This window comes from Hippoglossus hippoglossus, chromosome 8 (assembly GCF_009819705.1).
Source record: "Hippoglossus hippoglossus isolate fHipHip1 chromosome 8, fHipHip1.pri, whole genome shotgun sequence".
In the NCBI taxonomy this organism is placed as follows: Eukaryota; Metazoa; Chordata; class Actinopteri; order Pleuronectiformes; family Pleuronectidae; genus Hippoglossus; species Hippoglossus hippoglossus.
Genome location: NC_047158.1, coordinates 8,686,395 through 8,973,209, shown reverse-complemented (window position 1 = coordinate 8,973,209; position 286,815 = coordinate 8,686,395). Strand labels below are relative to the sequence as shown.

The following is a 286,815-nucleotide window of genomic DNA, read 5'->3' as shown; positions in this document are numbered from 1 at the left end:
CCAGCATTGATGCACAATTCCTGATTCAGTAAGATGCGCATTTATATGGCTACATCCATCCTACTATTTTTTTTAAACTATCTCTGTCCACGCAAGCATTTTTAGCTCGGTATCAGTTTAAATCCTCGTCCATATACTTACACGCCTAAAAACGCACATCACATGACCACTCACATACACTGGGTGTGCGTCTACCAGAAAGCCATGCATGTCCCAGGAGACATGCATTTGTCGCAGATTGCTTCGACTAATGGCTTGTATCATTGAAAAAATGCTGAATTTAACTGCACAGCAGCTGTTAGCAAAGACAACAAGGTCAGCAATGCTGGCAGCTGATTATCCACGTTCTTGGCCCCAATCTGAAAGCAGTTGTGAGTGTCTACGTCATTGTTTCCAAACATCTCAGTTTCTGCTTGTCCAGACCAAAACCCTGCCCCGGAGTTTTCAAACTAAAACGGGGCCAGCAGCGTCATTTTACTTCTCAGTTTTAGCGGCTTTAAAACTCTGGAGTACCGTGGACGCCAGGCGTGTCGGTAGCAGAGATGATGCACTTTCAGATGAAGACATAGAAGCATGTATGCAGCCATTCCTTGTTAACTGTTAGCTCCATGCCTTTGAGGAAAGCCACACATCATACGAATATACATAAAAAATTATTAAGTTGATCAAGCACACTGTGTACTACAAAAAAGATTAGAAAATAATAATTCTTAACAAATTGTTGTATATTGTTAGTATTTCCAGTAAAGTCTACTGACAGGACAGGGACACTTCAGAGGCTATTCAGTCCCTGGATCTGCCCCTGTTCCTATAACTTTCACATTAATCTGAAATGTATAATAATATCCTCGTGAACTTTTCATCTTGTGGTGTTATTGATATTGATCTGATATGATATTCTTTAGCAATTGGCCTATGTTGTGCTTTATGCATGTGCTGTTTATGGTGGCTTTAAAACCACCCCAATCCCTATACCAGATATAGAATTTATATAGAGTTGCATGGTACAATCGAGTTTATATTGCATGTCTAGTTATATTTTGGCCTGTTAGACCTCAGCACGTAATTTCTATGGTGTAGAGGACGCTCAAAAATAATGCAGACTAATGAAGAGGGAATCTGGCTTTTATTGCAAAACCGTCACCAAGAGAAATTAATCTGTGAACAAATTCCACATCAGTCTTAGAATAAGCCCCCTCCCACGGCCGTGAATCCTGATTCCAGTCCACGAGGATCCTGGCAGAGTTGTAAAAATTGCCCCAATCATGCGCCTCGGACGCACGGGAAGGCGTGCCTCCCATTGCGCTTAAATTCAAGTCTGTGCAGCGGTGAAGGGCACAGTTTGCTCTGGATCTCACACCTCCACAGTCCCTCTCAGAGCGGAAGCCGGTGTAGAAATTGTGGATCTGATCTTATTAAATTGATATTCTCGCATCGTACCTTTTGCAACTGGAGGACGTGATTGTGCCACATTGGAGCTTTTTTCTTTTTTTTTTTGTTGCGACGCGCGTCAAAGGAAGACGCAATAGACCATCCTTACGCGATGGTCCAGCCTCCTCCCGAAGGCTCCTTGTCCTCACAAAGCACCAACGAGATATAAACAGCTTGTCTAAATAAGTGTAAGTGTGTGTTTATGACTCGCTCCATCACAGACTCGCAGTTGGAGCGCGGAGAGCGTGTGGCCGTCGGGCGTCCTCCTGCCCGCAGCGCGCACCGGTCCCTCTGATGTGGATCCGTCTCGCCGTGTCGAGCTGTTGTATGGCTGCAGCCGGAGGATCCGCACCGACAGGACGTGGTCTGCGGAGTTAAAACTTCTCATCGCTTTGTGTCTCGAACCACTCCGTCCCGCGCTACAGCCGCACGATGACCGAGAACAACGAGGTGGAGAGCGAGGTGCAGCTCCAGCGCTGCCCGAGCACCATGTCCATCCAGCCGATGACATCCAAGGCAAGTACCAACACTTCTGAGCTCTGTTTGTGGAAACTAATACAAGTTGACTCTCTTCTATAATGACCTGCCTCATAGTTCGTACCCTGAGACATCCAGATTCAAGCATGAACTTTACAGTTTCCTCCACACACACACACACATGGCACACAGAGATCACACTCTTTCCATTCTTTACCTGCTGTTTGATTCATTTTGTTTTTCACCCACTTGTATTATTCAAACGGTTTTGTGTAATATTCATGACACTACTTCACAAATGCAGTTGTATTCATCATGACTGCGTCACTAGGTGTAACTGCACACGTAAGGTCTGATGTCACTGTCTACCCCTTTATACCCTCTCTCTCTCACTCCCTCCCTCCATCCCTCCCTCTGTCTTTCTCCAAACCCATATTGCAGACAGGATTTATTGCAGACATAAAATAAATGGTCCCGATTTGACACTTTTCATTCATCCTTGTCGCGATTTGCTTTCACTCTCAATTTCATATTCCTGTCACTTTGCTGCTCTCACAAATGCTTCGTTAAACAACTGGTCACATTGAAATGTGCACAAATCGCCACAGTTAATCATATGCACTGTTTAGAACGGGCTGAGTCCTCCTCAGACTGTGGTGCAGAGTGAAGTTAGAAAACTCTGCGTTCATCCCACCTGGTTTATCTGCAGTGGCGATTTTACAGTCAATGTTTTTTCATAAAATGAAACAGAATTTGCTTTATTACTGTTTATGTGTGTGGTTCTTTATATTCGTTTGATTGATTCACTGAGCTGCTGTTATTTATTAATACATCGCATGTCGGCGAGTTCAGAGGTCGAAACAATATTTAGCCCCAAGTTCACAACTTTTCAAAATTAAAGCTCTGTAATTCAACTCAATATAAAGCATTATAGCAACAAACCCAATGTTGGGCTTCTACTTTGAAGACTAATTGCTGAAGAGGAAATTATTTTATGAATGTTGCTGACAAGACGGCAATCAGTACCCGAGACACACAGAGAAAGTCTGTGTCAGTCCGATATGGTAAAATAAGGAAATAATTAACCGGCGTCGATGTCGACCCGAAGTTTGACCCAGTTGCCGACCGCTGCTGTGGTTTATCAGAGGATGAAGAAGAAGACATGAAGGCACACTGCCCCGCCCCCACTGACTGTTAGTCGCCTGTTTATTCAAATTTTCTTCATCATTTAAGGTAAAATCGCTCCAAACTCAACACGGTCCCTCCCTGGACCACAAAGAATACACATGGCAAGCGTGACGCCAATAAGATGAATGGTACATACAGACAGACAGACGTTTGTGGAATTACTATGTTTAACGTGTAGACGGTCTTTCTACTGTGTAAGGCTGCCTGAGCTCCGAGTGTCCTTACAAAGTCTCCTTATGATTCCATTTAATTTGTTGACATGACAGTATAAACAAAGATTTCGAGGGCCGGCCTGCAAGTGCATGAGCTGTGAAAGCTTTCTCAATGCCTGCGTTTTCATTGGAGGGCTTTCAGAGCACTTGATTCATTAAAGCCCAAATCACTTGATGCAACTTCAGCCTTTGTCTTTTGTCTCCATTCGCCTTCCTCCCATTGCTCTCACACACACACACACACACACACACACACACACACACACACACACACACACACACACACACACACACACACACACACACACACAGACACACAGACACACACACAGGCCCATGCCGTTGACATGTTTGAAGCAAAGTGACACTCCCGCACAACACAGTGAGATACTTCACCAGGCTGCTTCATCTAAATATTTGATGTCCTCCGTGAAAAACATGAAAGTCGACTTAGTTGCAAGGCCTATTTTATCACCACTCACCTCACCGTGCATGACCCACTGCAGTTATAGCTCCCCTGTCCCCCCCACCAGCTGCTGCTAAAAGGAAATTTGGTGCAACCCGGTGCCAGGTGGGGTCCATCTGATTGGTATTTTTTCTCCAGCTTCACCACATCACAACCATTTCTCTCACAGACTCATCAGGCTGGACATTCAATCTCCAGCTCGGCTCCTCATCTGCCTCTGCTTTCCCAATCGATCGAGGCAGCGCTGGTAGGATTAAAGAACCCCGTGTGGTATAGATTTCACTTTAACCTTCAGCTCTCCGGCTCCTGCACGGCCTGTAGATATTTGATGTTCAGGTTAGAGGTCAATTGTAACGTCTTTTGAACTTCCTTTAAAATGTGTAGTTCCAATAACAACTGAGGGTTCGGAGTGAATTTGCAACCACGCAGAGTTCTATTAAAGGATTAGTTCACGAAATTCACTCAAGTTTCAGGGGTAAACTTTGTTGCAGCCTCGGGTTCTGCAATTGAAGTCAATGGTGACTTCTTCGTCAGACGTAATAAAACAACAGAAAAAAAACATAACAGGCCTCCATATTGCTCGTGTGGTGTCATCCAAGTGTCCAACTCAAGCATTTCACCCACCCCTCCATCGGCATAGTGGTGAGTAGATAATGAGTGAATTTTCATTTTTCGGTGAACCATCCCTTTAAGCTCGTCTCTGAAACGTATAGTCACAGGAGAGTCACCCGTATGTATCTTAGACATTTAATCGAGACCATTCTCAAACTAAAAGATTCGCCACAGGGTGTAATTTTTTGAAGGAATCTAATCAGACACACAGCCATGTGTCCGTTCTGTTTTGTAATTAGATGAGGATGACGGGGAGAGGGGGGGGGGGGGGGACTCCTTCTGATAACAGATGCTCCCTAAAATCCTCCGGCAGCAAATTTCTCACATATCAGAATTGGAGAACAGAGGGAAACACAGAGCCAGAGGATTAAGGAGAAGGGAAGCATGGACTTTATCTCCCTGACTCCCAACAATGTAGTCTGTGGTCTATTGCCAAGGCTGGCAGGAGTGTGAGCGGTTGGCCAATCTGATGAGATGCCTGAGTAGCAACCATCAGCTTCTATAGTGCAGGTTTTTTATGTTTTTTGTTGAGAGGTTGTTTGATCTGTCAGGGCCGCTGATGCATGGCGTCTCTATGATGGAAGAGCACAGGTAAATCTTTTTGTCTCCGAGATAACCACCTCTGAGCCCGGAGATATAAACACTTAGAATAATGGTTTGCAACATGTTGAGGGGAGATTGGCCCATTTGTCAGCCTGCTCACTTGGTGACGAGACATTACGGTTCACCCGTGTGTCTCCTCAGGTTTCTTCATCCAATCGTAACCAGTGTGAGGACATAAACACCCACACACTGAGTGGGGAAAGGTGTGTGGCATTGCAGACCGGCTGGAAATGAGAACTTGTCCCTGCTCCAAAATAAAAAAAAGAAAAGTCATCTTAAACTCAGACAATTTTTTTATTGTGTGAAAGAAATCTTATACTTTAGTGCTTGAAAACACATTATGTTGAGTGATAGTAGCTTTACTCGGGTTTTGTTTTGTGTGGTTTCCAGTCGTTATGGCATTTTTATCCAAGAGCAGACAGTGTAAGTGGACATGGGGGGGGGGTCCTCTGCTGGAACTCAATCATGGAGGTGATACAAAATAGTACATGAGACAGTAATTTAGTATCATCATTCATCCTCTTTTTTGTGCATCATTTAGTGATGTTACCATGGCATCACTTTCCAAAATGATGGTGTGCGATTTAAAAAAATTGCAGCAAACAAAAAAATAAACAAGAAGTCAAAACATGATGCATGACAATATTGGAAATGTCATTCTTAGTGATAGTCACAATTTCTAATTCATTCATTTCAACCATCAACCAGGCGACACATTAATACACATGATCTCCCCTTGAGGTAATTAATGATTTTTACTTTTCAGGAACAAAGAACTATTGGCCGTGATTCATCAAAGGTCAAATAAAACAAGAGTCTTGCAGTGTAAGAAATAAGCTTTGCTCAAAAAAAAGACGCTGATATTGTCATTTGCTGATATGCATTTTAAAAGTAAAAAACAAAAAAATTCCATATTGAAGGAGGTTGAACTTGCAAAACACCCAACACACATTTAGCTATTTCACTTCACAACCTCATGTTGGCACTAGAAGAAAGATCATTGGGATACATTTTTTTTTCAGACCATAAAAAACGGTGTAAAATGCTATGATAATACACCCAGTAGTTTTGTGATATTTCAGCCTGGGCCAAACTGAGCGAGCGAGCGACCAACAAACTGACGGGAGTGAGTCAGAGAAGGAGCTTGACGTAGGCCAAGGTCTCAATTAATTAATGTAACACCTTCACTGCTGCGATGTTTATTGATGTGACACCACAGAGACGAGGTGTGAGCTGCTGAAGTGCTGCTACAAGTAGCTTCAAAAGGAAAACTGGCTGTATCTGCTGTGCGTTGCTGACGCGAGGGAGAAAACTATCTGTTATGGGAGGTTTGTTTGTCACCGATGATGCTCTCTCTGAGGTAGTTATTCCCTCCCCTCGGTCTGAGACTGACAGCCTTTGTGCTGTGTGCTATGGGATGGCGTGCGTGGACAGCGATTGGATGAATGAAAATGGGTGGATGATGAGTTGCCAGGGCAAAGCTGCACGGCAGGGTTTGCTGAATTTTGTGCTGCAGAGAGGAAAGTGGTTGTTATAAACACCAGAGATTCACACAGAATTTCCCCTCCATTAAACAAGGGGACAGAAGTGTCTGTGGGTGTTCGAGCAGGCACGTGATTGGCTGTGTGTGTGTGTGTGTGTGTGTGCGTGTGCGTGTCTGTGTGACGTATCTGTGTGACGTATCTGTGGACAGATGAATGGAAGCAGCCTGTGATCATGTATCCCGAGTTCTAAGCAGAAACCTGCCAGGCAGACGAAGATGGACGAAGCGTCTCCACACCCTCGCATTGTAAAAAAATTCAGCCAAACTATCCTGGATGCGGTTGCCGCCATCTTGCACTTTTGGTAGCTAGGTAGGTTGTTATCTGGAGCCAGCGTCTGCACTCATTGAGTCACACCATGGTGCCATGTCTCACCGACACGACCAATCAAGAGTCAGTCTCAGCTGTCGATCATGACGTTTCACACCGTTTTTAAAGCGTCAAATCTGACTATTTAAAAGCAAAATTATCCACTAACACGGAGGAGCCAGTATTTATGACCTATACTATACCAGCCACCAGAGGGTGATTTAAATGATTTGGCTTCACTTTTTGTCCATTTTTTGTACGCTCCAGATTAACACCCTGTCCACACTAATGGGTATATTTTGCAAAACAAACTTTTTCCTCTGTGTATGGGCCACTCGTCCACACACAAACGCAGTTATCAGTCACTAATACGTAGATCTTTACAAGCTTTGTGTTTCCCTGTGTATAGAACGATGCCATCATATTGTACTTTGTTCACGCTCATTGTTGCTTTGTGTAATCAGCATGAGCCAGAAACAACAATAACAATGTTGCTATATACCAGTTTCTCTACATCTGGTTAGCACTGCTAGGTTTAATTGCAAATTTGCAATTAAATGTTCCTTTACTGCACCACATTACTGGCATTCACAGCCATCTGTCCCCTAATATTACTTGGACCACCACAGCGTTCTTCTCTGGTATCAGTGGTAGTGTAGACAAAGCATAGAACAGACTTCCTCCGTTCAGTTACAACTGTTTTGTATCTCCAACTATTAGTTTTACATTTTCGGCCCAAACTATTGAAGTCCCACAGTGAAGGTGGCAATAACTATTACCCTATGTGTTACTGTAGGGTGAGAATTTCCTTTTGAAATCACATATTGTGGTGAGCCAGGAAACGTTGTTACCATTATTAAGGCTGAAATATCACATATCATAAGGTCACATGCATGCACTTTGTGAAAGACGAGCATTGACACTGATTCTATGTGCTGCAGGTTGCTTTTTATATTCTGTTGCTGGCAATCCTATGGTGATTGGCACAGTTCAGGGTAAAATAAGAGAAATATGGAGAAAAAGCTAAAGTAATGGTTTGTTTTACACACCTTTACTGAAAGTGATGTGACTGTAATGGTGTTCCGGACCCCATCATCAAATTTCAGACTGCTAAAACATTGCAGAGTATTTATTTGAACCTTTACCACCTCTTAAAGAAGCTGAACAGCTGCAGTTATTGGATTAGCTTTTCTGGTTTGAAACATTCTGCACTGGGTGCAGCAACTGTCCACACCAAAGGATGTAATGGCCACAAGCTGAATTTATCATCACGCTCCCAGGGGGCCATGGCATTGTTGTTCAGTCTTGACCTCTGGACAGACGGGAGCATCCCGCATATATCTCAGTCTGGCCCCTGCCTCCATTAAATGCTGATGGAGCGAGGAAGAGACACATATTTGTTTGAAATAAAAGCTTTATCATTGAATTATGAGCGCTCAACCCCTGCTGTCCCTCCATGGGGCATTGATTTTGGACATTTATGTTGGCAACATGTGAGAAGGGCTAGGGCGTCGGGGGGGCGGATCGAAGACGGTAGAATTATGGGCTTTGACGAGTCCGCTGAGGCATCAAGTCAAAATCTTGTCTGCAGCAGAGACATCCCTGCTGCTTGAGGAGTATTGACTGCAGGTGTGTGTGTATCTCTGGGCAACGTTATGCATTTTGCAAAGCATTATGAGTCACTTTGTGAATCCCATAAATAATTTCTGAGGAGAGAAACACCGTCAAGCGAGGTTTAGCCTAAAATCTTCTTCGGGGAGAGAAGCCTCCTTGGAGCTTTTTGTCTGAAGTGGGATGAGATGAGATTGAGGCACTACCATTTGCACTTGACAGGCGTCTTCATGATATTGGAGGGGAATCAATAACAGCTATGGGAGCGGATCATACATCACAGCCGCTGTATCGTCTGTAGCGAAGCTCGCTCCGCGCTGACTCCGTCGCCATCAGCCTCTCACCTGTCACAAAAAATTCATGCGTGGCTGATGCACACGGATAGATGCCTTGCGCTCTCGTGACCCACATGTAAAATGGCCTCGGGAGTGTACAGCTAATTTTTCGAATGGAAGCATAGGGAATGCTTTTTAGGCCCGCACACTGACACACGATTCGATTAGCTGTAATTGAAACGTGCCGTAGTCGGAGCTGTTATACCAGTGCTCATCTGCTCTGATTGAAAGAGGCAGCTCGAGACTGTGATGCTGCACAGAAAACACGTCGAAGCTTCTTCATATCATTAGTACAGATGATCAAAACAACTTTAAACGGTTTGTAAAAAGGTATTCATTATGTATGGCTCGTAAAAAATGAATAATTCATTCATGCTTTACAATTTGACAACAAAAGCAACATTCGGTTTGCCAAATTGTAAGAATAAATCTGCTTGGCTTTATCCTCCCTTAGAAAATGAGTCATAAAGAGTCATGACGGGATTAGAATCTTATCAATAAATCATAAAGTATTGATAAATGTTGACAAATCAATCTGATCACCACATGCGTTTGTGGCTTTCAGGAGCTTTTCAGATATATCACACAATCCTTCCAAGAGTTTCTACAGCTGACGTGGAACTTAAATCTCTACCTGAGCTGTCTGTGGAAAAGTTGCTTCGTGGGTAATGTAGTCTCCAGGGCTTTACAAGGAAGAGGAATGTGTGGCATAAAAAAAGAGGACGTCTCGTTAATTTAGATTTTGCAGTTTTAAATGTGCTGTGGGTTATAAAACATCTGTAGACGGTCAGGCTGAATATCCACTTTAAATGCAGAAGGAGAGTTTCAGACGTGCTGCAGATCCCCTGCATGGTACAAAGATTTTTGGGCTAACTGGCTATTAACGAATGCTGGTGGTGGTTTAGTCTACACTGAGGAATTATGAGTCTTCTTCCAGAGACTAAAAACTGAAAATAAAAGTCAAGGACATGAGTCAGACAAGCGATAAATTAACTCCAGTCTGGGCTCTCATAGCCCTAACAGCAATGTAATACACTACACTCTTCTCCGCTATAGCTTGTCATCACGTATGTCGTCTGATCAAGAGAAATTTCACAAGAAAACATACAGAATGGGCAAATTTGCCCTCACGCACGTCCATCTCTGTTTGTCTTATTTACCTCCCTGTAAGAACTCTCCATGTACACACACACACACACTCACACACACACACACACACACACACACACACACACACACACACACACACACACACACACACACACACACACACACACACACACACACACACACAAACTCAAATAGACAAACTGTTTTCATACCCTATTCCCAGACTCACAGAGCTGTAAGCAGCATGTCCCTGTAAAGGGATTATGTTTGGTGCTGAGCAGAACGAGCGCAGACAGGCAGACGGACGGAGTGTCTGTGGCCTACTGATTATCAGTCTGCTCGTCTGTCTGCGTTGATCCATTTTCCCCCCCTGCGACATGGCCACACCCTTATGATGCTCTATCGCAACCGCTGCACGTCAGGGTAACAAATGGTCGCCCGTCCCTCTGGGAAAGTAGCATCATCATCTGTCCACGGAGCCGGAGGGAAATGTCAGGAAACATGCATTTATCTAGCCAATCAATGTTAGATGGCTGCAGAGAACAGGTCTTACAGAACGTGATGGCCGCTGAAGTGACGTTTTTGTCGCCTAATTGTTGGGCTTCTGAAATACAGCTGCCATCAATCATTGCAGACCGTTTGGTCAATACAGCTTGTAGAATACAAGCGCGGATGGTAAGTCGATATGTATAAGTGCAGGTACATGCAATTTGGTATGATGGCCACGTGAGTTTGGCCCCCGCGAGGAGGGATCCATTGGCTCTGTGCGCTTTGTGCAAGCCTGTGGAGCAATCAATGGGTCCAATGAGCAGGCTCCATCAGATTAAGAGCGCTGAGGATATGCTGTTCATACATGATAAGGCTGTGTAAACTGTCCTGTTTCATTTCATCACAATTGCCCCTCTGCCACCACCACCAAGGAAATGCCGTTTACATGCAGGGGTCTTCAATGTATGGCAGTGGGTGGGCTCACAAAGGAAAGGCTTATCTTGTTTAACCAAGGGCCGAATGCCCAAGCAGCTCTATTGCAGCCGTGTCAAGGTTGCGCTCCGTCTTCTCGGAACATACACTTTGCTCTTAATGTGCTCTTTCCTTATGAGGTTATATTGCATTTCATGAGTCACACTCTGCAGTTCACAGATCAGACCATAGTGTTGTCTTTATGGATGCTGGGTTATTGCCTGTGCTGTCCTGAGGGCGTAGGGGACACTTGTTATTACTCCCAAATGTGGCGCAGCATTCGTGCTTATATTGTGTTTAATCGTAGCGTACCCTCTTTCTCTTCTCTGTCCCTGTCAATGTGTGTGTGCAGCTCCAAAGGCTAAAGCGCTCGCTGTCTTTCAAGACCATCATGCGCAGTAAGAGCGTGGAGAACTTCTTCCAGAGATCCTACAGCGACGCCCGCCTGCCGCCGGATTTCATCACCGACCCGCCGCCTCCTTCTCCCCCTCTGCTGCCCGGCTCTCCTCTCGTCTGCGAGCGCTCGCCATCCATCTCGCCGTCTCTCAGCCCCAACCCCTCCATCTCCTCACACTCCCCCTCTCTCAGCCTCTCCCCATCGCTGCCCATCAAGCCTCCAAGACCCCAGGTCACCCACTGTTTTCAGGACCACGTCTTTCGCAAGCCCACCAACTGCCAGCACTGCAAGCACATGATAGTGGGTAAGGTTCTCAATACATCCCCCTGTTGTCAAGCCAAGGTTTCGATTTAGCTGCAGGATTCAAGAGATTTATGGCCTCCATTTCTTTTTTTATTTATTTTGCTAAAAACACTTAAAAGTTTATTTAGGCACAATGTCTTGATGCAGGAGTCTAAAGTCCTCAAGGCAAAAGACTGACTCCACTCTCAGCAATAGAGCCGAGCAGTGACCACCCACTTTTGGAATGGCTCTGGTTCATTTTCTCCTTTGACGTTTCAGAAAAACCTTATACAAAGAGTTTTAAGGCCGACAAGCGACAACATGAATTGTGACCATAAATTTGATCCAGAGCACAAAAAACTAAGTTGGAAAACTGAAAAAAAGGCGAAGGTTCAAGAGAAATCATGGTCGCTCTGTGGTAAATGTAATCTAATGCTGAACCATCCGATCATAGCCGACATGATTTTTGCTGTTGTGGTAAACATTTCCATGGAAGCAGCGAGCTCCACCAATCAAAAACGTTGCCATTACACTTGAGGATTATGGGTGGTGTAGTACTTCTCTCTGACACTGTGAATAAAACTACACAGAACCACACTGTTGAGCTCTATATACATCAACTATAGGATTACAGGTTAGCTTAGCTTAGCGCAAAGGCTGTAAACAAGAGGAAAGAGCTTCCCTCTGCTGAACTATCTCTGTAAAGTTAATGTAGCATGAACATCATTGAATCGCTTTGAAACAGACCTCGCTGTCTGAATTTTTCTACTTCATTTATTGAAAATGACATTCACTCGACTGTTTGACTTCAATGCAGCTCTGACAATGTTTATGGTGGAAGAAAACATTACATTATTAAGAGGTGCAGATGTACGAGTGCATTTATTCCTCATTTGCTGCAAGCACAAACTCCTAGCCGCTGCTAGTTCCCCTGCTAAATCTACTTCCTGTCACTATGATTGATTACGGACTCCAACATGCTCCTCTTTATATGCACAGGTGCAGTTTTTTTTTGCATGCTCTGTGGTTTTAGTTATGTAATACATCACTTTGATCTGGCTGCATTCCTCTGCAGTCCCCGAACACAGTCCAGTCCGGCCCCCGTCTCCTCGTTAGGCTGATGAAGTAGAATGTGTGTTTTTTTCGCTCTCCAAAGTGAAAGCAGTGTTTATGTCGCGCCATCCAGTTTAATGCGATTGTTGTTTCCGCTCCGCAACAGATCAGTCGGTGTAATCGCATCTGCAACAAATCCAGAAATCTGTTATCCTTTGTTTGTAGGATAAAAAGGGAACTCAACCCCCTAATCCTTACAAAACATTCAACAATCAACAGAGGATTTCTCATTACGTGACAAATGAGCAAGCATGAGCAACTCTGCGCTCAGGCGCTCAAAAACAGAGATGAAAAGGCAAGATGACTGAATGCCAAATCGATTGGGATTGAAATATCTCCAGGTTCGTTACAAATCTCTCCTGGACGTTTTGAAAGAGGTGCTGTTGGTTATGAAGCCGTTAGTGTCAGCTCTGTGAGCAGCGCCAGCTTGATAAAACTGGGACAGCGCTTGTTTACAGCGTGTACCTGAGCAGAGAGAAACCTGTTCGTGTGATCTGAAGGCCCCTTTGTTTTGCTGGCACTCTCTGTCTGTTGTAGATCTGCAGCCGGCTGGGGTTCTTCTCCTTTTTAATTCCTCCGTGTCTGCTTCCCTTTGCTCTTATTCTATCGTCTTTGTTCCTCTCCACAGGAAACTCCAAACAAGCTCTGCGGTGTAAAACGTGCAAGATGGCCGCTCACCTGTGGTGCACCTCGGAACTGTCGCAGCAGATGTGTCAAGGGAAGGTGCGAATACACACACAGAATCGTACACTCATTTGTAACACTGGTTATATTTTTCATCATAGCCACTGAACGAATGTCTTGGTTTTCTCAACTTTTTATCCGTCATCTGTGAATCGACTGTTTCTATAATTTGGCAACTTCTTTAGTGTGAAGTAATCACTGCTGTGGTGTTTCCGGCTGTGTCCTCTTTTGATTATATATTTATTCATTTTTGCTTTGGTTCTTCTGTCAATTCAAATACAAATGAAAAACAATGAAAAAGGTAATAAACCGGGTACTGCCTAAAACCATTAAAAATATAAGACAACGCCACCTAGGGATATGGAGAGCCCCAGGACTCTTAAAAGTAAAAAGGCTACACAGGTTCTTTTAAAATCAGGGGTGAGCAGAGTTAATACCTCAACTGAAAGTATATTCAAAATGGTTTATTAACGAATAACAATAAATAAAAAGATAAACATGATCACAAAAACTAAAACATCTCTTAATACTTACCGCTAAATGTCCGATATTGTCTCTCAGTGGGTGAAACCTTTTGTCCAACGCAAATGTCGCCTGGATCGTCCTCAGCGTCCCGTTCCTCCTCCCACGCAGGCCGCTCCTTGGTCCTCTCGTTTGCCGTCACACGCTCAAAGGTAGCCACGTGTCCCAATTCAGGGGCCCCATTCTTCGGAGGCTGCATTTAAAAATTGATTGCATCAGTGCGACTGGGCTGTCCCTTTTCAAAGGCTCCTTTAAACGCTGCAGACAAATGTCATGTGAGCAACAAAGAATCAAACGGGTGGATCTTTCTCTGGTGAACCTATCCAAGGATTCATTAAGTTGGTGGCAGAGCATTACTAAATGCAGCCACTCAAAGTCCTTGATGATGCAATAGTAGAAGAAGGACAAGCTGGTGATACAAATAGGAAAATCCTCTGTAGGCCGTTGGATTTCGGCTTGGCCTCAACTCAGGAGGCCACATCTTCATAGAACAAGTAGAATGAGTTCTCTGAAGGATGCAGCCCCTGAATTGGAACCCAGCTCATGTCTACCAATACAGCTCATTAATTAACGCATTATTATTATTATTTTTTCAATCACCACAAAACCCAAAGTGTCAAAACGATATTTAGCCATTTAAGGGGAGCTTACACACTAGAGAATGTTTGGGCTGAGAGCTTTCACTTACTGGAGTGTCCGCTGGTTGCTTGGCAACTGTTCCCACCCAATAAATAGTGGGGGTCTAATGACACTCATAAAATGAACCCCCACCTAATCCTTTTAGAAACATCCCAAGATTTTAAGATTTGTGATGATAGGGAAACGAGAGACAACTTGCAAAAACTCTTAAAAAATTTAAATTCTACTTCAAAAGAGAAAGTGGGATCATTTATACAGCGATCTAGAGAGACTTGTCTTTATGGAGGACATTTGTGTTCAATCTGAACTCCTACTTTCCCGACACAGTTTTAACAGACACATTATAAAACCACCGGCAACATTACGTTTGTCTTACAGTCATCATTTGAATAATCTGAACAGAAACTGTGTTACCATGGTGACAACCTGGATTTGTCGGACTTGAAATTAGATTTTTTACCGGCACTTAGAAATGAATTTGTTACGTTTATGGGCAAAGGCTAATTACGTTGTTGGCGGCGAAAAAAATAAATGAAATTGAAATGAAAGTGTTGAATCAGTCTTGTGTCGTATCACTGAGGCAGTCGTGTACATGATGTACTGTATGTAAAGTTGGACGACATGACAGTTCCCCAAAAGTGAAGCCAAAATCCTGATAGCCTGATCGCCCCCTGGTGGTAGGCTGCAGTAAAGGTCATAAACCCCACCTCCTCCATGTCAGTGGATGGGACATGGACCAAATTTAAAAGTCAAAGTTCAAGTAAAATAAAAGATGTTTTCTGTCATTTTAAGTAGATCTTATCAGTTCTTATTATGGTTTTAATTAGTTATTTGATGCTATAAAAACATCATGATTGACACCTGAGACTGACTCGGGATTGGTCGAGTGCCTGTAGCAGCTCCATCCAACAATGACTACTGTATAGACTAGCCTACACTCTATGGCCAAGCCATGATGCAGCAATCGAAAATAACTGATTACTACACAATAATCTAAGATCACAATACTGATTGCTCAGAGTGAACTGTTTCTAAATAGGCCACAGGTAAACGTGGTCAGGTCTGGTTTTTAATAGCTCGGCCACACTCTGAAAACCCAGTTCAAACTTAGAGGGGGGATTTTCTTTCTTTCTTCTTTTATATCACACAGATCCTTATATCTTAAATCGTTATCACAGTGGATTATAAATCCTTATCTATATTACTTTTAAATGCAGGGTGATGTACTAGATTGGACATTTCATCGTGGCATTTGGTCAAGTGTGCAGTCAGATAATTTGGAGCGATTTCAGTTCGGGGGTTGTGTTTTTATCCCCCAGTGCAGAAACATTAGCATGCAGTAAGTGGCAAGAGCTTCTGAGAGCCACTTGGAAAAAACATTTCTAAAGCACTGTGTAGAAGATGGCTCTGTGCTGTTTGATAGAGGAGCACAAAGAGGGAGAGAGAGGTGGGGGGGAATGATAAGGGAAGGGAAAAGGTAAGAATGTCATCCGCCCAGAATCTGGGCTTCGTTTCAGGGACCGAAAGGGGCCGCTTTCTACCTCTTGGTCCTCAAAGTGTTTGTCTCTTCAGCCTAATGTGATAAAGTGACTGGCTCATTTGCAAGTCAAGTCAACGCAATGGCAAACCGATATCCCAGCCGAAACACTTACTGTGCTTAATTCAGTGTGAAATTGCCATCGTGCGAACACACACACACACACACACACACACACACACACACACACACACACACACACACACACACACACATACACAGATAGACTCACATGCCTGTGTGTAAGCCATGTGCATACAAGTTAGTGCCTGAGTAAATACATTGCTCCTAATTAACAGCAAAGAGAGCTAACACTGTTCCTCCATTTGTGACTCAGTTGCGGCCTGTGTGCGCTCCCAAGTCTGCCTGTGTGTCTACATATGTTTCAATCATTTGTACTTCATTAATGTCTCTAATGAACTACATGGAACCCCCCCCCCCCTTTAACACAGCATATCAAAAGAGAAGCAATGGAAGCTGGCGAATAAAAACCAAAATCATTATTCTTTCTGCTCTCCCCCATTAGCCCGGAGCGTTCAAGCGAAACTTCAGCTCGCCGATGCTTGTCAATGACCAACTGTCAGTCGTCAAGGAAGTTCAGCCGAGCCAAGGTGAGATTACTCTGAGTGTCTGCGCGCGTGTGTACATGTGCACTTGGTTTGTTCGCGCCCGTGTGCTTTCGTTTCGTCTTGTTGCTCTTGTCCCAGCCGTTTTCGGTTTATTTTTAGATTTTTGTTTTGTTTTTTGTGCGTGTGTGTGTGTGTGTGTGTGTGCTTGTGCGTGTGCTGTAATAAAACCAGAACTGTCTCCATCTCACCTGACAACCGAGGAGCGTGAAGTGGAAAAAGAGAGAGAGGAAGAACAAATTCAGCTTCTCTTGGAGGCTGACGGACGCTCGGCACCCTGAAAGTATGTGAATAAATATTTATAAGTTCTAATGTTTATGTTTCTATATCTTTGTTTATGATTTGAACTGTATATGTATCGCTGGACCGACGGAGGGTGGTAATTCATCGTCTGACACTGCGGCTCACACCTTTTAGGCTTTGTAAACATTGAAATGCTGCCTGTTTTCTGAATCAGAGTTATGACCAGCTCTCTGCATCAGGACATCATCTACATTTCAATTTTTATCAAAATATTATAATTTTGAGTAGTACTCTACTTGATGTAATACATATACAGTATAGAAGCAGGACTATTGGGCCAGTATTGTAGCACTAATATTAATGTGTGTGTGTGCGTGTGTGTGTGTGTGTGTGGAGAGAGTTGTGTAGCTGTATATCAATCCGTTTATGTGTATCAGATTTGTAAACGTGTCAAATATCCGCAAACGCCTGCTAGAATCTGTTAATGTGTATTTAGAATCTGTATGTGCATAATCCGATTTTGTGAATGTGCAAAAAATCTGTAAATGTGTATTGAGACTTGTACGAGTGCAGAGACATGTGTGATTATATCTGTGGATATACATGTAGATAAATCTATAAATGTGTACATAGATATTAATGGCTGACATGTTTTACTCCAAGAGCTAGAAAGTCATCAGTTGCGAAAAATGTTTCTTACCCATAGATTGTTCCAAAAGCCTGTCTCACTGACAACAACCACCCTGTCTAGCTTTGTTGAGGCAGTTTCAACATTGCCATTTCTTTATTTTTTATTTTTTAGCAAAATGCATGAGAAAAGTGACGAATAACGGCCGCCACACCCCAGCTCAGGGCAAAAAAAAACACCAGCGGAAACTGGTCGATGTGGACAAATGCCCACATGCATGAAGTGTAGCAAAAAATCATGTGTAAAAACGACGAGTTCCACATTGGAAGCATTGGAGCAAAACACTTCAGCCATCAATATCTATTTACACATTTCAAGATTTATCATCACATTTTCTGATCTGTGCGCACGTTTATAGATTTCTCCACAATTCTCAAGACACTTGCAAATCTTATTGCACATTTACATTTTCTTTACTCATTTAAAAATGTGATTAAGCACATACAGATCGATATACATCCCCCCACATACACACTCAAGTAATATTGCTACAATATTGGCCCCATACACCATCATTCTGATATTTCCTTGTCACTTAATTGTGTCTGGATACTAAAACACTCTGCTGTCAGATCCACTTGCCTTACATGTACCTGAATTTGTTCTTCCTCTGAACTGGAGCTTGTTTTACTTTGCCAAACCTCTGGATCATGAACCGTGTAGGTAGGTGACGCGCTCCTGCATCTCCCACGCCTCATCATATCGTGCTGAATCATGGTTGCCACTTCCAGCTGTGACGTCCTTGTGCTACCCATGAATCAGTGTACGACTAACCCCACACCTCCATCGTCACCCCGAGCTGCGGCGCCACGGTGCTTGGGTCTCCGCCAGGGCACACTGCACCCTGCCAAAACTCACTATCTCACATTGCAAAGTGTCCCAAAACCATGCTGACAAAAGGCTCTGTGAAACGCAGAGCTCTCGTTTGTCACACAGCAAATTTTATGATGAATTTGCCGACTGGCCCTCTCATTTCCCATCAACTGCATTTAGGCAAAAGTGAATTCATGCTCCAAGCTGCAACCCTGCGCTGACAGTTATAAAAATGATTACCTACCAAGTGATATATATATATATATATATCCATATATCCATATATATATGTAGATGCGACAGCAGCTATGAAGCCATATTACAAATAGAATTCTCATTTCTGCACTGAAAACCATGCTGAAGGTCACTGTCTCTGTAGAAGATAATAATTTGTGTAGAGTCTCTGAACACGGCTCTGATTACTCTCTTCCGGTGCAATGAATTGCTCTGTGCCGGAGTAAATCCTCCACTGAAACTGCTACAATCAATGTAAAGTGTAAAGGAGCTTCATCACCAATAAATACCTCTTCTATCGTCACACTTACTGCAGGATTTCTGTTTATCTGTCAGGAGCACGGAGGCGTTGACGTCAATACGAGACGGCGAGTTGTTAGGGCCTCTCCCTCGCAGACACAAACACACTCGCGGAACATCTGGCCGTGCAGTTAAAATCATTTTGCCCTTTCATTCAACGTGTGTTGAAAAAAGGGAGCAGAAAATCTCATTCTTGACTTCAGAGATATTCTCCTCCAGCACTTCCATCTACATGAAATGTACCGATGAAGGCTCCCTGAGGATTTCCATATTTTAAATCACATCTCTCTTTCCCTTTCTACTCAACTACAACTCCAGATATATTGCGGCTATTAAAACGGAGACACATCCCTCGCCATAAATTAATTCATAAGGAAGTCAAAGTGTGCAGATTTATTGGGAGGTCTTGATGTCTCCTTAACTTTTGGCTGCTGTCCTCTCCCAGATCTAAAGTGGGTCACTTTGGTCCAGGACTCACTGTGTTACGACGGTTATATTTAGACCCTCTGGCTCCTCCAGATTGGCACAGGCACAACAATCCTGATGTGCGGTTTAATATTAGTGTGCAGCCATAATTGTAGAGCGTGTGGAGTATGAATCATTTATATGTGCGTTTGTAAATGAAGTGGATATATGCATGTGTGTGTGTTAGTCTTATGAATGTGTGTGTGTGTGGTTTCAGAGGCTGGGCGGACGCGCGTCGACCCCGTGTACGCTGCCTTGCGCTATGGGACGTCTTTGGCACAGATGAGCCGCTCCAGTTTTGGCAGTACAGAGTCTCCGACGCGCAGCCTGGTATGACATCATCCCCCAGTGGGCGGGTGGAGAGGAGAGTTGGACCCTGTGTGATTAAGACACACAAAGTTTTAAAGATGGTCCACTGGTCCAGTTTTAGATTCAGGATTTGATTTCCATCCACATTAGCTGATACCAAGTATCAGCAACACAAAACATAAAGTTTTGTCAAGACACTTAAAACTATACTATTATATTTAAAACAGAAAAGTTTTACCAACTAATTTCTTTCTGGAAACATATTAATCCACTATATTCACATTCCTATAGATTATACTATGTAGATTAAGAATATTGCCATATTTTGATTTATATATATATATACATGAATGTATACACCATAAACTAAAGATGGAACAACGCGTCTCCACTTCCTCCCACTGTCCCAAAATGTCCAGAGTACGAATGCTGCCATGCTGCACATTAGGAGCCAGAGTCTGTGCAGTAGCATTCGGGGGATGGAGCCGCGGTAGCGAGGTTCTGTCGATACACGCACTCAAACAGTCTCACCTGTCAAACTTTGACTTTATAGTTTGATCCATGTCCCCTCCACTAACATGGAGGGGGTGGAGTTTATGACCTATACTGCAGTCAACCACCAGAGGTCGATAGAGATGCTTTTTGGGGAGCAGTCATGTCGTCCGTCTTTACATACAGTCCATGGAATACACATATGCTATACATATACAGCTTACTGTTGAAGTATTGAACATAGACACCATAGAGTTCCACCAAGCATCACTTGGCTGGTTGGGCGTCTAGAATCGTGCTTCTCTGCATCCTGAAGCCTGTTTCCCAACAGTTTGATGAGCACACGTGTGGATTACTGCAACCAGGTGAAAAGTCACCATAACTAGATGTCCAGGGGGTTATAAGTGACTCTTTGAAACTCTGTCTCTGTTTTTGAGGTCACTGTAGTTCCTTGCTGAGATCAACTTCATTTAAATCCTCCCTCCACATATGGTGAAGAGATATAATTGAGCACCAGGGTGTCATCTATAAGGAGCATAATGGATGGCGCTGGTTTTCCGCATTATGTAGTTGAGCCTGTGTGCAAATCTTTTTCGTACATGAATTGAGTCCAGGTTCTCCTCCTGTGTGATGTTGATTATTCAGAGCAGGAGCTTTGACATCCTGTTGCTAACATTTTATTTTATGTTGTTTCTTCTTTGAAAAAGGGGGAGGGAGGTGAGGAGAGGCAGCAGAGACAGTGCAGCATGGAGGAAGAGATAACTCAGGAGACAGGGGGTAAACGCCGCTGTGTGTCCGTGTCTCCATCCATGTGGATGCGCTCTGTGGCGACGCTGCTGTGTGTCCATGCATATGTCGTGTTTACTTGTGCATGTGTGTGTGTGAGGGATTTACTGTGTCCGCTTCTGGAAAAAAAAAAATTACATGCCTGATCGCATATGTGTCAGTGCTAAGAAAATGTCTCACCACCTCCAGACGTAGCAGTGCCAGACCCTGAGTTGGAGAAAGAGGAGGAAGACGAGAGCAGGGCCGAGCCTGAGACTCCTGCGGAAGAGAGCAACGTGACGGTACAGCTCTGTTTGATCCGCCTGTGCACACCGTCACCTGTTCTTGTTTTTTCTTCCTCGAGTGCGTATGTCTGTCTCACTAATTCCCCTCCCTGTGTCCAGGTGCCCAAGCGCATTGAAGTCCACTCCATCCACACCTATGTAGCGCTCTACAAGTTTCTGCCTCAGGAACAGAATGACCTGGAACTACAGTGAGTAAGAGCCAAACAGACTGCCAATGTGCAAGTATTTCCATAGCCCCAGTGTTTTTTTTGCTATTGTGCGTGTGAGTGCATTTGCTTTGTCTGGGTTTTTGCCCTGGCTGTTGTTCCTGCAGGATGAAAATGTCCCCACCATCTGCAGAGGACGGTATCGGGGCGCCCTTAAGGATGACTAATTATAAACTCGGAGCCCATCACTGTCCCCCACGTAGAGCGAGGGACTGAGCCATGTTCCCAGCAGGGGAGAGGATAAAAAGACACAGAATAACTGAGATGAAAGGGCGGACAGGCATAGGAGGAGAGACGGCATAGAAGTAAAGAGAAGATAGAAAGGACAGAGAAGTAAAAATAAGGGCAGCTGTGTGTGTGTGTGTGTGTGTGTGTGTGTGTGTGTGTGTGTGTGTGTGTGTGTGTGTGTGTGTGTGTGTGTGTGTGTGTGTGTGTGTGTGTGTGTGTGTGTGTGTGTGTGTGTGTGTTTGTTTGTGTGAGTGTGTGTGGGTGTGGGTTTGGTGACAGCTTTCACAAAGGTACATCTGTGAGACTGTTAAAAGCCATCTGTGCTGTTAACTGCACATTGTGTAATTGCACAATGTACAGTATATGAACTGAAGTGTAATGTTTCTTTGCTGTCTTCATATCTTGTCAGTTTGACAACTCATACGAATATTTGCACAATCAAGGTCAGACAGAAGTTTGTGTAGAAATGTGTCTGTATTGGAAAAATGAAACATTATAAAGTGTTTTTATTTTGTTGCCGCGTGTAGTTCGACCCAAATTGATCACGTCTACCGCCCCCACTCACCGGAAAGGATAAACAGGATTGTCGCCGGCCAAAACTTCTTCCAGCTGCTCACTTGATTTAGAAATTCATGTTTTACTTTGTCGTGTGTGCCCTCTTTTTTTTTTTTACGCATCATGGAAATTACTCCACCATCTGCACGGACCACGTGTCTTCTGCGGCCATTTTCACTAGTTTAGAAAAAACAATTGGTTGTCCCTCCCCTTCCAGTGCGTGGGCAAGATGGTGGATGCTCAGTGTTCATCATTTTATGCCTACATTTTTGACCATTTTGTTACCATCATCCACGTACATACGTTGCACTGCATGATGCCATTATTGTCAGTGTGGACGCACTTATGCACTCAAAACAGCAAGTGTGAGTGTGGAAGTACACAAACTGAGACACAGCATATGAGTGTGTGTGTACATGGGCCCGAATTTAGAGTTTAGACAGAAATCTGTCACTTTTCCGACTTAAAAGAAACGCAGAACCTTATTTAATCTTTATCCTGCAGTTTTAAGTTGTTGGATAAAGTAGCTCGGCTAATCCCACGGACATTAACCCTCATAATCCACATGGACCTAAAAAGGCACAAAATTTATATAAAATCAGGGTAAGAACTAAACACAAAAACATACACACAAGTTTTAAGCCGTGCTCCTGGGAGGAACCTCAGTGAGCAGAATAATTACACTTCAGATATATGGGTCTCACCCTAATTGGTAAGTGGACTATGTGGAAACTTTGTGTGTGTGTGTGTGTGTGTGTGTGTGTGTGTGTGTGTGTGTGTGTGTGTGTGTGTGTGTGTGTGTGTGTGTGTGTGTGTGTGTGTGTGTGTGTGTGTGTGTGTGTGTGTGTGTGTGTGTGTGTGTGTGTGTGTTTGTGTGTGTGTGTGTGATGATCATATAGTGCAGTTCTGGCATCTGAGGGACACAACATACAGATTTGTAATTGGGACAGCAGTTTCTCCCTGTATATCTAGGACAGTGGGTAAACTGTGCATGCATGTGTGTGTGTGCGTGTCGACGTTTCATCAAAAGCGGGTGGCACCATTAGCATGCAGGCCAGGTTGGCGACAGATCCGGTCCAGCCTTGTCTACTGCAGCGGGGCACCACAGAGCCATATTTCACATGGACCTCATGACTTTGGTATTGGCCGCTCTGTCACCTCCGCTGAGGGACACAGACTCGTCCAGATTCTAACCTCTACGCAGCTTTGTTACCGTGGATACCACCACTTAAGTTTGATAACTATACCTTCTGTCCTCACACTCAAGTCCCTGGATTTCTTTTCCTGCTGACCGCTCTCGCCCTCTCCCGTCTCCATGTACCCTTTTCCTCTCCGCCTCAATCACCTCGCCTTAATGCCTCCTCTTTTTCATCCCCATCTCTCGTCTGATCTCTTTTAGTCCCGGAGATCGGGTGCAGGTCACTGACGACTCCAATGAGGAGTGGTGGAAGGTGGGTAACAAATCATTTGCAAACATACAGTATGTATGTGTATGTGTGGTTCGTACACCTGTTTTCTTGAATCCATATCATGTAGTTAAATGCTCTGAAATGTGTGTGGGTGTGTATTTGTGTGCGCTCATGGATATTTTTTCTTCAGTCCATATTGTGTATTTCAACTTCTTGTGTGTGTGTGTGTGTGTGTGTGTGTGTGTGTGTGTGCGTGTGTGCGTGTGCGTGTGCGCCTTCATGGTGCGCATGTGTTATTTCAGTTCTTTATTAAGCCTTTAATTCTCGACACCTGCTCTATTTGATCCTGTCATAAACATGCAGGCAGCAGCCACAGACGGAAATAGAAACACAATTTCCTCAGAAAATTAGCAGAAGAGTTTAACATAATGAACTCGACTAGTGTTGCAGCCTCAAAGAGCTCGTTAATGGGTCCACAACGAGCTTCACTCCCTCTCAATGGAAATAAATGTGCGTCAATGTGGTTCGTTTGTCCGTGCGTTTCAGTCTCAGACAAAAGAAGACGCACTCCGACTTGACTGAAGAGCACAGTCTGTGGGTCTTCAGTATTTAGGGCTGAAAGTGAAGCAGCAGTCATTTAATTTATAATCAGCGCTCCCCGTTCTTTAAATTTAAATTATGAATAGTTTATGAATCACTTCAGTAAACACTTCAACACCTGAGGAACGAAGGCGATAAATAATGAAATATTGCTGCAGAATGACTTTCGCTCAAACACCATCAGCCTTCACCAGAAAACAGGGCTGTCATTCAGGAGAGTGCATACCTCCGCCAAGACCCAGTCCCCTTATGAAACCACATTTATATTCATTCAAGTCCAGATTTTTATTTGGATCTGCACCACATTGCACACACACACACACACACACATAATAATCAGTGCCCAGAACATGCCTGAATATTCAAGATCCTAACAAACAAACAAACGCAGATGAAAATATAAGGTCTTTGGCAGAGTAGGTGCAAATTTTGATTACAGTCTCTCTTTAAAGGTGCTATGTGTATGTTGTCTCTGCCGTCGGATGATGTTTCTCAACGGAAGTGGGTGTTGACGATTCAGCCATTGTTGTGTTTCCAAGCTTATGGAGCACTCGAACATATGTGTTGCTTTAAAATCGTAAACAACAACCAGTTTCCAGCAGCAGGACACACAATATAACCGTACTTGTGCTAATAATACTGGCAGGTCCATACATAATGACCTGGATTTGCATTAACATGATTTGATTGGCTCGTGCCCGATGCTTAAGTACTTGTTTAAACGAGATCTGATTGGCTGGTGCTTGTGCTGCCGCTTGAAGAGTTGAAGTCATTTCATCTTGTATCGCACGCGGTGCAAGAGAAGTGATGTACCGGAACCACAATGCAGCTCAGCAATGCGTGACATCGCCACACTCAAAGTGAATGGGCAGCATTTCCTTTGAAAACTCGGATGCATTGTGCAGCGCTACAGTGACTCACTATTCAAAGAAGACTTGAAGTAGAAGGGAAGAGGTGACAGAAATAGAAGCAAAAGAAGAGTTAACTGTGGTGTTGCTTTCCACACCTTTGCAGAATAACGGAATGAAGTTTGATGCTGAAGTTGCAACACATAGGATTGTTAAGTTAGCAGCTGTTTCTGCTAATGTCGGCTAACTAACAACGTACAGCCCCTTTAAATAGGCAAAATCTTACACGTAGCTGAACTAATTTCTTGTCTTCATTTCAAAACAATGATCACTGTAATTTCTGTAACGATGGTGCCTGTTCTACACCTATTTGCGCAGATGGCAATTCAAATGCCTCCTTGGTTTTATTACTGAATAACAACAGTAACTGCTCTAAAATGTGTCATTTAGCCACTTCAGAATCACCTTAGTCAAAACTAACCTAATAATAAATGCTGATGATTACTGTACGCTGCTCCTGTGTTTTCCAGGGAAAGAGTGGCGACAAAGTCGGTTTCTTCCCTGCCAACTTTGTGCAGAGGGTCCGGCCAGGAGAGAGAGTGTGGCGGGTCGTCCAGAGCGTCAACGCCACCCGAGAGAGAGGACACATGGCCGTCAGGGAATCCCAGGTACAAGAATATTATCACGCTGTTTTATTATTTAATTAAGATCTTTTTTTGTGTTCTTTATTTCTTCATAAATGTTACAAACTGTTAAGGCCTTAACTGACAGTTTGGGAACCTTTTAGTCGGCTCGCTCAGTGCGAGATCAGAGGATTCTATTTGTGGTATTATCCTGTGGTCGCAGGAGGCTGCAGCCTGTTCCAGTCCCCACTGGCTGAGAGGCAGGGTACATCCTGCTCAGGCTGCAATCAGAGTGTGATCAAAGCATCGCCTCGAACATCATCTCTGTGTCATATCACTTTATACCAATTTTCACAGACACTTTATGTCCCCCACATGCACAGAACCTGTATTTCTCCAGAGCACAAGTCAGAAAATCTTGAACAAAAATGAGAAAATACACAAATGAGCTGCTAATGAAATCCATTTTTTGATGCAAATGAAAATAACTGCATGTTTGTTGTTTTTGCTGGCAGAGCCCGTTCACATTTACACATTTTAGAGAACGATTAATGCACTTAGTCACACAATTTTCTCCAGATTACACTGACAGCTGCTGAGAGTACGAGTCAGATCGGCCACCTGATCTACGCTTAACTCTGAATGTTAGCAAAACAGTTTGCATGTATTTTACATCAAGAACCAATTATTCAGTTAATCCTGACATCTACCTACAAATTCCACAAATGTGTTTCTGTCTGTATGTGGTAACCTCATGTCTATTGTACATAACAGAACTCTGAAATGGCCGACATACAATTTAAGAAAAATAATACCAGTTGAGCGAATCATTCAAACTGATATATAAGCTACTATAAATGAAGAGTAATAAGGCAAATACAGTTTCATTTGATAAAAAACATTGGTGTCAGACTAAAGTGCAGCTCTGCCTCCTCCCCTTCAGATCTGTGTGGGGAAGCGAGAGGACGGCGAGGTGTTTCTAAAGCTGAGCAGTGGGAAGAAGAGAGGCCTGGTCCCAGCTGACTCCATCGAGGAGATCTGAGCTTCATCCTTCCACTTCTACTTAACCTACTATCACATCTTTAACAACTATCACCAACACCACTTCTTCCACAACCTCGCCTCTGCAAAAAAAAAAAAACAACAGCTGCGGCCTCTTTGGCCAGTCCTGACTGAAACCATCCTGGACAGAACACACACACTTCTGCAACGACCTGGAAACACAGCTCCCGATGGACACACGGTTTCCAGTTGAGGTGGTTTGCTATTAGTCTTTACAAATGAAGTGTACAGTTATGCATTATAGTCCTGCTTTTACAAAAGGGACTGTTTCTCAGCTCTTCTCCTGCTGTCGGTTTATCTTTTAACACACGACAAATAAATCAATGTTTAGTCAGACGCAGCGTGTACAAGTCAAAAATGCTTTGCATCTATTTGCTTGGATGCTGTATCCGATTTAGTTTTTCCTAATCAACAAGGACGTCTACCAAGTGGGAGGAGGTGGCGTTCTGTCATTGGAACATGATGCTACTGTCGGTGTCCTTTTTCTTCTTTCTACCCACTCCGTGTGTCTCATCCCTGTGCGCTCGTGTCAGGATCTGTGGCCCCGGGGTTTGATATCAGCTTCGTGCAAACTGGTACACATGTAACATGAGCCACCGGCCAAGGACGACCACTGCCAGCCAGAGAAAGTTTTTTTTTTCTTTTTTTTTGCCAGGAGGACACACAATGCAAAAAAATCCTCAGTCGTGTCAGCCTGTGTGTGAACAGCACTCGCCAACTTGAGAGTGCAGAAATGAGAAGATTTTCCAAGGAGAATTGGACACTGTGATGATCTTTTCACAAGGAATTCAAAACTTTTTTTTTTTTACCCCCAACTTTTTCAGTATGAAATTACAATGAAAATATGGTGTGAAAAATGCATCGACAGCTTTAAACATAAATCAGTCGGAGGAGCCCGTGTTCCAGAGGGAGAAAATGCAAGAATTTTGCCCTTTTCAACACTTTTTTTCCCTTGTAGATGTACAGTAGCTTTTTCTTTTCGGTTAATGACTCAACCATAGAGGAATAAGCATTGAGTCTAACACAGCAGTGTTTGTCAAAGGGTTTTCATTTTGTTGTCTTGTCTTCAACAAAGCGGATGCAGTAGAAATCAAAAGGAGGGGAGGTGAAACTGCACGGGTGGTCCTCGAGTGTTGCAGTTACATGTGGCAGGAGCTGTTTCCCTGTTTTTCACACAGAAGGAGCTCGGCGGGGCTAAAAAAAAGGGGGGAAGGCCAGCTCCTGCAGAGACCTGCTGAAGACCGGCAGTGAGTGTTGCACAGCATCTTAACATGTTCACTGGAGCTCAAACAGCAGCAAATAAAAGTCTGCCAGAAAGAGAAAAAAACAGAGAGCTTTCCGGCCGTGACAAGGAGGACACGTTTCGCTGACGGCTTGAAGGAGGACACAGGGAAACAGAGACAGGAGGAGACGGGGACCGTCGTGAGTGTGTTATGAGTCAGTGTGTGTGCACGCAGGTAGTGTTGCACCCATGGGTTTCACGAGTCATCATTGATCAAATGTCAGCCCGTCGTCTCCATCTCTCCCGTCCTCCTGATCGTGATGTGACTGATCAGCTCTGACAGAAAGTGGAGGCATTTTTTGTTTTTTCATGCATGTTCGATGTTGGTTTATAGACTTCTTTAGCGATTCATGAATTCATTAGTAAGTGTGATGCATTTCTCTCCAGAGAGAGGAACGGCACGAGATCACAAGCACCGGGTGTAAGAGTAAAACGGTGGCACCGCAAGTTCTGAATAATTGAACTCTTCTTTTCCAGATCAGAGAGATCCAGCTGATATGATCATCCTTTAATTTACCATTCAATATAAGACCCTTAGAGGCTGCTACAAATAAATGTCTCTTCTTGTAATAAGGACAATGGCACTTTATTTTGTGTCATTTCCTTCATAGCAACTTCACTCTTCAGTCGAATGGCAGATGGTTTGATGTTTTACACGGCAGCGAAAAACATTACTGGAAAAAAAAAATTGTGTCCGAGCAGAACTGGATTAACATTTGTTAGCTGTATAATCACTTTGTCATCCTGCATTTTGTTTCGTTTTATGCAACGTCCCATGAGATTTCAACATTTCAAGTATGTGTTAGGATGTTTTTCCCAAGCCCAGAGTCAATAAAAGATCTTTACAAAACTCTCACTGCCCTTCTTATGTCTGTGACACAACATGCAGCTGATCACCTGGGTCTGTACGGCAGGAGGCGTGCAGGTAAACCCAGAGATAGCAGGGAGACAAAATAGAATCAGTGGCATCCATGCACCGTCCTCCATCTACAAACATACACAGCTGTGCACATGGGGGGAGGGCAAAAATGATATGAAATCACAGCCCCGGTATGAATTACACGTAATGGCACCGCTGGAGGGAGAGTAATTCAGGGCTTTTTACGGCTACATATGTATATGTTTTAAAGTGAGTTCAGTGGTAAGTGGTTTTTTCCACCATTATACATTTTCACTGTAAAGCACAATCTCCGTCCAGACAAGCTCTTAGTCTACTGACACCGGCAGATTGTCTTCTCTGCATTTGGTCACTTCACAGAAAACAATTCACATAAAAATGGTCCTCAGTAGAGAACGCACCTCGCCCAAGGCCCAACAGTCCCCTTATGCAACCAGTTAAATTCACTCATCATCCGCATCCTTATTTAGATCTGCACCAAATTGCACACGCTCATAAATATCAGTCGTCTTAAAATGTGCCTGATTTTCCAAGAAATCGATGAAAATGTTGCAAACTGAACTATCACGCAATGTTAAAGAAAGTGGGGGGGGGAACATTCCTGGAGATTTTAGTGTAGATCCGGATCAGGGGGCGGCCCTTAAGAGCTTGATAACTCTGGAGTAGTGTGGATGCCAGGCGTAAACATTGTTATTCTGTCATAATGGATAAAGAATGACAACATTTTCTTTAATTTGTTTACACTTTTTTTTACTTTACATTCGATTTCTGGGTGCGTAATTCGACACCAACGTACCAAAACAATAACCGGCATCTTGATCACCAGCTGACTAACGAAGCGGTGGAGTTTCGGCGTCGACACTCGCCGCTCCGTACCTCTGTTAACACTTGACAGCGCTGCCCATCTGCTGTGACTCAGAGCACGGCCAGTCCTCTCAAGCTGATGAAACTTTGCCAGTGTGTGAGAGCACTGTCGAGCGGTCCCATCTCTCTCTCCCTCCTCTAATCCTCTCATTTCATTTCTCTGGCTCGGGCTGCCTCTCTCCCGCAGCCTCCTTCTGACTCTCACTCTACAGAAGTTGACACAGACCCTGGCGGTCTCTCCTCTGTCTCTCGCCGTCTCTCTTAATCTTCCTGCTCCCCTCCCTTGCCTCTCTCGCTGTGAGTTCCCGTCGTCGCCTTCATGCCGACGTCTCTCCTCCTTGCTTCAGTCTGGCTCTGAGTAGCACTGGTGGGACGCGAGCGAGGGAATGGCTGTCTATTTTCTCTCCTCATTCTCTCCAGCCCCTGTTTTGACATGACTTATAATTAAAGATACGATAAGGAGGCTCTGTTTGCACTCACCTCACCTGATTGGATTTCTAAGAAAAGATGGAAAAGCTGCTGAAAGTGAAATGGCCTATTAGTAACGTCTCATTTCTGCTGGCTGCCTGGAATCCGCTTGGCCGTGATTTCAAATTTCTAAGGTAGTAAAGCAACAGGATGAGGGGGAGCCGGGCACTGACGGCCTGATGGTGTAAATGTGGTTATTTCTGAAATCTGGCCCCGCGTCACATCCACACACCCTGCAGGGCTACGCTTGTATCCTGTATAATAAATGTCCGCCGCCATTATTCAGAACGTCCCCGGCAGTTATTATTGCGTCTCATGACCTTTCGAGGTGCCTCCGAGCAAAGAGTCACAACTAACTGCCCCTGTGCTTTCTGTGCAGGTGAACACAGGGCCGCAGCATCAATGGAGTCAGACAGAGAGAGAGAGAGAGAGAAAGAGAGAGAAAGAAAGAGAGAGATGCAGAGAGAGCATCATCTGCTGCACTGAACATTGTGTTCCTCGTCTTTTATCTCTCAACCAGGCCGTTCTTTCTGTTTAACGTCAAACTGCTTGTGCTGTGTTTGGCAGCAGCTTCCAGTGTGGTCTGGGTACGGACCAGAATCTCTATACGAGAAGCAGGAACAACCTAAACCTAGTTTTCCTTGACAGCTCTGAGAGAGCGGCTCAATATCTCCCTGCTGTGAGCAGCTTGGTTAAAGGTTCAGTCTCTTAATGATTCCTAGTGGAAATCTAATGGTGTCAGGGTAAACGCTGAGTTATTACAAAGGGTGTGATGAGTCACAGACTTTTATTAAGGATATCTGTTGCATTAACTGATTAAAAAAATGTAATTTCCCGAACATCAGTTTTTGCAACGTCTGTGCCAGTGATTCCACAACTGGATGAATAAATGTGATCAAGTTTTGGGCTGGATCAATGACCTTAAATAAAGATGGATGACATGCCGGCTCCCAAAAGTGAAGCCAAAACATCTGGATCACTCCCTAATGGTTGCCTGCAGTATAGATCCTAAACCCTGCCAGCACCATGTTAACAAATGGGACACGCATTGCATTCATTTAGTCTCAGAATTTGCGTGTGCGAAACCATAATTGAGAGGAAGCATTTCTACTGTGCGAGTGCACAGAACAGTATCCGTGAGCGGAGAGGCCCACATGTGAGCAAATCCCTGACTACTTCCCAAACTGAACAGCATGTAACATAGGGTTTCTGTGTCGACAGCAGTGGTTTATATGATCGACGAAGTTTAGAATGGCTCGGGGGAAGGAGGGGGAAGGAGGTTAGAAGATCAGACAGAGGCTATGACCAGTCGAAGAAGGGAAGCATCAGCCACTGTCTCACTCTTGCTTCTCCGCTCACAGATACTGTTCTGTACGCTTGCACAATAAAAATGCTCCTTTGTTTTTGCCCTTGCGCGGATGTGTTTTTTTTACGTGTGGGAATTTTGAGAGTAAATAAATGCCATAGACTTGGGCCAAAAGATGATATCTGTCATTATAGGTAGTTCTTATCCCACTGATGGATGTCCAAGTGTTAATTTTCAGTTTGGTATGCTATAAAACTGACGTGAAACATCACGAGTGGCAGCTGTCACCGTCAGCTATTTGCACCATAAAATGTCCTCCAGGATATTTTGGATTTATTTTTGTTCAGTGAGAGGAAGTGGAGATGCGTCGTCCATATTTATGGGCAGGAGTGGGGGGGGGGGGGGGGGGGGGGACAGAGTGTAGCTCATGCCTGGTCAGCATCCTAAATAAATGATTTATACTATTAGATATTCTTGGAGGAAAATCAGGAACATTCATAGCTAGTGCAATTGTCATGGCTCCCATTCAGTGCCATAACACCCCAGCATTAACTAATTCTGTATTTTCATACTTACTTTTAGTTTTTACAGAAAATCATTCAATTTTACGATAACAAAATGTTTTTTATTACTCCAATACTCTAATAGCTCAATATCTTATCACTCAAATAGCACTTGAGGACAGCTGTAATGATTATTGTTTTTAGAAACAGAACTGGTAAAAGTGATTTGCAAGTAAATTCACAAAAATAGCAGAAAATAAACCACATAAAGTAGGTCACTTTTCCCCTTAACATCCTGAGCAATATGCACTTCATTCAACTCTGCTCACCACCCACCAAAACACACACAAACACAATCTCACACACACACTCAGACACCGAGGCTGTCCGCTCCCTGGTCTTTCTTTTTATAAGTATATGCAATTTTCACACTTTCTGTTTCTAGAGGAGGGAAGCGAGCGATTATCGAAGCAAAGCAAACAATGACAAAAGCAGCTGTCAGGGGGAATCCAAACGCAAAAATAGAGCTGATTAAATGAATAGTCCCTCTAAGAATAGCAGGTAATCACAGGTTGGTAAAACACACAAACACACACACACACACACACACACACACACACACACACACACACAAACACAAACACAAGGGCTTGTCACTGATACCAGCTGACAGAAACATAAAGAATTCAGTGCTGTGAATACAACATACCATTACCTATTTCACCCACACAGGAACAAATGCAACACAGTAATCTGTCACACACGCACACACACACACACACAAACACACACATTAATAAACATACAGTATGGGCAGACAGAGAAATAGAGAAAGCAATTTACAATGCTGTCACATGTATGTGGATTCCAGATGGCACAGAGGCGGGTTTGAAGTTATTATCTCGCTGCTGCTTTACATCCCCACTCGTCCTCTTCTGTTCTCGTCTCCTCTCGCTGTATCGCACATAACAGAGGAGGAAAAACCAAATGTCATCAAGCGGAGACAAATGCCCACAGTGGAAATACTTGTTTAATAAAACAAACACGACGACAACCTCGGGGCCAAGGTGCACCCAGTGCAGAAAATGAACACATTTGGAAAATAAACAAAATCCAGGCCGTCTTAACCAATACTATATATCATGATGTTCTTTTTCTTCCCTCACCACTTTAAAAACAAAGCTTGTAGACGACATGATACTGGATTTCTTGGCAGCTACGTGGCGTGTAAATCGGGGATTAAGGAGTGCTGTGTGACAAAGCACCAGAGAACCATCAGACAGATAAATCTGATGTTTTGGGGGAGGGAGACCGGACCACTGGTCAACTTTGCTTTTAAGAGAGAAAAAGAATAAACACCATCACTCATGTGTCTGGTAGATTGTTTGCTCTGGTGCTCACTGTGCTTACAGTTGAGCAGAAAACATGTTGAGCGACTGCTGTATCAAAACTGAATTTAGCAGCTCAACGGCTAAAGGATAAGAACGTCTTCCACATGTGTTTTTAAAAAATATTTTTGGAGCTCCATGGAGCTGGTTGGCACTTTTGCCTCACAGCAAGAAGGTTCCCGGTTCAAATCCCGATTCTGCCAGGATCTTTCTGTGAGGCGTTTGTATGTTCTCCCCCTTTTTTTGCGTGGGTTTTCTCCAGGTGCTCCGGCTCTCAAGAGATCCTGTAAGTGCTCTGGCAAATGTTCAGTTATGTTATTTCAAATTAAGCCATTTTTAAGTGAAATGCAAACAAGTAGGCAAAAGTCCAACAAAGTTGTTTGTAAAATATGACAATTATTGTAGAAAATGTGTTCATGGAAAATTATGAAAAAAAAGGCAGACAGAATTTGCATGTAAAAATGTAAACTTAAATAAACATCGGATCCAAATTTGTTTATTCTGTAAAAAGGAATGTTTCTATAACAGCAAATATAGACTCTGGAGGGTGTCTGTGATTGTTTCTGACCTTTAGTTTTTTTTAAGTAAATCCCACAGCTAGACAGACAGACAGACAGACAGACGGGTGTTCGGAGAGGTCAGTGAGTCCATGAGCAAACAGGATTCAGAAGTTACTGCTGATATGATGATTGGACGAGACTGACAGGCGGGGGTGGGGGGGGGGGGGAGACTGGCAGGGGGCCCGATAGCTTCACCGTCCCCCTGGCAGAAAAATGATGCCAGGAGATGTTGGTCTGACTGTGATTCAGCACTCAGTCAGTAATGATGACTGATGCTTCGAACTGGCCGCTGACTGACTCATCAGTCTATTCTTTATACCATTAGCGGGGCTCTGCACCCCCGGTGTGCTCTGCCCCTGATCAGCGCAGGTTGGTGATGAACTAATCTGTGTATCAGTGATTGCCCTACATTTGTTTAACACATTCTGGCGCTAATTAAAGTCAACTGTGACCCTGCACCCTCCACCAACACACACACACCCACACTCAGACTGCATGATATGCTCTATTAATGAAACATGAGCTTCACGCACCCTTCTATCTCACGTATGAGCCGGAGCTGCTGCAGTACACACACACACACACACACACACACACACACACACACACACACACACACACACACACACACACACACACACACACACACACACACACACACACACATGAGCTGTTATTGTGAACAACTCACACCATCCTCTCTACACATCTGACCTTTACTTTGGTCATCAGAAGAAATGAAACTGTGAGAGCCTGCTATAGAGAAAGAGACACTCAGAGCCTCAGTGTCGGTCTAATGATTATTTTCCACATACACGCTGCTGAAAGGCCTTTGTATCATTTAGATCAAGAGCATCAGATCCACAGCACAGGTCCCTGATCAGTAATTTCATTTAAATGTCAGAGCGCCGACTGATGTTGTTCTCCACTTCAATAATAATTGGGATAGGTCTCCATTGCCAATTATTAAAAACATTACCAAACCAATTTGCCAAAACATTTTGTTTTCAAGCCAAGGAAGAAGCTCGGGACCAATAAGCCAAAATTACAACAGCAGTGAAGGAAAACTGTGACAGTGGAAAATATGTTTAATTGCTTCCCTAACGCCAGTTTGTGACATGTTGTGTGGCAACAGGGGTGTTTACTGTGCGTAACCAGCAGAGCAATCCTGTGGTGAAATCCAGGTTGTCACAAGTTAGATGAGGAAATCAATTTTCTAAATCTCTCATGTCTGTCCAATAGATATAAAGATGTTGCGTTAGCTAAGATTAGCATTAACAGCAGAGAACAGTTGAAATAGCAAAACCAAAACATAAACTGAATGTAAAGATGGACGATGTGTCTCCACCTTCTCCCACTGTCTTTAATTAAAGCAAAAATATTCCGCATATGGACGCTGCCATCTTGCACCGATTATGTCTGCACAGTAGCAGGGAGTATGCAGCGGTATTGAGGTCCTCGACCAATCGTGAGTTAGTCTTATCATGACCTGTCACCATTTTAGTTTGGTCCATGTCCCATCTGCTAACATGTCGTAGGCGTGGTTTATTGCCTATACTGCAGCTCGCCATCAGGGGGCGATCAAGACACTTTGGCTTCACTTTTGAGGAGCAGCCTAACTGACCTAACCATCTCCTGACTGTAGCTTCATATTTAGCTTCCAACATGAGAGTGGTATAGACTATTTCACAAAATGTTAAAATGTTCTTTTAAATTGTCGAGTTTGACTGTGGATTGATTGATTGAATTTTATTTATGGATTCGCAGACAAAAAAAGTGACAAAACACTTATTTCCGTTATGCCAAGATTTAAAGACAAAAACAACCGTAAAAAAGACGCAAAAACATTAAACAAGAACTAATCTAAACACAAATAAACTTAAATTCCTAATAGGTACCTTTAAATCCTGGAAGAAAGTATGTTCTGACATTGAATGTATAAAGTTGCTATCTGTGCCTCATCAAAAATAAGGACATTTCCCAATTGTGGGACTAATAAATTGCTTCTTATCTTATCTTATGAAACAATGTCATGCCCAGATTGACATGACAGTAAACAATTCTCTTTGCTGCAAATTTGAGAACTAAAAATAAACATATCAGCCACAAAAGTACGACCTAAAACTGAGATGAGGTGTTTTTGCATCCAACTACTTTCCTACAGTTACTATCCTGTGTTTTGTGTTTTTGTGTTTTTGTATTCATGTTCTGTGGCGTCCACTTAATTTCTTCCCTGCTGAATTACCTCCGCTACCACCAATCACTCAATTTCCTCCCATGGGATCAATAGAGTTTTCTTCATGCCAATGAAACAGGCTTCTCTCTGACTGCTGGTTCATGTAACCCCTCCTCTCCCCTCATATTGAGCTGATCTAAACTAATCATTCTGGATTTCATGGCTGTTAATTGAACACTGGCCTACCCGCTGCTCTGTGCATTCTCCTTTACAACGATTAGACAGCACGCTCAAATCAATCGGTGACCCCTTGCACGTGTCACGCAGATGCGAAACGTAGAAACACTCGTATACTCAATCTGCAGCCAATGACAAATTTTAATCCACGATAGAGAAATGCGGGATGCAGAGAGGAGTTTCATCAGGTTCCCGCTAATTGGCAGCTTTGATAAATGATTAGAAAGGACAGAACCTTTGGTCGCTCTTTTGAAGATGTTGTGAAACACGGTAGTTTTAATTACTGCTAGAGCTTGACAGGAGCGCAGGGCACTTATGGGGAGCCGGGCTTTGATTTATGAGGAGGCAAACCCGGTAAATATGAAGAAATATGGACAAGGATTGATGTTGTGAGGTGGATGTCAACAAAAGGAAGTGTAATCAACCCTAAATTGTCTTCTGCAGTAATCAGGTCTCATCTCAGCCAACATAGATCAGCGACAAAAAAAAAAAAAATCCCATCTGATCTAAACAAAATGACTCTGAAAGTCTGCCAGAATAAATCATGTCAGTGTATCATATTGAGAGACTCTCTCTCTGCGTTCATGACTGTATTATGCAAATCCTTGTCACAGCGCGGGAACAATATGGGCTTTCTCAACCTGCAGCATCAATCTATTGTCATCCTGTGGGCATGTGACTCAAAGCCTTAATCTGGTGCTGCGGAGCTATCTGCAGCACACTGCTCCACGGTCTGAACCGAACCAAGACACAGAGAGATTTGTTACGCACGAGAGATAAATAACCACAGTCTGTGCCTGCAACAGAGAAAAATGGTCACCTTGTTGTGCCCTCCTCATGGACTCACGAGGGCAGAATGGGAACCTGCGAGGATTACAAATTGCAAAACGCAGACAAAGGAATTGCCTGAAGATTTACCTGTGAATATCTTTTTGCCATGAAAATGACAAAAAAAATGGCATGGCATGAGAGAAGAAGAAGGGGAGCTTTGATGTATGGTGTGAAGTGATTTAATGATCTGGGAAAGAGAGCTCCCAACATTATGTTGAATGATTTCTTTTTTAAATTTCATCAATCTACACATTTTTGGACGCCTGCTGCACTTTAGTAGGAACCGGGACCGCGTTCTTTCGACAGACAACTTAGTCAACGAAATGAGTTGGTGTGGACAAACAAAATTCATTCTTCCATTCTCTGTGTCTGTCTGGACGTCTTTCTGCTGCCTTTCTTGTGGCAGTGGCCTTACAAGCATCCAGACCCACTCCACTGTAACGCACGAAAACATTGACACACTTTTAAAATTTTGATTTTTTTTTTAAACGCGCCCAACTCGGTGTAACGTAGTCTCAAGAGTTGTTCTAATCTCCTCACACAGAAGAACATTTCCATAAAGCTGCAGTGTCACATGCGGGTGGAAGATCTGAGCGTGTTTACACTCTACCTCATGGTTATTTTGTTAATCCTATCAGTTCAGCAGACATGTAGTTGCAGCTATGAATCACCCTCTTCAAACAGGGCCATGGGAAAAGGGAGAAAAGGGAGGGGAGAGGAGGTTTTGGGTCATCTATTCTGGAGGAGGCAGGCTAAATCAGGGCATGACGACTGTATAGTTAACCTACTTCAATTTATCTCCTTGTTTCAGTTTTTTTTTTTTTTTACTGAAGCAATATTTTTCTCCTTCAGTGACTGTCTGGTTTGTCTCCCCGCGTGTTCCGTGAATGAGACTGCGAAATAGAAATGTGATTAATATTCACATGAGAAAATCGTCAAAGGGAAAAATGTTTTGTTGATAAAGAAGGGTTAAAAAAACAAACAGCAACACTGCAAATTACCTCACATGTTAACCCAGAATAAAGTTTTATCAGCACCTAAAAACCTTCAGTACCATAGTTTTTATTATAGCGCTACTGTGATAAATCATATTTTATCTGCTGTCCTGCAATTAGACTAATGTGCTTTTAGTTTTTATTTGTGTGACGTAATGTGACGCAATATGATTTTTTATAATTTCTTGGACCAGTACAAGGCACCAAACATCTTCACTGTCTCCTGGCAGCTCAGTGTTAAATACCAAGCTCCTGTGTAGCTACTTGTTGTACGAGGTTCAATGTAGTTGAGACACCAGTCCAATCATTTTGTTGCTCTTTGAGCCACTCTGCAGACACTCGCTCCTGTAGGTCACTGCAAATCTTACCCAGACGCTGTCATCACAGAGAAAGGAAATGATTCACACCAGTATTAAAGTGTTTTACTGGTGTATTTTTGCCCTTGAGTGGGCAACACAGTGTCAGGGAGATGTACAGCACCTGTAATTAAACCTACAATGATTTATGTAAATCGTTCTTTTTCCAGATTCGCAAAGTGTGTATGCAGCAGAGAAAAGTAAGTGTCCCGTCACCACAGATTCATCTAAACCGTCAAAATGAATCATCAGGAGATTAAGACAAACCAACCCTGTGTGTATGGTCTGTACCTTGTTGGTTTTATACTATACTATACATTCCTGTTTTATATGGAGTGGACTGCATTTATATAGCGCTTCTCTAGTATTATCAGCCACTCAAAGCACTTTACAGTACAAGGTGCATTTAACCACATCATACAGCGCTTCTTAGTGCATTTTCTATTACACACCATCCGGAACAACCAATCAGGGGCAATTGATGTTCAGTCTCTTGACCAAGGACACTTCAGAATAACACATTAAGCCGGGGATCAAGCCTCTGCCCTTCTGGTTAGTGGACGACCCTCTCTACAGCCACAGTTCAAAATAAAAGGTAAAAAAAACAAGAGAACCATCAGTGGTTAAAACCCTTAATGTTTGGCTTCCCAGCTTTTGATTTGCAACATTAAGATTTAGGCAGACCTGTCTGCCTTTTCAATCTTCCTTGGATTTACAAGGATAGTCTTTATTGTAGATGCCACATAAAACTGTTATAAACTAATGATTAAACTGATTAACAGATGACATGCATTTAAAATGAATTAATGTTAATGTTTTTAACATTTAAAAACTAGAAAGGCTGCAGCAAATCACACAGACCTATAGAAATCTGTCACCTAGATATCCCTGACTTTTTCACAGGACCAAATATTTCTCTAAGAAATCAATGAAACTGGTGAAAGTGATTAAATTTCCTGATTGGGATCTGCACCAAAATGTAATGGCTTCTGTCCTGAACCATACTGCATCTTTCTGCTAAGTTTCTTAGTAATCTGTCTTGTGGTTTTTGTGTAATCCTTCTTACAAACCAATAAACCAACAAACAAACGGACAGGAGTGAAAACATGACCTCATTGTTGTGCAGGAAAATAAAAACTCCCTGCCTAGCAACAGATTTAAGACTCATTTTCATAGGTCAATGAAAACTAAATGCCATTTACAGCAAACGGATTAAGACATTTTAGAATTCATCCATCACCTAATGACTGTTTCCTTAGAGCCGGGACTCATTAATGTAGAGTAAGTGTGTTATTACTGTGGCTTTTCCTTTGTGCCGCTCTGTGATGCACATGATGCAAAAAAAAGAAAAGAAAAAGAAGAAGAACAAGCTCTGCGTGATAGGTGATGCTCACTGTGTAGATAATTGGCATGGCCTTTCCAGGGAGCCAGAGGGTGATGGCGAGGCTGTGATTAAACAGTCTCAGTGTTTTCTTAGTGTGGCTGGTATCAGCCTATGAGCTCGGCCCCAGTGACACCAGGCAGCATCATCACTCCCATGGGACACCGGTGGAATACAAAACAATTATCAACCCTGCAGTCCACACGGAACATCTAATCACTCCCGTACTTTCCACACCTGCTGAACACCTGCAAACCCTGCTGACGAGACGCAAAGCGGGACAAAGGTGTTTACTCCGTCGACCACGTCGCCGTGGAAACCACCCGGCGGAGAAGTGTGTTGACTTTGAAAGCCTCGCTAAATGTCCAAAGCAGTGTCCCAATCTTAAAGGTGGAGTTGGCGATTCTTGGGAACGACTATTTTAAAAACAAACACAACCATCCCTTTTCACTGCTCCTTCAGACGCTCCACCCCCCACATTCAAGGTGCACCACTGAAGTTGGAATTATCCCCCACAGATATTAACATAATCTGCTGACACAATACACCGTCTGTATTCTTACAAACTGTGAGAATGTTCAACGACCAGAATCAGCCGCGACAGTGTGGGTGTGGCTGCCGTTGAGGAAGGTTACCTCTACACCGCTGCCCGTTAGGAGGACGCTGCGTCGCCACAACCTGCAGCTCAGTCCAGAGGCAACTCCGGGTGAAATGGCTCACGATGTTCGTGCAAGTTTTTCGCCTTTTCATTATTTTGTCATCTTCTTTGAGTCAGCTGTATTCTGTTGAGCTTCGGATGAAAATTGTTGTGAAAATTGCTTTTTCAGTGGCTAAAATTGTTGTATTTTCGAGGTCAAAAACCATTTCACCATCGGCAGACTGGTTATATTAACTTTAAAATGATTTAGATGATTGGTTGGTTCGAGGTTTTTATATGTTACCAAAAAAAGCTTGATATCAATGACATCACTAGCAATACGGAGCGTGGTCCATCCTGTTGCTCACACGATTCATCATCCTGATCAACAGCCCTACACAGTGTCGTGACGGTGGGACTGGGAAAGATATTCAGATTTTCAAGTGGACAGTTCATCTGCTCACACATGCATTAAGATGGATTTGTCTCCTGTGACCAGGCGAGGACACTGTAGCAGGTCAGAGGACGTCAGCTGAGTAGGTGGTCTCATGTGACCCAGGATGCATTTATGTTAACACATTTATGTTAATTCAGATCTGTGTCCACATTGTCCACGTGATCAGATCACTCAGACTAGATGTTAATATCAGGTCTGAATGGGGTCGTGAAATGGTTAAGCTCAGAACCCAAACATTGCACTGTAGCTTTATGTCTTCATGAACCTCTGCTTCTTCCTGATTGGTGGCATTTGATCTCTTCCTTGTCCCTCGGCCTGGTCCTCTGGTGCTCCAGGGCAGCTCAGTTCCCTTCTTCTCATGAAGTGGCCTTCTGGAGAAGAGGCAACAGAGAGCTCAGGTGCTGCTGTCTTACTTCCTCATCCTTCATGTACTGATGCACCATGTCCAAGGTGAACTGAGAAAAGCTGTCCTGAACACCCTGTCCACTTTTTCCTGCAGTCTCAAGATGCACTCTTGAGACTGCAGGAAAAAGTGGACTGGCATTCAGAGTCTGACTGTCTTTTCTAATTTGCAAATGACAATTTACAAAGAAATAAGAACAGTAGCAGACACCGTTAGCTGCTGTGTTATGTGTGGAGCCGTGCACAGTCCCTGCAGCTTGACTGAGTGTGCAGGTCAGCTGGTGTAGGACGGGTTAATGTATGGGAACTAAAGAAGCGTGGCCACCAACGGGGGGAGTGAGGAAGCCTGGGGCCACAGAGCCAAGAGAATGACCTTCGGCAGAGCAAAGGAAAACAGTGGAGACCCCATCTGAGCTCAAACTGACAGGCTGTTGGAGAGCTAAGCTGAAGCTTTGAAATGAACTCTGCTTTGCTCCACTGAGCCACAAGAAAATGAATTGTTTAACACAAAAAAGAAACGCTTTAACACTTGAAAGAAAAAGGAACCTTTCAGATTCTGAAACCTTTAAAAGTTTTATATTATAGGGCAGTCGTATTTCTTTTTCAAAAGTGCAATTTGTCACGGCTAGAGCAAGGTCCCAAATATAAAGTTGTCTCATATTCATCCCTAAATTCAAGTTAAGCAAAAAGTGACACATGTAGACAGACTTGATGCTTTAGTTTAACGTTTTAATGCTGGGAACAAACTGAACTGCACAAAGAGAGCTGGAGCTGTTTTAAAGGCAAAGTGGGATCATAGCACATTTTTTCCATTATTTTAGGCTTTAAACTTCATTTCTTCTATGGCCTTCACTTTTCCTTTTGACCCTTTGTCTCCTGTAGGTAGAAGTCAGTGCAACGTATTGATCTTTGGTTGTTCCAGTAAAGCTAGCTTTAACAGCTTTCATTTGTCTAGAAGCTGCAGCGACCAGTTTTATGTACATCACCTGCAAGTATATTTATAGGATTTTGTAAACCATGTTAATGTTTAATGTGAGCCCCATTAAATTATCCCGAGGGAAATTTGTCAGAATAATCTGAAAGTGTGGAGTAATTGATGAAAACAGTTGCAGCTCTATAACTCAACTCTATAAAGCCTGGTAGTAAAAGAATAGTTTAATCACATACACTGCACGTCCCTAAAGGTCCATGAAGGCAAAATCTTATCTCCAACAGCTTAACCTCAGTTGAGCAGATCTGACAGTTGAGTCTCGGCTACTTCATGTTCAAAGTCTCAATCCGCCCCCAAAGCGATGCTTCCTGTGACTCAGCTCTTACTCATGTTGAGCCCTTTGTTCATATTTAATGAGTTCCAACATGGTCTGCAAATGTCAACCAATCTCTGCCACCAAAAAGAGCTCAAGAGTCGCTGGAGGAGAACAGCTGCTCGAGTGCGTCAACAATGAGATGCTTTTAATTGCAATCAAATTGAGACTGAACAAAAATCTTGGCCCCGGAGACGATACCTCTCCAGCAGCTGCTGCTGCTGAAGGACGGACGTCTGGCAGTGGTCATGTAAACACTCGCATTAGAAGATGACAGCATGAAAAAACACTTTGATCGAAAATGTAACTCATTTTATTGGGTCAACAAGCATTTCACTGAAGACCCGTTGTCTTCAAAGAATTCAATCTCAAATTCTCAGACGCTTCACATGCTTATCAATGTTTCAAGTAACAAATACTTTGTTTAAATTAAAATATTAATGTATGTCAGCTACATTAGAAAACTTAAACCAAAGAGACCCAAATTTTCAAATTCTCAAATTAAATTAACAGTCCATGGCTCGCAGAGATTTAACAGTCAAACTGCCGGTGCCTTTTCCTCTTTCAGGGGAGCTTCCTCCGGTTTCTCCTCAAAAGGACGGGACTGTTTGATGCCGAACAGGTTGCGCAGGTTGACCTCCGGGTCAACATAATGAGGGATCTTGCGTTCATTGAAGAGGCCCGAGAGGTTGGTTTCCACTTTGGCACGTCTGGAGATGCGCATGCGCAGGGCGAAGAGGCGATGTAGGTTCTGCTCCACAAGGGGCTGATGGTTTCCGTCCAGACGCTTCTGCCACGATTTCTTGGCCCTTTGACGTTTCTGTTGGGATATTTAGAAAAATATCATATTTTAGAGGGAGGGTTTTGGATAATATTGTTTTTGCCATTGCTCTGGTTGTGTATAGCCACAGATCTGAAATCAATCATCTGACCAGGTTGATTTAGCCCTCATTTGACTTGTGAAATGCTGACGTCAGTCTCACCTTCAGAGTGGTGGCATTTGGGTCATGGTGAAGCAGGTGTCTATTCATACTCTCCTGTGGAAGAAAAGTCATAATATACAACATACTGAAGCTTTGTACAAAAAGAAAAAGCTGTGGAATATTCAGAAATCGTCTCTCATCCATGTTTACACCCAGTTTCATCCGATTCAAATTTGGATTTTTGCGTTTTTCACAGAAATCTGCTGATCAGTGTCTCAGTTGTAATATTACTATAAAAAGGCAGTTCTGCATTATGCTGATCAAAAGATATATATAAAGTGGTTTTGGAATACAAGAACTGATCATATCACCTCACAGGGACCAGCAAACATGTTATGTACCCGCATAGCAAACTTGCGTGGGCAGTCAGGGAAGGAGCACTTGTACTTGAGGAGCTCGAGGTGAACCTTGCGGATGTGGTGCTGCAGGTTAAAGGTGGTGGAGAAGTAGGCCTGGCAGTCCTTCCTGGGACAGACCAGGACAGGCTTGTGGGAAGCATGGGTCCACTTGTGCCGCCGCAGAGTTTCTGCTTTCTTAAACACCTTCTTACACACTGGGCACACGAAGGTGGCTGTTTAAAAAGACCGACATTTTCACCAGATGCTGGATTAAAAACACTAAATCAATTAAGGCTATACTTAAAGAAACATTCGGGATGGAATTTGCTAGATGATCACAACCTGCTCACCTAGGTGTTTGGCCATGTGCTTCTGGAGCTTCCCCCAGGTGTGTTCGAGCACCTTGCAGTTGGCACGAGGGCAGCGGTAACCTGCGGGGCGCATCAGGAAATAAAGACCATCACTAGCTCTCTCCTTCACACACCACGTATATCATTTTTCCTGAGAGAATCATCTTCAACTGAAATGCAGGCCCTCTTTAATGAAGGAATCTGACAGGGGTGGAAGATGAAAGAACCCCTGCCAGGATAGAAATAGACCAACCTGCGTGCTTCTTCTTATGGGAATTGCGGGCGATGTGGGAGACGAACGTAGCGTTGCATCCGTCCTTGGTGCACCTTAACCCAGCAGGGAAATGACAGGTAAAAATAAATGTTATCAATTCAGTGGGGCCACACCCACTAAACCACTCATTTATCTCCTGCTGTAGTCTGCACTGCAGGGAATTAAACAGTTTATTCATTATAAATGGCAGCTGCGTATCTTTGACAGGAGTGATATCAGATATTGTATTAACTCATAGGGCAAAGCCACAGGCGGGGTTTTCTCTGCAGGAAAGAAATAAACAGTGTAGTAGAGACGTACTTGAACTCCGCAGACACATCATGCTCCTTTAAGTGCAGCTTCAGCAGTCTGCGCTTTTTGAAGGTTAAGGAGCAGTTGGGCTGGTCACACTGTGGGAGGAGAAAAAACATCAAGTGGTCAAAATGACACATAAAAAACAAGTTATTCAACATCAAGGGCAGGAGAGCTGGTGGATAAAATCGCGTCGTGTTGGCGCCATCTTGTGGCTCAATTCAGACTAACCGTGAAGAACTTGTTTTTCGCTGCGTGGGCGCAACCCACGTGTCTTTTCAGTTTGCTGGAGGTGAGGAAAGCCTTGGTGCAGGTCGCGAATATGCACCTGAGGGACGTAAAGTTAAAGAGTGAGGCCGTGACAGGAACAGCAAGAGTGACCTTTTTACAAAACTGCATCATCGTGTGACTCACTTGAACTGTTTGTCTCCTTTGTGCTGCAGCATGTGGCGGCTCAGGTGAGATTTCCTCGTGAAACGTCGACCGCAGCCTGCAACTGTGCACTGACACGGCCGCTGGGGACATTTTGAGTCAAGTTAGGACACATTTCAAACTTTCAAATTCAGGAAAACTGCACACTTGTCTTTATCAGATCTGGCAGGCCTATATATTCAAGCAATACTTTTATTTATCTACTTTGTTATTGGACTAAAGTGCATTTTATTTTAACTGCACTTAAGTAGATTTATTTTCTGTACTTTTAACTTTTAATCCACTGCATATAATCGCAAATATTTCTACTTAATTACATTTTTACTATGCATTGTTTTAACACCGTTTTATGTTTAAGGGTAAAGGGGAACTGCTCCACTGATCCAATCAGATTGAGCAGGTGACCTTAGACCCCGCCTCCTCCTGCAGCAGCAAAAAACACCTAAAATGGTTTAATGAAGACTCACATTAATGAATATGACAATACAAGTATTTTCATTAGCATCATCTGCAGTATATTCATATTATTCTTGTATTAAACTGAATACACAGACAATTGCATTATGGAATTGGCTACACTCTGCAAGTACTATTGATACTTTTAAGTACTTTTACTCAAGTAGAAACGGTATACATTTTAACTTGATTGCATTTCTTTCCGTTTCTGACTCTTACCTTTAATAGATTTAAGTTTATTTAAAAGCAAGTGTTACGTTTATTTGACTCAGGTGGGAAAGTTACATTTGAAGCCCACTTTAACTTGAGTACTTCTGTTCATTTGTTCTTTAACTTGAGTAAGACGTTGGAGTACTTCCTGCTGTCTACAGAGTCAGACTTGTCCTTGTACCTCTCCGGTGTGCACCGCCTCGTGCTCCTTGAGTTTCCACTGCCTGGTGAAAGTGGCTCCGCAGTTGCCGTGGCTGCACTTCAGCTGCGGCCTCGGCGGAGAGCTCGCAGGTTTCTCGCTTCGCACAGTCTCCATCTTCATCCGATGTCTCAACACGTCTCTCCTGCGTAATGTGTGTCTCTAATGGAGGAGCGGCCGCTTTAGTCAGCCTCTCTTATAGCCTGTTTCTGACGCGCTTCGTTAGTGTAATTGGCAGCGTCCGGATCGCTGGGTCAACCCGGTGCCGCCGTCAGGAAACCAAGCAGAAAGCAATTAACCTCAATCACTGTGCCGTGCGCAAACAAAGGTGAACAACACAAGTGAAGCGTTTGGACACTCGTTGGTCAATGGTTAAGATCTTATCTGCGTGTCATCTTGTGTTGGTTTCCTTTCGCAATGGTTTTAAAGCGTATTTGCTTCAACTCCAGTTGTTTTTAATGTTTCTATAGGTATATATGGTCTGCAGATATATAGCACTTTTCTACAATGACCATTCAAAGTGATGCACACACACACAGTGCATATGTGCAGCACCTTCTCCACACTATGACTACGTTCACACTTCAAGCCTTAGTGCTCAATTTAGATTTTTTTTCTCGATCTGTGGTTTTTTTATGTAGCTGTTCACATTGTCTTTTAAAATGTGGCCATCAATCCACAAACATTCATCATTGTGTGCTGACTCCTGGATGTTTTATCTTCCTGAATGAGCGATGACCAAGGCCCCACAGTCCCCTTTATGAAACCACATTTAAAATGGAACTGCACCAAATTGCACTGGTCAATATCTGTTCCCTAAACATGTCTGGTTTTTGCTTCATCCATTTTTGCATGTCAAAATGGCTGCTATGAAAAAACTTTCCCATAGTGTAGATCTTCACTGACTTTGGCTGACGTGATGGAAATAATGAAAATAACTCTATTTCTGTGTCGTTGTGATACTCTTGTTTGCACAGTAGAGGGTAGTGTGTGTCTGTCTCCGCAGGCTCAGCCTCTGAGCTTTACACATCACTGACTGCTTTTCACGTTTGTTTTATAATGGATATGATTAAATGATTGATTCCCTTCACTCGGCAGCAAATATAGAAAATATAACATGTTCTTCTTTCAGTCATTCAATGGGTTTTGTTTCTCTACTGTTTATGTGGAGAACTTTGTGGGTTTTAGGGACACAGGTACAGGTTGATGTTTATGTTTGTTTGTCTGTTTGTGTGCTAGTTAGCAGGATTACGCAAAAACTACTGGACAGATTTCCATGAAACTTTGTGGTATGGGTAGAGAGAGAATCCCATTTTGGTGCTGATCTGGATCCCGATTTGTTTTCATTTGTGCTTCGTCAATTCTAGGATTATTTGTATTATTACCACCACCAAGGAGGTTGTGTTTTCATTTTGTTTGTTTGTTTGTTATTTAGCAGGATTACACACAAACCACTAGACCAATGTCAGTGAAACTTGGTGGGAGGATGCAGTGTGGGTCAGGAAAGAACCCATAAAAATGTGGATCACTGGGCGGACCCAGGAATCTTTTTTTACTTTGCGAGATGGGATTTCTCAGAGGATAAATCTTAGATCTTGATGCAAAAAAAACAGACATTGTGCAATTTGGAGCAGATCCAAGTAGAAATCTGGATGTAGTGAATTTAAATGTGGTTTCATAAGGGGACTGTTGGGTAGAAGTGTGTGCTCAGTGCTATTCTAGTTAGATGGGCCATGGTTTATAGAGCTGCTGAATGTGCATTGTTGTGAAACAGAATTTTCTCTTCCCTGGACAAAAGAAATGATGCACGACTTGTTCTTCTATTTGACCTTGGATCATTTTAGTCTCTGTAGAAATCCCATGTGATCCTAATAACTTTTCATTTGAAGCACAGTCAGCGACCTCTCTGCAGCCCTGACTCCTCTCAGCTCTCATTGTAGTTGGTTACTCAGCTGTACCACTGCTGAATACTTAATGTTCTGCCTCCGTCACCACTGTGTGATGACGTGGAGCCATTTCTACGTTTATCAGCTGAAAACCACTGGAGGGAACAGAGGAGACGTTGCCGATGATGTTGTTTGATGTCACACAGGAGAAGGGCTGATCTGATGTCTGTTTTTGAGTTTGAGGCAGTCACTCTTTATATTTCTGGAGGAGGTGCAGGGATATTTGGCCCTAGATGCTGTCTGCTCTTTTCTGCTGCATGCTCCCCACTGTCTCTGTGTAGATGAAATATTCAGATGAGGCTGTCAGTGAACAATGGGCCTCCATTAGAGGGATGTGCTGAATGGATGCTTCAAGACTTAACTCCATCGAGGAAGCAAAGCCTGCAGGTCACAGAGAGCTGAGACAGTAACTCACAGAGCACTGCACGTCTTCACTTTCACTGTTTGACAGTATTTATCAATGAGGAGCCAATGGATTATGTGGTGGGACACTTTTAGAGATACATAATGAAACTCATAACTCAACCTGCCATCATTATCTTTAATCAACTGTTAGCGTATATAGCCCATGTGGATCTATAAGTAATATAATTATATAGATCAGGGGTTCCCAAACTTTCCAGGCTCATGACCCCCAAAATAACCATGCCAGAGACTTGAGACCCCCCCCACCCCCAAGTATTGATTTGAGCCAGTTCACAAGAAATGTACCTATGTCACAATGTTTCCTATGGTGCTGTAAATGAACCTGCTGCAACTGATGCTGAAATGATTCTGTCACAATCACCTCAGGGGTCACATGGAGACAAACAAAATTGGAAGGCTGTTGATTATTTCCATGGTTTTACTCATATTTTTTTCAAAACATTTGTTTTATAACAATAATGGCATATTATAGTTTTTAAATTGTATTTGATTTCTGAAAATCACCTCTCCCTCTTTCTGGGTTTTGGAACCTCTGAAAGGTAGTTTTACAAATTCATAACATTCTTATAGAGATATTAAAAGTATTTTTATAACAAATGCGTGATATTGAAATTACTTTAGTAATTTTGGCTAAATTCAGAAAAATCCTATTAGCAATGTTACTGTAGTATTTCAGAGATTTTGAATTATTTTATCTCAAATGTAGGAAACAAGTATTTTTTACTTGTCCACAAAGTATTGTTCTTCCATTTGTTTTACACCAAGATGATGCACTTTGCAGGAGGCATGAATGAAGATCTTTACATTTCTTCTGAATGGAAACATGTTGATGATTTCCTGAGCTGCACAAAACACCACTAGATGACAGTGTTGACATGCTGAGATCATGAGATCAAAGGTGTCAGTAGCTGATGCTTAGTGACAGTAAAGCATCTATTTGCATTTGTCTCATCTCTGCAGACCTGTAATGCCACAGCACATGTATTCCACCATTCATACCACTACACTGTTAATCTCTATAACATTCTGAATGACTTTTTTTCGGCCCTGCCCCTCACCACCACCACCACCAGCAGCAGCAGCATCCTCCGGGCTGTCGCATCCTCTCCCCTCGCTGCGCTGCCTGGCAACGGGAGGAGGAGGCTGCTCTGGACGAGGGAGGGTACCACGGTCCCACGTGTCCTCCTCACCACAGACCCAACGCGTTTCTCTTCGCCTTGTCCCCCCCCACCCGTTTCCGCATACAGCAGATTCGGATACAGGCTACACGCACAAGCTCATACACGCATACATACGCAACCTGTACGGTGCGCGCTCTCCCGTTTCCTCCCCCTCACTGATCAATCCGCAGGAGGCCTGTATCGATCATCTCCGCCACGAGCCTGTAGACAATACTTCATTTCTCATAAGTCTGATTTGCAAATGCAGATTCTCCGTGGCTGAGAGAGAGAGAGAGAGAGAGAGAGAGAGAGAGAGAGAGAGAGAGAGAGAGAGAGAGAGAGAGAGAGAGAGAGAGAGAGCGAGCGAGCGAGCGAGCGAGAGAGCGATGAGTGGACGCGCATCATCAGGCGTGTAACACATTCACGTTGGATCCTCGCCCTCGCTCCAGCCGCGCGCTCCTCGCTCCGTCTCCTCCCCATCCCTCGGCCGGGTTCGTGCGGCTCTCTCGATGGTGTGATCCGGGGGAATATGTGAAGATCATGCGGGCGGTGTGGTGCTTCATGGTCTTTGCTGCAGTGGGCGAGAGGCTTGCGGTCTCAGGTAAGAGAGAGAGAGAGGCGGGGGGGAGAGAGGGAAGAGGGGGAACACCCTTTTTCATTTCCTTTGCATCCACATTTATTTTCCCCCCCACTTGCACCAGCACTTTTCTAAACTGGGGTTTTATTGTGGCGGGGTGTCGGTGCCAATTCCAGCCTCCTGCCCGAGACCATCCCTCTCCCAGGCGTTGATTTGCTGCATCAACACATTTCCTCTGCAGCCCCATTGCCTAAATACAACACACCCATAACCATTTACAACTGGGTTTTATCTAAAAGCTCTGTGATGTCCACTAGACAATGTTGTGCAGCCTGATTGATGATTTCTGTTGTTTTATAGGCCCTCTGTATATGTCTGAATGGGCGTCTTTCTTCTATATAGCCCATATGACAAGTGAGTGGATGTATTATTTTTCATGAAAACTAAAAATATCTTCACCTAATTTCTTAAAATACAGCAGCAAATTGCAAAAATCTTTTTCCGGTATGATATTTAGGTCACCATGCCATCATCTTAAAGAAAAGTAATACACTGATATGTCTCTTCCTGCCAATTTCGGTCATTTGCTTTCCTCACAAAAACCCCACCAGGTCAACTTCAGGCGGGCTCAGGTGTGTCCCTGCCTCACCAAGCCCACTGCCGCACCACAAGCCTGCATGTGTTGACTGTCCCTGTTGTTGCACTGTACAAACAGGTGTGGACAGGAGCCCGGCGCAGGATGGAGGCATGTGGGGCTGGTTTACCCCGGCAGGACGGCCGGACAGCGGGGACACGGCGGCCGAGATCACCCACCCGAAGTGGCTGGTGCAGCAGACTGAGTCGGAGGAGGAAGTGGCTCAAGACTACTTCGATACCAGGGTGAAGAACCGCACCGGAGACACACTGGTAAGTTGTGAGTCTGGGTAATAAACCAGTTTGACTCAAAATGTGTTTACATTCACACTGAACCACTGTGAACCCAGTGACCCTGATTTAGATGCCAGGGAAGCCCAGGGGTCCCTTATAAGGATGAATCATTATAATTTGATAAAGATGGAAGTCTCCTAGTTGGACAGTGTGTGAGAATACTTTCATATATCAGGAATTACCTCATATATTGCAGATAAATAAGTGTAGATGCATATTTTCATGGACCTAAATCATATAAAATCTTAATAATTCAGGAATATTCGACCAAATGAAATCAACCCCAGTGAAAATCTTGAAAGTCCAGTGCTCAGCATGCATCCACAGGCTACTGAAGAAGATTGTCTGTGTTTGGGACTGAAAGCAAGTCCGTGTGGACATAAAGGGGTGTGTCCGTTCTAAGATAGACTGTCATCCTGCTGAAGGAAACCTCATTTTTCCAGTGTCTGTAATAACAGCTCGGCGCTCAGCTCTCCGCTGCTCATGCAGGGATGACGGTGCAGGGTGGTGTCTTGCAGCAGTGTTCGCTCCCTGTAATTTTGACCTACTTTTAGTCCCTGAGAGTCCCTCTAAAGTCATCTGGATGAAACCAAGTTGAGGTTTAACGTTGATTCAAAGTTAAACTCTGATAATTCTATGAGAAACATCTGGCCAGCACTGGTAGTAAATGCACAGTCAATCAACGGGCGGAGTAAATGTCTGTGTGGCGTCACGTCCGATCATCCTGCTGCCGTGCCGAGCCCCCGAGGACTTCATTATTCAGTGGTGTGTTGAAGTAGTGGTGTGTCGAAGAATAATAATGTCCCCATTAATCATGAAACAAGCCTGTGTGAGAAGTGCTACATGGTCCAAGAGGCTTGAACACCCCCCCCCCCATCCCATCATCTCTCTCTCTCTGTCATGCTGATCTGATCTAGTACATATAACTGTTATGATGGAATACATTAGACTCCTTACACACACTAGAGTCACGTGTGTCAGGACTTACAGTTGAGATGAATGTTGTTTTCCCCTGCACGAGAAGCTGTCAAGAGGAATTCTATATCACAAAACAACAGTATAATGTAAAAAAGTAAATGATAACAATAAATCAGATAATTTCCCTTCTCAGGTGTAGAATGTCTCAGGAGTCTTTTTTTCAGCTGCCATACTCGTCGCAACCTGCTGCATTTTGCATTTTTTTAAATATTAAACATGCTTGAAATGACGAGATAAATTTAGAAGCAGCAGGAGATGAGTCACATCATTTTGCGTTTAAAATAGATGAGGCAGCATTTACATTTTTCATCACCTGTTGTGTTTACTTTGGATTCCATACAAGTTGACAGTGATATTTTTGCACAAAGAGAAGTTTTCATTTAATTGAGGACATTTGTCCTCAAGCTGAGGTGAAGATTTCCACGTATTTTTTTCAATAGTTGGTAGGTGAAAATATATCTACTGTTTGATGTTGATGATACTAGTTAACATAACTGAGAGTTTAGTGAGTAGTGGAGATACTGGGATAAATCAATAAAGAAGAGAAGTTAGACCAGTTCCCACTCAAATCGGCAGTTCAATCTGCTTCACATTACACTTTTTTTGAAAATGTATTATTATTATTATTATTTTTAGATAGATAGATAGATAGATAGATAGATAGATAGATAGATAGATAGATAGATAGATAGATAGATAGATAGATAAAAAGAAGCAAGAATGTAAAAATTAGTAAAGAGCACAGTGAGATAAATATACAAGCATTTAATATATATATAGAGTTAAAAATGTATAAAAGCAAACTGTACAGCAGCAGGATGAAGGTGAAAGTTCAATCACTTTGCCCTTGTTAAGAGGCGAGAAGTACCTAGAGATGCTCTGATACCATTTTTCCCTTCAAGGTCCCGACACTTGGACTTTGCAAATCGGCCGATACAGAGTACTGATCCGATACCGGGGCATTTCAAATATATCAACATATTTTAACAGCTATATGCTGCTAACTCTGTGCGATTGCTGTAATTGTTGTTTGGCCCCCTTCGATACTCTTGCATACGATACACGTTTTACTTGTGGGACTTTCTGAATCGCTGACATAACCCTACATTACCATAAATCACTTATTCTTTGCCGCTCTAAAAACAGTACCTGCCAGTGGCAGCACAGCACAACTGCTGTTTTGGAGCATGCAAATAAAATTGCAGTTTTACCTGGGTGGTACTAAAGAGGTGGTTCTGGATCAGGAACATAGATTTGTGTACTTGCCGATGCCAACTCTGCATTTTCTGCAGAATCTGAGGCATTTTCCGATGCTGGTATTGATATTGGAGCATCTCTGATATCAACAGGGCAAATTCATCTACTGAGGAAGATTGTGCAACCCTAAAAATTGTCATCACTTGTGGACGCCTCGCCAAGACAGTAGTAAGAAATCTGTTGTCCTTACTCAACGAAGGGAATAATTCCTGGATAGTGATGCGTTTTATTGTAAAAGCCCAGTGATTCACTGCAGCCTGGTTCCTCCAGACTGAGATCAATCCTCGCTGGCACAGTCAGAGCTGCCGAAGAGACACACTGTTTAGTCTGCAGTAAATCTCTCTCTCTCCTGGCCCTGCTGTCTCCTCACCTCCTCAGCTCTGGCAGCCGTCCATAAGGGACGTTGGCACAGCTCGGCCTAATATAGACCCTACCACGAAAGTTTTCCTCCTCCTCCTCCTCCCCTCCTTCTGTCAACCCCTCTCCATCCATCTCCATCGCAAAAAAACTCCAGCTTTAGCTCTTAAATAGCCACCGCTCACGCCCGCCTGAACGCTGGCAGCCAATATCGATCAATGAGGACTTTATCAATCACGGGGTTACGGCAGCTGAGATCTGAGTGTACACACTATTGATTCCGTTGAATTATTCATGATACTTTTTTCAAGATCACTCTGCGGTTTTGACAGAGCAACACACTTAACCACAATTGTTTTGTTACACTTTAATACATCAACTGTCCAACATGTCTCTGCTTTTTTATTTTTTTATTTACAGCCACTTCACTTGGCCCAGACCTGTTTCCGAGTGGAAGCCTTTGGACACACCTTCACTCTGGACCTGGAGCTAAACCAGTTCGTATTTCTCCTTCCAAAAACACTGAGATGTGCCTTTTTTCTGCACACTTTGTATCAGCGGGTGCTCTCCATTTATTTCAACCGCTCTCATTAGCGTTCCCACACACTTAAGCAAATGAACGTAGCACCTCCATTGTGTTATGTGACAAGATGGGGGAATACCAACACTCAGACGCACACAGCTGGAGGTTCATGGGTTTTCCACTGATTTTCATTAACGCCACATGTTAATTTGTTTTGCCTGTTCTTTGTGAAATGCATTTAAGCTGAGAGCAAGTGTTAGAAATGATCCTTTTGACTGAACGGTGATAGAAAAGACGCTGTCAGAAGTATCACACTGTCTCTCCTCCATTTGCAGTCACCTCCTGTCTTCAGAATACGTGGAACGGCACTTTAACCAGGATGGCAGACCCTCGGAGTCTGTGGTAAGATTCTTTTTTTTTTTTTGCGTGTGATGGGGATTTTAGTGCGAAGTTGTCTTATGGCTCCTACAAAGTATAATGGAGGTTTTCTGGAAGCTGGTGAAAGGAGAACTCCGGCAGCAGCTGGTGTCTTATGCAGAAGATTTTAATGTAGACTTGATGCATCAATGAGACCAGAAGGTGGAACAATATACAAACGCTAACAGAGTAACATGAGCAACTGCAACTGAGAATTTTTGCAGATGGTACGAATAACAGCTCGTCGCCAATGCATGTAAGCAGTTGTATTATTATAAAATGCAGATCTTAGCTGTTGGCAGAGACAACAGGGTCAGCAACTCTTGTAATTGATTATCCATGTTGCGTTCAACACCGGTGGCTGAGGCTAATGCTAGCCATTTCAGGAAAGGGGTCGTATGATAGCAGCCTGACATATCAGCGAAGGCTACGTCGTGATCGAACAGACCAAATCATCAAGCTGTTGTCAGTGTCTATGTCATAGTTTCCAAACATCTCTGTTTCTGACCGTCCAGACAAAAACACTGCGCTACAGTTTTCTAACTGAGAAAGCAGCATTTCCAAACCTCTCTGTTTTAGCAGCTCTAAAACTCCGGAGTATTGTGGACGTCACGTGTGTCTGTAGCAACGTTGATGCATTATTAAAGGAAAACATAGTAGCGTGGATGCAGCCTTAGAATTTAAAGTTTTGCTCTGTCTGATGCCGTCCCTCACATGGTTTATAGCTCATTATGTAACATAATGCTTCTGTCCCATGTATATTTTAAGGCACGTAATCTCATCGTAGAGACAAACGACATGCTTTTGTTTAGTTTTCATCTTTTTAACGGCACATTCCTTTATGTAATTGTGATACTGAATACTTTATACTGTTTGATGCATTTATCTATTTATGGAAACCGCGTTGTGTGCTCTCTGCTACGAAACTAGGCTGCCGTGTAACCGTTCACATTATGTATGTTACCCTCCTGCACATGTGTGGGTTTGCCTGTCAGCGGCGTGTGTGTGCGTGCCTCTCCCCGCCGTGGCCTTTATCAGACGAGCCAAGAGAAAAAAGCAGTGGATGCCTGTGGTGTAAAACCACGAGGTCGGAGAGAGAGAGCCGTGGAGAGATAATGTGGAAATGGATGAAAGCCTTGACATCTAATGTGACATGAGCTCATCGGCACCAACCTGGAGGAATGTCGCTGCATTCTGCTCGCCAGGAGTGATGGCTAATGTTTTTTATTTTCTTTGTTTTGTTTTCTGAACAAATGTGCCACTCACTGACCCGCTCCCCTACACCCACCCGCCCACACACCCCTCACTTCATGTCCCCCCACACACGATCCTTCCAAACTCTCCCTCGGTCCTCCTGACCAATCGTGTGCCTGTTTCCATAGCAACCAGTTATCTCAGCAGTGTCATTAAGTTCTTGGCAGCGAAGAGAATGAAAGAAGACCAAGAGGGAGGGAAGAGCAGTGAGAGAGGAGAAGGAGGAGGAGGAGGAGGAGGAGGAGGAGGAGGAGGAGGATGACAGTTAACACAAAAGGCCTTGGAACCAGGGAGGAGTAATTTTGCGGATGTGTGTGTGCTCATAGAGGACGCTGGCTCCCAGAGCGGTTGGCGAGGGAGAGAGGAGGGGATGGAGACCCTGCAGTCAGGCCAGATTGTGGCTCAGCTTGATGGAGGCCTCACACAATGCCTCTGGACATAGGGCAGGCGTGATGCATTCAGGGCAGCGCGTCACCAGTCTCGTCTCTGTCCTCAACACACTTCTATTTTCACTCGAGGTGTTGTGTGCCTGAGGTGTTATTGCGAGTGAGACTCCCAGCCGAACCTGATTTGATCCAGGTGAACCGGTGTGTCTCACTTGTCTCACCTTTCCTGGAGGTTCATCTTCACCGCTGTGATCTCCGTGTGTCCTCTTTTGGGGGGGGGGAATGCTGGCAGGGGCTCTGCTGTGGTAATCAAGGTTGTTAAAAGGACAAAAAAAGGGAGCAGAGCAGAAATGCTTTTTTCGCTTTCATCTTGTGCCTTTCAGCTGCACAGTTAGGCCCCTGCCCCATGTTAAATCCTCAGATCTTACTGCGTGGGTGACACGAGTGTTGATTTATTAAAGAGATCCCTGCGCTGGGTCCACCTCCACCTCTGTTGTCAGTGGAGCAGAGCAGAGCGGAGTGGAGCCCAGTGCACAAGTAGGTCATACACTGGTCCATAAACGCCACAGTGGGGGTGAGAGGGGAGTCACATATGCAGAGGTTATGTGAGAGGTTTTCTCCTCAGAGTTGACCTATCACGATGTCCGGTGAAGGTATATAAGAGCATCACTAGTGGCTGTTTGATGAAAGAGCGCTGCGTTGTGTCCACAGGGAGGGGAGCACTGCTACTACCAGGGAAGGTTAAGAGGTTTACCAGAGTCCTGGGCTGCTGTCTCCACCTGCCACGGCCTGTGGTGAGCCTGATTATTCACCTTTATTTGTAACATCAAATATTAGTTACCTGTGCATGCTAATCGGGTGATGTAAAGTTGTGCTGCTTATCTTTTTTTATACATACATAACTAGAATGGCTCTCAGTAGAATGCATCCCTACAAATTTCACACACTCATAGATTCAGTCCCTTAAATTTGGCTGATTCTTTTCATCAAGAGCCATGAATTATTCTCTGGGTAATCAGTGAAAATGTTGAAAATTGCCCTTAAAGAAATTGATTAAAAAAAATCCTAGATCCGCTCCCTGATCTAGATCTGCAACAAAACATTTTTTAATATTCTTTCTTGACCCATACCACATCTATCAGCCAAGTTTCGTGGAAATCTGTGTTGTAGATTTTGTGTAATCATGTTTACAAACAAACAAACAAACAAACAAACAGGGGACATAACCCCCTTGGCGGTCTTTAATTTCTCATCATAGCTCTGTTTTCTTTTTTAAATAATTCTGCCCATTCTGCTCTGCATCTCGTCTGATTGGTTTTTCAGTGGCATGTTCTCTGACGGCTTCTTCTCTTACGGGATCGAGCCCATTAACAATGGGACCAGTCAGGTGACCAGTCCTTCTATTAAACTGTAGTGATTTATTTGGACCAGCATGAATTTAATTCAGTCTGGAAGCTGATTTTGTGTCGAATGTAATCTGGATGTTTTCTGTTATTAGGATGGTGGAGCTCACTTAATCCGCAGGATGCCTGATATCAGACTTTCCCCCCACTGCACAGGTACGTACGTCCCTAGTAACTACTAGTTATGATTGACACTCACATCACATCAGAATAAAATTACTTTCAAGTCTCTTTTTACCTTGATCAAATTTAAACGTATCTTACTGTCCAATAAACCTCCAGTACAGGCAGCTGCACTCTCTCTCATGCTCAGAATGGAGAATAAAAACATTTTACAATAGAATCCAAAAGACAGAAATTGAGAAGGGACAGTTCGGACAAAACAAACGTGATTATTAAAGGGGATGTCGTTTTTAGTCAGTTCAAACAGGGTTAATTACAGGCGCAGCTTTTATTGACTGGAGACTCTAACCTTTCGACTGAAAATGAGACAGTAATGTGCTGTAAATCGCTTGTTGAAATAAGTCAAGTCGCCCTCCCTGCCTCTCTGTGTGTCCAGACTGTACAGAGGACAGTGAGTGGGATCGCAGAGGAGGTGACGGTGGTGACGACAGACCGGACAAAGTGAGGGAGCAGCAGGTGTCCGGGGGCCTGAGGCGAGCCAAGAGATTTGTTCGCAAGCCCTCTGTCCAGACCGAGACCAAATACATTGAGTTGATGGTGATCAACGACAATGAAATGGTGAGTTAAAAATATATATGTGTGGTTAAATATATACTGGCATGCATGACTTTATATAGTTGTTTTCACACATACTTCTCTCTAACGTACGTAGACATGTTTGGACTACATATGGCTCACAGCAGGACGGTTCCTGGTTCGGATTCGGGTGGTGTTTGCATGTTCTCCCCATGTCTGCGTGGGTTTCCTCTGGGTACTGCAGCTTCCACCCACAGTCCAAAGACAAATACAGATTGGGGTTAGGTTAGGTTATGGTTGATTGTGTCTGTATGTCGGTCCAGGTAGAACCAGTTTGGACTTATGGAAGCCGATACCAAGTAAAACATTTTTAATTTCAGAAAATGAAAACACTAATACAACCAAATATATAGAATTTGATTGAGAAAATAAACATGTTTTTATTTTTATTTTAACATAAATGCACATCTTTGATGCATTTTTTATTTAGTAAAATAAAAGTTTTCATTTTTGCAAATACAATATGTCAGCTGCAGTGTGCACGCTGCACAGTTAGGCCCCTGCCCCCAACTGATAAATCGACATGGCTTTCGTCATGGAAACTGTTCTAAGATCAGAGTAAGGAGGAGTACAAGTCAGAGATAAGGCAAACAGAGTTGCATAACAGAGTTGCTCCTGGGTGAAATTCAAAAAGCTTTAGAGGCAAATAAATTTGCAGTCAGGAAAATTATGGATTTTCACCCTTAAAAAGAAATGAAAATATTCTCTATAAAAATAAATATAAAATAAACTCCACTGCTGCCTTTTAAGACTGGATGCTGAGTGAATAAGGATTTCAATGATCAAGAGCTCTGAAGAACCATTAAGAACAAGTCTGTAAATGTGTGGTTGAACTAAACAAGTTTTTTGTTGTGTCATCGTGTTGAAACAGTTTCCCGACCTTGCAGACTTTTGTAGAGTTGAAAACTTTTAGGATCAATAACTTTATTTCATTGTGGTTCGACTAGTTTTACTTTGTACGAGAGGTAGGAGATGTGTGATTTATCAGAAATGTAGTCAGCACAGATTCGTGCATAGATTCCTGTAATGGAACTCTGGCCATCACTGTTGGCTGCTGCTGATACGACGTGTAAATACAAAATTCTGGTTTATATTGATGAGGGTCCTTACAAGTATTGAAGTACAAATCTGTGTGTACGTGTTCGTGTGTGTGTTTGACAATGTGATCCATCTCTTGAGCCATCTGTGTATCTTTGTCTCTCCACAGTTTGTACAGCTGCGTAACTCAAGCAGCCAAACCAAGAACTTTGCCAAAGCAGTGGTCAACATGGCCGACGCGGTAAGAGCTTTGTTTGTCGGATCATAATCCTCAGCAACTCTGCACACACACACACACACACACACACACACACACACACACACACACACACACACACACACACACACACACACACACACACACACACACACACACACTTTTCTGACAGGTGGCTGTGTGCTCATTTCCACATTTGGAAATAATTGATCCCAGATAGAAATCAGTTCTCCATATACAGTCCAGGTGACTGATAGGCATTTTTTTTGGTCCCCAGCTCTACAAGGAACAGCTGAACACAAGGATCGTTCTGGTTGCCATGGAAACCTGGACCTCTAATAATAAGATGCCGGTCGTTGAGGACCCATTGATAACGCTGCAGAACTTCATGAAGTACAGGAAGGACACCGTCAAGGAGCAGAGCGACGCTGTCCATCTTTTCTCGTGAGAGGAAATCAAATTTCCGCAGAGTTGTTGTTTGATGTTTTGGATGCTGATTTTAATTTCAATCATACTTTTTTCCCGTGCACCTCAGAGGGCGCACATTTCACAGCAGCCGCAGTGGGATGGCCTACACAGGAGGAGTGTGCTCTCAGACGAGAGGCGGAGGAATCAACGAGGTGAGGACAATCTGAAATGGTTACATTTGCTGTTGCATCATCAGAGATGAATTTAAACAAAAACGTAATCATGGTTTAGCTGAACATGCTTTAATGTGAATAAAAACTAAATTTTAACTCTAATCAAGTTTAATGTCTTAAAGCAAAGATGAATATCTTGTCATTTTAAAGTTAAGACTAGAGGTAAAGTTGCATTTTTAAAAGTCTTGGGTAACAGAGACAATTGTATCTATTTTTCGAGAGGACTCATAGATTGTTTGAATTATTAACTCTTTCAAATATTAAATTCACATTTTCTTGCAATAGAATTGAGTATTAAGTATTAAGTATTAAGTATTAAGTATGAAGCTGGAGCTTAGCTTTGAATACAGGCTGGAATCACGGGGAAGCAGCTCTCCTGGATCTGTCCAAATATTAAAATCCACCTAAAATCTGTTTACTGCACATAAACCTCAGTTAAAATGAAAGTTGACATATTTAAACGTTTTGTTTGTGTTCAGATTAAACAAATGACGTGTCTGTTATTCAGATCTAGTTGTTTGTTTGGATGGAGTCTGGTTTGCTGTTTCCCCTCGATATCTGGCAGATGTTTTACAGTATTTCCATATTCAGTATAAGGCTCTCATGTGTGGATTCTATCTGTATTTGTTCCAGTATGGGAATGTCGGTGCAATGGCCATTACTTTGTGCCAGAGTCTTGGCCAGAACATCGGGATGAAGTGGAACAACGCCCGCAACTCTGCAGGTAGCTGAGAGCTTTCTGATGTAGATTAGAGGGACACAGAGATCTATAAAACCAGATGAATAAATCAACGCAGCAGGGAGAGGCAGATCTGAAAGATCGAAGCGGAGCACAATAGCAAGGGGAGGGGTTTGATAGCTGGGTGTGGGGCGGGGGTTTAGGGGGACAGCGTTGGTGGTGCGTCGGTTTCCCCGTCCAGCGGTCGTCTTCTGTAATTAGATTTCTCCATTAGGTGATTAGTCACCTGGGCTCCAGAAGGAGGTGGCGGTGGTTAGAGCATCGCTGCCACTGAACAATGGGTTGTGTGATTAATGTTTGAGAGCCATCAGGTCCATTACTCAACGACAGGACAGGAGCTCAGTGCGCAGGCTGTGAGTCCCACACCGCTGTCCAACAGAAAGTTAACAGATCTAAGGGAAAGCTTTCTTCTTTGCAATGTCTCTTCAGGCGTTAAGTTTTCTGACTGTCCGTCCCATTTTTGTGAACACGATATCTCAACAGAGCATTGAGAGAATATCTTCACATTTGGTAAAAACATTCAGTTGGACTCCAAACCAATTAGATTTTAGTAGTCAGAGGTCAAAACATATTTTCTGCCTTGTGAACGCGATATCTCAGGAACACCTCCAGGGAATTTGGAACAAATGTTCACTTAAGCTGCTTTCAGACGTTCTCTGAGCTCCGGATAATCTCCTGAGGAGCTGTAGGTGAGAACCTAAATGTCTGAGTAAAGGTTCCAAAACTGAAAAATACAAAAATAGTAGAAATATAACAGGATGAAAAAGCGGAGCCACACACATCAAAGACGTAGACGAAGACCGCAAGAGAGTGTTTGATGATAAGGGCTGACAGAGCGCTGTCGATGTGCTATAAACAACAACATTCCATCTCAGCAGCACAATTTATATGTTAAATCATGCCTCTGCTTGCTGTACCCCCCCCCCCCCCCCCCTGAACGCCCACAGATTTCTGCGTTCTTTGTATGTGACAGGCAAACTCTGGAGAAAGTCCAGAGCCAATTTTGTGGACATTCATGTTGCTGATTAGAATTTGATGATGAGGGGTCAAAGGTCAAGGTTTACATATTACAGGTTTACGATGCAACTCAGCTCACATTATGCTTTCTTCTTATTTCTTTTCCCTCCTCTCATCGATGTTCCCTCTGCTCTTCTTCACAGGAGACTGCAGGTGTCCGGATGCCTGGCTGGGCTGCATCATGGAAGACACGGGGTACAGATCCACCTCACACAAAACAAAACTCAAATGTAAAAACGTTTCTCCTCTCTCTTTAATGACACGACAGCGGGGTTGTTTTCTTGCCGCGCTCCCGGCAAGCTGTGATTTGTTCCATTCATTTCACTCAAGCTGACGATTAAACACCTGTAACAGAAGGAGGCTTTGACTTTACACATCACAGCTTATATTAAACATCTGATATCAGTGTGTAGATCTATATGAAATGATCACAAATGGTCAATTTTCTAGCTGTCCGTACCAGATGGAACAATAAAGATTTCAATTATTCATTTGACTAATATCTTACTACAGATGGTAACATTTCTGTCTGGTTGCAAAGTGATGGCACAGACACCCACAGTAGATCTGGCAATGCTCACTGGCTGAAACGCACTCTGCTGCTTTTTTAATTTCATTTTTCTTTGTCATGTCCTGCTCTCAATCGTGTGTGTGTGTGTGTGTGTGTGTGTGTGTGTGTGTGTGTGTGTGTGTGTGTGTGTGTGTGTGTGTGTGTGTGTGTGTGTGTGTGAACACAGATACTATCTGCCCAGAAAGTTTTCTCGCTGCAGTGTTGATGAGTACATCCAGTTCTTGCTCCAGGGGGGCGGGAGCTGTCTCTTCAACAAGCCCAGCAAGGTGAGGGCCATGTGGGGGTGTGGGGAGTGGTGATGGGAGCCTCCTCTGATAATTATTTGTATTTATTGACTGTTGTCAGTCGATAAATAAAATACTTACTTATAGACCGAAGTATTTATTTTTTTGGTTCATAAACATTTTTGCATTTAGTTCAAATGTATTTATTTTTTTAACTACAAGTCATAATATCAGATGCAAAACAAAGCTCACAGCATGTCTGTGTAGAATGGGGTGGAACTCTTCTTGGTCATGGTGTAGTGCAGATTTGAATGACACCATGTTTTACTGTTGGTTTGACACACTGACATTGGATTCATCAGTAAACAGGAAGTTTTTCAAAGTCGGGCGTTTGGCCTCGTTTTGCCTCGTTAGAGGTGGTTTTAGAAACTGCCACTCATCCTCTGAGATCACTGCAACAAAGCTCTGTGATGACAGCGTTTTTTTTTATGTCTCAGGGAATTTGGCTTGAAGTATTGATCTTTTAACAGTGCAGTCACTCTTGGTCTGCTTGATCGTGCTTTTGCATTTGTCGAGTTTCATGCACTATGCCTCCGTATGGAAACTTTTTGCTTAAATTGAAATGCAACCTGGAAATAATGTTGAATCATAACTTTCTAACTTCTTAGACTTTCTGATTATTTTCATGTTTGCATTAAAATATGTAATTTTTCAGTGTGGTGTCCCACAGTTCATGCTCATATCTGTTCCCCTCTGTGTCTTGCAGCTGTTGGATCCTCCAGACTGTGGGAACGGCTTCGTGGAGCCAGGGGAGGAGTGTGACTGTGGATCCCAGATTGTGAGTAAAATCCAGCTCTTTAACCTGCTGCAGATGAGCGTCACCTCAGCCTTGTGTCTCTGTATGAGCACCGGAGGGTGTGGTGTTGTCTGAAAACACAAGTTCATGGCTTGCTTTCTCGACTGTGGCTGCAGGAGTGTGCCCGGAGCGGAGGAGCCTGCTGTAAAAAGTGCACGCTCACCCATGATGCCATGTGTAGTAATGGACTCTGCTGCAGTGGCTGCAAGGTGAGTCAAAATCACACTCACGCTTTTTGTCTGCAATGGGATTAGATTCAATCAGCATTCACTCCCAGGTCAAACGACACTGCAGTAGACACAGGTTTTAATCGGCTCTGATCGGCAGTGATGGAAATATGCTAATTTGGCAAGACAGCGAGATGAGAGAGCATTAAACATTGAGCACCAAGGGGAAAAAACACAGGAAGGCAAATTTTCTATTGGCAATGGGAAAGAAGTTAAAAAAAAATGTGTATACTCATAAAAGAGGTATAACTTTGTTACAGCAAGTCAATATGAGTTTCAGTAAAAGACTGCTGAGCTAAAACACCTGTTCCATTGTGAATCCCAAAATTGTATTAGTATCATGATTATCATTACTAATGTTATTATATTTGAACATTGTTTTTGGGTGTAAATTAACACATTTGGCATCAGCCCAAGAATGAAATTGCAGGAAGCTCATGCTTTTATTTTCTAGCCTGAATGCTGCACCGTCATGCTTTAGTAAACACCTGCATGATTAGCTGCTAAAGCACTGGACTTTTTAACCTGATTTAACCTGACGCCGTTTGACGCTGTGCCTCAGTACGAGCAGAGGGGCGTGGTGTGTCGAGACACTGTGAACGACTGTGATATCCCAGAGACCTGCACCGGCGACTCCAGCCAGGTAGAGTTGACTGTGTGTCCAAAAAGAACTGTAAGATCAACAAAGAGCATCAGGTGCATTATGTACTTTTCTTCTTTTGCAGTGTCCTCATAATGTCAACAAGCTGGACGGCTACATGTGCGATAACAGTCAGGTAAGAGCTGGTTGGAGACATTTTTCTCTGCAGGTCACTCTGACTCTGACACCTGATTATTGTTGTCTCATGTCCTCAGGGCCGCTGTTACGGTGGACGATGCAGGACTCGTGATGGACAGTGTAAAGGACTGTGGGGTTATAGTAAGTATACACCACATGTACAGCACAGCCATGTCTTTCTCCAGGAAAATGCATTCTGTGTAGTCTTATTTTGGAACTTTTATTATGTCGTCACCTTCTTCGTTCTACGTTTTCCCTCCCAGATTCAGCCGACAGGTTTTGTTACGAGAAGCTGAACGCTGAGGGGACAGAAAAAGGCAACTGTGGTCCAGGTCCTGAAGGACAGGGCTGGCTGCAGTGCAACAAGCCGTGAGTAATGCGTCCCTGACTCCTTTTACTGGGGCTCTCTTTATTGGGCTTTATTTGTGCAAAGTAAATGTCCGTCAGCTTATTTTTAGTCACACTGCTTAGTGTCCTAGTGTCCTGGAAGGATACGACTGGCTTTACCTAATCATTTTATCTAAATCCAATAAAATTCTATTTTTATTGATTTGAATTCACTCACTAAAAAGTACCACTCATCTGGGCAGTCAAAGCATCAACCATCATAATAATTAAACACACACAAAAAAGACTACATGTCAGTAATGTTGCAGTAATCTGAAAGCATTATTATATTTAGACGACAAAAAAATGGCTCATGTATTCGTTGTTTCAAAAGTTGAAAAACTTCCTTAGTTTCATGTGACTCTGTCATTCACTTCATTTTGTTTTTTTTCAGGGACGTTTTATGCGGCTTCTTGTTCTGTGCCAACATGACGATGAAGCCAAAGTTCGGAGACCTGCAGGGGGAGGTGACCAGCTTCACCCTCTACCATCAGAACAAGTACCTGGACTGCAGGTAAATGTCTCGCAGCCATTTTAGTCTGCTACGAGGAAATAAAGCACCTCCTCTAGCACCTGTCTGACATATTTGGATGTATCACTCAGAGGCGGCCATGCTCTGCTGGAGGACGGCTCTGATCTGGGCTATGTGGAGGATGGCACTCCCTGTGGTCCCAACATGATGTGTTTGGAGCGGCGCTGCCTCCCTGTGGCAGCGTTCAACCACAGCACCTGTGCGCGATCCAACTTTGGCCGCATCTGTTCTGACCACGGGGTAAAAAGAAAATAATATTTGAACCTGTACCTTCCCAGCACAGAAGAATGATCCTAGTCATTGAATGATCCTAGTTGTTGAAATATAGCCACTGTTTTTTATTCTTTCTTATTATCTGCCCAAGCACTTTCTAGGCAAAGGAAATCTAGGTTACATATAACTGTAGTTTGAATAGCATTTAGGTGACTATATATCCACTGTGAATGGCACTCAGTGTAAAGTGCAGACCCAATAATAATTTTAAACTTCTTGTAGCTAAGACCACAATATGTTATCTTGTTGGAAGTTTCAGTCTTTTTTGTTACCATACAGTGGCAGAAAAAGCCTAACCCCTGATGAAACCTTTTACCATACACTCATAAATTTCAGTAACCTAAACATGTCGGATTTTTTTCATCAAAATCAATGAATTATTCCCTGGGATATTGGAGAAAATGCTGTATCTCACAATATTCCATTCCTGGATTCGCCCCTTTGTATGGATCTGTACCAAAATGTATTGGGTTTTTTTCAGTAGTTTTTGTGTAATCCTGTTGAGAAACAAACAAACTAGAATAGCACTCTGTAGAGCCCCTTAAATTCAATCAAGCTGCACTAAATTTCACACACTTATAGATATTAATTCCCTTAACATGCCTTTTTTTTGTTTTGTTTTTTATCAAGATCTGTGAATTATTTCCTGTGAAAACGAGGGAAATATCTTTAAAAAAACTATCCTGGATCCACACCAAAATGTAATGGGTTCTTCCATGACCCGTACCACATCCTTCAGTTTTGTGGTAATCTGTCAAGTTCTTTTTGTGTAGTCTTGTTTACAAACAAACCAACCAAGAAACAAACAAACAGGTGAAGACATGTCCTCCTTCTCGGAGGAAACAAGCTGTCGTTGAATTGACATTGAAAGGCTGTTGAAACAATGGTTACAGGTCACCTAGATGTCTAAAAACCATTTTGCCTCTGCCTCAGGTGTTTGTTTGTTTTACCTCCCTGTAAACTGGCTATACAGCAGGTTTGAACTTTCTGTGCTCGACTTGTCTTCTGTCTGTAATCAGGCGTTGTGCTTGATTTCCGTCTCTGCTGCTTTTCCTCACAGACCTGCAGCAACGAGGTGAAGTGCATCTGTGACCGGGACTACACGGGGAAGGACTGCAGCGTCTTTGACCCCATCCCCGAGCCGACGGTCCCAACTGGCCCGGAGAAGAAAGGTCCATATGGCAGCTCCTCAAACTGCCTGTGTCTCTCTTTTCTGTCTGCCCCTCATATCCCCCCCTCATAGTCTCTACCCATCATCACCGTAGATTCTTTATGTACCGGAGCAGAGCACAGGCACGGAGAGTAGTCCACCTTTTGTGAGAAAGTAAACCTCGATATCTCACAGTGTTTCTCTTCCTGCTGCGTGTTGGTTTAAATGTTGGGAGAGTGGGTGTGTGTTGAGACACGTTCATTCATAAGAGCATATGTGCATGTACAGTACGTTAGTGTTTGTGTGTGTGTGTGTGTGTGTGTGTGTGTGTGTGTGTGTGTGTGTGTGTGTGTGTGTGTGTGTGTGTGTGTGTGTGTGTGTGTGTGTGTGTGTGTTGGCGATGTATGTCTTGCAGACGCTGCCATCTTCAAGTGTCTCCCTTACTTTCTTGCAGTCCGCCCATGACACAGAGATAAAGAGCAGCTGCTCTCATAGGTACAAAAAAAAGCCAAAGCCACCCTGAGCACGAGGGTGTCCAGCGAGAGAGCAGGGGAATGAGAACAAAGTAATAAAACTCTCTCTCCTTCACTTTTTTGTTTTTCTGTTACCGTTGTCTCCCTGACCTCCCTCGCTCACCCGCCTGTTCTCCCACCTCCACCCCAACCACGTGCTGGTCTCCTCCTCTTTCTCCTCATCTCTCTTTTTTCCATCTGCAGGTATCCTCCCATCTTCCCTCTCTCTCTCGATCACTCTCTCTCTCTCTCTCTCTCTCTCTCCAGTTGATGTCGTTGATGTAACGTGTTGATGCTGTCCTCTGACGTGTGTTTTTTTTGAGTGGTGTTGTTTTGTTTCTGCCCCCCCCCCCCCCCCCCCCCCCCCCTCCTCCTCCTCCTCCGCACCCCTCCTCCTCCCCCTCCTTCCTCTGCGCAGGTCCCAGTGGCACCAATATCATAATAGGGTCCATCGCAGGTGCTATTCTCCTGGCAGCTATAGTCCTAGGGGGAACAGGATGGGGATTTAAGTAAGAGTTCTGGCATGCCTTTGTGTACCTGTCTGCTTCTACCCAAAGGACCCCCCCACACACACACACACTGCCCCTCCCACTCTCACCCCCTCTGAAGTAGACACCCGAACCTGCGGGGAGGGGGAAATGGGCCGTCAAGTCTGAGACGTGCTAATGCTTGAACTGCTGTTGGCGTTTTTCCGCTCCATATGAAACGTTGCACTTTGATCGATTCTGTAATAAACTCCGAGCTCCATCCTGCACCTTCTTCCCCCCCTCACTAGCGCGACCTTTTTGTAGTAGTGACAGGGCACGTCCGAGATGTTTGTTTGGTTTCTTTCCTGCCAGGAACCATTGCAAAACTTTTCTTAGACCGCTAGACCTGATGTGACTACTACTTCTCCGCTGGTGCCACATCTGGAAGTTTCACCCCTACCCGAGTCTATGCGTAGAATTGAAGGGGCGTCATGGTTACCGTGGATAAACTTGGGCTTTTTGAAATGTTTTACCTATGGTGCTATTTTTGCCTGCCTTATCCTGTTTTTCCCCTGTAGGCAGCGTCCCCACATGCCCTCGCTGCTTTGCATCTTCTGCACGGCTCCTCCTGTGCATGCTGGCTGTTGTTCACTCCTTAAACTCTGACCTAAAAGGACTGCCCCCAAGTGGTCACAGGAGACACATTCAGGATGCACTCTAACACCCGGTGTGAACAGACGGGGTTAACACTGACCACTTGTGATTGGCTCGCTCATGAGCGATGTTAATACCAGGTCTTGACGGGGCCTTGAAGTTAATAAGAAAGCTGTGTTTAACTAAATACGCTTAATTACGCTTAAAAAACTAAATATGCAGTCAGTCCTTTTAAGATCAGAGGTAAGTGTCTGTGTATCAGCTGTAAGACGGAAGGTTTCTCTTCCTGTAGTCAGACCTCTGGTGTAGAGGGAGGATGTACTAGCTTCTGGTGCAGCGCCCTGTCAGACCCAATGGGGCTGAGAGGTTCGGTGCTATAGCTACTGCTGATCTGCTGCATGTGACGTCAACACTTAAACCCTGCAAGAAAAAGTTTTGGATATGAAATACTGACAGATTGAATTTGCTCTAAAAGCTAAAGCCAGAAAATAATGATACACCACTGATTGTTTTATGTCCACATTTAATATTAAATCTGTAGAATTATCCTTTTCTTGTGCAGCTGTAGTGTTGATGTGTTATAAATATTATCCAAACTCAAATATAAAATTATTAAATTGCCTCTAAATGATTGGAATGCAAAAATATTTCCTGTATTAACATTTTGTCTTTTCTCTCTCACCATGTGCTCCTGGGATGCAGAAACATTCGAAGAGGAAGGTATAACCTTGTAGGACCCTGACTGTGTGGTGTCCTGTCCATGGAGTGAAACATCCCATCCCACCCCTCCTTTCCTCGGCTTGGCTACTCGTTCATCCACCATCTGATCATCCCTTGCTTAATCCCAACAACTGCTTCTCAGCCTCATCCTACATGAAATCTTGCTTTTAAATAATCCCTATCCTCGTCCCTAATCCCATCAAATTCACTTCATCATTGCAAAGCAGAACGACTTCTTCCATTTTCCCTGTATCTTCATCTTCTGTCACTCATGCAACCATCTGCTGTGTTTCCTCCCCCTAATAACTTCCCTGTTTTTCCACTTCTTTCAGATCTGGTGGCGGATAAGACGTCTGTCTCTGTGTCCGTCTCTATTGTCCTGTCTACTCCTGTCTTCCTCCTCGCACTGTGTCATTTCCACATTGGAGAAGAGGGGAACAAAAAAAAAGAAAAAGTCTTCCACTCCTGCCCCAGAATCTCTCCAAACCTCTTCCGATTATCGTTTCCTCCACACTCCCCCCCCCCCTGTCTGCTCCTGTTGTCTATCCTCCCCAGCCGGGCCCCGTGAGGCTCCTCTCACCTCTCACCAGCCAAATCTCACCAGTGTGGCCGCGGCCAGCGGACCACTGAGGGTGGCGTCCAGGCCTCGGCTTGAGACGAGCAGGTGGCTCTCTCTGCAGGAGAGTCTTCCTCCAGTGTGAGGGCTCTAAGAATGTGCGACAGTGTCTGTGTCCCTCCTCTTCACATCTCGGACAGTCTGATGAAGAACGAATCAACGTTGGACTTGACTGTCCAATGCCTGCCTACACACACTCTTTGGTCCGGGTTAAGCACTGGACCAGCACACAGACTGGCCGTCCAACAGATGGAATTCATGTAAAAGGAGGTGAACAGTTTCCTTTTTTCTTAAAGGACCTGAGGCTCAGTTCCTTCAAGGCCTCGACTTCTCGACTTCGTGTCGCCGTGGACGATGTTCTGTTTGAATCTGAAAGGTTTCTGGTAACATGGACACGACTGAGAAGAAATCCCACACTTGACTGTTGTTCGCATGTTTTCCAAAGAGAGACTGAGGAAGTACAGTGGAGTTCATGTTTCATTGTTATCTGTGCTTTAAGTTGAGGCATCCCTCCCCTCTCCTCCCTCCACAAGTTTTCAGGTACAAAAAAAAAAAAAAAGGAAGTTAGGTGTGTTATGGTTTTGGGATCATTTTCAATCACTGAACTTTGAAGCAGCAGAGACCGCAACTTAGTGTTTTCCTATATCACAGACAAACCGACATACATTCCACGATGATCTCGTCTGTGTGCGTGCGCTCACCGGTTTCCGGCCCGCACTTTGTACGCTTACGGAGGTGTTACTGTGTGTGTTTGTTGCACGAGCGAATGTGCAGGTGCGAGTTATTTTTAAAGAACAAGGAAGAATGTACGTGTGTTTACATTAGTGTTAGGGGCAGTTGTGTGTCCATGTACATCTTTAACACCCCCGTCACAGGTAGAGAGGCAGGTTTTTACCTCTATAAGAGCATTCGTTTCTACCAACTGTTGTGCGCTGCGGCCATCGCAACACAAAGGCAGCACGTGAATAAGGAATTCAACCGTTTTTAATGTCATGTATCTACAGAAAATGAGCACTAGCCAACTGTATGCACACCACTTTGTAAATATGTGCAAGATTTACTGAATGTTACTGCACTGTATGAAGATTTATTTAAAGCTATGTTTAAATTTAGTTTCAGCAAGCGTATAGCTATCGGCCTCGAGACGCGACCCGCATCTGCCAGATCTTTCCTTTAGTCAGGCGCTGTCTATTTATTTGTAACGGCGGCGTTTACAGCCGAGGCCGCCGTCTCACCCTCTCTCTCGTATCATTCCAGCTCTCACTGAAATGTCGTGAATCTTTTGTACATTTGTTGATAGCCCCCCGGAGCCCCACGGGCGAACGCCACACGCCCGGAGACTTTGTAACGATTCCCACCGCTGTAAATGAGATTAATATAAGAGATCTAGACCGGGGTCCAGGAGGCAGCTTTGTCTGACACGTGTGCGTGTTATGAGCTCAGTTTGGTTTGTTTGAGCTTTGCACTATGGCAGATGCACTATTGTTGTATTACAATATGTACAGAGGTGGTATCAAATACAATCTGTGTTTTGATCCATTTGAAAAAAAAGAAAAAAAGGGGGAAATGAGATGCATCTCACCCCGTATTTTTAGACAATATCTTTTTGAATTGAGACGAGAATAACGAAGAGAACTAAGGAATGTAGATGGATGGAAATCAAGGGGAAATAAAATACTAAAACATTGAACCACAACTCCTATTCTCACATGTCCCTGTCTTTCCATGTTTACTTTTTATGCTGTTAGCTTGGGGTTTTATTTGATTTTCTGCTTTAAAAAAACATTTATATATATATTTATCTTAACTTTGAATTAAAGTAGGTTGGACCCCCAAAAAATGAAAGACCCAATTTTGTAAAACTATACATACAATATTTTTGCCTGGAATTAATTACTACCAGAGCCATCACATTCTAAGGCCGTAACTGGCTTTTTTTTTTCAATTCATGTATGTTATTTTTGTTTAACTAGTCCAAATACCAGGAAAAATCCATTTCCCAGCCCCTAAATTCACGGTTCAAATTCATTGTTTTGTCTCACCATCAGTCTAAAACTCTGGTTTTTATATTTTAACATTGATCAACTAGTGATTTTTCATCGTACTGACATTAACTGACAAAAACACAATAGGTATATTAAAATATTATTTTAATTTCAAATTACTATTATATCAACGCCCCAGTTGGTTGCTGAAAAACCTTTTGGCATAAGAAAAACTACACATCAGATTCCTTATACCAGAACACTGAGGCATTCAGCTTTCATTAAATAAAAACTGTAGAAACGTCACTGACACACAGGGCAGTGACTCATTGTGAAAAATAACAGTCTTTAAAAAAAGGCTGATGACAGCCAAGACAGAATATGTCAATCTCTGAACTTGATCAACATTATGGATAAATCTGTCCTCAGAGAGAACAGCGTGAACAGTGTGTGTGTGTGTGTGTGTGAGAGAGAGAGAGAGAGAGAGAGAGAGAGAGAGAGAGAGAGAGAGAGAGAGAGAGAGAGAGAGAGAGAGAGAGAGAGAGAGTTGAGCTTTTTCTGCTAAAACACTGACGGGAGTGTTGACCCGTCTGCGGGGGGAGGTCGACGTTCTTTGGTATGTTGTCATGACAGTTGGGACAGAGCTGGACGAGGGAGCCGCTCGTCTCACGGACGAGGTCAGATGTCAGTCCACGACCACTCCCGCGTCCGACTTTGTTTTGGGTTCCTGCCACCATTCGGCCAGGAAGGACTCCTCGTAGTCTCCCATCCCCTCAAACTCAGCATCGGGGTTCTCCGAGTGAGAGGCGCCCATTTCTTCTGGACTCACCACGTCCTGGAGGTTAAACACAACACTCGGTCAAGCAAGCATTACATTCTCTAACCTCCACTCCAACTGGCCAAAGTAATAGTTTTTCCTTCCTGTGCCTATAAATCTCTCACTTGTGCAGCCGCCTTATTCAGCCTACACAGTCTCAGAGTCCTCCCCCCTCTCTGGTCCAGGCCGTGTGCGGAGCTGGGAGGAGCTGACCTGAGTTAAATAGATGTGGCAAAGCCTCAGTGGCCGACACCTCCCAACCACATACCACACGCTGCTGGCGGAAAACACAGCCCCCCTCCTGCTTTCTCTTCCTTTCCCACTCTGTCTCCCCCTTTCATCCTTAGAGACTTTTTTCCTTTTCATTTCTGCGTCGCATAACCTGAAACAGCAGATCTCATTTAGTCTGCTCCTTCAAAGTTAAAGTCTACAGTAAATCCCCCCTTTTTTAAACTTATATCTTCAGTTTAGTCAGCCAGTTTAGTCGTTAAAGTGTCGCATCACAAAAACACTTCTCATATTTATGTACCTTTGGGGTCGTCTAGTCATGCAGACGGTTTGGATTTTATCTCCTGAGGTTTTGAGACGTGTGTCTCTGAACATCTGCTGCAACTGCAGCACAATGGAGGTTGTTTGTGCAGTTAAAAGAAAAAACTCAGGGATGGAAATCTGGAAACCTCATCAGATGAATTTAGAACAGCGAGATACCACATGGAAGAAGTAAAAAAGATATGATACACCTCAGTCCATCTAGAATGTGTCATTTTTACCTACACCAATGAGATTATATTTTCTCCACTGACTGACTAGTTCTAACCAGTAATTTATAGCAATAATAAAAGTATAATCTTTTTAAATCAAGAGTATATAACTTTTGTAAAAAAGTATAAATAACACATTCTTCCTTAAAGGTTCAGTGTGTAAGATTTAGGTGAAAGGGATCTATTGGCAGAAATTGAATATAAATAATCCTTGTGATGTTTTCACAAGTGTGTTATATATTAAAATACTTTATCTTTACATCGGGAGCGGGTCCTCTCTACGGAGGCCGCCATGTTTGTTACAGTCGTCCAAACTGGACAAACTAAACACCTTTTGAGTTTTTATGACAACTGAAGGCTACCACAGATGCTCTCGTGTTTGGAAGGGGAGGGTGAGGTGAGGGGTAATCAGCTGCAACATGCAACTTCACCACTAGATGTCACTATATTCTACACAATGAACCTAACATAAATAAAGTTGAATTAACAAGGTGATTTTGGTTGTGACCCGTAGCTAATGACGGGCAACTTTAGCAGACTTTAAATACATTGTTCTATCTCTATGTTTTAATGTTATTACATAACCACACTGAGACACAAAAATATAATGGATTCTTTCCTAAACCATACCCCATCTTCAGAACCCGGTCACACAAACCCGATCTGAAGCAAGTATTGTGGGTCAAAGTTCACCAAAGTTGAACTCCCTGCAAAGCCATGCTGTGTTTTGCCTCGCCATAGGACGAAAGTTCACCACTGATGTTTTTTGCAAAACGTGTGACCAGGCCCTAACACCAAGTTTGCATAATACTGACAATAATCAAACAAATGCAGATGAGAACATAACTTCCATGGAAACCAAACAGAAGTTGTGTCAGGATTGCGACTCCTATTTTTGCATTAATTTGCAAGAAAACCGTTACTCCTCCCCCACCACAGACACTTCCCTTTAATTGTCAAAAATAACTATTTGACATTGTGTCTCAATACAAAATAAACTGGATTTCAGCTTCATGGTTGCAACACTCGTTTGCATGTGCAGCAGTAGAAACGCACCTCATCGTCTGTTTGTAGGTAGTTCAGTGCAAACTCCAGCATCTCCTTCTGTTTGGTCGTCTGGTTAAAATACCTCTGGGCCTCCTGAAAAACAAACGTCTCATCAGCTCTCGTGTTGTGACCTGAGCAGCGGCAGCAGCTTGTCGCAGTTTAATGACACCGACTGCACTGAGCAACAACAACAACAACAGTTTGGCCTGTTTCCGTTCCTGTGTCTGGAGGGTTTAAAGTCCCTCTCACCGTGAGAACAAATTTATTTGAAATTGGAGCGGCTTCAGTGGGTAAAGACATTTATGAGTCAGTTTAGCTACAAAGCTGTTGCACTGCAGCTGCTGCCCACTCTCCACAAAGCAATAAGAGATGGTAAAACCAGTCTGTCTTTATGCGAGTATATGAGTTTCTAATTAGTACCCTGAGGTTGTGTTTATATTCACGCCAAAACCACTTTATGCTATAGCTGCTCTGCTCTGGTTTAGCGTAGCCTGCGTGAGCCCTCTGTTGCCTCTAAACAATCCTGATTACGTCAGTCGGGCCTGGTTTAACCACCGAGGACAGAGATGTGCAAAATGGATAAACAGTAAAGATATGGGGCCAATATTGTAGCAAGCATTTGCAGATTGTACACAGCAGAGGTGCAGTAAAATCAGGTGTAAAATGATAAGTTAATTGCAAAGCCTGTCCAGCAAAACAGCCTTTTCATCAATTAATAACTTATCAAGTACACGTTTACAGATTTATACTTTTACACATTTACAAATCCGATTAAGCAAACGGGTTGAGCTACAGTTACACAACTCTCCACACACACACAAATAATATCGCCCCCCATATATAGAGGTCCTGACTCACAGGCCGGGGCTGAAAGTCCTGATCCTTGAGGCCCCACTGCTCCTGGTAGAAATGATAATACTCCACATTCTGCTGCATCACCTGGTCGTTGGGGTCAAACAGAATGTAACTGGCTGCACACGGAGCAGCGTTCTTCGCATCGTTCACTGTGGAGGAACACAAAATGATCCAGGTCACATAAACGTATCACACTGACAGCACGCTCTCAAAAGCCTGAATCGGAGTCTTGGTCCTTACATTTATAATAAGAAAACTGGAGGTAGTGATACATTGTGGCCACAAACTTCTCCACAAAGAATCCTCCGACGTTGGGCGTCAGGTGCGCCACACATTTCACCTTACATTTCAGCACATCAGTGTAGAGATCTGAGGCATGGAGGAGAAAGTAAGAAGAACTGGATTATTTTCTTATATAAAAGATGCCGAACTGCAGCTAATCATTTGAACTGCTGCTCTACTCACCTGCCAGTGTTGGGTAGAAGTCCTTGAACTCCAAGATCTCATACGAGCCCTCGCAGCCCGCTAAGCAGAGGCTGTATACTTCAAAGTAATGCGTGATGGCCAGCTCCATGTTTCGGGCGCTGTTGCTGAAGTCTCCGCTGTTGTAGAGCGTCACGCCCTTCAGGAAAACACTCTGGAAAACACACAGATGCGATTAAAAACAAAAGTGACAATGGGATGTCTTTAAGAGGCAAACCGGAGAAGGAGAAGGAGCGGCTGCCTCGAGCTACCAACCTCGTACGGCTGCTCCTCGTGGTCGATGAGATATTCCTCCACGTCCAACAGAGTTTTGTAGTAGTTAATGTTCTTGACAAGGTAGGGGTCATTCGGGTTCTTCTTCAGGAAGGTGTGGGCGGCCGCCACAGCCTTCTGCACGTTATTGAGCTGTGTAGGAGGAGATAGTGTTAAAATGGATATGGCAGTATTTTAAGGAGGGTTCATAGAAATAGGGAACACAGTCTCTCTCAATGGCTCCTGTTATTTTCACTGCTCACAGGATAACATGACCTCTGACCCCCAAACTCCCACAATTACTAACGTGCAGATGTCAGGGTTTTTACACACTGACAGACTTTCACATTCAAATACGAGGTGAAGGAATTAAACGTGGCAGCCTTGGCCAAAAGGATGAACTTAGTCAAATACAGCCAATAATAATACAGATACAAGTCATTTCATTCCTGTGCGGCTGCTTCAAATCGTATCATACTATAGGGAGCAGCAGCTGCAGAGCTTTGATTCACCTTTTAATTTACCAGATTGTATAAACAAGACAAAAATATACAGACATCTCTAATTTAAAGGTTTCAGACAACAAATTTTGTGATGAGAGTCTGTAACACACCCACATTTTAAAGGATCACTACAGTCAGAGTTAAGGGGTTTCTCAAGTGGGCTGTTCCCTTTTAATACATCAATAGGATATAACCTGGAGTTTGTACCTCCCTTTACCGGGTTTGGTCCAAACCCTACTTTACGACCAAACAAAATCTGCGCATTTGCCTCGTAAGCACAGCTGGTCCTCGTCCCTGTGCGTCTGATGGAGAAGAATAAGGGGATTGTTTCAGGGGAACACTGAAAGAGACGTGGCACATACTCAACTACCGCTCGGTCAGCAGGGGGGGCGCAACAAAGCGGCCGTGGATTTAGACTCCACAGGTCGCCCACTGGAAATTTTCCTCTCGGTGGTTCAGACAAAGTGGATGTTCATGGATGGAACAGCTGCGGACACTTTAGCTGGGAGATTGTGCCCTTTACGCACAGATGCAGTGACGCTAAATGCGTATTAACACTTTGTTCCACACTCAAATTAGTTTATAACTGGAAACTTCCACTTGTATGTACAACAATAACTTTATTCTAGTACATAAACTATACCTGTGAGTGATTTCGGTGCCTGGGCCTACGTTTACTTGGCGCTCCAGTTTTGGGCACAACCCTCCACACATTGGGATCTCACCTGGTAGTACGCGTACTGTATGTACCGATACGGCACCCTCTGGTCGAAAGTTTCCAATAAATCCCTTCGTGGATACGCGAGGTTAAACACAGGAAACCCCGCCTTGCACTTCTTCAGGCACGCAGCCCTCAGGAGGATGTGGCGCACGACGCGCAGGCTGTTGTCGGCGAACAGAGTGTCGTTGTCCCGGCTCACCGAGCTGCAGTTGCGGCTGCAGAACGCCTCGCTGTCCCGCAGCAGCCGGTGGAGCCGCAGGCTGAGCTCCAGGAACTTGATGCTCTCTCCCCATTTCTGCACCCCGTACTGCTCCAGCGCGTATCCGTACGCGGAGTCCAGCGGCATGATGTCCTTCGGGGGGAAACCTCTGAAGCTGTACTTCTCATACTGAGCCTCCGCCAGCGCCGGGAGGAGAAGGGCCAGGCACAAGCTTCTCAGGAGCATCGTCACCTCCGCCGGCTCCGGCACACAGGAGACTGGGAGTTGTTTTGAATGGATCAGGACGCTTCCTCTGTCTTCACCAGGCTCTGCTCATGTCTGCCTGCACGTAGGCTGTGAGAGCTGCGGTGAGCTGGACGCACAGAACAGCAGCTTCTGGGCACGACTGTCAAAATAAAAGACACGGTCGTTTACGCATTAGATTGCTTTCATCTTGTCAAAATACGAGTTCATTGTCTTACTAGTCTTGTGTCATTTATGTTGCATATTATTTTGTGTTTGCATCTTGTACTTTAATTATTTTACATTATTATACATTTTGTGTTTTTTTATTATATGTTGTAAGGTGTCTGAACTGAAATGTATTATTATTTATTATTATTATTTATAAATGTAATTAATCACAGGGAACATCATGTCACGCGAACATTTCTTTTTCTCACATCAGTGAAATGCATTTCCAGGGATCTGTTTGACCAAAATAAATGCTTACATTTGGGCTAAATACTAATTGTGAACCAATCATTTTTACATATTTACAACCCTAGAATTTTCACATTCTAGGGTTAAAGATCGTGTTGCTTTTCTTGTTTATCATGATTATACATTGCATTTTGTTGTTCCTGTATAGATAAAACGAACAAAACTATAATGCATCTTTAAGCATTTCATTTTAAATGGTGCAACTGTGCAAGTTAACTGGTCCTGCAGCTCTGCAGCTGTCAAATTCCACACCGTCTGACTATTACTTTGAAGTCACAAGTCTGTACTTCTGGTATAAATGGTGTTCACTCCGGTCAACTTGACAGAGACGTCACAGTGAGTCCAGTTTCTCCTCAGTGTTTTCCATCGTCATTAATATGGATCTCATCTCATTGCTTTCATTATTTTTATTCATGATTGTTTGACTCAAGCTCTCAGACTGGAGATTAAACATTCATACAATTCACTGGATGTGTGAAGAGCTCCTGTATTTTCCACCTGGTTAGAATCTGCACCGACATTCCAAGAACATCTGACAAGCTGAGACTTGGGTTTTTCATGCTGCAGAGGTCACATCACCTCTGGGCAGAACTAATATCTAATCCCTGAGTCTGCATGTTTCATACCCATGTTGCATGACTGATGGAGGCCTCTTCTTATGATATGTTTTATAGGCTTTCACAGCTTCACATGAGGAATATAAAACAAGGATTCCAGTATGAGAGTGTCAGGACCTGTTTATATACAGTCTATGGTCAGGACACCAAAATGATAACTTCAGATGAGGGTGAGACACATTATGATTCTTATACGTGAGTGAAATCATGGGTCCAGGCCTTTGGGCCAGGCTTTACACGTTTGCAGAATTCCATTAGAAAGTGGGTGGGGGCCCAGGGGCCACTCCTCCCCATCATCATCTTCCTCCTGCTCCTCCTCCTCCTCCTCATGCTCCCGCTGCAGCTCTGTGGGCTACATGATCCAAGAGAGGCGGAACAAAGCCGGAAGTTCAGTCCTTCTTGTTCAAAATAAAAGCACTATCTGTCAACAAATCAAGTTTCAAGTTGTAGGTTAACACAGGCTCAATAAAAAGTGTTGGACGAGAGGAGAAGGCCAGCCAAACTTTGCAATAAGAGCAAAGTCACAGAGAAAACAAAGTAAAAAATATAACATTTCAATAAAGTTCAATCTAGAAAAATTGTGTAAACTGTTTGGTTTCTCTATATTTGAACTGAATTGAATACCATTTTTATTTGTTCATTTTTTTGTCATGGATTTTGTGAAGCACTTTGTTACTTATTTAGATAAGTGCGATTCAAATAAAGTTATTATCTTTATTCTAATTTTTATTTTATTATAATTAGTAGTAAAAAACTAATACAATAGAGGATACAAGTGTCAATCCAAAGTGGGATGTGTATTCTCTATAAGTGTATGTATATATAAGTCCTTGTACATTTTTCAAAGGCATGTAAACAAACCCTTTATTACAACTTTTGTGTTATCAATAATTTATTGCAACTTCCATGTATTCTTGCTTTATTTTTTATTGTTGATGCATTAAATTCCTTATGTTATACTCAGTTTTTTTATTTTAGTTTATGCTTAAATTCTATATAACAGACATAGTATTTGGTAGATAGTTAAATTTCCCTGCATGAGATCAAAAGACTTTATCTTATCCTGAAGGTTATGGTTCAGAAACTTTGCTTTAGGCTCCTGGCCCTTATAGAAATGTTTGCATCACATTCATTATCTGAAACTTTAACAACCGTCGCAGCTATTTTTAGTAGGGATCACAGAACAAAACATTATTTCAACAATATTTTTTTCCTTAAGCTGTTTTGACGGCTTTTATTTTGTAACCGGTAACCAGAAGTACTTCATCTTTTTTCCAGCACACTTTACTTAAGTCGATCGTCCCAAAAACTTGCTGCGGTTCCTCTCTCTGCACTTCAGCCGCATCCCCCTCGCTGGCAGACCGTCCCTGAGCCGTGCGAGCTTCCGCAGTCACCGTCACATTTTCCGGATGGATCTGGTCAGACCCTCGGTGCTGTTCCTCCTCCACGTCCTCTCCGTGAAATGCAGCCACGAGCCGTTAGTGGACGTTGAAGTGGATCGGTACCACATCCCCAAGGTTTGTTCTCGGGAGGTTCAGACAGAGGATTTCGTCCGTTATCACTTTAACGGTACTTTATTTGCGGACGGGAAGAAGTTTGACTCCAGGTGAGAATGCGACATTTAATACAACTCAGTCCAGACCGCTTTCATAAATACTGCAAAACTTACTCTGCGTGCTTTTTTTTTTTTTTTAACGAAGAATGTTTAAACTCAGGAAGGAGCAGTAACTGTAACGCTTCAAAGGAACATCAAAGCAACAAAATAACGCGAAAGTACTGCTTCAGTTGTGTGTATTGATATGAACTGTCCCTCTTACAGAAATGGTTAAGTTTTCAGTGCATATTAAAATGCACAGTATAGCGTCATGGATGCACAAGCTGCGGTACACACAGGCATGCTCAACCTTACGAATGGGATGGATGTAAATTCAGACACGATTCACTGCAGCTGAGATAACAGCTGCAGACGTGTCAGCAACATGGATTCATTTATCTGTGAAGGTGCAATCATCCATAGATCAGTCCAGCCCGGTGTCCCCTCAGATTAACATCAAAATGCTGGACTTTGGTTTTATTCACAAATGAATTGTGGGTAGTTTTGTTAAGCTCGCAGAAATGTGTCACCTCGCGACAAACAAGCCTGTACATGTGGAGTTTTTGGCTGATGCTCATGTCGTGGGGGGGTCAAAATTCCAATGCCGGTATATCCACTGACGATAAAAGAATTGCAGTTATTACTAAAATGTAGTTATCAAACCCTTGTGACAAAGAAATGTAAGTGATGGTTGATATTTTACAGTTTAACGATACATTTTTAGCATAAAGAAAAAACTGATACAGCCAAATAAACAGAAATCTAATTTCTTTAAGCAAAATGTAACCACAATTTTTTTTCTTTTTTGCAATGTTTATTCTGTAAAATAAAAGTTTTCTTGTCTTTGAAAGACTCATGTCGGCTCTCATATAAATAGTGAATCATAATAAAGCCATGGACGGATGGTTTTATCTTTATCACTCCTAACCCTAACCCTATTGTTGTTAGGGTTACATTACAGAAAATAAATAATACAGGACAAAAATACGTTGGAATACTTTGAAATCGCAAAGAAATATAAATGGTAAGTATTTATATAGAGCTTTTCTAGTCCTGATGACTTCTCAAAGCACTTTCCAGTTTTACATTCACCCATTCACACAGTCATTCATACAGTGCATCTTGGGGTTCTGTGTTTTGCCCAAGCTCACTTTGTCATGCAGGAAGGGGCAGACTGGCATCGAACCGCCGACCTTCCTGTTAGAGGACGACCGCTCTAAGCGCTGAGTCACAGTCGCCCCTAAAAACAATTCAAGTTTCTTTGTCCTCTAATATCCAGTTGACCCAGGGCTTGTTTAAAAACTCACCAGTTGATGGGACCAAGGATCTGAAGTATCTGTTAGATTTGTTCCTCCTGAGGAAAGTGTACGTCCTCCCTGATGACAGGACACACAACTCTAGGTTAAGAGCGTGTTCAGTGGCCTTTGCCGTCTGAGTGACACAAACTGCATAAACATGGCCGAGGTTATTCAAGTCCATTTTCAGGAGTGATCTGTAGACATTAAATCCCCTCAAGTTAAGAGATGCGGTTGGTGCGGATGGAACATTGGATGCTGATATTCTGGTTATATAAAAAGTTCTTGGCATCACGTATTGAGCCTGAAGAACAACACTTGAAGTCTTTTTTTCCCAGGATTCATACTGTTCTGATAGTTCTACCTCACATTGTTTCTCACTGACCTCTCCCTTTACCATCTACAGTCATGACCGAGGCAAAGCCTTCATCAGCCAGGTGGGCCTGGGCAGACTCATCACAGGGATGGACCGTGGTCTTCAGGGCATGTGCGTCAACGAACGCAGGAAGATCACGATCCCCCCGCACTTGGCCTTCGGGAGCATAGGAACTGGTGGGACAAAGACGGCCGCAGATGCCGTCACTGCACTTTCCTGTTGACCTTTACCTGTGCTAATGAGGATCTGCGCTTGTCTTGACAGGTGGTGTAATCCCTGCTGATGCCGTGTTGGTGTATGACGTTCTTCTGCTGGACATCTGGAACACCGAGGACAAGGTCCTGATCCGCACCCTCCACAAACCCGCGAGCTGCAACCGCTCCACTGTGGCATCAGACTTTGTCCGTTACCACTATAACGGCACCCTGCTGTCCGGTGAGGCCTTTGACTCCAGGTGAGACCAAACACGTCCTGCACTTACAATTACGTCCTGTCGGAGTCTGTGCTTCTCTCAACAACTTTGACCTGTGTTTGATTCAGTTACTCGAGGAATACAACCTATGACACCTACTTGGGACAGGGCGACCTCATCAAAGGTATGGACGAGGGTCTCCTGGGCATGTGTGTTGCTGAGAGACGGATCGTCATCGTCCCACCCTTCCTGGCGTATGGAGAGAATGGCTCTGGTACTAAATCATTTTATTAATATGGCTGTGGCTTGTGTCTGAACATTTTTATTTGACCTAACAATAATTTCAGAGGCCATACTAACCTGTTATAATGTTGCTTTTGTTTTTAGACGTTTAATTGTAATTTTTCTTACATACAGTAACTACAATTTTGAATGAATTCATGTTTAAACAGTCTTTGACAAGGATTTAGCTTTTGCATTTGTTGGGTGTTAATTGTGGTTTCAGAGCCTTGTTGAAGCACTATGCAACTTTTTTTAAAGCAGCAACTCTTCTGGTTCAAGTTGTCGGGGATCATAAGGAATATCCTCCGTCAGCTCAGGGAGTGGAACCACGTAGTCAGAGTTAATCAATCCGACATGGAGCTCTACAGAATTAATCACCATGTGTGGCTGTAGAGGGCGCTGTTACACAGTAAAAATTGCACAGTGTTGCTTTAATCATAAGTAATATAAAACAATTCTTCATTAAAATATGCCGAAACAACTAGATCTATGTTATACAGTATATTTTGTTGAATTGTGTACTTTCATCATCCAAAATATTCCCAACAAACCCAGATAGAGGGACGTTTCATTTTGGCCCCTTTTAATCGTGTCATATCTGCTTTACTCGTGGCTCTACTGCCTCTGCTATAACCTCCAGGGCAAAAAAACATATAATGAAGGAAAACACACAGTTAGCCATTTTGCCAGTTAGGCAGTCAGCTGTTTTTTCCACTGATTGTATTGGTTACTCATAATGCATCACGATTACTGATTGACATTTGGTGTGAATAGAACTTTAACACATAAACTCCTCCCTGAACAAACTTTGTGCCTAAGTTTGCGTCAGGTAGATTTTCATCGGCAATTGCGGTGAACACAACTCCCATGATCCCACACTGCTTCACTACATCATCAGACTAGGTCTTCTGTTTTCATTGAAAGACCCCTACCTACTTTTAAAGAAGGCAGCCACTGGTTTCACTTCACCTCTGTAAAGCTATATTAAGCATATTTGACTAGAACAGACCTGCAGCTCTTTGCTTTTTTTTTTGCATAAACAGGAACTACGGTGCCTCCTCAGGCCACACTGGTGTTCGAGGTGCTGCTGGTTGACTTGTTCAACCCCAAGGACGACCTGATAGTGGAGGTGAAGGAGGCGCCCAAGGGCTGCACCCGCAGGACCGTGACGGGCGATTACATCCGCTACCACTACAACGGCACCTTCCAGGACGGCACGGCCTTCGACTCCAGGTAAACCCGGGATTTCTCCGCTGTCAGAAAGCGATGTAAGTAAAAATGAAAGCTGACTGTCACTCTTCTCTCGGCAGCTACCAGCGTAACAGCACTTACAACACGTACGTTGGGAAGGGATATGTGATCCAAGGGATGGACAAGGCACTGCAGGGGCTGTGCATGGGAGAGAAGAGGAGGATTACTGTTCCTCCTCACATGGCGTACGGCGAAGACGGAGTTGGTGAGTTTGATTGACTTTCGGACTGGCACAACAAACCACTAAGCCTTATTTAGGTTTGTAACACTGCCCTGTTTATGTATTTATTCGTCTGCCTGTAGGAGACATCATCCCTGGCTCTGCCGTTCTCGTCTTTGAAATTCACGTCATCGATTTCCACAACCCCAAAGACACGGTTAAGATTAAAGTTACCCACAAGCCTCAGGACTGCAATTTGATGAGTGAGGCTGACGACCTGATTCAGTATCGTTACAACTGCTCCCTGATGGACGGCACCCTGCTGTACTCCTCGTGAGACCCCTCTGCTGTTCACTCTGCTACACTGCATCCTCCTCCTCCCAGTTCATGCATGTAATCATCACTGGCTCCCTTGTCTGACAGATTTCAGTGGCCCTAGAACTGCAAATATCATGCGTGTCCATGGCAACAGCATGTAGGGTTGCATGGCTCAAGGTTTTGATATACGTGGGAACGTTTTTTAATTTAGTTTTGGTTTTAATGTGGAAATGAGTGGTAACATGTCACACGTCACTTTACAGGGACCATTACGAATCACCTTCCATCACGACTCTCGGAGCAAACAAGGTGATTCATGGTCTGGAGGAAGGCTTGCGTGGCATGTGCGTGGGTGAAAGGAGGAAGGTGGTCGTTCCTCCCCACTGGGGACACGGTGAAGATGGAGGTCAGTCATTGGATCTGTGTAGATTACATCCTGCACACACTTTTTTTCTTTTCACCCTGAGTCACAGTTTCTCCCCTCTGTCTCGTGGTTCTCTCCAGCCGGAGGAGTCCCCAAGAGCGCTGTGCTCTTCTTTGAGCTGGAGCTGGTGGAGCTGCAGAAGGGAGTGCCCGAGGGCTACATGTTCGTGTGGCTGGGAAACGGGCCCGACCCCCTCTTTCCTGCTATGGACCTCAACGGTGACAAAGAGGTCCCTCTAGAGGAGGTACGCAGACGAGCAGGGTTCAGTCTAACAATTGCACTGCTGAATTTACGCTCAATGGGTATCAGCAGACAACCAAAGTTGTTTTAACAAACAGCAAAATAATTCTAACTTTTATTTTCTCCAGTTCTCCTCCTTCATTATGATACAAGTGAAAGAAGGCAAAGGCCGACTCCGGCCAGGGGTCGACACAGACAGCATCATTAAGGACATATTCAACAACCAGGACCGAAATGCAGATGGGAAGATCGTAGAAGACGAGCTGAAAGAGCAGGCGGAGGAACCAGTGACACGAGATGAGCTTTAAAAGGGAACGTTCAGTATTTTGAGTGGTGGCCTGGGGTCACACTGTTGTCTTAGCAACTGTTGTGCAGTCATTTTTAAGGATGTTTCGGATAATGAAACACTTTTTGTCCTTAAGGCATCAAAGTTTGCTTTTCTAGATGCTATTAAAACATCTGAATGACATCCCACAGCTGCTGCAGCAGATCCACATTTACAACACGAGAAAATATTAGAATTCACAGGGTCGGTATGTCACGTACATGAAAGGTGTAATTGAAAATGTGAAAGAGAGAAATATCTGTAATGGAAATATGTTCAACTCCAAGAGGCCCATTTTACTTTCAAAACTACCCAACAAACATTTGGGCGTGGCTGATCTTCCAGAAGACACCATGTTATATAAATTTGTAGCCAATATTGAGCCTGACATTCACTTGATATAAAAATGATTAAAACCACTGGTTGTACAGGTAGTTGTTGTTGAAAACTTGTTGCTAGTTTGTATAGTAATAGAAATTGTATAATAAACATTTATATTACAGAATACCTTGTGCGACATAAAATAAACGGTTTTATAAAAAAAAAAAAAAAGAGACATCTTCCTTTTGTCTAGTCACTCTGTTCATGCACCTGTGAATCAGTTCAATCTAGTGGTCTCCTTTTAAAATAAAAACATGAAACCGAAACAGATGAAATAACATTTTATTTCAAACAAGTTGCAACATCTGCCAGGGAAATGAGTTTGGACAAAACAACCCAAGACTCACGGCACAAATGACGGAAAACAAAGTCTGTCTTTGTTGACTTCTCAACTCTAAAATGTTTAACGGTTTTAAGAAACTTTTTGTTGGAGTGCTTTAAACTGTTTTACAGTTTAAAGGTGAAATCACGTGAAACCCAAAAAATGTTTCACGCTTTTCTGGAGGTAGCAGTCAGTTCTCACAAATAATTACTGAACTCAGATATTAAATATTATAAAGTCTGGATATTTCTGGTCACCTAGAATAAAATTTGTCATCGTGCACCATGTGGTGCACATCGTGCACCACACTGTGGTGTTATACAGTACTAAAGAAACAAGGATTTATTGAAAATTACAACCTGTATTGTACGTTTGACTATATAACCAGAACCTAGAAGACGTGGCAGAGACAACACATGGAATATCTCATATAAAAAGCATCAAGTTTCAGGTTAAAATTAGCTGAAAATAGTTTTATTGCAGGAGGCTGGAAACTGATTTCAAGCCAGATGTTTAACACTGTTGTGTTTGTTTTTCTTTCCCTTATATTTCCTATATGAAAACCAGAACAGTCTGACAACCAATCGTCCCTAAAACAAGTAGAAAACAGCACCCATCACCGAAAACACACACTGAACATGCTGCACTGGGCGTAGACAGTGCATTTCTGGCTTCCACCATAAACAAACATTATGGTCGAAAAGGAGCACAACTATAAACACGAGGGGAAGGACAAGAATATAAAGGGTGACGTGGTGTTTGTGAGCTGTGGAAGTCAACTGGACCTTGTACAGCGATATGTGGTATCCCAGACTCGTTCACAAAAGTGTGTAACTTTTAGTAAAGTAAAAACCAGTATAACCATTCTTAGTTGGCTTGTCGATAACATCTGGAGATGGGCTTCTTCGTCTTATGGCACCAGAGAGCCCCCCGCTGGCCAGAGGACAACAAACGCTCAGTTCTCAGTTCACTTGTTGCCAGTGAGGTAGAGCAGTACAGCATTAGGAACTTCCAGGGTTTCATCTTTTATCAGCACAATGTCATATGAGTCCAAGTATGACTGCTTCCTCTCCTCCACCTGGAAAACAAACAAACAAGTGTGTATCAAAATGACCTTTTTCCACTGGTCAAATCCTCTAAAACCCACTAACATCTGGCCTTTGTCTTCGATGGGAATGGATACAATCACCATTCACTCACGGGTCAAATGACTCTACAGTAGACATGGGTTTTTAAATCAGCAATGATGGAAGGACAACACTTGAGTGAGCGCGCTTATTTGTAAAGCCAGTGAGGTGAGAGAGAACCTCAGTGCATTCATGACGTCGAACATAATTTCGGTGTAAAAGAGGTATATAGCTTTACCATGGTAAAATGTTTGTGTCAGCTATGTGAGGGTAGATGTGAACATATTCATATGCGCTTCATCTCAGGCTGACAGATACAAAATATTGTTTTCCAGTCAATTTGATGAACAGGAGTGTTTGTGTGTTTTTTTTATTTACCTTGTCGTTGAGGAACCCGATCTTGAGGAGGTTCTCCATGTCCTGCACCCCGTCAGCCATGGTCAGATCTCCCAGAGAGTCCCCCATCAGCACCACATTAGGTCGCGTCCGCAGCTCCTGGAAGTGGCCGGTGTTGAGCAGAGCGCCTTCCCTTTTATTGTAGATGTGGATCAGCACTCCCTTGAAGGCTTTCAATACTCCCTGTGGAAGCACACAAAGACAAAGTCTCCATCATCTTAAACCTCATCGCTGCCGCGTGGGGGTTAGATTGTTTGTATGTGGTGTCGCTACTCACGGATTCATCGAAGTCCATGTAGTTGGAGAAGACTTTGACGTTGGGGTGGAAGACCCCGGCCTGGCGAATCACCTCCTCCAGGACATCTCCTATTCCAGCAGAGAAGATGAGCAGAGGGATGCTGTGCTCATGCAGGTGATCAAAGAAGAGCTGGTAGCCCTCCCTGTGAAAACATCAAGTTACTATTACAGTTCAAAAGGTCTTAGTATATTTTTTACCTAAAAACTACAAAATGGACTAAGAGGAGGCAGGTTCACTGACCTCAGCATGGCCTCAGACTTCCGCACCACAATGGCCAACTTGTCTTTCCTGATCTCCTGCTGTACCAGGAGTTCATGGGCTTTGGTCCACCTGTCAGAGACAAAAGCAGAACAGTTTTATGAAGGCATGAAATTGCAGAAGATTTTGCTTTTACATTAAAAGGTGTTTTGAGATACTCACCACTCCACCATGAGGGGCAACTTCTCCGCTATTGACCGTGTAGAATCTATCTCTATGGGGTAGTATTTGTTGAGCAGGTCCTTCAGCTACAGGAGACGGGTAAATATTCAGGAACAAACATTCAGACAGGATGGAAAGATTTCACTCAAAAAGAGAAATAATCTTCAGTTGATGATTTCTTGTCATATTGTATCACATATTCCGACAGAAACACACGAACCCTGTTCCAGACAATATTTTTTTTAATTTATACCATTTTAATGCTTAAAAGATTTCTGGGCTTACTGAAATATATGCCACATTGCAGTGACAAAATAATGAGGAAGAAAGATTCAAGAGCATGAAGACTATTATAAGGGGGGCACAGGTTGCCATTCCATGTATCATCCCCTAGAGGGCAGTATTTGAGAGATATTTTAATAATCTGTATCAGTGATGTACTGCTTAATGTCTAGAAATGCAAATGAATTATACATAGTTGAACACATGCATCATTATTGATAACTTATATTTAATGATCCAGTATGTAAGATTTAGGTTAAAGGGATCTATTGGCAGAAATTGAATACAAAATAATCCTAGTGATGTTTTCACCAGTGTGTGATCATCAAAATTTTACAAATTGTTGTTTACTTTACTCTAGAATGGGCCCTTCATATTTAAATACTTTATTTTAAATGTTAAACTATTGCAGTTTTTATAGAATTAAGCAGTACGTCACTGATACAAATCATTAAAATATCTCACTTACACTTTTGTGTGACAATCAATTTGTTAATTCATATTCAAATATATTTACATCTACAGAGGCTGTCGTGTTTTTTACAGTAACCCAGACAGGACAAACTATACATTTTTTATGACAACTGAAGGCTACCATGAGGTGAGGGGTATTCAGCTGCAATATGCAACTTCACCATTAGATGTCACTAAATTCTACACACTGAACCTTTAAGCATTAGTTTCGAGGAAATTTCCAAAACATAATAGTTTAGCAAAAGTCCTGGAGTGTTTCAACTCCATGCCATTACACAATGAAGCATGATCTGTTCCAGTTTTAAATAGGAAAATAACTATATTCTTAAATGGCCTGTTCTACAGGGTGTGTACTTTATGTAGTAAATTGTTATAGCAACATTATCTTCTGTAAAAAATTGCTCAGTATTGCAACACAAGCATGGATCATTACACGTTTAAACATAAACTACATGTTTCGTGCAAGTTTAGTCAAATGCACCGTCCCAACCAATAGTAATCCTGCTTCCATCTCACCTTTACTTTGCAGTCATCTGTGATAAGCATGCTGTTGTCAAGAATATCTGCAAACAAATGAAACAACGTTCAGTCACAAACCAACTTATGTAAGCAAGACAACCGCCACACCCAAAAACCCCACAGCTGGACTTACTGTGACACGTTGGGCACCTTTTGCCGTTGTGTGCAAACCGTGTTAGGGTCATGTCAAAATCTGAGATCACCTGTGTTTGTTAGAGGAAAGAGTGTATTATAAAAAAATGCGTTAGTGTTTTATCTAATGAACAGATTCTGTTGCAGAGAACAGGGTGTGTGTACCTGCACGGTGTTGGAGCCAGCCTTCACCATGGACTCTAGGATTTCCTGCACCCTCTCTGGGTCCTTCATGCACACCGACGGGTTGGACAGCTCCGGGATCTTAGTGAGGGGAAGTGAGTCCAGGAGAAAGAGGGACACTGTCATTACAAAAAAATGTGTCACGTTGGAATTGTTTATTTTTGCGTCAAGCTAGCCGACCGGTCAGGCGCTAGCATCAGATTGAATAGCGCACTATTTTAGCTAGCGTACTTCCTGCGTACAATACACTTCCAAAACACACACGAGTCACAGAACTAATAATGTCATAAATATTTCAGCGTGTTATAATGAGCTCGCATACAGCTAGCAAACAAAGAGAAGCCAGCTAGCTGACCTCATTACAGTGAGTAAACCCAGCTCAGCTAGCTGGTAAACATGCACGTGAAGTAGCGTGTCTTCTTCCCGGTGTGAGGGATTCACGGTGACACAGAAACTTTACTGGAGCTTTTTACCATTTTTCTTGAGTCGTGTTATCGGCTTGTTAAAGGTTAGTTTGACTGAACGCTTGTCATCGGTGGTCAGTCCTCGTTGATGTGGAACCTGGGCACCATCTGAGTGTTAGCCTCAACGGGTCCTGCTGCCTTCCGGTACACTCGGGAGAGCGCACAACTCATTGGCAAAACAAATCAGAAAACAGTCTTCAAAATGACTTTACCAAAGATCATTTATAAGTTATGACAAAAAACAAATATGACGGTGTCACTTGTTCCAGCATGGATAAAAACACTTCAAGTATTGATTTCGTTTTGTGTTGTTTGTTAGATTTCCGAGGCAAAGAGGAGCACTTGAAGGCAGCACTACTACTTGTATAACTTGAGGGTGGGACGGTGTGAACTCTTCCCCCTGAGGCAAAGCCACGGATACAAGGTTCCTACTTGCTCCTTTCTCTGCGGGACCATGAACTAACACTGGTAAGGGAACCAAAACAGGCTCTAGTTCATGTATAAAGTATAAATAGATCAACCATTAAAAAATACCACATAATGGTGGGTAGCTTCTATTATAACAGCTAACACTGTGGGACTTAGATCATTTAACTGTGTTTCAGCAGGTATAATTCACAAGAAGTATTACTAAGAATGCAAGAATACACTATATGCGCAGCAATCTGTCTTACAAAACAACTTTTATTGCAAGTGATGACATTAGCATTTCTTACATCCAATATTAATTACACAATGTCAGACTTATCACATGCAAAGTAAATTAAACAGCCTATACCACTCAATAGTTGCAGTGCTATTTGTGTTGGTCATGATGTGGAAATGAATATCATTTCTGCACTCTGTAACCTCATGGACACGGACAGTGGAAACTTCTGAATGTCAGTCACAACACATTTCTATAGCAACCCCCTTTTTTTTACGCCTGTAATTTTTGTTTTAAAGTCTCTTTTCTTTGGCGGGTAAAGGGAGACCACAGGACAGAACAGAACAGAACAGAGTGGATCTCTGATATACACTCAGCTGGTATTGAAGTACAAGAACACAAGGTTGTGCAAGACATTTAATGTAGGGAAAGAAATCAGCAAATCATAAACATGTTCTTTTTCTTCTTTCAAAAACAAAATCAAACCTTACTGGCTGAAAGCTGGCTAAGACATTTCCAGAATACAATCACCTTGTCTGATATGAAACAAATAAAACAAGCAAATTCAAAGTGCAGTGGCAACTTAAATCCCTACGCTTCTGTAAGACTTTAACAATTACATGTCGAAAAGTGCAGTTCGAGAGAAGCTTTTTGCCGTTCTCTGCAGGGCGACAACGCAAAACCCCACATATCATACACAATACACACCCCCTGCACTCACACACATACACGTTTTCCATGGACCTTTCTTGAACGAATGAGAACACACCAATTATCAAACTTACAAAGTGCAAACAAAAGGAATGATTAAGCCATTTCTAATAACTGGTGCTTAATGCAGAGGCCAAATATTAGGTTTCAGTTTTGCAGTAACTCAAAGGAATGATTTCATCACATCTTTTCATGACAGTTCTCTCATCATTTCACCGCCTTCGAAACCCGGAGAGACATTTGTAGTGTTCGAGTGCTAGAAGAGCAACAGAAATGACAGAAATATACACTGTACAACAGTTGAAGAGAAACTGCAATCTAACGGCAAACTAGTCTACAGGACTTAAAGATCAACAGCCTCTGGGAATCATATTTTGTTAAGTTGTCCAGGCTGCACAGCAACAAGCGGAGCCATTCTAGTAGAGCAACTATGATAAAAGTAAGACTGATGAGGAGATTGTCACAGTGTTACAGTGGAATGAGACTTCATTAAGCGACTTAGGACTGAATGCAGAGGAACGCAGTAATTTGTTATGTCACATAGCCTTCCAAGGACAGGAATGTAAAATATCCATATAAATGTTTACATATACAGCTTTATACTATTAAACAGCATCTATACCAACATACTTGACAAAAGGATATTTAGTTGTTGGCTGTTAAATAACACTCTTATTCACATGTTTACATCCGCCGTGTCCCCCCTCACAGACCACCAGCTGGTCAGCACATGCCTGCCCACCTATTCCATGGCTTTCTATAAATCAGCCATTTACACAACACAGTATGAGAGCAGATGGACAGAGTTTAGAATGAGGAAATGCAGTATGAGAGCGACACAAGACCCACTGTGGCGTGTTATGTACAAATAGAGGGTCGATGGTGATGGTTGCGAGAGCATGGTTCGGTGGTTGGTTTGCAGGAAATCTTCAGACAGAACCGTGAGGTTCTTGAATGGAGCAGCAGACGTGGACCCGCTCAACATTCAATCTGTGACTGGAGCTGCCGGCGCAGGGTGAGGGTGCGCCGGTGAAGCTGCTGCATCTGCTGCATACGATCTCGCTGGCGGGCCAAGTTCTGGGGCATGGGGTAGCGCTGGCAGCCGTACAGGAAACGGTAGGGGATGCGGACATGGCATGCGGTGGCTCGGCAGCGAGGCTGAGGCATGGGCGGCAGCAGCATCCAGCGCTTTCTCTCGGCACAGTAGCGGTAAGCCTCTTTGCGGTACTGCTTGTCCACGTCGTCGCTGTTCTTCCAGCCTCCGATGATGAAGACGTCCTCATCGAAGTGGCAGATGGCTGCCCCCTCGATGCTGGTAACCTCTGGTGGCAGGCTCTCCAGGATCTCATCAGAGATGCGCAAGCTGATCTTCTGCTTGGCAACCTCATCCCGCACCGTGTAGCTCTTGGGGCAGCAGGAGGCCGTGTGGTAGAAGTTAGTGGGGGCCACGGCCATCTGGAAGATGCAGTAGTTGTCAATAAGAGGCAGGGAGTCGACATCCTGCCACTGGCGGCTCTCCGTGTCGTAACGTGTGGTCACCGTCTTCAGTCCATCGTCATTATCTGTATCGACAGGTGTGCGTGCCGTGATATACACATAGCGGTCCTCCACACTCACCGCCTTCACATCCCGTAGGATTTTGGGGGCAGCTTCCAGATTGTGCCACTTGTCTTGCTCGGGCTCGTACACACTGACATCTTTAAAACCTGGACTGAAGTTGCCATGGCCACCGATGCTGTACAGGATATCCTTGATGCAGGTGAGGCCAAAGGAATGCTTGCGTGTGGTCAAGTTGCTCACCTGCTCCCAGGTGTTACGATTGGGATTGTACCGCTCCACCGTCTTGGCAAAGCCCGGCTCCATAGAACCGGCTACGTAGACGTGGGACTCTGTGGCAGCGATAGCGTGACCGTCCAGGTGGTTGTGGATGTGCGGCAGGTTGACCCAACGGTCCTCGTAAATGAAGTAGCCGACACACTCGCTCAGGTAGTCCCCCCCTTCTGACACGCCGCCTACAACCATGATAACGTCCATGTTCTGGCCAAAGCGAGGCTGAAAGGAGGCCATGTGGGAGGACCAGAGCTCCATATCAGCTGACTTGAGGTTTTCAAAACGAATAGCGTGGCCCTCCACTGCCTCGGACACCAGCCGGAGACAGGCCTCGTTGGCGGCCACCAGGCGCTCATTCTTCACCACCCTGGTCAGGTAGGTGGGCTTGATTTGGGGCAGCCTCAGGAGGCGGAACAGCTCCTCAAAGTAGCGGCTCCGATCATCTGCGTTCTTCTGCACCCACTTCACCACCGCCTCAAACAGCACCTCCTCGGAGTCCACCGTGATCTCCGCGTCAGACAGCCAGTCGCGGACCAGGTGAAACGGCAGCGTGTAGAACTCCTCATCCTGGATCACCTTGTGGAAGTTGCGACGGATCATGTCCGCAGCCCGCAGAGCCAGCTGGTCCAGGGTGTACATGTGGGCCAGACTGTGCACGGCCACACAGTTGGTCAAGCTCAGCTTCTTCTTCAGGAACTCACCGCAGAAATCCTTCAGTTGCAGCAGCAGGAACCTAACATGGAACCAACAGAGAGAAATACAGTAGAGACCATGAACAGACCCTGATGAGTAGATACAATCATTCTGATTTGCCTGGTTAGGGGGCACACACAAACACAATTACACACACAACCCACACACACACACACACACACACACACACACACACACACACACACACACACACACACACAGTAAACAGCTAATACCTGTCAGCTAGCTCCAACACTTCATGTACATTACAGGTGCTCACGCGTATTTCCCCGGTGTACATGTACTGGATGACACTCTCCACAGTCTCCGCGTCCGGCCCCAGCTCGGAGCTCCACTCCTTCATCTCCACCCGCCCGGTCACAGACTCGGAGAACTGCCCTCCCAGCAGGGGGGTGAAGTAGTCGGTGGCCGCGGCCAGGACGGACCTGTGGGCAGAGAACTCGCAGCTCTGGACGCTCCCGCTGGCCGCCCCGCTGCTGAAGGCCAGCGTCACGTCGCAGAACAAGCCCTGCTTCCTCTGCTCGTTCTGCCGCCGCGACAGCTCCGAGCAGTGCGAGGAGGAGCTGAAGTCCTCGGCCTCTTCCGCGTCCCCGTCTCCTGCGAGGGCGCTGGGTGTGCCGCTGCCGCTGCTGCTGCTGCTGCTGCCGCTGCCGCTGCCGCCGCCGGCGCCGCCGCTGCTTCTGGTGGAGTCCTCCGGGTTGGGGGCCGCCGCTGCCATTGCGCTGCCGGCGCTGGAGGAGAGCAGTGCTGGGGAGAGAAGTGGACTAGAGGCGGAGAGGAGGCGACATACGCAGCCACACATACATGGAGTCAAAACAGACACGGACCCGGAAGCGCGTTTCTTCTTCGGCGTTTCACGTCGAGCGACTTAAAGGGGAACATACATGATGTCTGATTTACAACACATTCATCGGCACATTAATACCTGCGCGTTTATTATAATAACTCAATAATTATGAAAAATGGGCTCATTTTGTATTTATAATCAGGCAACAATTCGTACACACTACAAATGGCCGTGAGGGAGTCAGTAACGGAAGCTTCAGGAATCAACGAATAAGAACCTAACTTCCACTCGGTAAACAGACAGATTAAGTGACATGCGCAGTGGCTGAGAGGAGATGTTGACGTCTGCAGATGCAGAGCTGCTCTTTGCTCATGAGAGGAACTCACGGCTTCATGTGGTGGGTGAGGAGCTGGTGAGGAGGCCCAGAGGTCAGGCCCGCAGGCCCTGCACAGCCCGTACACTTAGATATATGTAGGCTGTGTTTATTTACAGTGGGGGGTATTTTAAATCCTTGTGATCCTGAGTAAAAAAACATTAAACCTTAAATGGTGCTTGGGTTTAATCGACCTCTTTCAAATTCTTACAAAAAATAAATATAAATATAATTGATTTAATTGATCTGAAACATCATGACCTTGGTTTATTTTGTGTTAAAATGAAATAAAAAAAAGAATAATGGAGTACACATGCTACACACTTATGTACGGAGCCCCTGAGATCCCAAAAGATTGTTTATTTTTTTATCTTGGGCGCACAAGTTATTATCTTGTGGGAACAAGTTACTATCTTGCCCACACAAAATAAATATCTTAATATTATTATATTATTAATTATTTTAAGATGTTATTATTTTAATCACTCAGATGCACACAACCACCAGATTTGTACCATAGCATGGTGAAAAGTCAGCTATTGAAGTTTTATTTTTCCCCTGAAAATGTGTCGCCTAGACAAAATGCACAATAGCTTATTCTTGTCATGCACACACCTTTAACTATCACGGTATTAGTTACACCCATGATTCAGTATACAGATTTCAAACTAACGTGCAAAAGAATGTAATAAAATCATTCCGATTTGCTCATGCACTCTAATTCAGTTTTCAAAAGTACTGTTCCAAATTGCATCTATAAAAAAAAAAAAAAGGTTAACAAAAGACAACACTGTACAGACACAACACGAGAATGAAATTATACTGTTTTATTACATTACATCAGTTACATTTTATTTTACTCAATTACACAGTTGTCAACATACGACAGATAAGTACCGAGGCACACCGAGTTCACAATGAAACAGTTGGAAACTAAAAAACACTGACAACACAGCTGAGGTTCCTGGTTGTCCGCAGAACCTTTCTACAATTTTGTAACATTCACATAAAAGATGACACTGGTGATGGCTGCCACATATTTTCTTTTGAGCTTTAGAAAACACGGCGGAAATGTAGAATATTCTTTCATTTCAAAGGTGACTGCAGGAGAGAGTTCTGTCCTGCACGTTTAGTCTGATGATTATTAGCAGATTGTAAAAAAAAACTGGAAACAGACAGTGATGTGGAAAGTGAGACAAATTCTCATAAATGGACACTTGTACCGTCTGTCTGTGTCATATTAACTGGTTTCAAGTCAAGATAATAGATTGGGCAATACTTAAGACTGGGCAATACTTAAGACTGGGCATGAAATGACCTTAAAATCTTTCTCTATCACAAAAACTAAACAACAGGATGGATTAATTGAATTAATTGAAAGAACATCTACTGAATGAATCGTGAAAATATAAAATATATATTTTTATTTAACTAGAATTAACTGCTGTCGAATAGTGCTGGCACAAATATATAATATTGACATTAACTTTGTAATGAAACAAGTACATTATTAACACAGAGCAAATCTAAAAAATAAAAAACAAAAATAACCTGAATAAAGGGATCATTACCAGATTGTGGGATCTTGCAAGATGCCCTAACTATTAAACTCGCTGTGAAAATTAAAAACAAATAAATTACATATTTATTTTTTCGCTCTTATGATTAACACCTCTTGACTTCCATTAAGACCTTGTAGAAAATACTCCAACATTTCGCACCAGCTGAGATACAGACTATATTTCCTGGGGGCAGCAGCGGCCAGACTCCTAAAATTGTCCCGTTCGCCACAATAAGCAGACTGCTCATTAAAAAAGATAATCAAAACTGAAACATTCCTGTACCTGTTAGATATGGATAAATCTATATATAAATAAAGCTCTGATCTACAGTGTGTTCTCATATTTAAAAGGCATTATTGCACTACATGTTCATCCTCTTTAGCGAGCTCGTGGTTTTTAAATGGCACAATCAATAGAGCTGCACAGAGATAGAGACACACATGCTGGGTTAATACAACAATATAATATTCGGGGGGTAAAACATCAGTACTTTAGTGTTGTAGCCATGAGAGCAAGTGGTGGTGGTGGTCAACACTTAAATAATCCACTGTAACTCTCTGACCTGATTCATCATCAATTCTCCCAAACACAAAGTCAGAGACCCCGACTCTGTTTCACTGGAGCTTCACAGTTCAGCGGCTTTTTACGGTTGTTCACAGAACTGCAGCACAAACTGGTTTACAAATCTAAAAACATAAAATTCTTATTTTCAGTACTTGTTTTTATACAACTACATTAATAGGAATGTGTTCCCTATGTTACGCCACTGATGATGGATCACAGTATGGGTAGAAGGATTAATAAGATGGGGTTAGGGGACACCGCGGACAGGGGGCTGGATTTGTCCCTCCAGTTACATGGACATGTGTTCAGGGAGCACATAGGAGATGTCGTCCCAGGGGTGGCGGTAGAGACCCTGCTTCAGCCTCTTCTGGTCCAGGTAGTGTCCTGAGGAGATAGAAGACAGAAGCATTGTTTGACAAATAGAAAGTAAAAATCTGCAGAATAGTAGGTCTGTGCAGAGGAATGACTCACCAATGAATCCCATGCTGCGTCCCAGGACAAAGATGCCGTTCAGGGCGCCAATTTCCACAAACTCATCAGCTTCATCTCTGTGGAGGCAGAAAGGACAACAAGAAAAGGGGTTTAATTTAAACTTACAATACGTAACTTCCGCCATTAGGGGTCTCTCAATCAAATACCAACAGAATAATCCTGATCCATTACAAGTGATCAATACAAACAAAAATGAAACATCCTGTTACATTGAATGAAATTGGTGGTTTCCTCTGGGTTAAAACATTGTTGGAAACATTTTGGATAATGTAAGTACACAAGTCAACAGATTATAAATAGGTCTAGTTGTTTGTAGAAATTGTGATGGAAGAATTGTTACATATTATATCTTTACAAGACGACTGCATAACTCTAGTTATTTTATCCATATTGGTGAAGTGATTCCGAATCAAATGGTTCGATGACCGACTGATTATTTCCGTCCAATGACTCCTATTAGTCTGAGAATTCCTTCTAAACCGTTAATTCTGCAATTGTACAAATACTCCTTACACTTGTAGGCCGTCCAGTGTATCAGTATATATATTAGCTCACCTTGTGAAACCACCACATGTCCTGAGCAGGTCCACAAAGGCCACACCGATGAAGCCGTCCACATTCAAGATCAGGTTGGGTTTCTAATTGCACAAAGCAGACAAAAGAGCATCATGTAATTTAAAAGACGGTGTATAAATAATTATTCTAGCGAGATGATGAAATAATTCATCTTACCTTGGATGTGGTGATCTTCTCTACATCTAGAGCGTAGTCCAGCATCTGGGTGGAGGGGAAGTGCTGCTTCACATAGTCCTTCAAGATCTGGACTCTCATGTCTGGATTGTTAATCTGAGGAGACGCACAATCCCTTTTGATTGTTAGGAAATAAAACCTACATTTTTAAATAACACTTAAATTACTTGATTTCTCTAGTTCTCATGCTTTACTTGGTTCTGGCCTCAAAGCTTCTTGATTGATAGAGAATTTATGAGAAATTCCTAAAGTTAATATATAATTCTGCTGCTGTCCACAAAGGATGTGCACATTCTTAGGAGCTGTGACACTCACCGACTTGACTCTGTGTCCAATGCCCATGATCAGCTTTCCATCCTTTTTCATCTTGTTTACGAACTCCATCGGCAGCATGCCGCTGTCGAAAGCCTTGCTGAACTGCTTTGCTGCAGCGTCCAGGGCGCCTCCGAAGCGGTCACCCTGAAGGGACAACAAGGGATAAAATAAATGTATATTCACTTTTGATTTTTTGCAGTAAATGCATCACCGGGAGCAGGATCTTACAATGGTGAGGAGCCCGGAGGTGAGGCTGGAGATCAGATCTTTGCCAGCTCGCGCGCAGACAATAGTGTTGTGGGCACCAGAGACAGCGGGGCCGTGATCTGCAGTCACCATCAGGCACATCTCAATGAACTGGCAGGCGTACCTCGGCAACCTGCCAACAAAGGGAAGGAAACAACACATGATCTTGTGGTTCAAGAATTTTTAAAGCGTTTGTTTACAGCAAGGTTAAGAGGCCGACCTCCTCTGGAACCACAGCAGACCCAGAGTTCCTCCCAGGCCTATTTCTGACTTGAAGACCTCAGTGATGGGCATGCCCGCGTAGATGAGCTCCTGACCTCTCTCGTCACAGATGCTGGTCATGAAGGAGGCGGGCTTACGGATCAGACCGAGCTCCTGCAAGGCAAAAAGACACGAAGAGGAAAAGAAAAACGTCACTTCATACAGTCATAGTTTATGCTGTGTTGCAATAAAAAAAATAAAAAAAAGATTTGGTCAAAGGTTTTGCATTTTAACGACTAGTGCAGTGGCCATTGTAAACCTGCCGGGTGGGTGATGCTGGTTACAGCTTTTCTTGCTGAACCCGTAAAAGTGACCTGTAGTAATTGAGCTGGTGAGAGTAAAGACCTGCTGCTGGACTCAGTCCACAGAACCAAGAGGCCCTGCAAACCTCTGCTGCACACAGAGCTGTTCACCTGTTTATTTAAAGTTTAGTGAAGCTCAACTCAGGACGCAGAACCCTGAATTGGAGAATCAGTTGTTATTGTCGTGAATGAGCTGTTGTCATGATTAACAAGTCGCTGCTTCTAGAGAGCTCAGGTTGATTCAAAGTTTATTAATATTGAACATATCACATGTGTCCAAATTGTTCAAAATTTGACACCTCCTTGGGCCCTTAACAAAACGTAATTCTTAATATAGTAAGATATGATTTGGTCAAGTGTTTCTGCATTTCAAGTATGTTGACAATAAAAAAAGTCAGCTAGTAAGCCAAAAAACAAACAGACCTTATTAAAAAACATGTACTACTTGATATACTCACTCGTGCCCAGGAGTAATCCATTGGCACAGTGGGAGGAGGCATCTCTTCGGCTGGCTGGATAACTCCTTTGGCAACAAGGTCGTCATAAACAGATCTGCATGGATGAAAGAATTTATTTTTTAACAATCTGAAAATTATGTCCTGGGGTATTATAATCTTAGCACGATGAACTCAAGTAATCAACATGACTGTGCACGGACTTGATTATCTCGCCCAGCTCATCAAAGCTCTTTGGGACGAAGGCACCAGCTTCTTTCAGAGCGTTGTTCTTAGCCACTGCCGTCTCAGAGGCCTGGTTTGCGCAGGCTCCTGCATGGCCGAACTGAACCTGTGGGGGAGCGAAAGGTGCAGCATGGGTCAGATATGTCATTAAACAACACGTATTCCTTAAAATGTCTCATTATGTCCTCTCACCTCTGAGGTGAACATGGTGGCACAGGTGCCAATACACCAGCAGACCACTGGCTTTGTGATCCTGCCCTGTTTAATAGCCTGGCAGATCTTGTACTCCTCTGTGCCTCCGATCTGTGGAAGGAAGCAACAGATACTTGAGGTAGCAAAAATGAAAAATCAATAACTGTCTAAAGCGTTGGCCAGCAGCGTTTGTAGATTCTTTCCTCACCTCCCCCAGGACAACAATCATTTTTACTCCAGGAGTGTCTTGGTAGCGAAGCACATGGTCAGTAAACACAGATCCTGGGTATCTGCGGAGGAGTCCAGAGTTACACACCGATTCAAATACACAGGCTCCTACCTGCTGGAGGTAAAAGTCACGTACCTGTCCCCGCCGATCGCCACGCCTTCAAAAACGCCATCAGTGGTACGGGAGATGATGTTGTTGAGTTCGTTGGACATGCCGCCCGAGCGGGACACATAGGCCACGCTGCCTGGACGATAGAGTTTGGAGGCAAGGATGTTATCCAGCATGCCCCCTGTGTTCCCGATTTTGAAACAGCCAGGCTTGATTCCCCCAACCTGAAAAAATAAGAAAATAAACAGGGATTTGCTGAGAGGAGAGAAAACAGTGGAGAAATCTTGAGCACTCTTGTGAAAACTGATGCAAGACTTACGGTTGCTGGTCCGATGATCGTGACGCCCTTCTCATCTGCTGCCTTGATGATCTTCCTGGTATGGGCTTCGGGGATGCCCTCAGCGATGATGGCAATGGTTTGAATCTGGAAGTAATTGGAAAGAAATGGTATAATGTTTGAAGCCCGTGTGAATATTTTTATCTTCCAGATGGTAAAGAATTGTATTTACCTGTGGGTACTGCAGGGTCTCCATGGTGCTGTCAAAGGCAGAACGCAGAGACGCAAAGCTGATGAGCACGTCCACATCTGGGTGCTTCTTCATGGCGTCACTCATGTTCTTGTACACAGGGATGAGGATCTCTTTATGGCCCCAATAGAACTTCTGCTTGTGGTCTCCACTGGAAGAACAGCCAGGTAGAAAGTGATTAGTCACAGAGTGAAGGTACAATCAGGAGCCATTACATCGCCAGCGCACTACAGTTAAGGTAACAGACAAAAGATGCTTACGTGAACGGGTAGACCATAGCGGCGACAGATGGCTCACTTCTGGAGCAGACGTAGTCAAAGTCCAGCATGCCTTGCACTGCCCGGGTCTGCATACCCCACACTATGGACTTGGTTTGTTTGCTGAAGAGGGCCGCTGCCTTGACTACAGGGAAAGGAAAGTTGTTACAGACAGATACTGACGACAAGAGGAAGACAGGAATTGTCATCACCACAAAGCTCAGGACTCTTTATGGGTCGAGTATAATAAATAATAATAAATAATACTGCTTCTACCTGGTTTTATACTGCTTCTATGAATTACTACAACAACATAATAGGAAAACGTGTTATCTTTTAGAAGATGTATGAGATTAGATGTGTATGTGTGGGATTGCTGTCAAAAACTGTCAATTTCAGAATTATTAAATATGGATTGCAGTGTCCTCCTACTGTCCAGAGAGGGAGCTATAATACCTCAATTCAACCAAGCATGATCACAGGGCTTCTACCAATTGTACTGCCCATGTCAGAAAACAAAGTCTCAGGGTATTGTGCAAATATTTCCTAATGCAGTAATGTGTGTGTTTGTGTGTGTCTATGTGTGTGTGTGTGTGTGCTAACCAATAGGAGTTCCGCTTTTGGCCTTCTTGGCCGGCGAGCTCTGTACCCCGTTTCTGTTGTCTGAGAAAGATGCAGTTCTGCTGGATGCTGGAGTCTGGACATGAAAAGAAAAGAACAAAAACAATGACTATCACTTTTATTTTGTGATACTGTGCAATCATCTGTATTATACATGTACGATATTCCATCTCCTCGTCTTCTATACATCTAATTCTGCGTTTGAAGCCAATGGTGTGCACACATGGGAGGGCGCACGCACTCCTTGCTGAAAGCCCACGCATGGGACTTTCTTAATGGATGCCTCGAGGCAGTCGCAGTGTGTAACTGTGTCTCACCACTAAAGCACTGCAATGCTCTTGCACAAAAGGAGCCATTGGGCTTCTGATAATCTGGTTCAGTAAAAGGACAGTGATGACTGAAAGAGAGACATGCAAGTCTTCTGCTCACTGCCTCCACAATGCTCCACACTATCCCTGCACAGTGAGCCTACAGGACAACACGAAGGCCTGCTTGTGTCCGCGGAGCCAGTGTGTGCCATACCGATGTGCTGCCGCTGGAGTTGAGCAGGAAGTTGGCGGTGTGGGCCGCAACAGGAGGCTGGTTGGGGATTGGCCTGTGGCCCAGTGCCATGCCAACAATGGCTGTCATGTGGGTTTCTGTGCCAAAGACATGAATGGGGATTCCAGTGGTCTTGCCTGAGGAGAGGGGGCAGAAGAAAATTTGGTTTAAAACTCTTTAAGACACACTGGCTTGAGATTTAGAAGACTCTAGTGCGTAACATACCAACTTCTCCCATCACTCTGAGACCTTCCTGGTAGTTGGGGCCTCCACGACGGACAAAAATGGTGACCTCATGCTCCTTTAGAGGCACCTGATAGTCCCTCATGGCTCTAACAATCCCCTGGCAAAGTCAAGTATACACACTGTAATTAACTTGACAGTGGACACAGTAAAATAAAGCAACAAAAATCAACAAAATCATACGATACTGTACCTTAAATGTAGCTGCAACATTTGTGAAGTTTGCAATGCTTCCTCCAATGATTAAAACCTTTCCTGGAAAATATCAATACATTGAGACGTTATTATAAGGGTGGAGAGAACATCTACTTTCATTATACAGAATAAAATCTGACACAGCAGTTTCCCCACCATCAGGGTGCTTCTCTCTGGTCATCAGCGACAGGATGGTTTTGGCGTAGTCGTAGGTCTGCTGTTCGCTGGGTGCTCCTGAATACTCGCCGTAATTGGCCAGCTCGTCGACGCCACCCAGGTCACAGATTGTGTCACTGCAGAGAAGTTTACATTGGTCACACAGAGGAATAAGCAAAAACAGCTATTCTATCTGCTCGGCTGGGTAATTCTTTGCAGCACCAACAATAAACCGAAAAAATATCAAACTTAGAGTGCACTTAGGGAATCTTTCCATTTATTTTGATTTATAACTGCACTGTAAACTGACACAACAACTTGGATTGCACAGAGGGAATAATTAGTCATGGCTGATGTGTCTGCATGTCACGCTTTACACACACAACAGACGGCTGAGCTCAACCCTCCAGACTCTCAGCAGCATCTCAGAATCCATTTGAGCTTTCAGCTGAACGGGCAGAGTCTGAGCTGTCTCACAACAGCACTGCTGGTATCGTCCCCTAATGCAAAACCCAATTATGCGTAGTGTAATCAATATAATGAGGATAAAGTCAGGGGACGACTTAAGCAACAAAAACAACATTGAATTATTACTTATACATGGTTACCGGTGTCTTATTTATTCAGGATAGATGGGAGCAGTAGGCATGCGCCACTTTCGTGTTGCCAGAAGGACCACGCCCCCTTTTGGGTGAAAACAAACACTCTGAAAGTGGCGGCGACCAACTGGAAACACTAATGGCACTATGTCTAAAAGATGCTGGGTCACATTTTGTGTATCAAAAAATAAGAAAAAAGTGCAGTTTAGGTTTTTCCAAGACAAAAGGAAACAGAGATGTGTGGCTTTAGGTCATGTGCTCAGGTGTATGTCTGTGGCAAACACTTCATCACAGGTTAGTTAATGATGTTAAAGTTGACAGTTATAAACTTGAAAGTCAATTATTGATTGATTATTTAGATGAAGGCTGACTAAAGGGACACTCGGCAACCCTTATCATTTGTCTATGCAACGACACCAATCGTTAACACGCAACAACATAATTTTAATATTTGCCTAACTATTCATAGGACTTTGGCCTAAAAATAAATACAGATTCCTTATTTTATGCTGTTAAACTAGCAAACACGTCGGAATTTGTATTTGCAGCAGGTGCAAAAACCTCAAAACGGGCAAAGTACCCGGATTGGCGGCTCTCATCTGTTGGATTAACATAGTTGGGTCTTGCTCTGGCTCTGTAAAGCCCCTTTCCCACTGGTCAAAAAGCCTTACATCTGGTTTTTGTCTGCAATTAATCTGCATTCACTCCCAGGTCAAATAACTCTATACGCAGGGTTTTATCGGATCTGATCGGCAGTGATGGAAACCTAACAACTAGATGAATGTGCTATTGGCAAATGAAAGGGTCCCTCAGCTTTTAGCACATTCATGGCAATAAATATGATGCACTGGGGACAGAATCTGGGGAAATGGGAAAGGGGTACCTGTACACCACTGAGGCACCTCCTCCTGCCACCATGGTCCAGATCCTGCCTCGGGGGTTGAGCAGGGTGAGTTTGAGGCTGGCACCGCTCTTAGCATCCAGGTCGGCGATGTAGGCCTCCTGCAAAAGTCAAGAGAAAAGGTCAGTGAAGAGGAGAGAGAAGGGTTACATGACATCTGAAGAGCTGGGAGGTCAATCAGAGCAGGGCCTTCTTAAGCACTACTTCAATTCATTGCCTGGGCTCGTGCCAATGTTAAAGAGCCAAACAGTGGAAATACTGAATAGATATTAACAGCGATGGAGGATGTGTTGTACATCAGTGGATGCTTGTGACAGCCAGGGCCACAGCTGGTGGCTGATGGTAAAAAAAAGCTCCCAATCAAAGACACTCGCAGTTCCCCATCTCCACTGCCGACTCACAGCGAACCAATTAGAGCAGCCTGTCTGCTACACAGACAGACCGTCTCTCAAACAAGCTCCTACACGTCAGCCAGAAATAGAAAAGGGTTTCCTGTATACACAACATTTTACACACTTCTTTATTTGCATCCACATTATTGACCGTTATTGTGATGCAGGTGATTCAACACTAACTAGCAGGGGCTTTCAATTTAATTTACTCTTAAGTTACTCTCGTTTCAAAATAACCACAGAACTGTAACAATATAAGAGGCAGCATTAATATGTACAGGTCTCTAACACACGTCGCTCGACTATGAGTCATAACAGCACCTGTGTTTTCATACAGCCTTTCCTCACTAAGTCAACATGTGGCAGCGAGGACAGTGCAGGCTGCTACAGAGCAGGAGTGGACGGGAATTTTTATGAAATCCACTTTACAGAATGAAACATGCATAATCTCAGGTGAACCTACATAGAGTCTGGGTCATAGCTTACCTCCTTTATTTAACGGTAAAATAATTAAATCCACATTATTTTACTGTATATCTCATAAGAATCAAATTCTAAATGATAAAAATAATGTTAAGTCACTTCTAATATTGGTCATTTTACATCCACACCAGAGCGTGTTTTTCCCCAGTGGACGCCCACACCAGCTCCTTGACGCTGACAGATTGAAATCTGATGCTCTGCTGGAGGTTTGTCTCCAGTCGTCCCTCACCTCAGGATAGGCCTCCCTGCCGAAAGGTGGAGGGAACTCCACATCGCCCCACTTGGCCTTGCAGATGTAGTCGGCTGTGGCATCAATCTTGGCCGCCATGTCCAGCACGTACACACCATCTTTTGTGACCACTGAGGAGGAGAAGACATGTTAGCGTCTATAGCTGCGCAAAGTAAAAAATAAAAAAACACCCTCATAATGAGATTCACTTTTCAGACACGAACTCAGGATAAGTGGGTCCCGGTATTACCCAGACTTTGCCTTTCACATATGAAGAATACAGCAGGAGATTGTCCAAGTCCCATGAGTTAACTACAACAGGGAAATCTCTGGAGCGTTCTGGTGAGGAGTGGCGTCTGGGTAGTTCATGCAGGAGGCAGAACATGAAGTATAAATTCTTCTGCATTTTTGTTTGTAGCTTATCAACACCGGTGTCGGCTCGTATCGCCAAAAGCTCTTAAATTTGGTCTCCCCAAGTTGACATCTTCTTCAGTGTCTTCTAGATGTATGGCACATTTTTTCAACCTGATTTATGTTGTTTTCTTTTCTTTTTTTCAGTTTTGTGTCTGTTACAAGTGTCAATGCCCCCCCTCGCTTGTGGGGAATTCTCCAGGCAATATCCTGTTGTTTTCCCATATGGGCTCACTTGGACTTTCTCTGAGTGTTTACCAGGGGGCTTGCAGGAAAAACTCTGACTCTGACGTTTGCATTCTCATATACAGCCTCTCTGGATCATTTCAGGAGAATATCCAGAGTTCAGTGCGTGTCTGAAAAGCAGCTGATGTTAGCACAGGGTCTGAGCTTTAAATAGGACAAGGCAAAACTGGAGAGGACTGTGATCTGGCACAAGTGACCCACAACCTTCCTGCTGTCTGTGCAGGAGGTGGAAAGGAAGTGGAGTTGGGGCGGAGGTGGTGAGACATCAAAGCATGGCGAGCTAGTCTCAGCATCCCCAAACACATCCTCAGCACCAGCTGCCAGGGGGCATGTACTGGTGCCCAATTACTCCATTATAAACATACGCTGCCTTCATCAAACAGCAAGTGCATGAATTATTCACTCATTTCCTCCCTCAGTGTTCAAATGTTGCAGAATCAACATCAAGATGACGTTTTTTTATAGTGCATTGATGTTTTCTTATTATGATCCGTTTCCAATTCCATAATCGGATGAGACATTTATGAATCTGTGTTGGAATAAATCCAAATTGCTTCTGAAGACATAGCTTGTCATGTTACTGGGGATTTTTAGTAAAAATAAGAAGCACTTACCCAATGGGTTGATCTCCAGGTACGTGAAGAACAGGTCTTCATACAGGTTGAAGAGTCCAACGATGAAACTGGCCAGAACCCTGCAGTGGTGAAACGTGATTTTTAGGATCTTCTGCTGCAGCATTAGTGTTTTTTGAGGATGTCTGGTTTCTTGTATTGAATTATCAAATGTTATAATCACATTTGCGCAACAAAAATGAGTCAATCAACAGAAAAAGAAACTTAAACATTGATAATCGTCAAATGAGTAACTTCTCAAACAAAACAGAAGCATGAACTTGTACAACCGTCTTAAATGTGAGTATCTTCTGCATCTTTCTCTTTTCATATGATTGTAGTTTAAAAAAAAACATTGATTAATTTGGGTTAAATTATTGAAGATTATTTAAATGAAAATAGTTTCAGCCCTAAGTCGTGTATCTATGTAGAAAAAGTCAAACTTTAAGAGCGTAGAAAAAGAAAACTGAATTAACAATAACCCATTTAATTATCTTCAGACTTACTAAACGTTTACAACACTCTTTTTGATATATGCACCGTTTTTAATGTTTGGTTTGGACTTAATTATAATTTTTTTTAAATTGATATATATTTCAACATTTGAAATTCATGCTGTATATGTTTAACTTATATTTAAACTAAAAACAAAGTTCAAGTCATAGGTATTTAAATGTCACACTATTTTAAATATATATGTATTAAATATTATATATATATATATATATATATATATATATTTTTCTAATTCATATTTGTATATTTCAGATCTGCAAACCAAATTTTGAAAGAAATACAGTTAAAGTCATGAGTATTTAGTTCATGAAGTGTCACAGGATTTCTATTACGTGACAGAACATGTCAGATGTGCGGTTTTATAAATGGCTTATGCAATAGAATGTCCCTGTGCTGCTGAGCGGGCAGCTGTACATTGTGGCCATTATATTTTCCACATAATTCAAACCATGTCAAATAACAGGCAATATCATTGAGGGATTGTTGAGGCTGGGCTGGACAGGAAACAGTGTACCTGTAAATTAGCTGCAGAGACACTGATGTAAGAGGAGGGGAAATCTAATTTGTTTCCTCCTTCAACTGTCAAAACAGAGCCGTGAGGAGTGTCGGGGGGGGGTAACTGCAAGAGGAGGGGGAGGTGGTGGTAGAGGTGGAGGAGGGCGGCAGTATTTTTGCTCTCCTCTGTCAATTATTGAGGCAGCCGGGAGCCTTTTGTAAGCACGTCGGCCTGTTGTCAGGACTCAGACTGGCCCCTGGGAGAAAACTGTGACCCAGACCCAGAGTGACTCAGCTTCCCCTGTCTGATTGTGACGGGACAGCAGGGGAAAAAACGGCAGAGTGCTGCTCTTGTTTTCCGTCTGAGGGGAGGATGAGGAGACAGAGTGTAAGGGGGTGAGGTGAGGGGGTGAGATGGTGGTTGGCAGAGCGAGTCCTGGGGCGGCTTCTTCAATGTCAGCCAAGACAGCGAGTCCGGCCAGAGTCGGCCGTCACAGGAGCGCCAGCTGAGAGATTGATAGGAGTGGGGTTGGAGGGGCGGAGGGGGGGAGCCACTGAAAGCAGCTGTAGTGGAAAAAAGGGATGGGGGTGGAGGCTGATCGAAGAAAGGCGACGCAGAGGAGGAAATTTGTCATTTGTGTAATGGAAACCCCTCCACCCATCTCTTACTGCTCCCCCCACGTTTACTGCCAATATCAAAGTGCTCTCTCCCTTACGTCAGTTGAGTCACGCCTTAGTTTTCTATCTTTGGTCAAGAGTTTAACAACGTAATGGATCATGCAGACTTTTTTTTTAGCCTTTTTTAGTAGGTTATTATTGCTGAGCAATAGGTTGCGAGCAAATATATTTTTAGTTTAGATTTATACCCACATCTGTGCTGGAAATTGCTTCTTTTTTTTTTTAAAGCATAAATTGTTTAACTGTTACTCAGTTACTCCTTCAAAATAAGATACATTTCTTATGTCATTTGAAAATCAGTTTGAAGCAAATCATGTATTCTCATCTAATTTGAAAATAAAAGGATGATTTTGGGAGTATAAGACAAATATATATTGTTGTATATCAGCTGGGCAGGTTATCACATAGCTCTTGGTTGGTATTAGGCTTTTTATATGAACTATCCCTACAACACCACATCACGCACGCAACACAAATTGCCAGTGGAGAATAAACAAATCTCAGACAGAATCATATATTTCAATCGTTTCCATAATTGACAGAAGTCCCCATTCAATTCCTTCCAGTATCCAACTTACTTTCTCTTGTCATTGGGTACGTGTGTCAGCAGCCCCTTCATCACAGAGTCTTCGCTGATCTTTTCATCCACACCAATTAGCAGCTTCCTTGCCTTGGCGTCAACGTCTCCTACGTCCACCCCTCCCTCGTGGTGAAACAGCACGTAGTCGCCCTCTCGGGTGGCGTAGATGCACACGTAGAACTCTTCCTCCTGAACAATGGACATTTACAAAGATTGTCAATTAATAAATGCCATTTCATTAATCACAACTACTCGTATTTATTAGTTGGACGAATGAATCACACATTAAATATAACACGTTTAATGAATGCTTTACCTGCTTGTGGGCGACAAATGGCTCGATGAGGAAGTTCTTGAGAATTCCTTTGGCTTTTCCAACCTGAGGATCATAAGCAAAATAATTTCTTTAAAAAAGGGAAAAAGGGCATTTTAAAACACTATTGAGAATTAGGACACTCTGTGGTCAGTAGATAGAGGACGATTCCATATTTACACATTCATTCCTTATTTTCAGACATAATTCTGTTGCTGGACTGTTACCAAACACAGCCACCACATGGCACCAGTGAATACATTACAAACACGTTAGAATGGAAAAGAAAAGAAAATGGGGTTACGCATGAATCAAAGTCTCACTAACAGAGGCACAGCTCATTTGGCAAAGCTGTCACTGATCCTTTGTTAAAAGGCCAAAAAGCAAACAGTAACCAGGGACTGGCTGAGTGCGGCCAGCCGGGGAAAACAGAAACATAATTATAATAGGGGGCGAGAAGGAGTTGCCATTTTGAAGAGTGGAAATAGAAAGCAGGTTGATGATGGATGGAAACAATAGAAAGGCTATCTGATTGAAAAGGGCACAGGGGACTCTCAGACCTACTTGCATAAATGAACAGGCAGCTCTGTTACTGCCTCTCAGAGAAACAAAATCGTGAATACAATTTGTGTGCATGAGATTCAGTTTAACCACGTGGTAACATGATTACACAAATTAGGAAGTGAAGCAATATTGTTTTATAGCAGTTTTAGGGCACGGACAATTTTGTACACGTAGGAGCCGGAAGGAATTTTTTTTTTTATGCAGCCCTAAGGGTTAGGGAAACAGATTTAGGAGCCATGCTAGCAACCCTGTAAGGCTGCACTTCGAGCTAAATCCAAATACTAACGCCGTGCTACTGTGCTCAAGTATAACAATCTACATGTTGATGTTCAGTAGGTATAACATTTACCATTTTTAACATCTTAGCTTAGCATGTTAGCATACTAACATTTGCTAATTAGCTGTCATCGCAAAGAAGACAGATAGAAATGTATTAATAATATATATCAAAATGTTTGACAAAGATTTGAACTGACTATGCTGGTTGATAAAAGGTTATAATTGATCAGGTGGAGCATATCAATGTGTAAAACTGTCTTTCAATTTTAATGATAATTTACCTGTGTAGATTCTTCAACTCTACTAAATGACTTTTATTCTCTGGAGGACAACGAAGATAACATGACCAGTTGAGCTGAGACACCGTCTGCAACACAGCTCTGACTTCATTTATTCTTATTTACTGCCACCAGCAACTGCTGACAGTTTCATCTGCGAAGAGATACATCCATGCAATCTCAGTGGTGCAACACACACACACACACACACACACACACACACACACACACACACACACACACACACACACACACACACACACACACACACACACACACACACACACACACACACACACACACACACACACACACACACACACACACCTCTTCTTCAAGACTTTATGAACCGTCCTCGTTTCTCCAGAACTGATGTCTTGGTTTATGAGGCGAGGCGGCGTCTCTGTGGCTCAGTGATGAATCTTTTGTGTGGTGGTCATGCTGACTGGAGAGACGGAGCGACTGTTTATTCACTTGCAGCACTTGCTTCAGCTGACTGGACTGATTTACAACCAGCAGACTAACACTAAACCCTTAAGCAATCTAGGTATGGGGCAAAACAAAACACACACAGAAACGCAGCAATGTAAAATGTGAGAGGGAGGGTGAAGGAGAGGGCAACGGGAGGAGGGTCTGAATAAAGGACTGGATAATATTGATCGGAGGACTGCTCAGCAAAGTGCACACCCGCGAATAGAGGGGTCGGTGGGGGTAATAGGCTGAGAAACAGCAGAGAGGGAGAAGGTGGGTGACGTACGGTTGTCTCCCTCATTAGGCGGGACTTCAGCCACTCTCTGACGCCATTCAGGTCCAGGTTGACGCCGACCAGGCCCAGCTTTCCTCGTCTCTTGATCAGCTGGTCCGGCTTCACCACCAACCTCTGGTGGAAAAAAAGACAAAAACACATGCTGCATGTAAACAATACAAACAGATGTCACCAGTTATGCCTAAAAGCGTCAGAAGGATTTGTTGACTGATTGAAATAAATATATCAAATAGACAGGCTTTAGCAGATGATTTCTGAAGCTTCTCTGCGAAATTTACATCATGACAGAATATTAATTTGATGAAAGCAATAATAATGGCTTAGCACATGGCATTCAAACTCAATTCATTAAAATGTCACCGTCTGTTTGAGTTAGTTTTTTGGGGGGGTTATATCTACCCACTAATTTGTCTACAATGTAGAAGCACAACATTTGTTTTGTTGCAGCAATGATCTGAGCTGATTTGAAGAAGTTGTGTGTCTGAAGATTGTGTCGGTTGCTTAACAGACCTCTCACTAACGACGAGGAATAATTCTGAAGACATTTCAAATAGACCATCCATTGCTCTTAGTTAGTTGCCTCTAGATTTAACTAGAGCTGGAAAGATGCTTTTTTGAAAACAATCTATGCTAATTTCAGGGTTTTGCTCAGCAATTAATCTAGAAAATAACTGGCAGATTAAACGTTAATTTAAAAGGCATCAGTTGCAGCCCTCGATTGAATAAACATGAATTAATGGATTTTAGATTAAGGCAAATGTTTCAAAGTCAGTCACTGATCAGGAATTATTCATGTGTCCCATTAACTGCACTTGAAAAATTGCACTGAAACATAAAGCTTGCGTGTCGATGCTTGTTCATTCTTGTCATCTTGATTCACTGCATGGGACTACAGATATTTGCCCATTTAGTCATGTTATCACTCAAATATCTGGTCTCATCATAAAAATCCCAGGCTGCCAAATAATATCCATCACCTGAAAGCTGAGCTGCGCATTATTTACGAAGGAATCTCTCACACACGTCATTCCTCCATCTGACACGAATGCTAAATTTACTCATCCAACCACCACCAGCGAAGCCCTGCATCCTCTCACTTGCAAGCCAGATAAACAGAATGACTTATGACAGCAGAGCCATTAGTATCTGGGTGCTCGCCAGTGAGCGATGGAACAGAGGGCCGAGGGTGAAAGTTAATGCAATTTCCCAATCAATTCAATGGGAGCACATATCTCCGTGTATCTGCCCGCCGCATCCTCCCGGACCTTCCAGATATAAAAAAAAAAACCTTCAGCCGCAATCTAGAGACGGAGGGGGAAATAACATTGTACCTTGAAAGATGAGTCACAGAGTGATTCAATTAGCTTCTATTACAACCCCGCCTATCTGCTACAACTTCGCTATGAAGACCAGCAAGAGCAGCACAAGGTAGAGACCAAGAAGCAGGACACCACCCTATGCCTCTAGTGTTTGCATTAAAATCCCCACCTCTGCTGATTTCCATGAGTGAAAAGTGAGAACTTCTCCACATTTTCCTCTTTAGTTCTTTTGCAAGTTATTGCTGCTGGATGACATTGCCATCTGTGACGTCAGCTAACAAGCATCGAGAGACCACTCCGCCGCCAGCCTAAGTAAATGTCTCTATGAGAGGAGATCATTATCCACAAGGAGACTGTGCTTTAATGGCATTAGTGGGCTGTAATTTTGTTACAGCCCACTAACTGTCCGTGCAGGTAAAGAACATTTTATTTAGTCGTGAACACACTTTTCCACCATCACGACTGATTCTATGCTCTTACCTCTGTGAGCAGCCATGGGTGGTCTTTCACCAGTTGGTCAAAGTCGGTCTCGGGCGTCACTTGGGCGTAGCGGAATCTGTTCTGGACAGTCGCCGATGTGCAGATGTGCTTGTACAGGAACTCTTTCCCTGTCTGCTCGGAGATGGCTTTGGCTGACATGACTAAATTCGTCTAGACTGGTCTGAGAGGAAAGAGAGGCAGACAGAGAGATGAGATGGATTAATATAGAGATGTGTGTGGATGGATGGGCCATAAGCACAAGAGTTTAAAACGACAGGCATTCATTTCACACATTCATAGACATCACTCCCCTAAATATAATCAGATTTTTTCACCAAGATCCGTTAATTATTCCCTGGGAAATTGATGAAAGTGCCCAGAAGACACACTCTCTCTCTCTCTCAATGATAACAAAGCTGAAAAATGTCTCTGGAATGCACGCCAACATTTTATAGGCTCTTTCTTGGCCCATTCCCCATCCTTCCAATAAGTGTGTGTGGAAATCCATTCAGTAGTTTGTGCGCAATCCTGCTGATAAACAAACAATCCAAAACACAGACAGGGGCAAAAACATGACTTCTGTCAGAAATGTCAAGAAATGGTCGGGTAACTACGTGTTTGAGAGACAGCTCTGCAATTTGTATTCCCATGAGATATACAAAAACAAACTGAAGAAAAGAAACGTTAACATAATGAAATGTTACTGCACAGAATTGAGAGAGATAGAGGCTAGAAAACCAGACTACATACAAACTGCATATTCAGGCTTCTGTCACATCTGCAGTGACAGACAAGAAAGCCCGTGAAGCTAAATCCAACATAACTGGCCTCAGGTTTTTTTATTTTTTTTATGTGGTATTGGGCACTTGTTGCACCCTGAAACAATCACACTCTTGCTGGAGCTGCATCACAGTCTGTGCACAGCTGGACTTCAGCCTCAGCTTTAACTGACGTAACCCGCTATCGTTATCATCAGAGCTGGAAATCAGCCCAGGCCATAGACTGGATCTAGACACATCAAGTGATAAGGAAATTGTTTTTTTTTTGGTGCATGGATTTCTTTTATTTGAGTGGCAGAACGTGAGAGAAAGCAATAAACTCAATAACCTGTAATGGCATCTGTATATTTTACTGCTACAGGGCGGAGTTATGACCTTTATCCTTTGGATTTACACAGTGATGTCATGTTCGACACACACGGATCCACACAGGACACGCAGGAGTTTTCACAGCATCATTTGGGATAATCACTCATCTCCCAGCAATAACGTCATACTTTTTCTTACAGGCTTTTTCTTACAGGCTATTTTCTTACTTCTTCTCTCTTTTTCTGTGCAGACGACACACATGGAACAACATGGAATCGTTTCTGTTCAATGGCGAAACCAAGATCAGAAAAAGAACTGAAGAGGTTAAACAAGCACTTGCAAAAATATGGTGGAGCCGGTGTCCAGATCACAGACCTGTCACTGGTGTGTGTGCCGTCACATCAGGTCTCGCCATTTTCAATCTTATTTAAAGTGCGACCTTTTTAATCTTTCTTTAACTTCATCTTGAGTCTGTCTAATGATTCTGTTAATGTCCATCATTATTTTTACTTTGTCTGTCGTTGCCTTTTACTGTGTTTTTGTTATCTACAAATGTTATTTCTAACATTGTCTCATCTTTTATACGTGCTCAAGTTGCCTTCCTTTGCCATGATTGGTAAACACTTTGGCTCAACCCCTGTTTTTTAACGTGCTAAATAAATAAAGGTTTTTGGGATAATAAAGCAATTAAAGCACATCTGGGCATTTCTCAAGACATTTTATAGCTGAAAATATGAACGATTTAATGCAGCACTCACTGTTGCACACACTCGACCAAGCACATAGAATAAACGGAGAAACTGGAGGACAGGATGCCCAAACAGTATGTTGGTTAATACTTCTCAAACATGTCGTCCCTATGTTACCATCTCTAATCAAATGGAGACCAGTAGAGAAACATGGCCCATTAAGGCTTTTATACACCAAGGCCTTCCCTAATTACCACCTCTCAAAGCCTGACAACCACGGAGCACTGTGTAACCTTGCAGGGATGAAGCACCTGCTCTGACTGTTCCTTTCATTAGGCTGAGAGCCCTGATGTCGCCTCAAACTGTAATCCCCTCCCTCTTCTCTACGCTGCACCCCTGGCAGCCACTGCTTAAATGGATTAATGGGACTGTCATGGACCTTTCTCACTATTGATCATCGTTGTCCCTGAGTCATCACGGCGCTAGTTCCAGACCAGGCCTACGTGGTTCATCCAGAGCCCATCCTCGGTCCATGTATCAACCACTTGCTCCGCACAATCTTAGCTGTCAGGTTTTAAATATCCACAAACAGCGATAAACACACCGGTTCAGATGATGCACAGTCACATAAAAAAAAAACACATACAACAGGAGATGACGGCGAGATTATGGATGTTCCAATACATCATCGGAAAAATACCTCAGATACTGCAGAAAATACTAGGTCTGGCCCCGGCATCTCGTTAAGCATTTAAAGATCCATGACACAGTTATAAACATTTTTATTTTATTTTTATGAATTGTTATTTATTCCTAGATTTATTTAGTCTTGAAGTTGCTGCTGCACTGTTTCATACTATTACTGTGTTGTTTATAACTTGAAAGGTCTGCACTCTAACAGCTATTTAAAAGAAAGTAGATGTTGTGTATCCCGAAATGCATTTGTTTTTGTTCCTTTCGGTTATGACTGTCAAATTGGATAATAGTTCTATGGCGTTCAACCTTTGTACACATTTATTTTTCAAAGGGTTTAATCTGACAATGACAGCAATCATCACGTCCATACAGGGTAAGTAGCACATAGGTGTCGAAATACTAGGAGCGGGACAAAATATAGACACGGCAATGTATCGTTGTCCTGACTCATGAGATGCGATTATGGATATGCTGCCACCAAATAACCATGTTTACTTTGATTTTATAAACACACACATATATATAGTTTGGATTTTTACCAGTTTACGGTTATTTTACATTGGAATGATGTTTGTGTCTGTGAAACCAAACCAACACCAAATTGCAGTGATTAAATGCAGAGTCTGTACTTTACCTCTTTAGGGGCATTAAGTGTTTTTCTTCAGTTAGATATCGTGATGTATCGTTATATGAGGGTCTAACAATATGTCGATTATCGCACAATCGCTGCATCGTGCAGTCGCGAGCCATGTATCGCGAGTTACCCTATGATTCCCAGCCCTTTGAATACCATATATCAGTTATGAATATTTTTATTTTAAATGCACAGGTATCAGATCGATACTCTGCCATCACGCAAAGTCCAGATATCGTCAAAGGAAAAATTATCGGTCCATCTCTGGAAAAACAAAAAGATTACATTTGTAGCTTCATGTTCACTTTCTTCAACTAACTATATAAAAAAAAGATTTAGATTTATTTATTTAAACAACAAAACCTGCTGCAGTCTGCAGATCAGGACTCAGTCTGTACTTTTTCATTCATTCATTTACAAACTGGTCAGACAGCAGTGCTCCTGTCTCAGTGTGAGATAATCACCACTCAATGACAACTCGTATTCACACCTCCTGGTAACTATGAGGTAACAAGAGTTCAGGTTCAACGTGGGCTGAGCTGCTCAACTTGTTTTGTATCACCTGATCGTTCAGAGTCAGAGGAAAGACAGAGTTACAGGAAGTCAAATACAAATTAGACACTTCATTCAGAAGCAGTGATTTGTTTACCTTGCTTTAGATTCTCTTCTGACAGCGGTAGAGGTGTGTTTCTGAGGCCGGATGAGGGATTTCTCTCCGCGGTGCAGCTGCTTCTCTGTGGCCGCCTGACTGTGGAGGAGACCGGTGCTGCGGGAGGCTGCAGCTTCCTGGGAGTTTTGTCTCCATCGCCCATCTGACGATAGGTTGGCTGATGTTTCCTGGCCTCCGATTGGCTCGTTCCACACCATGCTGTATTGCTGCCTTTACGGACTGTTGGAAAATAATACATCTTGTGAGCAGCAAACCATTTGTTTGTCTTTTGGTTTTTATTACTTACATCAAATTCAAATGATTTTAGAAGACTATCAATGTGTGGATATATTTTTTTATTTATTCGCATCATGCCCGCATAGCAAAATAGTTTGGGCCCAGATTTGGCTCACACTGTCATCCGGCCCACATGCCCACACGTGGGATGATGGCATTTGGGCGGTCTGCTCCTGTTTGCCAGATATCTGGGCAATGAGTAAGCCATAGCAATACTGCATATCAGCCAAAGGGCCCAATGTGGGACCATATTCACCATTTACCACATGGGCCACTTTAGGTCCACATCCGGATAACACTTTGCCAAGAGCACCACCTCTTTGGCAAAACATAAAGGGCTCACATTTCTTTTGGGATATTTTGGCCACATTTGCTATTTTACAAGTGGACCACTTCAGGCTCACTTTCATTTTGGCAAAGCCTTCTTGGGGCCCACATGCATACGCTGTCTAGGTAGGACATTTGAAGATTGAATTCGATTTTTTGCTTTTGTTGTGGTGTTGCTATTTTACATAATTACATAATGTGAATACTGAAACAGAATATGTCCGAATTTTATTCTTTTCCCCCACCCCCGATTGAAATCACTTTAATTTCCCAACAATTCCATGTCAGAGAAGTGGTCCAAATCGAAAAAAAAAAACGTTTCCTGGAAGCGCCTGAAGGCACCACAGGTTTCTTCACCAGCTCCCTCACACACACCACTGAGGGAGACAACAGGGCATTTACCCGCCGATGCTGATTGGCTGACGTTATTCTTTATCTCCTCGGCAGCCAATGGTAGAATGAGTTGATCTTGCACACTCACCAGTGCGGTGAGGTGGACTATGTGACATGTAGGGTCCATGGTTCCCTCACCTGATCTTGGCCTATTTTTGGCTCTGAGAGTTCAGTGCAGAATGAAAGCACTTGACTGTGTTATTATTTTATTGTTGGAAATAGAAATTCCCTAAAGAATTAAAGTTTAAGAAGCAGAACTTTGTGCTTCTTTTCAGAAACTCAGAAGATTACTTGTTGCAGATTGTGGTTGTGTCTGCCTAACGAGACGCTTACTTTTTATGGGACCTGTCTCAAAATACAAATATTTTTGCGCAAGCGTTTTCAGAATCATGAAATGCAGAGGACTGATAACGTGTTGTCAGAATAGGATGGTTGGTGCCTTGACCTGTTGGGTGGGGGGGTGGGGGGGGACAAGGGACCGAGGGGAGGTGGGTGGACAAGAGGGGAGAGAGAGAGAGAGAGAGAGAGAGAGAGAGAGAGACCAGAAACAGTTGTGTAACCATCATACTTAAGGTTTTACAGACTGGTTGTCTCCATTTACAACGTCTCGTATGTCTGTTGCACGCAATTGTGAATTATACCAAGGAGCTCATCTCCTCTTATTTATTACCTTGTCTTTCAGAGGGGCGACAGTGTCAGAGGTGGTGCGCTATGAGGCTGTTGTACAATTAATAATCATCAAACCTAGTTGGAGAGAAGTTGTGATGACTTTCCTGTATTGTACTGACACACGGCTGTGGAGTAAATATCAAAGTAAAATTTCCTTCCCTTTGTTTGGTTTATTATCTGATTAACACTGACTATAATAGAATTTTGGGGCAAAATCAGTGTAGTTGATCATTGTAAATTCAATTGGTCAGACAAAAGAGGTTTTGGGGAAATATAACATTTTCAATTTCTATTCCATATGTCAGAACAAAATCAAGAGTGTCATCAAAACAGTGGTTGGTTTGAATGTTGAAAAAAACACAGCTGTCATTAGCAGCGTCTACGTGACTGTTAAAATCCCCTACTATAATATTTTATGATTACGAAGAACTAATTCAGATACAAATTCTAAGTAAGAGGCAGGTGGACAAGATAAGAACTATTTTTCCTGATTTCCTGCTTATGATACTGAGCCTTTCAAATGAGCTATAACTTCCTTTAGGTCAGGGGTTGATTAATAAGTCAGATTTGAAGATTGCTGGGACCTCTGCTTTGAGGAATAATATTAATATGGGTAGTGTACATTTCATAATGTTCGATGCAAAGTATTTAGTAAGATGCTAACCTAACAACATTTATAAGCATGATAAAATAAGAAAAACAGATTCCGGGTCAAGAGCAAGTTAAAATGTGTAAATGTAAAAGGGTTGACCGAAGAGATGTTAGCTGAACACTGGCTCACAGGCAGCTCTCTGGGTAGTTGTCATTTATACTGTACCAGACTCTTGCGCAAAGCTAAAGGGAAACAGTCAAATGATGCAATCCAGTCTGAGGTTCAATGTAAAAATACAGTATCTGGTGTGGTGTGTGCCATACTTCACCACAAAGCCCAACAGCAAACAGTGCATGTGGTGAGCGCCCTCTGGTGGTTTATAGTCAAATGCCACATCTACAGGCCATGAGAAAACTGCCATGTGCAGATAAACCGTCCCAGACATCAGCCTGCACGCTGCATGTCATAAACGTGCACTAACAGAACTGAACACAGTGAAACTGATCGGAGCAAAGCAAGTTCTTTTTTTATTAAGTTTACAAAACAAGTGCAAAAATAGTGATTCATAAGAGCTACAGAGTAGGCTTGCCCTTCAAAAATTACCTTCACAGGGGGAGACAAGTTGAAATGCAATACACGATGCTGTTCAAAGAGGATAAACGGGATCAATGGTACAGTCTTGCGCAGTAGAAAAGATTGCAAAACATGGATTTGATTTCACAGCATTTGATAAGTGCTAAGAACAAGCTGCTGAGACAGATGCCAAACTCATCAACATACTCCCTTTTAAACTATAGACAGTGCAAAGATTTTACATGGAAGATCCTCTATAAGTTACATTCAATCTAATGCATAACAATTACTTCCTAGGCTGCGCACACATGCACACTTGCTTTAAATTATAAACTGCTTATTTGAAAACCTTCAACTAAGCCAAAGGAAACACCAGACAATTCTGTTGGAGAGGCAGAGCTACTTCTTTTGAAATGTGTTAATATGTTGCTACGGTTACCGGGATGCATGCAAAGTACCTAATAAACTTTCACATCTGAATACTGAGAAACACCAACATGTATAGAAGAGGAAATCTAAAGTTTCAGGTTACTGTGGATCTGAGTGAGGAGGCTATACTAGCTAAAACTGCAGCTAATGACATCTCAGCAAAATCGCCAGGTACTGCAACTCTGGCACCGATGTGTGAGACAAGACACTGATCACTGACAACAACAAGCCTAACCAAACTGAAGGCATCTCGGGTTGTGGTGCAAATCAACAGTAAAGGCACACAGCTCGTGGTTTTTAGGGTGGCTATACTGAATCCCTATACCCTGCACAAACACACAAAGCTCGCACAGAGTACGCCTAAGTTTTAATTCACCAGTCATCCCAGCCACACATGCTTGTGTTTTGCCATTTACAGTATAGTGCACTTCATCTTCTTTTTCTTCTCTGGTTCTTTTTTGGTGGACTCCAGCTCCTTGCGCTTGTAGGAGCTGGAGAAGCAGGCCAGGGCGCAGATGGGCTCCCTGAGGAGGAGCAGCCACCTTCCCTCACCGTAATAGGTCAGCGAGCCAAGCTCCATCTCCACGACCAGCTCCGACTTCTGGCCCTCCTGCTGTAGGGCCAGGATGTCTAGCAGATCCAGGCCCGTTTGAACCGCCTCAACGCCCTCGGCGCACCCTAGAGTGATATGGGCGCGGCTTCCCAAAGGCAGGGCGGCAGCTGCGGGGACAGAAGACTCTGCCTCCTTTTCGGCATCGTCTGGCCACAGCAGGAGCTGCTCCTCGGTGAGGGACACTCTAGCACCGACGGTGCGAGGCGTGACAAAGAGAGCGCTCAGTGCCAGCTCGAATGTGGAACCATACAAATCTTTAACAGCCTAGAGAGCAGGAGAAAAGGGAATTATCACAAGATTAACTAGATTCAATCATAAACATTAATCACACTGCTACATTGTTACTGAGAAATGTTTACATAACAGTGCAGAATGAAAATTGCCAACTAATAATTTTAATATGTGGCTTTCAGTTTTCATAAACAAACAATTTATTGACAGGTCTTACCGGCTTCTGTGCATACTCTTTGGCACCCTCAGCTTTCCCATAGTTGGAGTACTTGGTAGTGCAGTGGAGGTATCCTGTGGCTTTAAAGTACTGCTCCAGATCCACCTCTTTATCAGGTTTACCAGTGACTGTAAACACAAACACAAGTTCAGCGTCAACTTGGTTATGCAAAGATGAGAGATTTATCGGCTTGGATACAGTATTTTTCAATGATGCATTTGACTTTGTAATAAGTGGAACGACTTTAAAAAACACTCACAGTCTGTCATGTGCGTCTTGAAGGGCTCCAAGGTGTCCAGTGTTTTAAGGAAGTCCATGGATGTGCACCGAATTTTGTCCTGGATGGACGAGAGAAGAAAGAAGCCAAAGAAAAGAGGGATGGACATTTCCTCAAGTGGACCCTTCATGGCATCCAGCTGGGCCTCCTCCAGTCCTCGGCTGCTCTTCGTCATCAGCTGTGCTAGATCGGAGCTCCATGCCGTTTGCGGTTCCAAGAAGATGGCCACAAGATGATGTTCCTCGGCAATCTCCCCCATGCGGGCCAGCCGGTCCTGGCTGTGGTTGGTGTCGTCCACCACTACGAGCACAGAGGAACTTGTTCCTGCACTGCAACAGCTCACCACGGCCTCGTCCAGAGCCTTGTATCCACCTGCAGACGATTCTGGATTCTCTGGCTTTACACCGTGGTCGTCAGCACAGATGACGGAGCAGTGGCCTTTGTAGGCATCAGCTATGGCACGTGCCAAGAAGCTTTTCCCACTCCCTGGCAGTCCCCGGAGGACAATTAAGGTGCGAGAGGTGCGGAGGGCGTCTTTGGTCTGCCCTTGTTCCAGGAGGGCAAAGGACAGGGAGCCAGATGCAGGGACAGTATCTTCTTCCTTTACAAGCTCAGCATTATTCAGCTCAGACTCAACAACTTCTGCTACTAATGCTGCTGCTACTTCCTTCAGAGTATCAGACTCTGATTTTTCAGGTTCAGCTTCCTTCTTGTCCTCTGCAGATTTTTCAGCTTCAGCTTCCTTCTTGTCCTCTGCAGATTTTTCATTTCCAACTACAGCTGAATCTTCCTCCTTCAACGTTGGCTTTTCTGAGGCAACTTCTGTCACGGAAACCATCTCTACTGCCTTTTCTGTGACTGCTGGTTTGTCTTCTTGCACCTCATTTAGAGGCTCAGCCACAGCATTGTTTTCTGCTTTCCCCTCTTTGGCCATTTGTGCCCCTGCGTCCATTGCCTGCAGTTCTGCTTTGGTCTCAACTTGTTCCGGCAGGTTCTGTTCTTCAGCAGCTGGTGGTGGTGGTGCGTCTACTGGCTCCTGCAGCGCGACTGGTTCAGGTAATGTTTGCTCTTCTAGCTCAGCTTCTGGTTCAGATTTTGTCACTGGCTCTGGCACGGGGACACTCTCTGCCAGAGTTGCTTGCACAGGCACAGGCTCTGGGTCGTTCTCTGGCACAGGCTCTACGTTTTCTGGTTCTGCGTCTAAAGCTGCAACTGGGTCAGAGATCTTTCCAGATGACTCATCTGGTTCTGGTGAAGCCTCTACAACGGGCGCTGACTCCGGGTCACGTGCATCTTTGGGTGAGCTGTCACCATCTGCTTTCTGCTCGGACAGCGTCACAGGTTCTGTCACAATCAGCTCCTCTGTTGGTTTTAGGTTTACGACTTCTGTACCGTGACCATTTACTGCCAGCTGCTCTATCTCTTCGGCAGCAGCTGGTGACTTCTCAGGCTCTGTGGATTCTTCTGGTGCCTCTAGTTTTGACACAGCCTCTTTTTCCATGACAACCTCCTCTTGCTGTGGAGATGCATCCAAAACCTCACAGCTCCTTTCAGTATCCATGTCAAGTTCAGTTTCCTTTTCTACACCAACATGTACCTTAAATGAAAGAGAAACAGTTTAACCAACCCAGTGATGACAGAAGCATAACATCTTCCCAGCGACTACACTTTAAATAGCACATTATGTTTACCACCGAGTTCCGGCAATGCTCAACAAGTTAAGGCCTGAAGATTGTACGACTTCTGTGGCCATGACTTGAGGAAAGCATGACATACCTTTTATTTGGGATCCATCTAAATCCATTTCAGATATATCTCTGAAATAGATTTAGATGGATACAGTTACATTGTGGGTTTGGCAGATTGTCCCATTATTGATGATAAATGATCAGAAAACTTGACAATAGTTTCTCAGCCTGCACAATATTTAAATTTATGCCAGAAAACTAAAGAAGTGAAATCAATAAAAAAGTGTCATATTTTCCATTTAAAAAAAAAAAAAACCACAACAGCAAAACACTCCCACTTCTGACTGCATTTTGCTTTTGGATCCAGGCCCTTTCAGAGGCTCGGGCGGTAGAGTGGGTTGTCCACTGATCAGAAGGCTGGTGGTTGGATTCCCAGCTCGCACAGTCAGCATGTCAAAGTGTGCTTGGTTAGACGCTGAACCACAAATTGCCCCTGACGGCTGCGCTTTTTAAATGCAGTCCATTTACCATAATGTCTCATACACTCAACATCCACGATTTACATATATTTACAATACGAGTGGTATAGTAGGGAGGGGGGGGGTAATCTTTTTTACATAGGATATGCATGATAACTTCATAGGCCGACAACACTGTAATGTTTTGTTCAGTGGTGGTGTTGTGTCATGATGCACGTACGGTGGGTGGGGACGAAATGCTGGTGCAATCAAATTAAATATTAATTTAAATTTTGGTTTGAAGAATATGTATCCAATAGTCCAATTAGAGAGAGAGAGAGACGCATGCAAAGATGTATTGAAAGCTCGCATGGTAAAAAATGAACAGAGCCTCATCCTCCCTGCAAACACAGACAAAGGGTAGTTAGGAAAAAATGGGGCAGCGCAGAAAAGTGGGGTTAGAGCAGACTACAGCGACCTCCTCTTCCTCCTCCTCCTCCTCCGTGGGGCATGATCTCATTTTTTTTTTTTTAACCAGATCTCATTTCTATTTGTGAACAAACGGGGGATGATAGCAGATGTGTGCAATTTCATCCTGTCCCGAGCCCAAAAAGGGGAAGCAACTCAATGCAGTGACACACTCAAATGAGCACAACGTGACCGCAACACAAACCCTGCAGAGTTAAAAGGCGATGCCAACACGTCTGATCAAACTTCATCCTGTTGAAGTTTTGACTCACCATACCGGACGTGAACAACATAAAGAATAAAAGTCGCACGTGAAGCTGAAACGTGGCGAGTTCGAACGCAACAATTCCCAAAACAGCACAATGTGGCGAGGCGCGGGGGGTGGGGGGGTGACGCGCCGCACGAAAACAAGCCTGTGCAATGACAATGTGGATTAAACGAGAGCAGCCGCCATGTCCCCACCACGTTAACGGGTGACAAACGAGTCCCTTCGCACGCAACTGGAGCAACTTACTCAGACAGCTCGAGGGAAGACCGAGACAGAAACAACAATGGAGGGGTCGCAGCGGCGAGAGTGACGGTGTTTTGTTGGCGGAGGTGCCATCTTACCGGGGCTGTGGGTGTCTGTGGCGCCGCTGACCACGCGTCTCTCTCCGGGTACAATGACAAGGCAAGTCCTGGGTGCACACACGCACGCGCTCCGCTCTTTCAAGAGGACGAGACACAAGAAAAAAGAAAAAAAACCCTGCAAATCCCGGGAACGCGCAACTGGGCGTGGTCAAGGACACACCCCTGAGGAGCGGAAGGAAAGAACTGGAGAAATATTATTTTTAAAATATTTGTATTAAAGAGATAAAAATCAGTTTTTTACTGTGTTATACCGCCGCAAAGTTTTTCCAAGTTTAAAATGTATTTTTTAAAAACATTTTAAAACTTTATTTGTACAGATTTTTGAAACAGGAAATGATATGGAGATTACACATAAAAAAAGTAGTGTGCGTTCACTCATATTAAGGATGATGTCATTATTCACCTTACACTGTCTATTATCATAAAATACAATAATTCAATAATGTGCTTCATTTGTTTGATCATTTTCTTGATATTGTGTTCTGTTTGAATTCATTTTCTGTATTGATTTTCTATATATTTATTTATTCTTTTGACTTAAAACGACATTCAATCTTTTTTTTTTCTGTTACACCACTGCAAAATTTCTCCAACTTTAAAATGTTTTTGTATATGTATAAACTTTATTTGTACTGATATTTGAAACCGGACATGATAATATTGTAATATTTTTCCTTTAAATATTATATAAATGCTACAGTGTCTATTACTATATAATACAATACTAATTTTTTATTTTACATTATTTATATTTATATTTATATTTATATTTATATTTTTAGTAAACTCCTGTGGACCAAGGCAACTCCTACAGAGCGGTCAAAATTGGTAGTTCTGGAAGTCCGGCGTCAGGAAAAGGCAGCAAGATCTGCTAAGGCTGTCACTCAAGCAAGACAGGTTAAGTGGATCAATTGGGAGAACATGGAGAAAAGGAAAATCAGCTGGAAGGACCTGTGGGGAATGGAAGCAAGCAGGATAAGCTTCCTGTCCTTACCTCACCCAAAAACCTACAGCAGTGGTTGAACAAATATTCATCCACGGACAAACCCTGCGCCAGATCATAAAACAAACATCACACACTACAGAATGCTGCAGCTCTGGATCTGGAGGAAAGATTCCAAATGGGCCCCCAAGATTATAGGGACATGCACCCAGGTCTGATCAACCTGTTTAGGTCCAGCCTTAGAAGAGGGTGTCTTCAGATTAAAAGGCAGAAACACCTGATGACGCTAAGGTACTCAACTGAAGTTATATCCCTAACATCTGCTAACGTCAACTGGTAGTTGGTAACTTAAATTGTGCCCAAGACCCTCAAACGTACAAGGGATATTCACCATCTTGTCCTATATATGAAAAAAAAAGTTTTTGTCTGTACACATTTTCCTTAATTATTTTATTTGTTTGGTTGCATAAGATGTAGTTGGCTAGATAGATAGATAGATGGATAGATGGATAGATGGATAGATAGATGTATTAGATTACAATGAAATTAGAAGCAAACAAAAGGTGCACTCATATATAGCAGACAATAATTAAGAGTGCAAACTGATGTATGTGTACGCGAAAACACTCGTCCTCTTCGGACTTTTTTCTTCCACTCAGTGGTAACTGGTTACATCCTCATTGTGATAGTTGTTGTTTTGCTTCATCAAGAGCCTGGAAAGTTGAATGAGAACGGACACCGTAGTCTCTGGATTCTTTCTGGAGACCGAACTCAATCTCGTGAAATAACCAGGTCTTCTCTACACCACCGCGGAGCAGGGGCATCTTCCTTTCCCAGCTGAATTATAAACACACAGAGAAGAAATTTAGGTCAACGGTAAACAAATGTGCTATTGGCACCATTCCTCATTGCAAAGCAATGCATGTGAAAGACAGGTGTGACTATAGGTTGCATGTATATTTTTGCATATATATATTTCTCTCCACTGTATAGCCAACTCCAAGTCTTTTTGTGTACAAGTTAGTGATTCAGAAACATAATATTGTGCTTCAGAAGGGAAGTCAGCTTGAAAATTACATATAGAAAACAGTTAAGTCTGTGCAAACCCAGGACTTAGAGAAGTGATCCTGGGTGAGACACAGTATAATTACTTGGTGGCTGTATGAGTGCATGCTTCTTAAACAGTGGGTTACTGGAGGCGAAAGCATCTATTAGACTCATCTCCTGATCTTTTGGAAGAAATTATACGTCTTCATTCATTTTCAGTTTTCTGGTGTGTGAGACGGCAAGAACGAATGACTTAGATTTCAAGCATGAGTTGTGAAGAGGATATTCATATGCTGCCATGACAACTTAACTCATGCAAAGTGTGTTAAATTACTTACTGTTAATAGAGTTAACTATGTCGTCATGTGCTTTTTGGATACCCAGTCTGAACTCCTGCATCTGTGGACGCAGCTTTTGTCCTCGGTGGTAAAACACCAGCGCAAATTCAAGTTCTCCCATGTGGTACAAAGCCTCTGCCTTCTGGTACAGTCCCTAAAAAATATGATAAAGTAAATGCCAAGGCTCCTCTCATACATGAAGGGGTTTTTTTCTAGACCTGCTGTTTACCTCGCAAAATGTCTTGTCGCCTTTGAGAGAAGCTTCTGCATCTCTTAGAGCATTTTCAAATTGCCCCATGAGCAGGTAACATCTGGACCGACAAACAAGGCCGTTCTTCTCATTAGGCTTTAGAAACAGCGCCTGAACGAAGACCAAAAACAAAGTTTAATACACATTTCAAAGTTGCACTGAAATTTTCATGCAGAATATACTTGGAAAGCAGATCTATTTGAAATGCAAGTCAATTTATCTAGGTGATCAACCACAAAGAATAACAGGAAATGACAGATAGGTTGTGAACAACCTGTAGCAGCAAAAAACATCACTTGTATGGAGGCCTATTTCCACCAGTGAAAGTAAAAAGAATGATAAATCCCAAAAATTAGATTAAAAATGTTGAAATTACGAGATAGTAAATCATAATTGTGTGATGGTAACTCATTACTCATTCACAGACATTCAATCATTATTTTAAGATATTAGAGCAATATTTGAGAAAGTATGCCATTGTTTTGAGTTAGTAATTCATTATTTTGAGATGGTACGTCCTTACTTGGAGATAATAACATGAGTTGGTATGTCATTGTTCTTAGACAATTCCCCATTTTAATGTTTTACAGGATTTTTTTAACAAAGTGATGGGAATGGGCTTCCATACACACCAACCCACCTATAATGATATAAAGAAAAACCTTCCTGCAGTTATCACCATAAATTGATGGGTTTCCGCTAGGACAAAGTGTCGTGGCTGACGATAGATTAGCAGTATCTTACCGCTGTGAAGGTCTCTGCAGCCTTTTCAACCTCTCCTTTACGGTACAGCTGATTCCCTGTGGCCAATAAATCACCAAACCTTTGGCCTTCCTCAGCAGCCATCGTGTTTTCACTAATTGTTATAACAGCCGATATGTGTTGGCGCAGTGCTCCTGGAGGTACTGCAATGATTTATGTCTTTTTAGTCTTTATTGCGTTTATTCTTTGAACTGCTCTTACATTATTAGTGCCTGTCTTTGATCTTTGTGTTTTATCCATAGGGTTTTATCTGATAGCTTTGATCAGTGTAGGATGAAGCAGATCCAGTAGATGTAAACTACAGACCTGTCTCTCTTCTTCCCTTTCTTTCCAAAGCACTCAAGCAGGCTATCTTTAATCAACTCTCTTCCTATCTTCATCCGTCACTCATCAAGGTTTCACTGGGGAAAAAAGAGAATTAGTTAAGTGCCATCTACATAGCTTCAGTAGGAAAAGCCATGTGAGTAAATAACGGAGCTGTGAGTTGGTGTTCAGAGAGAAAAGGAAGGGACCCAGGACGGAACCTTGAGGAACCCCAGTAGTGAGAGATCCTCTCCAAGTTACCCAGTAAGTGTGGTCTTTGAGGTTGGATGAGAGAGTAGGAGAGTGCAGAGCCTGAGACACCCAGATCGTGAAGGGAGGAAATAAGGATCTGGTGGTTCACCGTGTCAAATGCAGCGGAAAGGTGTAGAAGGGTGACTACGGAGGAGAGAGAGGCTGCTCTAGCAGTTTGAAGTTGCTCAGTGACAGCAAGGAGGGCAGTCTCAGTTGAGAAGCCTGCCTTGAAAACAGACTGGTGAGGATCAAGAAGGTTGTTCTGGTGAAGATAGGAAGAGAGTTGATTAAAGATAGCATGCTCGAGTGCTTTGGAGAGAAAAGGAAGAAGAGAGAACGGTCTGTAGTTGTTTACTTCAGACGAGTTGAAGGTGGGTTTCTTGAGGAGTGGGTTCACTCTTGCCTCTTTAAGCAGACTGAAAGTCTGATAGTCCTTCCATGAGTATCAAACAGTAGTCATGTAGGCTACAGTATCTTTTTGACTCAGCACCTGGAAAGATAGTTGTGCTCTTATACTGCCTATCAAACAATGAAAGAAATATTAAGCATTATCATGTATAAGCATCTGACCCAACAGGTCATATGATAGCGGACATTCTATTTCTTTACAAATTGTTCTTGAAGACTCAAGAACAATTTATAAACGACAATTTATATTTAAAATACAGCTTAATAAATATGAATTAGATACAAACATAAATAAACTTTCAATATAATAATTAAAATAACAATTTTTAAATATTGGAAAACAAATCTTAAAATCAAACAAACAAAAATCGAATCCTAACAGGACCAAAGCCCCTAACAAAGATCTGCTCAACTTAATGAACATGTGACCATCCTTCCAGCTGTCCAGGAACAGCATCAGCAAAAAGCCCATGGATGAAGCCATGAAGTTGAGGTGCTGGTCACACTCTACTGGCTGGTCTGTCGAGCCTGCAACTGCGTAACAGCAGACATCTTTTCCATGCCACTGGCAGGAGGTCCGGCCAGGTCAGAAGGTGATTGGTGCCTTCTGTATTCTCCACAACATCTTTGTGGCAGCAGGTGACATCCTGGAAGAAGAGGAGGAGGAAGGTCCAGGGCCCAGATGACAGCCGCTGTGCAAAAGTTAATAAAACCCCCAATCTCCGAAATATCATAACTGAGGATCAAAGGGTGTGTGTGAGTGCACTGTGTTGTTTTTTGTTTTGAGTTTTGTGGAATGTGATGGCCAGCCATCAGTCATGTTGGCCAACAGTACTGCTGCTGATCCCCTGCTGTTAATGATCTGTGGAACATAATTACAGACATAGATAACTGAAGCAATTGCCAATTGCTGTTGCCTGTTAATGTAATTTGCTGGGGAAGTGTCAAATTTGGGGCGAACAAAAGTGCTCTGGCCTCTGCTGTAAAGAAGTCCACCTCCCGGTACATAATAACTTTATTATAACTTTTTTCCTTTAGTCGATTCACTTGGTACATATGGGACATCACGCCCTTATATGGTCCGACTGAAGACACGTTTGAAGACTGAAGACTCGTTGTTTACATTGTCTTTATTAATTCTATATATCTTTCATTCGATTTTTTGCATATGTGCTGAGGGTGTATTTTTGTATATACAGATATATACTACACATATCGATAGGTAGATAGACTAGAGTACAATGACACATCTCCGACTGTCCTCTTCTGACTTTTTTTGTCCACTGGAACCTGGATACATCTTCACCGTGATAGTTGTGTTTTTGCTTCATCAAGAGCCTACAAAGTAGAATGACAAATGTTATGTAACAAAATTTTACTTAAAGTGTGACCCTTGGGAAAGGGAAGCAGACAACAACAGAGGGGGTACCTTCTGAATAGCATTTGCGAGGAAGTCGTCTTCTTGCAGTTTGGCATGGGTCAAGGCTCTCTCGAAGCGGACGACACAGGATTCAATATTTCCGAGTTTCACTGATGTTAAAAAGTGGAGAAATAACCATTAGAGATCAGAACAATAGGTTGTTCAGTGACAACAGCTTCCAAAAGCATATAATATGACTGTTTATCACATGAAGTATTAAATCCAGATTAAGAATTACTCTCTGATTGCGCCACCAACACATTGGCATTAATGTGCCATTTGTCATCAGCGATTTCATCGGCCGCAGCAAGAGAACGGACGCCGTAGTCTCTGGCTTCTTTGTGGAGACCAAGCTCCAGGTAACACCGACCAATCTCGTGAAATAACCAGGTCTTCTCTTCACCACGGCGGAGCAGGGGGATCTTCTTTTCCCAGCTGAATAATGAACACACAGAGAAGAAAATTAAGTGAATATAAATGTCACTGATAAACAAATCTTCTATTTTCTTGTGAAAGAAAGGTGTGACTGTATTTGCACATATATTTTAAAAGAGTGGGAGAATTTTTTTATCATTTACTTACAACTCAATGGCTTTTGTGAAGTCTCCAATTTGGGCATAGACTCTGCCAATGTTGTCCAGTGCTCGGGACATTGCCTCTGGGTGGTTGCTGTGGAAGAGAATAAATAACTGAGCATTTTTTTGTTCTATACCTTCACTCATCTTGTGTCTTGTGTTTCTCCTGATTCTTACCACTTCATAGCCAACTCCAAGTCCTTTTGATGATGTTCTAAGGCGTTGTCCATATCTCCGAGCTCGATCAAGGCATTCCCAATGCAACTGTGCAGGCTGCCCAAAACCTCTTTCTTGTCGGGTACCACTTTCTCAGACCATCTCTGCACCTCCCCCATGACTTCTTTTGCCTTCTTGAGACTACCCTCCGCATTTCCAGAGGTCAACTCTGAGACAACAAACATACATTTAACATTTTCATGCCGAGGAAAAAGCCCAGCCAGAAGCCCGATTTACCTGCATCAATGTCATCCAGGCTCTTCAGCAGAAAGCGAGCAGGTTCACGGGGAGCTCCAGGACGCTGCTTGCTACATTTACTCTGCTTTTCCCGTTTCCCAGGTTTCTTCTGGTTAAAGGCTTCAGTGCAGGTGTCAAGATATTTCAGGTAGGTCCGAATGACGTCCTGCAGGTTTTCCCCACCCTTCGTCTTGCTCTTTACCAAGCCTGATTCGAACACACAGTGACAGCAAATGTAATCTTTATTTCATCTGATAGTTTCAAATTTAAGATGTAGAGACAAAACAATTATCATATTATTAGGCAATATGAATCACACACCGTCATCTTTCAGCAGGTTTTCCAGATATTTCTTGTCACTGTAAAACTCTCCGAACAGCTGCCTGGTCACCTTCTCACTCACAGGAGTCTTCTGGGTCTGGTCTTTATTCTCCTCGGTCAGGGGCTGAATAGAAGTGCTTGGCTGTGCCTTCTGAACAGGTTGGTCATTCAGAAACATAATATTGTGCTTCAGAAGGGAGGTTGTGTTGAACATTACATATAGAAAACTGTTAAAGGTCCAGTGTGTAAGATTTAGGTGAAAGGAATCTATTGGCAGAAACTGAATATAGAATAATCCTAGTGATATTTTCACTAGTGTGTTTCATCTGAATTGTACAAATTGTTGTTTTATTTATCCTAGAATGGGCTCTTTATATTTAAATACTTTAAATTAACATCTGGAGTGGGTCCTCTCTACGGAGGCAGCCATGTTTTTTACAGTAGCCCAGACTGAACAAACTAAAACACCTTTTGAGTTTTTATGACATCTGAAGGCTAGCACAGATTCTCTCACGTTTGGAAGGGTGAGGGTGAGGTGAGGGGTATTCAGCTGCAACATGCAACTTCACCACTAGATGTCACTAAATTCTACACACTGAACATTTTAAGTCTGTGCAAACCCAGGAGTTAGAGAAGTGATCCTGGGTGAGACACAGTAGAATTACTTGGTGGCTGTGTGCGTGCATGCTTCTTAGACAGTGGGTTACTGAAGATGGAAGCGACTGTAAAACACACCTCCTCATCTTTTTGAAGAAATGATGCGTCTTCATTCATTTTCAGTTTTACGGAGGTGTTGTCTGTGAGACGGCAGAGAAGACAGAAAGATTTAAATTTAAAGCATGAGTTGTGAAGAGGATATTCATATGCTGCCTTTACAACTTAACTCATACTTACTGTTAATACAGTTAACTATGTCGTCCTGTGCTTTTTGGATACCCAGTCTGAACTCCTGCATCTGTGGACGCAGCTTTTGTCCTCGGTGGTAAAACACCAGCGCAAATTCAAGTTCTCCCATGTGGTACAAAGCCTCTGCCTTCTGGTACAGTCCCTAGAATAAAGGATAAAATAAATACCAAGGCTTCTCTCATACATTAAGTTATTTTTTTCTAGACCTGCTGTTTACCTCACAAAATGTCTTGTCGTCTTTGAGAGAAGCTTCTGCATCTCTTAGAGCGTTTTCAAACTGCCCCATGTGCAGGTAACATCTGGACCGACAAACAAGGCCGTTCTTCTCATCAGGCTTTAGAGTCAGCGCCTGAACGAAGACACATATTTTCAATGCAGCATATTCTTGGAAAGCAGATCCATTTGAAAAGCAAGTCACTTTATCCGGGTGATCAACCACAAAGAATAACAGGATGTGACATATACCTCGTGAAATACTTTTGAGATTAAAAAAGTCTAAATCATGAGATAGTAAGTCATAATTGTAAGATGGTAAGTGATCACTTTTAGATATTAACAACTATTAATGGTATTTTGATATAATGTGTGTCATTATTTGTAGGTTATTATTTTGAGTTGGTAAGAAATTATTTTGAATTGGTATGTTATTATTTTCAGACAATTCCAAGAGTACCCATTTTGATGACTAATGGGATTTTAGTGGGCGGAAAATGGAATTCCATACTACCTTACCCACCTATAATAGTTGACTTCATCAAAAACATTCATGAGATGGAAAGACTCTTGCATTGCAATATAGACAAAATGTATAGTATTTGTCAGAGTGATAAGGTTGACACTGTTAAAGGTAAGTGACCTTCCTTTTCCGATAATTCCCCACATTTTGTGTAGAGCTGGTTACAAATTGAGCATTGCTGTATAGACATAACCAGATCCACAGTGTATTTGTCACTCAGATGGAGGTTTGTGGATGACATTTTGCTTGGTATTTGCTTTTGCACTGTACTGGTATTTTCTTTTTCTTTTTTGATCAAAAAACTAAAATGATTCAATAAAATACAAGAGTTAAAAAGGTTCAATTGAAAAGCGCTCTGCAGTTATAACCATAACATGGTGGTTTTCATTATGTAAACAGTTACTCACCGTTGTGAAGCTCTCTCCAGCCTTTTCCCAGTCTCCTCTGCGGCACAGCACATTCCCTAAGTCCATTAAATCACAAAACACACCCCTGGATTTTGGGCCTTTGGAGTCTCCATCCGTGTCTGACATTTTCAGTCACTTCAAACTTCAAAGTTTCAGAGCAGCACTAACACACAGTTTAACTTTAGGAGGTATGTAAAGACTTCAACCTCTCCGGTATCCTAGCAACCACCAACAAACCAGAAGCAGGGGAAACAGCGTCCTCTGCTGCCCGTTTAATGCATCACTCTATGAAACAACTTTTAAATTCTGCACCAACATTCACACACTTAAAAATATCAGTCGATTAAATATGCGTGATTTTTTTCATCAAGATCCATTCATTATTGTGTGAAATCAATGAAAATATTTCATTTTTCAATGTTATACAAAGTGAAAAAAAAAGCTTGGATCAGTACCAACATTTAGCGGGTTCTTCCCTGACCCATACCACATCCTCCCACCAAGTTTAATGGTAATGTGTCCAGTAAGTGTCACGTAATCCTGCTAATCAACACACAGATAATGGCAGATGAAAACATAACCTCTGAGATAATGATATGTACTGATACGACTCAACCAAAACATAAGGACACAGTTGTTTTGGGTAAATCCAGAGGCCAACTTTATTGAAATGGCTGTAACTTTTTAAGGGTAAAGAGAGGATGGTTTCACCATAAGGGCAAAAACAATGAGAGCAAAAGATGAGGCTTTTCTTTTCTTCAGTAAGTGCAGTAAGAGAACAACACAGCCATCAGGAAGCAACTGAACATCCCTAGCTTTCATCATCATACCGTGCCCGACTTTCTGCATATCACGCCATTATTCTATTTCTATGCTTATGTGCTGCATTGAGTAATATTAATATATAGTACTATAAAAACAGCTGAACAGCTTGGATTGCTGTCAAGGAACACAAAGAGCATAATGTTTTTCTGTGCATTTCATGCAGACCATCTTCCTGAACTTGCGTCGAAGTGATGCTCGCGATAGGTGCCAACTTTTACGTAACAGAAATAGGGGCCTCATCTTTCAATGGTTCAATCAGACAGCAAATTTACAATAAATATACACAACAAAATTTTAAAAAAGGGAAACAAAATAATCAAATATCATCACAAATCAACACTTTACATTCCAGTAAAATGTACAATGCAGCAATCTGTGAATGGCAACATCAAACACAAAACCTTTGACAACAAGAGGGAGGGACTTTGCTGGCAACAAAGCCGGCGCAGCTGTCTCCACTGCCATCTTTCTTAAGTGTGCTTCGTCTGTACTCTGCGTGTGGGTCTAGGATCCAGCTGCTGTGTATTATTAAAAAATGCTCAAGTGATGGTTTTGGCTAATGAAAACGAGGCAGTTTTCAGTGTGGACTGTCTGACTGACATTCTTCAAAAGTGGGGAGGTGCTGCTTGCCCAGCAATTAAATTTCATGCAGAGAAAAGCCCCTCAGCATTTAGTTCAGATGAGCTGGATAATAGCTTGTTCAATGCTCTGTTGAATCTCAGGAGTTTCCCCAGGATGTCACATCCTGCATGGATCCCTAAAAGCACTGATACAATAACTGCACAATCCAAAACATTGTGAAATAATTTGCACCGGTGTTATTAGCCATTACTGACTTTCAAGTTTGTTTCTTTCTGCAAGGAAGAAAACCAAATCCAAAACCAGTAACACTATCCACTCAGTCTGAGCCATCATGGCGTCCTTGCTATACAGGCATTAAATCATTCGCTGCATGTGGTCATTGGGTTGCATTCTTTCAGTCAGTGGCATAGAAAAGAATCTGCCTTGCAATCAGTCATTAAATACGGATGGTGGGTCTGGGGGTTGACATTGTCGAAAAGTCATGTTGTAGTCTTTGTTCAGGTGGACGAATTCTCCAATTAACCAAACTGGAAGAAGAAATTTCCTGGTCCAGATGCTGAAAAGAGAAACATATATTTCAATAACTGAAAAAAATTCACTGTATTCGTAAAAATTGACACTTCTCACAGGGTTTTCTATACAAATAGTAAGATAAATACCTTCAAAACTAAAACCGCCGGGACCTCCAAAAAAAGCCTTGAAAATGTTGTTGGCATCAAAATCTGAGAGAGAAAAAATACACGTGAGAATCCTCATCGACACAGAACTTTTCCACGTAAGATTTTCTAATTATAAAACAAACATTTGCTTTAAAATAAGAAGGTGGATTACTGGCTCAAGCACGACTTGTATTTCAATGTGTTCACCCTTGAGACCTCCCGCCCCAAGGCTTTCCCGGGTTCTGACCTCCCATGTTCATGCCGTCGTCCTCCAGATCCTGACCGCTGTCGTAGCGAGATTTCTTCTTTGGGTCAGAAAGCACGCTGAAAGCCTCGCCCACCTCCTTGAACTTCTTTTCCTCTTCTTTCTGCACCTCAGGACTTGCGCTGCTATGGCGGTCTAGGGAAAAGGTAAAAAAACAAACACGTGAAGGACACATTAGATGTTTTTTTTCCCTGTATAAAATCACAGTGGTTAAGGGGATAACGCACCTGGGTGATGTAGAAGGGCCCGTTTGCGGTAAGCTTTCTTGATCTCTTCTTCCGTGGCGTTCTTATCCACCCCGAGCACTTTGTAGTAATCTTTTCGCTTGCTTTTCTTCAACTCCAGCTGCGCATTTTTCAGGAGGTGCTTATGTTCTGTGGAATAAAGAAAAGAAGAACAAACAGGTCAATAAACAAAGGTAGGAGCAATATTATTTGAATGGCAGAAGGAAGCAAAGGAAGCCAGTGAATAATGTTTAAGTTCCATGAGTTAAGAAAAAGAAGAGAAAATACAGTATCTGTGGTGAATGCATGAGTCGGATTCTTACCTTTTGTCTTCTCTGTCTGGTAAACTTTCTCATAGTCTCGCACTGCCTCTTCATACTGCTCTGTGTCCATGTAGCTGCAACAAAGTCAGTTATTGAATCGATAACGATAAAGTGAAACCGTCTTCGGTTTGTGCAGGTCTTTAAAACAAATCAAATATAACTTGTGATCTCTATTAACTACAGAGTGAGGCATCTTCGACATACCACTGTGCTCGCCGTAAATAGGCCTTGATGTAGGTCTCATCCAGTTTAATGGCCTTTGTGCAGTCTTCGATGGCCTGATCTAGTTTCTTCAGCTTTCAAAGAGAAAGAAAAAAAAAATCATGAGAAGCAGAGTTAAAGATACAAAACCAGAACCCAGTTCTCTTAATTTGAAATTAGAAAGTAGCAGAGATATCAAAAAACTTTATTTTAAAGTCTATACTTTTATTAAAGTCTGTGTTTCTGCTAACCTTTGAATTTGACTGACTGAAAGAGTGTGTGTGTTGCTCTATTACATGTATTTACATCACTGCAAGTCTGTAACAAACCCACATCTCACTCTGTCCTTATTGGCTACTTGTTTTGTTTTGTTAGAGCTGTTCATGTGTTCACGCTGATCCAACCAGCGGTATCTCTTCTCCTGTGCGTGTTCCTCACCTTAGATCCAACAGTGGCCCTATTACAGAACAACTTGGCATTAGTCTTGATGTTGTTGGGGTCTATCGTTAGTGCCGCAGAGTACAGCTCATAGGCCGCCTCAAAGCTCCCCTCCTTGAACGCCTTGTTCCCTTCCTCCTTCTTGGCTTTTAATGCTTTGGCATTCTGGGTAAACAACACATAAGAGAGTAGAAGTGAATCAGACTTAAAATGGATCAAAGAAAACCACAACGTCACATCTTCTTCAGCTGTTTTCCTCTGTTCAAAGCCTTTTTTGGGCTATATTTATAAGAAGTGGTTTAACTGGTTAATAGAACCCTCATGTACTGAATCACTCACTCTGCATGCGAGCCGGGCCTTATCGTGGTCAGGAGCCATACGCAGAGCCTGTACGAAGAACTGGACGGCCTTGTCAATGCAGTCTTCGTAGTAGAGACAAAGACCACGCACGTACAGGGCATCCGCATTAGTGGAGTCCATCCGCAGAATGTCACTAAACGTAGACAAATAATCAATATTAATGTTTTTTTTTAATTATAATTAACTTTCATCACACAGACCAAAACAAAACATCAACACCCTTACAAAACATACAATACAAACAAAAAGCATAAAAGACAATAATCACAGAAGACAAAAAAGAAAAAGAAAAAGCCAGATCGTAAACTACAGCGTTACAGCATATACTAATCAATCATTCTGTGAAAATAAAGCATATGGCAAGGAATAGCCAGAGTGGGTATCACGCAAAATTTGGGGGGGGCATTCGGGAAAGTTAAGCTGCCTATTAATTTGGCCCCAGTTGCTCTCAACTTTTTTCATGAAAACCTTGCGTGTCAATATTAATGTTTAAAAACATATTTAGGAGACATCTCACCAAGAACATAGCCTTTTATGTTATAATACTTAATATAGTTCTAATCAAACTACGATTCACTGTGGAATGTCTTCATCCAAGCAGTGATGAGGCCGTGTTAAAGGATGCAGCAGTGTAGAAACTGAAATGTGAATGTGGTAACAGACATGCCCTTAATTGAAGAGGGCACGGGCAGCAGTTGCTTTATACTGTGAGAATGGCTTCCCCACAGTTCCTGGAGGTGATCCCCAGAGAATCGTAAGCTGCTATCAGACATTTCTGATTCAATTTCTGTCTTATTTTCTGAAACTTTTCCAGTTAGGCCCCTAGAAAAAGCGTCTGGAAAATGTCAGAGGGAGCCCATGTAAGATTACAGTAGGACAGAAAATACAGTGCAGAAAATTCCCAGCGAGGGCGTGTGTGCATTGGTGACGTTTCTAACACAAGACGGGCGCGAAACTGGAAGAATACAAATATCTCAGGATGAAAAAGAGGTGTAGTACACATAGAAGACGCAGACCAAGATGTCAATTTGGAAAGATGAGATTCGAGAGCTTTTGGCGATAGGGACCAACACCTGTGTCGAAATGCTGTAAACAAAAACACTAACCACAGTGGAATTTAAACGTCATGTCCTGCCTCCTGCATGCTCTACCTGGACGCTACCCCTTCTTCTCAATGTTCTGGAAAAGTTCCTGTCGTTTGGAACACGTCTGACCCGGACAATCTCCTGCTGCATTCTTCGTATGTGAAAGGCAAACTCCGGAAAATGTCCAGACACAATTTTCTGATATTTTCCGGAGTTCAGCTTTAGAGAATCTTTTCAAAGCAAATTAAGGCAGTATGTATGACATGGTCAGTCTTATTTTACTTTCACTCGGTGACAAATTCCAATAATAATGAATAAATAAGTGAATTGCCAAGTGTCAAAGAGGAACTCTTACCTGGCTACAGACTGAGCCTCTGGGTAGCGTCCCAGCAGGGTTAAGCACTCTGCCTTCAGTATCTTGAACCTGTGACAGGCTGAGGCAGACTCCAAGGCACGGTCCATGCAAAAGACAACCTAAAAACAATCAAGGCATATTTGCAGTCTGTGTTGCTTGACGGAAAAGTTACTAGGGACATTCATATGAGAAAATTAAGTAACTCTGTAACCGCCGAGGAGCTCACCATCCTGAAGTCCCGCTTGTCAAATCCAATCTCTGCCATTCTCTCATATTCAAGGATGGATTCTGCAACCTTCACCTGCCAAAGGAATTTGTGGTATTCAGTGACAATGAAAAAGACCTCAGTTGACTTCAATGCTCTGCAGCTATTGCTAATCACTAAATAATCTTCAGGTCAACGTAAGTAGCAGTAGTTGTATGAATAACCTCAAACTTGCCTTGATGGTAACTCTGGCTGATGTCCTCTTAAACTGCTCAGTTTTGCACTGTACTTACACTGGCTTGGCGAAAGCTTATCTGTTAGTGGATATGCATGTCCAAAGTTGTCAAATCATGCTCTCTGACACAGAGGCCAACTCACCTCCTGCTGGGCCTGGCCGTTGTCTGGCTCCATCTCCAGAACCATCTGGAAACAGCGGCTGGCAGCCATAGCATTGCCAAGAGACAGGTGGCACTTGCCCTCTCGCAGGTGGCCCTGTGGGCAAAGGACTTAAAGTTCACACAACGTTCATCAATTCCCACCCTTCTTAAAACTAGCTGGACATTGTGTTACTGAAACATTGTGTTACTGAAACTAAACCATTGCTCTCTTTCACTTATTTCTTTTTTAAGTGACACAAATGTTACACACAGATAGAAATTAAGTTTGATTGACTGACTGTTATTAAAGGGATGTGCTATAGCTTATGTATTGAAGAGCCACATATTGATATTATAGGCAAAATTCCTATAAGTTACGAAACCTTAATTTATGCTGTAGAAATAAATGACAGTTGACCTCATTTGCATTGATATCAAATTAAATTACAGATAAAGAAAGAGAGGAGAAAAAAGCAACACCAACATAGGGGCAAAGATACTAATAAACAAATCCACAATTAACCTGAATAAAAGCCATTAAAAAACATTGGATAGGAACAATTAGAGGAATCAAGATGATCAAAATGTTAAGTAAAATCCTCTGCAACTGTAAAATGTCAAAGAAATTACAGTTATGTGAGACATTACAGTTAAAATGACTAGGCCCAAAAATGTTAAATAAAATTAAGTTATATAAAACAGTTGAAACTGGAAGTTGGAAGGTTTAGGATCAAAGTTCTAAAATGTCCAAAGGGTAGAAATGCACTTAATATAAGAATGTGCTGCATTTGTCCCACGAGTCTGGTGCACTAACAGAAAAGGCATAGTTTCCAGGTTCAGACCGAACTTGTGGGACATGAAGTAAAAGTCAGTGGGTTGAGCCGTTGTGATACAGTCCATCTGATATTTGCAGTAATACTGATAGACAGACTGGTAATTTTCCAGTCAGAGCTTTATAAATAAAGAAATACCAGTGAGAATCACGGCTCCATATTGAGAGCAATGATGAGTTCCATTAGCATCACCAGTGATCAATCTTAAGGCGGAGTAATAAACAGACTCTGATGCATTCCTATGAATCACAGCACAGAAGTCCATGACTGACATTAAACTGCCTCTATAACCCTTTTCTCACAAAACATGGGAAAGATGATCTTTTGCCTCAGTCGGCACACAAGATTATCAAATTGAACAAGTGCATACTAGAGCTCTGCAACGTTGTGAATAGCTACATTATAATTTGTTTAAAACATGTCCAAGGCTCAAGTTATAAGTTCCCATGAAGATGCTGTTGTAAAGCTATCGCTAGCTGAATATATTTAAGACAAAGCAAGAGTAGATTTCCAATTTAGCAGAATTTAGCATCTTCTTCTCCACCAAGTACCTTCATGAAGGAGTTATCTAGTCGCACTGCTTGCTGGGAGTCCTCTAAAGCCTCTCTATACCGGCACAACATCATTAATGTGGCAGCCCGGTTTCCGTAGTAACTCGCATTCTTTGGACACATGTCTGGATAAAACAAAAGGGAAGGCAGTTTTACTCGTAAAGCACATTTCATACACAGAGGAAGATTCAAGGTGCTGTACAGGGGCATTCAAAACAACACGGAGACAAAACGAAAAGAAATAAATTTGAAATCATAAAGCACAGTGTAAAACGGTTTTCAAGCAGAATAATAAAAAAACAATAAACAAGGTTAAAAGAGATGAAAGAAATAGAAAGTATGAATCCGGCACAGGTTATTTCACACTGAGCATCTGACAGAATTCAAACTATTGCTGCCTCTCCAGTAAAAGACGTCAACATTATATCCAAACAAAAGGACGATTACTCAGTATTATTTAGGGGATAATTACCTATTGCCTTGGTGTAATAATTGTAGGCTTCTGCATAATCCTTTTTGATGTAGAAGGCATTGCCCTGCTCCTTGAAGCCCTCGGCCTCCCTGTGTCAAAGTGGGCAGAGGACAGAAAGGGGGACACTGAAAACAGAGCACAAGTACTTTGGGGAGTTTGCTTCACACTTCATTCTTTACATTGCGAGACCCTCGAGCGTGACACTCACTTTCACGATCAGCTGTTAACGGGAGCATGCACAGGATATTGCGAATGACTCCGCTGGCCCGAGTTGGCTAAACATAGAAAGAGCCAAAGCAGCAGGGCGCAAGTGTCAGCACCCATCAAACCCGCAGTTATTCAGCGAGGCAGCGGGCAGGGCCAGGAACATATGACACCACGCCGAGGGACCGTTACTTTTTTTGGATCACGACCGCACAGTGAGTGAAGGCTGTCATTAACTCGTCAGCCGGCCACTGGCATTCAGCGAATAACACACAGTACCGTGGACGCAGAACGCACAAACACATCAACTTTTACAAATGACGGGTAACAGCAGATTTTTTTTTAGATATGTTACAGCCCAGAAACCCCAGCGCAGCAGCTCCCGGCCAGTGTTACCGTTACCCAGGGCCACATTTAGCTGTGCGGCGGCGCGGCAGTTAGCGACGGGGGAAAAACGGACACGACGGGGACGTGTCACCGCGCATATCAACCACACGCGTGTTGCAGACGTGTCCCCGCCGCTGACAACACGGTCCTGGCGGCTCGCACCTCTCTAGTTCCTCGTCGCTGAGCAGGTCCATGTCGGGGTCCATGTTCACAGCATCACAGGTCTCCGTCGCCATTTTGCCGTGGACGGAGAGGGGGCGGGGCCACATCACTGCAGTCGCTTACGTAAAACTGTAAACAGGAAGCTGTGCGCGAGGTAAGAGCCAGCTAGCTGAAGAATTAGCCTCAGAAACTGCTGCGAATGTCCCCACAGCTCGAGAATAACAATGTTTGTGTTTGATTATACGAGTCAGTGGGGGGACTGTGTTGTGGAGTCAGCGAGGTTCACGCCAGGACCGTGTGTGTTAGGTCGTGCGCCCCCCCCCCCCCCCCCCCCCCCCCCCCCCCCCCCCCCCCCCCCCCCCCCCCCCCCCCCCCCCCCCCCCCCCCCGAAAGCTAATGCTAAGCTATTTGTTAGTGTCATATACGTTAAACTGTCACGACTTTAGCATACCTCGTCAGCTGACGTTTCACACTCCATTATCACACTTACTGTATATGTCTGCTAGCAAGCTATTCATTGCCTCTATGATCATTTAATGTGTCTAACATAATGCACTGTAGCATCGTAGCTTCGTTAATACAATGCTATTTAAAGTCTTAATCAAAGTTTTCTATCTCTTCAGATTTCCTGACCTGAGAAAGAGTTATGGGCAAAAGCTGCAAGGTGGTTGTTTGTGGCCAGGGTGCAGTGGGGAAAACGGCTGTTTTGGAGCAACTGCTGTACGCCAACCATGTTGCAGGTATGCTATTTTAACATTACTGTGTTATATGTTGTCCACTCTTCTGCAATGCCAAGAGATCAGTCGTTTTCTACATGGCATGCAGACTGCTGAGCAAGCATAACCGTGTTGTATGTCTTGCTATTACAAATTGTCAAGAGTTGGTGTGTAATTAGTAGCATTACATATTTAGATCTACAGAGTGATTGCCATGAACTATTCCTGATAGAATGGAATATCACAATAACTGTTCAATAATTGAAATCCCAGTAATTCATCCGCAGAAGCAATCGAACATGCAAACTACATAATCAACCTGCTAATGAAGGTGAAAACCAGAGAGCTGTAAACACGTGAACATTTTTTATTTGGTTTGGTTTTTATTCAACTGAGTGATCATTGAGCTTCAGAAACACAACAAAAAAACAACAGCCAGTCGAAATGCTGTATTTTTTGGACCTTGCACTGTACATCACACCACATGACCCACTCCTTTTATTTATTCATTGTCAGGCTCCGAGCCCATGGAGACTCTGGAGGATATCTACATCGGCTCCGTAGAGACGGACCGTGGTACACGAGAGCAGGTGCGCTTCTATGACACCCGCGGACTCCGGGAGGGGATGGAGTTCCCTCGACATTACTACAGTTTCGCAGATGGTTTCGTACTTGTGTACAGCATCGACAGTAAAGAGTCCTTTAAGCGAATGGAGGCTCTCAAAAAGGACATAGACCGTCATAGAGACAAGAAAGAGGTGAGGACTGAACAAATGTATTATGCTCTATAAGCTTCGTGTTGGTACTGGTTTCCTAAAAAAGCTGGATGAATTTAGAAGAGACCAATTCAGAGACCCCAAAGCATTTGGAAGGTTGTTTGTCCTTGTATTTACAATTTGCTTCACCAAATTATGTTAATCCAACAGCAGTAATCAGCTTGTCAGCCACTGCTGTTATCCTGCTTTTGAGTTTGGGTGACAATAGTGTGTGGTCCAAGAGGGACACTTAGATTTTATAAATTTGTGACTCTACAAATGTTGAGGATTTCTGGCATTTAAAGGCTACATATTATGTTAGAAATTGATTGATATGCTGTGGAATGATATCTATAAATGATGAACTTGAAATATTTTTCCGACCATAGCTACAACTAGAAATACAGCAGATGGAGTGAGGTGCTTTGATGTTGGCAGTGCCACACATTACACTTAACCTGATACTGATCCGCAGGTAACCATTGTTGTGCTGGGTAACAAGCTGGACAAGCTGGAGGAAAGAAGAGTCGACTCCAACATGGCCCAGAACTGGGCAAAGAATGAGAAGGTCCGTCTGTGGGAGGTGTCGGTGGTGGACAGACGCACGCTTATCGAGCCCTTCGTCTACCTGGCCAGCAAAATGACCCAGCCCCAGAGCAAGTCCACCTTCCCTCTCAGTCGCAACAAGAACAAGGGAAGTGGTTCTACAGATAGTTAAATGACCAAACTCTGTTTTCATGTTTCAGAGGGAGGAATATCAATGGTCTTTATTTATAGAGCACTTTCAAAATTCAGATTGTAAACTCCTTCTCAAGGCAACAATTTAAACAACAGTTTAAAGACATGTTTAATTCAAATAGAAGAAGGAAAGGTCAATGATACAAGTATGGACTTAAAAGAATCACCTGAGTTAACCGACCAGATTTCCTCTGACAGATCATTCCAGAGCCCCGGGGCCATGACTGCAAAGGTTTAGTATAGTTAACTCAAATCTTAGGATCAATTCTAAAACATACAGGGAGCCTGTGCAAAGAGGCATAAAGAGGAGTGGTGTGATCACGTCTCTTGGTTCCCGTTAGAAGCCTGGCAGCTGAGTTTTGTAAAAGGTAGAAAAGGTGTTTTAAACAGAGCCATGTTTTACTAGAGGACCAGCTTTGATGTCATGAAGGAATGAGGTTGTAGAAGTTTGAGAATGACGAGAAGTTACCAGAGGAAAGGCAGAATGAATGTATGGATATTTATATACAGTGAGCTCTGTAGGTATTACTATAGGATCCATATTAGATTTTTGGGTGAAATACTAATTTAATCATGAATGAGTGAAAATGGTGATCTCTTTATTTTATTGTGCCATATCAGCAAACAAAATATCAATGAATATAATGTGTTTTTATTTGTCACTTTCTATTTTATCGTGCTGGATTATGATCACACTGTTCATCCACAGTCTTGTTACCACTATAGCTGTTGAAATAATGTGCTACTTGAAGTACTTTTAATCAGCATTTGATCTGAGTTGTCACTCTTAACCTGGCACACATGTACACTGGCTATTATTTTATGTACGTGTACACACAGACTGAATCTTAACCCGCATCACTTTTAAATGTTACTTTATTATTCCTTCACACAAATTATGTATCTCACGTGTTATAGCAGTTATAACAAGTGAAAAGATTCATTGAGGCATTATTGATGATGAACAGGGTGCTGTTTCCTTTGCTCTGGAGATTTGTTACACTATATACAGTATATACTGTAAATGTATGCAGAGATTCAGTGTTGGATGATGTAATGATTGACATTCCTTACCACATATGGCCTTGTGTACAGGCGTTAGAAGTTTGAATATAAGTTAAAAGATGTTCAGATGAAGGGCAGTTTCTGCAGGCTCAGGGGCAACTTTTCCTTCTTGACCACACATTTAAAACATGGGCCACAAATATATAGTATAGTATGTATTGTAAAACGTCATCTTTCACAATGTGACTCATTATCAGTTACAGTCAGTGCTGAAGTTAAAGCTGGTGTGTTTGTACTGAGCGGTAGAATAAAACCCATTAGAACACATTTACTGACCTGTTCATTCAGGATGCAACACAAGGTCAAATATGTGCAGCTTTTATTGTTTGTTTTATTGAAAAGGGCAAATCTGCTGCTGCTGTCTTTAATATTCATGTACCAGATACTGTCAACCCAATGTGTCGTTTTTTGTGAACATTGAACATTCGAGTTGAGTGGTCACCGTGATATTTGTTTGCATGCAAACAAATTAAAATAATTTTTTCCTGGGCCCAATCACAACTGTTGTATGTGTGTTTTAATGTTACGTGTAGGTCGTTTCATGGCCAGTAGATGTCTCTAATCTTCCAGTGAAACTTGTAAATGTATTTTCTGACAGTGGATCAAATTCAGTATTGTTGGGTTCACTGCATTAGACCATAACTAATCCTTGGTAAAGAAGTGTATTCATTTGATGATTAAGTTGCATCTAAAATCAGTAGTAAATATGTCTGTTGTCACAGCACTGGATAACATTTTGGTATAGCCAGAGTTTTTTGAAAGAACTTTAAAATATGTTAAAAATAAAAAAAATATCAGAGTATTAGTAGTATTAGTAAAACTGTTGCAATAAGAAGCTGTACATCAACCACACTAACAAGTACATAGATTTGTACTGGTAAACTTTGTAGTGATAACACAAATAATGAGCTAAATATATTGATTATCAGAAACATGATATTGTAGTTGAGTTTCAAACTGTCCCTATTTCAAATCATGAGCTTTCACTCCCCTCCAGTGGTCACAGAGAGTAACAACGGTTGATGACATTCACCACTTGATCCATTGGAGGTTAAATTCACTTGGTGCAAGCTTACTCAAAAACAACAGAACAGAGTTCTACAAAAATTGGTGTAAGGAGGCTGTATGGTTCAAGGAGAAACCCATTGAATTTAGGTAAAGATCCGGTTAAGGGGAAGAATCAAGGAATCTATCTTTTCACTTTCTTTAAAATTGCATTTTTTGACATTTTCACTGTTTTGCTAGTAATTCATAGACATTAATGGTAAAAAATCAGCCATGTTTAGGGGACTAATGTCTATGAGTGTGTGTAATTTGGTACAGTCGGGATGGAGGGATGTGTTCTACTGTTCCATTTTGGCTCAAAACTATTCCTTAATCCACTTTAAAAAACATTAACTACTAAATTCGAATTGATTCCCACTAGTTTTAAACAAATAGAACAAACATGTGGAAGCAGACCAAATTGTCAAGTGTCATGCAATGAACCTCCTTCAGTGAAGGTGATGATCTTTTACGCAATCAAAATGCAAATTATGAAATATACTTGACAAATATGTTCAGGAGAATTGATCACCCGCTGTGCCACTGATTCTGCAATTAATGGTAAGTCTGGGATGTGGTTTGTGATGACTACTAATTCCTACTCACACACAAATTCAACCGTCAGGTATCCATGGTAATCTGGGTACTGCTACTCTACAGAGTGTGCCGTGTATGACTTCTGCAAATCCAGAAAATTGGTTGTAAATTCAAGTTCCTGGAAAATTAATAAGCTCGGCATTTTATTTCTGTTGAAAAGTCACATGAAGAAATTGTTTCGCAGGAGTCGGTAAAAAAAACCCCCAACCAGTCAGATGAGGTCAGAGATGTTGCAGCGGAGGAACTGATATGATGGTTCCACACGGGCGTGCCGACTGGAGAGGTTAATGCAAGATAATGAGAAAACCTCAAGTGGAACGTTTATGAAATGATATTATTTGCTCACCTTAGTTTTCCCAGAGGGCGCCATCATGTACAATCTCATTTCAATCATGTTCTTTTTAATGACTAGAATTGACCAAATGCACTGATGTTACATTTTCGACGAAGGCAGTACACAGGGGTGTTAATTTTATGTCCCCATCATGAAACGGGGACAAAGAGACTCCTGTTAGTCGTCAATACTTTCCCATGTCGGAGCCTTTCTGTGTAATAGGCCCGTGTCTGTATTGACCTACAGGAAAAAAAAACTGAAAAAGGGGATCCACAATACAAAATGTGAAACACGAGTGCACGATCGATTTGTCACTTCCCTGTGTGATTTATGAATCTTAGTTCAGTTAAACTGTACTGACCGCAAAAGAAAACTCTCCACTTGTCACAGTCACAGGGCAACAAGGCAATGTCCTTGTGCTGCAACCAGTAATACTATTTTACTGTTGCATGACAGTGTGTCTCATGAGCGTTCAGCTCCCCCAGAGGGCCCATAAAATAGATAACGTTTTATTCCCCCTTGTTTTTTCCTCTTCTTCTTCTTTTTTTTTCACCGTGAAGAGAAAATAGACTTCGACCCTAGAAGCTGCGGCTCTGACCCTCTTTTCACAGTTCCCATCATGACGCGGGCGGAATATCAAAAACAATTCCACACAGCTGTGAGCACACAGTGTTAATGGCAGCGTCACCTTTATACTCGGTGCTATCAGGCCTTCTTTCCTCCCGTGCGATGGAAATATCAGCTGCCCTTAAGCCGTCAGTTATGTCAAATGTTATTTGTTATGCTGGTTGCCCATGAGCATCTGAGACAGATCATTTGCACTGGGTGATTTCATCCGGGATAAGTCAGGCTTAAGGCACCCTGAACCATGCAAAGCCAGGACCCTATAGTTAATGCTTATGGTTTGTTGCTGAAGCACTGTGCGTGTGTGTGTGTGTGTGTGTGTGTGTGTGTGTGTGTGTGTGTGGTTGTGTATGTATTCAGGGGTTATGATGATAGAGTTTGACATCTTTGACATTATCCAGCGGGACATGTTGACACGTTGTCTCCCACCAGTCAACAGGAAGACAATTAAAGACAGTGGAAGTGTTTCCCTGATACAACCCTCTGTCTCCTGACTTTAATTTTTTAGTAATAAAGTAACTCTTTATTTTACAATAGGCCTAGTTACCCAGCATTGTATTTTTGATGAACATAATGTTATTGGTAATAAGTAGCTGTTACCAAGTTTTTGCTTGATAATTCTGCCTTAATACAAAAGATAAATACCTGTGGTAGGTAACAAAAAGAATGAAGAAAATGTGATAACCTATCACATTTTATAATGAATATAATTACACAGACTACACAGTTTTTGCATTTACAATAAATTATTATCAGAAATAAATACGCAACATATTATTTATATTGTGTATGATTAATGATTTTTTATTCAAATTGATTCTACATTTGAATTAAATGGGTTTATAATTACTGTGTATTTATTAGACAAGACTACAAATAAATTAACTACTGTTTGTAATAAAAAGAGAGTACACGAAAAAGACTTATGTATGAAAAAGTGGTATATATTTGGTATATACTGAAAATGCTTGTGCTAATGACGGTATATTTATCAAATATTATTATATTATTTTGTTTACTTTGTAGCCACTACAGTATGTTAGATTATTAGTCTTGACAATTAACATGCAGGTAAATAACAAAACTGGCCATGTCAGTTCCTGTAGGGTTGTTTGACTCTACATCATATAAATCACAGGGTCTCTTAGTGTTGAGGATGCGTCTCATACACCATGTTTCCAAAGTCCTCTCACATCTTTGTTGCTGTACCTTTGAATAATAATGATAAAAAAAAAGCTTTAAATCCTACAAATCAATTATAGTCACCCACTTGCTTTCAATTCATTAGAATCATTGTACACACACACACACACACACACACACACACACACACACACACACACACACACACACACACACACACACACACACACAGAATCTATGTTTTTAGGGGGTGACTCTTGAGTGAATGAGTTGGGGGGCTGACCTCTGCAGCAGGAGATAAGGGTGTCACCTTCTCCATGGAGAGTGATCAGATAAGATAATGGAGCAGTACAGAGGATACACACTGGTGTCACCGCTCAGCAAGGTCATCACGTCCTTCTGTTGTATCACTGGCTTTCATAAGTGCTGGGGATCCGACTGCTCTCCTTTGACTGGCACCACGGGAGTTGCTGGACTCGGTGCTGTGCTTATCTCCCGTTTCCACAATGGACGAGCTGACGCAGTGGCCTGAGGAGCTGAGGAAAAACACCCAAGGGCTCGACTTCAAATGAAAATTAAATCGCATTTGTATACACAGCAAACCGAACTCTGAGTACATGCTCACCTGGTGTGATAGATAAAAGCACCGAGGCTCCACTGGACTGGAGTCGTCTCAGGGGGATGATGCGGGACGACACAAAACACTGCATCATGTCAGAAAACACATTGTTGATGGAGGAGTGAGCTCCACAATCCAGGAGGATTCATTGTTTAGAAATTTAATCCACAGGCAATAAAATGTACTGTTGAGTACATTTTTGGCGAATTCTCTAAATTAAGGAGATGGGTCTCTGAATTATCTGACCACTGGTGATATTATTGCTATTACCTGATGTCACATTAAAAACATTATTACATCTGCAAGTATCACTACTATTATTTTCATTATAACAACCAATCTGAGAAAGTCTGACTGAACTCAACTGTCTTTAACGTCTCTCTCCTCCCTCCTTTCTTCTTTCCCCTCTTTTCCACCCACCTTTCCTCTCCCCATCACTACCGGTGATGGTTTTAATTAACCATTAAATTATATTTGTATTCCTTTAATGTGTTTAACTATTATTGTATGCATAGTTATAATCTTTTTTTGGTTTTATGTAATATGTTTTATTTTATTGGCCTAATTATTCTTTGATTTAATCAAATTTATTCCAAATTTTGTATGTGTTTGTTTTAATCTGTGTACTGGTTTTGTACCTTTGCTGTATTTTTACAGTTAAATACCACAAAATACACAGTAAAACATTTTTGACATTTTGGCAATTTGCAGGGCATTGTGGGTAAAGTGCATGACTGTATTTTGGGAAATTAACATACTAGTAAAGACATTTGCGACAGTGCTTATGTTTGTCTTTCCACTTTCCACATAGTTTTACAGATTCCATGGTAGCTTGTGCACATTCTGCTCCCACCTGGATTGAAAGGTGTCTTTTTGCTTTGCTTGTTCGGAAACAGGCAGCATGTTGACACAGGAGCAGAAGCTGTGAAGGTGTGGAGGTGAAACCTGCACATGCAAACTCAGGATCGAATATAAAATATTTGTGTGTGTGTGTGTGTGTGTGTAAGCTGGACATATCCTGGCTCAGAGCACAGCTTCAATTAACTATTGACTAGTGCATAAAAATAATGATTGTTTTTTTTTATATAATCTGGTTTGATGAACCAAACATAATTCTTACAAAAGCAATTTCGAGCATCTCTGTGAATCCCTCATGTTGTCCCTGTTTATTCATTAGCAGGGTTTTCTGTTGGTTCTTTTCTCCTCACACACCCACACTTATTATTACTAAAACATCCGTCTGAATCAACGTATTACCTTCAAGGCTGCTGCTGTTTTCCTATTCATGAAGCACACACACACACACACAGACACACAAATTAAAACCGTTTTTACAAGTTCTAAAAGCTTTATTTTCCAAAATCCACCCCTTGTCCTCTCATGTACAGCACTGTAAGTTTTGAAGTTTATTCTATTTTTTAAATCAATCCATCCATGTGTACAGTGTTTCCTGCTCTCTTGAGCTATGGAGGGATACCCTGAATGGATGGTCTTTTTAGCATTTGCTCAACCTGTCACCCCTGAGAAGGCCTGGCTAACGTGACTTTAGGATATTGTCTAAAAAGGCCTTGAATAACTTTATCAACTCAGACGCCGCCAACAAGGAGGAGAAAAGAAAAAAAAAAGCTCACTCAAAATGTTTTTGTTTGAAATATTTTTCTCTTGTACTTTAAAAAAACATATTGGTAAAATCATGTAAATAAACAAACAAACAAAAAGAAAGCAAAGCATTTTCCCTTTCCCTGTATGCCGTACAGAGCCTACAATAACATAATCTTCTCTCTTCTATGATAGCAGTTCATTGTGATACATATAACAATAACAACTCTGATAAAATTTCTATAGTTACTCTATGATACTCTACATATAATTTGCCTCCTCTAGATTCTTTTACGTTAAGAAAAGTCTCCGTTCTTCAGGTCAGCGTTTCCCAATGAGCGATAGAGACAAACAAAGAAACAGTGAAGATTAAAGGCTGGCTGGTTCACTGAGTAGTGCGACTGGGGAGAATCACATCGGTATGGCACAGAGACCTGGAGGCTTTGCTTGCCCAGAAAGACTTGGGGGGGTTCCTTGAACAGAAATACACATGGGTTTCCGAGGTCTCGTAGAAGCACTAGTACTGGATTGCAATTACGGGGTTTTCACGACAGATGGCACTGCTGCATCACAGACAACTATACATATTGCACAATGAGAAATGCATAGGATTTGCTCCATTACTGTAATTTTTACGAGAACATGATTTGGTATACACGTCGCAGGGGAAGGATGACATGTGCGCTCCCGAGTCCTTAGGAGGCCTTTGCCAACAGTCCATTTTGGCAAAAAAAAAAAAGAGTTGAGTGTTCAGTGTTTTGTCGACAGCCTGGGTGGGAGGGGTGGAGGATGAGGACAGCACACGAGCATGAACAGCAATATTGTTGCACAGTTGATGTTGCACTTGTGACACTCATCCCAAACACTTCTGACGTACCGTTGTTTTGCTCAGTGGAAGTCATTGCTGAAGTTCTCCTGCTTCGCTGAAAAGTAAAACAGCAATGTCATGTGGCGCGGAAGCACCCCCCCCCCCCCCCCCCTCTACGAGGCTCGAGAGCAGCTATAAATGGAACGGCTCAGCCCCAGAGTCAAAACATGTGAAGGGTGACCATGAGCATCGAGCGCCAAGGGCAGCATCGCCAGGACCAGCCATCGTTTCCAATGACTCGTCGCTGACAATCAAGAGTTGGCCCTTGGCTGCGTCGGAGTACATAATACATTATTACAGGTGTGTACTGTATAATATAGATAAAGCCACTGACACACTGAAAACACATCATAAACATAAACATACCAAATGTATTGCTTTAAAATGTGAGACTTGTCTTCGTCACGGATGAACCACAAAGTGATCATTCTCACCTGATTGTTTTTTTTTTTTTCTTTTCCAAAGCAAAATTCTCACTGAAATTGACATGGGATTGTAAAAACACACACACGAAGATTAAAAGAGCTGAATATCAACACAAATTTCATTGCTTTTGTAAGGAAATCAGTTTTAAGGTGCTTTTAATGTGGTTGCCATGGCACTGTTCTTTTCCCCACCCACGCCACATTCAGACACTGCAGCAGGATGTCAATCAAGCAGCCTGCTGTCGGAGCAGCCTCCCCACCCACTGTCATCCAAACTTTTCGCCGAGCTCTGAAATAATCCCATCAACTCTTCAAGTTATCCGCTGTGTTTTCATGATGTGTGTGTGTGTGTGTGTGTGTGTGTGTGTGAGGGGGTGCTGCTAATCATCTCATGCTGAGATAATGTCAGAGAAAATCAAGGGCAGCGGAGAGGTGACGACAGCGGGGTTGAAGGAGGAAGGCAAAGATAAAGAGCGGTCATGAGGGGGAAAGAAATGATGGCGTTCTGCGATGTCAGACGTCCACAGCCGCGGAAAAAATGTTTTCATGCTGCTATAGCTTGGCGAGAACATAAAGTTCACGCTGCATCGCGTGGATGATGCACTGGACCAAAGAAGAAAAATATGGAATCATTTTGAGGACAGATTTGCAAAGTGAAACAAAGTCAAGTTGACAAGCTGACCTTTTCTGGAACTTAATGAGAGCTTATCCTGCGGATACAGGGGAGGAAAACAAATCTGGAGGGTACTGACTATACGACTGTGACTCAGATAGAATGAGGGGATGAAATGTTTTGAAGGGCTCAGGGAAACTGTTGGGGAGTGGAGGTACACAATGGTGCTAACAGGGCTTTAGCATATGGCTATACAGTATGTAGTTATAGATCCACATACGTCCACATAGAGGACTCGTATTTGTTCTTTTTAGAAGTGGAACTTTGACAGGGAGCACTTGTTCCGACAGTTGTTTGGTAATGGCCATATCCAGGATGCAATGTGACCGTACAGTATAGAGATCAATGAGACTGGCTCCAGTCATACACCAGTTACAGCTTTTCATAAAACCCCCAAAACCAATAAGTTAAAAACAGTTTAAAAGAGCATCAAGTAAAGGGACCGTATTTTGTGGCAACCACACTAAACATACATCTAGAGTTGTCTATATTTATTCTCTAATAAATTACACAATTATATCCAGATTCCAAACCATGTTGACCCATGAAATGGCTATAAAAGCGGCCTCTGTGTACCAGTCACTGTCTGGAGGCCTGTCCTGCTCCGTAGGTCAAGATAAGAGGAGCAGAAAGAAGGCATGATAGGGGATCTTGGCCTTTACGATAGGAACAGCTCTCAGGCCTTGAGGCCTACCGAGTTTCAGGACTTGTGCACTGTTTCCATCTTAAGTCAGGCTTGCTGCATAGTTTGCATGTGACGTTTTGTCATGTGGGTCACACTGAAGTTGGGCCTGGGGTTTGGTACAGGGGACAAGGGAGGAGCTCACGTGGGAGGGTGGGTTACGTCTTTAGTAGGGGGAGAAGATGATTGGCGTGTGTGTGGCCCGCAGCGGACCCGGGGCAGGCCGAAACAGTGCAGGGCCCAGGAAGGGGGTCTGGATGAAGGTAGTGGTGCCCACAGGGTGGCGCAGAGCCAGTGGGTTAGTTGCCATTGTGCACAGAGTTGGTTGGGTGAGGGGGTTGGGCAGGAAGCCAGTTGTCAAGCTCTTGGTCAGCTGCTTCTGCAAGGCCAGTTTGGTCTGGAGAAGACAGGAGGGGGGACGGTGAGAAGTGAGAGAAGAACACAGTGAGGGTTCAGCATGTTTAGTGGGCAAGCATGTTTCCCAAACAATTGTTTGCAAGCGTAGACTGTATGTAAAGATAAACAACACCTCCTTCCATTATATAGGAGTGAAGACAGAATATAATGGACATGGGTGCTGCTAACTTGTGCTTCTGACATCATTTGGAGCTATTGAAAGTCCTGCCTATACATGCAGTCGACCACAGCATCATATAACTAATTACTTGGATAAACATCAGTGTGATAAGAACTACCTACCATCTTTGGGAAAAATTAATTAAATGTGTACTTTGACTTTAAGGTTTGGCCCACGTCCTATCTGCTGACATGGAGGAGGTGGAGTTTATGACCTATACTTTAGCCAGCCACCAGGGGGTGATCAAGATAATTTGTCCCCCCCTCGAGGGAAGCAAACTGAAAGACACAATCTTTAGGAAAAATGTATATATAACGTGTATTTTGACTTTTTAGTCTGTTCCACTTCCCATCTGCTAACATGGAGGAGGTGGGGTTAATGGCCTATACTGCAGGCAGCCTCTGGGGGTTCATCAAGAAAATTTGAAGGAAGTGATCATGTTATCCATCCACCTAAGATGAGAGAAACCATCTTTGGGAAAAAAATGTATATACTTTTCAGTTTGGTCCATGTCCATCTGTTGACACGGAGGAGGTGGGGTTTTATGATCTATGCTTCAGGCAGCCACCAGGGGGTGAGCAAAAGGAGTTGGCTTCACTTGAGGTGAAGCTATTATGTCATCCATCTTTATATACAGACATGGTTTGCACACAGAGCTGCAGTAGAGGAACACATGTTCACACTAAATACCAGACAGAGCTGGATTCCTGATGTTTAAAAATCCACTCCTCAAACATATGTAATAGGCTAGTACTGACACAGTTTAGCCTATTTCAACCAGGACAAGGGTTAAAAGACATTTATTCCAAAGCTGTGCGATGTTAAAAGGATAGTTTGGATTTGATCTGATTTTAAGATGAAATGCTTTGCTCACTGGTTCACAGATCATGCACATGCACAGCTCAGATGAGATTTGCTAAGATCCTGCAGATGGAGGTATCCCACTGAGCTACAAAAAGAAATTTCAAACCATATCGTGGCTCTCATGTTTTTGAAATCAAATACTCACCACCTGAAGCCTCAAAAGCTGCTTTAATGTTGGACGATGGAAAAAGTGTCTCAACAGCATTGGCAAATACAGCACTCTATATAGTCATAGCTTCCTTGTAGCATATCTAGCAATTTATTGGTGAAGCAATACTGTAATTATTAGGAGCATATTCTGAGCATACATATAAAGGGTGAAGATTTTACTTTTTGATATAACTATATTCTTGCTTTTTTAATCCAATGTAAGATCGGCCTACAGCTGCTGCAGAGTTAAGTATGTGACTCAGTAAAGATGAGACCATTCTCCATAAGACCAATTAAAAAACAAGATAGTTTCGTGTAGAAGTCTGAAAGTCTCAGAAATTCATTTCACATGTTTGAGATTTTCTCATGGACAGTGTCTATTTTTGTACATTTTCCACAAGACCACCACTGAGCCAATGTTCGTCCTTAAAGTTGCTAAGTGGGAAGATAAAGTGTTTTTACCTGTTCTATATTTCCATATCGGAAATGTCTTTGACGAGTATTCGAAATATAGCTAAATACAGAAATACTAGAGATTTCAGAATAACTTAACGATTGTGAATTTGTGTCACCATTGCTAGTTTGAATTACTTGGAGTCTTGAATCTACCATCAATAAAAACAAAAAAAGAGGGTAAAAGGGGTAGCACCTCTTGTAAAAAAAAATCTGAACTATCCCTGCATTAAAAACATGGTTTCTTCATCATCTCTCAGCCCCCTGACCCTGGCCAGGCCTAAAGTCCAGCCAGCTGAAGCACTTGCCCTCAAATCCAACCCCAGATTCGGTCTCTCCTGCCACTAACCTGTGAGGAGAGGGCGGAGAGGGAGGTGAGGTTGTACTGGCTGAACGCTTTCTTCATGGCAGACACAGCCAGGCCTGCATAGCCACTCCATCTCATGTTCTGTAGGAAGGAGGAGGAAGAGAAGGAGGAGGAGGAGAAAAGATGTGAGATATAGGAGGTGTGTATATGACAGGAGCAGACAAGTGATTAATCTGGAGTGCTGATTCAGGCTGCTTTTGTCAGAGCTGGTAAGTGGGGGGGAGACCGGGACTATTTTAGACCTGTCTCAGGGGTAGGGGACCGACCGAGTACAACTGTGTGCTTAACCTCTCAGACAGTACGGGCACACAAGCACGCTGCCTCGCCGGGACAAAGAAGCCCCGAAGCACAATGTAATGAGATCTGTGTGTGTGTGTGTGTGTGTGTGTGTGTGTGTGTGTGTGTGTGTGTGTGTGTGTGTGTGTGTGTGTGAGAGTGTTTCAACTGTGCGTCTCTCGGGGCAGGAGTCAAATCAGTTAACTGCATCGAAAATAAATTAAAAGCATTGTTTAAAAATGCATTAGTTTACAAGCTAGGCTGACTGTATTCCAGTTTTGGCACATTTCTACAGCATGTTCAAGCATATCTGAGCTAAGAGAAAGGCAATTATGTTGCGTGTGTGTGTGTGTGTGTGTGTGTGTGTGTGTGTGTGTGTGTGTGTGTGTGTGTACATAGCAGTGTGGCAGTGTTTTGTTTGTCAGTGTCTTTATGCTGAGACTTACCGCTAAGCTGGAGCTTGGCTGGGTCTTGGTGTGGGGGGTAAATTTGGGTTTGGGTGGTTTTCCGGCCAGCCGATCCTTGTGCCGTCTGCTGTTCATGTGCTGCCGAGACCAGAAAGAAAACAGCATTAGTGAGCTAACAAGCATCTGCTGTACCGCAGCGGAACAACTTCAAATTTCATCTGCTGAATTAACAATGGATACACATCGATTATGACTGAAGTGCACAGGAATTACACCACATTATTCTCTAGCACTGCCACAGTATCTCCTTCTCCATTCCCTGCTGGTTCAATCCATCCAATGAAAATTCATCTTCAATTTTCGAGGAGCTTTGAAGATAAATGGTATCAACATTAGGGAAATTAAAAACGATAAACACAGACCCAATTTATTTCCCGAAATGAGTAAAGAAAACATTTTGGATGGTGTTGTTTGGCAGAGGCCATGGCTCTTACCACACATTAATATTAATATAAAAAAACACATATCAAACTTTACCCAACATATATTTAAACAAATTATACTCGTAACTGTACTAGTAGTTTTTGTAACATGGAACCTAAATCTCTTGTATATTTATTTATAATTGTAAATATTAAAACTTCTTTAAAATATATATATTGAACTGCAAGAATGTAATGACACATTTTAATTTCAACAACAATTACTTTGATTTTGTTCTTAAGTTGTTCATGCTGCATAATAAATTTCATTCCACTAATTAAGGAAAATGTACATATATATGTAAAAAGTACATGTCTGCTATTATGTAAATTAGTATTCTTCAGATTCAGATTGCTTTATTGATCCCGAGGAAGGCAATTCTTTTCAATGAAATGAAAACACGTATCTCCTTCTCTGGCAGTATTACTTCCAGGCTCATGTCCTCCATGGGATGTTTGAATAAAACCAGTGGAACGTATTTAAGGCATGGAGGTGCTGAAGCAGCCTGGGTGCTGTATCTTTTTCAAATTCCACTCGAGCCTCGCTGAAAGTTTCCCTGACAATCCCTTCGCTTAGACATGGTGTTTAATGAACATCAAAAGGAGAGAAATTACTTCCCGGAACCTCGTTTGATGTCAGTTTAACTAGAAAATTAAATACAGGAGGCATTAGTAGCTCGCAATAATGAGTGGCAAATAAATCCCTGCTCAGTGAAGAGCTTTGCAGTCAGTTATAGCATCAGATGATATCTGTCTAATGTGGAAAAATAGCTGCTGCTCGAACGTAGCCTGCACTCACAACCTGCTTTTCAATGGCTCCATTCATGTGGCTGTAAATGAAAGTGCCGCTTTGATTCAAGCCCACACACACAGGTCCTCAATCAAGGTGATGTTAAAATGGTCTTTAAAGGACCATCATTCATATTAAGCATTTTAACTCACATCATTCCTGCCAGTTTTTTTTAATAATAGAGATATTACAGGTCAGTTTGGTCTAAGTTCACTGTGTAATATCAGACTCATGATGGGTGAGGTAATAACTAAGTATGCACAGGCAGTTCCGCTCGCTGATTAATTCTGTGGCCACGTCGTCTGTCTGTGGAGGTGAGGGAATTATAAGCATCCTTTTCTCCACTGTCTGGCATGATTTGGCCGGAGAACTTTCCCCCACAGATCCAACACTATGTCTGTGGCCTTTTGAACAAAAATCCTATCAGGTTAGCAACACTCTCACTGAGTATGCTTTAACAAATCGGCAGGACTCCTCCAAGCCGCTGCTGCTTCCCTCCTCATCTTTCATTTCGCACAGCACATGACGGATAGCGAAGTCCCAGAGTGATAACTCCTGCAGTTTTCCCTCCTACTCTGCTACTTTACAGCCAAGAACTTCTCAGGGTCTCTTGCGGTGAAAAAGTTTAATAAACGATCCATTAGTTTGACATGTTGTCACACACGCATTTCTGTCCATCCTTTTATCCGCTCAGTCAGATTAAACCATGCAGCTATTATATGTGTGTAATTCCTCCACATCTATTAATTTCTCCAAACTCTCAAAATTGGCCAGTTTCTCTCACACAATGGAAAAAGGCATAATTCACAATATAAATGATTGATGATTCTGCTGTGCATCCATCCAACCATCCATTATCTATACGGCTCATCCTTTGAGGGTCGCTGGAGCCGATCCCAGCTGACAGGGAGGCAGGGGGGGAGGGAGGGTACAGGGTGTATGTCAGGGCCAACAGACAGAGACAGATGGCCGTTCACATTCGCACCTACGGTCAATTTAGAGTCTTCTACGATACAATGATGTGCAATTACAACCTCAGCCATGAATCTTACCTGGCTCAGCTGGGTCTCGGAGTTCACAAAGATCTCACACACTTCACACTGGTAGTTCTTGCTGGGCACCCCGACGCTGCCTTTGCTGCCCAGCCGCTTGGTTTTGCACCCGGCGCGAGCTGCGACCACTTTCCCCCGGCGTCGGGGCAGAACACTCTGACCTTCCAGCATTAGTTTGTGCTTTGTACCTAGTGGAGAGAGCACAGAGTTGACTGTGGTCTGTTGTGCTGCAAAATAAATAATTTTATCAGGCATTCATATGACGCTCAGAATACCAAAATGTTCAGAAAAGCCTTTTACCGCTGTTATGTGCTTCCAGTTGGGAGATGGAGTTGACTGTGACTTTACAAACAGGACAATGGAGGTGAGCCTTGCTTTTCTTTGGCTCCTTGTCCTCATCTGTATGGGGCTCCCCATTTGTGCTAGACGTGTCGGCATGGCTGCATGTCTCAGCAGTCAGGCCACTGGCCTCTGCGGCCTCTGCGGCTTCGGGGGCCTCGGGGGCCTCTGTGGCCTCTGTGGCCTCGGGGGCCTCCGTGGCCTCTGTGGCGCTGATGTCTGAGGCAGTTTCAGAGAGCTGTGAGGAAGGTGAAATCTGAGGAGGGGAAAGGGAGACCAACTCAACAGAGGAAACCTCCGATACTGGCGTCAGCATCACTGAGCTCCGGGGACTCTCCTCGGGCTTCACCTCCAGGTTGGCTGGTTCTAGATCAGTTTGAAGACCTGCGTAAAAAGGTAGAAATAGAGGAAAACATCAGCAAACTATTTACCACCAGATCATCAGTTTATCAAAGAGAGATGACATGAGGTTTGTTTGTTATATTGGTGCAGGGGCTAGACACCCACCTACCCAGGTAACCTATGTGTTCCTGGCAGGCTCGCTAATGCTAGAGACACATACTGTAAGCCTATATTTAAAAATCATCTTATTTTCCTTTGAGTTGGAGGGTGTGTGAAGACTTTAGAGCATAATGCACATCTAGCAACTGACGCCCCTTTACAAACTGAAACTAAAGGCAGAGGCCGACATTACTTACATGTACTGGAAGCAAATAACCACTCACAACACAAATGTGTGGCCCAGCTGGCCAATTGGGTCAGAGTGGGCTTTATTGGACAGTGGCCTAAAATAGAGAGTGGAGGGGAGTTCAAACCAAGTGCTTTGAACTGAAGTTGAAAAGAGGAGCTGCAGCAATGGACAGTATGAGGACAGTGATGTGTTTCCTGAACATTAGAGCATGAAAACCTTTTCAGGTAATGACACAAATTCAAACTATGAACCTGAATATGAGCAGAATGTCTCCTGTGAACCTCACTGTGAGCTAATTGGCATTTACAACATTCCGTCACACGAGTCTCTTCACTCATCTCAAAATATTTAATCGCGAGCAACTGAATCATCTCTCGCGTTGCACCATTCGTGGCAGTTGTGTTGCCCGGCCCCTGTGACACGAAATTTGCATCTTTGCAGTGAATGTAGAATCCGAGTTGATGAAAGGAACCTTTGATAGTTTTGTGCTCATGTAACTACGGTAATATACCAACATTTTTGTTTAATACTTAGTAAATAATCACTTTTTCTGTATTTTTCTTACATTGTTCAACATGGATTATAAGATTTTCCCATCACTGATTAAATAACCTCAACAAAGGAAGAAAAAATGAAACAAACAATAAGCCTGAATAAATTGGCTCGAACAGAAAAATCCTTTTCGGACTGAATTGTTTGGGGTGAAAAATATAAAGTTTGCCTAATTAATCTCCTCTATCAGTTACAGTATTGGAGGCAAATTTAAGATTTTTTTTTTTGAAGTGCTAGCTCCTACTATTCAAATATCAAGTGGACCCGGAGTCTCAGTCAATATAAACAAACCCATCGACAGCCGTGCCACAACAATAAGTCACTGGAGTTCTATTACACGTCTCCCCTTCACCCGTGGCCCACCCGAGGGAGACACACACTTCACCCCAGAGAACTGTGCGTTACGCTCACTGGATATCTCCATTTCATTTAGTGCACTTTCTCCCCGCACACACAGGCACACACACTCGCAGCTCTCCTCAAAGCAACTGTGCTCCATTGATTTTCCCTTTTACGTCCAAGAGTAAATTCATTATTGGAGATAACGGTCTTCCTCTCTCGTTCCCGTAAAAGAAAAAGAGCCTATATCGGAGCAAGATTAGATCGTCCCCTCGCTGTAATGAGAGTGACCCCTGAGGAATTTGCGCTCCTGTGTCGGCGGGGCGGGGGCAGGTATGATCCTGAGCTTATGTGAAGGATAGGGCCACCTGAGAAGTCTCAAGAGGGGAGCGATACTGATCAATGGATTTAGCAGGAACCTTTACAGAGGAAGACGTGGAGGCTGGTGGAAACCAAAGCCGTCTAAAAAAACCAAAAGCTCAGAACGCGAATGACCTCATTCAGCAGAGAATCATTTCAGATATCTCTGCCTGGTTTCATGTATCCTTATTATTTTTACAAAGCTACAATTTTAACTGCTTCTACTAGTGTGGAGAAAGTGGAGCTGAATCAGACGTTAATCACCAGTGAATGTTCTGTCTTTTATAAACCTGTGATGTTGGTCTTTGCACTTTACTTCTTATTAAAGCACATTCTATCTATATTTGTGTGTGTTTCCTGTCTGGTTTCTCTTTTTTTAATTACTGTTAATAAATCTAATCTTTTAGGGTTCTGATTTAAAAACTGAATAGGTTGTGAAAGATAACACAGAGATGATTCAAAAATAGAAATCATCGTTAATTGCAGCCCCGATGAGAAGCTGTTAAAAGAGCTGGGTTGTTGTTTTTTTTTTGCAGCAGACATGGGGTCAAAAAGTCCTGTTAAACTGATGAAAACATTTATAATAAACACAAAGACTCTCCTGCCTTCTTTCCGAAGAAAACGCCTGTGTGCCCATTTGTGGTTTGCCCCGTTCGCCCTCTTACAATCTACAAGATAACAGAGACTTCGACCAACATTGGCAACCTGTCAGACCAAAGGCCGGCGTATTGGCAGTGCCAGCAGGGCCTCTGTGAAGTGGAGTTACAAAGCAGAAAATGATGGATATTTGGGTCAATGTTATGCAGACAATCATCAGTTTAATCCATGTTTTAACTGTCCAATTAAATCGGACAGGCCTTTAGAGTGTAAACACATCTGATGAGATCTTTATTCTGCACAATGATCCGCTGAGAACTTTACCCCCGGCCAAACAAGTCAATGAATGTGAATATTAAACTCATTGACCACATGCCCACATACAAACGCATGCATGCACTGAGCGCTTGGTTTAGTAAAGCGAGCGCTGATCTGAGGCAGCCTCAGAACGTAAACAACTTCCCCCGGGGAAAATGCTTGCTTTAAATTCTCATTACTGTGAAGACGTACACGAGTCCCTGCGAAGACGGTTGCAACAGCCGAGTCAATCAAAGCCGGGGGTGATTGATGCTGCTCTCTCACTTGCTCACTCGCCGTCTACCCACTGGTCTGCTGGTCTGGGACATGTTTTATAAGCCTCATTCCATTCATCACACAAGATGTTTCCTTGTCTCCCTCCTGTATGCATGAATACGTTCATACTAGGGTGCTTTAAATCAGTGATTCCCAGCCTTTTCGAGTGGCAGCCCAACAGTATGATCAGACTGGTGCACAGGAAATTATTTTCAAATTAAATGAAATTATATTAGGACCCCCACATGGGTGTTGGGACCCCGAGGTTTAGAAGCACTGGCTTCAACAGAAAGTAAAAGATGCTGGAAAGCCTTGAATTTGAAACTAGATCAGTGCCCGTTCTAAACCTGCCTGTTTAGAAAGGGCTGTTTACTTTGCCCGTGATAATGCTCCAGAGCCACTTCACAATTTCACCTTGACATTAGTGAGTCCCCCTCAAACAATATACGGTCATTGTTTATTGTTTGTGTGGAGGACGTTGTGTGCAGACCTTTTTAGAATGTTTCAGTCCAATGGCTTGCAAAACCATAAAAAATATCGACCAGATTTGAAACCGAAAATGTTTTGTGATCTTTCAGTCCAAAAAAGATGGTTGAGGTCAGGGACACATCATGGTTTGGGCTTAAGTTTCTACATTTTCATTACGGTTATAATAATAACAACTTGAATAAGGAAATCCACCCATTCTTGTCAATATCGCTTATCCCCTGACAGTCAGGCAGGTTACCATGGTATGACAGGGCTGACATATAGAGACAATCAACCATTCACTCATATTAATGTCATATTCATGCCTTCAGGCAATTTAGGGTCTTCGGATAACCTGCATGTCTGTGGAGAGTGGGAGGAAGTTGGAGAGAAAACCCTTGCAGACACAGAAAGGGTCCAGCCGGCCCTCAGGTGGTGGCTAAAACCAAACAACATCGACTGTCAGTAGCAAGCAAACATTGTATTAAAGTCCTCCTATCTGCAAACTTCTGTAAGAACATCTCTCTATTTCCTGTTTTGCTGCCAATGGACAAAAGATGTAATTCCTTTGTAATTCCTCCTTCACGGCTGAGTAGTTTTGGGGTATTTACTAAAATGACTGATTATGTTTTCTTGGGAGGACATTCTCAATAACTAACCATATACATATGTATGATGCCCTCACCGGAGTCGAGGTTGTGCTGACACTTTAAGGTCCCGAGTGTGTAAAACCGCTTCACATTGCTTTTCCATTTATGAGTGTTTTGCAATAACTCATAATTATGTGGCGACAAGGCCTACATTTTAATTACCTGGTTCATTCCACTGTGGCACTTGACCAAATATATTTGTAAAGAAATTCGAGGACTCATCATTTGCTGTATGTAGAGAAAACGCACCGTGAACATCACCCGGCACCTCCTAAGGTGAGACGTGAATGGCTTCCTGCGTCTAAGTGTGCATTAGTGGTTATTCTAATGAAGCTGAAGAGGCTGACCTTGTGGCTCTGGAGGAATGTCTGTTTGTTCTGAGCCACACACTCACTGACTGGCGGAACAACCGACAGGTGTGTTATTGGTTACTGGCGGCCGACAATGTGAGCGTCACCCTCGCAGAGAGCTCCCCGCCAGCTTTGACTTTCATGGCAGACATAACTCATTTCATAGAGTGTTAATTTGGAGCGTTATTCCATTACAGGTTGGCATTGTAGTGTGTGCCACCACTGGCTCGCACTGCTGCATTTCAATTTCACATTAGGACAATCACACAATTGGGCTTATTAAAGAGTGTTCCTCCTCACAAAATTGCTTTGGAACTGTAAAATTATTCTCAGCATTAAAACTAGCTGTGACTTATGTACTTTCTCTCTCCACTGACCCCCTCCCCCTTCTCCACGCGCTCTCTCTCTCCGTCTCCTTCATTCATTTCATCTTATCTTTCATTTTCAGCTCATCATCTCATTTAGTCTCCGCCGCCACTTCCCTCTTTCAGAGCTCTCCTTTGCAACAGCGGAATATTAAAATGAGATTTGATGAGAGCGTTATCAGGCTCCAGGTCTTTTGTCCACTTTCTCCTTTCTGAAGGAGACTTCTTGTGCTCAAGGCGAAAAAAAAATGAAACGTGTGCGTGAGCCCATGTCTGCATGAGTTTGTCTAGAGGGGAGATGAAGTAAAACCTGTCTCCCTTCTCTCCCCCAAACCGTCACATCTCCTCTCTGATAGTTCAACTAGCATCCAGGAGCATTTTGAAATTCTGCTCAGATAGCGATCTTCTCCAGGGCAGGGGGGGGAAGTGGAGGGGGAGGATGAAGTGAGAGGAAAAACTGTTCTGACGCTCCTGCACTCTGTTGGAAGGATAAATGAAAAGTGTGCGCCCAGGTGAGGGCAACATGAGAAGCTAAACGCAGTCGAAATGCCATCGGAGCTATTCATGCTTGCCGAGCTAATGTTGCAGCCACGTCTCGCAGAAAAGCATGCTGAAAGAAAACCAAGGCACTCCTTTTGTATGAAAAGATTTAAATGTCTGTATTTACAGCAAAAACGTAAAATCATTTGAACTTTTTGTAAAGGAAGATGAGTGCTTTTGATTTCTTTCCACTTGACATCCCCTTACACGAGTACCCACACCTCTATCTTGCTCCCCCTCTACTCACCCTGCACTGTGCGTCACTCATTTCATCCTCCACAAATACACAGACTCTGTCTCTGCAACCACCTCCTCTATCTAACCCAGATGGATGGGAGAGAGCAGGAGGGAGCACAGAGGAGAAGTAGCGATGGAAATTAAGAGGCAAAGGGGGTGAAAATGACCCCAGCGAGGCTCGGATCGATCTCAGCCAGCCCCTTTATTTACACAGCATCTCTTGCTCCGAGACATCCCACAATCCCACAGCTTTGGAGCCTTCCATCCATCACAAAGCACAGGGACATAGAGCCAGGTCAGACAGGGTTTTGAGGGAGGAAACTGCTGAGGTTTGAATGCACAGAAAGACAGAAGGGACAGGAGGGAGGGATGGTGACGGATAAGGTGTACAGAAGATGTAATCCCAAAGTGTAGCACGAGGAAGCAGAGGGAAAGAGATATGTGAAGCTAAGGCGTGGAGGAGGAGGAGGAGGAGGCAGTCAGAGTTGTGAGAGCAGGACTGGTGAAGGGGGTTTGGAGAGATGAAATGGAGTAGAAGAGGGAATTAGAGGAACCAAAGCGTGATAAAGTGATCATCAAGAAGACGGAGACAGGCGGAGAAGGATCTGTTACAAATAGCCCGCTCTTGCTGTTGCTGTCTTCCCATCTCTCCATCTGTTCACGTACCTGTTCCTTCCACTAAGCTCGTCTCCATGAGCGCAGGCAAAACTGCCTCGGACGTCGTTGTCTTGCTCCTGTCTCGCTCTCGCTCCCGGTCTCTGTCTCGGTCTCTCTCCCTCCCCGCGGACGAGGCCTCCCCGGATCGCCGCTGCCTGTTCTTCTGGGCCTCCATGGCTTTGAGTTTGCGGGCATGCTTGTGGCCCTTATAGTGGGCCTCCGCTTGGTTCTGCAGAGAAATGAGAGAAAGGACAAGCCGAGGGGACTCGTTGCATTATCTGCTGGAGAGACTGGAGCCCACGTGCAATAAATGTTAAAATGCACGCCTGAATATTCGCTCTCTTGCAGGCATGCACGGGCTGCAAGAAGGGAAGTCTGTTTCCACCTGATAACAGCGCTGGCACATTGGGAGGCCAGAGGTATAATTGCATGTGTAATATGTAACAAGAGAGAGTATCCCATCTCCACAACTACCCTATTAATGTGCATATATATATACATACCAGCGTCACACACATTCGAGGACTCTACCAAAACTCGCAAACACAAATCCAAACGCAGATCATATTGGTACTGACTGTGACTCAGCAATAGGCGAGTCAATTTCCCACCGGGTGGATCACGATTTACCTTCACATTTTGCACTATTCTCACGGCCCGGCTCAATCTGAGAACAAAGCTCCCGTTGTAGGAGCAAGCGTGGATACATAGGGATAGTAGAGAAATCAATACAGAGATTACTCATTAAAAGTTAAAACAATCTCTGAGGGATGAGCTCTCAGCAGCTCCAGGCCTGAATATACAGGGTTATAGAGGGTAGGAGCAAGAACACATACTCATTATAGAGTAAAATTTTAACTACATTCAATATATAAAGTACAACTGTTAGTAAATTAAAAGTTCTTTTCAAATTATAGGTATGTAAAACATAAATGTCCCCAAAATGGATTAAGTCTAAAATTGCCTTTTTCTCCCTCTGTGCTTTGACAAGTGGATCAAGGTAAGGTGTAGTGCTCCAAGAGCTCTCATCCAGGTTTACTTCCTCCAGAAATTAATCATGTAAATCCTCAGACACTGAAGAACGTCAGTAAAGAGGCTGGGCTTTACTTTGAAGGACTCGAATAAACACACGCACAAGTGACTGCAAACCCTGAAAGCCTTTTGCATCGGGAGTGAGATGTGGACTTCTCTGACTGCACGAGCGTCAACAAAACATTACGTCCAATAAGCAATTAAAAAAAAAGATCATTGTGCTGTATTAGTGCAAAAATACAAGGTTATAGGCAAATACACACACACACAACCACCATCCCCAGTCTCATGTGGTAGCGCTATGTAAACACCGGCAGTCTGGGTATGGATTTGAACATGTACAGCGATCATGAAGGTGTGATATACTGCAGCAGTGGCCTATAAATGGTGTGGCTGTCAAAGCATCTGTAAAAATACCTTGAATACTTTGTGACTGATCTGCCATGACAAGGCTTCAGAGATTAGTGCGATGAGACGAATTCAGCCAGCGACACAGCCCCCCCCCCCCCCCCACACTACTCTCTCCATTCAATTGAGTCTCGACGGAGGCAGAGGAACAAGGTGTGAAACGAGCTTTGGTTTTTCACATCGCCGCCCCAGCCAGCAGGACTACAGGGAGCCACAGTGTTCTTGCAGGGGGAGTCCTGATTGCCTTCGCGATTGAGCAAATCCCCGGGCTAAAAGTAAACACTGGACTATATCTGGTGCAGAGACACATGTTCAGTGGCTGTGGATCGTGTTCCCCCATAGCTTTGACTTCCTGCTGAATCCTAAATAATGCTTTGCTTGTAGCAAAACTAATAACAGACGTAAAAACTGCAGTGATTTTTAGAGGCTGATGAATAGAACCGTAGCTTCCCCTCACGTCAATAGTCAGCTTTTTATCAAGACTGCAAGTCACAGTTGTGTAAACCGGAGCAAAGGCATAAAATGATGCGCTTTTTCCAATACTTGCAGAAGCTGTAGTCAATATTTTCATGATTTCAACAACTAGATTAAAAGATGCTAATAAAAGAAAATACTAATGCAATTTTATTAGTGAATGCTTCATTTTAGAGTCAGTTTACAAAAATAAACCTAATATTATGTGGTCCCCTGAATCTGCACCAATTTACATACATATTTATCAGTCCCCAAAACCGTGTTAGATTATTTTCATCAAGATCCATGAATTATTATTTAAAAAAAACTCTAAAATGTCGAAGAAAGTACATTTTTTAAATCTTGGATCCGCCCCCTGAACTGAATCCGCACCAAAATGTAATCGGTTCCTACCCGACCCATTGTTGAGCTTTTGCGTATTCTCACTAAACTATGAACAAACAAACGCAGATGAAAACATAACCTTGGTGGAGGTGATAAGAAATATAACAGAAGCATACACCAGCGTGGAAAAATGCTATAACAGTAGCACTGCGTCCAATCGTGCCATTTGGAATATCTGCTTTTTTGGGACAAGTAGGCTGATCTGAGCACAGACAGATTACCTGAACAGAACACAGTGTCCCCTATGTGTGGCCTTTCCTTTTGGGAAATATGTTTATTTGCTTTCTTTCTAATTATCAAATGAGAAAATCCATACCAAGCTCATGTCTGCATTCGCATTCATCCAGCAGCCAGTTAGCACAGCTGGAAACAAAAGGAATCAGCTAATCTGGCAAGGGATGTCACACTGCACATCCTGACATGCACCTCTGCATCACCGCAGCCAGGTGAGAAGTTAAACAGGATGGAGGAGGGTCACCAAAACCATGAAATAAAAGTTGCTCTTTATTGAGCTGCAGATGAGGCTTACATATTTCTCCCTTTAAGCATTATGCCGAAAGATAAGTTGGTATAACATGTGAGCAAACTCTAAGGAGGGTGCATGGGAGTGTTAGGAGAGTACTGATGCTGTAAGAGAGACAGATAAAGCTACAGTCAGACCTGGCACTCCTGTTTAAGACGGTGTGTTAAGGCAGGGAATGGGATTTGCTCCAGTGTGTGAAGAGCACGTCTGCATCCCCTCTCCCCCCTCTGCTCCCCGTCTCCTGTGCCTCAACCCTTCTTTGAAAATGAAGGCGAAAAAAAAACGTGTGCCAGTGTGTGTGTTTGTGTGTGTTTGTGTGTGTGTGTGTGTGTGTGTGTGTGTGTGTGTGTGTGTGTGTGTGTGTGTGTGTGTGTGTTTTCCTGGGCCCAGACCTGAGATGTCTTAAGGCTTTCTGGATTCATATTTATTTGTTTTCGTGAATATGCATAAAATGTCACGGGGATGTTTGTGTGTTTGTACTCCGCGTCCTCTCGTGTGAATGTTTGCACGTGTACAGAATGTGTGTATTTGTTTGCGTGGGTATGCGTGCACGCGTGCAGGATGGCGAGGATGGGAGAAATGAATGAGGAGCCGAGAACGCCGCTTCCTGCTGGGGCTGCTGATTGTTTCTGCTCTTCGCTGATAAACGGCAGCTCTCCCTGCTGTCTAATCCCTCATACCAAAACAACACACACACACACACACAAACACACACACACAGATTTCACTACATAACTAGAAAAACACAAAATTACCAACTTTTAAATTGGAAGCTACAAACATGTGCATAAAGGGTATACACTAAGAGCATACACACGCTGAGATATTAAGTCAGTGAGGTATTAGTGGACCATATTTTTCAAAAAGCAACATTCATGCAGAGAGCAGAAGCACAGAAATACATAGAGATGTTCTCTGAGGCTAAACCTACTTTATCCATACAGACTGATTTTACTTAAGAAATTACGTCTCTTTCTCTCTCTTAAGCCGCTTTCAGACATGCACTGAACTCTGTAGGTCCTCCGTGTTTTCTCCTGAGGAGGTGCATGTGTGAATGCAAATGTCCGAGTGAGAGGCGTCCATAGTTTCTGCGGACTTCCTCTCCTTGGCCTCCTCAGTCCTCGTCAGTTGAAATCCAGGAGAATTACCCCACTGGATTCACCACGAGCGAGTGGGGGGGGTTGATGATGCTTCTAACACGCAGCAGACGCAAGAATACAAAAAAAAGAAAAAGCAAACGAATATCTCCCGGTGAAAAAGCGGCTTCATACATGTAGAAGAAAATGTCGAGAGAGTTTGTGGTGATAAGAGCCGACACCGGAGTCTGTGAGTTGTCAAGAAAATCGCTTGATCTCCGCAGCGGAGGTAATACCTCACTTCCTGCCACTGCCTACTGCACCGGGCTGCTCCACCTCTCGTTTGAATAATGCGGAGGATTTGTTACTGTTGTGAAGTTGTCTGTGCAGAGAAGGTCCTGCTGTGTTGTGCACGTGTGAAAGGCAAACTGCGGGTAAACTCTGCAGCCAATTCTCCGGATTTTACCTGCAGGTCATGTCTGAAAACCTCTTTATTGTACCCGGACCTCTCTTTTCACAACATAAAACCACTGAAGCCGCTCTTACCGTCGAGTTAAAGCGCAGGTGGCAAATGTTGCAGGAGATAATCTGTTTCTTCTTGAGGGGCTGAGGGACACCGAACGTGTGGTTGATCACTGCCTTCTGGACAGGGTCCATCTGAGAGACAGAGAGAAAGAAAGGCCAATACATTAAAAACGTTAGGTCTATATGATTTTATTTCTCCCGAAATGAGACATTTCTGTGCAGCAGTGCAACTTATTCCCCTGCAAGATGAGGTTTAATCTTTGGTGTGGCCGCATTTGTTACAAAGCATCCTCTAATATGGAGGTTTTCAAAGTGTGTTGTGGGGGAGGTGGGGAAGGATGGGGACACAGAGGGGGAGACATACGTCAAAGATGCTGCAAAAGGACAGAACTGTAAGTTGTTGTGGTTTGGTTGCTGATTTGGGCCAGTTTACCAACACGACCAACAGCTGCTGCTGAGAAACACAGTTCACGGAGGCAGTAAGAGTTGCTTTTCCGTTTCCTTCCTCTAGTATGTTATTGTGGAGGTGAGGGGGCTGGGAGAGCACCCTCACCTGCTAGAGAGGATCAATCAGCGCAGGTGAGAGCTGTTAGCTGATTGGTCCTCGTGCTTAAAAGGCAGCGTCTGCACTGCCTCAGGACGAACCCAGAGACGGAAGTGTTCCTCTTAAACATTCTTTATTCACAAATAAACATAAATTCAAACTACAACTTAAAGTAGACTGGCTTTGCAGCTCAGTCCGGGCGTCTCTCCAGTGTCTGCGTCTCTCCAGTGTCTGCGTCTCTCCAGTGTCTGCGTCTCTGGGTTCGTCCTGAGGTAGTGCAGACGCTGCCTTTTAAGCACGAGGACCAATCAGCTAACAGCTCTCACCTGCGCTGATTGATCCTCTCTAGCAGGTGAGGGTGCTCTCCCAGCCCCCTCACCTCCACAGTTATATAGGGTTTTTCTGTATGTAAAAGTTCTGCAAAGTTTTAAAAACGTATAACACAAGCCCAGGGACAGTCTGGCACACTCCCTAACATAGGTAGGGAAAGTGAGAGCGGAAAAATAGAAATTGATGAAAATAATTGATAATGGAAGAGATGAAAATGCATGTGACTTGAATAGAGTAATTTGTTGTCAATTGATTTAAGAAATTAATTGATATTTATTTTAAACGGTCCCTCTGGTTAGTGGAAGCTCTTATTCCTGGGCCACAGCTGAGACTCTTATTTCAACAATAAGAAGTCCTATAGTGGCTCCCTCCTGCACAATCTCCATAACTCCCATTTATACTAGATAATACAATATTTCAACACCAACAGATGCATTCGTTCAATAAGGAGACTCAATGTGACAGTAAGGCAAAAATATCCTTTCTATGAGGTTCAGTCGGGAACACTTTGTCATGATTTAAACATTAATTGCACAAATGGGAATACAGGTATGCTTGGCGCGGATGGCTCCATTCTTTGAATGCTCCCTGGATTAGCCCAGCAGCATGCTAAAATAAAACAGGGAACACATGCAAAACCCCCAGTTGGGGTAGCAGGCAGGATACATTTGTTCAAGATGAATACCATTTACCACAACTATGTTTGATCTCAGTGCTAAAAGGTGGCGGCTGGGGTAGTGGAGGCAAATTGCCGGCAGCAGAGTGGCAGTGTAGCTGAGGGGGGATCAGTGAGGAGGAGGTCGTATTTAAAGGGACCGCTTTGTTGAGATAATGAGCTGTGATTGGTGAGTGACTGACGAACAACCATGAACCTATCAGGAGTCGACAGCCTATGACTGCTGGGCACATGACTCCTGCATGAACTACCGCGATGCTTCATTTGTTGGATGTCACTGTGGGAAAAGCAAATAACCACTGAAACACACTGAACATCAGAGATTATGTGATTTGAACGCAGCCCATTTCTGCTCCAGTGGTGCCACAATCTGAGCACCCCCCCACCCCACCCCACCCCACTGCATGCAAGCAGAAGGCGTGAATAGAACACACTCCTCTCATGTTAATCTATCCAGATGAAAAAAAAGATAAAAACAACGAAGCAGGGACAAGCAGGAAGTGTCTGTGATGGCTGAGCAGGTTTTTTGACATAAATCTGGAACAAATGAAAACATCACTCACTGAGGTCACATGACCTTGTAGATGCAGAGAAACGGAAACATTCTTCTCTGCATTTACAAGGACGGTGCATCGTACTCGGGGCACTGTGCGTGACTTTTCCTGACATCAATGGCTGTTTCATCCATGTGTACGGAGATATGTAACCAGTGGCCTTATCTCAGTTACTTTTATTGCATGGGGAAGAGTGGAAGTGCATCAATAAGCAAGATGAGGGTGGACCGAGGAGATAAGATGACGAGGCACCAGCGAGGAGACTTACTTTATCCGGGTTCATGCTCGCCAGCTAAATAATGCACTTGTGTTGCTATTGAATTATCACAATGTCACATTTTAGTGTGACTATAATAGGTAAGAGTAAATAAATTCAGGCTGTTTGTTACGCTTAACAACAGTACGCTCTCCGAACACTTTATGAGGAACACCATATTAATACTGTGCAGGGCCTCCCTCTGTCTGAAAAGGACCTCAATTCTTTGTGCCATAGATTCCACAAAATGTCAACAAACACACCTAATATATACTTAAATAGTTTTTCATAGTACAATGTTACGGCTCTTATGGCTCTGCAAAGGAGGTTATGTTTTCATTTACTTTGTCTGTGTCTGTTAGAGTACAGCCACAGTACACACACAACTGCAGCTAAGACTGGGAGGTTTGACTGTCTACGAGGATGGTAACAACTTTATGGATGAGGCACGTGCAGAGTGAAAGAAATCATAAAGATAGCCCTGCCAATGTGAACGAACCTGACCCGAATCCAAATATCATTGCAAGACTCGGATCGTGTATCCACACTCTAATTCAAACCAGTCTGTCTGGCATCCCCAAGTCACTAAGATCATATTTTTCCCTATTTTTTTATTTTCGATGTGAACATTAGCTGCAGCATCTGACCTGTAAGCTGCCACAAGATTGACAGATCGGTGCGTGAATAGGCAGATGTGGACGTGTTCCTACTAAAATGCATGGTGAGTGCGCATGACTGCTTCTAAAGGCCTTGAGGAAACAGTACTAGCTGAATCAAGGTGTTTTTTCCGTGTCACAACATTCTGCCATTAAGTGGCTGTAACTACAAAGGTTACCTGCAAACAACATAGGGGAAAAACAGTATTAAAATATAGTCTCAAAGCTAAATAGTGTTTTTCCATGCTGTGTTATTGCAGCACATCAGTGATCAACTTTCATCAGAGGCACTTCAAATACCAGGCAAAGGTGCAGTCAATGCATCCTCAGTCCAATTAAGTAGCATGGGGAACTCCAACAGCAAAGATATTCAGTGCACACTACATAACCAAACTCCAAACAGGAACTTTAAACAAGAAAGAAAAACGAGCTTCAGATGAGACAAATCATCTTCTGCTAACTCAAGATGTCACAGGTTTGCACAGCGACACTCGACATAAAGATTCTCCTGAGATTCTGACGCTCTTTCTGGACCAAACACAAAAACTATCTCCTCCCACTCAACACTTCCCTGATTTGTCAAGAAGACGTATTTTCTTTTCTACAACTTTCATGCCTGATATGCGACTGTGCACAGCCTTCAGATTTTTCTAATTAAATCTATTTATACACCTTTTTAATGTGAAACCCAAACATGCAACTAGCTATAACACGACATCACCTCTCAATGACCTTTATTAGATTTATCTGATTATCACAGGTAATGTGATATTTCCTTATTTGTTTTTTACCTTTTTGAATTCCTATTTCTGAGGTAATGACAGCAGCAACAGCAATATGATTTAGCCATGACATAATATACAATGTACTGTTAAGTACTGTACTGTTGCTGTTGCAGTGCCTCCTTTTACTGATCTAATGACTCACTGATTGAACCTAATGCATCTGACCTGAAACCATGAGCACTGATGGAAGTCTGAGCGACTGAAATGTTTGCTATTGGTTCTAATTTCAGCGATTTGGTCAAATGAGCACTTCTGTGTAAAGCAGTAAAGCTGCAAGGGAAAAATATTGTCTTTCTAGCTGTTCTCTCTTAATTTTGTGTATTGGTATCATTCTAATAGTATTTTTTACCTATAGACACAACAGACAGGAGACATTTGCTGTAATGACTTAATGTCCACTTTGTCTTTCCAAAGACCCTTTCAATTGAACATCCAGGCCTAAAAAAATGGTGCACGGCCAAGTTGTATGCCAAATGAAGTTAGCCTCTGTGCTGTACTGAGAGATTTGAAAATGTGGCTCCTAAAATCTTTCTCACTATAAAGGTGAATGTAACTTTTTAGAGATTTTACATCCATGCAAAGCCCAGGAATTCTGTAAGTTAAAGGAGATGTGGATATCACTACACTCTGTATATATCTCTGTGTTAAAAAGTCATGCTGTACCAATGGCAACTATCTGCAAAGGTTCATAAATTACAACGTAGTAATAATAATAACACATGATGAAATTAACTTTCTACTTTTTCAGAGTGTGTGTATGAGATCATCACCTTGTATAACAAAGTAAACTAGAGGGGCGTTTGGAGAGCCAACTCCTTGTCTCGCCATGGTAAAGAAAGTGAAATAACATTTGCGCATTATCTAGATCAGCACCAAAATCAAATGGATTTTTCCTTCTCTCATACATTCTGCCAAACCTTCACAAAGTTATACAGAAATCAGTTCAGTAGTTTTGATTGAACAACAATGAAAACCTCCTTGGTGGAGGTAATGACATAAAAAGACAGTTCCGGTGGAACATGTAATTGAAGCAGCTTAAACATGTATAATAAATGTATCTAGTATTGTGGTGGGAATATTATTAGGGTCAATTTGACATTCAACTATAAATCCAAACCTGTCATCAGTATTTAGGTTGGGGTCTCCCATTAACCCCCTGCGCTGACAATAAATCCATCTTTAGCCTCCATGTTTCCCTCAAAGGCTCTGTAGGATAAGTTTGTTGTTCCATGTTGTTACAACCCTCACTCCAGCTGGTATTTTAATGCAGTTAAAAGTTCATTGTCATCCAAAACACGTGACAAGTGTCAAATACATTATGGGTCATTGCAGCTGCGCACACAAGTGTTTCTGGATAGGGAAGTGTATTAGGGACTAATACTCTGAAAAGACTGTGGAGTCCCAGGTCGGCATGCTATAAAGAGCAGAGCGAAGGCCGAGGATTCATTAGAAGGTTGGAATTCCACGATGACAGCTGATTTCATTGCGGCACCCTTCAGCGTGGTATCACATATAACAATCACCTTGGATCTCTCCCCGGGCCTGGCACAGGGCCTGGCCTAGTCCATTCCTCTGCTCACATGGGAGAGGGGTCTCAGGATGGCTGAGCATTGTTCTCCGACCTGACTCCTCTGCAAGAAAGTCTGTTTACTATAGATTCTTCACGGCCAAGTGTGAGAGGGAATATAAACACACCTGACACTGAAACCTCCACGCAGGAGGTATATCTCTCCCTCAGGGCTATCGTTGCCTCTGCTGATTTATTTTGGTTTCCTCTACATGACTCAACTGACTTTTCCCTTCACCAGCCAAAACCTGACCATGGAAACCCAGCTCTCCCACTCTTGTCGCCCTCTGTCCACCTTAGCGGGGCGGGCTGCACACAGCTATTTGTTTTAGGAGTTGAAGAATGTGCCCATTGTCTGTCCGCAGCCATCCAGAACCAACTGCTATAAATGCATCTTTTGTCCAAGCCCTCCGTCCTCCCCCGCCATCCTAGTACAGACAGAAGTTATCTAGCATGGGGCGGCTCAGTCCGTGATGGGGTTTCAGGGAAGGTAGAGAGAGAGAGAGAGAGGGAGAGAGACACAGAGAGCACATAGAGAGATGACACAAGGGGGACCTGAGGGATATTTAGTTCTGGAGACAGGTGCATTCATCTTTTCTGTACACATCCGGGACAACGTGTGCCTGATCAGGTCTTGGAGAACCTGGGGCTCCATGTTGAAAGGACTTTGTGATTTATGCCACAGCTGCGCTGTCAGACTGTGTGTTATGGAGGCTAATTATCTCCTCCCGGGACTGAAACAACACTGATTTGATGTTATTTCCATGGTTATCATAATTCCTGCATTCTGGTTGTGGTAGCTTCCATGTTCCTACTGCTGGTTGTATTCTGTTTGAATTTCACTGCGACTCTGTAAACATTATTTCCTGTGGGGCAGCTCACTGCATTCATTATTAATCGAATGCCTTCTTCTACAATTACTGTTACTAATATGACTCTTTATTTTTTAAACAAACATAATGTCTGAAAACTAGGATTACTGCCTTGTTTGTCTCTGCAAACCAGTCAAGTTACAGTTTACATCACTGAGAGAAACAGAAAAATTTCAAATTCCTTGTATGTGTTTACATGTATAAATAACATAACATAATACATAATAAAAGCAGATTTTCACAGAACACAAAGTTGTAGTCATGACAGTAGACATGCGAGTCCTTGGTGGCCTAAAGCTTTGAGCAGCAAGCAAAAGGTCTCTGGTTCAATCCCTGGACTGGTAGGAATAACTCTGCAAGATCAGCAGTTACCCTTGAGCAAGGCCTCAACCCACACCGGTCCAGTGACCAGCAAATCCGACTGTGGTCCTCTGTTCATCAGTACAAATACCTTGAATAAATACAGGTTGAACATTTTTTGGGGATTTTACTGCAAAGAAACTGAAAATGTCTAATATATGAATGCTTTACATGCATCTTCCACCCGGCAGCACAGACAAAGTTTCAAGGTAGAAACCAAAACCTCTTTTAGAGATTGTACGCAGGTTTTTAAAAGGCAATTGGCTCCATTTCCATTGCCAGTAGAGGAGTTTGCCTTTCAGATTTTTCTCCAGGTGCTCCCTGCCTGACGTCACATACGTACCTAAAACTGAGGCACTCTCTCACCTCACTGTTGACCACTGACCTCAAGATTCGTGTCATCAATTCAGTATCCAATGAAATGAAATATGCACAATCATCTCTGTTCCTAAGTCATGACGTTGAGTAATGGCCAGTTAAATGTTTTTGAGTTGACCTTTGACATTTATGCCTTTATTTGAAAGGGCCAGTGAAGAAGGACAGTTAACGCTGGGAAAGAGGGGAGGGGGATGAGATGCAGTCAAACCAGGAACTTGCTGCTAAGGACATTTTACGCCAATGGTGTACACGCCAAAACCATGTGACTATCAGGTAACCCCACAAATTATTTTCATCAGACAGCATGAAGGCTTAAACAGGAGAAAAGAAACAACTTTTCTCAATGATTCGTAACCAGGACAGACAAAACACTGAACAGAGACTTGCTCTATCCTCCCTCCACCACTAATATAAATACATGAGGGTGTTAGAGGATGGTGTTTGTGCTGCCTCCGCTGCTGGGCATGCTCAATCCTCCACGGGCGACCTCATGACCCAAAGTGGTTGGTGGCTGAAGAAATGAATAAACTGCACTATTCATATAGCACGCAGGAGACCCCCCCACCTCCCACCTCCCACTATATGCACACATCACACAGCACAGGTTTATGTGTCATCCACCCCCTCAAACAAGTCCTCCACTGCCAGATGTCTCTTTCTCTGTCTCTCATCCTACGTTTTTTCGCTTGGTTTAAAAAAGATATAAAGCGTATGGTGGAGCAAGAGCTCCTAGCTTATGTGTTTTTTACAGACCACAGAACTGGAAATGGTTTCACAGTGTGCGATAAGGGAAGTGAACACACACGCACACACACACACACACACACACACACACACACACACACACACACACACACACACACACACACACACACACACACACACACACACACACACACAGAATCAAAAGAAATCGGAAGTGCCTGCACACACACACAAACCCCCACACACAAAATGACAATGGCTGTAGCACTCTGGCAGGTAAAGCATCAAAGATACAAGTATTTAATTCCGGGCAGCGCAGCAAGGTGAGCATCAGAGCCGTGGTGCTCGAAGACCGAACAGTTTGTTGCTGACGTTCGAAAACAAAGTAATAATGCTCTCATCTACAGAGATGCTGATACCGAGGCGACAGCAGCAATGCCGAAGGGGTGAAACGACGCTCGAATAAAGATTAGCACCCTGAGCCTGAGGTGAGGCCGCTGCACAGCACCGAAGGATGAGGTCTGGCTGGGAAGATAATGATATAGGGAATAACAGGGTGGCTACCATTAAGCACACAATTTTATAGACCTGTCTTCCTTTATTCCACTCACCGATATAAAAATCAGCCGATCAGCATGAGGTGACACAAAATGTATTAGGTATGTGGATCATAACCCGCCCCTTACACCATAAAGGCTGCTTACTGGCCCAGAGTACAAAATAAGGCTAATACGTTTGCTGGGGCTTTCGTAATCAATAGGTGCTTAGATCCTTTGCTTTCATTCCCCCTGCCTCATATATTTCCCAACAAATTGCATTTTCGAGGAGTGCATGAGAGGAGAATGTCAAAATACATTTTCGAGCGTTCAAGCTTGAAAATGTAAAGCATGTCACCAAACAGTGTAATCACAATATTTTTCCACAGAGAGAGAGGAGCCACCTCTTCACATGATATTTCTGCTGGATCTAATTAGGTACCTTATTATTTACAGGCCATTTTGGGGTCAGCTAGAGACCTTTATTGTTGAAATTCCTTGTTGATAAAAGTTATAAATTCAAACTCTGGATAATCTCCTGTATGTGCATGTGGCTTTAAGTGAGAACGCAAATGTCCGAGTCAGTTGCTGCGGACGTTATCTGGATTTTAGGATAATCCTAACCCTAATTAAAACTCCAGAGAATGTCCGAATGAGCCCATGTGAGAATTAAGCAGGATTATGTCTGGAGATTCAGATTTGACTTCTGCAGCAACATATCCTGCCTCCTGCATGCTCCACCCTGGCGCCACCTCTCGCATGAATGATAGGAGGTTTTCCTGTTGTTGTGAATGTGTCTAACTGTCTCCTGCAACGTTCCTTATATGTGAAAAGCAAACTCCAGAAAATGTCCAGACCCGACTGTATGAACATTCTCCAGAGTGAAAACGTCTTTAATGACATCAGACTCACCGTATTAAAGTTAGGGAAGAGGCTGAGGGGGGAGGATCCATTGAGCCTGAAGGGCAGGAGGTGTTTGAGGTCGATCTGAGGCTGAAGAGGCCGTCCCGGGATGGGGAGGGAAGCGAGGAGGGAGCTACCCTGGGCCGACGTACCTGGACAACACAAAGAGATGGATGTTAGAAGCTAAGAAATAACAGTATGTTAACATGGTGTGGGGGGGGGGGTACTGTTCCTGTGCACTGATGCCTTCCAAGAGGTGAGGTGCAGCACATAGAGGGGGTCTGACTTTGATTAATTCCACGCCAGAGGCACCGTTACGCCTCCACCTGACACCCAGCACAAATCGTACAACTCAAGTGTATGTGGATGTTTGTGCGTGGTTACTGTTTTTATGCAGACACTAGAAACATGTGTATGAGGGGGTTGGGCAGTTTTACTGGAGACTTAATATCCCCATTACCCCAACAGCCCCCCAAGGACATGCACCTGCCCCCTCATGTACACACACATGCACACACACACACACACACATCATTTAATTACTGATGTATTGGCTGAGGAAAGGTGCCGGCGCTAAGGAAAGATGGGAGATATCGGATTTCAAATGGACCAGGGATGAAGAGATTTCTAATTTTCCACCTGGCTGCGTATCAGTGGACCTGTGCGCTCGGCGGTGCGCAGGCACTTATCCCAGCACCAGGATCAATCATCAGTGTCAGCTGCAGGTCACTGTGGCCACCCCATACTATGCCTATCATGCGAGCCGCTTTGCAGCACACACATACAAACAACGTCTGCGTGTGATAATGCATGCCACAGAAAGGGAAAAAAAGCAATCAGTGACCTTACAATAATACCAGCGTCTTGGCCCAAAAGAAAAAGAGCAGCTACTCAGTGGGGGAGGAGGATTTCAAAGACAGATGGTTGGAGTAAAGAAGAGTGGGTGAAGACAAACACATGGTGTGCAAAATCAGTTCTATGGAGCACATGATCCACTACTCTGTTTACCATGCAGCACAATTCTTCTGTTGCAATAAAATGACTGAAACACCATCGCAAAAAGATAAAGTTCAATACCCCTACTCTAAGAAACATTTCCATCAAATGATCAGAGTTGTGCTGGGAATTCTGAAAGGCCAAGAAAGACGAAGGACTAGAAATAAAAAAAAGCATCGTCATTTTGACTAAATCCTGGATTCATTTTCAATAAAAGGTATTCAATGCTTTTATTAATTATTCACTTCATTAGCTAAAACAGTTAAGCTTAATAAAGGATCATGGTTAAGAAAAAACAAATTGCAACATGACCTCAAACTCCAGCATGAACCCAACCAACACATCATTAACATTATTATAGTTATTATTAGCATTATTATTCATCACCTATTATAAAACACACACACTCCTTCCTCCACTAGCTCCAAACATAACTCCTCAAAAAGTTATTCCACTTACAGTTCACTTACAGATGGCTAAAACATGGCTACAAGGCCACAGTGACCGAAATAACAGAAACTGTCAAACTAAAGCGGAGCAGTTGCTCTCAGAAGATTTGGGGTGCCTTTATATTCTGTGTTCGGGTATTTTTCTTCTTCTTAGCACGGATTTCAAGGTTGTGCTGTGAGGATGATGACAATGCTGCTTTAAGGCCTGTGTGAAGCTTAAAACATGGTGATAGATGTGGAATTTGCCAGTAGTCTGGCCCATGGCTTTTTTTTGTGGTTTGGCAGGAGTGGCAGCCATGATGTGGGGTGTGTGTGTGGTCGGTGGGTGGGCGGGGGACATATGCTTCTAAGCACTGTGGTCTCAGGTCTGCCTTTGCCATGTGTGGGCTCTCCTCTGCTGTCTGACACCCAGAGAGAGGCAGCACGGGACGGACACAGCCTGCAGACACGTGGGCAGCAGCCGGCGGGGGTTCGCTCACACACACACAGAAAACGAGGAGCCGAGTCTTCTCTTGGAAGGGCTATCATAGGGAAAAGCTGGGCTTGCAGGGAGAACAGTTATCAGCTGATAGTGCTTCCACACCTCTCTGTGACTCCCAAGGCAGCTTATTAAATCAGGGGCTGGCTGTTTGCCTCTTTGGATGATAACGCTGCCATGGAGGCACGGCCTGAATCCAGGCATGTACGACAGCGAGTGAAGGAGTGTGCACGCGCTAGGCTAGAGTCTTCCAGACTAGTATCACATGCACACACACACATACACACACACAAACGTATACAAACAGAGCTGCCTACGCACCTCTGACAACAAATAGCTCCCAGGACGTACGCAAGCAAACATACTGAGCCTTCATTCCTTATTCCTCTTCCACTATCACCACATTAGCTGTTCAACCCTTTAGTCCTCCTACTGTAATTCTCTTGTCATCACTCCAGTGCTCCCTTAGGTCTTTGACAAATTGCCTTTTCTCACATCTAAATACCCCCCCCGCCCCCTCTGGGTTCTGCATATCCCTGCAAACGGTCGCTGAACGGCACAGGAGAGGGTAGAGGGGGGGATGTCGATAAGCACACAGCCACATGCACACACAAACACAAAATTACAAATGGTTTAACTGTACACGTATCACATATTGTGTTTGAGTCTATAGGATTACACTGTAAAACAAATAATCATGAATATTTCAGTGTTCAAACATGATTCTTGTGTTTTATGTGCATGTGTAAAGATGGTTGATTTATTTCCGCCCGCGGCCCCTGATAACCTTCTATCGCTCTGTGATTTTCCGCTTATTTAATGTCACGTGTATGTGTGTGCACATGTGCATGATGTTTTCATCATGAGCACATATGTTCGTTCTGTCAAGAGTCATGTGTGCGTCAAGGCTCAAGTTTATTTACGCCTCACTTGTGGACCACAGTCCAGACCACTGGCGAAAAAACAATCTCTCCCTATCTCCCCCAGATGACTTTGCTCACAGATCAGACTGTCTCTCCCTCCCCAGGCAGGCTTCCTCCTCTTCCTCTAACCACCACAACAACGCATCCCACCCTCTCATGACTCACTGGGCTGAGTTACACAACAGCCACAGTCACATCGCATCCGCTCCGATGTGTGTGTGTTTGTGCGGGGCGGTGCATGCGAGCAGTAGAATTCAAACATCGATTTTTCAATTATTTTCAACTTGCTCATCTAAGAAAATGATGGATTTCAGCATACGCAAGCAAACATACTGAACCTTCCCTCCTCACTCCTCTTCCACTACCACCGAATTACTTTCTCATCCCTTTAGTCCTCCTACTGTAATTCTCTTGTCATCACTCCAGTGCTCATTTTGGTTTCTGACAAGTCTCCTCACTTCTAAATACCCCTATCCTGCCCCCCTGGTGCTCTGCATATCGCCTAAAACTGCAGCTGAACGGCACAAGAAGGAGAGAGGGAGAGGGTCGTAGGGGGAGGAGAGCAAATCTTTCTATTTGTGGCCCAGTGTAATTATGTGGGATAGATGCCGGCACAGCAGGGTCTTTGGAGTTTGGTGAGCAAAACTCCACGTTCTTTTTTTCCTTCGGCCTGTTCTTGTCTAACCTCCTAAAGACAGATTTGACTTTGGGTGAACGTACTTAGAACAGGTGCCATGTCATGTAGACTGTACAACAGATCATTGACAGTAAAGATGTGCGGGGGTTGACTAGGTTGTCTAGAACGCAGGGTTAGGGTTAAAAAAAGTGATAAAGCAGCGGATGTTTTAAATAACCTACCGACTGATTGCGTTCGTTAGGCTTTCCATTATAAAATGAGATTAAGGTACACAACAGAAGATATGTCCCTAACAGCCGCTATTGGTCACTAACAGCCAATAACATCAACTGTTGTTAGGCATTCATTAGTGCGGTAGAACAGAGAAGGGATATTCTTCATCTTGTCTTGTGTTCTAAAATGGGACAGTGTTTAGTTTAAAAAGGCATAAAGGTAATGATGTCTGATCTACTGAGATTTACCTTTAGCCTCAGCCTCAAGTTTAGCCTGTATTGTTGTTTACAAGGCCGAAACACATGATGACACTAAGGTGCAAAACTGAAGTTATGACCCTAACATGGGCTGGTGGCCACTAACACCTGCAACTGGTGCTCTTAACTACTGGTAGTTGGTAACTTAAATTGTACAAGGCATATTCACCATCTTGTCCATATTCTAAAATGATTGTAGCTGGATGCATCCAGTGACCGCTATGAACAGGTTAGCTGACAACAAGGGAAAGACCTTGTGACAGCAAGGAAAGACAGCAGACTGGAGGGTATCGAATCCACTGGGCTGTCCAGCCACCAGACTCAAACCAAAGTTCGCAGGACATCAGCCCCCTTGTTTCTGAAGAAGTTAACTCTACCACAGAGGCAGTTGCAGAAGAGGGTATAGAGCCCACTCAGCCAGGAAAACCAACAAGGGAGAAGAAACCTTTACAAACCAAACCGAAGGTGAACTGACCCGGAGCTTCTCGAAGCGATGGAGTTGATTATCAGAGCTTCAAAACGAGTAGTAGGTGGTGAGCGACAAAAGTCGGGGGTCCGATTAACGCCAATCAGGGCCTACATGACTGTCATTTCAACCCAGACTACAACCCCACGATGCACCAGACGGTTGCTAGGGAAACTTGAAGAAAACATCACATGGGTCAATCCATCAAAATCAAGAAGCACCTCAATAAGCAAAGGTAAGAGATCAGACTATAGGTTCTACATTAAGACAGAGAGAGAGAGAGAGAGAGAGAGAGAGAGAGAGAGAGAGAGAGAGAGAGAGAGAGAGAGAGAGAGAGAGAGGGAGAGAGAGAGAGACACTACTTCCCCTCACCTGAAGTTGCTTACGTTAACTTTTAATATAACTACAGCCTTCCTGAGGTTTCTGGTATAACTACAGTATTGATTAAAGTTAGTTCATGTGTACTCAAGTAAATACCAGTATACAGTATGATGCTGTTCATTTTCCGCTCCTGCAAATTTTTCACAATATGAACAAATGTATAGATTCAGTCAACAGATATGCATGCTTTTATTTTGAAACCGTAGCCCACAGGAAGTGTCACAAACATTTATGTTCATGACAAAATGGACAGATAAAGTTTGAAACTGTGCTTGAAGATAATATTTTCTGTCTGTTCAGCTTTGAACTTCGCATGGAACGCAAAAAAACCCCCCAACCGTCTGAGACTGGGAGATGTTTTAAACCTTAGAAGACCCTCTTCTGATTAAAAGGCTCTCCTTTGATGTAGAACATATGATCTGACCTTTTAACTTTCATGTTGGTTGACAACCCATCTGACCTGTCGACCACTTGACAATAACCATCCTGAGCCCCGGCAATAAACCGAACCAAGAAGAAGAACATATAAACTAAATATTCACCTTCCCCCTTGACGTTGCTTGCCACACATCAATAAACCGAACAAACCCGGGAACCTCAAAATGGACCTGGAGCAAACCGTCGCTGTGTTGCAGTCAAAAAATGAACAACTCGGACAGGAGAACGAGCGGTTGAATTTGCTGCTTAGTGTATTTATGGAAAACATTGAAATGAGAACCTTGATGCAGCGCTCAAACAATGATACTCTGGAGGCGCCAACAGGTATTGTTGATGTTCTTCTTTGCCAGTAGATGGCAGCTAAAGCACAGTTCAGAGTTGTTAAAGAGTTGTTGTGTAGTGGCAAAGAAATGGAGTGAAATTAAGTTAGGAACAAGAATTTAAAATACAGTTGTGAGTTTAATGAGCAGAGGTAAGTGAAGGATTTCTGGTTGCCTTTATTTTCAAAAGGGATATTTGCATTTCTTTAGTTCACAAGATTTCCTTTCTCTGTGACCTTTTAGTGGTACAAGCATGTACATGTATAGACCAAAAGAAACTCTTAAAATTATGTGTTATCGCATTTACTGTTTTCCTCAGACAAGACAATAATATCTGGATATCTTGTTGTCAGTTTGCTTCCCATCAGGAAGAAAACATTTCAGTCTATGGAAAACCACCCTCAATGAGAGGGAGTTCAGTAAAGACCTTGATCAGACCAAAATCCATCATGAACATCGAACCTCGTCTCCCACCAACTCCAGGTCTTTCAAACAAAAATCTGCCCAGACAGACACATGTGAGGAGGCGAAGCCTCACAGCTGCCAGGCTGATGTGGCTGAAGGTGAGTGATGCTTATTTAGAAGTTTAAGTAATAGTAGTGTTACTAAAAAAATAAATGATTAATTATGTGTGCCTATGCATGTATACTTATTATTTGACTTCTTATTCTTCTTCCGTATGAAATTTCGTTCCGCTACTCCTCCCGCAGTTTTCGTCGTACATGCACGTACGTGCGAAAATGAATGGGAGTCAAGGTCTCTCGCCCATTTAGAGCATTTAGAGAAATTTCTGGAAGGAGCCACACTTTTCTAACTCGCTCCTACGGTCAAATCTTTTGACTCTAACCAATAAGAAAACTATATCTGTAGGTTCGGCAAAGTCTTGGGATTCTCACGGTGTTTTTATTTCACAGATAGGACCTATAGTTTTTGAATAGTCACTTGTTGTTCGAGGGCTTTGCTATAGTCTAGCTTTCTCTTTTCCAGTATGTTTAGCCAGGAAAGATTCCTTTGATGTTTTTGATGTTGCGATTCAAGCAGCAGCACGTTTTTAGAAGGCTAAGAGGTATTGAGGATGACTACTGGGCCACATGGCAGTCTGTAGACAGCCATACAAGCCAGTAGTAAGTCGGATTTATCGTTAGCCTTTGCGTTCGTTACAATTTTTGGTTTGTTGTTTTGCTGGCTGTTTGGATTGGCTCCCAAGGCTCTCTCTCTCTCTCTCTCTCTCTCTCTCTCTCTCTCTCTCTCTCTCTCTCTCTCTCTCTCAAATTGGCACATTCTCTCTCTCTCACCAACCTGGATCATGTTATAAACATGCAGCTTTTATAAATGTCTCTCTCGAGCCGGCAGCAAGCACTAGGCACACATTCAAAATATCTCAGCAGGAGGAATTTTCAAGCTAATTTATTTATTGCTGTTGCAGACATGATCCTGGGAGAGATTGCTTTACAACTGGACAGGAGGATTCTGTCTCGTGTCTTCAAGGCCCAAAAGAGGCTTTATGGTTTCACATTGCAGAATATACCAGCCAAGATCCTAGAGGTAAGAAACCCCTTCAATGTTGTTTGCATTTCAATTAAGACTTTTATCCTTTTTGACACCTTAGTCTATAGGTAAGACATCAAATCTCAACAAAGCTTCAATCTGAACTTAACTCAAAAAATGAACATTTTGAAAAACAAAGCATTCCAGTGTACTATCGTGATGCAGAGGAAACTCACAAGCTTCTCTTCCTCTCTTGTAGGTTAGCACAAATCCACTGACAGGGAAGGTAAATAAAGGCTATCAAATTTACCTCAGTCAGAGGTATGTTGACCTCATGGAGCAGTTGAATAAGCTTGGGTACAAAAAGGCACTTCACCCTCAATTCTGTGAATTTATCATCAACACTTATGGGATCCTGAAGGAGAAGTCTGGAGATTCTAGCATAAGAAATGGCACTAACCCAGTGAACTACAACAACCCAGAGACTCTGAAGACACTCATAATGACCATTGCTCCAATGAAACTTCAGGAGAACCTGCTTCTGCTGCTCAAATGCCTCTGCAAGATGGCCGAGAAGGACAGAAAGCCTCTTCTTCTCTTTTAGAAATGAGTGTGTTTAGATTTACAAGCTATAAGATACAGCATCATGTATAAGTTTCTCAAGGGCCTGACCTGGTAAATAGATTCAACAGCCATTTTGTTTCTGTTCATGCTAAACCCGATTGTGGGGGGCAGTTCAGGAGTTAGCAGGATTACACAAAAACTTTTTTTTTTTAACTTTATTTAACATTGCAAGGTTGTTTTTCAACATTTCCATTGATTTCTCAGACAATAACTCATGGATCTTGATGAAAACAAATCAGCTCTTTGTTGATTTCTGCAGAATTTCAGGCCGTTATGCATCACGTCTCTGCTGCTCGTCGGTTAGACCTTTGCCATCAGGCTTACGATCTGTGTACCCAGCTGTGACAATGAATTTCTTGAATGTTTTGAGCGAAAAGCTACGAGGGGAAAATTGCTGACTGCTGAAACGATGAGAACAAAGTGCAGGCACGATATGAGCATAATTACCCGGCACCATGTGGATGGTTCTTTTGTCAGCTGCCAAGCGCGCACAATAAGCTCTCTTTTTGATGATGTTTAGCACAGTCCTCATATGCCAGTCAATGAGTTTGGCTGTCACAAATGTGCACACTGTCGAGGCCTGACACACACATTCGGAGTCATAACACGATGCTGCTCATTGTGCGTCTGCCTCACTGTTGCCACGCTGTTTCACCATCACCCCAGTCGGCCCGCAAACCTCCGGGCAGGGCTGCACCGCCTCAGACCACGGAGCTGATGGGACTGGATGTGACAGCACAGGAACTACAACTTTGCAAAAAATTTTAGAGCTATACCTTTTTAGTTACAACCAAAATAATCTTTTTTTTTTAACTTAGGTATGAAATAAGCAAAATATACCATGCATACAAATGGCTGTCTCACAGAGGCTGCGTCTGGAAATTGTAAATTGGCCTCACAGTGTATTAGTGGCTCAGAGCCATTTGAGGGCATGAAATGACATTTAGCTGCTGGATGTCCGAATCTAGTCCTCAGAGAGACGGAGACAGTCACAAAGAGACACAGACAGAGAGCGCTAGAAAGTGACTCATAACAGCCAATTAGCATCTGCTTGATCAGGAGGTGGTCTGAGGGCCACCGTGGGAACCATTACAGCATGGACGGAGAACATTAAGCACAATCAGTTTTAATTAAAGACCGTCGCTTTTTATTCCTCTCGATCCCCAGCCGTTCCTCCCTCACTTCTGATCTCCACTCCTCCTTCAAGTGCGATGAAAATGTGCAAACCTGACATTAAGTCTTTACGACTGGACTGATTAGATTCAACAGTGCAGACAGAGATGATGGAGGAACTTAAATTAGCTCTCAATTAAGCCAATTTGATTAATTCAGTGGAATGAAATGCGAAAATTATACGTTTCCTCACAGACTCAGGTACGATCTCGTCACAACGAATACGGCATTATTCAAAATACGAGACACAAACTGGGAGAGCAGCCAAATAAATGTGCGACTCCTGCTGCTTTTTGCCGTCAAATTGACCTTTTTTTGGAGATTTATGTCTCTGGGCCACTTTCCTCTTTCATAAACTACTTTGAAAAACAGGCAATTTAAAATGTCTACAAAGAGCCCTTTCACTTTGTGCCCCATCCTCCCTGCCTCTCATTTCCTCACCTTACCTTAAAGCCTTTTAAAGTTGTTTATTTGAATTACATTTTCACTCATTTTTTTCTGGGTCACTCAGCATGCCGTGCTGGCTGCACTGCGACTGTATATTGTGTACTGGAGTGTGTAAGGGTATGACTGTGTGTGTGACACGTGACAATTTGTATTCCTGTGTATGTGCGGCAGGCTGATACAGTTTATGCAGCAAATATGCGTGTGCTTCTACACCGTGTGAACGGTTGTGCGTCTTTCCTCTCCGGTTTGTGTGTCCACATGAAGGGAGCGGAGATATTTGCAGCAGCGACACATGGAGTCAAGCTCTAATAAGGTTGTGAAGATTTTTCTTATGAGGATTATATTTAATCTCAGCTGAGTAACTTCCTCTCATCAAAATCTCTCATATGTAGTTTTGCCCTCCTTTCTCCTTCTTTTCCCTGGATTGCAGAAGGTGGCACACTGCTCCATGTGGCCTGATTTTATGCAAGGCTAAGCACAGTTTGACCCACGACTGAAAATAGAGCACTCTCAGGAAGGGAGAGGATTTTTTTTTTACTTTTCTGTCACGCCAATTTAAGAGGAATTGTACAAAGTAAGACACTGAATCAGTTGAGTTTACATCTCTGTCAAACCCTAAAACCCCACCTGTACTCAGTCAGCTACACATCATAGTTACCTAAAGAGGTTACATGTATTTCAACAATTGAAATGGAGCAACTCCACCAATTTCCAGCCCGGTTCTTTATCTTTGCTTTAGGCTAGTGACTTGAGGCTACCACGACTAGCATAACACACCTGCAGCTCTGGCCTCCAAGTTGTTGATAGTTGAGTTGCATTGTGGGTATTATAGGTGCCAGGTTCAGACCAGCAATCAAAAAAGATGCTGTTTCTTGTTCAGTTGCATCGATTACCTCCACCAAGGAGGTTATGTTTTCACCCTCGTCTGTTTGTAAGCAAGATTACGCAAAAACAATGTACTGGGTGGTTTAAAATGAGCCTTGGTGGAAGGATGTGTTATGGTTCAGGAAAGAAAACATTAAACTTTGGTTTGGGTTCTGATCGAAGGGCAGATCTAGGAATTTGGAGATAGGGTGTTTTTCAACATCTGAGAATAATTCACTCATTCATTCAAAAATCTGACATATTTGGGTGACTGATTTTAATGACTGTGTGCGATTTGGTGCGCACCAATCGTGATCTAGTGAATTTAAATGTGGTTTCATAAAGTGACAGTTGGACCTTGGCGAAGCAATGTGCTCTACTGTGCCATTCTAGTTGAGAGTGTTTTGGACCTTTGTTGATTAAAGAACTAAAAAGTATAAGATGTAAGAAGTGTGCATGAGATTTATAAGGAGATTTAGACTCCATCAGTGTGGATAAAGGTTTATACAGAGGCTAATTCAGAGCCAATAAATAAAACAGAGGGTAATGAAGTTTACATAAGATCAATATTCAGCCTCCAGCTTCAGCAGCGACCATTGTCTCATCAGAAAAAGATATCAACCTTTAGCTGTGTTACTGGAATTGACAAACAACAAGGTTAGGGCTCAAATTAAATTACCGGAAGTAGAATGAGAGAAGTGAGGTTAGTACCAACCTGAAATTATCTTTGTTTAATCATCGAATTTGTTCATTTTCTCAACAGCTGTTTTTTTTTATTTTTTTATGTGAAAGGTAAGAAATACTGCAAGGTTTCTGGGTTAAGCAGGTTTGAGCAAATAATTTCAGTGTGTTTGGACGTCTGGCTCAGTGGTGAGTCGTGGCAGTCGGGTGGTGGTAACAGGACCTCGTGGAGATGCTTCTTCTCCCAGGGAGTGTCTATAATGAGTTCTGTCAGGCAAGCGGCGAGCATCGCACTGCTACCAAGCCCGACCTGAGCTGAGGCAAAGCCCATCTGTCAAGCGGAGACGATAAGCCCGGAGCCATCCAGAAACAAATTGCTCAGCTTCCCCACTGTGAAGCCCTACGAGGCAGCCAGCTATGGGCGGGCAACGGAGATGCTACAGATTCCCGATGTTCCCAAGGAAAATAGGAGGTGGAAAAGGGAAATATCAAACACATTAATCTATGCAGATGGTGCCGATGGCCAGTCATCACTCTGCAGCAGCTGTACGCCGAACTTCAGCGTGACGATAAACAGCAAAAAGGGGGAAAAGAATCAGAAAAGTATTGTTTTTTTTTTCTTCTTCCAAGCCTAAGGGTGAGCAGCTTTCATAATGATGACAGCTGTTGGACCTTTCTCAGTCAGTGGAAACCAAATGACTTTTATGACACAGACGATGTTGAAAAGGGAAAAGATCAAAGACAAAATATGACGAACAATTTAAACATCTGTTTGAGGGGCCGAACAATCGTCATTATCAGACACAGCGCTTGCCGTGTTGAAAAAGTGTGGATGAACTAATTCAAAGTTGTGGCATGCTCACACATATGCAAAACTCCCGGGGGATAAGGAATTCGACATGATTGACAGGAACTCAGATGAGGTTCATTTCCTTGGCAAATTGAGTCATTTGTGGAAGTGGCATTAAGTGCGACATCGTTTTTTACATGAATAAATATCAGGCTGGTCAACCAAGCGTCACGCCAGCCATCATGCCAACTGTGACAACTCATTACAAACTGATTAGATACGGTGGGCGAGCCGGGGCCGGTTGGATCTTCAAGGAAGGTAGGATGCGGTTTACAGGAGAAAAATCAGTACGAGACAGAGGTTGCTTTCTAATTTTAGCTCCTCAGTGACGAGATGAGAGGAGCGAGAGATGAAAACGCTCGCCGAGACACCGGGTGGCAGACGCAAAGGTGCTTATGAGGCTGTGACGAATGTGAAATGAAAATGAAGTTGTGGTTGTAGTTGATGGCCGTGGAAGTATCCTCTCTAGATCTCTCACCAGAGAAGAACACTGTCAAACAGCACACAAACGCACATGCACACGCACCCGTACACACACGCACACACACGCACACACAGGAGAAAAGCTCTTAACAATTAATGACTCATTTACACACTTGCAAATAGTCTGAAATTCTTCGGTGTTGCAGGCGGGACCATTTGCTTTATTTATATAAACGACACTAGCAAACTGCTTGCAAAGAGAATTGTACTGTACATTACTTGTGTATTATTACATTCATTGTTATGCAAAACAGCTCCTGCTAAACAAGTTGTATTTGCAGCAAGCCAGTAAATTGCCTTTCCCGAACAGATTTTTTTTTTTGCCTTCAAATAGGCTTGCTGATCGTCTATTCCCATTCCACCTGAAATTGTTTTTTTTTGTTTTGCACAAAATGTATTTTTCCTCACTCGCTCCCTTATTCCAGCTTCTTTGTTTTAGACTTATCTTATAACAAACCTAATTTCAGCTCCGCTCTGGGGCTCGTGTCTGTGGCCAATTAAAACTCTTAATGGAAATGTGTACTGGCTATAAAAAGGCAAAGCTTTCCTGTCCTCGCTGTAGGGCCAAATATTTTTTTCCCCCCTCTCCCTTTTAACACGTTGCGGGGAAGAGGGAGACAGCTCGTATATCATGTGTGGAACAGAATTGCAGTTGCATGAGAGTTATGGCACAGGAACAACGGTGGTAATAAAACTCCTTCAGCTGTGAAGGTTAGCACAGTGGTACTGCATAAATTAATTCACATCCTATAATGTAGATAACGTTTCAAGAAAAAACAAACACAGTGGCAATTCAGAGATAATTTTAATTAGGCGTACAAAATCCTGACTAATATCTTTGTTGACTCAGAGAGAATTAACCCCGAAGTGGCCGAGAGCAGGTTAGAAAGTTGGCTGAAGGACATACCAGTGTTAAAAACCAATTACCTCTTGGTTGCTTTTTAAAATGCCCTCTCTCCTGATCAGCGGCAGCCCGGGGAAATGAACGAGCTAATTTCGCCCAACCTGGGCTGTAATTGTTTCAAATCAGCCTCATGCCTCAGCGTCGCCGCCAGAATAATTGCTCATGAGCGGGAAGATTAATCTACAGAAGCACATCTGTGGGACTTAATTTACGGGTCACAGTGCCATGCCTTGTGGATCCATTAGACTCATTTGGTTTTCAATCCTGTGTAGCATATGCAGCTAAACAAAGGTGAAACAACGGCAGGCGAACGGAGAGGAAACAAACAAACACAACGCACAAACTGCTCTGTGTTTATACACAGTCACCTGTAAATACATGAAGACCAATGGTCATGAACAGTCGGTGATGTGTGTTCTATTTTTTTCTTTTTTGGGATGTTTCACCTCACTGTGCAGGCATAATACACTTCCCGGAGCACAGCTGTTGTCCCACTAACCACGTCCTCCCCAAATGATCCCTCTCTTACCACGTCCACTTCTAAACACCTGCTACTGGTGGAGAAGTGTCAGGCTCAGACGCAGGCAACAAAACTTCTTACAAAAGGAGGAAAAGTGTCATCCTGTGCCAAACGTCAGCGCCCAATCAGCAGCGGCGGAGAAATCAGCATTTGGATTGTGAGCCACTTTGGGTTCTGAGAGAGGACGGCCCGCTCGACATGCTCTCTGAAGAGAAACAGCTGCAAGCTGCAAATTGGAAAGCCTTTGTGAGAAGCCGCTCTGCCCTTTGTTGTCTCCTTCCTCCTCTCCTCGGAGTGCTGGCATGCAGATGTCTCCTCTCATTCCTCATGTGTAATTACAAAGACGGTAGAGCGACATGAAGGGGTGATTCTTTATACGAGACATTGTACTGCAGGCGGCACACCGGAGTCAGGCAGCCGGCGTCGTTTTTAAAAAGGGAAAACTTCACAGCAAAGGATTTTAGCACCTCGGTCCTCTGCCATGGCTGCCTACTTCTACACTGCTTTCCATACGCTTTCCCTACATGACACACAGGATAATGGGGTTGAAAGATAATCAATGTTACCGCCAATGGTGGTGTTTTACATGTATACCTTCCACTCCGACTCCTGCCCTTCCTGGGTGCGAAGAGGAGACATGGGGGCGAGGAGATAAGGATTCTTATCAGAGTGTGTGCAGGTGTTTGGTGGAGCGAGGCCATAACAGGATTCTTAAGTTACTATTGGCCGGCAGGACTTCACTCATTGAGAGGAGAGGAGAGGAAGAAAGTAAGCACGGACGGGGATGGGGATTGGAGTTGTGTGTGCAGTGGTGGTGGGTGGGCCAATGGCCAGGGTGTTAGAATTGTGAATCCCCTCAGAGTACCGCAGTATACAGCACGTCTTAGACACCTGCTGGTGTGGCGATAAGGAGCGAAAAGCAATCACTTCAGCTACCAGGCAGACCCAACTGGCATCTCGCTGCCTCTCAACCTGCTACTCGGGTAATTTCTCTCAAACATAACTTGTTTTCTGTTATAGGTCAACTCCCCTTGCGGGCTGACAACTTGGTGAGGAGAGGATGAGGATGAGGAGGAGGAAAGGATGTGGATGAGGAGAGGAGAGGATGAGGATGAGGATGAGGATGAGGATGTGGACGGAATTATCAAAGGGCAAGAGAGATGCTCTTTGTTTACAGTTTGCCCAGTTAAGTGTGCACTTTGTTTTACTGTATGTCGTCATAATCCTGCAAATCTAAAAATGCAAAGCAGGGCACAGAGGACAAGTGTCTCGTGCCACCACAGGCCGCCATTTCAAACTAACTTTATCACCCACAGAGGTCAAGGACGTGCAGTCTGGCTCAGAGTGGGTCCTCGGGCTCTCCGGAGAGCGTTTCTCATTAGTGTGATTCCAGCTGAGGATTATAACGCGAATCCTTGGGATAAATCTTTGCTCGTCACAGGGAGACCATCAGCTGTTGCAGTCAACCAGCGCGGACTGCTGAATTATTCATTTCCTGTTTACAGCAGGCGACAGGTGCGTGACCTCTGTGATGAGTGCCCAGGGTGTCTGGGAGAAGTGGTGACAAGGGAAGGAGGGGTGGGAGGGTTGGCGGCTCGGAGGGACAGCGGTGGGGATACAGCAGGGGAGAGAAGATTCGGAGGAACCTGCCAATGTGTCAGACTCAGGTGCTTGCTGCAGGTTTGTGGCAGCTTTTGCTTTTCATGCTTTTTAATTTTAACTCAGAGGCAGGGAAGAGTGCGTTTTACAGACTTTCAGGCGAAGCTGCACGCAAGAATTTTTTGGAGGGAGAAGGGGCTGCGGTCGCCAATTTTGAGAGGATAGGGTAAAAATTAATGTTCCCCAAAATGTTAGGAGTGAAACTCAGGGAGGCATGGGGTCTGCCAAGCTTGAGCTGTACATCAGCTGAGTGGCATTTACTGTAACCTTTCCCCTGGCTTTTAACTACCGGGGCAGAAACAGCAAGAAACATGGATCACTGAGATTCACTGGGAAGCGCTGGGAATTGCAAATGGATCACCTACCGCACATGAGTCGACCGAGAAGTAAAATATTAACTTGGTTCTAGCTCTGGCGAGCATCAGCTGTATGAAAACTCCTATATTACTGTGAGGGCGCAAATGAGACAAAATAGCAGAGAGAGAGATATGACGGCAAAAAAGAAGAGAAGCTGAAAGCAGGAGCAACAGGCTGAGGTAGATAAATAGAGAGGGTTGAGGCTGGAAATACGCAGATGTTGTCAAAAAAAAAACACAGGCAACCCGTCTGGTTTGTTTAGTTTAACACAGATAAAATTCCAAACTGAATCACAGGAATTCAATCTGGTTCACTCAGCCTGAATAATGGTTTCTGACACCTGATAGCTTAAGAATAAGCCTCTCATTTATGCCGACATATTGATGTGGACATCTGCATGAACACACACACACACACACACACACACACACACACACACACACACACACACACACACACACACACACACACACACACACACACACACACACACACACACACACACACACACACACACACACACACACACACACACACACACACACACAGAAGAATGCATGTGAAACCAAACAGTGCGGATGCTCTCTGCAGAATGATGCATGGGTTTCACCTTCAGGCAACTGGCTGAAAGAGACAGACATTTCTCCCCATCAGCCAACTCCTGCTTCAGACAAAATAACAAACGGCTGAATGATATAGTGAGCTGTCCCCTCTGGTTGTGAAGTGGGAATGGAACCACGTCTCCGAGACAGCCGCTACAAAAGGCCCATCGCTTTCTCCCGCTCGTTCTCTCGGCTGTACATCCACAGAGACCTTGGCAGATCTCAAAGACAGATTAATCTCGATTGAAAGTTGCTGAAGTGTCCTCAAGCGTCAAAGCGTTGCTACTTATTGAGAGAGAGCACCGTGGAGGCGATCCAAAGACGAGACAGAAAAAGAGCTCTGGGGTCACTCGGGATGGACGAACTCCCACAGAGCGGCCGGTGCTGTAAAGTGTGCGCGCACTAGATTAAGTCCTCATCAAGTGAAATCTTGATTTAACAGACTTCTTCCCAGTCGGCCTGTGGTAAGACTCTGACGGCTGCTGCTGCAACTGCATGAATCATGATGTTTCCAGGATCACAGTTGTGGCTGCTAAAGAAAACTCTCACATAAAACGTAATTTTAATGTGACATCATTACCAGTTAGCAACTCTACTGCCTGATCAGAGTAATTAGAGACTCTACAATATCATCATGTTAGAGTCATATTTCACATTTTTATTGTCTCTGATTTTGGATGTTTTCTTTTACTTTGACGGGCTCATAACATATGTACTGGTGAAAATGCACATTACTATATATAGTATATATAATTCAACCTCCACCATGCAGCTCCAGCATTAAAAGGCTCCTTATACAGCAATGCATCATTAATAATCCAATATTTTAATACTACAATGACTGTAATTCTTGTTAATTTAGGGTAAGTTCTGTAGCTAACACTGTATTTTTGCTCAAATTATACATCTAATACAGCACATTTACTTGTAATGTAGTATTTTGTGTGGTAGAACTTTTACTTTGGTAAACGTTATTTGAACAACTTGCACCTGGTACGATTAATTATATTTTTCATCTCTATGTTGTGTTTGCAATGATTGATTAGAGACTCTTCTTAGCCATTTTACAGCTACATTATCATTATTATTATGTTATTATTGTTGCCATTATTAGTAGAAATAATGATAATGATATTTTATTGACCAGAGTAATTACATTATAATGGAATCATTACAGTCATGTTTACCGCTGAAACAAATGCTTTCTTTGTCAATTTAGATAACTATACTGCAGTGCCTGCTCTAAACCTGTCTCGTTGGAATGGGCTGTTTGCTGACTTGTGGTGATGCTGGTTGCAGTTTCTCTTTCTGAAACTGTAAAAGTCAACTGCAGTATTGTAAAGACCTGCCTTAGAATCATGAAGCTGCATCACCGCTGCTGCACAAAGAGCAGTTCACCTGATTATTCAAAGTTCGGTGAAGCTCGACTTAGTGCACAGAACCACAAACCGGAGAATCGTCATGAACACGCTGTTGACAAATCCCGTTGAGTGCTGGACGTCTTTTTATTATAAATATATTAGTTGAAGGTATCACATGTCTAAATTGCTCCAAATTCAACACTGCAGTTCTCTAATAGCAATAATAATAATATATTTTTTGTCATGACAGTAATACTAACACTATGATGGAATCGTCACACTTATGTTTTATAGAACAAATATTACATTTATTTAAATTAAAATCATGTATATATATATATATATATATATATATGTAATAAAATCAGTGCAGTAAATGTGGATCTTAGTTTCAGTGTGGCTGTCGGCTGAAGTGATTCAGGATGCTGAGAGTCGCAGGCATATGTGAGGCCCAGCAGGAGCTCTGACAACATGAGAAATGATCCCACGCTGCAGTCGGCACCACGACCTCACCACTTAGCCTCTCATTCAAGGTTACAACCTTACACAGTGTCTTTGATTGAGCCTGTTTTTATTAGCAATGATTTGCTTCAATCTTAATTTGGATATTTATCAGTCTTTATTAGGATATTTCTATTTCTAATATGTTGATGAATGTATTATAAACCATTTAGGTAGTGCAGATGGTGCAGTGTAGGCTGGGACCATCTTACCAAATGGTTACATCAGTCCTAACATCATTGGGATCAACCCACATTTATAAAGGCAACACCCACGGGTGTCCTCTCTATACAGCTGATGCAGATGACATTACTCTGGTGTAACTGGAGCTTCTGTGACCTTTGGCTAACATACCAAAAGCCCATCTGACTACGCCGGCCTCTGTTAACCCACTTCAGTGTGTCTGCTGCTGTCTGCCGAGACAAAGAGGATTTACCGTTAATCTGGCTTCAACAACAGCAGGGGAGCATACTCTCCACGACAGCACTCCAGAGAATAGAACTAATCAAGACATCATGAACATCAAACCGGGAACAATTACCTCTAATAAAATCAATTTTGTTGATTGACTGAGAGAAAGAGAGCTGACACAGTTATTTGATTGGACTTGATTATAATTGATTGTTTTGTATAAGGTTCACACAAAAGAACAAAAATCACCACAAGAAATTATTTAAATTGACTTGAGTTGAAGAAATTTGATCGTGGCTCGATCTAATTCCACCTTATTGTGAATCAACTATGGAACACAGTGTTACTACCCAGTATATTTTGCTTCCTTGGAAGATAATTTGATTTGTTTCAAGAAAAACATTTAAAAAACATGAATAATTCAAAAATTGCATTTAAAAACTTGAGCTGACAAAGACAGCGTGGCACAAGACTCAAATTGTGCTGCTCATTTAGCTGTAAAAATGCAGCTCTGAGCCTCACTGACACAAGCTGACAAAAACAACACAGGTGAAAAGGGTTTCAACCAAAACGGAACAAAGGCGGCTGATGAGGTGACAAAAAGCGCTTTGATTGTAACAACGTGTGAACGTTGGATTTGATTGCAATAATAAGCAAATGGTTCTAAAAGGTTCCACCCGTGGCTGGGGAAGTGTAAAATTTGCAATACCACCTCATTAGTAAGCAAATTAATTCAATCACCTCTCTTTGGTAAGCGGCTTGATAAATCCCTGCAAAGTGGTGCCTGGCTTCAATCACAGCAAGCAGCTTTAATAGATGCAGAGCTGCTAATGTATCATTCTCATTGACTGTGTGCTTGCCATTCTGCTAAGTTCAGCCCGAACACAATCGTTGGCCTCCAGCAAACAAACCCAAGTCAATGAGGTTGAAGCTCCGCAGGGACCGGTGAGGAGTATTTTCCTCGCGCTCGCTCCAGTAGCTTTACAAATTTCATTCATATGTCCCCTGAGGGGATGGCTGCAGTGTTGGTGGAGCTTGAGGGGGAGGGCAGGAGCTACAAAACGGGCAGATCTGAAGAGACGAGCTGCGTCTTGAAGAAGAGCTGGGGAAGTTCCTCTGACCCCAAACTACCTCAGGAAGAGAGAGTTTCAGCCAGTTCAGAGAAAAGCAGCGTAACACCTTTACTATCACCTGCTGCACCACTCTGCGCTCTATCTACACAGGCACAGCGGGAATGTGACCAATGATAATGTAACCAGAGAGCGATAGGAGCAAGAAGACAGTGAGCAAAGAGACAGAAAGACGATTATGATTTAGGGGAAATAGAGCAAATAAAAAAAAAAATGTGATAGAGAGCGGGTTCAGCACAGACTTCTGCCACGAGTCTGATTCTTAACACTATAAAAAAAACATCTTCATGAAGCGTTGAAATTTTGGAGAATCAGAGGCCGATCGATACATCCATTGTGATAGGCCCGAGACAGAAGTGCAGCATTTGGCAACGGCTTAGACTGAGTCAAACACAGACAAAACTAATCTCTCCATGCCTGGCAACAAATCCACTCTGCAGCCCTAATCAATTCGTTAGACAGCGTCCTCTTGAGCACACGCACACGCACACGCACACACACACACACACACACACACACACACACACACACACACACACACACACACATGTGAGTGAGGCACCGCGATGATTAGCTCGTCCCACTTAATCACTTCCTATTAGGGACACCTGCAAGGTTGCAACAGTCTTGTGTTGATTATGTGAAATCATAGAAATGTCACATTTGAATGATAAGCAGCATGAGACGACAGCTCCAAACATGATGCATATTTATACCATGGGATCATCCGCTATTCTCATACATATGAAAACTACTCATATGATCCCCCGAAAAATATATATATTTCGCAAAAACAGACTCAAGAAATATAATCTCTCGCACATAATTTTGCATATGCCATGCAGGCGTATAAATACACACTAGCACCCACACTGGGCTGGGGGGGAAAAAGCCTATCTGCTGTGGATAAAAGACATCCCTTATCAGCTTCCTCATAGAGGAGCTGGGAATGAAGGCATTTACTCAAATGAAAGAGGCAGCTTTTGGAGATAAGCCGAGGGAGACGGAGCTCAACTAAGCTTTCAGATTGGACTGGGCCTACAGAGGGAACAGAGGAGGACGGGAAAAAACAGAGGGAGAGGATGGACGGGCAGGCGGGTGGATGATAGATGGGTGGATTGCTGATGAAAGTGATGGGCGGACGACGCAGGCTCTTGTTCGGTGCCGTGCTGTGTTTTGAGGCATGCAGAGGAGGACTGCGTGGCTTTTGTCTGCGATGGAAGTACTTACATAATGTGTATTTAGAGAATGTGGGTTTGAAAGCTATTGTGTTGACCCCAGTATTTCGTCTGTGCAGGCGTGCACATGCGTGTCTATGCCTCCTGTCTCTCCCTGCGCTTGTAGCTGGCCCTGTCTGCGCAGCAAGCTGGCACATCTTCTCAGCTGCGCTGGGCTGTGAGCGGCGCTAGAATAACCACTTCAAAGGGACCCATTGTCACACACTAATGTGGCAGCAGCGGCAGCAAGCGCCACAGAAATCCGCACACACTGAGACTGGATATTCCCTCTGAGTCCCTCTGAGAAGAGGGAGGAAGGGCGGTGTAGGAGGGAATGAAGAGGAGAGGGGCGAGGGAGAGAAAGAAATAAAGAAAGAAGGAGAAAAAGAGAGAGAGAGGTCTGTTCACAAACACACTGCTGTGCCAACATTAATCATGTAGACTCTCATAAAATCATTAGAGCTGATCATTCCCAGTCAGACTCTGCACAGCGGCTCAGAGCTGACGAAAAGAAGCCAGAATGCCAATTTTTCACAGAGATGCAATCCTGCGTACACACACACACACACACCTGCAAAATATTAACATGGAGAAGGGAGACAGCTGAACTTAAAGGCAGGTTTTAGATAACGTGATGTACAGAGGTTGGACAGATTCCATATATTTTATAAATAAATGTATTTGTGCTGTACTTTTATCAGCTAATTTATGTATAATCCTACAATGCATCTAAGTCTTTGTAGGCGTGTTATTCAAAATGTCTGCGAGAACTTGCGTACTTTGGGTTTTTCATTTGATTCATGCGTCTCGTAGTGTGATCCTCTGTGCGTTCTGCCAATATGTGTATTTGTGTGTGTAATCTCCAAAACATGTTGTTTGCATTTTCTGTACTGATATCAGTTGATTTATACAAAGGGCCAAAATGATGCATAACATCTTACCAGCACCTTCTATCAATAATTAAATTTATCTGATTGGCAGTTTCATACATAATAATGTTTAGTGAATTCATTAAATGTGAGTTGTAACCTTCCAGCTTCCTTGGTCTGTTCTCATCCATAGTCAGACTGACAGCCAGGCAATTATTGGGACAAGTACTGGGAAAAATCCTGGTGGGCTGCAGCATTGGAGGGCTGGTAAAAACATCCATAAAGTGTTTTATAATCCTTGTAAATGTCTTCACGGTGCTTCTCCGTGTGCCTGTCGTGCACAGTGCACATATGCTGAAAGAGTTTGAAGAGGTCGCTCTTTGTTTTTTTTGTGTGTGCATGCAGTCTTTTGTGTACATCCATTACTCCTCATATAATTTGTGCTTGTGCGTATGTGCATCTAGGACAAAGGATGGCTATTAATTCCCAGCCACTTCAATTAGTCAGGAGTGGTGGGCTGTTAGATGCTCATGATACGGCGTGCTGTACAGGTGGAGGTCAACATCCTGATGGCCAACAACAACAGTCTTCTGTTTACACTCACCATCATTTACCCACTAGCTGCTCTCTATAACGCACGTTGTCCCCTGGAGTATTGCAGATCGGTGCTCAAGGCACCAGGTCTCATGGCTGGAGCTGACTGTAAAATCGATAGCCTGTTACTTTCTTGGCCGCTGATCCTTGTGCTCGGAAAGCCGCGGCGGTTACACAGACAGACTGGTTAGATGACTCAGAAATACACTTGAGATGGAGAAAGATTTGAGAAGCACAGAAGAGATATGTCCTTTTTGTAGGGTTATATTCCCTTCATGTTTCAATCCTCTCTCTTTCACACCTGTCTCGGTTTCTAGCTCTTTCTCTCTTCACCTGCTCTTTATTTTCTTTATCTGTGTTTTTCGTCCTCCAGTGTGTTGTTCTCTGAGGCCTTTAACTTTTCTTTCAAGGTCAGACCATCAAGTAGAGGACTAGTCATCCACTTCAGTTGAAAGCTGTCTTGCCAGCTGAAGAATGATGAATTCACAAGTGCAGAAAACATATATCACTCACTCACTCACACACACGCACGCACGCACGCACGCACACACGCACACTCACTGGCCGGTGATGTGTTGCCATTTCTTTTCAAGGCCTCCTCCTTTAGCCCCGGCACCCGGAGAATGGGAGGCTAAGTGGCCAGGGTTTTGGTGCCGACTGCAGCATGGGAATATTTCTCATGTTGTCAGAGCTCCTGCTGGGTCTCACATATGTCTACAACTCTCAGCATCCTGAAGCTATCACTACAGCAGGCGGGCACATCTAACCCACGCTGTCACTTCAGTGAAATGATATGAACTGTCACTTGCAGATAAGCATTTTTTTTTTTTCAGAGGGGGACTCCGCGAGCATATGAACCATGCATATAAACGTCATATGTGTAAAAGTAGGCACATTATTCATGTGGTGAGTTCATGACACGACGCAATTGTGTATAAGTGTGTGTAAATATGCAAAGGAAAGATCTCATGAATATCTATGGACTAGAGTGGAGTGTGATATTTCCCCGTCTCCACTGCCTTGTGACCTCTGCTCCTGTATGACCTTTGCCGTGTCTGAAAGGCGCCTGCAGGCCCATGTGGACAGGTCTAATTATTGTTGCTGCCACAGTCCACCCACTCACCCTGCTCCACAACCACATCTCACTATAATCCACGCACGAAAAATCCACTCTAAACACATTTACATATAAATGTAACCGTCTCACTTTGATGTATGATGTGTTTTATTCCTGTATATATTCAGCTACATTTACATTTTGTGAGAGCTAAAGCAGGAGAAGACCATAAACTTTTTTTTGGGGGGTTTCCCAATTTTCCAAATGCAGTGAATAAAACCCTGAAACACATAAGAAAATGAAAGCAACCTACATGGAAAGTGTCTGCTTTGGTGTCAGTCCTTCAGAATGAGATACACGCCTTTGTTCCATACTTGAGGAGTACTTCACTGAAAGAGCAATGCACTCCTCCTCATTGTTAGATGAACAGTTAAAAAAAACTATAAAAACTAAAGCAACTGAGTGACAGTGGAGTGCATACTTCTCCCAAGGCCCAACAGTCCCTTTATGGAACCACAATTAAATTCACTAGATCCAGATTTTTATTTGGATCAGCCCCAAATTGCACACACTCATAAATATTAGTTTCCTGAACATGCCTATTGTTTTCATCAAGACCCATGAATTATTCTCTGAAAATGTAAAAAACATGTGTAAAAACGTGTAAAAAATATATATTTGATCCGGATTTGCCCCAGAATTCAATGAGTTCTTCCCTGACCCCACTCTACATCCTTCTACCAAGGTTCATGGTAATCCGTCCAATGGTTTTTGTGGGTAATCTTATAAAATCAAACAGACAGGGGTCAAAACATAAGCTCCTTGGTGGAGGTATTAAAAGCAGCAAAACAAACAACATCTTTTTTTTAGAGAACCTTGCACCCCTAATACCCACAATGCAGCTCAACTTTTAACAATTTGGAGGTCTGAGCTGCAAGCATGTTATACTAGTCTTGGTAGCCTCGAGCCTCTAGCCTCAAGCAAAAATAAAGGAACGGGCTGCAACGATTTTCCAACTTGGAAATAGGTGGAGTTGCCCTTTAATATGTTGCAGTCACACAGAAAGAAATCCATCAGAGAGGAGTCACAGATTCTTATGTGCCAACAATAGCCTCAAAAGACCAGAGTGTGTGCTGCCATAAGACAGATTTTATTATGAGTAGAAGGTGTGATTCACACTCGAGCGCCAACATTTCATCACAAATCGACTCCTGAAAAGCACTGAACATCAGCGGTTGATGACATGCAAGCTTGTGAGCACCTCCGTGAATAGAATCTGTCTTTCAACTCACATCACCTCCTGGACTGATCTACTGGGAAAGATTTAAAAAAAAAATTGAGAATAGTGGCTACGTCAAGCATAAAAAAAAAAAATGTATGCAAAGACAGTTTTGGAGCGATAACACATCCCATTGTTCCTGTTAGTTGGGAGAAATGGCAGACTGGCATCAAATAAAATGTGGTAAGATGAGAAACAATAAACATGAACTAATATATATTTCTGTTTGTGGTGGTACCAGTCTGTCATTTCATTTCCCCCACGAGTCTTTACAGCGATGACACAGACTAATAGGGGCTGAGGTAATTAAAAATAAAGTCAGTTTGACTGCAGATTTGTCATTTGAGGTGGGCTGTTTGTTGAGCTAATAGAGCGGTGGGTTATTTGTCTCTGCTGTGTGAGTGTGTGTGAAAGTGTGCGTGAAGGCAGAAGTGGGTTGAGCAGGAGCTGGAGAGCCGCCACCTTCATCCCTCTGGCCCACGAGGGAGGAACGCGGAGACAGGAGGCTCGGGAGATCCATCCATCATTATGTCTCTTTGCCGCTCAAGCTTTGCTTTTGCATGCATGCACGTAGACACACACACACTCTGTCAGGCAAGGCAGAAGCCCACAGCTGCTTTTCACCCCAAAAACGTTTAGCACAGCGCACACTGGAGGAAAGGGCTTGATGGTTTGACAATGCTGCAGATGTGGAGTTGGTAAGAAGTGGACCGAAGCCCACAATCCACCGATGCTGCCTTTTCATTAGCCTCCTCATTTACAACCCCCCCCCCCACTGCACAACCACTTCAAACAGATGTGCTACTGCTCCTGTTGCTTGGGAACCCCCTCCAGCCTTTACACATTAAAACCGCAACCAAGGGCAAGTGGACATACAAACCTCAAGGTCAAGGACTGCACATTCAGTTAGGCTATCGTTTCAGCTGAGGTTTCCAAATGTCGGAATATGCTTTTCATTCTACTGATAGAAAGATAAATCATAGTTCTTAAAAGTGTTCTTTTCTTTTTTGTGAGTCTATCATAGCCTTGCTTTCCAGGTGCGGCCAGCCCCCATTAAGTTGTCACAGAGTGTAACCCTAACCCCCCGTAATTAGCCCTGATCGAGCTTCCACCCTGTTTAGCGCAGATTAACCCTGCTTCCCATGCATTCCCACCCCCGCTCCTCAGATCCTGCAGATAAAAAAGGAGTGGAATAGGAAGAATGGCACCCACTCCCAGAGGGACAGGCCTATAATCAGCACTCCCACAGCCCCAAAACCTGTCCACTGCTCGAGGGGACAGCAGGGGGTTGCTGATCGATGGGAGACAAGAGACAAGGCTGAGCCCCCAACCCATTTTCCACCTCAACTCTTCCAAACATTGCTGAGAGGAAACAGCGGCTGAGAGGAGGACAACACAGTAAGCGATGGCGACCATCCTTTAGGACCGGCTGTTATCCGGGGCTCAGAAGAAGCTGCAGCAGCCACAGATCTCCCTTGTGACCCACTTTCAAGACAGCATAATGGTCAAGGTGAAAACAGCACAAAGACAAAGGGCCGGGCAGTTAGGGCTCCACTTGACAGTAGAGCTGCTCTTTTATGAGCTGACTAAAAGGCAGAGGGGAATGAACCCTGACACGAGAGAGATGAGGACATCATTTCAGTCAAACACCTCCGACGCTGAAGGCTTTGGCGCCTCGTGTGCATCCACCCTCTCTGGTGGAGGGATTAAGAGGTGGAATTTGGGGGGCGGAAGTAAATATCTGGAGAAATGCTAATGTGGCATCCATTTTCATGTGACACTGGCCCATGTACTGAAGCCATTTTAAAAGCGCCGAGATCTAACTGCACAACCTCACTCAGAGCGAGATCCGTCACCTCCAGTGGCCTGGTGTGCCCGTGTAACCGTTAACTTCGAAATCAGTAAACAAGACTGTAAGTGAATTTTATTTGGATCTTTGTAATAATCTCATTTCTTCAAATTGTTTTTTTTTTTTCTCCCATTTTGTCATGTCTGAAATGAAAGGAAGGACTCAAAGCTTTATGCATCCAGGAAATTGCTCATATTTGGCAAAGAAAAGAGAAGATTGAGCCGTTTCTATGAATCTGTGTTTTCCAGGTGAAGCACTGGAACTGAGCGGCGCAGGTCCATTAGTTATCTCTCAGCTCAGCCCACACACGAGACGAGTGCACCTTTATTCTCTGATATAATCACAAATGAGATGGAGTTCATTATGCAAATGCAGTCAAGAAATTCTCTATTCTGGATTTACTCCGTCTGTGTCACATTAGAAATAATGAAATACTGTCAAGTTTTTATACTTTTTCCAACCTTAAAAAGTTTTAGAAATCCACAAATTGATTTTAAATCTCAATTTAATAGTTCAAGGGAGATTGTAAATTCCAATCAATAAGAACAAGTGGAGTAATTGTCTACAGGCTCAGTGGGAATTCTGAAAATAAATGTTTATTGATTAATTTGCCACTCTGTTTTAAATAATATCCTTAAAATAATTTAGACTCTGTGCTTTACATGTATCAACATGTACATAACCTCACATACCCTGTCCACACAATCAGATCAATGTTGCTTTATAAATAGCCAATAATTCCAGTACAATCAATTCCAACGAAAAATGATTTTCTCATTATTTGCTATTTGAAGCTTTTTAAAATTTCAAGGATAAATTAACCATGGGGCTATTTTTTTTACAAAAAGAAAAGAAAAGCAGCAAACCTCTCCTAATAAATATATTCAAAAATATTTTCCTATACAAGACTTTTTCTGCAACTTCCCCACAGAACACAGAGGCTGAAGTGTCCATTATATTCCTCCTCCACTGAGGACGCACGCGTTTGGTTTTCAGGGATGAACTCCACTGAACTTGATCGATGTATTGTTTATTTCTGTTGCCGCAGCAGTGACTGCAAACGACTTTTAAACCAGTAGATGATCGAGGCTGCTGATAAATTCCACGTGAATGTCAATCATAGAGCGACTCTTTACTTAGAAACCTCTGCATTTCTAATTTTCCTCACAGACACTTTCAGCGCGTCTGTTCCTCTCCCTAATGTGATGGAGGGGGTGATATTAACATTCTTTGAGATTATAGTGTCTATAATGGCATCGCTGCATCATTGCTGAAACATCCACATGGTCATGATGCGTAATATCCCCGCTGTCCTCGCCATAGGTTCGTGCCACGCTCAGCGCAGCCACGTTATCACCGGTAAAGAGTGTTTCTCTTGAGGTTTTCAACACTTACCGATCAGCATCGTGCGTCCAGGACCGAATCCGCGTGTCTCCAGCTCGGCGTATCACCGTGCGTAACAACGGTTAAAAAAGATGCACGCACTTTTATCCCCAGAGAGCGAAAGAGAGAGAGAGAGAGAGAGGGAGGGAGGGGGGCATGCACGATGCACAGGTGCGATTCGGAGACGTCCTGTAGCAGAAAAGAGCCTCGAAACCTGCAAGAACCGACTCGATCCCCCCCCCACACACTACAGTCTCTGTGATGGTTCTTTGCAGAAGTGTATCCTCTTTTTCTCCCACGTCTTTGGTGACCAATCCCCGGGAAATCTCCGATCCTATTGATGCGCGTTGTCCTCGGCTTGAAATCCTATTGCGCGTACTGCCGCTCCGCTTGGCCTGAAGGAAGCGAAGAATTGGGAGAGCTGGAGAGGAGCCGGCTGTAATTGCCTGCTCTCTCTCTCTTTCCCTCTCTCTCTCTCTCTCCCTCTCTCACTCCCTCTGTCTGTCTTTGTCATCCTTTCCTCTCCGCGGTCCGACCTATTTCTCTCTCCTCCTCCCATCACTGAACACATCTTAACTTGACAGGAACACACAGATGTGGAAATAAGCTGCTTGGCTCCATATTAGCCTCATCGTCAAACTTATTACAGGTCGGCACTATAAGTGATATGTTTCACTCACACCTGCTGTGAAGCCAAGAGAAGACGATGGGGAAAAGGCAGCAGAAGGCACTGAGAAGCTTTGGGTAGCAGATGCATGATAGGAGCACTGTAAACATTTAGGGAGAGAACAGAATATTTTCTCAGACACGTTTCCATTCGTGCACTCATAGGGATGATTTGTTTGCACTTGTCAACGCGGCCGCCTTGTGAGCTCAACAGTGTGTTAGTGGGAGCGACGGGAGAGTGACTGCAAGTGAGGGTTTCTCGCAGCCATCCCTCCCGCCAGTCTGCTCCTCCTTTGTGTCTCTTCTTGTCAAGGCATCATTTGGTGAAGTTGACACATATTCTGGGATTCGGAATTTGGCTCGAGAGCGCGGAGAGCCTGCTCATATTAAATAACTGTTTGTTCAAATGGTGTATGTGTGTGTGTGTGTGTGTGTGTGTGTGTGCGAGTGTGTGTGACGGAGTAGATTGTGGGTTGAAGAGGCTCGGTGCAAAGCTAAGCAGTCCTGGATCTATGCCAAAGCACATCTCCCAGGGTGCTATCAGGAACTTAATTACAGCATTAAATTGCTCCCTCTCTGGCGCTCTCTGGCTCCCAGTTCACTTCCCCCTTTTTCCCACTTCCTCACCCCTTCTGTTTTCTTGCTCTCTTTCTCAGCCTCTGCTGCTTTTTCTATTTTCTTGCACTTGCTTGTTTGGCAGAGGTGCCTGCTGCTGTCTTCGTGTATTCACTGTCAAAAATGTGTCTCGACCGTCCCTGAAATGAACTGCAAAACCAGGAACAGTAAAAATTTGTTGTCTCTAGTTGTGCATTTAAATTGTCTCATTTCATACCTGGATAGCATCAATGCATCCATGATTAATACTGTTAATCCATCAGTTTGTTACGGTGCGGCTCCACAGTGTGATATTGGAAGTGTGGATTGTGGAGCGTAGCACCAGAGAGGTGGCAGAGATCAGATCGCTGATGGAGAGTTCCCCTTTAACATGAGATATTGCCTCTGACAGAGTGGTAAGTTGGGTAAGCTTCCCTTCCCCGGCAATCCAGGTTTCGTTTCCTCTCCGCTTACCGAGGAAGCAGTGGACCCAGAAACTCTCCTCTGGGGCAGAGGGGAGGACACAGGGGCAGCTGGGCCGTCCTGCTGTCTCATGCCAACCATCGGCCTACTGGCTGGCACGAAAGAGCTGAGGCTAATTACAAACACGGGACTGGCTCCAAGCTGCGCATCAGTCAGCCTCGGCCAAGATGATTTGTTCTAGCCTATTTGTTCTATATGTTAAAAGTTGGTGACTTGGAAAACATGCAACAGGCTGTTAAAAACTGCTAGTTTTAGTGAATTATTTCTTATATTTAAGCAAGAAAAGCAAGTTATTGAAAAACAAGTGAAGCTAATTATGTTGTTGTCCTCCACATGAACCCGTAATCTTTCATTTAAAAAAGGTCCAGTGTGTAAGATTAAGGGGAAAGGGATCTATTGGCAGAAATTGAATATAAAATAATCCTAGTGATGTTTTCACTAATGTGGAATCATCTAAATTGTACAAATTGTTGTTTTCGGAAGCAGGTCCTCTGTACGGAGGGACTTTTAAGGGTGCTCTGCCCTTATGAGAATGTGACATGCATACAGTGCAGGGTTGGCATGAAGAGATAAGGCAAGCAAAGCAGAAAGCCGAATTTGTATCATTCCAGCTATTTAAAGCTCTGGAACCAGTTTTGTTGGAAGGCACTTTTTTGAGGCACCAAACTGTTCCTATGCTTTGCTTTGACAGCTTTAACAGTTTCGGTCCTTATCCCCTAAATCAAAAAAGTAATCTTGAGCCCTCTGTGCTTCAGCCTGGTGGCTGGTATGCGGCTCTCTTTCTGTCTCTTCATTTGTCTCTCTGGTCTGCCCTCTCACTCTCTTATCCTGCAGAGAATCTCTATGTTCTTCTCTTTCTTCTTGACATTTGAAAATAAACAAAAAGCATTTGTTGTTTACAAGTATTTATATGAAGATGTGATTGTAAGAATGAAGTCCACTGACATAATCTATGTTCTGCCACATTAACAATTTTCACTTCACTATCTGTCCACTTTCTCACCTGCTCACTCTGTTTCCTCTCCATCTCCATCCTCCTCTTTGCACTGACAATAACACATAAATATAATGTGCGGAGCAACAATGATGTGATCGTAAACGAAGCAACAAACAGAGCATTTAGAATGTTAATATATGAAAGAAGAGGTTGGGAAGGATCCACTTTTGCTGACAGCACATCATTACACTGCTTAGTATTATAAAATCATAGTGATGTCCACTGCAGAATAATGTAGGGAAAACAGCAGTTAACGTGACTTTATAACTATGTGGTGGCCGTCACTACCTGGTCCATGCTCTCTTTGTCTCTCTTCACCCTGCTCTCTCCCTCTTTGCACTGACAATAACACATAAACATATTATATGGAATTAAAAAAAAAAAAGTACCGGTAGTCTGGTCATAAATAAAGAAAACACAGTATTTATGATGTAACTAAATGTAAGAAGAGGTTGCGGAGAAGCACAATTTGATAAAAGTATAAAAGTGTTTCGTAACATAAAATCATTGATAAGTCCACTTTAATTTCTGTGGGCAAAAACAATGGCTGACATGGATTTATAACTGTGGTCTTGACTACCTGTCCACTTTCTCACCTGGGTCTTGCTCTCTTTCTCTCTGTCCATCCTTCTCCCTCTCTTTCTCTCTCTCTCTCTATAATCCTCTCTCCCTCATTTTGCTGACGCCCCCTGTTCCCAACTCTTGTTCCATGCTCCAGTATTGCCTTAAAAAAGGTTAAGCAGTATAGATAATGGATGGATGGGTTAACAGGAATTTATATCAATAAGAAGAAATAAATGTAAAGGGAAAAGATCAACAGGGGGGGGCACTGACGAGGGAGCAGAGCTTATTTTATGTACTGTTTGTTGGGACGGGTCAAATAATGACGTGATTGTTTCTCTTCATTAGTGCATGGACGCTGGATCTGCAGTTGACACTGGTGGACTTTGTTGATACAAATGGTATTTACCCGGTTGCCGAGAGCCGAGTCTCTGTGGTGATGACTGACGGAGCCTGAAGAGAGGAGAAGGTCAAGCTGTCACGCTCAAGTTTAACAAAATAGTGTTGTCTTCAACTCCAGCGCTGGTAGCATGAGTTGGAATGTGCCAAACAGGAGGCAGCGCTTGTCTGTGTACAAATGGTTTCAGAGTCTTTTATTTTTTTAATTAAATATAAATGACTATACAGGGAAATCTAGTCATATAGTAGTTGGATTGGAGCATTCAATGTGCACTGTGGTCTGTTGACTTTGTGTGATTTTGAGGATGCGATGGTAAGGTTGAAGCCGCAGAGGAGGTGAGCGGCTTGTTATTATCGTGTGGCGTGTGTGAGCGTTGAAGCATGCCGGCACTGTCACCGCGGTGGGATGGGTTGGTTCAGGGTGGATCAGCTGTGGGGTGGTGATGGGTGGGAGCGTGAAATATGGAGATAGCTGCTGTCACCTGAGGAGATGATAGTGGCGTGCGGTGCTGAGCGAGCCTAATACCATGTGACATCTTTTCAGCCCCTGGGCATCTCTATTCCCCCACATATCCCCAAGTTAGCATTTGGACAGAAGTCCACAGAAAGCTTCTCTCTGGTGATGTAAAGATCATTTCTCCGTCTGTCAGGAGCAGCCTAATCAATACCTGTCAACGTGTGACAGCCTTGTACTGTCCACCTATTTGTTTTCTAATCTGTAGCGTGCATGCGAGAGTGTAACCAGAGTGACAGAGCTATTTTGGTGGGTGTCTGAATGTGCCAGGTTTATGGACTCTTACTTTTGTTTTGGATTACTTCCTGGATCCCCTGTCTGTAGCTGTTCCCGAATCGGGAGCCGGATCCTTCAGAGGACTCGGTCTACTTGGTGCCTTCTTTGACCGTGTAGACCTCGAAGGCTGAACCGAAATAAGTCGGTCTGGTCTATGGAGGATTTCCAGCTCGTCCCGCCCTTACTGTTGCATTGCTACCTTGAGTCCCTGCATATACTGCAGCTCAGCCACCTGCGGAGCTAGCATGTTAGCTTTGACACAGCACACAATAAATCCTGGGATAAGATGGACCATGAAAGCACCCCCTCCGAAGAAAATACGGAGAAACTGCAGTGTTCAGTGCATGCCTGAAAGCGGGCTCCCTGCTAACAAACTGACAAATCTCATTATCCTGAGCTCAGATCCAAGAAGATTATTATTTTTCCCCACCGAAAACACAAAAAATGGCTATCATGGGATCTGGCTGGACGGCCACCCTGAAAACATCGGAAAGTGTCTTAGAAAATAAACTCCAGTCGGTGGACAGTTTAGGACATTGTCAGAATGAATGTGCCAGAGAAGGAGGAGAGCGTCGGTCCCAATGAGGGTTGGAGAGTTGAGTGGTTTACTAACCAAGAGAGATGCTATAACCACTAATCCGGTGTAACGGACATTGATGCATAGCCGCAGATGACTTTATTCAGCTGGAAACATCGATGTAGGACGACATCTTTTGTAAAAAAAAACAAAGTTCATAATGTACTGTTTGTGCATGGTATTCAACAATAAGAAAATATTCAGTGTGTCCACAGCCAGGTTTTATAATCCTCTGTTTAATAGTGTGAGGAACTTGTGACAAATGCAAATGTGTTTGGAAATTGTGTTTTCTGATCCCAACCACATGCCAGGGCATAATGAGTGACAGGCTAATTTATGAACAAGCAACGAGAGAAGCTATCCTTGCCTGCCTCTCTCTCTCTCCTTCTCTTTCTCCCCCTCTCTCTGTCTCGCTCTGTCTCTCTCTCTCTCTCTCTCTCTCTCTCTCCCTCTCTCTCTCTCTGCTGTTTGCGAGCTGCCGACCTCCTCAATTAGAGCTCGCTCTGACAAACTACTGCTGAGACTCGACTAGGTAATGACTGGCAGCAGAGGAGGCAAACAGCCGTATCCCTCTCCCCAACTCTCTCTTTCTCTCTATCTCTAAACTAATCAATTTTCCTTTGTCTCCCTCCCGGTCGCCCCTCTCTCTCTCTCTCTCCTTCTCTCTCTCTCTTTCTAAACTAACAGCTTTCCCTCCCCCCCGTCTTTTCTCGAAACCATCATCTTTCTCTAAAGTAAACTCTGGACTCTCTCCTTCACTCCTCTGTCTCACACTCTCCTCTCTTTCAAAGCCTGACACTGAGCTCTCACCCTCTAAATTGGCATCTCTCTATCCCCCCCCCCCTCTCAATCCCTCTATCACTTTGCCCCACTTTATTGGCATATTTCTCTCTCTTTTCTTCACTCTCTCTCACTGGACCTAATCCATGTCTCGCCCCGCAACTCTCTCACCTTCTTCCTCTGACAAACAAACAAATGAATTGAAGAGTGTAGGGAGGGAACACCTTCGGAGCGTGACGACCCGGCCGGCTACCGGAGAGACTGCCGGAGAGACTAACTAACAAAGTGACAGAAAGACTGACAGGAGATTGGAGGAGCACTGAGAGGGTCGACTGTGAGGCGCTGAAGTAATTTGAAGATTGGCAGACAGGACAGATAGATGCTGATGGGTGACAGTGGAAGATTCGCAGTCCCACCGAACTACCTGAAGCCTGCAGCTCTCACCACCATGTATATTAAATTCTAAGTGATTGTTTCTCGGTCAACTTACCCATGAGACTCTCAGGCGGATAGATCGCTTAGTGTTTAGCGCTTACTGGTATGAATGAAAAGATGGAACTACCCTTGTTTCAAAAGTGAGCAACTTTCTAATCATTTAACCGAGGCTGCTTAAGTTTAGTTTAATGACATTGTGAAGCAGTGTGGGAGCTGTGGTCTTCACCACCATCTCTTGTCCCATTATCTTATTGGGTCGCTTTGTTGCACTGGGAGAGCATCGGAAAAGCAGATATGACCCAATTGAAAGGCGAACGACAATGAAACCTCTCATTACCTTGAATAAAATTGGGGATTTCTCTTAATGTAAGCACACAAGTCAACAAATATAATATAGGCGTAGTAGTTTTTAGACATTTTAATAAAGATATTGTTGCATATTATATCTTAAATGTCACAACAGTTTGGGAAATAAAAAAAAAAGCCTAATTCTAAATCTCCCAGACAACAGTAACTTCATATGTCAAGATGAGAGTGGTAATAAAAAAAACTATCTAATGTCTAATTCGATCTATTCAATTATGAACTTTTTAAGCAACTTTTGACAAACACAATTTCACCCAAACCCTGTTTAGATAATTGTGGATTAAATGTCGTAGTTATAACCCAACAAATGAAATTAGTCCATGAGCGAGTCGAAGGTCTGCAAATGCAAAACGGAAAAGTTTTTAGACAGCAGAGATTAGGATTAGACAGTTCTGAAAAAAACACAGTTTCCTTCGGTTGATTCCTCCTTTCCTATGTACATAAGTATGTTCATGAGTGAATATATATATGAATTAAATGATTTTCTTTATGGAATAAAATAATATAAGGAATCATGGCTGGTGTCTACCGCCAACATAACCTGTTGTGTTCTTTTCTCCTGCACTATATTGTATCACTTAACTTTCTTTCTGTAGAAAAGCTGCAGAGCATCGGAACAAAAGCTCATTTATTATCAACTCATCACTGCAACATTTTCAAACTCAGGTTTACATATTCCTACTTTGTCTTGTATGACTCTCATAATCTATCATGTGTGCAGTTGTAAATGTTGCGGCAATAAATTGTTAATAAATGTGTTTTTGGCCGATGCTCTGCAGCTACTTTACACGGGGTTAATCCATCACACTGATGAATTAAAGATCTGGATGAAACGACAAAGCAAGATTTGCTGAGGAGGATCACACAGGATAAAGGATTTATCACAACCTGGCAAACCAAAGGTTGTTCTTAAAATTGTCTTGTAATTGATCGATAAGCCACTGATCTATGATCTGTGAAGCATTTGTTAATCCATTAGTTACAACTTAATTAAACTGCTTGGAATGTGTGCTGCCTTGAAAACTGTCCTTTTACAGTACTTAACTTTACACTACACTACACTTGGCCAGGCCTGTCAGTTTTGGTCATAAGTATGATTTTACTCCTACACATGCAAAAATATAATTATATTGTTTTCTTTTTATTAGCAGACTTCCTCTGCTTCCTCCGATTTGGTCAATAGGCACAGCTATCTTAATCATTTAGTTTGTGAATGTAGCGTGGATCCACATTATTTTGGCAGATTGAGTGTAAATGTCATGAAATGTCACAATTTCTGTGATTCACTTGAGTAGATGAAACTCGATCATAGTATAAAATCATTAGATCGCTCACCCCTGGTGTCAGGAGTTAACTGCAGAACAGGGAGATGCCGACATCTTAGCATGACACCACAGAAGAAAAGAGAGGCTGTGTGTGTGTGTGTGTGTGTGTGTGTGTGTGTGTGTGTGTGTGTGTGTATTGGGATTGCAAGCTGTGCCACCTGCACAGTCCATCTCATCACGGGAATACGGGGAAACAGGACGCCCCATTTAGCATCACTGTCACATACAGTTTCACAGACAGATAAACACAGAGACAGAGTGATTCTGCATGTGTGTGTGTGTATGTGTGTGTGTGAGAGAGCGAGAGAGGCAGAGTTGTAAGAAAAGATGGGATGATGGGTTCCCTAACATAAATAAATCATCAATGTGTTTTGCTGCCTTGGCTGGGTTCACAAGTGGAAGAGGGAGGAGGAGGAGGAAGAGGTGAGGGAGAGTGAAAGAGATGAGGTGGAGAAGGAAACTGCTGGCTGAGGGGGGAACGAGCGGCAGGTGGGAATCTGCTTTGTGCTTCAAGTGGAATAGAAAACACAAGGGCGTCTGCAGTCAAACTGACATAATTGGTGCCAAGAATAACCAAACACTTTGGCTGAACGGAAGATCCGTGGTAAGGATCATAAATGCAATAATATAAAAAACATTTCCACACGAATTTGGATTTAGTTTCAACCATCGCCTGTGTGATTGTACCTCTGAAATACTTTCAAGAAAAACAACTAAAAGTTTTGACGTCTTGACAAACTCATCTTCTGCTTCTTTTCTCTGACAGTTATGATGATGCACAGCTGTGATATATTGAGTTTTTTTCTTTTTCTACAGAGTCAAATGTGTCTTGATGAAAAAACATGTCTGGGCTTCAGGTGAAATTTGCTGTGGAAATTCATGTTCCCCAGAGGATGAATCATAATGTTTTGGATGAGCCCTGACATTGTGTCTGTTATTTATTCATTTTTTATCAAGAAAACCATCAGCTTTCTTAACATTTTCAACTTAAATCTAACAACCAACTTTCATTTTAACTCATTAATATATCCACGGTTGAAAAGGGCAGATTAAGGGTTTTGACTTAATGGCCCAAGGAAGTACAGTGATGAGGTTGGTGGGATTTGGACATGATACGTTCAATTGACAAACTTTGAATAAACAGGCGACAAGCGCTCTGTAGCAGCAGCAGCAGCAGCAGCAGCAGCAGCAGCAGCAGTTGGGACTCATCAATGTGAGTGACGCTGTCGATCACAACAACAGCAACGACAAACTGATGGTCCAGTTCAGGGTTTTGCATTGAGTCGATACTTTGAAGGTGAACAGCTGCTCGTGCTGCAGCGGCGGTGCAGCTTCAGGGTTCAGTGGACTGAGTGTAGCAGTCGGCCCCAGCTCAATTAGAGCAGGTCACTTTTATAGTTTCGGGAAGAAAACTGCAACCAGTATTACCACAGACAGGCAAACAGACAGGTTTAACATGGGCACTGCACTCGTTCTCCAAATCCAAAACACACTGCATGTTTTTTAATGCTGAAGGTTTATACTAAAGCTGAGTTTATGGTTAACACAGGGGGTAAAAGGATTCCTGCTGTAGATACAGTACCTTTTGTGAGATCAGTTTGCATCATGTACCCCCCCCCCACTGCACATTCTAATTTTACTTTTCTTCTTTCATTACTGAACCAGACGATTCTCTGCAGTCAGTCTTTTCATTCTGGAGTCGTGGTGAGATGCTGGTTTGCAGTGGAAATACCTGATCCTTTTTTTCAACTGAGCTCATGTTGCCTTTACTCCTACCGATCTCTACAAGTCTGAAAAATGCAGGAGAGAACGCAAGCAGAACATTCTGACTAACAGATAATCCCGTCATAGCTGCAGCTGCAGTTCAGTTTCATTTTTGCGGGAGAGCATATCATCTAAGTTACAGCAGCTGTGGGTGCTGCACGGTGTCCCTTTAACACACAACTATAAATTAAGTATGTATTATTATTTTATCATTATTTTCATTTCATGTCTGACTCAGTGTGCCAGATTGCAACCTTCACTCTCTCCCTACCTAGGCCAGTGAGAGTGGCTGACACTGTACAATGAATGACTAATGCTGGTTTTTACTCCAAATGGAAATTCAAGGGAAAGATTATACATTTATGACATATTTTTAGAGCAACCGAGGCTGTCACCCTCCCACATAAGAAATAATTTCATGGGAAATGTTCACTTTGTATTGCATTCATGTTATCTCTTAAAAAATATTCATGAGTATTTCCTAAAAGCAGAAATGGGAGATAGGGTTAACTCTGTATTGGCAGCATCATGTGGAGCTCCTACATTTGTCATTTAAAAAAAAAAAAGACAAAGTTGTAACATTGACTGTTGACTGACAGTGATATAACGATCCAATGGTTCAGAGCTATACCAATAGACTGTATATGTTCTCAAACTCTAGTTTTAAGTCGTCTTCAATACACCACGATGTTCGATTTGTAAATTATGGTCCCATTTAGAGTCAAATAGACGATAAAGCAACACAAATACTAAATGAGGCCAAAAATCATTATTCAGTATATTATCAGTTGAGCCGCTCCGGGCTGTATATTACCACATATAAGACTCCTGCTTTCTTGTTTTTGCAGGGTTGCTCAAGTCCACAATGATGAGAATACCCTGGCCTATGATGTATACACATCTAAATATTTGCTGTCAAACTTTCTAACCTTTACTGCCTACAGCTACAAAACAAAAAACATTTTATGCACATTTTTTTTATACTTTAACTAGATATAGTAATCCATATAATTGAGAAAAAAACAACACATGGTAAATAATTTCCAATAGTACATTTTGGTTGTGTACATGCATTGTAAATGAAGAGATACAAACGACTACATTTGAGCTCAGCACTCAGAAAATATATTTTTTTTCATCTGGGTGTTACTCACCTTGAAAGAGTGTGTGTGACTATAATACAATGAGGCAGTCAGAGGATGCGAGCGTGCCTGTTGACTCACATAAAGGAGAGTCATTGCAGTGGCAGAATGCTGCTTTGTAAACTGAAGATAAGGCTTTTCAGAGTTGAAAGCAAGGGGCTCCACATAATAAATGGGGCTAGTGGCTACACTCACGCTGAGCGGGGTCAAGTTAGAATTTATCTCTAGAAGGAGCCGTGTGAGGTAAACACATCTGTAACAGCTAAGCCACGTGTAGATGTATTTGCTTAAGACTTTCATTTGTTTACGGATGGGATGAGCGTTACGTTGCCGTGGTTTCCATGTGCACTATGTTGAGCGGGGCTTTGTGTTTCTGAGGAGCATCGGTGCAAAGAAACCACTCTGCGAACCATCACAGAAGAGCCATTATGAAGGCACTGTGGTTACTGTGCGTCACGCATCAAAATGACACAAAAAAGCAAAGGAGCTCTCTGGCCTTTTCAACCAGATTTACACGACTTGACAGTGTGGAAGTAGACCATCATACAGAGGGCGGAAAGAGAGGCAGGCAGTGGAGAAACAGCGATGACTCGAGATGCGGTTCAATCTAAAAAGGATGAGAGGGAATATTGAAGGTGAGAGGGGAAAGAAATCCACTGAGAGGTATGCACAGAGCCAAGGAGGGCCCAATGGAAACACCAGGCTTTTCGTTCTGCTCTGGAAATATGACAGTGGGCTGACGCACCTGATGGTCGGCCTGGAAAATCTGTAAATGGGCCCATAAATGTGAAAAGGCTATAGGGTTTGGGGCTTGGAAAAACCTTGTGTATATGCGTGCTGTATCTCAGTGTCCTCTCCCTTTACACCGAAGCCAAGTAACAGCCGCACCCGGCCCATAACCTGTCTGTTTGTCTGTGAAGGCCGACTGGAAGGAATTTCTCTATATGACAAAGAGACAGAAAACAGTTACCCACTTAATAAATCAACTTTTCTTCTACATCTGATAGGCAGGCGCCTCAGATGGAAAGAAAAGAGGACTTCGGTTGGACATATTTTATTTCTTGTGTCTGAATTCTTGATTAAATGCCAAAATGTATTTTGTGAGGTCACACTGACCTTTGACTTTTCTACTCCTCGAGTCCAAGTGAATATTTGTGCCAAATAAGTTGTTTTGAGAAATTATGTTCGGAACAATAAGACGGACATGTGGATGGATGGATTGATGAAAGGAACATTATGCTGTTGCTGATGCAGAGACGATAAAAAATTATATTTATTAATTAAAGAACATGTGGTTCATTTGGTTTCTAGATGAATGAGGCGCTCTGCATCTCTTTGCACTGAAGACTGTTTCATAACCGGTTGTGTGTGTATTTGTGTGTGTATTTGTCTCCATGTTTGTGACTGTGTTTGGCTACAGCAGCTGAGGTATGTTGAGCGAAAGACAATGGCACAATCCTAAAGGTCTAGAGCCGGGCATGCTGAGATTCATTTCACTGCCATTTAACAGGGTAAAATATCCCAGCAGTCGCGGCCTGCACCCACTGTCACCCTGTGTGCGAGTCTGTCTGTGTTTCTATTTGTAAACGTGTGTGTGTGTGTTTTTGCCCGTCTGTGCATGTGCGTGCGTGCCAAAGAGTTGTGTTCTGTCTGCACAACAGGGCTATGCTTTCTGACTCCGCTATTATGAGGACACGTACCCTCGCTGACTTCCTGTTCCCCCCCCCGCAACCCCCCCTGCACGTCCGCTCACATTGGTGCTGTGGGCGGTTTCGCGTTCCATCATTTCCTGCGGCTGACTGTCGGGGCGGATCAGGGTGCCGCGCGAGTCTAATGTTGACGAGCTGAGACAGCCCTGGTCTGACTGGGAGGGGTCTACTGGACCGAGCACAATCTGCCACCCCACCCCCCCCTCCACCGACAAACACACATACGCACAAATAAACAAACACGTACTGTAGAGAACAAACCACACAACACCGCTGTGCAAATCCAGAGTGTATGCATGCATAACTGTGTCACTACAGTACAAGTCATACCAGGAGGCATAAGGGTGCTTTATTAAACTGGCTGTGTGGCTTTGTGGAAGTAATTATGACTTACTTCCATAAAAATATACTTATATGCTATGGGTCAAAAATATGACTGATGTTCACCATGGACAGCAGAAGACCCATTCTTAGTCTAAAGTGCCAAAACCTGGTACCAATCAGCCATCGGTTCCTAGATGACCAGTACCAACCGGACTGAATCACAATGCAGATTTTTAGCTAGTAGCTACCTCAAACTCGAGTTGACATGACAACAAAATGGCAGTCGAAAGTGATAAGGATTCCGACATTGGGACGTGCAGCAATTGTTCTGAAAACAATTCAGAGTAAATGGAGGAACACGACAAACATCATAAAGTACTTGGCAGCGCACGTGCATTTGAAAGCAGAGGGATGCTCCCTGTTTGACTGTGTGACCTCGTGCCGAGCACATCAGCTGGTAGTGTGGGCGTCCCTGGCCCGGGCGCTGTGGAGACCAGTGATGACTAGTTTGGAGCTGGAGTACTTTGCTGTATTAAGCACTGAAACTGTGATTCATTGTTAAATTATTGTAGCTCGGTTAGGTTTTATTGATTATTTGATTTTGTTATGTACATTTATTTTGAGTTCTGCGCTTATTTATGCCTCCATTTAAGTATACTTTGAACTGTTAAGGGTTATAGTGTCAAATTTCAACTTCCAATTTGTCTTAGCGATACAAAAAACGAATAGAGCACCAAACACAGGGAGAGTGCTGTGAGGGAGAATGAGCTGTGTTACAGGAATCCAGCCTCTGCTGCTACATATTGCAATGAGGACTGGAGGAGGCGACGGCCTGTTATCTGGACTGTGTCACATCTACACCTGCACACCATCTGTGTATGTGTGTGTGACTGCGAGCATGTGTGTGTCGTGCATGCTGACGTGGACCACGTATGTGTGTGTGTCTGCACTTGCATGTGTGCACTCATCATGAAGACTAAGACCCAGGGCAGACACACAGCCGGGGAGTGTGTGCACGCTCACTGACAGATGTGGTTATACATGATAAAATGGCTGTTAAAAGGAGACGAGCAAGTGTCGGGATAAAGAGTTCGGGGGCCGACGAGAAGAGATGGAATGAAAAACTGTTTGACAGAAACAGGCTAACGGTGCGGAGAGGGGGAGGGCGCGGGAGACACTTGACAGACAGAGTTCAAATAATAGGGAGAAGCAGTGACAGGGAGTCAATGGGATGGTGAGACAATAGAAGGACAGAAAGGTTCTGTCGGGGGGAGAGAGGTGGAGGGAGAGGAGCGAGGGGAAACAGTGGCTTTTTGTTCAAAGTTACAAAATAGAGCATCTAAAGCTCTGTGTGCTCCTAGAACAATCTCCTCACCACACTGGAACGAAGGAATCAGGGTGAGTGAGAGCTCACTTTAGTCACCATCACCATTTCACACCCTCTAAATCCATATTATTGATTATTGATTAACTGGCTGGAAGAGAGGACAGAAGATAATGATGTTGGAGGGTCTATATTGATTATTTTTCACTCCTTCTGTCACCTCAGAGCCTTTCCTTGGTTCTACCTCGCAGGCTGAGAAGTAAAACCTTCTGCTGGGAACGCTCCCCCTTATCTACTCCCTGTGTTCCCTCCATTCATCCATCCTCTTTTCACTCTATTAATTCTGTTTTTTCTACTGTTTATTCTTTATTTTGTTAAAGGTAATACTCCCGCATTTATAGTCGAAACTCGTTGTCTTGCCCATTTCTCTATGATAAATAAATTCTGAATATTTCATGAAAATTATCTTATCAAACATGCATGGTTAATCCCTCTTTACTTGAGTTTCAAATGATCCCACTTATCAAGGCCCCCTGGTGGCCCTTCAGGGCACCGAACAAGGGCCACACACCCTCCAGTTCTGGATGTCCATGGATCCCAGTGCATCTCCTCTCATTTCCTCTTGTCTTCATATTGAAGTTCTTTGGGTACAGAGATCAACATATTTTCAGAGACAGAAAAAAGTCATCTGCTCCAACTGTGTTTTCCAAAAGGGCAACTTACAATTTCCCCGAGTCACCCAGAGCCCGAGACCCTGAGAGCTGTCACTGAGCCGCTGAGAGACCAAAGTCTAATCTAAGATGAGCATACTTAATAAAATGAATAGGACTGTTTAGGGTTGCAGGGGAGTGGACCCTCTCCCCCGGGATCTTTGTGCATCTCTCTCTCCCATCATGTCCCGACATCTCTGTCAGCTACGGTAAAGCCTCAAAATCCTCCCAAACTACTGAGAAATACAGGGGAAATAAAACAGTCAGGCAAAAGATTGTGGTTACATAAGACCAATATCCAACAGCAGCCACACACCCCTGCTTTCTGCCTCTTTACATAAGACACACCCAGACATTCAACTTGAAACGGCTTCATTTACACCATGTTTTTAGCCTAAATGTCTGCTACTGGAAGTAGTGATGCTACAACGCACACGAACGCGACTCCAGAGATTTAGGCCAAAAACATGGTGTAAATTACCTTGTTACGAATTTGAATGCTGGGGCTTATGGACACTTGAATGACACCACAGGAGCAGTATGGAGGCAATTTATGTATTTTTTTTTACGTTTGAAGTCACCACTTACTTCGTTTGTATTGGATTTGTCTGCAAAGCTGTTTACTCCTCAAAGTCCAAACGTGCTTTGTGGACTCAAACACTTAGTGGTGAGTAGATAATGAGTGAATTTTCATTTTTCATTGAAGTATCCCTTTAGAAATACACATGCCAAGTGTGAAGCTGATAAGCGGAATAGTTGTCGAGATATGTGAGGTACATACAGTCAGATAGGTTCATATATATTGTAAAGACAGTCTGGTTTGATGTGAAGGAGAGCAGGAGAGATTAAAACTCCACCGCTCCACCAGTTTCTCAGTCCATCCCTCAGCTCCGGCTTCTGTTAGAAAGCGTGAGGCGAAAGGCGCGGTGACCAGTGGCCTCTTCTGAGAAGTGTCTGATTAATCCGACTGGTTGGAAATGAATGGCGCAGCCTGACACAGCGAGTCGCGGTGACACGCCGTACACGCCAACAATCACCACACTGCAGCGTGGCATCTGCCAGCCATTTTAAATGCAGCGCTTGACAAGCTGCGATGGAAGACGAAATGAGCAAAGCCGCTTTTCTGTGATATGTCACAAATCATTTTCATGGCAACGCGCATGTCAGTTTGTGCTGGGAAAGGGGGGGGGGGGGGGTCGTGACACCAAGACGCACAATAGCTTCATCTTTAAAGCAGCTGGAAGTCCGTCCACTGATTACAGTTCTGGAAGGAGAGTGGGACAGAGATTAGTGAGACAGAGCGGCGAGGAGAGGATGGGAAGTGGTCGATGACTGACAACTCGTTTATTTACTCTTCCCTTCTCTTTCCCTTCTCTGTACCGAGCCGCTGAGGACAACTCTCAGTTTTTTTCCTCACAGTCTGACCTGTTTGTTTGACACAATACACACCGACATGGGAAAAACACACACGATCTCGCATGCCAGGCAGGTCTCGCATGCCGCGGAGAACCTCTCCTCCGCTTTTAATCCAAAACGCTGCCAAATTCCATGGGTCAAGTGGAACCAAACCGACCGACCGGTGAGGGGCTTGGCAGGAATGTCACAGGAGCACGCGTTGGCAGGTGTGTTCTCAGCGGGGGGAAAACATGAGGGGAGGGAAGTACATGAGGCGGGGGAGGATAAGGACGTTGTTGCCGGACTCCTGTGAGATTTCCACTGTATATTCTGGGATTGAGCTGTTCATGTGAGGCTTTCACATCCCCACCAGGTGCCAAAGCCATTATTGACCTATGAGTCAATGTGTGTGTGTGTGTGTGTATTCGTCTCCCAGACATGAAGAACTATTGTAGCCCTGTGCTGATTGTATCCGAAACTACCCTGGAAGAAAACAAGACTATGGTTTTATCATCACAGATTATTATCATAGTGTCTGACTTTTTATGAGATTTTAATCCAGGAATTAATCTGTACACCTGCGCTTCAGGAAATTCTTCATCACCAGGATAGCGTGTGATGAAGCTGGGGGAGAAAAATGAAATATTCATGAGCAACACACCACTGGACCTTGACATGACCTTCAGTTCATTGGTCGGGATAAAATAACCTCACTTCACTTCTCAATACAAATTTCCAACCTTGCGCTGAACCCATAACATAAGGTGTGTGTGCTGTAGGAGATCTGGAAAAATTAAGTGTTGATTGAGGAAAAACTATCGAGTGGGGAGGATGAAATTCTGGGATTTATCTGCTGGATGAGAGAAAGGATGAGAGCTGGAGTCAGACCTCTTCTGCTGCGGTGTTGGTTCTACGACCGGATAGAAAGGACTGACTCTGACACAAAATTACATCCACACACAGACACACTCATGCACAGACACACACACACACACACATTTGAAAAGATAGGTCATGCTGGCTAATCCAGGCTAGCTCCAGCAGACCTATAGGGGGCTGGTCTAATCCTGTTATCGGGCCCAACAGATGCTGTTGACAGAACAATAAGCGGGGGGCCAATATTGCAGCGCGGCCCCGAGGAGGTCATGAGCCAAACTCATCACAGCAGCAGCAGGATCGCTGGCTGGCAGAAGCGCGCCGGACTCCGCGCCGGTCACACACACACTGGCTCTCCGAGGCCGAGCACCTCATGCGACAGCGGTTCAAAGTGATTTGTTCCCTGGTATGTGCACCCCTTTTTGTTTTGTCTGTCAGAGGGTGTAGAGTGTGGTATTTATAAAGCCGGGAATAGACCCAAAGCATATAAAGAATATATATATACAGAGCCCAGACACCACCTTCATAACCACTGACAACCACCAACACAGAGGTTTTTCAGTCTGGATGCTCAGGAAGGTAAACACATTAAACAACACAACGACCAACATGTAGACGACAATGTCTGCATCTAGGTGAATGAATTTAGACAACTGAGAGTATATTTAGAATCATACTTTGTCAGTTTTCAGCATTTTTAAAAATTCCAGCCATAAAACTGAAGAAAAAAATAACAAAGACACGAGAAAGAACAAACACATGGAACAAGAAGGCAAAAGATTTTGAACTTTAAATAAAACAAACTACTTTTCTCCCGGACAGCTCAAAAATATCCATCCACACCCAGTCATTCACAGGGGACAACAACCCGCTAGTTGGCGCAGTTTCCACTTTCAGACATGAACTTTAGAAGTTTTTCCTTTTTCATATGAAGGACACCCGCCAACATTTTTTAAATCTACAATTGGAACGGTTACAATCTGCATTCCCTCCCGGGTTAAATGTCTCTGCAAAAGGTTTTTATCAGCTTCTTTATTTTGGCAGTCTAGACGCTAACGCAAGACGTTATGAGGTGCATTAAACTTCCAGGCTGTCGTGCATAGATAAACATTTTTTTCATGCACTTTATTCAAAAAAAGTTGGTGAATACCCTTTAAACAACATGCAGCTGGCACGACAGCGAAACAAGAGAGTGCCTCAGTTTCCGGGGCATCTGTGCCATCAAACATGACTCACCAGGGAAAAAACGAAAAATACAGAGGCAAACTACAGACAATGGGAAAGGAGTCAAATGCCCTTTTGGCAGGTTTATCCATGTTTAAAAACAACACGTATACCGGCTAATTTGTTGTAGAAGATCTTAATAAAGATGTAAGGTGCTGTGTGTGTGTGTGTGTGTGTGTGTGTGTGTGTGTGTGTGTGTGTGTGTGTGTGTGTGTGTGTGTGTGTGTGTGTGTGTGTGCGTGTGTGTGCGTGAGTGTGTCTGTGGTTTCCTCCAGATCATAGAAGAAAGACAGTGCCTGAGGCTGCTTCGCTTTGTGTCTCAACTTCCAGCAAAGGATCCTTTCTTCTGCACACAACACAACACCTCGATACAGATACAGTATAATACAGCAAGCACGCGCACGCACACACACACACACACACACACAGTCTTACACCATATCACTTGGCCGATCTCTCCAGCAGCAGCAGCTTTCGTCACACACACGTATGTAGACCTGAATCGGAAAATATCAGGATGATCCTGAAACAGCCAGTTACCCAGCCCCTCGCCACACACACACACACACACACACACAAGTGCACTTCATGTGTCAACTCTGCCTGTAACACACACTGCAGTCGCTCATCGTTCACTGTAAAGCATAAGAGGATGAGACATGTGAGAGAACAGCGAGGAAGAGTAAAAATGACTCCGTTGAAAAAGAAAAACAGCAAGAGCAACGTGAATGCAACTCTACAACAGGAGGTTTGTGACTGACACTGCTCATGACCAATAGGCATGAGTGGTGACACACATATTCATTTAACAATCCCACCGTGCAGGCCAGTCATGCATGAGAGCAGAAATAACAATGACGTTGGCTGCGTTGACGAGGAAGTGTTTTGCTCCCCTCTCCCTGACTTTCTGGTTTGTGTCCCAGTTTAACTAAATCCCATTAAAAACGCTTTCATCTCACTGCACTTCATTACTGTCATAAATGCTGCGGCTCAGCCCAGAGAGAGGCAGGGATTAGACGAGATGAGCTCATCTAAAATGTTACACTCTCGAACCCCAGCAGCCTGCTTAATAAAGACTCCCACTTTAAATTCGACATATTGGATTATCCAAATAGACCCTCCAGCGCAGAAGGTGTCACGAAGGTCGGGCTTGCTGTGGTTTGCAGAGGCATGTGCGTCGTACTTAGGCAAACGATGCACCGGATCATGACAGCATAGGTTTCTGCTCCTTTTCTTTTCTCCGAATATGAGGATGTGCAGACCAGCGTCCCTGGAAAATGTTCACCAATTCATAGAGGAGACAGGATGAGAGAAGGGAAAATAAAGAGCAGCTTTGCAGGCATAAGCGGGGAAAGCGAGAGGGGGGACGGATGGGGGGGGCGGCAGGGAGGGAGCCTGATATTGTGTGTCTGATTGGATGCGATGGGTCAGAGGCTTTCACACGCATTTATGAATGCTTATTTTAAGCAGAGCCCAAGCTGGGCTAATCTTTACTGCTCGCCTGAATGAGGGTGCTGATTAAAAGCTAATTATACGCTACAGATTTGGCCTCTGGTGAAGTCTCTGCTGATTTGACACGGCTTGGACTCTGGCCTGGGTGCATGCCTGTGGGCTTAGGCTCCAGATAGCCACGTGCGTGTGCGTGTGTGTGTGCATGTACAAATCTTAGGGGAACAAGACGTCAGCATGCATGATGGAGGCTGTGAGGTGTGTGCTCGCAACATCGGCATGAGACTGAGGCACAATTCTCAGGCGCTTGTGCTTTGCTTGATTATAACCAATTTCTGCCAGTGTTTACTTCCGCTCCATAAAATGTCAAAGGAAGATATGTTCATGCATCTATAATAATTATCCAGTAAAATATGATAATGTAAATCTACAGGGGTCATTCTACTGCATTATTTAGTTTTCACACACTGTTTATATTGCTGTATTTTTACCCAGATGTATGGTGGAGTTTTTAATAACCAATAGTGATATTGACAAAATGTAATTAGAGCTGATGCATATGCACAAATGCCAGCAACAAAGGACACATTATTGCTGCTGTTTTTCTCTGCAAAGGAGGTGATATTCTTGTCTGCTTTTGTTTGTCTGTTATTTCGCAGTATTATACAAAAACTACTTGACAGATTACCAGGAAACTTGGTGGGAGGATTTGGTATGAGTCAGAGAAGAACTCATTAAATCTTGCTGCAAATCTGGATCAGGTTGTTCAACACTGTGAGTGTGTATTTCAACATTTTGCTCAGAGAATAATTCATGGATCTTGATGAAAACTCAACATGTTTAGGGGACTGACTTTTATGAGTGTGTTAAATTTGGTGTAGATCCAAATAAAAATGTGTAGATAGTGGATTTAAATGTGGTTTCATAAGGTGACTGTTGGGCTTTAAGTCCAATTCATTCTTCCGCGTCGAAGCTACACTGTAGCCTATTTGTAGACGTGTACCCTACGCAGAGCCCCTACGCCGTATACCCTGACGTGCACCTCCCCGAAAATGTCACTATATGCGTTTTCTTCGCAGTTCTTAAGGAAAAGTAATTGGTCTTCAACATCTATCAGCTCCAAATCCAACACGATCCGCTAAGTAACACTTGCCATTGTTCTGAAGTAAATAGAGACGCCAGAGAATTTGTTACTAGGTGGACAAGAAATATTGAAAAACCCATTGTTTTTCAAACAAACAATATTTCGCTCCAGACAAGTGTTTTGGCTCCGAATCAGTTTTAATCCTCATCTATACAAAGACACTGGAAAACACTTATCACTTGAACACTAATGAACACTGGGCAAGCACGTGCCGGTCAACACAAACATTGCTTGAATAATTGCTTGAATAATAGCTCATCTCCTATATGCATATAAGCAGTTGTATAAGCAGTTGTATGATTGTAAAATGAAGAATTTAAACAGCTGTGAGCAACGACGACAGGGTCAGCAACACAACATTGATTTTCCATGAGGCGTTCTACACTGGAGGCTAATGGCGCTTTTTAGTAAAACAGCTTAAACATCTAATAAATTGTTCATTTTATGAGCATTTTATTTGCATCATTAGTTATTCACATTATGGTTATATCGGAAATTTATTTTGGTTATAGCTGATGGCAACATGCATGCCAAGTTTCTTTTCACCTGCCTCTGCTCCTTTTCCGAAGTCACGTCTTTCCCTCCTCTTTAACATGTTTGACTTTCATCCCTCTCTGTGGGAACTCTCACGGGGCCTCTCTCTCTCCCCTTCCTCTCCTCAAGCTGCCACTCCACCGCTCAATCACACAGACAACTTGGGGTTAATATCCCTTCTGAATCCAGAAGGGAAGAGAAAAACAGAGCGAATCCTTTGCTGCCTGTTTAGCATCTTGTCCTTGACATCGTCACTCCTGCGGCGTGGCAGTATCTCGCGCCCCTGACCTTCCTGCAGGAACTAGCCCCAGTGCCACGGCAGCGCACGCAGAAAACAACGTGTCTCACAGCCAGCAGCCTACAGGGTGTCTCACTGTCTGTGACTATTTATGTCTCGGGCGATGACACAATCAGTTTGTTCAACTGCTTATTTTTCTTACCAAGACTGGACTACTTCAAGTAACCATTTCAGTGAAGCACTACATGAATATGTATTAGCTATTCAACAGCTGCATAACAGGGGTATTTGTTTTTAAGAGCTGAGAAATAAAGGCTCATGTTTACAATGGTTGAAAAAGTCCCACTGCTTCAAACATTCCACACAAGCCACAAACCTTGGTGTGGTCTTTGACTCAGCAAGAAGGTTCACGGTTTGAATCCCAGTTCGGCGGAGGTCTTTTCTGTGAGGAGTTTGAAGTTCTCCCCGTGTCTGCCTGGGTTTATTCATGCATATTGGGGTTATGTTAACTGCACACTGGCGACCTGTACAGGGTGTCAGCTGGGATTGGCTCCGGCTCCCCATGACCCTCAAAGGGAAGTGGTATAGATAATGGATGGATGGATCTCCTATACATGCACAAATACAGTATATCGACTACATATTGCCATTGTAATTATACTGTGCAATCATCCTGTGCCACTGCACTTTTGATGATGTACTTAATAATAGAATCTACCCATAATATCTGTTTGCAGTTAAATGTATGTATATATATATACGTACTTTGATTTCAATTCATTTTATTTGTTTTAAAGCACCTCACAGTCTTGGCACTGGCATATATCATATGTCTCACATGCTCACAGTGTATGAACCACTATGAACCCCTTGTTCCAATGTGATGCACTAGAAGCTTTGGAGGCAGTTTTAGCTTTAATGTCTGAGTCAACCTGAGATGCTGTAACAGCTGACTTTCAATGTGTGGTTTAAATACATTACTTACTGTATTTCATTCACTTATTCTTGTATGCTGTTTTGTATCAGTGAATTAATGTTAAAAACCAACCTGTGACTGTGAAATTTAAATTTGTATATTGTACATATCTTTTTCTTGTGTTTAACATTTTTATATACTGTTTTTTATTTTCTATTAATGCCCAGCACAATCATACCACAGCAAATTCCTTGTCTGTCCAAACCTACTTGGAAATAAAACAGGATTCTCATTCTGATTAACCTTTACTCCAAGAATTTGTATTTGTACAGTATTTTTGCCTGTTTCCCATTGTTTGTAATATTTTGACCAGTGTTTAGTCTTTGATGATATCACTATCATTAATGTTGTTGTTATTATTGTTTTTTGCCATATTTCATCTTCATATTTGTTGTTTTTGGAATCTAAAGCTCTGTCTTATTATTGGCTCTTTTCTATGTGAAACCCTTTGAACTGCACTAACCTGTATCAAAGGTGCTATACAAATAAAGTTTGACTGACAGACTAACTGATTGATTTTCAATCGTCCCACAGTTGGTGCGTTCTCATGTTTTTTCACATTAACTCAGCCCGAGCTGCCGATCTAAAGACAGTGAAGCAACAGCCTGCAGCTGCTCAGGTGTCTTGTCAACAATAGAGAGAGGACGACTGTACATGCTCACCTTCATGTCAAGGACAAGATCATTCACAGTGAGGAACACACCTGGTCACTGCCTGCATGTGTGTGTATGTGTGTGTAGACTCAAGAAAGTGGGGAATTTGTTTAAGAGCTGGAGTATGACTGGAGGCATCTTGACAACTCCGACCTTCCCTCTCAAACTCCCACTCTCTCTCTCGCTCTCTCTGTCTCTCTCTCTCTCTCCATCCCCCCTTCTCTTTTTCCTCCTCCACTTCTCTTGCCTGTCTTTATTATTAGTGGCAGCTAGAGGCAGTGGACCGGAAAATTCCCATCGAGAAACAAACCCACATCTGCATATTACAGCCCTGTTTCACGTCTGCTATGAGCGAATAAATTAATACATGAATAACAATGAAAATCATCCATTAGTTGCCTCACTCGCTCTTTAAATGGCATAGTCTGTGTGTGTGTGTGTGTGTGTGTGTGTGTGTGTGTGTGTGTGTGTGTGTGTGTGTGTGTGTGTGTGTGTGTGTGTGTGTGTGTGTGTGTGTGTGTGTGTGTGTGTGTGTGTGTGAGTGTGTGTGGGTGTTTGAGTTAGGAGGAGCTCTAGTCGTCTCTTTTGGCCATGCTCACCAGGGAAGGGAGCATATTTGCATAAAACCTCTAAGAAGTGGTATACCTGAGGTACAGTTGGTCAGATCACAAGTCAGGTGGCAACGGATGCTGGGACACAAACAAGTTCAAGGCCAGAAATATAACATCCCATATATTGATAAATATTAAATTATTATTATATTAAAAGAAATTACCATTACATTATGTTTCATCCCTGTCTGTCTGTTTGTTGCTTGGTTTGTTTGTTTGTAAGCAAGATTACATAAAAACTTTTGGATGGATTAGAAAGAAACTTGATGGATGGTTATGGGTCAGGAGGACACAATACATTTTGTTGCAGATCAAGATTAAGAAGCAGATATATGTTTTTTTCCCCTCTTTCTCCAACATTGTGAGACAATTTTCAATAATGTCTCTGTGAATAATTTATAGATCATGAGTGTGTGCAATTTGGTGAGAATTCAAATTAAAATGTGGATCTAGAGAATTTTAAATCTGGTTTCATAAGGGGACCTTTGGGGCTTGGCGGAGGTATGACCTCTACTAATTGCCATTCTTACACTAAAACCAAAATCCACAATTTTGCAAATGCATTTTTTAAACCCTTTAAAGGAAACATATAAAGCTCATATTCAGGTTCATTAATTCTGGGTTATTACTTTTTACATGCTCTGATTGGCAAGCTGGCCTACTCCGTTGTGATTGGTCAACCGCTTCAGCATGTTTTCCACTATTGTTAGACTAGCTGCTAGGTGTGCATTATGCAAATGTTGTTAACGTGTCACATCCCATCACGATTCCCCGGAAGTATGGTACGGACTACTGATGAAGGGTTTCAGGAGCTTCAGGAGCAGTGTTTTCTGTGGGGGGGGGGGGCTCCCTTACTGTGGACTATGGACTTTTTTTTTTACTTTGCAGACCATTTATATTCCCAAATAATCTTTTAACACACTGAAAAAGCAGGTCCCCTTTTAAAACACTTTGTTTTCCTGTGCATTTGATTGACTGATTCCAATTTTAAAACCGGGACATCACTGCACTTTACAGGCACACACTGAAAAATGTTTGTCCTTTTATTATTTGAGTGTGCTTTTATTCTATTTTTCAAATTGAAGATTCAAGGAAACTAGGGCTCATATTTATTATAGTAGAGATTTTAAAACCTCTGATAAATAATAGTGATTTGGAGGCTGTAATACTAAAAGTTACTTGACTACTTAAATGAGTCTTCTTTAATTTTCTGTCCTCTTCTTCATTTTTCTTTTAAATGCATGTCTTTGATTTATGTAAAACATTTTGAGTTACCTTTCCTTTTGAAGTGTGGTATGCAAATAAACCTGCATTTCCTCAATCATCATAAGCCACTTATATATTACTATGATGAATACGAATAGAAAGATGGTTACGTTTTTCTGTTAATATCCAGTATTGTGTGATGTAGGTTGTATCGGGTAGAAATGCAGATGTGAAAAATATGTTTGTTTCCCAGAGTGAAATAAAGCACAGGATGTGTTCTGCCTCTGTGAGCGTGTTTAGGTGAAACGCTGCTGTCATCGACGCCAGTGAGATGTCCATTTCTGTGTTTGTTAGCGCATCATACATGCCCTCCTCCCACTCTCGCTCTCGTCCCTTTCCGCTGGGTTTACATCTGCTTACCAAAGCCTGTCTGCTTCAGTTTCGTGTACGACACGGCGAGGGTCTCTGGAGGTCCGCCACGCGTCGCACTAAGCAAACGCTCCAACACTGTCAGAATACTTTGCCGCTGAATACGCTCATTCGATGTGATACAAAGGCTCTTGAGGGGATTAGATCAAAAAAAAAAGAAAAAAAGAAGATGCTTTAACATCCCAATGCAGGCAGATAAAAAAAAACTCAGTGACCCTCCGCAAGAGGCGGTTATTACATCCCATGGTGCATCACTTCCGTTGGCAAGGCAGTGGATGTGAAGGATGAGAGGTATGTGTGAACTTTGGGAACTGCGAGGCTGAGCAAACTTTCAGGGGCCGTATATTATCTGTCCATTAGCAGACAGGCCATCCTTGCTCTGTAAATGACTGTGTTTGTCTGCGTCTGCTTCTTGCTCTGTCTCCCTCCCACTCTCTCTGTTCAATCCAGCCTCTCAGTCTCCTCTCTAATCTTTACCCCTTCCCTCCGTCCCTCTATCTCCGTCCTGCTGATGTGATCCTTCCCCTCTTAGAACCTCCATCTTCCTTGCTCCAGTGCCTCATCTGATTTATCTCCCCCTTTTATTCCTGACTACCTTTTTCCCCTCTCTAAACTCCATCCCGTCCCTGGATACAGCTGGTAATAAGTCACTCTGCTGTAATTTTGCCCTTTTAAAGGACTGTAATGATGGGGCTCAGAGGATGGCTAAGGTGCAGGTTAGATTGGGTTGGGGGTGGATGGATGGGAGGGGGGGTTTAAAGGGACTCTTCCATACCCAGAAAGAAAAGCCTTTTATGGGCTTTTTTTCCAATGTGCCATTGGGAGAAGAGAGCGAAATTGGCGAAAACAGAGAGAAAGAGACAGATGGATGGTCTGCAGCTCACACAAATTACCTTTGTTGTTTTCTATAGGATCATTTTTAATCCAGTTTGTATTGGAGGAACTGGAAAGTACAGATTCTCTATAAAACTACTATCAGAAATGCACTAGACTCCAGATTATCTCCTGATATCATCTAGTGGGTGTACGTGAGTTCTCAGAGACCCCGGACTTGCACTGGAGTTTCTCCTGCCAGCCCCCGTAAAACTCCGGATAATGTCCGGTTGACTCCATGTGAGAAGACAGCAGGAGATCTTCAGGAGGATTCACTGCGAACCACAACAGGAGTCGACTTAGAACGAATGTGATATTTGAGAGCTTTTGGCAAAAAACGCTATATCGCTTGGTCGATAACAATCAATCAATATGAGTCTTTCACAGTTTTCTCAGTATCAGCGTCTATGTTTGCTGATCATCAGAAAATCTTTCTTTAATACATCATTAATATGCATCCAACTGTGGGTAATGGTGTGGTTTGATTTTCTAGGCAACTTTAAGCCCAAAACATTGAGTGACTTGGTGTTGTCTCAGGTGGGATGTTCCATTTGCTCACAAAAGGAGGGGGAAGTACGGATTTCTCGTACCTGTATAAATGTAATTAATAGTCAGTGGTTATGCTAACTCAGTTTTAATATTGTAAACTGAAGAATCAATTCATATTTTATGTTGAGTATTTTGATCTTTGGATGAAAGGAGTTCAACTCTATTTGTAGATTGAGAATAACAAAAGGGCACAGTGATAGCAAATGAGGGCAACGGTGAGCGATAAAAAGAGAAAAGGGTCGTCTGTGATCGCTGACCCGGCTGCCAGAAACACTGTTGAAATTGACTGATATTTAATGACATTTAAAACACTGGCAAACAGCTCGATTCATTTAGCAGATACATCTGAGGCGGCTCTGGCTCTGTGGGTCTGTGCACACGGGTCAGATAAGGGCTGATAGTGAGCTCTGCTTGGCCTTCTAGCCGGTCGACCTGTCAGAGCCCGGGTAAACACAGACATCGAGTGATTTCTGAGAGACGCGCCCCTCTCCCTGTGGCTTTATGAGCGTCGCTCCTCGTGTTTCTCGCTCCGCTGGGCCCTGTGTGGCATGCTTTGCCGACCTTTTCCCAGAGTTTGAACTGCCGTCACGGAGGGGGCGCTCCCTGGGGCACAGCGGAGAGCAGGGAGAGGGAAAGGACAGTGAGCGGGGGGGATCTGGGGCGGAGGGGTGGGAACAAAGTGCAGGACTCCACAGCCACATCGAATTTCAGGAGATGTGTACACCTGCCCACCGCAGACAAAGACAGCACAGGGAAAACGTGCTATTTGTTTTTAAAGCAAAGAGATATAAAACAGGCCACCGCAAAACCACATTTACCCTAATAGAGTATGAAACCACTAGTAATTTGTAATCTAAATGTTTTAGATTTATTACTATAGACACTACTGCCACCAGTAAGAATTGTAATGTTTGCCCGCACTTAAAAATGACATCATGTTGAAGCAAGTTTATCTCCAGCACCTAGACACAGCCATCAACCAGCAGCCGCACTCATAGGCTTTCATAGCAACTGATCAAACAGACCGAACAGAGAGCGGCGACGCTCAACAATTTAGATCAGAAGAGACACACACCAACAATGTATGCGCATGTACTGCATGTCCAAAGGCGGGGGGGGGAGGAGAGAAGTCATTTCACTCCGCTGGGGGGGGGGGGGGAATATATAGGGAAAATGGCGATGCAGCACAAAAATAAAACGCAGATGCGCCAAAGCATTCATGCAGAAAATCCTTGCCTTTAATCCAATTCCACACGCTTTATTAAAACAGAGCCAGGCAGATAGAATCAGACAGGCACCATGATGAAGGGACTAACGATGAAGAGGAGGCTCACATTACACAAACATACAAAAACACTACACACCTTACAAAAAAAGTGCACAAATCAAACGTGAGTGAGGAATGGACGACCGTGTAAAAAATGCAAATGCAAATTCTCACTCTCTCTCTCTCTCTCTCTCATTCTCTTTCTCTCTTTCTCTCAGAAAACACATGACACATTTATGCCTCCTCACAAAGCTGCGGACGATTAGCACAACGGAAAATACAAACAGCCACACACAGGCAAACAGTGTGCAGTCAGTCTGTTAGATTTATAGATCGACAGTCTGGGCCACAGCAGATCAGGCTGCCGTTCACTCTCCAATGCCTTCTCTCCTTCCTCCCTCCACACCCTTCTATCATCATTTGATCTTCTGCTCTAAAAACGGGAGATGATTTATCGTTCTGCACTATTAAGCCGTGTGTGTGTGTGTGTGTGTGTTGTGTGTTATCTACATGTTCACAAGGCATTTCTTTCAGGGTTGTGGTCTGTTTTATTTATTCGTCTCTCATCTTTTTGGGCATGTCTGGCTGCGTAACCTTGGCCAAAATAAACAATGCCAATTATACAGGATTGGGGCCCGTCTCCTTCAGAATAAGGGTGTTTCTGCTGCTCATTGGTGGGTCAGAGGAAGTTTGAGGACTCCCAGGCTCACCACTGAGGACGGCGTGAACTAAAGGAGAAAGGAAGTATATGCTCACTCCCTAACAAACACAAACAAGACAACTGGGAAAATCAAGACATGTTTATATAGCTGGAAGAGTCTCCTGCTATTTGTAGAGTCTCCTATAATCAGAAGACCATATATATATATATAGAGAGAGACCATTGATTATACATAAAGATAGATGACAGGTTTCACTTCCTCACATTGTGAAAAAAGAAAGCTAAAACAGATAATAGTGCCACCATCTTGCACTTTTGACGTCATTTGGATCGGCATTTGTGAGCCGCAGTAGTGAGGTCCAGACAATACATCTGCTCCACCAATCACGGGTCTGTCTCAGGTGTCAAACATGATCTTGACTAGAACTACCTAAATGACAGAAGTCATCTTTGAGAAAAACAGATTTATATAATTTATGTTCTTTGACTTTTTACCTGACTTTGTCCCATCTACAAGTATGAAGGCGCTCGTTTTTTTTGTTATGTGTCCTTGAGTCTTGTTCTGAACTCCACGTTTTACCTTTAGTGTGTAACATACAAAACCTGTGAGGAAGCAGATCAGTGTAAAAACCTATATAAACGCCACAGCTATAACACATTCAAGCAATCAAACCTCTCAGACGTAGCTGACACGACAAATCAAGAGGACGGCAAACAAACTCGTCGCAAGTCTTCTGAAGGTGTGTTGTAAACATACGTCTCTGTGTGAATGTGTGGGTGCACCGTAGCCTCGCAGCACACGTGTGACGCACAAACCTTGATGGCGCTGTGAAGGCGTGATCATGTGCAAGACGTTTCCCAGAGAGACGGATATAATGAGATAAGTAGAAAAATAAATTGCATCTGGACTCGATTTTGTGTTTTCACCAGTAAGCTACATTGAACCTATCACTCATTCATGTCACCTGCATGGGCTCCCTTGGATTTTTAATGCGGATAATGATAATAATAACAATAATAAACAACACAATTACTGAACAAGGCAGATTTTTTTTTATGATGTAAATCGTCTGTAATCTGTGCATCTGTAAAATATCGACCAACCAGCAGTTCCTGCTCTGCTTGAGTTTTTTTTTTTTTTGCAGTGGCATTGAAAGATTGCAAGTGTTGCCACAGTTTTTCTTTCTTGACAGGATGAAATATAGCCAACATTAGCAGGTATAAAAGAACCATCACAACCGAAAAAAATACTTGAAGTTCTTCTTTTGTTAGGCTTTTGTTTGCTAAAGCAGCTTTATTTTATCTCCAGGAAACTCTTTTTGCTTCAGCCTCGTGGTGACTAAAACTTCATCTGCATCCAACCACCTTCCTTTAAAAATGAATGTATAACAAAGAGAGTAAGCTGCCGGCGTATACGGCTAATTTATATTATCACCTATTGTGAAACATTATACGATTCCGAAAAAGGCCATGACCTGAATAAATTAGCAACCGAGCTCACATCGTCACCCAAACATCTGGATCCTTTCTCTACACTCAGATCCGTCAGGAAGCTTCTCCACATATTATTCCACGGATGATAGAGTAAAATAACTTAATCACAGGCACATTCATCTTTTCGGCGGACTGGCTTCAGCACATGTCCGACATCCACGCCAGAAGGAAAGAGAGGAGAGGAAGAGAGGAGAGGAAGGGGAGAGAGGAAGGAAGGAAGGGAGACAGGATAGAGAGAGGGGAAAAAACGAGCCTGGACCGACTGTCAGCTCAGTGAAGCAGAGAGGGAGGGCAACGCTCGCCGACATGGAGACGATTCGCTGGGAGAAACAGACACACACACACACACATGCATGCACACACACAAAAACACATATACACTTTAAAGGAAAAACATGTTATTTTCTTCATTCATTGAGTCTTTAAACCTACGAACATCCATACGAGAGACAGATGTCTTGTACTGTACATATGTGGGCCGATGTAAACACAGATGCACCGAAGCACGTATTAATGTTTCCACAGCACAAGTTACAGACTCTGCAGCATTTAAAATTTCTAAAAATATTCAGACATGCAGGATGCACACGCACACGCACACGCACACACACACACGCACGCACACACGCACACACACACACACTCACACGGACTCACACGCACACCCACACGCACACGCACACACACAGCAGCAAAGCTGTGGTGAAGCTGAGGACACAGCAGGGCTGGCTGCCTGAGGGAGTCAGCAGAAGGTGAGCAGAGATAAGGCTGTGTGATTGTGACTGCATGTCAGAGAGAATCTGCACACCACAACAGTTCAGCACAACACAACACAGCACTGCACAACACAGCACGGCATACAAACACACAGCCACAAAACTTTCATGTATATGGTCCACAACACCTGCAGCAGTGAACCAAAACAGGGAATTTAGACGACGCATGCTGTGTTGCATATAAAACAAGTTTCTGCTATATTACAGAATTGATTACGTTTTTTTTTCATGCTCGCTGGTCTCCTTCACCCTGAAACCACCAAGCCCACCTCAAAGAGCTGCTGATGACAACGGCTGAATGATCAAACAGCATCACCTCATGTTTTCTGTGGCGAGCTGCACTTGAACATGCAGCAGAGCGGACTACAGCTGGGAGCAACCTGACCGCTGACATGCACATGGGTTGTTCTGCGTTGTTCCGCCGAAAGGAGAAATTACTGACCGGTTTTCTGTCTGTATTCAGTTTGTCATCCAAAAATCCAGCAGTAAGAAGAGACTAACAAAAACAAAGCAGCCTGCCATTTTTACTGCCACTGTAAGTCTGTTTTAACAAGGGGGTCCTTAACTCTGAGACAATAATATAGTTCAATAATATTGTTAAACAATAATATTGTTATAATCATATAAAGTTTGATCATTCAGAATGTATGCGATGTTAAGATGTAGAGTATGATTTAAATTATTTCTAGGTCAGTAATAACTTCAAGCTAATTTGGAGCTTTGACTAACTTGGCTTCTCCAAAGGTCAGATTTCTTTGAGTCCCTTCTACTGAAAGGATGTGTTCAGATAACAGGTGATCACCTGTTATAAATAAGGCTGTGCCTCAAATTTCCAGCAGATCATGACTCACTCAGTAGTGATGGTGGAAAATAGCACCAGAAAGTGTCAAATTCTTATTTTCAGCAAACAGGGCTATAAAGATTCGAGGGCACAGTACATGGGAATCTTGGATGAATTACAGGAACCGAATCAGTTGTGTTGAAAAACACGACCAAAAGTGATCATCACATGACATGACATCACATGTAAAGACCAGTACAAATATATATTACATCAAGTACAAAATTGACTAAATAAATGTTGTGCTATAGAACATCAAAGTTTCTGACTATTATGGACTTTCCTCCATTGACAGCAATCATTTACAACAAAAATGGTCAGAATTAAGTAGGAAACTCAATGATTGAACAGAATATCTCTCAGCTCCACCTGACGGGATGTCTCTGCATCAGATTGAGCATGTATTCATGTAACTGTGTCAATAAAAACAACAAAAAAAACCAAAACATAACCTATATTTTCTTGGTTAATTTAGAGACGGCTGCTGAAATGTATATAAAGCTTATTGTTTGAGGAGCTGTTCCATGTTGTCATGCTATTCACAAAGAAAGACAGACAGAAGGAAAACACACAAGCACATACGGAAGAAGACAGTCCTATAACACATTTTGCATAAAAACAACTGTCTACTCAGCGAAACGTCGGGCCTATAAGTGCTTTGTGTATAAATAGTAAAAAAAAACTTTCAGCTCAGTATGTGTCAGTCTTATGTGCTGATCTCAGGCCTGGAGATAAAAGGGAAATGTTTACAGTGGAAACTTTTCTGTCAACACTGGCATTTTCAGAACTTATTCCACACGTTGTTACTGCCCACATAGAGAAAAGCACCCAAATCGTCCTTTTTTTTGTCTGCTCTCTACAAAAATGCATCATTTACACTTCAGACAAACACAAGCAGATGATGCACTCCTCTCCCCTATGGTCACTACATTTCTGCTTCACAAGAGCCATGTGTTGTCTTTGTTTGTTTCTCTGCGTGTGTTGTCAGATGAAGCAAAACAATAGTAATTTGATCCATTCTCATCACTGCTGCATAACAAAGTAGGCATTAAACACAACTCCACTATCAAATCAATATTTTATACTCATGCTTCAGACAAAACAAAAAAAAGAACGAACTTGGATTAATCACATGAAGAATCAGAGGAGCCAGATGACGGCCTCCTAACAATGCTGGCAAAGTTACTGTACTATAGGTTGGCTTTGTTTGTAAAAAGTCAGATGATGATGGTAAATTTACTGTATTTACACAGCACTTCTCTTGTCTTGGCGTTTTCACACCTGAAAGTCTGAAACAAGCTTCATATCTTTGTAACATTTCTCACATTTGATCTGGTTAGTTTTGGTTTCACATTGTAATTTAAGGGTCAAACTAAAGACTTTAGTATGACATGCATCCCGTCGTCATCACCTACTTGGGCTGATGTCATTTTATACTGGATATTAATAGTTTTGTTGCAGGCACGATAATATCATCATGGTATTACTACCAGCAAAATTAATCCTCGTCGTTTTAACATTACATTACAATCCTGCGAGCCCCTTCCACTTCTTTTCCTTTTTCTTACGCTTAATGCCATCTCAAAATCCTGCAATTGGTCTGAAAGTCCAAACTATCAAAAATAAATTAATAAAGGTTTCCCACTGCAAATTAACTGAACCATGGTTCCGTTTGATTGGTCTGGACTGTGGTTCAAGGCACATTTCCCCCCTGTGCCTGGTTTGGACTGTAACCAACAACTATTTATATATAATCCATTAATCTGTCAGTCTTTTTTTTGTATTAATCAATTAAAAACACAAAAGCTACATTGTATCCTCTCTAGCAGTTTATTAGAAAAGCAACGTCCTCAGCTTCTTGTTCAACACTCTTTCTATATGTACGTTTTATTAAAGACATATCTGCAACATAATTATACCTATTGTATAAGTTAGACAATTAAATACAATTTGACTGGTCACAATTCAAGTTCAAGATATTTGAATGAAACATTTCCTACAACTACGTCTGACACCAGCAGTGTGTCAAACCGTCTCCCACTTTCACAGAGAGACTAATTAATCACAATCCTTGGCTTTACGCTCCTCACACTCATTACAACAGACCAAACGCAACCACACACAATATATAATCAAATCAAAACTCACACAAAACACAGCTCTTTTCATCTTTTCATCCTCTCCATGTCCCCACAGACTGAGGTGATAATAGATGGAAAACACAATGATCTTAATGTTGTTTTGACAACTAGAAATCATCATCATCTCATTTACTTTCCTTAAGACAAATCATGTGCTGAGAAGAATCCTGCTTTCCAACTCAGGTTCATTGTAAAGATTAAATCCTTAACATTTGAGGACATACACAAGGTTGTCTATGCCCGGCTACATGTCTGTAACATCCTCCGTACAGGTGTGGCTGCTTTGGATTGGTACAGGAGGCTGCTGCTATAGATTTTTAGTGGTTACAGAAAACATTACCGATTCTAGCCTCGCTACATTGGCTTCCTGTTTGTTGATTTTGAGATTTTGTTACTGACTTTTAAAGCTTTACACAACCAGGCCCCTGTGTATATCAATGATTTACTTACTTCCTATGAGATCAGCTAACATTCCTCTGATTGGTGAATAGAGGCCACCATGCTTTGTTTATTCATGTTTTATTGTTGTTGTTGTACTTCTTTGAGCATCAGTCCACCTTATAAATATATTACCAGGACATGACATCTAACCATACTGACCAGATTATTCCTCTTGCTTTGAGAAATTAAATATGCTGATGTGAGAAAATACCCGTTTTAAATGTTGGCAGGAGGACTGCCAAAAGACACAGACACACCCATTTAAATGCAGACTTTAGAACAAACTGTATCCGGACAAATTATCTACGAGTCCCTGCTGGCTGTTGACAGTGGGGCAGGTATAGGCCACGTGATTGGTTAATTCAGACAGACGCCTTGCAGCTCCAAAACCTGTTGTACTCAGACACTGTCTCCTTGTTTCTCAGTATCGAAAGCAAACTGAGCAGCCACCGACTGTGACCCCTCAGCCTTCAGGCGACCTGCCACTACTAAAGATCCACTCACATGACAATTAACAACCTGAACTGGTCTTTCTAAGTATTTTTAATTTCTATATCCATGCTTTTAGAGGGGTGCTGGATCTTGTTGTATCCCAGGGTGCTTTTCTTGTGTTTTTGAAGTGTTTGGTGTGCATCCTTTTGGCAAGGCTGAAGAAAGAGAGAGGGTGAGCGAGTCAAACGCAACTGAGAGAATGATTCCCCTGCAGTAGAGTCCTAATCGAGGCTGTGACTGGAATGACAAAAAGTCCAAACTCACTCTATAGCCGCCTCACTTCCAGGAGCACAACCATCAAACACAACCGGCACTTAATTAGCGTCTCACTTTCTGACTTGGTTCAGTTCTGTTCCACAGTGTGTGTGTGTGTGTGTGTGTCCTCAGCCCAAGGCTCTTACTGAACACATTTCAGCAAATAGAATCCAATTTGTTTAACTTCTATTGAATACAAGTCGTGGGGAATTGGCACACGGCGGCTGGTGACAGTGTGCTGTGAACAGTGTGTGGGATTCTGTTAATCTGCACGGTCCTATTGTGCTACACAGTGTTACCAATCCAGCCGCAGAGCACTTTATCCAATGTTCTGGGTATATATCTAATTTTGAAAACAATGAACAAACAAACGGTCGGTCAGACAGCACTCGGGGGCCTACCTGTGGTGCTTGGCATCTTGCCATTGCTGATCTGCTTGAGTCTCTTCTGGTGGGATTTGCCATTGTAGTGAATTTGGGCCTGAGCGGCTGAGTTGAGCTGGATGTTGCAGACCTCACACAGCGTGTAGCTGCGCTGCTTCCTCTCCCTTTTGGGTCTGCAGAGTGCAGCAGGCAGGGCGCCCCCCGGTGAGTGCTCGTCCGGTACTGCACCCTCGTCCTGGGTTTCACAGCAAGGCTCCAAGTCCATCTGACCTCCCAGTGCTGCACCAAACCCCCTCCTGTCCAGGTCGGTGTTGGGCAGAGCTGATGTGCTGAACGGACGTTTCATACCTGTGATAGAAGAAGTGGAGGAGGACAAAAAAAATTCATGAGGCAGCTATAGAGAGAGAGAGAGAGACAACATTCTGAACAGGAGGACAGATCTATATTTCTATATAATACAGGTTTATTTTACATCTAAGGTGTCAAACCACAAGTTTTCTCTAGAGTATACATCAGATGCTCTCTCCCTTTCCAAGGCACCCCTGCATTAGCATGTGCAACTCAGTGAGAAACAGGAGTGAGGCCATGTGTACTGATGGAGGTATCGTTTTCCCCCAGTGTGGTATGACCAGACTCACCCGGCATACAAGGCCGCCCTGTTAAAACTTGATAGCCACCGGGGACACTGGCAAAAATACCCCTGATTCCCAAAGCTTTGTAGAGGAGTGTGCGGAATCTGACCCCACTCCTGTCCGATGCAAGTCGGGCTTGTCGTCGCCCTCCAAACGCAGTGGCACCACCTGCACGTGCACATGAAGACATCAGAAGAAGACAGTGCTGGGCACCACTGCATACATGTTCCCACCGCACAGAGTTCAGCCCAAGTGGTGGTGGTCCTGGGGTGTGATCACGCGCCACTTGGGGGAGACAGAGGGCTGCAGTGCGGCTCTCTGAGGACCAGCGAGGCCCCTCTGTCAAGCCCCTCTGTCTTCACTTCACTCCATGCTCGCTCCTGCAGTAGCGGTAGCAGCAGTAGCCGTGCAGCCTCTGTGCAGGATTTGAGCCCGAGCCGGATGCGTGGATCAGGTGGACAAACAGGAGCACAACCAGGAGTATATAACACGTGAAGCAGCCATAAGCAAGCAAACATAAAAGTTCACAACTGAGTAGCAGCAGCTGCATTGAATATTAGGTATGAGAGCTCAAGCTAGAACACCTCTCTCTTCCATTATAACAACTATAAAGACCTAAGTGATGGATATGAGGGGGATCAGCAGGGAGCAAACACATTTCTGTCAAATGAGGCGGCAGCTGGAACACCTCAGTTTTTCCAGCAGTGCTCATGTGGTGTGAGGAGGAAGCCTTTCGCAGGATGGACCTCGTCACAAAGAGGAGCTGTTTGTTTCATATGCAGCTACTGTCTCTGTAAATAAATGAAAAGGTGGGTCCACAGTGGCACTGTGAAGGTTTGAGACATCAGCATTGGGAGAAAGAAAAGAAGTCCTTGAAATACACCCAGCTGTGCATTTCTGCTGCTGGCTCATCGCCTCCGCCCCCGGTTATTTACGTAAATACTGAAGCCACACACACACACACGCATGTACACACACACACATGCACACACACACACACGCACATAGGGAGAGAGAGACCAAAATGAAGTGAAGTGGAGTCTGTGATGCATACATACCTACATGCATGAAAATACTCCCTGTCCCACACACACACACACACACACAGTTAAAAAACACATTAGGGCGAGCAGCCTCTATGAAAGCTGCTATTCATGTTGCCAATCTGGGAGCACTCAAGAGGCTCCATCAGATGTTTTCTCAAAAGCTTTGAGCAACGCTGCTCTCTGGCACCGAATGAAAAAAATCTCTGTGGTCCTCGACCACGCAGCCTCCGCGCACGCCTGCCAAACTACTCAGTTACGCACCCCAAATTAGAATCGTTGTAAAAACAAACCCCTGATTGAAGACCTACAGAACGCAACATACAGAGCATCCCTCACAACCCTCTGTAATGAAGAGTCGGTTACTTATAGAACATACGACTACCCGAACATTATTCATGTTTTTGGGAGATAAAAAAGTACGTCCAGTTTTTGACCTGCAAAAGTGGGTCTTGACCTCTTGTTGGCAATTTTGTGATAAGGCTAAGCTTTCTGCAGAGTAGGCATCACCATTAAAATAGCAACCAGCCTGGCTCAGGCGACCAGCCTGGAACAGACCTGACAACATTTAGCTCCGGATGCTAACAGTTATTTGAGTTTTTTTGTGAAATTTAAATAAATAGAGCTTCCCTTAGTGGACGACCTAACAGGATGTAGGCAACATGACACTGATCTGGGCAGATGCTATATCATCATCATTCTGATTGTGAGCTTGTTTATCACAGGGGAACTTTGTGATAGTGGTGAGTGCAAATATGTTTTCCAACTACATTAAATGAGACAGATTTGGACATTTTTTAAGTCTGGATGTGAATTCCATTTAATCTGATTTTTGACAAAAAAACTATTATTTAATCAACTTTTTATGAATGGAGGGGTCCTACATTAGTTTCGGCCACTGAGGAGTTTAGGTTATTTCAGATTTGAGAATTTAGTCAGTCAAACCACTAAACCTATCTATGAAGTGTTTTAAACTTTTAATAAATAATACCAAAGATGTTTTTGTTACTTTGATTGTTAAAAAAAAACAGGGTCTTTAAAGGGTTCTCTCTAAAGTTGCTCTCTAATAGAGCTCTAATAAAAGTTGCAGCAGTGTTGTTGGACAGAGAAAGAAATTGATATCCTGTCTGAGGGTGTTTCTATAAACCAATACCCTGGATGTCCTGCCCTTTAGGTGCCTGGAGTGAATGAACAAGCTACTTGTAAGTATGGTGGCTGTGAATCCCCCTGCTGTTTGAAAGCTCACCAGGACCAAAGGTTTTCAGAGCTTGCACCTGCACGTATCGGAGTGTGTTTGTACTGAATGTCCTGCAGAGACTTTCAAGACTCTTTCAGCTCTTGGTAGAAGCTGTGCGAGACAAGAGCCCACGCTGTGTGTGCTCACAGAGATCTGTGGGATGACTCGGGCCGGGACATTGTCAGGGGGTAACCCCTGGGGGGAGGAGAGGGAGGGAGGGCGGGAGGCTCTGCCAGCCTTGCCATGTCCACTGTTTCTGCTGTCTCATGTGCCCCTATCTCCCACCACCCACCCACGCCTGCACTGCACAACCTCCTCCCTCGCCTCATGGGAACCATCAATCACTGCTGAGATCTTGCTGGAAGACCCCGGCTCACTGAGCTTTGTGGCTCAGCAATAAAAACTCTATTTATGATCTTGTGCCTCCTGCTCACTGATCCTGAAATACTACAGCACTTTCCCCCAGTTCAAACCAGCTCCAACCACCGGCCCACCTTGAAGAGGACCCCCCACCCATCCAGTGTGGCCCCACGGTTGGCATGAGGGAGTCGTTCTTCCTGGTGTGACCAGAAATTGGATTCCGGTTGGACCAGTAGAAACACTGTAAGCATGTTAGCAGCTCCTAAATCATGCTGATGAGGGAGGGTGGGCACTGGCAGGTGCACACACATCACATGACCACATATAATACAGATACTTCAGCGTGTGGACTGTTCACACACACACACGCACGCAGCCATGTGTGCAGCTTCAAGCACGAGCTGCCTCTGATTCTGTAAACAAGGAGTACGCGATTCTGCAAACATGCACAAGTAAACAGAGGCATTCTGACTGGACTAAATATATCCTCTGTCGCCCAGAGAACATTGACTGACCTCAGTTATGCAAACAGAGACTATCAACAAATATGAAATTCAAAATAAGCTGACAAACAACACAGGAGGCAGAACACACATACATATTAAGCACACGCTGTCTCTGAAGAGACAGACAAAGGGAGAAGGTAGCCAGAGAAAAAACTCAACCGTTGGATGCTAAATTACCAGTTGTTAGGATTCCTGACTTGTAAGCAGTTCTGACAGTAAGGACTGTGAGCACTATGACGCTGGATGAGGATGTTTTGTTCATGACATATTAGGGTCGCTGAGATTACAAGAATAAGGTCCTAATATTACACATTTTAGAAGAGTAAAGTCGTAATTTTGGGCTATGATGGATAGATAATGGATGAATGCATCGTTGGCACATCAGCACGACATTATCATAAGAAGCATGACTTTGAGAAGATTGTGCAAGGAAGTGTCTATTCTAAAGAAAGAGCCACAAGCCGACTTGGAGGAAGTTGCCTCTTTTGTGGTCGACATCTACATGCTATTCAAAGGGTTTTCATTATTTCTCAAGAAACAATGAGATTGTTTCAAGATTTGGGATCCAGAAGGAGTGAACCTCCTTATATTCTCTTCAATTTGGCCCTAATAATTCAACGTAAATGGACTCAATGGAGTGTATTTATATATATATATATATATATAGGACTTAGTCTTATCGACCTCTCAAAGCGCTTTACAGTACAAGTCGCATTCACCCATTCATGTACACACTCATATAGTGCATCGCTTTTCTATCACACCATTCACACACAGCCTTCAGGGGCAATTTGGGTTTCAGTATCTAGTCTGGAGGAGCTGGGGATCGAACAACCGACCTTCTGCTTAGTGGACCACACACACCATCTCATGACCTAGAGCCGCCCCCATCTTACATGTACAATATAGATAAAAAATCTCCCTTTCCATTCCGGGCTTTTATAAGTTCGGTCGGAGACAGAAAGAGCCTCATAAGTGACAGGGAGGAGGAGAGGAAGCGGGAGATGGGTGAAGGGAGCACTAAGGGCTGTGTATAATTGGCATCATCAAAGTATCATTACTGACATTACTGCTGTATTGTCATTACTGCAACTACAGAACGGGCCTGAGGTCTTTGAAGCTCCGTGTCTTTGTGTCCAGTGCATCAGGGTTGATTATGGAGAGTCCAGGCTACAGTTCCCTAATGAGTGTGATTATACACAAAATACTACTCTGCTTATTAGAAAAGAAGCTTCAACCACAGCCAGTACGGTCGACTCGGGAGTCTCATGCTCGGACAGAGTGTTGGCAGACCCCGTCACACCGAGCCCGGAACCACGGCCGAGAGTAAATAAAAAGCAGAGGCACATAAAAGTGTTTTCTCTAATCTTTGTTTGCAGCAGTTCTCTGCTGGTGCACAGGGAGGGGGTTTATTCCCTCCGTGTGTGTGTGTGTGTGTGTGTGTGTGTGTGTGTGTTTGTTTACTTGCGTGCATGTGTTTGCTTGCCCTTGTGTGCCAGTGTGTCGTTAAAAAAAAACAAAAAAATATTTCGCTTGGGGATATACAGCCTCACACTGATTCTATCACTGAGGCGACATTGCATTAGTGTGCATGCTGGAGTGCGGGGCTCTTGCATCTGTGTGTGTGTGTGTGTGTGTGTGTGTGTGTGTGTGTGTGTGTGTGTGTGTGTGTGTGTGTGTGTGTGTAAACCTGCGCAGGTTGGTTCACATATCGGACAGAGAGTGTAGGAAGAGATAAAGGTAAAAGAACAATTTAGAGCAAAGCAGTGAAGGAGATAGAAGGTTAAAAGAGTGACTTATGATTTAAATACAAGGCGATAGAGAGATGATCCAACAAACAAACATTCAGCATCAACACACCAACTCCACATTCAATGTCAGAACAACAGGGACAATGATGTTCTCTCACTAAGTGCAAAGGCTTTTATGGAAAGGTTTTAAGGATTTCAAAGTTGCTTCAGTTTGGAGTAGTTGCAAATTAAGACACACAAAGGACACAATATACTGGTTATACTGGAGAGCATTTACAAGCTGCTCCGTATCTTAACTACTCCTAAAGCCCCGTGTGCAAATCAGATTAACTCCATATTATCGTTAAGGACAACAAAAATCAGCATTAGACCAATTTCTAATCCTATATAACTTCTCAAGACATTTAAATGAACATAAACAGTGTATATTCTTATTAAATTATAATTTCTATTTTGGCAGATTTAAAGCATACATGTAGGGCCAGATGTATCCAGAAAGTTCAACGAATCAAATACATTCACACATTCTAAATAGTGCAAAATTCAACTGTTCTCTCATTCTCTCTTTATTTGGAATATTGGTATTTTCTAGACAGAACCTGCAGCGCAGACATCCTGACTTACCTCAGACACTTTTCACTAGTGGGGTTAAAAATGTAGAGAATAACTTGAGGCTTCATTTTTGAAGTATGTTGAAAATAATTCATGAGGAAGATTTGCTACATATAAAAAAATGTAATATGTAGAACTTGAATTTAATAGGATGTAAACATAAATGTAGATCTCTTGTTTATCTGAAAAAGGCTCACATCAGCCAACCAATAAATTGGTCGGACTTTAATCATAAATTGAAGTTTTTCTTTCTTGCATTGTAACTATGATTTCACAGCACACTGTGCATGTATGTCTGTGACTTCTGCTCTGCAGCCTGCACTTCACTGCTTCTGTCCCCTGCCTCTTTCTACTGGCTTGTTGTTAAATGACACATTGCTCTGGACTCCTCTTCCTGTGCTTGTGTTATGTACCCGACCAAGCCTAACATGAGAACGTGATGCCAAATACCAAGATTTACAATTTGCAAAGAAGCACACAACCACTGCAGTGAATAGGCCGACTCCATATGGTGTGGCCCCATTTATTTTTCAACCACAAAACTGAACAGCCCAGCCCCGCTTTTGCACAACTATTCAAACATCCGTCTGTCTCAGGAAAGCTAAAGTTAGCTTTGTACGGGAAAAACAGGCCTATATTTGCCTTGTTCACATTTCACCACAAACTCAACTGGGGGAACTGCCCAGTAAGAGTAACCACAGACACTGGGAGCAGTTCCATACAACACTAGATATATGTAGACACAGACAAGCCCAGGCTCAGCCACAGTCACAACACACACACATTGCACAATCAACCAACTACACACACATGAGGATGAGTGGCCACAATCATTATTCTCACATCCTGCAGGGCAGACATTTTGGATGGCAATTTGCCCAAAGGCCGAGCAGGTGTTGATTTTACTATCTGCTTTGCCCGGTGCCGTCAGCCTCCTGTCACGTTCTGCCCACATCAGCAAAAACATCCGACCCGATCTGCAGCATCCAAAACAACGCGGCATCATCTCGACAGTAACGAGAAATATCTGGGAGACATGTTGAATTTGTCCTCAACCACAAATAAAATCCAATTAATTTCATAACGAGTGACCATCTTTATCCCAGGGGGCATGTGCTGGCTGAGGGTGGGGGGGGGGGTTACACGAAAACTCTGGCAGAGTCAAGCCATTGGTAGCTGGCGTACGCGGAGGTTTCCTGACGACCGGATTCAGAAATAGCATCGGGGACATTCGCCACCTCTGGCTTAACATTCATCGCTCAGAGAATCACTCAGAATTATGAGTCCTGCCGAGCACTGGCTTCCCCCTTCACTCACTTTCTACAGTAAATTATGGCCGAAATAAAGCAGTTTGCCACCTCCAGGGAACATCTCGGGGGAAGTTTTTCAATAGTTTAATTACAAATTTGTTGTATAAGATTCAGACGGTGTTGTGTGCTTCGTCAGATGTCTGGGGAGCAGGATTAATTCGGCGCTGACTGGACAGAGATTTTTGCAGAGAGTCGATGGATTTTCGCTCTCAGATAAGAGACTTTAATCCAGTGTATATTTAAAAAGGATGAAACAGGCTAAGTAAGAACGATGTGCCTCTATCAACTCATCTCCTTCTCTAAACACCAATGCAATTACTGTCTTATACGCTCCAATAGTTCTCTCCCGAGCCCACACAGCAGTGACGGAACTTTGTCATTTTCCCACACAGCTTGTGCGACAAACAGGTATTGCATGCTCTCCCCAAACGGGCAGCGGAGGGGGAGCTCCAGCCAGAATAGGATGACTAATGGAGATGTGAGGAAACAGACTGAAGAGAGGAGGAGGAGGAGGAGGAGGGATGGATGTTGGGTGCAGGTGCAGGTTATTCACGCTGAGAACTATTTCCTAAGGAACATCCTTCCCTCCGTGGCAGATACCTGCTCCCTCCGTGTAAACATGTTGTTCTGCTTATATTTTTTTAAATGTGGGTAGATGATTGTAAGTCCATGAATAAAAAGTAGACCACAGTGAATCAGCTTGCATCTGCGGATTGGAATAGCTCCAGGCCCGTTTCTTTTTTCGAGGGGCGGAGAAGATGTCTGCAGCAGACACGCTCTCTAACACAGCCCAATGTATAATTGAGGAATGTCTGCTGCTTTGACCGCACACTATTTAGACAAGATTGACCAAAACAGATTCCTACAGCTGGCAGAGAGAGCGAGAGCGAGAGAGAGAGAGAGAGAGAGAGAGAGAGAGAGAGAGAGAGAGAGAGAGGGAGGCGGAGGGGAGAAAGTTCAGGGCTCCTGCTGTTGTGACATTAATACAATCATGTCCGTCTTTTCTCGCATTACATCAGCACACAAGTCATTGCTTTGCTTTAAATCTGTCACAGCACGTTTGAAAAACTGCCACTATGCTTTTATAGTACAAACTCTGCTGACAGCATCATACCTTAAAGGCTTCGGATGTTTCATTTTAACAATGATCTTCAAAGTATTATTCGAATTATGTAACTTAAGACTTTTTGATGTTGACATGTACTTTACTTTCATCAAATAAAATAGATTGTTTGAAAAAAGCGAATTTATGCTCTTTTACAGAAAAATGAGGCATGGGTGTAATTTGTTCATGAGAAAAAGGTTCCAGTCAGTGATTTGTATTAATTATGTTTGCTCTGCAAATGATGGAGACACTGTATTATAAATAAATATGCAACCATTCCTTATTTTAAAAGTGACTTACTGATAATGGTTGTCCAATACTATCTTGACCAGGACCAGGGTATTTGTGACCTTCCTGGTTAAATAAAGGATAAATACAAATAAATTAATAAAAAATGTATAATAATGTTACATGGATAATGCATCTGTAAGTGTCTAATTTTGTTTTTAAATGTGACCTGCACCCTGATCTGTGGAGAATGACATTTCACTTCCATGCATGCTGTGATTTGTATTATGGGAGTTAAAAAAAAACTACTATGAACCTGCAAATATTTACTTTAACAGGTCAGAGATCAGCACAAACATACAGGGTCCACCTCGCTCCTCTTTCTCCTCCTCTCCCATTAACATGCTGCAAACAAACACATTTCCAGAGAGGGAGCGTAAGACGTGAAACAACAACAGGCGGATACCAACAATATATTTTGCCAAATGAAAATGAAAACAACTGACTTTAGAGCTGCCAGATTCAACCTGTCTCACGTATCCTGCGCATCCCCCTCTCACTGGATCATCCTGATGATGCCAGCGTTTACAAGAACTCCTAATGAGCTGCTTCTTTTCATCTACAGTACAGTATGTGCCTAGCTGGGCTCAGCCGCTGCGGAGAGTTGTGATTATACTGCTAAGGATTTGATTGCATTAGCCTCATCACTACCTGTCGTTAATGACAGGGAGGAAATTCACATAGACACGCTCACAAATTGCCTGCTCCATTGTAAACACGTGCAATTTAGTGCGGGGCGTATTTATGCAACAAGCGAACAAGTGACTGCAACTTAAAGCATCTGGCATCAAATGTTGAATTTGCAGAAAAAGGGGTAGAAAAAAACGGAGCATCTTAAAACAGAGAAGATAAATGAGACGGAGTAAAAACTAAACAAGCTGTACGCGCATTCACACACAACATCACAGCTGCTGGAAGTGGTCTCACAGGAAACCCCAAAAGCAGAGCTCTCCCAAAAGCTGCTTCTGCTGCCCGCAAAACTGCTGTTTCAGCATTTGGCAAAGAGAGTGTGATTCAGCTGCACATGTTCATCTGTGTGCGTATGTGTGTGTGTGTGTGTGTGTTGTGGTATCAAACAGTGAGTGTCCAACTCTATTATCCCGGGATCAGCTACGGTGTTGACGCTGGCATGCAAAGCTGTCCTTGCCAAAAAGTTGCCCCCGGCATCCATCAGTCCCCGATGAACTCCCAGTGCCAGCTCCGACAAGAGAGAGGATTACTTGTCGAGGAGCGAGGGCACAAGTTATTTCTGTTGCCGCGATTCTCAGAAGGACACACAAAGACGAGGAGAGAAATTATATATATATATATTTAGAAGGGAAGATGAGTACAGTGGGTGACGGTTGTAACTACACTGCAAAAGATATCCCTCTATACGTGCAAGCAGAATCATCTGTTGGACTGATAGTATCCAACGAGAAAAGCAAAAGATGCTTGAGCCTCATCCCATGATTTTTATGGCAGCTTGTAACAAGTTATGGAACACATCGCATTTTAATAAAAGGTTTAGATGGATAAATAAACCAGAGTTCATATTGAGTCATGTTTCTGGCCACCTGTAAACTCCTTTCAGCTTTTTCCAGCTTCACCAACTCCTGATGAAATTATCTGGTGTTTTAGCCGCTAAGTGTTCTGTCATGTTCACAAGCCAGTCGCTAACTGTGTCCGTCTGCCATATGGCGCAGGCTGGTTGTGCATAGGTGGTTTTGTCAGAGCTTTTTCACTGGAAAGAGCTGCTGCTGCTGCCGCTGCCTCGATACAGGGTGGAGGAGAGCAGAGCTGCAGGCCAGAAAACCAATAGAATGAGATAAAGGAAAGGAAAAATGACCTCAGAGAGCTGATGGAAATTGGGTGATGATAATCCACAGGTTTATTATAAGCAACCGCTTTCACATTTTTAGTAGAGAAATATTGGTTGGTGAAGGTTTTAGTCAGATGTCTTCATATTGGTATAAAGATCTCAGGATCAGCAGAATATCAGTGTAAAAGACAATCTTAAATTACCCTTAAAGATAGTAAAAAGAATAAGTTATCAAGTTCTGCGTTAAACTCCTCACAATTTAGGAAATGAAATCTTAAAGCATGGCAGCAGAGAAGGACCTGGAAACCTGCTTGATGAGAACGTTCACTAACAATTAGGTGAGGCAGAGATTCGCACGAGAGTCCGACAGATTTATCAAATGGCCGTATCAGCCTTTCACAGACACACTGGTACCAGCATGTATGTTTGCTTTTAATGTAGAGAATAGGCAATGAGAAAAGATATGCATTTTAAATTTTCAATATAGTTGGTTGTAGTTTTTTTTAAAAAAAATTTTAAATAGTTTTTATAATAAAGTTTTGGGTTAAACTGTAAAACAACAAGCCTTATTTACATGTATTCAACAAAAAGGTTTGATAATAATATCTTAGGAATCATTGCCAATTAAAATATGGGCCAATTTATAGGTATTTAAAAAATGTTTAGTACCCAATATTGCTGTGTACCCCCCGTTAGGCTGTAATTCACACGACTCTCAACACTTTCATTTCACACTCTGTCAGAGCTGGTAGGAGACTCCACTGCATCACATACTGTAGCTGGAGTGGTGTCTATTCCTCTGACATGAGTGTATTTATCTCTTGGGATGATAAAAACTGAATTGTTTCGTCTAAAAATAGGATTTCCTCACTCACCTTGTTGACGATCGGCTCCAAATCATCTAGAATTCAATAATATTTAATCAAGACTGTGCCTTTGACCAGATTAAGAAAATGTATAGTGTTGTAACTGTCATGCTGCCAGTTTTCCCTTTATGCAACTTTCACATAATGTAAAATTAATGGTGCTTTAAAATAAGACTTGAACTGCCTTTTTGCAGAGCATCATAGGAAGAGAGAACATCAGGTGAAAGGGGAAGATTTCTATATAAAGACTGACACGGAGAACATAATGCCGTGACGCATACAGTCCCTGCTGAGTTCATTTCAGTTGCACACAGTGTTGTATCTCAACATGCACCTCACACAAACGGCCATATGCAAGTCCCTGCCATTACGCAGTCACAGCTGTGTGTCACTCACTGAAGGCCTGATGTTCGCTGCACTTATTATCTGTGTCTCTGATTTCATCTCATCTGATAATCAAACCTAGTTTGCCTCATTTTTATCAACGAGTTGTTAGTAAAGGGGAGATATTGGAGTTCAAGTGTGACAAACGAGGCGCTGGCTTAAGGGGATTGTTTTCAGCCAAAAAATTAGCATGAATAAAGAAAAACTCAAGATGCATTATAGAAGTTGATTTATATTTTACAGAAAACACAGTCATTATTCAACACACCTGACTGGTTTTTAAATCCATTAATATGTGAGGCTTTAAAGGTCTGTTGGCAGACAATTGAATGTAAAATAGTCCTAGTGATGTTTTCACTAGTGTGTTTCATCTAAATTGTACAAATTGATGTATTTTTTAACCTAGCATGAGCCATTTATATTGAAATACTATATATTTACATTGGGAGCGGGTCCTCTCTACGGAGGCCGCCATGTTTTTTACAGTAGCCCAGACTGGACAAACTAAACCCCTTTTTGAGTTGTACCTTTAAGTGACTGAGACAACAAAAAATTGCAATTTGTGTTTCTATTTCTATTCTGTTTCGGCTGCAGATGCATGGCAGAGAACGAGCCTGTGCCTCTAATGTGGCCCCCTCGCTGTGATTGACAAAGTCGCAGCAATCAGAGCTGGGCTGCACTCCGCCGCCGCGGCTCCACCAGTGAAGGCAGAGATGAAGAGGAGTGGGAGCGAAGGTGGAGGGTGAATGGCATAAGGCAACTCTTGTTAATCTGCACAATCCATCCCAAGTGTCCGATGAGGATCCGATTTAACCCTCCGACAGGAAGGAAACAGATGCATTCGATACTTGGAGTTTTTCCAAAAAACCTCTGAGAAGCAGACGAAGCTCAGACAGAGCTGACGAGCTAAAGGGAGGAGGCAAATGAATAGACACACATTCACAGTCATAAATCAGCTTGCAATAACATCTGTGTGGTGTCTAGGGTCACATGCAAGCTTTTAGTGTTTAGAAACAGTCTGGGGTGGACTGTGGTTGTGCCGTGACTGGCAGAGTGAGCAACGCGTGCGCGCACACACACACACACACACACACACACACACACACACACACACACACACACACACACACACACACACACACACACACACACACACACACACACACACACACACACACACACACACACACACAAAAACAGACGTTTTCCTTCTAGTCCTCATGGTGATGTCTATAGAAATCGTGTCTGCCAGTTTGCCATAAAAGAATGACCTTTGAACTCCGTCGACCAATTAAGTTACCCCTGAACATTCCCCTCTGCACTGGGACCAGAACTGTCTCTCGACCGCTAAACATCACGTCCTACCCTTCACTTGGCACGGCGCACGGTAACCTCCCTGAGCCTTGTTTGAGCGTGTTGCCAATTTGCTGTCTGATGTGAGAAGGTCAAGGGACCTGCTAAGACTGAGGTCAGGGTACGCTCATGAGGAAAAACTTTGCAGCATGTGTGTGTGTGTATGCGTGCAATGAAATGATGTATCGCGCTAAAAGTACCAGCTGTAAAAAAAAAAAAAACACCTACTCGCAACCACTACACCTTGCTTGGCAATCGCTGGCACATCTTCACCCTTTTTCTAGTAGCTCGTAAAAGACCCAGACGAACCTATTAACACTGTCAAACTAGGCTAAATACGTATCTGACACTTTTAACACTGAGAAAGTGTGTGTGTGTGTGGGCAAGAAATTAGCACGTGCGAGATATCCCATGATTGTGTATGACATGTCATAATGTGCGTGCGTCGTCGATTTCTCTCACAGGAAGTGAAGTGAATCAGTCGGGTTGCCACTCACAATTACGGAGCTATTAATAACAAAACACTGCACCGTTGCCTCCAAAACAGCCATAACTGCTGTAGGAAAAGAGTTTCCATCTCCATATCAATTATTCAGCACTTGGCGGCAAACAGAATTTGCATGCACCCTTTACGACCGTACAGACAATTCCGTGCTGGTTATGAATCGGCTTCCTAATGTATTTTGGGACAACAGCTCGGATCGAGGGCCCCCTCTATCACTGTCTTAGTGGTAGTGACGGAGCCAACTGGTGCTCATCGATCTCAGGCTAACCTGCTGCAGAGGCATTAACATACTAACAGCTATTTAGAAGCAGGGGATCAACTTCCAGTAGCTCAGAGAGGTGTTGATGAGGAAGTTTGTCATGAGGGCACGAGTGTTCAGGTTCACACAAAATGGTTTAGAGAGACGTTTAAATAAAAAGTTACGAGAGTACAGATCTAATAAAAAAAATTAAGTGGCAGGTGGTCTGATGCTGAGCATACTCCTGTGGCACGAGAGGAAAATTAAGCAGCCCTGTATGATTACAGTTTACCTTTACTTCGATTTATTGTTTTTCATTTTTAATTATCTGACAAATATCTATCCCAGAGTAGATTAGTCTAAACTGATATTCATTCATATTTTTCATCCCAACGTGGACAAAAGTTCCTCTGGGAACTTGCCAAGATTTCAAACATGGGTGTTGCTGTCACAATTTTAACTGTTTAAATAAGAATCTATTCATCTGCAGAAATAAAAAACATATGACTTATCATGATGGGCTCCAGTTGGCCCCCGCGACCCTCAAAGGATGAAAGTGGATGGACAGATGAATAGATAGATAGAAATGCTGGAAATTCCCTTTAAGTTTGCTGATCTAAGAGAAGACTGATCAGTACAATTTACAATAATCAAAGTTGTTCTTTAACTCAGATAAAAACTGAAAATGTTTCCAGTAAAATGTAAAAGTTCTATCAAGATAAAAAATGTCAGATGAGTTGATACTGATAATTATCATTAAAATGTCACATTATTATTTATTTTCAGCGTAAAGGCAGATTTCTGCTCCTGAGTCAACACTTGTATAAACAGCAAACCATTTTATAAATCTGAGGTTCATCAATTATGTGTGATTTCAATTGAACATTGGTTATATTGCGATTGATGATAATTAAATTGCATTAATTAATGCTATTGCTTTATTGTCCAGCCCTATAGAAAAAAAGGGAATAAGTAAAAAAAAAAGAAAAACGAAACATAATAAGCTGCCAATAGAGTAATGTGACCAAACACATTCACAAAAATAGTTACAGGGATTGAGAAATCCCTTTATACTACTAAGTACATCTCAAGCAGAACAGTGAGATAGTAACAACCATTTGTAATTGGGAAACCTTTGACCAGATCTATCGGACCCACCGACCCACTAGTGTGACACACTGATGAGCTGCTGCTGCTGTTGTTGTTGTTCTGCGCTGGATATTCCACAGGATACACTCTTAGAATACTGTGATGGATCAGTGGACATAGTGGCGACAAGTGAGAACGTCATCGGGTGTCACGGCGGTGCTATACTTAGGTTCTGTTTGATATATGTCTGTACTGTCATTCTGAACGTTGGCCTTGACTTACCACTGTTGCCTGGACCACCAATGAGTACGACTTAAAGAATCTGCAGCAGCCAGCAGCTAAACTCTGATCAGTAAAATATGCTTCCCTGCCGTGCAGCTCGTCTTGATCTATTATTTGGGGGGTTTGCTTGAAAATTAAGCCAATTGTTAGTATTTGAATTATGCCCTGGAGTTTAAAATCTCCAGGCCACCTGGCATGGTTGGAATACCAGCAGAGTTAGACTGCTCCTGTGTGTCTCTGTGTGTTTGCTAGAGCTGCTGTTGGTATATTCATAAAGGAAAAGAGCAAAGCTTGAGAATTTCAACACATGCCCTGAAGAGAACTAACAAAAATAGTAGAGCTGGTTTAACAGCATCCCGGATCTATCTGTGGGGTTACTTAGTCATAAAGTCTACATCATCCATCCCACTACATTTATGTCTCAAGGGAAATATGACAGCATTTTATCAGCCAGCATGTGTGGGTAGTTTTGAAAGCCGATGAAAAGTCATTAAAATGAGTCTTTTGGCCCTCCAGATGTTTGTCCAGGAAATTCAGCAAGAATATGACATCATCCTCCTCTTTACAAATAAAATAGAATCCAACCGTTTCTCCACCTGAAGGCTAATGTCCTTTTTTCAGTGAGCTTCTCCATTGACTTCATCAGCAAAAGATGCTCATGCTAACAGCCATTCAGCGCCAAGGGGCAGATCATTTTTAGCCATGGCCCATTTCCATATCTGGGGCAGCAGCGTAGGTACAGGGACAACATAGAAATTTGTTGAAACATGCCACTGAGGACTCATTTCTGCCAGTGGCTTCTTCTCACAAGCTGACAGAGGCAAGTTAAATAGCACTAATCAAAGTACCAATTTCATTTATTTCTAATTAGAAATGTTTACACGGAGTGGAGACCAGCAGTCATCACTCTATTTATTAGTATCAATAATTACCACCCTGCAGTTGTGCGCCTCCACCAACCAGTGCAGATACAGTATACATTTTCTCCGTGTTAGGAGCCAATCAGATAGTAACAGCAGCAGGAAGGGAACGACCTGCGACTACTCTCCTTCAGACACTTCGGGTGAATCAGTCTGTCAACGAAGGAGCTGCCCAGTGCGGTGATGGTGTCCTGCAGGGGTAGGGACTGGTTCTCCAAAAGAGATGACAGCTTGGCTCTCATTCTCCTTGTGTCCCATCACCTCCACTGGGTCAAGAAGGTATCCCAGGACTGAGCTGGCCCTCTAAACGAGTCTGTCCAGGCTCTTCCTCAGCAGAGCCAACTGAGCGTTTGTACCAAATATGAAGAAATTCACAAGAATGCTCCAGATGAACTGACAACCTGACAACATAATATCTCTGTCTACTGGCTGGAGGCATAACAATAACAGAATTCATAGTCATCCATCGTGAACAATAGAAGCATGTAGATCATAGAGTGCAGGATAAAGTTATGGTGTGTGACTACTGACACACAATATTAATAATTATGATTTCTGTGGCTGTCATAGTAATAACTAAGATGATGACAATGATGATGACACTAACTACTTCATCAACTAGTTAGGCCCGGATCAGCCCTGTCCTCATGAACTCATGAATTCAATTATCACGTGAGGTAGGAGAATGGCGGTCCGTCGCCATTACAGCCTGTTTTGCACCACGAATGACAACAGCAGCTGAGGTTGCAGAATGAGAGGAGAAAAATTGAATCACTTTTCCGACACTAAAAACAAGGAGCGACTCTGATTGTGTCCGTCTGTCACTGAGAGACAGAGGCGGTGAGAGGAAAGAGAGAGACTGAAGATGAGAAAACGAGAAAAATGGAGAAACGAGGACTGGTCCCAGCACAGGCAGGAGACAGAAATGAGATGCCATCGTACACTGATGTGGAGCTCGGGTGGTCTGAGACTGATGAACAGCCCTGACTGGCTGCGACAGACGCTGAACACACACACACACACACAAATAGACACACACAGACATGAGGAGAAGTAATGATGCGTGAAAGAGAATTACGCCTCTCCTCCATGGAAGGACAGTCACTCTGCTTGTCGTACGGACAACACTTATTTCAAATCAGACTACTATCTATTCATGAAGCATCAGTACATCACTGTGTGTGTAAGTATGTATGTGTGTGTGTTCAGGTCTCTTTGTGCACATATCTGCCTTGATGCATCTCCAGGGTGAACACAAACATTCGCACCACACACACACTCTATCTCACACACCCTCTCTGCTGTAAGATCTGTATCTTGGCTTGAGAAAATACATCTTTTGGACCATTATTTATTCAGGGGAAGTCAACTACAGCTGCTCTACTCCGGCAACCCCCTGCTTCATATCTGGATCGTTACAGAAAGTCTTATTGAAGGGTCAGTTCAGCCAAATTACAAAATATCATGTTTTTTAATTCAGAGGGTTTTGGAGACCTGAGGTTTTGAGATAGCCGACTTTACCATGGTGCTTAAAGAAACACTTAATTTAAAAATTCAAAAGGCAACAGTAACAGTCCCCTCCATCATAGTGTACCAGGAGGCTTCTGTGAAGACACACACATTTTTCCAGGTTTGCTTTTACATTCATTATTTTCATCTCGATTTAAATGCACAACAGATCTGAGGCTCGTATGTTAAAATCTGAATAAATTAAAAAAAAATGTTTTTTTTTATTTAAAAAAAAAATAAATTATTATATTTAGAATTTTATGTATCTACAACCAAGTACAGCTGCCTGTGATTCAACTCTTCTTGGATAATTTGGCTATTTGGATTTGGATAATAAAGGATCCAGTGGGTGGATTCTCTTCAGATCAACCTATCACATGATTCATTGCATGACAGTGACACATTAGCCGGCTGTGTTGGTGGCCGAGCAGCAGTAAGAGCAGTGGTTCGAAGTAGCCAAATAGACCTAGAGGGTGAATACCTCCGCCGAGTCCCAACAGTCACCTTATGAAACCATATTGAAATTCAATAGATCCAGTTTTTATTCAGATCTCCACAAGATTGCAGACATTCTTAAATATCAATATCCCTAAATATTATATATATATATACACCAAGTTTCATGGGAATGCATCAGGATTTAATACATTTCATCTTTCCCAGCGTCCACTGGAGGGATTTTACTCCTCTCAGCGCAGACTATTTACCATCTGTTACTTAATTGATAGCATAACCTCAACCACCTGGTGGAGAGACAATAAGCAACAAGGGGGGAAAGGGTCAGAGAGAGGTTTGATTCAAACCACACTTTGATTGAGAAGGTCAAGAGTTAGTATAAGAACTGAGTGGCAGGAAAAAAGGTACAAACAACTGTCCCAAAGCCAGTGGTCCGTTCTCTGTGTGGTGGGTGTGGGGGCGTAAATTGTCCTTGAGATACTGATCTATTACTGTGGCGGCGAGGCTATCTTCATCTAGGCTGTCTGTGGCTCAGGGGGGACAGACCCGTTGATTAGACGTCGCTCAAAAACTCAGCAACACCTCGAGGCCGTCAGACCATCCCTGCTCCTTCTTTTCTCACTACCTCCATCCCTGCTTACATCAGTTATGCTCCGTCTGTTGTTAACTAATGGTTTGTTCAGGAGGAGCCAGAATAAGCAGGTGAAGTCGGTACGAGGGCATTAAACGAAGGAGTGAAAGTGATTAGGATTCGTGGAGTGAAGAGCGTGGGGCTCACACACACGCCCCACCCTGTCGATGACTTTTCAGAGTGAAGGGCAGTGGATTACAGGCCAGCGGGGGCTTAGCGTGTAATTCAAACCATTTTCCATCACATTTGTACTCACTTGAGGTCTAATCCCACATGATTAACATGCCGGTCAATGGGGCGGGCCCCCGCTGCACCGACTAGGCCGTCAGGGTGGAGGGATGCTAATCAGAAACAGTGACACACACAGGTGTAAATCCGTGGGATAGCCTATGTCATCCTTTGGGCTATAATAATAAATGTTTCACATCTGATAATAGAAGATGAGTTTTTTTATAAACAATGTCATCTGACACAGCAGCGGACTAATCATATACTTATAAAAGATCAAATACTGAGCATTAACAGTATTTAAGACACCTTAGATATTCCACCTACATCATCTGCGCCTCGTGGATGCTCAACTCCTCCACACTGTCCAACCCCAAACCCCTGCAGCCAAGCATTTTCTGGTGGATTATTCTGGCTTTTAGTTTACACAACCTCTCTCTCTCACACACACACACACACACACACACACAAGAGATTAAATAAGGAGTGCATCACTGCAATCATTTTCAAAAGTTATTACAGTCTGAGAACGAATCAGATCCAATCGAAGCACGACGTCAGACTCCGTGAGCCACGCCGGCATTCCTGGATGAGCTTGGTTGTATTTTAGGAAGCCGTATGTTGGTTTTATAACATGAATGGTCTGTCTCTCTCTCTCTATATATATATATGTGTGCTCAAGCCAGTGATTATCTTTCATACAAGATGGGACAGACTTTCTTGGAAATTGGTCACAGCCTCCCCGGGCACAGCCTTCCCAATCTGTTTCTGTGGGCTCAGCTTTCTTTTCATCTTCAGTATGGAGGCTTAGGGGCAGCATGACCCCAGTCAGCTAATGGTCCTTTGACATAACAGAGGATGGAAATAAAGGTCAAAAGGCAATTGCTTGTATTACGGCCCACACTGTAACAACAGGCCAAGCATGTCAGACGTTAGTATTCAGACATGAATGTGTCTGAATATGGGGTGGGGGGGGGAAACAGAGTGCATACACAGGAACTTTTATTTCACCAAATTAAAAAGTCTGGATTATTTTAAAGCTCATCCACTCATCTATTATCAATGTGGTATTTAACTTCACAGGAGCTGATCATTTGATCTGACATGATTAAATTAAACAACAGAACAAAACTGTAATATTGTTTTCTTTCAAACATTGTATTCTCACATGAAATCATTCAGACATTGTTTTTACGAGTGGGCTGCCAGGAGAAACTCCAGAGAAAGTCTGGAAAGTTTTTTTGCATTCTTTTTTCTCTTATCTGTATGAAGTCACTACCAATGCAACCCAAACATTTCCTACTCTGTCACCAAATTAACCAGGTCTGAATGGATTGTGACATTAAGGCTTGCATGAAGTATATATTCACAAAACAAAGTCTTGATCAATTTGAAAATGTTACTGATTTAATCACATATTTAACAGATTAGCTGTGATCAGACAGAAAGATGACTGAACAAAACAAAACAAACGTTTGTTTCCTTACATATACAAACAGCAGCATTTATAAAATGGAGGATTGCGGAGGCTCTGCTGCTGATAAAATATCTGAGTCAGATACACCACCTTATTCTTCTTTAACAGTGATGAGGGCAGTTCGCTCTGACACTCTCACCACAGGCTACAGAGCTGATGTGACTGAAGACGGGCCTCTTACAGAAATGGCAGAGAGAAAGGTGTAAGAGAAGTGAGATAATATGCTGTGAATTGGCGCTACACAAATACAATTAAATTTAATTCAAGTGTGGCAGTGGGCGGGGTGTTTGACATTTTTTGTCCTTAGGTAAACAAATAACAGATGATATCAGGTCTGAGTGCGTCAGTCTAATATTCTGAGAGCTGAAGGGTCATTGGGTTATAAAGTTACTATTATTAAAATGTGAAACTGGTTTGAAGGGCATGAAAGTCATGATTTATGACATATGTATCCATAACCTAAAAAATTAGCTGAAAGATGTTTAGGAATCATTTGGGGAGCTCACATGTAGAATTTTTTTTTTCCAAAAGGGCATGATGGAAACACAATTTAAGTTACATGAGTATTTTGATATATTCTTAATATGTACTGCACCAGGGTGAAGTATCGTCTTAGTAACAATACTTAAGTCAACAGTTATATTTCGCTTTAACTTGCAATAATTACCCTGCAGCTTAGCTCAGATTTAACACATTTCAGCTTTAAAGGATCAAATCAATGTATATAATGACAGACGACACAACAGTTCCCCAAAAGTAAAGGCCAAAGCGTGTTGATCACCCCCTGGTGGCTGGCTGCAGTATAGGTCATAAAGGCCACCGCCTCTATGTTAGTGGATGGGACATAGGCCATATTAAAATGTAAAAATACACATGATAAACATTTGTGAAATAGATGGTTTCTGTCATTTTAGATCTAATACTACAATGACAAGATGTTACAAATACAATATATTTGAGATTAAATTGCTTTGTTATTTGTTGCTATAAAGAAAGAAACATTATGATTGACAGCTACGACTGACTCATGATTGGTTGGGCAGGTGCAACTCCACTCCAGTCCACAATCTGACAACACAAAAACTTTCTACCAAGCTTTTTCTCTGAAGTTACAGATTGTAGGTGTAAATGAGAATTTCTAGAATCCAGTGTCACAGCTGGAAGATGCACATGTCCTCTGACTGCTGGCCTTAACCCCCGGGGCTCTGAGGGTGCAGGGCAGACCTGAGGGCCTGCTCTTCTCCTCCCACACAAATTCTCCTCCTGAATCCCTGCTCCTTTTTCAAATTAGACAGAAACACTCCACAGAATCAACCCACGCTTGACTATCAAAACAAAGTGCTCCAAAACCCACCTACAGTGCCAAAAGTTGGTACCCACCTCAGGGGACTCAGAGCACTTCCAAGAATCTTGAACATTTTCCCAGGTGCTATTTGTAAAAGTCTTATTACTCTGCACGAATCCCGATGTGTGTTTTGAAGGAGCTGCTAGAGCGATCCGAACTGATTAAATCCACTGACAGTTATAGTTTGTACAAAATCATGTACACACTGTGTTCACTGCTCTGTGGCCTGATGCCCGCAAATGTGCCACGATTCTGCTGAAATGACTTTTTGACAAAAATAGACACGGAGAGAGAGAAGTCGTGATGCAGTTGCTGTCACTTTTACAGCGGATGTTAGGGGATGCTGGGCAAAAGTACAAGCGGCAGTGATGGAGGAATGCTGTGGTTAATGGGGGTCGCACAAATTTCTGAATAAGATGCTCATTATTGAGGCGTTATCAGCCCTGATTCTGTCATCAAAGTCTCCCAAGTCTGCTCTAAATCTAGAACATGAATGGGACCAAAATATAAACAAGACTCGGGCACGTCCAACCACTGCTACATCCTGCGAGTGTGCAGTTCAAGATAAAAAACAGTTTCTATCAGACACCACAATCTTCATTCAACACACACAGACCAGGACATAATAAGTGTAGAACATCAAGAGCAATCAGCGGCTAAGGGAAGACAAATAGTAGACTTCAACGTTTGTAAAAATCCAACCCACACAAAAACCACTCTCTCCTGCGTAAAGGGAACGGAATCTGTATTCAGGTTCATTATCCTCGCCCCCAATGAAACAGACAAAAATACACAAACACACACACTACTCACACTAGTGCATCAGCATCATGCTAAATCACCCCTTCATCACCCTAAAGAACGTTGGTGTTAGATGGGGCCACTCTCCGTGAATGAAACACGAGGGACAGAGAAGCGCAGCCCCTCCTGTTCGTGTTTGGGTTTTTCGCTGGAGGTGGAGGGGAAAGGGCTCTGATGGTCACCCATGCATGCGAGGCCAGTCTGTTGTAATTTTAAGGCTCACTTGTTTAATAAGCTAGGACTTAATTTGCTCACTCTGGCTGTACTCATGAGAGGCAGAGGAAGAGACATGGCGGAAACATTCAGCAAAAAAAGAAACGCAGTGTAAAACCTCGAGGCAGGAAGGATTTTAACAAGATTTCTTTGCAGTGAGAAGTCGACTGGTGTGAAAATCCTGCACTGAATCTCCACTCTGAGGTTTTGAGTGAATCAAGATGTACGATGACGATTATATTCTTTTCGGATAGGCAGTGCTTCCTAATAAATACGGTCAATATAATATACCTGCAGATTTAGGGCATATGTTTGGAATGGGGCCACAGATCACTTTGCAGGAAAGAAGATATTTCAGGGAGCTGTTTGAATTAACTAGATTTATGGTATAGAGCTCAACAAAATCTCATTAATTTTCTCATTATCAGCCGTAATATTTTAACACTCCAAGGTAGACTTACCAGAAGCTATGAGATTGTGAAATTATTTTATATGCTCCGTGGAAGCCCCAAGTCCGTATGACACCAACTGCATTTTATTTCACAATGTCAGAATGGAGAATAACTACACTACCCTCTAACCTCAGCTGTAATAGGGACGTCTCTGATTGGTGGAACTCGTTGTTACCATGGAAATGTTTACCACAACTGCAAAAATTGTGTCGGCCACGATTGGATTATTCAGCTTTACATTACATTTGCATCCACGACTTCCCTTTCAAACATGCTGTGGTTTTTTAGAGATGAGAAAACAATGCTGATGTGACACTACTAGATTAAGTTACTATACACTATATGAAATGCTACCTACCTACCTACCTACCTATATACAAACGTAGAAGACACACACTGCAATATATTGCAACAATATATTAACAACAGGGTTATTTTCAAGAAGAACCACCCTGGAAGTCATTCACAGTGGTACCTTTGCTTTTGCCATTTTATTTTTTTTTTGTAGCTCCAAATCAAATGTCTTAAGTTCATGATACATCTTGTAGCTGGTCAGCCTGGGTTCCAGGCTTACAACTCTTTTCATAAGGATTTTCATGGGGGGAAAAAAAGGGAAATTTACTTCCAGAACCAAGTGGGTGGTCACTGCTATTCTATTTGCAGTGGTGAGACATAATTATCCACAAATTTCTCTGAATCTAGCAACCATTTCCTTTGTGTGCACTTTTAGTGGGCCCTCCCTGAGCCAACATATGTAAAAATAGATCAAACAATTAAACCAGCAGATTCTTGAGGTAAAAAAAAAAAGATCTTGTGATATTTTGGTAGTGGGAGTAAGTATGAGGTCTAAAACAGCCCTGCCTGGGTCTGGGTGGGAGTCCAGAGGGTGCGGGCCCTGTTACTGTGATAGAAAATCTTTAGTCTTTACTGCTTGTGTTTAAGTAGAAATCAGCAGCCCAATTAGCTTTTTAGTTTGTACTCACACACAGCAATTACAGAACAAATATTAGAAGTACTAAACAGAGAGATAGAGTGAGACAGAATGAGAGGATTCAAAGGAAATACGGGAGCAGGCAACATGACACTTGAGATAAAGTGTACCGCAGACTACTACAGGATGGATGACCACAGACATGCACACACCAACACACACACACACACATGCACGTTGGGCTCCCAGGAGACAATGCAAAAGAAAGGACAACATTTTTCGCTCCAGCTCTTGTCTGTGTGATACATATTTCCCTCACAAAGAGAAACGTTCTCCTCTCTGCTCGTATACAGCTTGTCAAACAGCATGAACGGTGCAGGAGCTCCAGCAGAGCCAGAGTCCAGCCAGGCAAATGGCTCGGCTGGCCACAGAGATAATCATTTCACTCATTAGGATTCCACTGTGCTCTCTTCAAATCATTGGGCACCCCATGTCATTATAGCAAAACTGTCATGCGGGAGCCATGGTTGAGCTTTGTGGGACAGCAGCCCCCCGCTGGGACAAATGTCTCCACACGGTGCTGCCTTGTCTTTTTATTGACCGAAAAAGCAAAACCTGACGGAATATTTACAACTGTGGCCTTGCCCAAACAGTGATTCTCCTATACTGCCCCTAACAGTTGTCCACATTATGCCGACTTCACCTGTTTGCTCTGAGCCAAACGAAGATGCAAAACTGTTGCATTGTGGGATTTTTTTAAGACAGCTTTCCAAGGAGTAGAGGACAAAAATCTGACTCCAACGTTGCACAAAGATGAAAGAAAAAACAAAACTCTCACAGTTGCCAGATGACTAAGCTGTGATTTTCAGTTTACAGGAGATTTGACTGTTGTTGTGGAGTTGGTGCAGACAGGTTGTGAATCAGGACGTGCTTAATATTTGTTTCAAAGAGTAGACTGTACATAAAGATGAAAAATGCGTCTCCACTCCCTCTAACTCTTCAGAAGTTAAGACAAAATAGGATTCCCTAATGTATACACTACCAGATTCACACACTCAACCAATCGTGTCGGTTTTATCAATGTATATATATATATATATATATATACCTCCCAAATCAAGCTGAGACATTAACCTAGTTTAAAATTACTGCAAGGAATATTTACAATTCAATGCTATCTCCCTTTGGGGTCAAGAGCAGAGTTAATAAAGCATTTTTTTTTTTATTGTTCATTAAGACATACACATCATTATAATATTAATAAATTAGACACAGCTTGACAAGAATTTATTTGTTAATGCCTGACATGATTTTACTTTGAAAATCCTGTCAGCAGCAGTGTGAGCATCACAGACACACAGACTAGTGAGCTGCAGGCTCTCAGATGAGCTGTGATGTCCTAGTGAAAGATGTTGTAGGTTACGAGGTCGAGTGAAGAAGTGGTTGTTTTTGACATGAATTAAAGATAGGTTTGAGCACGGCTGGGGCTCTGTCGTGAAAATCCACTTTCAACAAACTCAAGAAACAACAGAGCTGGAGACACTGCTGAGATTTGGAAATGGCTCAGAGCAGATTGTACCGATGGAGAAGCACACCTACTGGATTTAAGACATTTATTTTTCTTACTTTTGTGAAAATCTATCAACAGCAGTTTAATTTGAATTTTTTTAATTATACTTTTTAAAGACATTAAAAGGGAGAGGAAAAAAACATTATAAACTTTAGGAAATTTGAAACAACAAATACATAGAACTCAGTAGAGCACTTATACCACAAACAAACCACAACAGTCCCTATAAATTAAATCAAGCAACACCAATTTATTGATCTCAGACCCTAAACATGCCTGATTTCTGTTCATCAAGATCCATGAATTATTCTCTGAGAAAATGGTCAAATAAATGTTGTAAAACTCCCTATCGCACAATGTTAAAGATCCATGCCATAATTCCTTTAGTTCTCTCTTAACCAACGTCCCATCCTTCCACCAATTTTCGTGGAAAAAGGAAACAGGGAGCAAATGCAAACACTCAAATGTTTATTTTGCCTGTCCACTTCATTATATGCACACATATATTGGAGGCAACTAAAATTTTAAGTCAAGTCCAATTTTATATAATCCAGTATCCAAAACTTGCCTCAAGGGCCTAAATGTATAAAGCATTATGACACCTTTTGTCATTAGGCCGCCAGTTTTCTTTATACATCTATTATTCGTGATTCGAATAGAACACAGTAATAACCTCCCTCATTTCCATAATCCTGCAGATAAGGAGAGTGGCCACTAACATCCCCGAGCAGAACATTAAAGTTTTCAAATCCTGACTGGATACTGTGGCAATAGCAGCTTCTCATCACAGAAGGTGCTGAATCATCTTCCAGCGACAGCTTGTTGGTGGAGCTGTGGATGACAACACTTTACTGTGTGTGTAAGATGCCAGCTTTGTTGCAACTGTGGCATTAAAAACATTTTAATGGTCCACATTTTTATGTTTAGCACACCTGCTCCGAAACACATGAACTGCACGGTAACAGAAAAGCACATATACACAGCTTTAAAAGTGCAATAATCTCAATTCCCTTCTCTTAAGCAGATAATAACACTATAGAGTGATACACTAAAGAATAATAACAGATTTCTTGTGTTGTTGAGCACTTTACTCTATAAATCTATCAAGTGTCCTTAAGATGGACAAGACGGGAGAGCAGAGAAAAGGAACAACCTTTCAGAAGTGCTGAAATAGCACTGCAGGCAGAATGATAGTACATACACCGCAAAAAAACAAAAAGAATTGATGGAGAAAAAGAGAAATAATGCCACGTTTATAGGTTTATCTTCTGTATTGTTCTAGTTTGCCTAGAACAAACATCTTCTGCATGATAACAAACTTCAAAGCCCCACAGCGGTAGCCACTTTCCCCATTCTTTTCCTGTTGTGTACCAATCAGCTGTAAGTCTGTTTTTCTGTGTAATCTCTGTGCACCTTCCACCTCTTCCTCCCTCCTCTCTTCCTCCCAACCTTGTTTCTATCCGAGTGAGATGACTCAGGGAGCAGCGAGGGGTCCAAGATATTTGCATGGGTACCTCGCCTCATTTCCTTCCCTAATGGGAGACATGGGCGCGTGGCAGCAGACTGAAATGGGGGCTGTGGGACAGGAGATCGGTCGGTGGGTGGGTGGGTGAAGGAGGTTGACAGAATGAGAGGCAGACAGGTACAGAGTGTTAGATGCAATGAAAGGAAAACAGACTGAAGGATGGAGTGTGTTCAAGCAGGCTGGTGGGCACTGGAGAACACATTAGCATGAAAATAGCAAACAGCCAGTAATGCAAATGATGCACATTTCCACAAGTGAGTCATTTGTACCCTAAGTGTGCTGATTAAAATTGAGGCAACACTGTGATTCATTGTTGCTTGTGCTTTGTGACTAACTCAATCTAGACAACCCCCCCCTCCTCCTCCTCCTCCTCCTCCTCCTCCTCCTCCTCCTCCTCCTCGAGATGTGAGATGGTTCACTGATTCATCCACTCTGCAAGGACAGCAATGTTGATACTCTTACCTGTGTATTTGTGTGTGGAAGCATGTGTGGTATGGGTTTCTGCACCGTTTGGTGGTGGGCAGTCAAGCACCGCTGACTGGCTCACTCCAGTAGAGGAGAGGCCCACATATCATCCCCATGACAACACTACAAACACTTGCCAAAATGAGTACCTCTACCTATCTAAGTCATTAGGCAGGCAGCCACTGATGCATTACCCATCATCAGATGGTGCACAATAAACAGCTAGACCCTCACACACAAACAACAAAGCAATACAAACACAGTCTGAAACAAAAAACGACTGTGGTGCCAATCCATAATTTTGACTGCACAAAAAGACCCGTGGCACTTAATGGGAGTGTTATACAGCATAAATAGACGCAATAGGTCCCAATCCCTGCCTGCACCCTGTCCTCGCCGTGAGACTCTCACCAAATCACCCAGCTGCAGGAGGTGATTTGGACCTGCGAGCATCCCTGTTTGCCATCCATCTGGTACTGCACTGCTGGGGAAGGGTTCAGTGTGCGTGTGCTTCTGTTTGCAGCAGTGAACGATTGCATGCCAGGCCCCTGGGCAAGCACCACTCTGTGCAGAACCTAATGCTAGCGTTATTGCTCCCCAAGGGAAGTGGGGCTGGTATCCCAGTACAGCTGAGCGGGCTCCAGGCTGAAGGGGGGGAACCATGGAGGCTAAGTCTGAAGGGATGCAAGAGGAGTTTGCCAATCATGGAAGTTTTCACTCAGGGTAACGCCTACGGCAACAGTGAGAGGAAGGAAGGGAGGAACTGTACACACCAAAGAACAAACATCAGTCTCAGGCTTCTGCTGTATCACTGCATTAAAACAAAAATACAAGCACGTCTTATCCAATAGCCAATTACTGTGACAGTCTGGAACAGGACATTTCATATTGACATTCATTAGACCATATTTGCCTTATAGACTCCTGTCTCCCTTAAAAAGAATACTTCATTACTATTCACTATATACTCCAATGAGATTGAGGTCACCACAAAGAGACTAATTTTAATGGTCGAGATGTTCCTGACTTCAGTAAGGGTCAAGTTTTAAAATGCCTGGATCCTCTAACTTCCCATGAAGTGAACACTTAAGTGTCCCCTCATACAGAGGACGGCAGAAGTATCTGTCGAATGGCTGAACAGCTTTGGAGACCCACTACCACCAAACCTCTGTGACATCAGCAATGAGGGTCTGCACAAATTATGTAACTTTTCGTTTCTATTCACACTAATACATTATAAAACAGTTACTGTCCAGACAAGGGCTTTACCTCTGACCAATCTCTTGACCATTCACATAAACTGCTCCTGCCAGTGTAAACAGGAAGCAGATTGTCTACTCTGCAGTTGGTTGCTTAATTGCAGAAAATACTGCAAACCAGGAAAAGCAATGGTGAAAAGAAAGACCAGGAATTTCTTTGTTTGGACCGACAGTGGGGTGAAAGAGTTGTTAGCCAAACTTCACTTCCACCCCTGGTAGTTGATTTATGACTAGATGTGAGCAATTGCAAGTGTCTATATCATTGTTTCCCAAATTCTCCATTGTAGGGGTTTGAAAACTCTGGAATAATGTGGACGTCAAGCATTAAAAAGGTAGAAACAACGTAGCATTTTAAAGCTAAAACACACTAGTGTGGACGTAACCTTTAACATACAGTATGTGTCCTCTTTGCAAAGTCTGTAGTTAGGTGCATGGAATGAAAATGTAGACGAGGGTTGCCTTTTTTTTCTTCTTTTAGGCTCTTTTTGAAAGTCTCTGATCACTTTTTTGTCCAACCACTAAATGCAAGAACTATGATGCCTTCGAGGAGAGTCATGGTCCGATTGAACAATGTACAAACTACTTCTGAGTTTGCTCCAGCCCCTTATGCCTCTTTGCCTTGTAAATGTCTTTGAAATGCTAACACAGGATTTCTGTTGAAACATCTTCAAACCCAAAGATGAGTTGACGCTGATGACACCATGACTTATTTCCTCTCACCTTGACAAAGCTCCTGTTGAGTCACTGAAGACATACACCATCGTTTCTACAGGCAGGTGCTCCACGTGACTAGTTAGCTGATCTTGAAGTGTAAAATTGGTAAAGTTACCCCTAATTAATCTATTTATGAGTGGTTCCCCTGAGCAATCTGTCAGTCATCAGGTGAGGACCAAAAAACTGATGATATTTGAGGTTGTGCTCTAATGATGGTGATTGTGGTTGCAGCATCACGCTCTTTCCCTGTTAAAACAATCATCTCCTCGGTCCTCCTTTAATTGGGATTGACATTTAAATGAAGTAGTTAATGTGTGCCAAGGACAGAGTATGCCGTGTTAACAATTAAAATGCTGCTTAATGGGGCATGCCAGAGCTATTTTGAGTGCATGTTGTGGGAGAAAGAATAGGGCATACTCTATTAGTCAGAAACCAGAGCGTTTCCCTGAAGTGGGCCAAGGTCAGAGCTACTCCTTCCGTTCTAGGCTAGCTGCTCATCATGCAGGCTCTTCAAACCCCTGACTACAGTCATTAACATAAACATCAACCTGGGAGAAGGCTTTTAGCATACAAAAAGTGGCAATCGAGAATATTCTGTCATTTATGCAACACCTCTCTAAGCGTGTAGAAATGCGAGGGCTCGGAAGTGCCCTCGGGGCCCATTACTCGTCTCTTTGAAAGACAGGCCTCCTCTCACATCTAACTGGCTCTGTCTCGGATATAAAAGTAGTGTAAGTCCAGGGTGTTAGGTACCAAGGAAGTTGGACTGACTTGGCAAGAAGTTTGGTGCTTAGGAGATCAGAGTGGACAAGAAAAACAGGCAAGAGAGAAGGAGGTGTAGCAGCCGCCAAAATCAGACGCTAGGAGTAAGGGTCTCAAAGGCGTATGTGTGGACAGGAGGGAAACGAGATGGAGCACAGAGAAGGTTGTGCCAGAGAGAGGTGGAGGAGGAAGTTAAATACAAAGCTCCAATGTATGCCCTTTCCACCAATCCCATCTTTCTGCCTTCAGCCCTCTAAATGCTCCAGTGTGCCCCTACGTCCTGGGCCAGAGGGGGAACAGGACTGTGCTCTGTGCTTTCCCCACCTTGTGCAGGGTCGGTCTCCCTGCAGGCAACCTTCAGTGTGTGCATTAGGGGTTAGATTTGAGTCCAGGGCTGTGTGTTCATGTGCCACAGGAAAGTTTACAGTGGAGGAGGAGTACCTTGATATAGGCTGTGAAGTGGGCAGCCTGTCGGGGTCCACCGGAGGCAATGACTGAGCACAGTGTCAAGAATATGAAAGTGATTCCTAGCACTTGCGACATGTTTCCAGCAAACTCGTGAAATGCTCACGTGTGACTGGCATCAGAAAAGTTGACATTATCCTTTGATGATAGCCCTGGCATTTTGGAGTCGTGTTGGTGAGATTCTGGATGCATATTTTGTGAATTACTTTGCATTAAAACAGCTATAATTATGTAAAATGTGCTTTAGAGAATGTAACGAGATTGCAAAATAAAGCAACATGGCATTTCAATTCCACCCCTTTAGATAAAACGCTACCAACAACAGCGGGTTATCTTAGCTGAATCTAGTTGATGTTATATTTAATGGACAGATATGATAGTTAGTTTCCTCATATAACTCTCACTAAATTGACCATATACGAATAACATTTATTGTTCTTATTCTATTAATATTTGGTATGACTGTACTATGTATATTATATTCTTTTGTCAGTTTGCATTACTTTATATATTCAAAGGACTGATTGAGATTTTATGGACTTGTCGTCCTGAATAATGAGCCCTGATTACTCGTCAGTGATCAGCCCCTTGAAAGGGCTTAAATATAAAGCACTTAATTACTAATGCTGCACAGGAAATCTATTGGTATGGAGATTTCCCCACCTCAACGAAGGTGAACATATCCTGGGATCTATTTTAATACAATCACATCCATGTCCGTATATGTCTCCAAGTAAATTTGCATTTATGTGAGTAACAGACAAAGTGAGACAACACAAGAGGTGATCTGCAGCCTTGAGGTTGTCTTGTTCAGACGTTCCCTCCTGTGTTTTCTCTGTCTAGGTTCGCCATCGGAAAACATTACCAGAGCCCAGAGCGAGTGTGTTTTCTTTCAGCACAGTGATCTAGTTATTGATTTCCTTCAGACTTTCGTGGTTCAATTTGGCTTTGAAGAAAAAGAGCGACTTGTTCTGATCCTTTCGTTATTTCTTAGAACAGAGTCACTGAGGCGTCACTCTGCCGCAGATCCTGTACCACCCTGTTCACACGACAGGCAGTATTACGACACAAGAAGAAACAACCCCGCATCATGTTACCCTGAATTTTCTTTGGGGGGGGGGGGGGGTTGTATGTCAGCCTGACAACTGTAACAACTAAATAGAAGAAATAAAGTTATTTAAAATAAAGGTTAAAAGATTTTGGACAGATATTACATTAAGTGTGAAAAATGTAATTCTACAGAAACATCATCACATTTGTTAAGACCAGTCAGACTGGTTCCATTACTGCAAAGAAATGCATCCTTTTAAAAAGAGTGGCTGTATTAAGCTTGGATCAAGGGTGATGCACAAATGTATTAGTGCAAAGCAGACGTGGACTATCTGGATCTAAAGTCAGCATCTGTTCTTTCCTCTCCGCTCACGCTTTCTTCCACAGCTTTGGTTGAAAAAACTGAGAGTTGGCTGCACGCTCTTCCAGAGAGCAGGTGCATTCATTTTCCCCCTCTTCATCTTCTGCCGTGCCCCCTCTCTGACAGCAGTGCTGTTACCATTGTTAACCCCACCCCAGCAGCCCCCCGTTTGTCAGCGAAAACGCTCCCAGGAGCGGAGCACTGAAAGATGACCCTTCTATTTACGGAGCGGAAAAGAATATATGGTTCAATTATAGGTTCTGTCAACCCAGTATGAGTTTGTGATGGCCTAAACGGAGCTGGCGGGAGATAAAGTAAGGCCGATAACTAATGTAGTACAAGTGGAGATCATTGTGGGTTCAGCGTCTGCTGCCTCGTTTACTGTGCGTTCTCTAAATCTCAGGGTGTTTTCACACCTGAAAGTTCGAACCATGGTCTGAACCATGGATCATGTCATTGTTATATTGTTTACATTTGCTTTGGTTTCATATTGTTAGTTAGGGAGAGGACATAAGACTTTTGTCTACCTATACTTGACAATGATTGGTTTGTAAATGGGCAGACATACATACAGTCAGGGTGTTGTAAATGCTCAAGTTTCTGTATTTACGTAGCACTTTTCTAGTCTTGATGACCACTCAAAGCTCTTTACAGCACAGTTTTGCCATTCACACATTCATACAGTGCATCTCTCTCTCTCTATCATACACACACACACACACATACACTCAAACACTTCTGGCACAGCAGTCAGGGGCAATTTTGGGATAATTTCAGTTATTTTATTCCTTGAATTTCGTTTTTCAGCTCGGAGGGACCTTTTAACTTTGTTAATTTTGTTGCCACTGTAATAACATCATGATATTACTACCAGCAAAATGAGTGATCTCATCATTCAAACATTACATCATCGAAGGTGACGACTACAAGCAATCCTATGAGCTGCTCAGCTTTTTCTTTTTCAACTTTAGTCTGAAAGAAAAATAAGTCTGGAAAAAAACAGATCACAGACTGCAAACGATTTAAACTACGGTAAATTTTTTCTGTTCATTGGTCAGACAACATTTTGCTCCATTGGTCCAGACCGTGGTCCAAGGAACCTTTCCCACCTGTTGTTGTGTTCGGACTAAACAGAAAGGTCCAAAGGCCAAACAAGGTAGAAGTGGAGTGGGCTCAGAATGTCAAACCCAAACAAAAATGAATAGAGTTCAAATTTAACTGTGAAAGGTAGTAGAAGTACTTGTCAACCTTGCCAGTCAACTCTGGATAGGGCGGATGTGTACTGTAGAGGCAGTGACTCACCAAAACAGGTCAGAGATGCTGGGAGACACGAGGAGAATCAATGCAGTTAACAGACAAGATTTTAGTAGATCAGCGACGTGACGTCGACGTGTGCGTCAGCTGCGTGAGTGAGGAGCCGCTGTCTGGGCTGCTGCTGCAGGGCTAAGAGGGATTTTAAACAGGAGGAAGTGGTGTTAATGTGCGATCTTGAAGAGTAGAGAGCTGGCCTTTCTTTCTTCATCCACTCTCGGCCCACCAGTTTGACACAGATGATAAGAGGCCCCAAGCAGAGTGCAAAGGCACATCACCCACACACGCTCGTTCAGCAGGAGAAATGAAAAACACCTCGGCTATAAATGAGAGAGGAAAGATAGAGGAAGATACCACGGGGGGGGGGAAAAAAACCTACAAACACAAAATGAAAACTGTGACCGTGGAAAGAATAAACAAGCTCAGTTTCCTAGAGCCGCTTAGTCCACATATGGTAAGAGAGTGATAATCTGACTTTTAATCAAAGGCCAGGCCACCACTGATAGGTTTGCTAAGCCCCAGTTCATTGTGAGGAGGTGGCAGACCCGGATGAAAGAGCGGGGCTGAATGGTATGAGCGACTCTGAGTCAGCCGCTACGTCAATGGTGGCATCACAAACCCCCGTCTTCAGCATCACCAAAGCTATCAGGCTGCTGGGGCGACCTGGGTCACACCCATCGATATCCAGCCTCCTCCGCGTGGCCTGCGTGGTTCACGGAGAGGCACGCGCTGAAAATGGAGTGCGTGCCTCAGATCCGGGCCTCCAGACGGTGGAGGTTACTGTGATCAGCATGGATTAGATGTCTTTCTGGCCTGATCAATGAGAGATGGAGGCTGGCAGGGGGGGGTTGTTGGTGGCTTGGTGGGGTGGAGGAAGCTTTGGCACCACCTCCTGCAGGCTGTAATGACTCTGATAGCTGATATCTATTGCTGTGGGAGGCAGGAGAGGAGCTGTTTGTTCAGGAGATAAAACAGATCCTGCTCCTGACGGACGGGAGCATGGATGTAAGCTGAAGAACCACGGACCGACAATCCACAGAAACACACAGGCTTTATGTCTCATTCAGGGTGAATTTAAAAGTGGTTTCATAAGGGGACTCTAATGGCTGAAATTCTAGTTTCCCTGATAAAATTAATTTTCTGAGTAGAATTGTTGGAGAAGCAGCATTAACAGATTTGCTGCCGTTTTGCTGCTTCAACAAGAAGCAGCAGAGTGTCGAGAGAATCACACGTCCACTTAATGACACAGGTATGAAGCATTTCTGCCTCACAAAGAGCTCTCCAAACTCAATCATGTCGTGTCAGAGCAAATCCTCCACAATGGCGGCTGTTTACATTTCAAACTCACAGACTAAAAAAAGATTTAGGACTTCTTCTTCATTCAACAGTGTTTCATAAACGACACACACACTGGAAGGAAACGCGTTACTGTGATGGAACGACGAGGCTCACGGGTACAGACAGGTACAGGTTCACTCCATATCTGAGCGTAAAACAGATGACACATATCTGCGGGGGGGGCCTGTCGTACCTGATGGCTGCTTGTGCTACATATTCATCATTTGCTGCCATTTCACATTTGGGTGAGAGCAAAATACCTTCAGCCTGCTGTTTAATAATGGTCTTTTCAGATTATGTGTTTTCCTCAGAAACCTTCTGCTAAAACATGTATGTCACAATAGATATTTATATTCTGAGCTTTATCTCCTGTATACTGTACACCTCCACTAAGTTGTGCTACACAGCCCAGAAAAGGACAAGACAGTTAAATCATTGGAAGCAATAATCTCAGTTGGTATTGTAATTACCTGATAGTTAAATGGACAACATGCAACTCCGGTTGTTAGGCGTCTTTTAATAAAAACAACAAAAGACCTAGTTCGATGATGTCGTGAAGCAGCGTGGGATCATGGGAGTTGCTGTCTTCACCACCATTGCCGATGAAAATCTACCTGATCTGTCAGGTGCAAATCATGTACATGGTTGAGGTTTTATTCAAGTTAAGCAGCGAACGGCAATGAGTAATCGTGATTAATTACAAGTGACAACTACAAGCAGTGGGAGGAGAAAATAGCCGACTGGATAACTGGCTAACGGTGTGTTTTTACTTCGTCACAACGTTGTTTTTCCTGGAAGTTATAACAGAGACGGGCAAAGCCGAATGTGACGCAATTAAAGGGCGACTAAAATGAAACGTCTTATTACCTTGAATAAAATTGAGGATTTCTCTCGGTTTGAACATAGTTGGAAACATTTTGGATGATGCAAGTACACAAGTCAAGAAAATATACAGGTCTAGTCATTATTTGACATTTCAAAAGAATAACTACATATTAGGCTTTATCTTTAAGTTTAAACTCATAGCCCTTCGCTAGAGAAAAAAAAACTAGATGAGTATAAACCAGAGGCAAAGTGGCGTAATGGCCAAATTGTGCTAAAAAGCGGAATATCATTCAAAAGCTTTTAGAGTGCAGGGTGATTCTGACATTTACCCTCTGAATAATCCCTATCAGCTAAATATCTTTTACTTAAATTAATGCATTTCACTCATTCAGATTTAGCCACCGAAAGAGCACGAGCCTGTAAAGAGCGAGAGTATTATTCCTCACTGCAGCACCGCCTGAGCTTTCACAGTAAAAAGACAAATCTCAGCACTTATCACATGAATACTGCGATTAGAATCCTGACAGTGGACAAGTGATGAGGACAAGGGATCAACATACTTTATCCCGACTGAGAAAACTATTCTTCTAATGTAATGAGTAATGAGGGGTGAGAGTAATATTTTCCCCTCTGTTATTAATGGTGACTATTATGCCCTTGAGCAAGGCAATAAACCCACAGCACGTTCGTCAGAGCTCCCCTGAATGACTGTGGTTGTGCCAGAGATTAACGTGTGTAACTGAACGAACACCTGAATGGGCGTTGCCACGAGAAAAAAACAAAACATTTATGCTCAAGCCATACAAAAGCATACAAAAATAAAACACATAAATCCCACATGTATGTGCAGAGTAAGCAAACAATATGAATATTCATGAAAGCTGTCCATAAGAGCCTGTTTCTGATCAAATGTGTTCAGCCTCCACCCTTCCTGGTCCTGCTGAGGGCAGCTGGCTGCAAACAAGTGGTCTATTTAGTGTTTGTTGTTGTTGTGTGGAGTGGCTATGGAGGTTTACCTGGCCAAACACACTGAGCCAGTGTTCCGCGCCAGAGCTCCGTCACTCACCAGCCGCTCAGCAGCATAAACGCACCACTGTGTGCACGCGTGTGTTTGTGTAAATGAATGTGCAGCGCTAACACTGGGGCCACTGTCAGTGTGAGTCACTAGGGTATCTATAGCTGGTGGCAGTGAGTCGAACTCCTGGTGCTTTCTGTTAATGAGGGTAATGATTTCATAACACCCAATCAAAAGGAGATCAACTGGAGCTCAGTGCAGATGCTGAATGGAAAAGAGGATTCTGTGACTCTACTGTAGGTGGATCTACCTTCTTTTCCCCTTTCTGCTACATGCTCTAATTCCTCGCTCTCAGATCACCTACTGTTTTGGACACGGGACTTAGAGGGGAGAGCGAGGCGCAAAAGGTGTTATGAGATAACGGGAGGGGAGCGACACAATGACACAGAGAGGGAGAAAGTTAAATCCACACCCGGCTTCCCCAGGGGTCAACAGTGTCACCCCTGCAGCTCCCCCACCGAGGAATAGGCAGACACTGCTGAGTCTATCCCCAGGCTCAGCACCTCCGGTAAGGTGTGCCAGTCAGCCAGGCAGGCAGGGGGCTGGGGGGAGGGAGGATGAAAAAGGGCAGAGGCCTGAGGCATGCTCCGTGCAGCTGTCAGAATCTGTGACCCCCACCCAGTCAACCCCCACTGTGTCTATGCCACCGACAGACAGTGGAGGGGCACGGAGGTCGAAGAGCATCCGCACTTTGTCGTTCCTTCTCTCAAAAGGAAAGTGTTTATTTGTTTTGATAGAGATTTTCTCTTTTCATTTCACCTATCATGCAAACATATTCTCGTCCTTTCACCCCCTGGAGGGTGCATGTAATTCATCAAGTTTCCTTGTTAAAGTCATTTGTGACACAACATCTGAATAAACGTGGGGATGTTTTTTGCACTTTTAATTTGCATCCCCCAGAGGCCATGTTGAGCAATGACTTATAAAAATAGCCCTTGGTTGAAACATATTGCACAAAAATTAGAAAAAATAGTTGTGATGTTAGGAAGCACAACTATTTTTGTTTTATTTTAAATTAATTATTTGTGTGCATCACATCAACAACGCACACATTACATCATACCGTCACAATAATATACTTGTTTCTGTTTATATAATGAAGTTGTGGGGCCATGTAAGTATTGGATATGACAGTGTTGCTCTACTTGGTCATGACAGAACAGTGATGTCCACCAGTGCCAAGCCTCCCACCGGCTAATTGGGAATTAACTGTGCGTTTGTATTGGCAAGTGAAAACACAGCCAGCAAGTACATCACAGTTTAAGCACTAAACTTTTCAGACAATCCCGCTAAAGGTCACCGAGCTACTGCGATCGCTTTCAGCGCAGGATGAAATCATAGCAAGCAGCCGCACAGAGAGAGAGAGAGAGAGAGAGAGAGAGAGAGAGAGAGAGAGAGAGAGAGAGAGAGAGTGAGGTCGACAAAACATCCAAAACGTGTGTAGGAACTCTGTGTATGGAGCTGTGGGCTCCAGCTGTGTGTGTGTGTGTGGCTCAGCGTGAGCAGCCTGGTCACCTTGGCTCAGCAGGTGATGATACCATAGGAAGCAGCAGCAAGGAGGAGCACCACCGGAGGGTGAAAGCGAAATAGCGAGAGGCCACTTGTGCCGCAGATGAGCAAAAACCCGGAGAAAATTACAACTTGAGAGGCAGCGACGTGAGAACAAAGCGGCTGACAGTAAAACTAAAAACACTGGTTTTGAATAAGATGCCTCGCACATGCATATCTCTACAGTGAGAGATTTGACAAACATCAGCAGTGAGAGGCACAAATTCCTCATGATAACATGAAGTTATGTTTGACAAGGTGCCTGAAGGTATATATTTAGAAAAAATTCAACAATAAACAATGGTAAACGCACCTAAACTCATGCTAGAAGTGTCACTGAGTCAAAGCAGAACTCTTATATTGAGACTGTGACTCCTGTGCACGTACATCCATGGAGGACGTAGGTGTGGGTGCATTATTGTGGAATACTGAGGTGGTTCAGATGAAGAGTTGTAGATGAGATGAAGAAAGATCATGAAAACATGGACTTTACTGTCAGTGTTGCAATGAAAGTGTCACCTTCTAATTTTTCTATCATAATGAGAGTCAGCATTTTTCTCTGTCTCTCCCTCTGTCACAAAGAATTTTTCCTTCGTCAAACATCCAACACAGACTTGATAATACTATTCAATAGGGCTGCAATAATTAATCGATTGGTAATATTATTGTTAAATCTAATGAATATGAAGAGCATAAATGCATTGTTAAATTACTTAACTACTCCTGAATTCAGATCAGCAAATGAAACGTAACTGCACCACAGTTTGAACTTTAGTCTGAGCTGCTGCCTCCTATTTTCTTGTTAAATACAAATAGAAATGTTGAGAGGAAAATGCAGCCTAATAACTTTCTCAGTTTAACCAAATTTACCCTCAAATTAGAACACCAACACAGAACTTCACATTATGCATGTGAGACAACATCAGAGTCAGAGTCAAACACTTCATGCTCTGAAGGAACTACTACTCTGTTGTTAGGATTTACTGGGAAACCATAACATTCCAAAGCAAAATGAAAAGAGAAGCTTTTTCCATCTTTGCCGCCTCGCTTCTCTCATGTGTGTTCACCATAATAATTTAGCTGGCTTGACCTGGATGGGATGGTTTTTAAGTAACGGCCAACAACTGACACAACGCCAGAGTTTTCCACGCACGTCCAGACAGGATGTCAATACTGCATTCATTGTAATCCTGAAACCAGACGTCCTGTAACAGCTCGTGACAAATATGTGCACCATCACACAGCATCTCGCTCCTCTAGTCAAGGTAAAAGCTCTAAAATGCCAAAGTCCCTCTAGCAAAAGGTGAATAAATAAATAAACAACAATAAAAGACAAATGACTGAGAGAAACTTATTGCACATTTAATCACAAAAACAAGACGGATTGCAGCATTTATCAGCCAGGGCCATTCAGCGGGAGAAGCCAACTCGAAAAAGGTGCTGGACATAAATAAAGTCACAGACACAGAGCAGCTGCAGTACGTCAATTTCTCTAAATCAATACTGTGATATTTCACTTCATTCATGACAAAAAATTCTGCTTCAGAGTTTCACATGTTTCCCCATGAACCTGCTCGCTTTACGAAGCCTGACTGATGCCAACATCTAAGAAACATCTCTCTCTCTCATCACCTATGTGATGATTGTTTGTGAGAATCATTTATTAATGACAACACAACCAAGTTGGTGGAATTCTTTCACTGCACAACAATCTAAAGCTCATGTCAGCATGAAAATTGACAAAGACATCGACATACACTGCAGTGACACTACAAAATGCCACTAGACAATACAAGGGCAGCACAATATCACATACAGTAACATAACACTGCAGATACTTTCAAGTGCATGTTCAAGAATTCCTTCATGAGCAAGAGGCTGTTAAATTCTGTCATTATTGACCATAGTATATAATATATATGAGTATGTATGGGCAGATATTTATCATAAAAATGCATTTTACAAGCAAGCAAAGTTGCCCACGACAATGGGGAGGAACCTGTAACCAGTCAGTTCTGATATAAGCTCGTCATTAGGACATGTCAATATAAACCACAGGGAACATCTTTTATAAATATTATTTCATAAACTATACCAAAGGTGAAAAAAAACCTCTCATAAGTCTGATGAGGTCAAAAGTATTAGAGTCCATACTTAAGTCTGCATAAAAGAAACTGTCAATGACTCAAATTGATTTTCCTGGAAAGAAAAGTGAATATTTTATTTGCTATAATGACACAAAATGTCATCTCAATAGGCAGCAGTGCGGAGCAGAACGTGGGGGAGGAGGAGAACTTATTGACCATGTCCAGTGGAAAACACTATTAAATAAGATGAGGGCAGAGATGGAGCACATGAGAGAAGGAAATGATTCCAATATTGACCTGCAGCTGAATGTGAACATGTAACTTCAGTAGACATCTTTTTTGGTTCGATATTTAAACTAAAAACGCCCAAATATATGATACAGCATCCAAACGTAGTGATGTTAGGGTGCCTTGGTCTTATTTCGTATATTCTACCTTTGCATTTTGTTGTTTTTTGATTTATTTTTCCATTAATCTGTCATATTAACTCAGCAACGTATCAATTTAAGCCTCATAATCCCGTTTAAAGTATTTTTTTTTTGCTGTGGGATGACAAGTGTGTGGAAAAGGGGGGTTAGAGGTCCCGTGCTGCTGATGCGCAATTCCGCATAAACTCAAAAAAAGAATTTCTCCAACGCGCGGATCATTCACCGATCCAAGCAATGGAGCGAAATAAAACTTTACAACAATGCATGTTTAATTCACCCCACTATAAGAAACTATCGCATCAACAGCCAAATACAAACTTTTTTTTTGCACATGACGGTATTGATCCACAACAGAAGAGGAGACGAGGCGCTCTGTCTTACCGGTCCCGCTCCGTTTGGTCCGCGCTCAGCAACAGTGGAGACAGATTAGAGGTCTGTGGACCGACGGCCAACCGCTGCCAACGCAAAACGCTGCTCCGTCCAGTGCAGCGGTTTAGTCAAGACAGAGGCAGCGAGGCAACACTCAGGGCAGGAAACGTCTTTTCGCAGTAAAAGCACAGAGCGGGTCTACACAGGTGGAGAAACAGCTGTCACCGCCACAGCTGTGAAGTTTGATGGACGTTTGGAGATTAAAACTAATTTACGAGGGTGTTTGACTTGTTCATGCTTTCGGGTTAAGTTGGATGTTTATCACTGACAAACAAAACCTCTCAAAGTTGACCTCTGTATTGTACAAA

At 43.0% G+C, this 286,815-nt stretch overlaps 14 protein-coding genes across 31 annotated transcripts; 4 read left to right on the top strand and 10 right to left on the bottom strand.

Annotated features, from left to right (window-relative positions):
- The first annotated feature begins 1,290 nt into the window (after positions 1-1,290).
- LOC117766569 (SH3 and cysteine-rich domain-containing protein 2-like) lies at positions 1,291-28,127 on the top strand. 2 transcript variants are annotated; one of them, XM_034593714.1, is made up of 11 exons: positions 1,291-1,947; positions 11,208-11,556; positions 13,276-13,370; positions 16,556-16,640; positions 19,616-19,728; positions 20,907-20,976; positions 21,175-21,266; positions 21,369-21,457; positions 23,658-23,709; positions 25,646-25,783; positions 26,682-28,127. In XM_034593714.1, the coding sequence occupies exons 1-11, from the start codon at positions 1,864-1,866 to the stop codon at positions 26,778-26,780; spliced, it is 1,266 nt and encodes a 421-aa protein (XP_034449605.1). In that variant the 5' UTR covers positions 1,291-1,863; the 3' UTR covers positions 26,781-28,127. The 2 variants fall into 2 exon arrangements, with proteins under 2 accessions (XP_034449605.1, XP_034449606.1); XM_034593715.1 differs by lacking the exons at positions 19,616-19,728; positions 20,907-20,976 and having other exon boundaries at positions 1,296-1,947.
- A 15,008-nt stretch (positions 28,128-43,135) lies between these two features.
- Positions 43,136-46,607, bottom strand: si:dkey-208k4.2 (uncharacterized protein LOC570186 homolog). 2 transcript variants are annotated; one of them, XM_034593201.1, is made up of 9 exons: positions 46,361-46,607; positions 45,496-45,596; positions 45,313-45,409; positions 45,091-45,179; positions 44,770-44,843; positions 44,517-44,597; positions 44,170-44,399; positions 43,829-43,882; positions 43,136-43,665 (listed from the first exon to the last, which is right to left on the bottom strand). In XM_034593201.1, the coding sequence occupies exons 1-9, from the start codon at positions 46,499-46,501 to the stop codon at positions 43,384-43,386; spliced, it is 1,149 nt and encodes a 382-aa protein (XP_034449092.1). In that variant the 5' UTR covers positions 46,502-46,607; the 3' UTR covers positions 43,136-43,383. The 2 variants fall into 2 exon arrangements, with proteins under 2 accessions (XP_034449092.1, XP_034449093.1); XM_034593202.1 differs by having other exon boundaries at positions 44,236-44,399; positions 46,361-46,577.
- Positions 46,608-50,267: 3,660 nt separating this feature from the next.
- LOC117766415 (disintegrin and metalloproteinase domain-containing protein 11-like) lies at positions 50,268-72,063 on the top strand. Of its 3 annotated transcripts, XM_034593415.1 has the most exons (26): positions 50,269-50,511; positions 51,203-51,393; positions 54,427-54,503; positions 54,865-54,931; positions 57,298-57,380; positions 57,910-57,973; positions 58,085-58,145; positions 58,549-58,730; positions 59,956-60,027; positions 60,281-60,447; positions 60,539-60,623; positions 61,278-61,368; positions 62,544-62,595; positions 63,138-63,237; positions 63,962-64,033; positions 64,168-64,260; positions 64,841-64,921; positions 65,004-65,054; positions 65,134-65,197; positions 65,320-65,425; positions 65,838-65,957; positions 66,047-66,215; positions 67,309-67,420; positions 68,329-68,419; positions 69,734-69,751; positions 70,084-72,063. In XM_034593415.1, exons 1-26 carry the CDS (start codon positions 50,451-50,453, stop codon positions 70,097-70,099), a joined length of 2,346 nt encoding a protein of 781 aa, XP_034449306.1. In that variant the 5' UTR covers positions 50,269-50,450; the 3' UTR covers positions 70,100-72,063. The 3 variants fall into 3 exon arrangements, with proteins under 3 accessions (XP_034449304.1, XP_034449306.1, XP_034449307.1); XM_034593413.1 differs by lacking the exon at positions 68,329-68,419 and having other exon boundaries at positions 50,268-50,511; XM_034593416.1 differs by lacking the exons at positions 68,329-68,419; positions 69,734-69,751; positions 70,084-72,063 and adding an exon at positions 67,853-67,963.
- Positions 72,064-72,872: 809 nt separating this feature from the next.
- Positions 72,873-78,340, bottom strand: p3h4 (prolyl 3-hydroxylase family member 4 (inactive)). The gene is made up of 7 exons (XM_034593417.1): positions 77,796-78,340; positions 76,571-76,720; positions 76,298-76,469; positions 76,073-76,201; positions 75,836-75,981; positions 74,987-75,070; positions 72,873-73,187 (listed from the first exon to the last, which is right to left on the bottom strand). The coding sequence occupies exons 1-7, from the start codon at positions 78,234-78,236 to the stop codon at positions 73,038-73,040; spliced, it is 1,272 nt and encodes a 423-aa protein (XP_034449308.1). The 5' UTR covers positions 78,237-78,340; the 3' UTR covers positions 72,873-73,037.
- Positions 78,341-80,623: 2,283 nt separating this feature from the next.
- On the top strand, positions 80,624-86,349 carry fkbp10a (FKBP prolyl isomerase 10a). Its single transcript, XM_034593881.1, has 10 exons — positions 80,624-80,936; positions 82,626-82,771; positions 82,860-83,049; positions 83,136-83,281; positions 84,333-84,522; positions 84,600-84,745; positions 84,844-85,033; positions 85,282-85,424; positions 85,523-85,686; positions 85,811-86,349. The coding sequence occupies exons 1-10, from the start codon at positions 80,740-80,742 to the stop codon at positions 85,988-85,990; spliced, it is 1,692 nt and encodes a 563-aa protein (XP_034449772.1). The 5' UTR covers positions 80,624-80,739; the 3' UTR covers positions 85,991-86,349.
- Positions 86,350-86,654: 305 nt separating this feature from the next.
- LOC117766194 (cytosolic 5'-nucleotidase 3-like) lies at positions 86,655-91,147 on the bottom strand. Of its 2 annotated transcripts, none has more exons than XM_034592986.1 (9): positions 91,015-91,147; positions 90,524-90,622; positions 90,360-90,429; positions 90,224-90,270; positions 88,952-89,037; positions 88,772-88,861; positions 88,511-88,673; positions 88,216-88,416; positions 86,655-87,788 (listed from the first exon to the last, which is right to left on the bottom strand). In XM_034592986.1, the coding sequence occupies exons 1-9, from the start codon at positions 91,015-91,017 to the stop codon at positions 87,678-87,680; spliced, it is 870 nt and encodes a 289-aa protein (XP_034448877.1). In that variant the 5' UTR covers positions 91,018-91,147; the 3' UTR covers positions 86,655-87,677. The 2 variants fall into 2 exon arrangements, with proteins under 2 accessions (XP_034448877.1, XP_034448878.1); XM_034592987.1 differs by having other exon boundaries at positions 90,897-91,128.
- A 522-nt stretch (positions 91,148-91,669) lies between these two features.
- LOC117766193 (kelch-like protein 11) lies at positions 91,670-95,964 on the bottom strand. 3 transcript variants are annotated; one of them, XR_004614681.1, is made up of 3 exons: positions 95,122-95,964; positions 91,879-94,925; positions 91,670-91,847 (listed from the first exon to the last, which is right to left on the bottom strand). XR_004614681.1 is itself a non-coding variant. In XM_034592985.1 (3 exons), the coding sequence occupies exons 1-2, from the start codon at positions 95,706-95,708 to the stop codon at positions 93,341-93,343; spliced, it is 2,172 nt and encodes a 723-aa protein (XP_034448876.1). In that variant the 5' UTR covers positions 95,709-95,964; the 3' UTR covers positions 91,670-93,276; positions 93,320-93,340. The 3 variants fall into 3 exon arrangements, 2 of the variants coding, with proteins under 2 accessions (XP_034448876.1, XP_034448875.1); XM_034592985.1 differs by having other exon boundaries at positions 91,670-93,276; positions 93,320-94,925; XM_034592984.1 differs by having other exon boundaries at positions 91,670-94,925.
- A 2,388-nt stretch (positions 95,965-98,352) lies between these two features.
- aclya (ATP citrate lyase a) lies at positions 98,353-118,340 on the bottom strand. 2 transcript variants are annotated; one of them, XM_034593477.1, is made up of 28 exons: positions 118,203-118,340; positions 114,447-114,628; positions 112,639-112,761; positions 110,764-110,826; positions 110,446-110,636; positions 108,182-108,261; positions 106,911-107,041; positions 105,789-105,907; positions 104,307-104,443; positions 104,149-104,210; positions 103,938-104,055; positions 103,695-103,849; positions 103,155-103,248; positions 102,555-102,696; positions 102,277-102,445; positions 102,087-102,191; positions 101,795-101,991; positions 101,639-101,720; positions 101,431-101,541; positions 101,217-101,344; positions 101,017-101,110; positions 100,216-100,370; positions 99,978-100,128; positions 99,750-99,893; positions 99,417-99,530; positions 99,240-99,322; positions 98,664-98,740; positions 98,353-98,576 (listed from the first exon to the last, which is right to left on the bottom strand). In XM_034593477.1, exons 2-28 carry the CDS (start codon positions 114,603-114,605, stop codon positions 98,482-98,484), a joined length of 3,279 nt encoding a protein of 1,092 aa, XP_034449368.1. In that variant the 5' UTR covers positions 114,606-114,628; positions 118,203-118,340; the 3' UTR covers positions 98,353-98,481. The 2 variants fall into 2 exon arrangements, with proteins under 2 accessions (XP_034449368.1, XP_034449367.1); XM_034593476.1 differs by having other exon boundaries at positions 114,447-114,622.
- A 2,644-nt stretch (positions 118,341-120,984) lies between these two features.
- cnp (2',3'-cyclic nucleotide 3' phosphodiesterase) lies at positions 120,985-126,244 on the bottom strand. 2 transcript variants are annotated; one of them, XM_034592258.1, is made up of 5 exons: positions 126,044-126,244; positions 123,582-124,417; positions 122,803-123,545; positions 122,544-122,671; positions 121,132-122,359 (listed from the first exon to the last, which is right to left on the bottom strand). In XM_034592258.1, the coding sequence occupies exons 2-5, from the start codon at positions 124,379-124,381 to the stop codon at positions 121,895-121,897; spliced, it is 2,136 nt and encodes a 711-aa protein (XP_034448149.1). In that variant the 5' UTR covers positions 124,382-124,417; positions 126,044-126,244; the 3' UTR covers positions 121,132-121,894. The 2 variants fall into 2 exon arrangements, with proteins under 2 accessions (XP_034448148.1, XP_034448149.1); XM_034592257.1 differs by having other exon boundaries at positions 120,985-122,359; positions 122,803-124,417; positions 126,044-126,237.
- Positions 126,245-127,561: 1,317 nt separating this feature from the next.
- Positions 127,562-129,490, bottom strand: LOC117765777 (tetratricopeptide repeat protein 25-like). Its single transcript, XM_034592267.1, has 4 exons — positions 129,387-129,490; positions 128,622-128,753; positions 128,393-128,546; positions 127,562-127,844 (listed from the first exon to the last, which is right to left on the bottom strand). The coding sequence occupies exons 1-4, from the start codon at positions 129,486-129,488 to the stop codon at positions 127,807-127,809; spliced, it is 426 nt and encodes a 141-aa protein (XP_034448158.1). The 5' UTR covers positions 129,489-129,490; the 3' UTR covers positions 127,562-127,806.
- A 1,973-nt stretch (positions 129,491-131,463) lies between these two features.
- ttc25 (tetratricopeptide repeat domain 25) lies at positions 131,464-135,419 on the bottom strand. The gene is made up of 11 exons (XM_034592261.1): positions 135,186-135,419; positions 134,260-134,391; positions 134,031-134,184; positions 133,872-133,933; positions 133,137-133,287; positions 132,816-133,022; positions 132,540-132,747; positions 132,370-132,456; positions 132,026-132,222; positions 131,797-131,897; positions 131,464-131,705 (listed from the first exon to the last, which is right to left on the bottom strand). The coding sequence occupies exons 1-11, from the start codon at positions 135,309-135,311 to the stop codon at positions 131,670-131,672; spliced, it is 1,461 nt and encodes a 486-aa protein (XP_034448152.1). The 5' UTR covers positions 135,312-135,419; the 3' UTR covers positions 131,464-131,669.
- A 403-nt stretch (positions 135,420-135,822) lies between these two features.
- Positions 135,823-143,800, bottom strand: dnajc7 (DnaJ (Hsp40) homolog, subfamily C, member 7). Of its 2 annotated transcripts, none has more exons than XM_034592259.1 (14): positions 143,694-143,800; positions 142,941-143,029; positions 142,469-142,593; positions 141,086-141,199; positions 140,729-140,803; positions 140,503-140,621; positions 139,042-139,195; positions 138,703-138,867; positions 138,268-138,359; positions 138,064-138,137; positions 137,744-137,890; positions 137,499-137,651; positions 137,252-137,314; positions 135,823-137,148 (listed from the first exon to the last, which is right to left on the bottom strand). In XM_034592259.1, exons 1-14 carry the CDS (start codon positions 143,798-143,800, stop codon positions 137,111-137,113), a joined length of 1,515 nt encoding a protein of 504 aa, XP_034448150.1. In that variant the 3' UTR covers positions 135,823-137,110. The 2 variants fall into 2 exon arrangements, with proteins under 2 accessions (XP_034448150.1, XP_034448151.1); XM_034592260.1 differs by lacking the exon at positions 143,694-143,800 and adding an exon at positions 143,460-143,481.
- nkiras2 (NFKB inhibitor interacting Ras-like 2) lies at positions 143,288-147,464 on the top strand. Of its 4 annotated transcripts, none has more exons than XM_034592265.1 (4): positions 143,288-143,359; positions 144,317-144,433; positions 144,926-145,167; positions 145,640-147,464. In XM_034592265.1, the coding sequence occupies exons 2-4, from the start codon at positions 144,340-144,342 to the stop codon at positions 145,880-145,882; spliced, it is 579 nt and encodes a 192-aa protein (XP_034448156.1). In that variant the 5' UTR covers positions 143,288-143,359; positions 144,317-144,339; the 3' UTR covers positions 145,883-147,464. The 4 variants fall into 4 exon arrangements, with proteins under 4 accessions (XP_034448156.1, XP_034448153.1, XP_034448155.1 ...); XM_034592262.1 differs by lacking the exon at positions 143,288-143,359 and adding an exon at positions 143,711-143,847 and having other exon boundaries at positions 145,640-147,462; XM_034592264.1 differs by lacking the exon at positions 143,288-143,359 and adding an exon at positions 143,871-143,919.
- Positions 147,465-152,740: 5,276 nt separating this feature from the next.
- znf385c (zinc finger protein 385C) lies at positions 152,741-286,562 on the bottom strand. Of its 5 annotated transcripts, none has more exons than XM_034592584.1 (11): positions 286,460-286,562; positions 244,989-245,318; positions 181,265-181,407; positions 172,155-172,265; positions 167,721-167,940; positions 161,294-161,716; positions 160,994-161,181; positions 158,709-158,807; positions 157,969-158,067; positions 157,162-157,182; positions 152,741-155,972 (listed from the first exon to the last, which is right to left on the bottom strand). In XM_034592584.1, the coding sequence occupies exons 2-11, from the start codon at positions 245,314-245,316 to the stop codon at positions 155,742-155,744; spliced, it is 1,863 nt and encodes a 620-aa protein (XP_034448475.1). In that variant the 5' UTR covers positions 245,317-245,318; positions 286,460-286,562; the 3' UTR covers positions 152,741-155,741. The 5 variants fall into 5 exon arrangements, with proteins under 5 accessions (XP_034448475.1, XP_034448476.1, XP_034448477.1 ...); XM_034592585.1 differs by lacking the exon at positions 286,460-286,562 and adding an exon at positions 283,531-283,634; XM_034592586.1 differs by lacking the exon at positions 157,162-157,182.
- Between the last annotated feature and the right edge of the window lie 253 nt (positions 286,563-286,815).

Coding starts and splice junctions, on each gene's coding strand:
- LOC117766569 (XM_034593714.1), top strand. CDS start 1,864: ATGACCGAGAACAACGAGGTGGAGAGCGAGGTGCAGCTCCAGCGCTGC. Junction 13,371..16,555: donor AGCAGATGTGTCAAGGGAAG/GTGCGAATACAC, acceptor CTCCCCCATTAG/CCCGGAGCGTTCAAGCGAAA. Junction 16,641..19,615: donor GGAAGTTCAGCCGAGCCAAG/GTGAGATTACTC, acceptor GTGTGGTTTCAG/AGGCTGGGCGGACGCGCGTC.
- si:dkey-208k4.2 (XM_034593201.1), bottom strand. CDS start 46,501: ATGAAGATGGAGACTGTGCGAAGCGAGAAACCTGCGAGCTCTCCGCCG. Junction 45,180..45,312: donor CGAAAAACAAGTTCTTCACG/GTTAGTCTGAAT, acceptor CTCCTCCCACAG/TGTGACCAGCCCAACTGCTC. Junction 44,400..44,516: donor GCACATGGCCAAACACCTAG/GTGAGCAGGTTG, acceptor CTTTTTAAACAG/CCACCTTCGTGTGCCCAGTG.
- LOC117766415 (XM_034593413.1), top strand. CDS start 50,451: ATGCGGGCGGTGTGGTGCTTCATGGTCTTTGCTGCAGTGGGCGAGAGG. Junction 50,512..51,202: donor CGAGAGGCTTGCGGTCTCAG/GTAAGAGAGAGA, acceptor CTGTACAAACAG/GTGTGGACAGGAGCCCGGCG. Junction 58,146..58,548: donor ACTTTCCCCCCACTGCACAG/GTACGTACGTCC, acceptor CTGTGTGTCCAG/ACTGTACAGAGGACAGTGAG.
- p3h4 (XM_034593417.1), bottom strand. CDS start 78,236: ATGCTCCTGAGAAGCTTGTGCCTGGCCCTTCTCCTCCCGGCGCTGGCG. Junction 76,721..77,795: donor TACAGTACGCGTACTACCAG/GTGAGATCCCAA, acceptor CCTCCTACACAG/CTCAATAACGTGCAGAAGGC. Junction 73,188..74,986: donor ACCTACAAACAGACGATGAG/GTGCGTTTCTAC, acceptor TTTAACCTCCAG/GACGTGGTGAGTCCAGAAGA.
- fkbp10a (XM_034593881.1), top strand. CDS start 80,740: ATGGATCTGGTCAGACCCTCGGTGCTGTTCCTCCTCCACGTCCTCTCC. Junction 84,523..84,599: donor GGCACGGCCTTCGACTCCAG/GTAAACCCGGGA, acceptor TTCTCTCGGCAG/CTACCAGCGTAACAGCACTT. Junction 84,746..84,843: donor GTACGGCGAAGACGGAGTTG/GTGAGTTTGATT, acceptor GTCTGCCTGTAG/GAGACATCATCCCTGGCTCT.
- LOC117766194 (XM_034592986.1), bottom strand. Junction 90,430..90,523: donor CTGGCTCCAACACCGTGCAG/GTACACACACCC, acceptor TAACAAACACAG/GTGATCTCAGATTTTGACAT. Junction 88,417..88,510: donor ACATGGACTTCGATGAATCC/GTGAGTAGCGAC, acceptor GTGCTTCCACAG/GGAGTATTGAAAGCCTTCAA.
- LOC117766193 (XM_034592984.1), bottom strand. CDS start 95,708: ATGTGTGGCTGCGTATGTCGCCTCCTCTCCGCCTCTAGTCCACTTCTC. Junction 94,926..95,121: donor GTGTTGGAGCTAGCTGACAG/GTATTAGCTGTT, acceptor GTTCCATGTTAG/GTTCCTGCTGCTGCAACTGA.
- aclya (XM_034593477.1), bottom strand. CDS start 114,605: ATGTCAGCCAAAGCCATCTCCGAGCAGACAGGGAAAGAGTTCCTGTAC. Junction 107,042..108,181: donor CCTGGAGATCAACCCATTGG/GTAAGTGCTTCT, acceptor TCTCCTCCTCAG/TGGTCACAAAAGATGGTGTG. Junction 103,850..103,937: donor CAGAGTGATGGGAGAAGTTG/GTATGTTACGCA, acceptor CCCTCTCCTCAG/GCAAGACCACTGGAATCCCC.
- cnp (XM_034592257.1), bottom strand. CDS start 124,381: ATGGATACTGAAAGGAGCTGTGAGGTTTTGGATGCATCTCCACAGCAA. Junction 122,672..122,802: donor CAAGACGCACATGACAGACT/GTGAGTGTTTTT, acceptor TTGTGTTTACAG/TCACTGGTAAACCTGATAAA. Junction 122,360..122,543: donor AAGAGTATGCACAGAAGCCG/GTAAGACCTGTC, acceptor CCTGCTCTCTAG/GCTGTTAAAGATTTGTATGG.
- LOC117765777 (XM_034592267.1), bottom strand. CDS start 129,488: ATGGCTGCTGAGGAAGGCCAAAGGTTTGGTGATTTATTGGCCACAGGG. Junction 128,754..129,386: donor CTGCAGAGACCTTCACAGCG/GTAAGATACTGC, acceptor GTCTTCGTTCAG/GCGCTGTTTCTAAAGCCTAA. Junction 128,547..128,621: donor GCGACAAGACATTTTGCGAG/GTAAACAGCAGG, acceptor CATATTTTTTAG/GGACTGTACCAGAAGGCAGA.
- ttc25 (XM_034592261.1), bottom strand. CDS start 135,311: ATGTCAGACACGGATGGAGACTCCAAAGGCCCAAAATCCAGGGGTGTG. Junction 131,898..132,025: donor GTTGGTGGCGCAATCAGAGA/GTAATTCTTAAT, acceptor TTTTAACATCAG/TGAAACTCGGAAATATTGAA. Junction 131,706..131,796: donor TCGCAAATGCTATTCAGAAG/GTACCCCCTCTG, acceptor TCTACTTTGTAG/GCTCTTGATGAAGCAAAAAC.
- dnajc7 (XM_034592259.1), bottom strand. CDS start 143,800: ATGTGGCCCCGCCCCCTCTCCGTCCACGGCAAAATGGCGACGGAGACC. Junction 143,030..143,693: donor AGCGACGAGGAACTAGAGAG/GTGCGAGCCGCC, acceptor ACTTTGACACAG/GGAGGCCGAGGGCTTCAAGG. Junction 138,138..138,267: donor TATTTACGGCGAGCACAGTG/GTATGTCGAAGA, acceptor ACTTTGTTGCAG/CTACATGGACACAGAGCAGT.
- nkiras2 (XM_034592265.1), top strand. CDS start 144,340: ATGGGCAAAAGCTGCAAGGTGGTTGTTTGTGGCCAGGGTGCAGTGGGG. Junction 144,434..144,925: donor GTACGCCAACCATGTTGCAG/GTATGCTATTTT, acceptor ATTCATTGTCAG/GCTCCGAGCCCATGGAGACT. Junction 145,168..145,639: donor GTCATAGAGACAAGAAAGAG/GTGAGGACTGAA, acceptor ACTGATCCGCAG/GTAACCATTGTTGTGCTGGG.
- znf385c (XM_034592584.1), bottom strand. CDS start 245,316: ATGAAACGTCCGTTCAGCACATCAGCTCTGCCCAACACCGACCTGGAC. Junction 172,266..181,264: donor TCTTCCCTAACTTTAATACG/GTGAGTCTGATG, acceptor TCTGTCTCTCAG/ATGGACCCTGTCCAGAAGGC. Junction 167,941..172,154: donor ACCTGCGCTTTAACTCGACG/GTAAGAGCGGCT, acceptor ATTTCTCTGCAG/AACCAAGCGGAGGCCCACTA.